General features: G+C 37.8%; 1 protein-coding gene across 1 annotated transcript; it reads right to left on the minus strand.

Moving 5' to 3' along the window:
- Positions 1 to 51,351: 51,351 nt before the first annotated feature.
- Positions 51,352 to 205,504, minus strand: KCNU1 (potassium calcium-activated channel subfamily U member 1). The gene is made up of 27 exons (XM_060182759.1): positions 205,305 to 205,504; positions 202,693 to 202,812; positions 191,910 to 191,971; positions 190,045 to 190,135; positions 188,938 to 189,049; positions 187,797 to 187,872; positions 186,555 to 186,630; positions 181,167 to 181,337; positions 179,953 to 180,044; positions 175,844 to 175,954; positions 171,295 to 171,400; positions 169,708 to 169,790; positions 167,164 to 167,233; positions 162,691 to 162,843; positions 158,835 to 158,947; positions 158,381 to 158,449; positions 153,259 to 153,348; positions 152,820 to 152,920; positions 142,336 to 142,444; positions 97,088 to 97,184; positions 90,842 to 91,066; positions 89,085 to 89,271; positions 82,680 to 82,754; positions 78,385 to 78,524; positions 57,068 to 57,262; positions 53,931 to 54,055; positions 51,352 to 52,022 (listed from the first exon to the last, which is right to left on the minus strand). The coding sequence occupies exons 1-27, from the start codon at positions 205,497 to 205,499 to the stop codon at positions 51,662 to 51,664; spliced, it is 3,405 nt and encodes a 1,134-aa protein (XP_060038742.1). The 5' UTR covers positions 205,500 to 205,504; the 3' UTR covers positions 51,352 to 51,661.
- Positions 205,505 to 288,358: the final 82,854 nt, after the last annotated feature.

A 288,358-nucleotide genomic window follows, 5' to 3' on the forward strand; every position in this document is an offset into this window, starting at 1 on the left:
ACACACACACAAAAAAAAAAAATCATGCTTTATTTTATACATATTCATTCATTTATTTTATAGGACTGTTCAGTCATAGGTGGTACAGGAAATTAAACTCTGGGGTTCTTTCACACAAGGAAAACTATCTGCCTGGTCACAACAGCTTTTGTGTGTTGTTGTTTTATCACAGGGGTTCACTGGGGCTCAGTGCCTGCAAGACAAATCCATGACTCCAGGTGGCCATGTTTTTCTTTCTTTATTTGATATGACAGAGAGAAATTAAGAGGGGGATGGAAGATAGGGAAAGAAGAGAGACAGAGAGACATCTACAGTACTTGTTTCATCACTCACTTTTTAAATTTTATTTTGTTTTACTTATTTATTTATTTATTATTGGATAGAGACAGAGATAAATTGAGAGGGAAGGGGGAGATAGAGAGGGAAAGAGATGGAAAGAGATATCTGCAGCCCTTCTTCACTGCTCTTGAAGCTTTCTCCCTGCAGTTAAGGACCAGGGGCTTGAACCTTGGTCCTGGCGCATTGTGATGTGAGCACTTAACCAAGTGCACCACCATCTGGTCCTGTTTTATCACTCCTGAAGCTTTCCTCCTGTAGGTGGGGAGCCAAAGGCTCAAACCAGGATCCTTCCTCATAGTAATGTGTGCCCTTAGCCAGATGCACCACCACCTGGTCACCCAGTTTGTTTTTGTAAAACTTTTAAAAAGCAAATAGATAATGACTAGTGGGAATGGGTGGTAGCACACAGCAGTAAGTGCACATAGTACAAAGAGTAAGGACCCATGCGAAGATACTGGATTGAGCCCCCAGATCACCACCTGCAGGGGAGTCACTGCACAAGTGGTGAAGAAGGTCTACTGGTGTCTATCTTTCTCTCCTCCTCTCTGGCTTATCTTCCTCTCTCAATTTCTATCTGTCCTATCCAGCAACAAAAACAATAACAGCAATGGAAAAAAAGATGGCTTTCAGGAGCAGTGGATTCTTAGTGTAGGCACCAAGCCCCAACAATAACACTGGAAGCAAAAAAGAAAAAAAAAAAAAAGCTGACTAGAGGTTGTTTGTCTACTCTTTGGTTTACTTGGAATGATGATTGAATTAGAAAATTAAGGGAAGGGAGCTGGGCGGTAGCCCATCGGGTTAAGCGCACATGGTGCAAAGCACATGGACCAGTGTAAGGATCCCGGTTTGAGCCCCCAGTCCCCCACCTGCAAGGGAGTTGCTTCACAGGCGGTGAAGCAGGTCTGCAGGTGTCTTTCTTTCTCTCCCCCTCTCTGTCTTCCCCTCCTCTCTCCTTTTCTATCTGTTCTATCCAACAACAGTGGCAGCAATAACAACAATAACAGTAATAAACAAGAAGGGCAACAAAAGAAAAAAATTAAGGGATTGGTCTTCTACCAGTCCATTCTTCTAAAATTATTAAATAACAAGTTTTAAAATATTCATTTCTAATAATGACTTGTTATTTGAAATGTTGACTCTCCTAAAAGCTTAGGCCAGGGAAAACGTAAGCAACCTGTGGTGTTAATTTACAAGACACAGCTATATATAAATAATGTCAAAGGACATAAATTATGGTGATGTTGCATATGACTTAGCAAATCCTAACAGTGGGATTTTCAAAGTTAAAACAATTACCAAATAATTTGATTAAAGAAGTAACTATCTATTGCCTTCTTTTTATTTTTAGCATATTTTAATATTTTTATATTTATTTATTTTCCCTTTTTTGCCCTTGTTGTTTTTCATTGCTGTAGTTATTATTATTGTTGTTATTGATATCATCATTATTAGGACAGAGAGAAATGTAGAGAGGAGGGAAAGACAGAAAGGGGGAGAGAAAGATAGACACCTGCAGACCTGCTTCACTGCCTGTGAAGTGACTCCCCTGCAGATGGGGAGCTGGGGAATCAAACCTGGATCTTTAAGCTGGTCCTTGCACTTCACGTCACTTGCGCTTAACCCACTGCACTACTGCCAAACTCCCTCTATTGCTTTCTTAAACCCTAAAACAGCAGGAACCTCCTGCTTTATAAAGTCCATATTTTTCCCAGTCTTGGAATCTCTAGAGTGGGGCTCACTTCCCTGCATGTCTCTCAATGCATACTAAATTATGCTGCAACTGGTGATTTCAATCTAATCAATGCAAGGAGTACCACCTCAGCATGGTTCACTTCAGACTGTGTCCAGAGACATCAGGTGTGGAATGTCAACCCTTCAGCTTTATTACTTGGATCTCCTATAAACAGACCACCATAAATATGCGAACTATCAGAAAACTCTAAAAATCTACAAGGATGACATTAAAATATCTTCTATCTTTGATACCAATAAATGTCAATGGCCAGAATTCACCTATTAAAAGGCACAGAGTAGGAAGATGGATCAGAAAACACAAATCAACAATATGCTGTCTACAGTAAGTCTACTTAACTCCATAAGACAAACACAGATTCAAAGTGAAAGGATGGAAAACTATCAAACAACCCAATTGCCCCCCCCAAAAAGGGCAAGGACAACTATTCTCATATCTGACATAATAGACTTCCAAATGAATTTTAAAAAGATAGAGATGGATACTACTTAATGCTCAGAGGATTAGTCAATCAAGAGGACTTAACACTTATTAACATCTATGCACCCAATGAGAATCTATTTAAATACATCAAGCATCTACTGAAAGAGCTACAGCAATATATTAACAACAACATAGTCATAGTAGGGGACTTCAACACCCCACTCTCTCAACTTGACAGATCACCCAGGCAGAAAATCAATATAAACATGAGGGAGCTAAATGAAGAGGTAGGTAAACTAGAACTATTGGACTTTTTCAGAGTCATTCATCCCAAGAAACTGGAATACACATTTTATTCAAGTCCACATGGGTCATTCTCAAGAATAGACTGTATGTTAGGCCAAAAAGACAGCATCAGCAAATTCAAAAGCATTGAAATCATCCCAAGCATCTCAGACCACAGTGGAATTAAACTAACACTTAACAATCAACAAAAGATTAGTATTAATACCAAAATGTGGAAGCTCAACAGTACACTACTTAACAACTACTTGGTCAAAGAGGAAATAAAGGAAGAAATCAAAGTGTTTTGAGAGTTCAATGAAAATGGAGACACACACTATTAAAATATTTGAGAGACAGCTAAGGCAGTATTGAGAGGGAAGTTCATAGTCATACAAGTACACATTGGGAAAAAATGAAAAGCACAAATAAACAGCCTGATTGCACATCTTGAAGAACTAGAAGAAGAAGAACAAAGGAACCTTAAAAGCAACAAGAAGGACAGAAATAACTAAAGTTAGGGCAGAAATCAATAACATTGAAAATAAGAAAACCATACAAAACATCAAAGAAAGTAAATGTTGGTTCTTCGAAAGAGTGAACAAAATCAACAAACCTTCAGGCAGACTGACAAAACAAAAAAGTGAGAAGACCCAAATAAATAGGATCATAAATAAAAGAGGAGATATCACAACAGACATTGCAGAAATTCAGCATATCATGAGAGACTTCTATGAATAGCTATATGCCACAAAGCTAGAGAATATGGAAGAAACGGACAATTTCCTAGATACCTTTGCCCTTCCAAAATTAAGTAAAGAGGAACTAGATAACATGAACAGGCCCATCACAGCTCATGAAATTGAAACATTTATAAAAAAAAAAAAAGGAAAATTCCTGAAGATAGTGCAGCCTATATATAGCAAATCTACAGCTAACATACTCAATGGTGAAAAACTGTAAGCATTTTCCCTCAGATCAGGTACTAGACTGGGCTACCCACTATCATCATTACTATTCAACATAGTGTTAGAAGTTCTTGCCATAGCAATCAGGCAGGAGCAAGGAATTAAAGGCATACAGATTGGAAGAGAACAAATCAAACTCTCCCTATTTGCAGATGTCATGATAGTATACATAGAAAAACCTAAGGAATCCAGCAAGAAGCTTATGGAAATTATCAGGCAATACAGTAAGGTGTCAGGCTAGAAAATTAACATTCAAAAGTCAGTGGCATTCCTCTATGCAAACACTAACTTAGGAGTTGAAATCCAAAAATAAATTCCTTTTACTATAGCAGCAAAAACAATAAATATCTAGGAATAAACATAACCAAAGAAGTGAAAGACTTGCATATTGAAAATTACGAGTTACTGCTCAAGGAAATTGAAAAAGACACAAAGAAGTGGAAAGATATTCCATATTCATGGGTTGGAAGAATTAACATCATCAAAATGAATATACTATCCAGAGCCATACACAAATTTAATGCTTTCCCTATCAAGATCCCAACCACATTTTTTTAGGAGAATAGGATAAATGCTACAAGCATTTATCTGGAACCAGGAAAGACCTAGAGTTGCCAAAACAGTCATGAGAAGAAAGAACAGAACTGGAGGCATCACACTCCCAGATCTCAAACTCTATTATAGAGCCATTGTCATCAAAACTGTTTGGTACTAGAACATGAGTAGACACACTGATCAGTGGAATAGAACTGAGAGCCCAGAAGTAAGTGCCCACACCTATGGACATTTAATCTTTGACAAAGGTTCCCATACTATTAATTGGGGAAAGCAGAGTCTCTTCAACAAATAGTGTTCGAAAAAATGGGTTAAAACATGCAGAATAATGAATCTGAACCACTATATTTTACCAAACACAAAAGTAAATTACAAGTGGATCGAGGACTTAGATGTTAGACCACAAACTATCAGATACTTAGAGGAAAATATTGGCAGAACTATTTTCCGCATAAATTTTAAAGACACCATCAATTCTTCTTCTTCTAGCGTTTGCCCACACCATCAATGAAACAAATCCAATCACAAAGAAGACTAAGGCAACCATAAACCTATGAGGCTACATCAAATTAAAAAGCTTCTGAACATCAAAAGAAACCACTACCCATACCAAGAGACTCCTCACAGAATGGGAGAAGATCTTTACATGCCATACATCAGACAAGAGGCTAGTAACTAGCATATATAAAGAGCTTGTCAAACTCAACAACAAGAAAACAAATAATCCCATGCAAGAATGGGGAAAGGATATGGACAGAATATTCACCACAGAAGAGAACCAAAAGACTGTGACACAAGTGAAAAAATGCTCCAAGTCTTTGTCAGAGAAATGCAAATCAGACACCAATGAGATACTACTTCACTCCTGTGAGAAGGTCATACATCAGAAAAGGTAGCAGCAACAAATGCTGGAGAGGTTGTGGGGTCAAAGGAATACTCCTGCACTTCTGATAGGAATGTCAATTGGTCCATTCTCTGTGGAGAACAGTCTGGAGAACTCTCAGATGTCTAGAAATGGACCTACCCTTTGATCTTGCAATTCCTCTTCTGGGGATATATCCTAAGTAACCCAACACACCCGTCCAAAAAGATCTGTGTACATATATGTTCTTTGCAGCACAATTTGTAATAGCCAAAACCTGAAAGCAACCCAGGTGTCCAACAACAGATGAGTGGCTGTGCAAGTTGTGGTATATATATATATATGCATGAAATAATACTCAGCTACAAAAATGGTGACTTCACCATTTTTTTTCACCTTGAAAAATTCATGTTAAGTGAAATAAGTTGGAAACAGAAAGATGAATATGGGATGATCTCACTATCAGGCAGAAGTTGAAAAACAAGATCAGAAGAGAAAACACAAGTAGAACTTGAACTGGAATTGGCATGTTGCACCAAAGTAAAAGACTCTGGGGTGGATTGGGGGGAGAATACATGTCCAAAAAGGATGACAGAGGACCTAGTAGGGGTTGTATTGTTATATGGAAAACTGGGATATGCTATGCATGTAGAAACTATTTTATTTACTGTTGAATACAAAACATTAATACCCCAATAAATAAATATAATAATACCCCAATAAAGAAATATAAAAATATATATTAGATTAGCATAAATGAGATGCATGTTGATTTAGAGACAAATATGAAAATAGGAATTCAGTAATGTATGAGTTCTAATTAATTTCTTCCTTTTTGATATGTGGAGAATTGTGGCCTCCCATGAAGTACTTCACCACTGTAGGCTACTTTTTCATTCAGACAGAGAGATTTATAGAGAGACATATAGAGATACAACATCACTAGAACTTCTTCTGTTGCTTTAACACTTTCTTTCTGCTGTTCACATAACACTTTCCATGTGTTACCTGTGTTTGAGCCTAAATCATGGTCATGGCCCTGTAAATGTATTCACTCTACCTGGTGAGCTATCTCTTTATTCCTCTCACTCAGTTCTTTTTCTTTCTTTCTTTTTTGCTTCCAGGGTTATCACTGAGACTCGATGCTGGCACTGCTCCTGGAGGCCATATATTTTTCCATTTTATTGGATAGGACATAGAGAAATTGAAAGAGGAGAGGGAGATAGAAAGGGAAAGAGAAAGATAGAAACTTGCAGACCTGCTTCACAGCCTGTGAAGTGACCCCCCCCCCCCTTGCAGGTGAGGAGCTAGGGGCTCAAAACAGGATCCTTACATGGGTCCTCATACTTTGTACTATGTGCGTGTAACCTGGTGTGCCATCCTTCCATTTCTTTAAAAGTATTTCTTGCTTTCTTTATTTTAATGAGAAAGAGCATCACTTTGGCATGTATGATACTAGGGATTGAACTTGAACTTGGAAACTCACGGCTTTATCTACAGTGCCCCCCATCCCAGTCAATTTTGGGGAGATTGATGATTTACAGTTCAGTTATAAGCATGTGGCTACAATTTCTCATCTCCCTGTGAAAATTTTCTGCAGAGCACTTTTAACCACAGCTTAAGCCTTTTTACATCATTATGGAATAGGTCCCCAATATTCTCTTCACCCCTCCCTCCCTGTCCTCCCCCAGAATCCTTCACTTTGGTGCAATACACCAGAGCCAGTCCTGGTTTTGCTTTGTCTTAGTGGTTTCTTAAGGATTGGTAAACTTTGGGGAACAATAGGAATTTCTCTTTTAAAATGATTTTTTATTAGTGATTTAATAATGGTTGACAAGGTTGTGGTATAAGATGGGTACAATTCCATACAGTTCCCACCACCAGAGTTCGGTGCCCCACCTCCTCCATTGGAAACTTCCCTATTCTTTATCCTTCTGGGAATATGAACCACAAATCTTTATGGGGTGCAGAAGGTGGGAGGTCTGTCTTCTGTAATTGCTTTTCCTCTGGACATGGGCATTGACAGGTTGATCCATACCCCCAGCTTGTTTCTGTCTTCATAGGGAATTATTGATCAAGGGTTTCTCTTTTTTTAATTTTTTATTTATAAAAAGGAAACATTGACAAAACCATAGGATAAGAGGGGTACAGCTTCACACAATTCTCACCACCAGATCTCCGAATACCAACCCCACCCCTGATAGCTTTCCTACTCTTTAACCTTCTGGGAGTATGGATCCAAGATCATTGTGGGATGCAGAAGGTTGAAAGTCTGGCTTCTGCAATTGCTTCCCCCACTAAACATGGGCGTTGACAGGTCGATCCATACTCCCATACTGTACTGTCTCTCTCTTTCCCTAGTAGGGAAGGCCTCTGGGGAAATGGAGCTCCAAGGCACATTGGTGGGGTTGTCTGTCCAGGGAAGTCTGGTCACATCCTGCTAGCATCTGGAACCTGGTGGCTGAAAAGAGAGTTAATACACAAAGCCAAACAAACTGCTGGACAATTATGAACCTAAAGGCTGGAATAGTGCCGGTGAGGCATTGGGGGATCCTCCACTTTGTAGATAGCTAGATCAAGGGTTTCTTATGTCTTCTGAAAGAACAAGATCTCTACTGCCTTTTGGACCTCCTACCCCTTATCTATGAGTATGTCCACAGGGGTCTGGTGAACCTCATTTCTCATTTCCAGTGACCTTTTGGAAACCTATAACTTGCTACTGCTGGAGTTGGGGCCTTTGTCTTTGGAAGCAATGGATACAGTGGTTTATAGCTGTGACTTCCAAATGAGGTCATATCCCCCTATAAAAATCCCTTGTAATAGAATTGCTAAGCTGTGACTCTTTTTTTTTTTTTTTTTTTTGCAATGGAAAGCACTTTGACTGGGAAGGACAGTGGTTGATAGACTACACTAAAGTGTAGATAGTAAATAATTCATGCTTATGGGCCAATACAGTCTGCTACAACTACTCAACTCTGTTGTTACAGAGAAGAAGCAACCACAGATGATACATAAGCAAATGTGTGGGACTCTATTCCAGTGAAACTTTATTTATGGATCCTGGCAGTTGAACCTCATAAAATTTCCATGTGTTGTGATATATTCTTCTTTTGGTCTATAGCCATTCCATCCTGAATGCAACCAATCTCATATTCTTTTGGTTTTTTAAACTGCTTTAAAATAGAAAAGCCATTCATTGCTTATTAGCTCCTCAAAATTAGGCAGCAGGCTTGATTTAACCCTTGAGCAACCATGTGTCAACCTCGGCTACAGACGGAAACTATGTAGTATGAAAATCTGCTCCTCCAAGCTCAAGGTACTTATCCTAAGCCTCACCCTGACAGCCAAATTAAGGTGTCTCTTCAAATCTGTGAAACTAAATAAATGAGGGCAGGCCCCTCTTACCATCTAGAATGCCGTGTATGTACACTGGTGCAATTTCATGTATCAGATTCCTGCACGGAAAACACTGTCATGCCATTAATAATCTTTGGAAGAACACCTTGAAACTTGACTCACTGAGGGCATGTTGCAAATGGGCTCTAATGGCCTTTATTTCTCATTCTTGTCACTTCAGATCTAATCAGCTGTTTTGTCATTTTTAATTCCTATTTGGTAGGAGCTCTAGCTTACCTGGCCTTCTAGATAAAGGCTCAGAAGGGAAACAGGCCTTGAGACTCTTAGGAATATTGTAGAAGCAGGCCCCTAAATTGGCAGGATGGTGAACTTTGACCTCGCCAGATTCAGCAAGGCTGGGGGGGGGGGATACCCAAATTCTGTATTACTCCTACTTAAACCCTCTGCCTTTCTTATGGGGTTCACTCATGTCTTGAAATGGTTTTCTTTGGGGAGTGGATCTGTGCAAGAGATAGCCAGACATTTATGAGGCTTATAATTCAGAGCATCTTCGATTAGGGATAAAGTTTAAAATCTAGTTCCTCTTAATAGAAAGAGCCAGGTCCATCCTACTCAGACGTCTACAGGCTCACTTTCTACTCTGATACCACCTACTTTGGAAGGCAGTCAGGATAGAAATAATGAAAAAGTTCATTTGATAAGAAAATTATAATAATATATTCAATATATTCAATAATTTAAGATGTTGAGTAGTATTTGTGTCTATCCACATCTTTCTTAGCTTCTTGTCTGTAGATGGACAACTGGGTTGCTTTCAAGTTTGGGCTTTTACCAATTGTGCTGTTGTAAATATACACATACATATACGATATATGTATACATATACATTTGGATGGGTATGTAAACTGTTACTTCCCCAATCAAGAGATAAAAGAGAAGGATGCATAAAACAAGAACAAATGCTACATGCTTTTAGAGTTATGTAATACTAAGCATCTTACCTATATTAATTGATTTAATCTTTACTACGACTCAAGAATATCATTGCCGTTATTTTTGGAATTCAAAAAATGACATTCGAAAGATAGTTTCTTATGGTATGCAGCTAATATGTAGCAGAACATTTTAAGAATACTGATATCTTTGCCAAATCAAGGTGCTCTTCTGAGTGTCAGACTCCTCTAGTTTGAAATGAAGCATAAGGCCATAAAATCTCTAAACACATTTCTAAATAAAATTTGCTTCTGTTATTTTCTTTAATGATTGATTGATTTTTTTTTTCTTGTCATCATTTGGTCTTAACCACTCCAGGCTAATGTTGTCAGAAAAAGAATGCAGACATTTGGAGAGAGAGAGAGAGGCTACACCACTGAAACTTCCTTCAGAGAGAGAGAGAGAGAGAGAGAGATGGGCTACACCACTGAAACTTCCTTCAGTGTGGTGGGGACTGAGCTCAAACCTGGTTCCCATCCATGACAAAGCAATGCACTGTTCAAGTGAGCCTATATTATTATCACCTCTTCTTTTTCAGGAGGGAAAACAAATATACATACCATAATCTAGAGATTAAAAAACTAAATATCCAAAGTCGATCTTGGAGTCATTACTTATTTAGCACAAGTTCTATACCTTCTTTACATGAGCTTACGATTTAACAATAATAAATGATTAGTGTCCATACTCTACTAGACTTGATAAAGAGACAGAATGGGACCTCATTCTGATCTTTGCTTTTTGAGAGACTTTTTTATTTATATATTTATTTATTTCCCCTTTTGTTGTCCTTGTTGTTTTTCATTGTTGTTATAGTTATTATTGTTGTTGTCATTGGATAGGACAGAGAGAAATGGAAAAGGAGGGGAATACAGAGAGGGAGAGAGAAAGAAAGACACCTGCAGACCTGCTTCACTGCCTGTGAAGCGACTCCCCTGCAGGTGAGGAGCCAGGGCCTCTAACCGGGATCCTTACACCATTCCTTGCGCTTTGCACCATGTGCACTTAACCCACTGCGCTACCTCCCGACTCCCGTGATCTTTGCTTTCAAGCAGCTTGTAAACTCTCTTGAAGGTAGATAAAAATTAGGAAAAAAAATCAGAATAGAAGGGCTTTTCAATCAAAAGTTCAGAATTCTGAATTATTAAAAAAGCATTACAGTTATTACACTGTATGTACTAAGACAAGGAAAAAAGTTGCTAACAAGATTTCTGAACAAAGGTGGAAGCTATAGGCACCTTTGAGTTTAGTAAAAACTTACTCGATTCCTTGTTTAAGTGAGGAGTATTTTTGTCTGATTCCAAAATCTGAAGTAGCCAAGTAGCTCTAGTTCTCATTTCTGGAGTGTTCTGATATTGAGTGTTAGAGACAGAACTAGGACTAAAATGATAACATTCATACCCTTTCCTGAAACACTTCCTAAGTAAAAGATCACAATCATTTCTTTCTTTCCAGACAATTAAATCCAGGAATCAGGAAGTTCTCCCAGCAGAGACATGGACCGATGTGTGAAGAAGAGGAAAGAGCTCTGAATCAAACTTAGTGAAGCTCCACAAACTTCCCCATGAGAGACAGGCTATGGCACTCTATATTTTAAAGAGAATTAAGCGTTAAGTATTAAGCAGAATTCTTTCACTGACTTACAGTCTCTAGCAGAATAACCTGCTCTCAGCTTCATTTATATGACTCATTTAGGATTTTCAAATATTAACTTAAAAATAAAATATTCTTCAAAAGAAAAGCCACTTGGGGATCTTTATATTGAGGCTCACAAATGATTTGTGCCCCAGATGCATGTATTGTAGGATAGAAAGGCAGTCTCTTCCCCTTTCCTCCTTCCCCTCCACCTAAGTATCTCTTTATTCATTACTTTAATTACCTAATCGTAAATTTCTTTAGGGGGTTACTTAGAAAGAAAATTAGCATCAGAGCTTGGCAGTAAATTCAGGGGCTTTTGGAGACAGTCCAAGCTGTTTCACCTGTGATTAATTAGATGATTTTTTTTCCCTTTTAAGTGCCAGAAGGCTGTTGAGGTCTTTAAGCAGTTACATGACTGCTGGCAGTGCTACAATTATGATTGATGCGTGTGTCTGGAGTCTGAGGCTGCAATCAGCAACTGACTTTTGTTGGGGATGGGGTGTGTGTGTGTGTGTGTGTGTGTGTGTGTGTGTGTGTGTGTGTGTCTGTGTGTGTGTACAAGAGAGAAAGAGATATTTGGGGATCAAAAGCTTGAAGAAACTCCAGGGCTTCAAAATTCACAACACAATATTTTAATATTTTTTGCAAGACCAAGTCCAGGAGCTCCAAACCAGGATTGCCTATCAAAATATGTTAGCAATTTCAGAAATGCTTCTTCTTCTTCTAGCGTTTGCCCTTCTTCCGTAGCCAGTCAACAGCGTCAGGTTGAGCCTGATGTCTGCTTGTTGCTGGCTTTGAAAGTGACTGGGATCCATGTGGATTCAGTCGGCTAGGAAGGATCGTCAGATTCCCCAATAAATGGGTACTCACGGGATGCACCACGAGAAGGTCGATCCAATGCATCCCTAATCAGAAATGTTGCTTTAGCAGGACTCTTTCTCACTATTAGTCACCAGAGTCTTTTGTGGAATCTTTGCCCAACCTTTTTTTTTTTTTTTTTTTTAATGAAAGACTCTGAGGAATGCCTATTTTCCACAATGTTTTTTTTTTTTTTTTTCCCCCTAGGTAAAGCAGAACAGTCACATATGTTTTAAGGAGTACTGTGTTGCTAACATTTGTTGAGTTATTCAGTTCTACTGGGTTTCTCCAGTGTATGTAGGACACACACATACTGCTATTAAATTTTTATCAGTTTAAAGAAAAAGAAACTAAGAGGACTGAAGGCACTATCTTTGGATAATTGGATGAGTATAAAATCATCCCAACCACAGCCAGAATGTTTACTTATTCTCCTGATATGTTTGAGAAAAAAAAAAAAAAACAGTACTTCCAGTCACAATGGATAATTGCTATCAAGGGTGCAGTAGAGAAATCTGGTGATAATGGCAGTTGGGATAGCAGCTCAACTGGTAGAGTATGGGACTTGTGTGCCTGAGGCTCTTGTTCAATACTTAGCATTGCATGTGTTAGCCTTGTTTTTCTAACTATTTCTTCTCTCTCTCTTTCTCTCATTCTCTTCATGTGGAATTAACAAAATATATCCTTAAGAAATAATTTTGAACATCATTTTGCATGTATTAGCATTGGTGTTCTAACTTCTCTTTCTATCTCTTAGTCTCTTCATGTAGAATTAATAAAATAAATCCTTAAGAAATAATTTTACCATCATTTTATTAGTGCCATTTTATCATTTCCTCTTCTATCCCTTTTGTCAAGGAGAGAAGTCCTTGCAATCACAAAGTTGCAGATGATATTATGATACCATCTTGACTTCCCTGGGCAGAAGACCTCACCAACTTGTCCTGAAAGGTAAGCTCTCCAGAGCCCTACCCACTAGGGGAAGATAGAAACAGGCTGGGGGTATGGACCAATCGTCCAAAACATATGCTCAGTGGAGAAGCAATCACAGAAACCAGAACTCCCACCTTCTTCACCCCATAAAGAATTTTGATCCATATTCCAAGTGGAGGAGTTGATAGGGGAAAGATGACCAGAGGACTCTGAACACCAATTCCATCAGGATGCAGGGTATGGGGGTGGCATTTGGAAGTAGTAATAGGAGTAGGTATGACTCAGAAAGAGAGAAAGTAGGACTATGAGAAAAATGGGCATAGATAGATAGATAGATATAGAAATAATAGTCAACCCATAACTGTGATCTTAGTAGAACTAATGCAGTTTCCAATGGAAGGAGGAACGTGTAGGGACACAAAGGTCTGGTGCTGGAAATGCTGTGGAATTATACCTCTGTTATAGTTTTGTAAATCAATATTAAATCTCAAATAAAAGTAAATAAAAGAATATATATATATATAACCTTCACATCATTGACTCAGTCTTGGTATCGGCAAGTTCAAAGCTGTTGACAACAGCTTAAGTGTCTGTATAAACCTGGGAGTCCCTAGGCCTCTGAGGTAGAGATCATTATCATCTAACCTATATCACTTTACCTGTTTCTAGCCCCCATGACAATATTTATTTATTTTATTTACTTTTATTTTTACAGCACCAGGGTGTAGTGTATGAATGACTTCACTTCCTTGGGGCTGATTTATTTCTGTATTTCAGCTAGAAAGATAGAAAGTAGAATTATAGAGAAACTCCTCATTAGCACCAAAGCATCTCTTTCTCTGCCTGCCCACCCCTTGCCCCAACGCTGGTGTCCTGCCACTCCCAGATGGTGTAGGGGCTTGAAGCTGGGCTGCAAGAATCAAGGCAGATGCCACACTATGCTAGTTATCTCCCAGCCCTGTTATAGTACTTTAACAACAAATTAAATACCTGGTGTGAACCTACCCTCCGAGGACTCACAGAAATATCAGTTGCATGGGCAAGTTACAGGGATTTATTTCTGCTTATTATTTGGGACCGGAAAATGATTCCTATAGATACAGAGGATAAATATTTTAGACTTGCAGACCACTCAGTCTTCAGCACAACTGCTCAACTCTGCTGCGGTGATGTGTAAGCATCCAAATCCAAGAACAATTGAATGAGCGTGGGCTTGTTCCAATAAAACCTGTTTGCTGACCCTTGGCCTTGATCATTGCGTCTCAAATTTTAATGGGCATTCAAAACACCTGGGACCTTGTTAAAATGCAGATTCTGATTTGGCTGATCAAGAGTGGGTCCCAGATCCTCATTCCTAACACCCTGCCAGATGGTGATGGCTTTGCTGATCCCTGGACCTTACTTTGAGCAACACTGCAACACTGTCTCCTTGAAACCTGTCCTTCCATTCTGATTCCCAGACATTTTCAATAATGCTGAGCTTCAGAGAACAGGGTTGAGTCCTAAAGTCACTGAAAATGTTGCTCATAGGTTCATGTTAAAGTCATATTCTTCAAATATATAATCTTCAAAGACTCCTCCGGCACTTGTCCTTTTAGAGAAAGTCCATATCCTCTCTTCTCCCTCTCCCTCTCCCTCTCCCTCTCCCTCTCCCTCTCCCTCTCCCTCTCCCTCTCCCTCTCCCTCTCCCTCTCCCTCTCCCTCTCCCTCTCCCTCTCCCTCTCCTTTCACCCTTGAGATGGTTTGCTTAAGGTTCTGTATTCTGAACTGGACAGATGGCACCGGTGGTGGTGCAGCTGCTCACACAGCTCATTGCATTCATTCATACCAGCTCCACAGCCTCACTGCCAGCACCTTCCCAGACTTCCCGACATGGAGGGCTCTAATGGCCAAGCAAAGGACCCTTTGGCCCCTGCCTAATTGGCTGCAATGCAAGAGCTAATGTAAGTTGAGAGACCAATTAACTGGGCTTGTTTCAAACAACGCTGCATCAGAACATCAATTATGCTAAACAACACGCTGGATTAAGACATTTCCCTGCCACTATCATTTGCTATGGGACATCTCAGTGCAGGCCAGAGGGGAGCTGCCACTCACTGCCTGCCTGCAGGGTTTCTCTCTCTCTGACAGTACAGAAGGTTGGCAACTGGGAGCCTGGGAGCGAGGTATTAAAATTGGGGAAAAAAAAAAAAACATGATGCAGGGAAACATCTGACATTAATTGGATAGCTTATCTTGGTCTCATTGTCTAAACACCTGGGCTCTAAGTCCATGAATCAGAAAGGACACTCTGGGTGAAGGTTTCTGGTCACCCTCTATATGATCTGACAGTTCCTTTTAGAATTGAAAAACACCATTGCTTTATATATTAACTCCTTTTCAGCCACCAGGTTCCAGATGCTAACATGATGCCAACCCAACTTCCTTGGGAAGAGAATCCACTATGTGTCTTGGAACCCTGCCTCCCCAGATCTCTGCCCCACTAGGGAAAGAGAGAGCCAGGCTGGGAGTATAGATTGACTTGCCAATGCCCATGCTCAGTGGAGAAGCAATTACAGAAGCCAGACCTTCCACCTTCTGCACCCCATAATGATCCTTGGTCCATACTCCCAGAAGGATAAGGAATAGGGAAGTTATCAAGGGAGGGGGTTGGATACAGAGTGGGAACTGTGTGGAAATGTATCCCTCTTATCCTATAGTTTTGTCAATATTTGCATTTTATAAAAATAAAAAAGAAAAGAAAGAAATGGAAAACATTAGGTACTGGAATTCTCAAAGATAAATTTCCCTAGTTTGGTGGTGGGGGCTCGATAACCAAAAGCTACTGGAAGGAAGGAGGAAAGTTATGAGTTATATTTTCTTTTTTAAATATTTTAGTTTAATGAGAGAAATAGAGAGAGAAAGACCAGAGCACAGCCTGTCCCTGGCTGAATATTGAACCTGGGACCTCAGAGTCTGTCATGGAGGTACTTTTGCACAAACATTATGCTGTCTCTCCAGCTTGGAATTATATTTTATTCTATGGTTTTGACCATTTTTGAACTTCAATTCTCTATCATCTCATTCTAAGCTTCTTCCTAGGAATGCACTTCTTGATGTTTATATCAGCACCATTAAATGGTCAAGTTGATTTTAACTCATCCACGTTATGCAACTCCTATGTACTGAGCATGCTGAGTAAATGTTGCAGAACCACTGTGTTATCTCCCCAGCCCATGCTGAGTAAATTTAAGACACAATGAACTGTATATAGCATTTGGAAAAATCTGGAGTCACCCAAACAGTTACTTTCTTACTTAATCATTCACCCAGTCAGCAAACATTTATGAGTTACCATTATAACTCAGGTACTCTGCTGGGTTAGAAGCACCATTCCTACCCTTTCTAGGTTTTTTACTAGAGAGAAAGGCAGGCAATAAAATGAGCAATAGAAATGTTGTCTGAAAGGTGTTAATATGTCTGTGGCAGTACAGATGCTTAGAGTGGGGTGTGCAAAATATACAAGAAATGACAGAATAATAAAATTTTGTATGTGTATAGATGCATTGCAGTGTGATGTAAGTTTCAAATGGAGTGTTGCACCCTGTATCATCACCTGTGGTGGTACTTATTCAAATTTCTATCAATCTCCTTAACCTTTTTTGGATGTCAAGCAAAAACTGAGAATATCAAACGTAAGTTTCTGCAATTTCCAGGAATCAAAAGCTATTTATGTTTCATCTATGCTTTTCTCCCAAACCCACCTCAGCCTTCTGGCATTACAAAAATAATTTTTCCCCATGGTTTGTTCCTCCCCTCACACACTTTATTGGGGTGAGGGGTTTAAGGGTTTATAGTACAGGTGTTGGAACACAGGTACAACATCTCATCTCCCCATGACACCTGTCTGCAAGGCATTGGCTCTCCCGCATACAACACCAACCTAGGTTATTTTCCACTGTCAAATAGAAGAATTACTATTTCTCTTATTAGGACCATTACCTCCACCTGTGATCTTGACCAGCTCTCTCATCCTATCTATAATCTTCTGTTTTCCTTACAATTTGGCAATTTCATCTCTACCAGTCTCTTCTCCATAGCATAAAATTATGAGCAAGTTAGATTTTCATCCAATAAAGAAGGTTTGGCCTTGATGATGGATCTCCTTGCCTTTTCTTACTTTCCATGTTTAGCACTTTTTCTTCTTTTTTTTCTGTTAGTTTTTTTTCTTAACTTCTGTTATTTCATTCTTCAGTCACCTATAGTTTAATTTGTTTTTTCACATTTCATAGAAATTATTCAGGCAAAATGATTTGATGATTGTCTTTAGCTAACTCCAATGTATTATTTGTTTGACTTCATCTTCATTGAACTTGACACAACATTTTACACTGATAATTCACTAGTTCCTTAACTCTTTTCATGAAATCTCTTATAGGCTTCTACTATTTTACTGACCAGTCCTTCTCCTGTCCTCCATTGACTTTATTTCTCTGCCTGAGCCTTAAATAGCATGTTTTTTTTTAAATTTATTTTTTATTTAAGAAAGGATAAATTAACAAAACCATAGGGTATGAGGGGCACAACTCCACATAATTCCCACCACCCAATCTCCATATCCCATCCAGTCCCCTGATAGCTTTCCCATTCTCTATCCCTCTGGGAGCATGGACCCAAGGTCTTTGTGGGTTGCAGAAGGTGGAAGTTCTGGCTTCTGTAATTGCTTCCCCTCTGAACATGGGCGTTGACTGGTCGGTCCATACTCCCAGTCTGCCTCTCTCTTTCCCCAGTAGGGTGGGTCTCTGGGGGAAGCAGAGCTCCAGGACATATTGATGGGGTCTTCAGTCCAGGGAAGCCTGGCCAGCATTCTGATGGCATCTGGAACCTAGCAGCTGAAAAGAGAGTTAACATACAAAGCCAAACAAATTGTTGAGCAATCATGGACCCAAAGCTTGGAATAGTGGAGAGGAAGTGTTGGGGGGGGTACTCACTGCAAACTCTAGTGTACTTCTGCTTTAAGGTTTATATTTTGCACTAGTTTATAGATACCTGTGAACATATGCTCTCTCTGTCACAGAACCTGGTGTATATCTAGGTTTTGGGACTTTGTTAGAAAGTGAACCACCTGGGATGGAGTTAGAGAATACTATGAAAGGAAAGGTCTCACCTGAGTAATGAAGCTGAAGGGTTGTCATTCCACACCTGTAGTCTCTGGACACAGTCTGAGCTGAAGCATGTTGAGGTGGCAAGTGTTGCGTTGATTAGGTTGCAATCGGCAGATGCAATATTATTTTATATGAATTGGGAGAGGCATGCAGGAAAGTGGGCCCTATCCTAAGGTTCCAGGACTGGGGGAAATATAGGCTCTATAGTGGAAATGTGAGGTTCCTGCTGTCTTAGGGTTCAAGAAGATAATCAATAGTTAATGTTATCATCACATTATTTGTTAATTGGGTTAACTTTGAAAAGTCCTTTTGTTAGGGTTTGCTGTATGGTACCCAGTATCTTGTATATAGTTGTGCCACCGGTTGCTTCTGATCTACTTGGTCTAGGCTTTTGAGAGAGTCTGCATATCAAATACACAGCCTATATATTAAAAAGACTCAGTCTGTGTTTTAAAAAGTTTGAGACAATCGTTTTTCCCCTCTCATATTAATTGACTAGTGATTTATATGACTACATTTTACTAGGAGTGTACATAAACACCATTCCCACCACCAAAAGACTGTGTCCCATCTCACCCACCCACCCCCACCTCCCACTGGCCCAGGAAGCCACATGTCTACCCCTCACCACTGGGTTTTTACTTTGGTGCCCTACATTCAATTTAGTCAGATCCAGTTTCCCTTTCAAATCTCCTTTCTCAACTTCTGTTGACGAGTGGGATCATCCCATACTCATCTTTATCTTTCTGACTTAGTTCACTTAACATAATTCCTTCTAGCTCTGTCCAAGATGGGTCAGAGAAGGTGGGTTCATTGTTCTTAATAGCTGTATAGTATAAACAGCATGTTTTCCATACATGTTTCCTTCCCACTTTATACTGTCCTTCAGAGATCCTTTTTACCTATCACTTATGGCTAACTTCCAAAACCCACTCAAGCTAACTCTTTTCTGAGTTTAAATCCCATCTATCTGCTTCTCAGGCATCTCAATTTGCATATATATCATAGCATATTAGCTATATTATTAAATATATTAGAATATAAGTCATCCTCAAATTTCCTCTATCTTGATAAAATTTGGATGTTCTCATCTGTTTCTTTTTCTTTTTTTACTCTGACATCTAAATAGAGAACAAGACCTATCAACTCTTTCTTTCATGTCTGTTATATCCTTTCCAGTGAAATATCCTTTCAATGCTCTTGTCTTATTTCAGGATTCAGCTTCTTTTATTTAGACAAAGACTTTACATTACTATTGAATAACTTTGCTTCTGTACTTATCTCAGATTTTATATTCTTTTAATTTACCCAATATATCTTAGGTAGGACTATCTCTCTAAAACATGCATTTTATGAAGAACAAATGCACACACAGAAGCTTCTGTGGCTGATCACAGACGTGGTTGTCAAACTCTAGATAGAATAGTCCAATGGACCACTTGAGAAGCTACTACAGAACAACTTTGAATTCCAGATTTCCTCTTTCTTTCTCACATGTCACCCAGTATTGCTCTGAAAAATGTCTAAACACCACTCTCAAAAATAAAAAAAAGACAATGACTTCTTACTTGGGGAGGGGATTTATATTGCCAAAATATTGCCTCCATGTTCAATTTGTCTCTTTCTTTCTTTTGATGCTAGGGAAACCATTGGGGCTCTGTGCCTGCATAATAAATCCACTGTTCATAGAGGCCATTTTTTTCTTTCTTCCTTTCCTTCTTTCTTTATTTTATTTTTTTCTTGACAGGACAGAGAAAAACTGAGAGGGGAGGAAGGATAGAGAGGGAAAGGGAGAGGCATCTGCAGCCCTGCTTCATAGCTTGTGGAACTTCCTCCCTTACAGGTTGGGACCTGGGGTTTGAACCTTGATCCTTGCACATGGTAATGTATGCACTCAACTGGATGTTCTGCCATCTGGCCCTGACCATGGTCAGTTTCAAACTATCAGCTTCACTGGAGGTGGGAAGAAAAATGCATGAATGGGGAGTTGGGTGGTAGTACAGCAAGTTAAGCACAGGTGGTGCAAAGTACAAGGACAGACATAAGGATCTTGGTTCAAGCCTCCAGCTCCCACCTGCAGGGGTGTCACTTTACGGATGGTGAAGCAGGTCTGCAAGTGTTTATCTTTCTCCCCCCTTCTCTGTATTCCCCTTGTCTCTCCATTTCTCTCTGTTCTATCCAACAATGACGACAATAATAGTAACAACAACAATAAAACAACAAGGGCAACAAAAGGGAATAAATAGATAAATAACTATTTTAAAATGCATGAATGATCTCAGAAGACCCTAGCTCTTAAGTCTCATCTCATATAAGAAATCTATGGTACAGACCAGGTGAAATAAAAAGTGCTTCCCTGGTTCCTTATGAGAAGGACTTCTGATAAGTTTCCCCCAGACAAATCAAAGTTTTGTATGTGTATGTGCCTGATACACCTATTTTTTAATTTGGGAGAGACAATGAGTGGCAGGAATCAAATGGAAATTGCTGAGATGCTCAAGCTATGTCAATAGACACGTTGGATCCAGTACTGTCAGCAACTCTATGTGACCATTGTGTGGATGCCCTTTTCCCACACAGAGGGCAGGGAAGTTTAAGAAATGACTGTCCTTACTCATAAATTGACCCACCTCCATGCTGAGGTCAGACAGCTGGTCTGCCTGGAGGCTCTTTTCTGGATGGCACTGCCTTGGCTCCCCAAAGCAACACACATATAGCTTTTTCATGTCTGTGACCAAATGGATTACGCCTTTCTACACAGGAAAGCCTGTCATTGTCAACATCAAAAACTTGCCTGCTTTGCTCTGACGGTACCTGCCTAATTGATCAGGTGCCTCTGAACAACTCACTCATGCAAAGCATTTAAACCTGTCTGACTTCAAAAGTAACGTAAGACAAGCCTTGTAGAGTGGTTCTGCACACACCTAACATGATTATTTCTCCTCTGCTTGGTGATAATAGAATTATGCAAAAGCAGCCTTGACCCAATAAGAATTTTCTCTACAGAATCAAATCTCTGCTCTCCCCTGATTCTTAGTTCTCTCTCCTCAACCCCAGCCTTCCTGAGCTTCTAGTCACTCACTGAGCATGACAGTGCTCTTGCAAATCTAAGAGTTTCTTAGCTGTAAAGTACAGCAAACAGGTGACAAATGTGACCAGAGTTATCTTAGTGGGTGACAAAGGAAAAGCATCCATCTTCATCTGTCGCCCATTCTGAAATGTTCATTGATTATCTCCTGTGAGAATGCAGTCAGCTCAGGTAGCTCCACTGAAGAGTGAAATGTGTGACAGCTTTCACAGTATCCCCCATTTCTCACTGTCCTTCAGTTGTCTGGATTCAAGGAAGAGGTAAGTCCTGCCACTGGACACTAGTAATAGTAATCAATAATAGTTGACTGACAGAGACTGAAATGGAGTCCTTGGAAGGAATATCTAGAACAAAGTACTTTCAAAATCGCACTAAGTCCAAGCATGGGGCCTGCACTTGACCTGTGTGAATCTTCCTAGAGAGCAGGTACTTAGATTTCACAAGTAACTTATTAGGGAAATATTATTAGCAAGATTTCTTGGCTCAGGAAAATTATATTTGGAAAAGTTAGGGTGCTCCATATTTTGGTCCCCTTTGCTCCTAAAGCCAGCTTATTGTTTTCATATTACATTGCACTCATGGCTGGTACTCAGAGTTTCCATCACCCTGATAGGAATTGAGTGTTTACCTAATGAAGATGTATTAGATTATTGGGCTTTGAGGATTTTAAACAGTAGAATAAAATGAGAATGCAATGAAGAAGACATCTGGGAAATGCTGGAACAACCTTAGGAAGCAGCAGTTTCTATTAACTACAGAACTTTTTAGTAGCTGAAATGCATGAATTAGGAAACAACAGAGTTTTTGAAGGGAATTTTCAAAATACTGATAGTAAATCTTTCCAGGACTCTTGGCATATTATTACTGAGTACAAAATTTAGTGCTTTCCACTTCAAAGTCATTATTCAAAAGACAAGGAAATGGGTTTATTTTTACATACTATCTACTTGAAAAGATGACAGACTCATGTCTAAAAAAAAAAATCTTGCTCTTAGCTTGTGTCTTTAGGGTTACATGGGAAAAGATGTTGCAAGGGGCATCGTGTTGGTGAGGGCAAAGGGATTCAGTTTTCAAGTTGTCTTTCTGGGATCAGTGGTCAGTGAGTTCAGTTCTGTCAGGCACATGCAAAAACTTGTAAAGTCATGGGTCCCTTGGAATATACCTAAAATAAACCTACTAACTTTTTCCAAAATGGAGACCCCAAATCTTTATCTGTAATATTCCAGCCTTTAGATTTATGATTAGTCAACAAAATGTTTTAGTTTACATCTTAGCTCTTTCAGTCACCAGTTTCCAGATTATATGATGATGCCAACCTGACTCCCCAGGGGAGATGACTCCAACAATGTGTCTGGAGCCACACTTCCCCAGAGCTCTGATCCATTAGGGAAAGAGAGAGACAAGCAGGGAATATGGATTGATCTGTCAACACCCATGTTCAGCGGAGAAGCAATTACAGAAGCCAGACCTTCCAACTTCTGTATCTTACAATGATCCTGGGTCTATGCTCCAAAAGGATAAAGAATAAGAAAGCTATGAGGGGAGAGAATGAGATATGGAGTTCTGGTGGTTGGAATTGTGTGGAACTATACCCCTCTTATCATGTGGTCTTGTTTGTGTTTCCAATTTCAAATAAAAATTAAAAATAAATTTAAAATAAATAAAAATGAAAAATGAGGGTACCAGGCAGGTGGTAGTGCACTGGAAGGGAAAAGGGAGGGGGGATGGAATGGGACACAGTCTTTTGGTGGTGAGAATGGTGTTTATGTACTCCTATTAGTTTTCAGTCATATAAACCACTAAGTAATATGAGAGGGGAAAACTGATTGAATGTCTCAAACTTTTTAAAGCTATTAATTTGTAGACTGAGTCTTTTTAATACATAGGCTGATTCTTTGATATGTTGACTCTCTTAAAAGCATAGTCCAGGGAGAATAGAAGCAACCAGTGGTATAGCTATATATAAATAATATCAAAGATATAAAATATGTGTAGCACAGTGGGTTATACGCACGTGGCAAGAAGCACAAGGATCCAGGTTTGAGTCCCAGGCTCCCCACCTGCAGGGGAGTCTCTTCACAAGCGGTGAAGCAGGTCTGTAAGTAACTATCTTTCTCTCCCCCTCTCTGTCTTCCCCTCCTCTCTCCTTTTCTCTCTACCCTATCTAACAACAACATCAATTACAATAACAATAAAAATAAGGACAAAAACAGGGAAAATAAAAACAAAGATATAAAATATGGTGATGGTGTGTATGATACAGCAAATCCTAACAAAGGGATTTTCAAAGTTAACCCAACTGCCAAACAATGTGGTCATAACAATAACTAGCTATTATCTTCTTAAACCCTAAGACAGCAGGAACCCCCCACTTCCACTATAGAGCTTAGATTTCCCCCAGTCTTTGAACCTCTGGGGTATGGCACACTTTTCTGCAAGCTACCCTCAGTTCATACCAGCTGACACTGCATCTGCTAATACAAACCTAATCAGTGCAGTGAGTACCACCTCAGCATGCTTTACTTCAGACTGTGTCCAGAGAAGTCAGGCATGGAATGCCAACACTTCACCCTCATCAATTGGGTGAGACCTTTCCTTTCATGGTATTCTCTAATTCCACTCCAGGAGGTTCACTTCCTAACAAAGTCCCAAAACCTAGATATAGACCAGGTCCTATAAGATAGAGAATATGTTCACATGTATCCATAAATTAGGGCAAAATATATAGCTGAAAGCAAATATACACAATAGTCTGTAGTGAGTGAGTATCAAGTTCATAATGAAATAGTGTCTACTTAGACTTAGATACACTCAAAACCTACTTCCTATTACAGTTCTCTTACTCCAAAGCTAACCTTATCAAAGCAAGGACTGCAAAAACTGAATAAGGGCAAGAGACTGGCATATTTTAAAGATGACTTTTTAGTCACTATCAGGCCATACCATCAGCTGGGGCCCTAATCGGGGAGTCTTGAGATTCCCAAAGAATCTTGATGGGCCTAGACCTCAAGTAAATCCCTCTCTCCATTGTTACCTGTCATTTATATCAGGAACAACAAAATCGACCCCTTTGTGGGCCCCCATAGGACCTTGCCCTCAACTTGGATCAATAATGGTAGCAAATGTTCCATTCTCTGAAGGAAGATGGACAACATACTCTATGATACACCTGAGGAAGATGAGTCGATACTGGGGCAGCATGGAATGTTCCTACTCATGACCACAGAATGTGAGGTCGGATGTACAGGGATGCAGAAGTCACATAGGCTCCTAAGCTACTTATGGGCCCCAGATGATATCAAATTGATGGGGTTTACAGTCAACAATATTTATACCCCTTTCCAATATTAGGGAGCTACTCTCTTCTCTGATCCAGCTTTCTGATGCTTTTCTCAGTCATGACATCGTCTCCCCAGACAATAACAAGATCTACTGGCATATCAGATTTCAGGCTCAGGGGCAAAAAGAAAAGGAAAAAAAAAGTTTGTATAGACACAGGCCCTTTGGAATATAACTAAAATATGCCTACTAGCTATCTAAAAAGCGGAGGACCCCCCAACTCTTCATCTGCACTATTCCAGCCCTTAGATCCATGATTGGTCAACATTATGTCTGGCTTTGTATGTTAACTCTCTTGTCAACCACCAGGTTCCAGATGCTAGCATGATGTGGACCAGATTTCCCTTTACAGATGACCCCACCAATGTGTCCTGGAGCTTTGCTTCCCCACAGCCCTTCCCCACTAGGGAAAGAGAGAGACAGGCTGGGAGTATGGATTGACCTGTCAATGCCCATGTTCATCAGGGAAGCAATTACAGAAGCTAGACCTTCCACCTTCTGCATCCCACAATGACCTTGGGTCCATACTCCCAGAGGGTTAAAGAATGGGAAAGCTATCAGGGGAAGGGATAGAATATGGAGTTCTGGTGGTAGGAACTGTCTGAAGCTGTATCCCTCTTATCCTGTGGTTTTGTCAGTGTTACCTTTTTATAAATAAAAAAAAAATTAAAGTATATTTGCCTTTTTTTGTCCTTGGCTGACCACTGGTTTGTCAAACATACATATTCAGTTAGCAAAAACATTTATTTCCTGATACCTGTAGTTAAGTAGAGATAAGATGAGGAAATCTAAAGCAAAGAATATGAAGAGGGTTATTATGCCAAAGTGGAGTCAACAAGGCCCAAAGAGAAACCATGAAGAGTTAATATTAAAAAATCAAATGAAAGGGAGACAATTAGTGGCACACAGCTGTTTAAGTGCATGCATTACCATGTGTGAGGAGCTGGGTTTGAACCCCTGCTCCCCAACTACAGAGGGAAGCTTCATAAGAGGTAAAGCAAGTCTGCAGCTATCTCTTTTTCTCTCTCTTTATATTTCCATCCCATCTCAATTTCTCGTTATCCTATCTATTTAAAAAAAAATAAAAACCAGCAAATAAAAATATGGCCTCCCAGAGAGGTGGATATGTAGTTTCAGCACTGAGTCCCAGTGATAATCCTGGTGGCAGTAAAAAAAATTCAATTAAATGTAGTATCTCCTCTTCAGAGACATGAATTCCTTTGCAGCAGAATAGAAAGAGCAAAGGACACTGGGGAAGGCAGGAAAGGATGGGGGCTGGGAGAGAATCTTGGGGTCCTGGTGTATGATGGTGAAAAAGGACCTAATTTGGGGGTGTGTATTTTGTATACACCTATCACAGGGAGATGAAAAAATGTACCCATGCATCAACTGTTAACTATTAACTGTCCAATAAGAGAAAAAAATTAATGTAGCCAGAAACATCAGAAAGCATGCCCTGACAAAGAATTATAAAATTATTAGTGAATTAAGTGTTTTTTATGTAAAAACATAAAAATATTCCTTTGGTATGAAATCTCATATTTGTTATTAGTGTATTCATCTAATACCTATTCAACACTTAGTATGTGTGAATCACCAAGCACTGAGAAAGCAGTAATGAATAAAACAATGAATCCTTAAAAATATTTCACTTTGGGGCTGAGTGGTGGTGCATCTGGTTGAATGCACATGCTACCATGCACAAGGACCCAGGTTCGAGCCCCTGGTCCCCACCTGCAGGGAGAAAGCTTTTCAAGTGGTGAAGCAGTGTTGCAGGTGTGTCTCTGTCTCTCTCCCTCTCTATAATCCCTCTTCCCTCTCAATTTCTGGCTGTGTCTATCTAACTAATAAAGATAATAAAAAAATTTAAAAGCAAGTTATTTCAAAAATATTTCACTTAGACCATATTTACTTAATATAAGGTCATTTAGGAGAGTAAGACAATACTTTAATTGTGAAATGAGCATAGGATGAAGCAGGTGGAAGCCGTAAAGAGAAGATGAATCAATGGAATCTAGATGTTCTAAAGGTAGAAAGAAGAGAATTTACAGATGGATTCAGAATAGACTTGAAGGAGAGAATATGGCCTTCCTTCTTTGGTCTGAGTGATTTGGTACTGGAGAGCAAATTCAGGACAGAAGAAGAAAGCAACTGTCAGCAATCTTGCTAAGGTTGTAGGTCAGCTTAGTACTATGTTGAATGACTTACCTAGTGATAAAAGAAAGAACATCTTTTAGTAGGATAATGGAAGTTATAGTATAGTTGGAGTGCCTTAAGTGAGAAGTTAGTGATGTGGATTCAAGGAATCAATGTAGACAATTTAGTGATTGGGACAGGAAGGTAAGAGAAAAGAGAGAAGAGAAAATAGGAGAGGTTGACTAATATATTCAAAAGAGGAGAAAAGTAGCCAATTTTATTATACTCTTCTTGGTGCATTAGCTGGTCTTTCCTGCAAGACAAAGTACTGAAAAGGATATGTTCTCAAAGGCAAAAACAAGTGAAAGATACTCACAATTTCCCTATCTCAGATGAGACTGGTAGGCGGGGAAGACTGTTGCACTCTCAGAAGGCTACTTTGGGTACTAGAGAAAAGACTACGTTAAGGTAGAGTTCACCTGGCCTGAAGAATGTCTGCCCCTTAAAATGAAAGCCACCCCCATCCCCTACATACACATACCTGTTGTGCTTACAAGAGGCAATAGGCAGAAGACAGAGACAAAATGGCACAATTCTGCCTTATTTTTTCTTGTTTTTGAAAAACAAGAGGAGGGCTGGGACATTTCTTCCCACTCTGCTGCCCCCAGCTTCAGGGACCTGTTAATTGGCTCCACAGTAAAATTACAGAAGCAGCCTGCCTGATAATGATTGTAAATGACAGAGACAATCAGGTTTACCTTGTGTAGTCCCCAGGGGACTTGCAGTTAGTTTAGACTGAACTTAGCATCAGCTGCCACACTCCTCTCTTCTCAGCAGCAGTGGCTGGACACCTCCTGTATCCCTTCAAACCTAATTAACAGTAAAGCCTTCTCTCCCTCTCATCTCCCCATCCCCTTCTTCACTGTTGCTCTCTCTGCCTCCTCTCCTCTCTTCCCATAATTCCCTCCACTTGCAAATTTAGAAACTGAAGATGAGTCTCAGGGCTTGGACTTTTGCTTCATTGGCCTGGAAGAATCATAGGTTATTTCTTCAGGAAATACATACAGGTTTCTGTGAACTCCAACCTCCTCCAACTTTTTTGTACTTTAAAATACTCAGCTTGAGAATTTTAAAGTTAATTAGAGACATTCAAATGCATTGTAGGTCTGAAAAGCTGAAGTTAGTAAGACAAACAGTCAAATGTTGGAGAAAAAATTTCCACTAGAACCATCCAGTAAGATCTTTTAATTTTTCAGAAGCCTCTATGTGAGGGTTTATGTATATAGGTATCTAGACATGTATGCATATTTATGTACATGTATATATGTGTTTATAATCACACAGATGTGGTTATGCAGACAATGTCCTAAATATTTAATATCAAAAGGGATGTGATTATTTTGAAGATGGATTATCAGCCCTCAAATTAGAAAACACAAAAAATAAAATAAAACATGAACTGCTTCACTTAAAACAACAAATCATGGCTGAAGTGATGCAGGTACAAACAGATACCAAATCTAACTTCAATTTAGGCAAAACCAGAGTGAAAGCACTGTATTCATTAACAGGAAGGAAACTACTGGGAAAGAGGACAGAAATGGTGTCACTGCATGCCCAGTAATCACCCAGATATTTTCCCTGTACCCAAGTGGACAAGAAAATATACACTACCTGAGTTGGTGTATTGCACCAAAGTAAAAGACTCTGGGGTACTGTGGGGGGCACAGGTCTTGGAAAAGGATGATAGTGGACTTAATGGGGGTTGTATTATTATGTGGAAAACTGAGAAATGTTATGCATGTACAAACTATTGTATTTAGTGGGAACTTTAAAACATTAATCCCTCAATAAAGGAAAAAAATGTTAAAAAAGAAAAAGAACATATACACTAAGGTTGCTGATCTTAAAACCTTTTTCTGGTCATACAACTTGAAAGTGTTAAGTATCTAGGTGTCTCTTTATATTTCTAATAATAACTTTGGTATTTTATTGTCTGTAGATAAAATAAAATGTTTATTTTAAAATATATGAAAGTTGGGAGGTAGCTTACCAGTAGAGCACCCACTTTATCATACTAGAAGCCCTGGGTTTAGTCTTTGACACCAAATGAAACTCTCTCAGTGAAGGAATCGTCAAGGATAGTGGACTAGTACTATGGCTTCTCTCAATCTCTTACCTCTCTCTCTGAAACGAAGTGAAAAAAAATTAAAAAATTACAGTAGAATTGCACATGCATGAAGCTCTTATTGGGTCAATAAGAAGAGTTTGTTTAAATGCCTTTTACAGTTGATCTGACACTTCTCACATGATGATTAGATTTGAGTCATTTTTCATTGATATCTGCTGCATTACACATGGTGTTGTGATTCCAGCCACTATCAAAGCAGTTCTACATATGAATCTTGTCTCTCATAGACACTCTTTCTGTTTATGACTTCACTATTGCTTCTGATAGGAAATTTCCCTTTAATAAGTGTAGTAAATATAACTTTTTTGTTCCATTATAATTTACCTAGAATTTCAGACTGTGGCAGGAATAAAGTCCATTTAAACTTGACTAGTCATACCACTAAAACTATAGATGTTATAAAGATCTTTGACAGTGTAAATGATAGCACATCCTTCCATTTTTTTAAAATAGTTAAATGGAGAGCCAGGTGGTAACTCACCTGGTTGAGAGCATATAATACACTACACAAGGACCCAGATTCAAGCCCCTGACCCCAACCTGTGGTGGGGAGAGGATGAGTTTCTCAAGTGGCGAAACAGTGCTAGAGGCCTCTCTCTCTCTCTCTGTCCCTTCACCCCTCTCAATTGCTCTATCTCTATACAAAATAAATAAATTCTAGAAATATTAAACAAATCAAATAAAATAGTCAAATAGCTTATTGTGCTTAGAATAAGCAATACTTTCCTTGTGGTCTATAGTATTTTTCCTGCCTATCTTTCTAAATATACTTCGTGTAACTCTTCCTTTACTTATGTACTAGATTCTATCAACACAGTCTGTCTTGCTTTTGTTAAAAATGCCTATTTCGTTTTTCTTAAACATTTTTTCCAATGATTCTTCTTACTGTCAGTGATCCCTGACCTCTACATTCTCCATCATGTTGACATTTACTTCTTGCATAGCATTTGACACAGTCTGGAATTATCTTCCTCATTTATGTATTCTATTTTTTTCTGTATCCACAAAATAAAGTGTGTGTTTCATGGGAAAAGTAGTTGTTTTCTGATCAACTTCTCTACCCTCAGCATCTCGCACAATTACTGACATACCGTAGGTAGTAGATAAGTGTGTCAAGTGAATAAAAATTGAAGTAGCATTAAAAATCTTTTAGTTCAACTTCTTTTACAAGAAGTAAGATGATTTTGAAAAGTTGAGAAATATTTAAGAACATGTTCAAGATCACAAAATTTTAATGAGAGAATCAAAACATATACTCGGGTTTCCTGTCTCCCTTGCCCTGTTTGTTTCTTTCTGATGACCAGCATACTCCTAATGGTTGTATATTAAGAATTTTGGAAGATGATAGATGTGCAGTGACTTCTGACCTCAATCTCAGATATACAATGATAGTTTTTGAATACATGAATACACTAATTCTTCTGGGGAGGGGTAACTATTATTAAATGTTCAAAAAGGTTAAAGGCTCAAGAAATCTTGAAAATCACTGACCTCACACATTGCTGAAGAATTGAGAAAGCTATGTGTTCTCTCGTTTTCCTTTTTAAAATGTTTTTATTTTCAGTTCTTCATTGCTCTGTACTGACTTTTTAAATTAGAGAGACAGAGAAAGAAAAGGAAAGTTACCAAAGTAACAAAGTTTTTTTTCAAGTTTTTTTCATTGGGATAGGGGTCATGCACATGGAAAAGCTATTTATAAAGGTGAGTTATTTTCCAACCCTCTTATTTCCTTACTGGTTCTTCTATTATTATAGATTGTGATCAGTAAGAACTGAACATCTAGAGTAACAGTGTATTAATGTAATAAAATTTTATCATTTGCAGATAAAGGGTTTGATATTAGAGTTATATAAATGCTTGGTATGTAAAACTAGGTACTCTGTCAATTTTAATAAGAGTTGCAATATATATGTTCACTCATTGCATATCCCTTAATTTTTAATATTCGTTTTTATAAGATGGGTGGCAAGAGAGAGAATATTGTCCAGAAACCTGGTATTCATTGTCAGCATATAGTAGTGTCAAGGAGATTAAGTCTGGAACTTCTGAGGCCTTAAGTGTACAAGTATGGTGTGCTACAAATAATCTTTCTCCTCAGTTCATGCCTCAATATTTAATTAGCCAGGTTTCTGGGACCCATTTTCCAAAATACTGGAAAACAATTTTTAATTAAAATTTTGTCTGGAGAATTGAGGTTGAGTAGTGTAACAATTTGGTCAATATGAGTAAAGCAGTGAATTAACAAGTTTTTAAATATCCATATGGCTAATTTATACACTTTTCTCAGAAGTTCCTTGTTTCTAATAAAACTACTATGAGTATAAAAAGTGCCTGAGAACAGGAAGAAGGCTGTTTATGCAGTGGAGGTCTTCCTAGGTCATAAACTATTTTATCTTCCATGAGGACATGTTGGGTTCCTGGGGGAATGGGCCAGCCCAACTCTCACTTCACCATCTGGCCCGTTGGCCACCGGAGACAAACGGAGAACAGGGAATCTCGGGCCAACAGTGGCAGGGGTGAGCTCTCTGAGCAGTCTTCTAGCGTACTGTGGCAGTGGACTGGACAACACACCACCTCAGGGCACTGTGATGGTGGACAGAACATTTTGTTGTTTCAGTTACAAGTTTATAAAAGGGTAGCTGTGCAGGGGAAGTAGCCAAACTGGCCAATGAGAGTAATATCTCCTTTTAGGAAAAAGAGAGCTAGGCAATGAGAAGGTATGGATGGTGATGCTGGAATGGGGAAATAGAAACCTAAAGAAGGCGAAGCCCACCAGAGGGAGGAGGGATAGGGTGATGTGGTGAGACTGATAGGCTGGTTGGAATTCCTGTGTACTCCAGCCCCTCTGGCTTGACCACAATGGCTGACATGCCAGTGGGAGACTGACAGACAGACTTCCTGTAGGTCAACCGCCCATGCTCAAACACACATTAGACCCACAAGGACAGTTTCTTTTAGGGCACCTATTCCCAAGTTGATGTTATCTGTGATGGAGTGCCCCACACTGGGTTCACTACATACTTAGTATTTTTCAATAGTTTTTATTTTACTTTTTCTCACCAGGGTTATCTTCCTGTTCTCAGGCACTTTTTATACTCATAGTAGTTTTATTAGAAACAAGGAACTTCTGAGAAAAGTGTATAAATTAGCCATATGGATATTTAAAAACTTGTTAATTCACTGCTTTACTCATATTGACCAAATTGTTACACTACTCAACCTCAATTCTCCAGACAAAATTTTAATTAAAAATTGTTTTCCAGTATTTTGGAAAATGGGTCCCAGAAACCTGGCTAATTAAATATTGAGGCATGAACTGAGGAGAAAGATTATTTGTAGCACACCATACTTGTACACTTAAGGCTCTGTGCTGAATCCACCACACCTAGTGACCATTTTTCTTCCTTTCTTTTAATTTTGATAGAATAAGATAAATAAAAAGGGAAGGAGGACATAGAGGGGAAGTGTGTGTGTGTGTTTGTATGTGTGTGTACGTGTGTGTGTGTGTGTGTGTGTGAGAGAGAGAGAGAGAGAGAGGAAGAGAGAGACCTGAAGAGCTGTTGACCACTTGTGAAGCTCCTCTCCTGCAGGTATTGACTGGAAGTGAACCTGAATAATTGCTCATGAAAATGTTTGCACTTAACTGGATGTGCCACAGCCTGACCCCATTACAAAATTACTTTTAGACATTAGAAATTTAGATTTAGAGAGAGCAAGTTAAATATTTGACATACCTAGAAATGTTTAATTTATGGAGAAATGTGGACAAAGAATATATGTAAGAAACTTCTGGAGGTTTGGCCAGGCAGTAGCAGCTCCCTCACTTCACTCTGTACATCAACTAGTTAAGGCAATGAAAAACACCTGAAATTTCACCAAATTACAACTGAAATTTCTAAGAGAATAACTGATCAACAAGTGGATGCAGATACGTGTGGTCAGTGGAGGGAAAAAGGTGTGAGGGAAAGATCCTCAGGAGTTAAGGTATGCTTATTGGCAGATGGCACTAATTTTGTGGTTATTCAACAGATCTCATTGTCAGTGGCAGGAAGAACAGAATTTATGGGTGCTTAACCTTTTAGCTCAAGGCCATAAAGATACTGACCTACCCACAAAGACTCACCAATATTTAAAAGAAAAACCTGACCAAGAACTTAAACCATGTGGGCTTCTCACTCAGTACCATGCTAGAGAAATTAATCCTGGTGGTTATTTGAGCTTTTATGAGAAAGAAATTCTCCCATGCTATTAATTACTAAATATTAGAAACATAGCAGAGATGTATTAAATTCCAGAAACTAAACCAACCAATGACATGTAATAGAATCTCCATTTTCTCCTCTACCATGATATATAAATAGAGAAATGCAACACATTAATCACACTGCCATTTACTGGTTCAGTGGTAGAAGCCACACCAATGTGAAATCATAGAAATTCAGCAATGGCTGAAACCACAACCAGAGAGAAAAAAAATCTAGAAAATAAACGATACAGATAGAGATAAGAAAACTCATTATGAAGGTTGGATGGTGGTGCAACTCATTCAATACACATTACAGTACACAAGGACCTGGGTTCATGAGTGGTAAAGTAGAGCTGCAAGTGTCTCTCTGTTTCTCCTTCTCTATCTCCCTACCTTCTCAACTTATAGCTGTCTCTATCTAATAAATAAATATAATAAAAAATTAAAAATATTTAACAGAATTTTAAAAAGAAAACTAATTATATAGTCAATTAGAGAGACTAAAATTAACATAGGCACAGATTCAAAAACTCAAAAATCATTTCACCCAAGGGTTACACAACACAGAAGAAAAATTCCAAACAGAGATACAGAATGTGATAAACAATTTGAATGCAGTTCAGACCCAGGTATCAGGCCTAGGAAGTAGAATAAGATAGATTGAAGAGAGTGGAATGACATATTCAAAGCACTGAAAGATAATAAGTGATAGCCACAAATATTCCATCCTGCTAAATTATCCTTCAAGTGTGAGGGAGAAGTAAAGACCATTTCAAACATTCAGAAACTGAAGGATTTTGTCACTACTAATTCATAAGTGCAAGATTTACTGAGAGGAGTCTCACATTAAAATAACAATGGTAATTACAACTTTGAGTGAGATGATCAGTAGTACAACAGAATTATGAACACAATAACAACAGGCAGAAACACACACAGGAAATGAAACAAAGTTGACAGGGTGATAATTAAAGTTTGGTGAAGCAAGGACAACTTAGAACGACAGTTGTAGATATTGTAAGATACAATACTCATGGTAGCTATAAAACAAAATAAAGAGACAAATAGGAAACATATATACAGTAGGTAATACCACTATAATAAACTATTTGTTTGTATCCCTTTTATCCTATAGTCTTGTCAATCATTATTAAATCAATAAAAAATGAAGGAAAATATCTATATAAAGTAACAAACAGAAGCACACAGAAAAACATCAACAAGAATATAAAACAACCCCAAAATAGATATCAGGAAGGGCATAATTAAAACACATTTATCAATAATTACCCTTAATATGAATGACTTAAATGCACCAATCAAAAGATTCAGAGTGACAGAATGAATTAAAAAGCAAGATTTATCTATTCTATATCTCTAAGGTATTCTAACCAAATAATACAGAAAAAAAAAGGTCAAGAACAGCTATTCTGCTACCAGATAAAATGAACTTTCACGTGAAGAAGGTGATAAGAGACAGAGATGGAAGTTACATATTGGTAAGAGGATCAGTCTAACAGGAAGACACAACCATCATCACTATTTATGTTCCACAAATGAGAAATAAATCAAAAGAAAACTTAAAATATACTTTTTGAACAGTGATAAAGAAGAGACCAATGATCAAACGCTGTGGGATATGGCAATAACTAATCTGAGAGAGAAGTTTATAATAAGACAACCCCATAGTAACAAAGAAGATTTAAGGTAAGTTATCTAGCATCACAACTGAACCAATTAGAAAAGGAACAGCAAAGAGACCCAAAATTTGACAAGAGGGAGAAAACAGTCAAAATAAGAGCAGAAATTAATGAAATAGAAACCAGAAAGACAAGTTAAAAATTAATTGAGCATAGAGTTGACCCTTCATAAAGATAAATAAAACAGATTTTCATAAAATGACAACGAATGCTATGATAAAAAACATGAAGAATGAGGGAGATAAAATTACAACTAAAAAAAGGAGAGGTAAACTGAATCATTCCTGAATATTATGAACTATATAAGTAAATTGGACAACCCTGATAAAGTGCAAATATTTTTAGGGTGATACCGCCTGCCATAGTTAACCCAAGAGGAAGTAGATAACCTAAAAAAGTCAACTACTAACATAGAAATTAAATCAGTAATCAAAAATGTTCCCAAGAAAAAAAATCCCAGCTCTAGACAGATTTAATATATTTACTTATTTTATTAGACTTTCAGAGAACATTTGGGGCCAAACATGATGCACCTGGTTGAGCACACATGTTACAATGTGCAAGGACCCGGTTTAAGCACCAGGTCCCCACCTGCAGGGGGAAAGCTTCACGAGTGGTGAATCAGTGCTACAGGTATCTCTCTGTCTCTTTCCCTCTTTATCTTTTACTTTCACTCTTAATTTCTTTTTAAATTTTTATTTACAAAAGGAAACACTGACAAAAACCATAGCATAAGAGCGGTACCAACCCAGACAATTCCAAACACCTGACTGTATTCCATTCCCTCCCCTGATAGCTTTCCTATTCTTTATAACTCTGGGAGTATGGACCCAGGGTCATTATGGGGTGCAGAACATGGTAGGTCTGGCTTCTGTAATTGCTTCCCTGCTGAACATAGGCATTGAAAGTTCCCAGTCTATCTCTTTCTTTCCCTAGTGGGGTGGGGTTCTAGGGAAGCAGGGCTCCAGGACACAGTGGTGGGGATGTCTGATCAGGAAAGTCTGGTTGGCATCATCTCAGAATCTGGAATCTGGTGACTAAAAAAAGAGTTAACATATAAAGCCAAACAAATTGTTGATTAATCATGAACCTAAAGGCTAAATAGTGCAGATGGAGATTTGGGGATCTTCCTTTTGTAGATACCTAGTAGTCCTATTTTAGTTATATTACAAAGGACCCATAACTATATATTTTTTTTTTCTGATAATGACATCTGATATGTAGGTGGATCCAAGGTATTGTCTGGGTCGCTGATGTCATGGATAGAAAATGAAACAGAAAAGTGGACCAGAGAAAAGAGTAGCTCCGAAACATGAGAAAGGTACATAAATATTGTTGACTGTAAACCCCATAAATTTGATCTGATTTGATCTGATCTGGGGCTCACATTCAGCTTAGGAGCATATGTAGCCTCTGCATCCCTGTAGATCTGAGCTCACATATTGTGGTTATGAGTAGGAGTGATCCAAGCTGCCCTAATTTCAGGTCCCATCTTCCTCAGGAGGAAGATAGATTATATTGGCCAGCCTCCCTTCAGAAGATGGAACATTCTCTACCATTGTTGATTCATGCTGAAGGCAAGGTCCTATGGGGGCCCACAGAGGAGTCTATTGTGTTGTTCCTGATAGAGATGGCCGGTAACAATGGAGAGAGGGATCTATTCGAGGTCTAGGCCCAACATGTCTGTTTGGGAATCTCAGGAATCCCTGACTAGGGCCACAGATGATGGGGTGGCCTGATAGTGACTAAAGAGTCATCGTTAAAGTATGCCAGTCTCTTGCCCTTATTCAGCTTTTGCAGTCCTTACTTTTATAAGGTTACCTTTGGAGTGACTGAGTAGAGTGTAATAGGAAGTAGGTTAGGAGGGTCTCTAAGTCTAAGTAGACACTATTTCATTATGATCTTTATGGTGTCTTTTTAGGAATTTCTACTTGCTTGATGCGTATACTGACTGCAGACTATTGTGCACTTTTGCTTTCAGGTATATATTTTGTCCCAATTTATGGATACAGGTGAACATATGTCCTATCTCATGGGACCTGGTCTGTATCTAGGTTTTGGGACTTTGTTAGGAACTGAAACACCCAAAACGGAATTATAGAATCTTATGAGAAGGAAAGGTCTCCTTTGAGTAATGAGGATGAAGGGTTGACATCTCTGGACACAGTCTGAAGTGAAGTATGCTGAGGTTGTACTTGTTGCCTTATTAGGTTAGTATCAGCAGATGCAGTGTCAGCTGGTATGACTTGAGAGAAGCATGCACCAAAGTGAGCCCTACCCTAGAGGTTCCAGGACTGGGGGAAATATGGGCTCTCTAGAGGAAGTAGGAGGTTCCTGCTGTCTTAGGGTTTAAGAAGGCAACAGATAGTTATTGCTATAAGCAAAGTATTTGGATATTGGGTTAACTTTGAAAATCCCATTATCAGGATTTGCTGTATCATAGACATCATCACCATAATTTATGTCCTTTGACATTATTTGTATAAAGCTGTGTCTTAGAGAGTAACACCACTGGTTGCTTCTGTTCTCCCTGGTCTAAGATTTTAGAAGAGTTATCACTTAAAAGACTCAGCGTATGGTCTGCGCATTATCAAAATAAGACATTCAATTAATTTTTCCCTCTCATATTAATTAGTGATTTATATAACAACAAGTTAATAGGAGTATACATAGACACCATTCACACCACCAGAAGACTGTGTCTCATCCCACCTACCTGCTTCCCCTAGACCCCCTCCAGTGACGCTGAGCATCCACCCTCACCTTCCATCCAAATATTTTTACTTTGATACCCTACCCCAAACTCAGTCAGATACTACTTTTTAAAAATATATTTTATTTATTAATTAATGAGAAAGATGGGAGGAGTTAAAGAACCAGATATCACTCTTGTACATGTGTTGGTGGGACTTGAACTCAGGACCTCATGCTTGAGAATCTAGTGCCTTAGCCACTGTGCCACCTCCCAGACCACCAGATCCTGCTTTGTGTTTCCCTTTCTGTTCTTCTTTCTAAACTTCTGTTTATGAATGGGATTATCCCATACTCATCTTTGTCTTTCTGACTTAGCTCACTTAATATAATTCCTTCTAGCTCCATCCAAGATGGGTCACAGTAGGTGGGTTCATTGTTGTTAATAGCTGCATGGTATTTGATTGTGTATATATACCACAGCTTTCTCAGCAATTCATCTGTTGTTGAGTACCTGGGCTACTTCTAGGTTTTAGCTATTATGAATTGTGCTGCTATGAACATAGGTGTACACATATCTCTTTTGTTGGGTGTTATGGAATCCTTGGGGTATATCCCTAGGAGAGGAATTACTGGGTCATATGGAAGGTACATGTCTAGCCTTGTGAGAGTTCTCCAGACTGCTCTCCACAGAGGCTGGACTAATTTACATTCCCACCAGCAGTGCAGAAAGGTTCTTTTGCCCCCACAACCTCTCCAGCATTTGTTGCTGCTGTCCATATTGATGTTTCCTATTTTCACAGGGGTGTGCTGGTATCTCAAAATTGTCTTTATCTGCATTTCTCTAACAATCAGTGACCTAGACCAATTTTTCATGTGTTTGTAGACCTTTTGGATCTCATCTATAGTGAATATTCTTTTCATCTCCTCTGCCCAATTTTGGATAGAGTCATTTGCTTTTTTCTTTCTAAGTTTTCTGAGCTCTTTGTATATTTTGATTATTAGTCTCTTTCCTGTTGTATGGCCTGTGAAGATCTCCCATTATGTGAAAAGTCTCTTTGTTAGAGTGATGGATTATTTGGTTGTGCAGAGGCTTTTGAATTTGATGTAGTCCCATTGATTTGTTTTTGTTTTTATCTTCCTTGCAATTGGGTTAGTATTATCAAAGATGTTCTTGAGGTTTAGGTGGGAAAGTGTTTCATCAATGTTTTCCTCTAAGTATTTGATCCAGGTCCTTGATCTATTTGGAGTTGACTTTTGTTTCTGGTGAGATAAAGTAGTTCAGTTTCATTCTTATGCATGTTTCAACCCAGTTTTTCCAGCACCATTTATTGGAGACAGACTACTTTCTCCACTTAACACTTTGGACCCCCTTGTCAAAGACTAGATGTCCATATGCCAGGATAGCCTGACGGTGCTTCTTCCAAAGCAAGTGCTCTCTGGATTAGAGAGAACTCGACTAGAGCCAACCCAGGCTGCTGCATGGGAGAGAGAAAAGGAACTCGTGCTGGGCTAGCATCACAGGAGAGAGACCTTGGGCAATTCCAAGTGTGTTTAATCAGAAGAGCTGCTGTATTTATACTCGCCAAGTAGGGTAGAAACAGGATGTGATGTAGAAAGGGTGGAGAGAAAAGAGAGTGGTGGAAATTAGGGCGTGACTAGGAGAGGGGGCGGAGCAAAATAAGAGTTCGAACCAGTGGGGATTAAACCAATGCCCTGCAGGCAGGGCAGTTCTTAGGTAACAATGGTTACGTAAATAGACCACAACGTTTAAGCAGGCGGAAGCTGGTGTACTGCCCAACATCCATAGGTGTGAGGATTTTGTTCTGGGCTTTCAGTTCTGTTTCACTGGTCTATGTCCTACTTTTTTTCCAGTACCAGGCTGTTTTGATTACGATGGCCTTATAGTATAGTTTGAGATCTGGGAGTGTGATGCCTCCATTTCTGTTTCTTTTCCCTGACATTTTTGGGTTTTTTTTTTGGAGATTTTAGGTGTTTTCTGGTTCCAGACAAATGATTGTAATTTTTGTTCTATTCTCTTAAAGATGCTTGGTGGAACTTTGATGGGTATCACATTAAATTTGTATGTCTCTGGGGAGAATAATCATTTTGATGATATTAACAACTAAAACAGGAGTACCACATGTCTACCAAATGGAGACCACAGCTCTTTATATGAACTTTTACAGACTTTAGGTTCATAATTAGTCAACAATTTTTTGGCTGTATATGTTATATATTTCTTCAGCCACCAGGTTCCAGATGCTAACATGATGCCAAGGGGACTTCCCTAGACAGACTACTTCACCAATGTGTCCTGGAGCTCTGCTTCTGTTGTATGCTTCACATTGGTTTGGTCTCGCTCTCCCCCCAAAGAACTGGTTTGGCCCTTGCTAGTTTCATGCCTCTCTTTCTCCCCGCCCCCGATGCTACGTTCCAGAGTTCTGGTGCGTCCTCCCGAAGAGAAGGATGCAGGACAGATCTATGTGGTGATTAGTTTGGTTTAGTTTATAAATCATTGTTCGTGAATAAAGAAATACAGCTTCCAGGCCCAGTTGTGTGTCCTCGAGTCTCTGTCTACGCGAAGCTAGCCTGGCCTGTTGGCGCCCCCGAACATTAACGACATGCTTCTTCAGAACTCTACCTCACTAAGGAAAGAGATAGGCAGGCTAGAAGTAAGGATTGTCCTGCCAATGCCAATGTTCAGAGCGGAAGCAATTACAGAAGCCAGACCATCCACCTTCTACATCTCATAACCACCCTGGGTCCATACTCCCAGGAGGTTAAAGAATAGGAAAGCTATCAGGGGAGAGAATGGAATACAGAGCTCTGGTGGTGGGAATTGTGTGGAGTTGTACCTCTCTTATCTTATGGATTTTGTCAATTTTTCCTTTTTTGTTGTTTGTTTAAAGATATTTATTTATTTTCTCTTTTGTTGTCCTTATTGTAGTTATTGATGTTGTTGTTGTTGCATAGGACAGAGAGAAATGGAGAGGGGAAGGGAAGACAGAGAGGGGAAAGAAAGATAGGCACCTGGAGACCTGCTTCACCACCTGTGAAGCAACCCCCCCTGCAGATGGGGAGCCAGGGGTTAGAAACAGGATCTTTACACCTGTCCTTCTGCTTTGCACCAGGAGTGCTTAATCCATTGTGCTACTGCACAACTCCCAGTGTTTCCTTTTCATAAATAATTTTTTTTAAAAAAACTTCCAATCCATAAGCATGGATGCCTTTCCATTTATTGTTATCATTTTCTATTTCTTTGAATAGTGACTCATAGTACACAAGTCTTTCAGTTCTTCGGTCAGATTTATTCCTAGGTATTGATTTTGCTGCAACTGTGAATGGGAGTGATTTCTGGATATACTCTTCTTCAGATTTAGTGTTTGCATAAAAAAAATTACTCTGAGTTTTGTACATTTATTTTGTAGCCTGACACCTTGATATATTGCCCAATAAATTCCAGTAGTTTTCTGCTGGATTCTTTAGGTTTTTCTATGTATACTATGATATCATCTGAAAATAGTGAGAGCTTGACTTCTTCCTTTCCAATTTGCTTTAGGGTTCATCTGTTCCTCTTCTTCTAAGTCCTTAAGGTGTGTGGTAAGGTTTTTTTTTTTTAACCTTTTCTTGTTCTCTAATGTGTGCTTTTATGGTTATGAGTTTCCCTCTCAGTAATGCTTTAGCTCAGCCCCAAATATTTTGATAGATTGTGTCTACATTTCATTTGTTTCTAGGAACATTTGAAATTCTTGCTTCACTCTCAATTTCTCTCTGTCTCCATCCAATAAATAAGTAATTGTAATTTATAAACAGAGAGAGAGAGAGAGAGAGAGAGAGAGAGAGAGAAGTACATCAATTCTCCTTAAATTTTCCCAGAAAAATGAAGAGGGTGGAAACAGTCCCTAACTAGGGGACTATCATCATTCTGATTCCAAAAGCAGGGAAAGACTCTACCAAAATAATAATAATAAAAGTACTATCCTCAAGAATCTTAACAAATGGGATCCAACAGCATATGAACAGAACAATTCACCAAAATCAAGTGGGATTCATTCCTGTAAAATAGGCATAATTCAATATTTGGAACTCAATCAATGGTGTCAACCACATCAACAAAAAGAAAGATAAAAATTGCATAGTTTTAGGGCCATGTGTAGGCACACATGGTTGAGCACATACATTGCAGTGCGGTCCCTGGTCCTCACCTGTAGGGGGACTGCTTTGCAAGTGGTGAAGTAAGTGTTTCAGTTGTCTCTCTGCCTCTCTTGCTCTTTATCACCCCCTCGTCACATAATTTCTGGCTATTTCTGTCAAAGATAATAAAATTAAAGTTAAAGATAATAAAATTTTTTTAAAGTTACAAAGTTTTATCTGTTGATGCTTAAAAGCATTTGACAAGATCCACCATCTATTTATGATACACACCCTCCAGATAAGTTGTGGGGGCAAAAGAATCCTCCTGTACTGCTGATAGAAATAACAGTTGGTTCAACCCCTGTGGAGAACAGTCCGGAGAACTCTCAGAAGGCTAGAACTGGACCTTCCTTATAACCACGCAATTTGTCTCCTCAATATATATCCCAAAGAACCAAACATACTCATAAAAGATACCTGTGTATACACAAAGCTGAACTTGAACTGAATTTGGTATATAGTACCAAAGTAAAGGGCTCTGGGGTTGAGGGTAGGGAGAGTGTTCAGGTCCTGGAACATAATAATGTTGGAGGAAGCCCTAGATGGTGGGATAGAGTGTTATGTGGAAAGCACCAAAGTAAAAGACTGCGGGGGTGGAGGTATTCAGGTTTAGAACATGATGGCAGAGGAAGACCTATTGGAGTTGTATTGTTATGTGGAAAAGTGAAAAAGGTTATTTATGTACAAACTATATACTGTCGACTGTGAAACATTAATCCCCCAATAAAGAAAATTAAAACAAAGAAAGCTAATTGCAAAAAAAAAAAAAACTACAGAAAATAGAAATAGAAAGACAATTTGTTAACAAAATAAAGACCATTCATGACAGATCTACTGTTAACATCATTTTCAGTGGGGAAAACCTGAAATCTTTCCTACTGAAATTGGGAACTAGAAAAAAGGATGTGCACAATCACCCCTGTTACTCAACATAGTCTCCCAGGTCCTTGACACTGCAATCAGAAAGAAAAAAATATCAAGTGTATATAGATAGGAAAGGAAGAAATCTAACTATCACTATTTGTTTGTGGCATGTTAATATACCTAGAGAATCCCACAGAGTCTACCAAAAATACTCCTGAAATTAATAAATTCAGTGAAGTGACAGGATATAAAATCAATATACATAAATCACTGGTATTTCTCTATGTAAATGAGAAGTCAAGAGTAAAGGAAATTTTGTCAACAATTTGTCTAAAGATGTTTATGGAATCACAATCATACACACACACACACACACACACACACAAACATGAATACTCAAAGCACTTGTGAGGAAAAGGGTAAAAAAATGGATGTTGGGGGTCGGGCAGTGGCGCAGTGAGTGGCACAAAGCGCAGGGAGCAGCGTAAGGATCCCGGTTGGAGCCCCTGGCTCCCCACCTGCAGGGGAGTTGCTTCACAGGCGGTGAAGCAGGTTTGCAGGTGTCTATCTTTCTCTCCCCCTCTCTGTCTTCCCCTCCTCTCAACATTTCTCTCTGTCTATCCAACAACGAACAACATCAACAATGACAATAATAATAACCACAACGAGGCTACAACAAGGGCAACAAAAAGAAGGAAAAAATGGCCTCCAGCAGCAGTGGATTCATGGTGCAGGCACTGAGCCCAGCAATAACCCTGGAGGAAAAAAATGGATGTGTATGCTCCCCAACTTTATTACTAAAAAATCAATAATAGTTAAAATTAGATAACCACTTAACACCATACACCAAAATTGAATAAATATGTATACAAAAACTGTATATTAAACCAGGAACTCTAATATTTAAAATATATTAGTAAAACAATGCATGACCTTTACATCAAATATGTATTTGGAGATGGTCCCATGAACATGGGAAATGAAGATAAGAGTAAATAAATTGGACTATATCTAACTAAAAAACTTGTATACAGCAAAAGCAATCTACCAAGGGTAACCAAGAAACCCAGTAAATGGGAGAAGATATTTGTACATAATATTCAAGCAATGATTGATGTCAAACATTGATAAAGAACTGGTACAACTCAACAAGAGAAAAAAATCTCAATTTAAAAGTGGGTCAAAGAGATAAGTAGACAGTTTTCTATGAAGAGATACACATTTCCCACAAACATGAAGCAATTCTCCACTTCAATTATCATTAGAGAAATGCAAATTAACACTAAGCTGAGATTCCACCTCACACCTGAGGGAATAGCCTACATCAACAAAAGAGGAAATGACAGGTTTTGGTGACGTTGAAAAAAGGGACTTTACTATGCTGGTAAGAATATAAATTGATTTAAGCCTCTGGAAGACTGTAAAAAGTCCTTAAATAAAAGTATAATTATTTTATGATCCAGCAATATCACTTTCATCACTATGTTTATTGCTGCATTATTCACAATAGCCAAAGAATAGAATCAGCATAAATGCCCATGAACACATGACTGGCTAAAGAAGTTATGGGATATGTACTCTGAGTAGTCCTCCTGAGAATACACTAGTTTTTATTCTCACCATCAGTGCAGCAAAGTCCCTTTTAGGAACATGGGAAATTTTTTTTCTTAATTTTTATTTATAAAAAGTAAACACCGACAAAAAACATAGGATAAGAGTGGTGCGACTCCACACAATTCCCACCACTAGAACTCCGTATCCCATTCCCTCACCTGATAGCTTTAACCTCTGGAAGTATGGACCCAAGGTCATTATGGGGTGCAGAAGGTGGAAGGTCTTGCTACTATAATTGCTTCCCTGATGAACATGGACATTGACTGGTCAATCCATACTCCCAGCCTGTCTGTCTCTTTCCCTAGTGGGCTGGGGTTCTGGGGAAGCATGGCTCTAGAACACATTGGTGGGTGTTGTTAAAATTCTCGGAGGGCTCTAGCCGGGCGGGTTAGCTTCGCGGTGGTGAACAGACGCGGAAACAATGGCTGGGCAGGGAAGTTGTATTTCTTTATTCAGGAACAATGATTCATAAACTAAGACAAACTAATCACCAAACAGAACTCTGCTGTCTCTTTGTGGCGGCGCAAGCACTCTTTCTTTTTCTCTGGAACTCAGGAACCCTCTCCCTTACTCTCGAACTCATGAACTCTCATACTGGGGAACCCTCTGAAACTCTCGCACTCTCGAACTCAGGAACTCAGGAACTCTCGGACTCAGGAACCCTCTCTCGGGGTTTCTTGGGGCGGGGCCAAGCAGGCCCGCGAAATTAATAGGACTGATCCAATTCTCTTGGCGGGGGAGGGCTAGAACAAACCAATGTAAAGCATACGACAGGTGGGGTCATCTTCCCAGGGAAGTTCAGTTGATATCATGTTAGCATCTGGAACCTGGTGGCTAAAAAAAGAGTTAAGATATAAAGCCAAACTAATTGTTGACTAACCATGAACCTAAAGGCTGAATAGTTCAGATGAAGCATTGGAGGTCTCTGTTTTGTAACTAGCAGGCCTATTTTAGTTTATTCCAAAGAGCCCATAACTATACTAGTTTGTTGGTTTTTTTCGGATCCTACAACTGATATGCAGGTGGATCCAAATTATTGTCTTTGGAGATGATGTCATGGTGGGAAAAAGGACCAGAAAGCTGGATCAGGGAGCAGAGTAGCCCCCAAATATGGGAAAGGTGTATACAAATATTGTTGACTAAATCCCATTGATTTGATCCAATATGATCTGGGGGCCTTATGGTGTTTATGTACACTCCTATTAACTTGTAGTTTTAAAAAAGTCACTATTTAGTATGAGAGGGGAAAAAACTGATTGTCTCAAAGTTTTTAATGCACAGACCATAGGCTGAGTTTTTTTTTAATGTTAACTCTCCTAAAATTTTAGACCAGGGAGAACAGAAGCAACCAGTGGCTTTACTCTTTAAAACAAAGCTGTATGCTGGGAAATTGTGCAGATGCAGTCACATCTGCCATGTTGTCCCCTCAGGTTATTGCTAGTTCCCGCAAGAGTTGGGACATTCTCAGAGGGCCTGTTCCGCCATGTTGTGTCCTCAGGGCATTGTCAATTCCCTGAGATATTTGGAGTGCTTTGGTTACTCTTCCCCCTTCCTGTTACCGCAAAAGTTATTATCCTACCCTGGAGTGTTATGGTTATTCCTCCCCCTTCTCATTCTCACATGAGCTATTCCCATAAAATCCCTTCTTCTTCTGCCCCTCGCTCTCTTGCCCAGTTTTCACCTCGGTCCCCACGCGAATAAAGGATTGTGTTCCCTTTCTGCTCCAAACCTCCTTTTTCTGCATCCCACTGCCACCACTGCAGCAAGCGACAACTAGCGCCTGAACCGGAACATGAACCCTGGACCCTCAGATCTGGCATCAATCTGACACTGTACATGTTAAAACCATTGTCACTAACATGTGTTAACTCTCTAAGTAACCTAAGTCTGTTTATAGTCCAAAGTAAAATGGTTAAAAAAAAATCAATATATATATTTTAACTAAAATTGGTCTAAATATCCTGCTATAGAGTCTGCTACAAGAGGTCACATTAGATGACCTTTAAACAAAATCATAGAGATACTTAAACCAATTATAATCATCGAGCTATCAATTATAGTAAACCTCTAACATGTTACAAGTTTTATTTTTTTCACTAATAAGTGATTACAGCTATCAAGCCTTCACATGAAGAATCATCTGTTCATATGGTAAGGTATTAAACTATAAAAAGTTCCTCCATATACAACTTATGTGAATTAATAACATTCACATATTCTTCTACACTTAACTTATATATCTTGTCTTGCCACTATAGGCCTGCCTTTGTCAGCCAACAATTTAAATATAATTCCCTTTATAACATCACTCATGCCACAGACATCTCTTACTACCCCCAAAGACAAATGGCTGTTGAAAAGTCCCGCCAAACGCCTAGGCTCAATTAAGTAAAAATATAATATAATATAATATAATATAATATAATATAATATTAATATAATAATAATAAATAGGGAAGATACATCCCCCAATACTCAGTTGGGTAAGGCACCAAACCTCTTCTTTTATAAAAATTCAAATCAGATGCCCTGCTAACCACGAGAAGCAGATTGTGTTTCTTTCACAGGAATCCCAGGGAAAACCATCCGGACCCCTGCACACTCTGACATCACCCACTAGATGGCACTACAGTGGCACACCCCCGAAACCCTAGATGTCATAATCTAAAGAACCTGATTCACAGACTCCAAGGACAGAACTTTCTTACTGTTGTCTGCCCTTCCTGCTTCTGCTTTGCCTGTCGCGTTTTAGTGGTTACAGCTCACTATCATATTTCCCCCAGTCCTAGAACCTTTAGGGTAGGGCTCACTTTCCTGCATGCTTCTCTCAATTCATACCAGCTGACACTGCATCTGCTGATACCAACCTAATCAAGGCGACAAGTACAACCTCAGCATACTTCACTTCAGACTGTGTCCAGAGATGTCAACAGTGGATGTCAACCCTTCATCCTCATTACTCAAAGGCGACCTTTCCTTCTCATAAGATTCTATAATTCCATTTTGGGTGTTTCAATTCCTAACAAAGTCCCAAAACCTAGATACAGACCAGGTCCCATGAGATAGGACATATGTTCACATGTATCCATATTATTCGGACAAAATATATACCTGAAATCAAAAGTGCACAACAGTCAGCAGTGATTCAGTATATGCATCAAGCAAGTAGAAATTCCTAAAAAGACACCATAAAGATCATAATGAAATAGTGTCTACTTAGACTTAGAGACCCTCCTCACCTACTTCCTATTACACTCCCCTCAGTCACTCCAAAGGTAACCTTGTCAAAGTAAGGACTGCAAAAGCTGAATAAGGGCAAGAGACTGGCATACTTTACCGATGACTCTTTAGTCACTATCAGGCCACCCCATCATCTGTGGCCCTAGTCAGGGATTCCTGAGATTCCCAAACAGACATGAAGGGCCTAGACCTTGAATAGGTCCCTCTCTCCATTGTTACCGGCCATCTCTATCAGGAACAACACAATAGACTCCTCTGTGGGCCCCATAGGACCTTGCCTTCAGTATGAATCAACAATGGTAGAGAATGTTCCATCCTCTGAAGGGAGACTGGACAACATACTCTACCTGAGGAAGATGGGACCTGAAATTGGCTCAGCTTGGAACGTTCCTACTCATGACCACAGAATGTGAGTTCAGATCTACAGGGATGCACAGTTCACATTGGCTCCTTAAGTGAATATTGGAGGAAACATTTTGTACCATTTATGTGATTATATATTTAAAATTGAAGAATATGGCAGATCCTGTTTTACTTGGAGAAAGCAACTACATCAAGTCAACCTTGTTCTCCTTATAATTATTCTTTATCCACACACCTATTTCAGTTCTCTATTTTGATTATATTGGTTTCCAATTCAAACCAGCACTGCCCTACCTGATAGTCTCACCTTCTATAGAGATGCAGAGAGAAAAGGCCTAATTTAAAAGAGGAAAAGATGCCTCACTGAATTAATTTGTCTATTTTCCACTAACCATGTAGCATTCCTAATTTTGGAATTGTTTCTTATCTCCCATATCCAAGTTCTCCTTTCTATCCTGATCATTTATATTCTCTATCTAAGGAAGCACACAAAATACTAAAGGATGTAATTTTAGATAGAGAGAGAAAGATATCACAACACCAAACTTCCTTCAATGTAGTAAGGGCCAAGGTCATACCTTGGTTATGCACATGAGAAAGTAGTGTACAATCTATGTGAGCTCTTTCACTGACCCCCTAAATGACTGCTTGTTTGTCTGTTTTTTAATAGAGATAGAGAATGAGGGAGACTGTTGGTATGCATGAGACCCCTTCGGTTTCATTTGGTTTAAATCCCCCCTGCTTAACACTATTCTATTTACATAACCACTTCATTCTATTTACATAACCGCTGTTAACAAGCACCTCCCTCCAGGGCATTGGTCCAATCCCCACTGTTTCATGATATGTTTTTGCTCCACCCCCCCTCCTTGTCACACCCTGATCCCCTCTTTGTCACACTCTGATTTTCACCAGTCACTTTTCTCTCCACCCTACTTGGGAAGTATATATAAAGACAGCATTGTGAGTTTTAGAGTACTGTACTGTACCTTGAGTTCAGCTTAGCTCGTCTTAGATCGTGCTGTGTCCTGCATGAATAAAGAGATACTGCCTACAGCTCAACCATGAATCCCTGGTCGTCTGTTACCTGCCCGTGAAGCCAGCCCTGCGAAAACAACCTAACCCGTCGAAAACAACATATGGCGCCTGAACAGGGACTGAAATAAGCCCTGAAACATGGACCGGCATCAACGTGGGACCCTACCCACCCATCGTCCAGATAAGTAAACTTGGCTACCCGTCCACCATGGGTTGCCTTTCTACTTATGAAGAGGTTTGCCAAAGCCTCTACTGTTTCATTATGAGACAGTTTCTCTGTCTCTGGAACATTTTACTCTGGGCCACACTTCGGTTCCCTCACCGGGAACTTTGGTTTCTTATGACCGGGATCATAGAGCTTGGGAGATGCACGGAGATTTCTCCTTGGACTTTCTGGATTCCCTCTCCCATGTTTCCTGAGGAAAAGGACTACATTTTGCTCCGGGCCACAGTTTGGTTCTTTATGATCGTGATCGTAGACCTTGGGATATGCATGGCGATTTCCCCTGGAACTTTCTGGACTTCTTCTCGAATGTTTCCCATGGAGAAGGACTACTCTAATTTGAAGAACATTCTCGAGTACCCTGGCAGTTCCCAAGTATGGAGACATGTGGTTAGTTCTACTCTCCTGATTGGATACTTTCTTCGATGGGAAGACACTTTTAAAAATGGGTGCCTGAAGCAATCCAGCAGGAACAGTCAGAAACACCCTAAATGGAATTTCGAGGACCTTTTTGGACTAGGTCGCCCTCCGGGGATTCTTAATCCTACATGGTGAGATCTTGATAATCTGGTTCAAGTTGCGTTTCATAAGAAAATGATTTGAATGACTGAATTTTTGTTTGACATTGACTTAAAAAAAAAAATGCTGGACGCAGCCATGATTTCTAGAGACATCCAGAAACAATGCAAAAAATTGTTTTTTCCCTCCTTTGATTTCTCTTTTACGTCTTGACATGAATCTGAAACATTTAATCCTGAAAACTGTATGAGTTATGGGTGGGGCAGATAGTGCAATGATTATGTTAATTATTCTCATGCCTGAGGCTTTTAACCGTGGTTCTTCTGTTTACCTTTCCACATTTTATTGAGTTTAAACTGTTTAAACAACCTTAAAATCATACTAGAAAGGACTTCCAATGATAATGGAGTTATCAATTATAGTAAACTTCTAATCTGCTACAAGTTTTGTTTGACAAGTAAGTGAATTTCAGCTGTCAAAGTCTTCACATGAAAAAGCATCTACTCAAATGGAATTCCCGGAAATCCATTTGGACCCCTGTTCTCTGACATCGTCCCCGGAAACCAATGATGAGACCTGGCACGACCTGAAGAAACAGATTCACAGACTCCAAAGATCACTCTACAGAAAAGCAGAATTCTGGTGGTCGACATTCCCCATCAAGACAGACGTGCAGCGTTTCATCCTCTGACATTTTCTTTTGTGGTCAGCTACTTTGGACTGACACCTCCATCGGACTTACTGGTACATGCTGCTGTGTTTCTCAAAGACTAACTTCAGCCAATTGCCTTGAGACTTTATAGACCATGTCCCCTCGCCTGCAGGCTCTGTCCCAGAGGCAGAAAACTCCCCCTCCTTATTAGGTTATGCCCACAGAGGCATGAAGCGCCCCAAGAGGCAAGAGATGCCCACAGAGGCAGGAAACGCCCTTTGAGGCAAGAGATGCCCCAGAGGCATGAAGCATTCCCAGAGGCAAGAAATGCCATTTCGCCTGCTAGGCCTTTCCCTTTGAGGCAAGAAACGTTCCCCTTGACATCACACTGATTATTGCTGCTCACCTATTTTGTTTTCCATGTCATATGCCAGTTCTTTTGAAAATGCCTGTACGATATACGTTTCTGTTCACCCCGCAATGGCCATTAGTTAAAAAGAAAGGGGGAATTGTTGGTATGCATGAGACCCCTTCTGTTTCATTTGGTTTAAATCCCCCCTGCTTAACACTATTCTATTTACATAACCACTTCATTCTATTTACATAACCGCTGTTAACAAGCACCTCCCTCCAGGGCATTGGTCCAATCCCCACTGTTTCATGATATGTTTTTGCTCCACCCCCCCTCCTTGTCACACCCTGATCCCCTCTTTGTCACACTCTGATTTTCACCAGTCACTTTTCTCTCCACCCTACTTGGGAAGTATATATAAAGACAGCATTGTGAGTTTTAGAGTACTGTACTGTACCTTGAGTTCAGCTTAGCTCGTCTTAGATCGTGCTGTGTCCTGCATGAATAAAGAGATACTGCCTACAGCTCAACCATGAATCCCTGGTCGTCTGTTACCTGCCCGTGAAGCCAGCCCTGCGAAAACAACCTAACCCGTCGAAAACAACAGGAGACCACAGCACTAAAGCACCCTTCATTGTGATGAAGGCAGGGCTTGGACCTGGGCTGCCTGAATGCCAAAGCAGTGCATTATAACAAGTAAGCTATTCCACTCATCCCCTAAAAAGATTTTTTTAAACATAAGTCAAACTAACATATTTTTTAGATCACAGGATAACAGATAAATCAACTCTCATTACAGAGGCATTTAACATATATGTGTATATATATATGCATATCTTTATTTGTCACAGCTGATCCAGTATTAGGCAAGCATTAGATCAAGTGTTTTTCTTCTCAAATAGTCTGGGCTTACTAATCAACCATTATGCAATGGGCACAAAAATGGCATGCTTCCATTTTTATTTTCCTGCTTCAAAGTCACCAGCTTTGGAAATTCTTTTTAGGTATCAAGCTTCCTTTGTGTAGCAAGGAACTTGTGACAACATCAACAAATATATTTTGGCTTAGAACTGGTGAAGTGTAGTTTCATTCTTGTTTTTCTCTCAGTTTTCTGTTTCAGTTTCACTTATGTATGTTTGGGATGATAGGCTGCTACTCTGAATCAACAATAATGGTCTATCTTCACTTGGGGACATAGATTTTAAACTTCGAGAATGGATTAATGGACCTATCGTTTCTGTTGAAGTCTCATGTATTTCTGTTTTAAAGTCCTCAGTTTCTGTTGTTGACTCAGCTGTGGGAGAACGTAAGTCTATAACTGTCTCTGTTGCCTTTGGTGGTATATGAATATTTTCATGTGGATGTTCATCTATATAACTGGTCTTTTTATAGTAAGCAATGTCAGCAGGGATGGCACAAAAGACAAGATCCGTGGCGATCAGGACAAAATCATTGGGTGGACGAGTAATCACAAACCTGTAAAAAAAAAAAAAAGAAAGAAAGAAAAACAAAACAAATAATGAATTTCAAGTTCTTATGGCTATGAGCAAGTGGCCAAAAATTTGAAAGTTATTGTGCTGGAGTTTTATTTTGCTTCACTTGATTTCTGATTAATACTAAATTGTGAAGGTCTAAGATTAGGAATTGTGGACTAACATTAATTCCTGAGTTTGAAATTAAACATTTCTGACTTTAGGCATAGAATTTGTCTTATCTGGCCTTACTTTGATCAGAATTTTGATCACAGAGGAATAGAATTGCTGTTTGGACAGAATTACAATACTGGCTCTTCCTTTGTTATTGTTCTTTTTTTATTTAACTCTTTCAGATAGAGAAACCAAATCAGCAGTCTCCTTCACTGGCATTAGCAATCTGGCTCAAACCTACTATAATTGCCTTTCTAATTCCAGCCATTTTGTTTTTGTTTTTCTCATTCCCAGTGGACATTTTCCCTCCATGAAACAGAAGGAAAAAGAAATACCTGCATTAGTTTTTCACTTATTGTGTACCTTACTTCTACCCTCCATCCCCATGCAGGTGCAAATCAAGGACTTGAATCTGGATCATCACACAGAGTACTATGTGAGATCTACTTGGTGAGCTGCCTATCAGCTCCAGGTTTTTCTCTCTTTATTCTCTATTGCACTAATTAATTGAGTTTGCATGATGTTGAGCACTTAGTCAAGCTTTTCAAAACCAAAGTTTAGATGAAGTTCCTAGGTATTTCATTCTAAGACTTATTACCCTACTCCTTATACCTCCAGCTTTCACACAGAATGGAAAGTGGCCAGTGAAGAAAAGAAAAACAAAATAAAACCAAAGTGCTATTGAAATTTTGGTAAGCAAGTAGTGACTATCCACAAGTTTATTATTATTGTTAATTCATTAATTCACTTTTAGATAGATACAGAGAATCCAAGAGATAATGGAAGAGACCATTTCACTGAAGCTTCCTTCAATGCAGTGGTGTCAAGCTGAACCCTCTGGGTCTGGCACATTAAAAAAATATGCCATTATCCAAATGAGCTATTTTTCCACCCCCTCCTTTTTTACTATTAATTTATTTTAAGGAATTAATGAATATGGAAAAACTCTGAGGGAAGTGCCTGGTACCTCAGCATAGTATCAGAAACATCAAAAATCCTCCACAAACATGAGTTGAAGTAATTAAGACATCAATGATCATGTGAGATTGTTGATATAGAATTACATTACTTGAATTTATCCTGCATTTATTCACTCTGCCCACAAACACCAATCCTGCTATATGAGTTTAACCCAGTATGCCACTGCCTAGCCCCTAACAAACAGCCTTATTGACCCTTCATTGTATCTTCCCTAAAGAGTTTCTTATACCCTTTATCACATTTTAAATAAGATTTACTAGAGTCAATCTTTTCTTTTTCTTTCTTTTCTTTTCTTTTTTGTTTTTTGCTACAGGGTTATTGCTGGGGTTAGGTGCCAATACTACGAATCCACCACTCCCAGTGGCCATTTTCACCTTTCTTTCTTTCTTTCTTTCTTTCTTTCTTTCTTTCTTTCTTTCTTTCCTTCTTTCTTTCTCTATTTCTCTCTTTCTTTCTTCCTTTCTTCTTTACTTCCTTCCTTCGTTTCTATTTTTATTTGACAGGACAGAAAGAAACTGAGAGGGGATGGGAGAGAGAGAGAAAGATAGACACCTGCAGACCTGTTTCACCACTCATGATATGGGATATGGAACTCTGTTGGTGGTAGGAATTGTGTGGAATTTTACCTCTCTTATCCCACAATCTTTCCAATCATTATTAAATTACTAATAAAAAATAAAAACAAAACAAAAACAACAGTAGCTTAGGCTCTTGGGCTGGGATGGCTGGCTAGCATTTGCCAAAGTAACATACTCCCCTTTTGTGCTCTGGGTTTTGCTTCTCTTCATCGATCATTCGGTATAGGCCAAGGCACAGGCATCCAAACATATCTAAGGAGCCACAGAACAACTGTCCAAAGGTATCTTTCACCTGCACAGAGAAAAGAAAAGCACAAAGTACTATTACTTAACTCACTGAATAACAGCACTTACTGGAATGCCATCTGTATTTCCTTGCAGTAGAAGTTTGGAAGGTCTAAACATTATTTCTTAATATGTTTGTGGTAGCATCATTTAGCTTGAAAACTAGGGTTATTGTTTAGTGCCTAATTCCAATAATTTTGCTTTTTTTAATTAAAATATTCAGTACATCCTTGAAAGAGTAGTTGATTGTCACTCTTGTCTTTAGAGAACATCTAGTCATAGTCTGGGAGGTGGCACAGTGGATAAAGTTTTGAACTTTCAAGTGTAAGGTCCCAAGTTTAATCTCCAGCAGCACCAGAGTAATGTTTGGTTCCCTCTTTTTCTTTCACTCTCTCTCTCTCTCTCTTCCTCTCTCTCTCTCTCTCTTTCTCTTCTTCTTCTTCCTTTAATATAAATAAATGATTTTTAAAAGAAAAAAAGAGAATATTTGCTAGGTATGATGTAGCATATAGTTATGCTCATATTTTGTTTCCATAACTATCTTGGCAACTATTAAGAATTAATAATGACCAATGACCAAAAGGTCAGTTTTCAAGTTATATAATGTATTCGATGATAAGTGACTCCAGGATGATTTTCTTTTTCTTTCTTTCCACCAGAGTTATCCCTAGGGTTTGGTGCTGATACTACAAATCCACCACTCCTATTGGCCATTTCTTCCCCTTTTTTATTTACATTTGATAGGACAGAGAAAAATTGAGAGAGGCTGGGGAGATAGAAAGTAAGAGAGACAGACAGACACTTGCATACCTGCTTTGTCTCTCAACAAGTGTCCCCACTGCAGGTGAGGAGCTAGAGCTAGAACCCAGATCCTTGGATATGGTAATGTGTACGCATCATCACTGCCCAGTCCCTGGAGTGATCTCATTATACCATTCTATGACAAATTACAACCCCAAGTGGGTCTCTCGACTTTGTTCTCAAGCTAGAATCAAGTTGGTATAACAAGTAGACAGTGGATTCAAAAACAATATGCATGGATTTGTTCAGTGACATTAACAGAGAATAATCTGTCCAGTTTTGTGGTTCCTTAGGGTGAAGAACAAAGGGAAAGGGAGATGCCAATGGTGGCACACTGGGTTAAACACACATAATACTAAGTGCAAGGACCTGGGTTTGAGCCCTCTACCTCCCACCTGCAGGGGGATGCTTCACAAGCAGTAAAGGTTTGCAAGTGTCTATTTTTCTTTTCCTCTCTATCTCCCCCTCCTACCTCATTTTCTCTGTGTCTTATCTAATAAAAATTAGAAAGAAAAGGGGGGATGGCTGCTTAAAGTGATAGATTGGTAGTGCCAGCAGTGAGCCCTAGAGATTTTATCTGGTGGCAGAGAACAAAAAGATAAAATAAAAATAACAATAAGAATAAAGGGAAGGAATGATATAACAGGAAAAAGGGAAAAGTGGAGTATAGGCCAATCTAGTGTGATCTCTGAAACCAATCTAAAAATGTCAGTGACAGTTATTCTGAGTTTAAATTCACTTAAAATCAGACTGATGTGAGAAACCTTTGAAATGACTCAATTAGAGATTAAACAATATATTGGTTCTTTGGGAATATCGCAACATCTTCTATGCCTTTTTATATGACAATATCTTTACGCTTTAATTTGAGAATCTATTTGAGGAAAATAACTTTGTCATATTTCACTCAGAAACCCCAGTCCAGGATGCTCTAGGGATCAGAATCATCCTGGGAATGTTCTAGAATGTTGTTTGCATCTGGAATTCAGTAATACAAAGCCTGAAGCTTGCTCTTTCTGGCAGCATCTGCCTGGAAACACAAGGCACAGAGGCTGGGAAGAGTGTCCTCTTTGTAAAGGAGATTACAAAAAAAGTTTCTTGTAAAGGCTCACCCCTGGCAGTAACCTTGGGAAGCCTATTACAATGTCAATGAAAACTTAGCCAAAGGACTTTATGCATGAATAAACTACTTGTTCCTAAACTGGACTCTTTCTACACTGATACCAAATGTTCAGATATGCCCTTAGAATTTGCCAGAATGGCTATTACAATCTACAATACACAGGCTCAAAGATCTAATCAAAAGCATTTCCCACTGATTAGCTCCAATCAAACACTGAGACTCAAACACAGTATCTTTCTGTCTCATTTATTCAGTAGTTTAGGTATACAGGCATTGATTAGACACCCAGTTTTGCCACTAGTAGACAGTGTGGTCTTAGGTAAGCGTTTGTTTCTCTATGCATTGGCTTATAGACTGACTGTTCAGTAAAATCAATAATAATGTCTCCGATGCAAATTCGCAGATGGATTAAGTGGGAAAAAAGCAGGTAAGACTAAGGGAAATGCTTACTAAATTTTAAAAATGTTTCTTATTAGTAGTAGTTATTATTTTGCCACCAAGTTTATTACTGAGGCTCCATACCTGCATGAATCCTCTGCTCCTGATCGACTCTTGATTTATTATTATTATTATTATTATTATTATTATTATTATTATTATTATTTTGTTTTAATATTGAAGGAAGGACACACAAAGGATGAGAGAAGCAAGAGGAGAAGGCGAGATGCCATAGCATTACTCCACCTCTTGTGAAGTTTCCCCTATGAAGGTGCTTTCATGTGGTGACTGGAAGCTCAATCTTGGCTCCTAGTGCATGGGAAAGTGTGCACCTTACTGGGTGAACTAACTCTTATTTAAGATAGTATGTATACAATTACTATACTCACTAATACACAGACTTGGACTTTTCTTCTTGGAAGATGAATTCACAACTAATTTTTTTTTACCTATTTCCTAGAATAGTTATAAAAATTAATATAATGTAAAACTGCATCCTAAGTTACTCTATGAATATAAGACTTGTTAGTTTATCTTTACTATTGTTATGGTTGTGCTAAATAAATTCCAGGAATTCAAATAACATGAATCATTTTCAGAAACTGAAAGAGGAAAGGAAATTGATTTTTTAAAAAAATATGATACACGGATACTCACTGGAACATCTGATAAAATGGTTCCTTTTAAGGACAGAAGTCCCAGTTTACACCGCATTCTTCCAGACAAAAGTGTATGTCCACTGTCAGTCAGTTCGTTGCCCTTCTCCTTATCTAAATGTTGTTGCATCTGAGAACTTATCCCGCCTGTCACCAGCATATGAAGTAATTCCAGGACATGATAGTTGTAGAAGGCCTGAAGGAAGGACAAGTGATGTGCAAAGTCACAAGAAGAGTCAATATGTATACTCTGAAAGTAAGCATCACTTTTTATTTATTTATTTATTTATTTATTTATTGGGGAATGAATATTTTACAATAGTTTTTACATACATAACATTTCCCAGTTGAGCATCACATTTTGAAGAGGGCTGATAGGACATATAAAAAACAGTGTCTCTCATTGCTATTGCCAGAAATTGACTAAATGTTGGCACTTTGAATAAGGCATTCAGCTGGGTAATGCACAGAGAAAAGAGCAGTTAACCAATTTCTACTCCCTTGGGTCTTACACTTGCAGCAGAAGAAAATGGGGAATTATATAGACAGCAAAGATGTATCTTTGTCCTCAAATGACCAGAGTATTTCAAGTCACAGATCCCTTAATAATCAGTAGCATATATTTAAATCTCATATATATATATATATAATGAGATTTCTATAGATTTTTCCTTAAGGGACTACTGATAATGTTATTGTAATCTATACTTAGATCTTCTGTGATTCGAGTTATTAAAATCATTTTGTTATAATATTATTTTTATTAAATATTTATTTATTTATTCCCTTTTGTTGCCCTAGTTGTTTTATTGTTGTAGTTATTATTGTTATCATTGTTGGATTGGACAGAGACAAATGGAGAGAGGAGGGGAAGACAGATGGAGGGAGAAAAAGATAGACACCTACAGACCTGCTTTACCGCTTGTGAAGCGATTCCCCTGTAGGTGGGGAGCCAGGGCCTCGAACCGGGATCCTTATGCTGGTCCTTGCGCTTGGCGCCACCTGTGTTTAACCCGCTGCGCTACTGCTCGACTCCCATTTATAATATTCTTGAGAAAGTCATGCTGCTTATGATTAAGGCTTATTACTATTATGATTAAGGCTTATTACTATTTAGAGCTGCCATAATTTTTCTCATGTACCTCACAAATTAAGGATGCTGAGTGAAGAGATGAAATTTTAGAATGATTTGAGATCAAATGAACCAGAGAACAACATATAGGATCTACACAGTACTCTGTAACTAACTTGACTCTGTATAAGCCTGGTCATTGTCTTGGACTCTTTACCAAAAAGATTTATATCATATTCAGTATAAACTAAGCCTTGATAGACATATGAACAACATTGTAATACATTACACATTGGGTTTACTCCAGTCCATTGGCTATGTGATATTTTAAAATTTCTATTTTCTGTTCATATCTTCTCCCCATTTTTAGATGGCATTGTTTGTTTTCTTGTTGCTAAATGTTGTGTGTTTTTTATATATTTTTGTTATTATCCATTTGCCTGATGTATGACATGAAAAGATCTTCCATTTTGTAAAGAGTCCCTGTTTGGGTGGTGGATTTTTAAAAAGTCCAACAGACATAAGACAAAAATGCTCCAGGTCACTGATTGTCAGAGAAATGCAAATAAAGACAATAATGAGATACCATTTCACTCCTGTGAGAATGTCATATATCTGAAAGGATAGTAACAACAAATGCTAGAGAAATTGTGGGGACAAAGGAACCCTCCTGAACTGCTGGTGGGAATTTGCATTGGTCTAACCCTATGAAGAGCAGTCTAAGAACTCTCAGAAGGCTAAATATGGAACTACCCTAGGACTCTGAAATTCCTCTCCTCAGATTATATCTTAAGAAATCAAACATACCCATCTAAAAATATCTGTGTATACCTATGTTCATAGCAGCACAATTTGTAATGACCAAAACCTGGAAGCAACTCAGCTGTCCAACAATAGATGAGTGACTGAGTAAGTTGTGGTCTATATACACAATGGAATATTACTCAGCTATTAAAAATGGTGAATTCACCTTCTTCACCTCATCCTGGATGGAGCTTGAAGGAATTATGTTATGTGAGATAAGTCAGAGAGAGAAGGATGAATATGGGATGGTCCTACACATAGAAGTTTAAAATTAAGAACATAAAGGAAAACACAAAGTAGATCCTCGACTAGAGTTGGTGTATTGCACCAAAGTAAAAGACTGAGGTTGGGGGTGGGGGTCGAGTTAGGTCCTGGAACATCATGGTAGAGGAGGACCAACAAGGGGTTAGATTGTTAAATGGAAAACTGGGAAATGTTACACATGTATAAAGTACTGTATTTTACTGTCTACTAGAAGCCATTAATCCCCATAATAAAGAAAAAAATAGTTAATTCACCTTCTTCACCTCATTTTGGGTGGAGCTTAACGGAGTCATGTTAAGTTAGATAAACCAGAAAGAGAAAGGTGAATATTGGATGATCGCACTCATAGGCAGATGTTGAGAAATAGAACAGAAGGGAAAATACAAAGCAGACCTTGGACCAGATTGGGTGTAGTACAACAAAGTAAAGGACCCTGAGAGGAGGGGTGTTCAAGTCCTGGAACATAATGTTGGAGAAGGACCTGGGTGGTAGGGTAGAGTGTTATGCAGAGAACTGAGAAACTTTACACATGTACCAACTGTACTTAAAAATTATTATTTGGGGGGGGGAGGTCATGAAGCGAAGGACCAGTATAAGTATCCTGGTCCGAGCCCCTGCTTCCCACCTGCAGGGAAGTCACTTCACAGGTGGTGAAGCAGGTCTGCAGGTGTCTACCTTTCTCTCCCTGCCCATGTCTTCCCCTCCTCTCTCCATTTCTCTCTGTCTTCTTTAACAAAGACAGCATGAATAACAACAATAATAATAACTACAGTAACAAAAACAAAGGCAACAAAAGGGAAAATAAATCTTAAATTTTTTTGTGTTTTCTATATTGTCTAAATTAGAACTCTTCTCTATAATTAAAATGAAATTTTACCTAGTTAAATGCACACATTACATATCCAGACCCAAATTCAAATCCCTGATCTCCACCTGCAAGGGGAAAGCTTCACAAGTGGTGAAGTAGAGCTACAAGTATCTCTATATGTTTCTTTTTCTCTCCCACTGTCCTCTCAAGTTCTCTGTCTCTAACCAATAATAAATAATTTTTTAATTTATTTTTTATTTAAGAAAGGATAAATTAACAAAACCATAAGGTAGGAGGGGTACAACTCCACACAATTCCCACCACCCAATCTCCATATCCCATCCCCTCCCCTGATAGCTTTCCCATTCTCTATTCCTCTGGGAGCATGGACCTAGGGTCATTGTCAGTTGCAGAAGGTAGAAGGTCTGGCTTCTGTAATTGCTTCCCCACTGAACATGGGCATTGACTGCTCTGTCCATACTCCCAGTCTGCCTCTCTCTTTCCCTAGTAGGGTGGGTCTCTGGGGAAGCGGAGCTCCAGGACATATTGGTGGGGTCTTCAGTCCAGGGAAGCCTGACCGGCATCCTGATGGCATCTCTCTCAAAAGCCTAGACCAAGTAGATCAGAAGCAACCAGTGGCACAGCTATATAAGATACTTGGTACTATACAGCAAACCCTAACAAAATGACTTTTCAAAGTTAACCCAATTAACAAATAATGTGATGATAACCATCCATTGTCTTTTTGAACCCTAAGACAGCAGGAACCTCACATCTCCACTATAGAGCCTATATTTCCCCCAGTCCTGGAACCTTAGGATAGGGCCCACTTTCCCGCATGTCTCTCCCAATCCATATCAAATAATATTGCATCTGCTGATCACAACGCAACGATTGCCACCTCAACATGCTTCAGCTCAGAATGTGTCCAGAGACTTCGGGTGTGAAATGACAACCCTTCAGCTTCATTACTCGGGTGAGACCTTTCCTTTCATAGTATTCTCTAATTCCATCCTGGGTGGATCACTTTCTAACAAAGTCCCAAAACCTAGATATACACCAGGTTCTGTAAGAGAGAGCATATGTTCACATGTATCCATAAACTAGTGCAAAATATATACCTGAAAGCAGAAGCACACTAGAGTTTGCAGTGAGTACCCCCCCAACACTTCCTCTCCACTATTCCAACCTTTGGGTCCATGATTGCTCAACAATTTGTTTGGCTTTGTATGTTAACTCTCTTTTCAGCCACCAGGTTCCAGATGCCATTGTCGTATGCTTTACATTGGTTTGTTCTAGCCCTCCCCCGCCAAGAGAATTGGATCAGTCCAGTTAATTTCGCGGCCCGCTTGGCCCCGCCCCAAGGGACCCGGGAGAGGGTTCCTGAGTTCGAGAGTGCCAGAGTTTTCCGAGGGTTCCCCAGTAAGAGAGTTCCAGAGTTCCAGAGTTGGAGAGTTCCTGAGTTCAAGAGTAAGAGAGAGTGTTTGTGCTGCCGCAAAGAGACAGCAGAGTTCTGTTTGGTGATTAGTTTGTCTTAGTTTATGAATCGTTGTTCCTGAATAAAGAAATACAGCTTCCCTGCCCAGCCGTTGTCTCTGCGTCTCTCTTACCCGCCCGTGAAGCAAGCCAGCCCGGCTAGAGCCTACAAATTTTAACAACATGCCATCAATAAATATTTTTTTTTTTAAAATGTATATGTTTATATCTTACCTATAAGAAGCAATACATTTTATTTTATTATTAGTAATAGGAATGTCTTTGGATGTTAATATTTGGAGATTTTACCATCCACATCACCTATTCAGAGACAACATCTGAAGCTTGGACTTTTTTATCTTTCTTCCATCTGTTCAGTCTCATCAACCTGTGTTCCTTCTTTTTTGCATTTCATTACTATACAAGTTTGCAGAGTGATTCTCTTGAAACACAGACCAGGTCATACTATTCACCTCTTGGACCCTCTTGTTTCACATTCCTTGGCAAGCAAAGTCTTCATGGCTTGATCTGAGTATCTATCCTAAGCACATTGCCTCTGTGAACAATTCTTCCAGTGAACAATAGTCTATTTGTATATGCTGAAATTCTATTTGTTTTTCTTCATGTTTTTGCTTTGCATGTCTGCTTCCTCTGTCCTCAACTTTTCAAACTTTTTCCCATCTTTGCAAAACTAAAAAAATCACTTTTGGTTCACCTATTTGGTGAACCCATTGACTTTTATTCGATTTCACTTTCTGTAATTTTCATTGTATGAAACACGTTTGAGCTTGTCTTTTGAACTGGCACATCCTAGATGAACAGCTTTTGGAGATGTGTTATTTCTCAGTAACAGATTTAAAATCTTGAATTCTGACATAACAATGTCTGCCTTTGAGTTTGCATGCTTATATGAAATATATATGTATAATATAGTAAATTCTGATCTCAGCATTAGGTTTATTGTATCTGGATCATCTGAGTTATACTCATTGGGACATATTTCTGAGGTTCCACATTGAGTGGATCAGAGTTTATGGACAGGAGAGAATTTAAAAGTCACTTCTAGTAGATCTGACACAGACAGGCTTCAAATAATGACCCTGGGTCCATACTCCCAGAGAGTTAAAGAACAGGAAAGCTATCAGGGGTATGGGATGAGATACGGAGTTCTGATGGTGGGAATTGTGTGGAGTTGTACCCCTCTTATCCTATGGTTTTTGTCAGTGTTTCATTTTTATAAGTAAAAATTTAAAAAAGTATACTTTGTGCAGACTTCCTTAAGTTCTGTACTTTTTCAAAGGAAGGCTTGGGTCTACTAATAGTTGGCTTGTCAGGTTTGCATTGAGTAGGCAGGTGCTCAAGAGCTGTCTTAGAATATTGAATGCAAGTGGCAGCTGATTTTTAACAAAGAAGTACTGCTAGTAAGATGTAGAGGAACAATGATGGAAGGTGATCATGAGAATTACACAGTCTAGCTAAATTAAGAGAAAATCAAAGAAAATAAGGTTTACAATCCTTTTCAGATTAAAGGGTGATTTCAAATGCCTTCTATGCCTTCATGTCCAGACCAAAAGTATCCTTGAATGAGGATATCTTTATTTATTCTTTGTTCCAGTATGCTGCCATTTAGGTCATTTATAGAACCGGTGCCCTGAAATCCAGGAGGTAATGAGGGGTGTAAATCCAAGTTGAGTTACAAATCGTTTAAGAACAAATGACTTTAGTGTAGTGATCAAACATAATGCTGTTAGAATAATGATCCACTTACTAATGAAAAAGTATAAATTCCAGGGTTATCCTGGTGCCAATAGCTCTAGCAAAATGTGTACTTTACATATTTAACTGAAAGAGGCTTAGGCTTGAGTATATCATTTACTCAGTTTTAACATCAAAAGGATTGCAATTCTATGTCAGGGGAAATAATGGGATTTACATGTCTCCCTTACACCTTGAGCCCATGTCATTATTCAAGGTTCTGTGGTTTGGACATTGTTAATAATTTTATTCTCTTTCTCTTTCTCTTTTCCTTCCATTTATTTACTTGTTTTTCTTTCTGTACCTGAAGAAAATATGAGAACTGAGATGTGCTACCATTATTGAATTATCTTTGAAGTTCTAAACTCGGTTATTTTTCATAATATCACATTGACTAGAATTTTATACAATTTTGTATTGTAGATACAATGAATCTTGGAGACTATCTTACAAGCTAGGATAGTACTTAATAATATAGGCACTAGTATCCTAGCCTCCTACTGCCTTTAGTGCTAAGTTTTTCAAAATGCCTTAAGATTCAACATTTTTTGAGAAATTTTAGTTGAAAATGAGGCTATATAGATAACCAAACTGCAACTAACCAGTGGAGTGACCTTAAGAAAGCTACAATGCGGCCAGGTGGTGTTGCACCTGGTTGAGAGCACATGTTACAATGCACAAGGACCCAGGTTTAAGCCCCCAGTCCTCATCTGCAGGGAGAAAACCTTGCAAGTGGTGAATCAGGGTGGCAAGTGTCTCTCTGTTTCTCTTCCTCTCTGCCTCCCCTTTTCTCTCGATTTCTGACTGTCTCTATCCAATAAATAAAAAAAGAATAAAAATTTAAAAGAGAAAGTAATATCCTGCAGCTTCTAGTTTTCCTATAAGTAGAGGAACATTGTGCTTAAGTTTATGCCCTATTGTAATGTCACATAGTAGAGTCCTGGAAGTCAGTTAGAATGTTTCTCCATTTTGTATTGCATTGAAATACTATTGATAAAAGGATTAACAAGTTTGTTGGAATTTTATCATGTAGGCATTAATTGTTCCACTGGATCAAGAGCTGGTAATAGTGTTATACCAGGAAATATTTGAAGCCATAGTGTCCACTGTGCCAGTAAATGTGGACGAAAAGCTAATATATATATATATATATATATATATATATATATATATATATATATATATATTGGTATATTTGGGGAAAATGAAAGAACTGTATGAAAATTGAAAACAAAACTTGAGTATTTCCAAGAAGAGTCAAGTTCACAATACATTGTTCAGATGTTCTTCTGTCACAGGGGCTATAAGCTTATTCTCCTTTTGTGTTTACTACAGGTGGTTTGGAGGCAACAGTGAGATAAAAAACATTTCTGTTTCTCAGTGAACATGAGAAGGAAGAGGACCTTTAGGAATATGGTTATAAATATAGGTGCTCATGACTGGAGTCAAAGCTAGTTAGCTCATTTTATTTCAGAAACTGCTGAGATGCCCTTCCCTTTCTTTCACGTGAGCTTATTCTAAATATGTCTGTTTTAGTTGGCCCTCCCTTCTGTGTAGTGTGGGTTTCAGGGAATGAAACACATTGATTAAAACTATAACTTCTAACTGTACAGTCCTAGGAAACTAGCCCTTGGTGTACTAGACTGGATGGTAGGCTGGAAGATTCCAACCTGAAAGATGTTCCTGGGAAGGGAAATTCTAGGACAGACAAAATGAGATAGAACGGCTAACTCTTATCTCTCATACAAGACTCCTGACTCTAAATTGCAAAGTGGACTTGGAGTAAAGGATGATTCTGGTTCATTTAGTTTATACTTCTCTGTTGCATCAGATATTCTAACTTCTAAAGAGTGGCTTTTCTACTTTCTTTCCCTCCCTCCCTTTATCCCTCCCTCCCTGTCTCCCTTCCTCCTTTTCTCTAACCCTCCCTTTTCCTTCTTCCTTCCTTCCTTCCTTCCTTCCTTCCTTCCTTCCTTCCTTCCTTTCTTCCTTCCTTCCTTCCTTCCTCCTTCCTTCCTTCCTTCCTTCCTTCCTTCTTTCATTCCTTCCTTCCTTCCTCCCTTCCTTCTTTCCTTCTTTTCCTTCGTTCTTTTTGTTTCTTTCTTTCTGATTGAGATAGTGAGGTAGAAAGTCTGACACAGACATAGAGAGAGATAAAGAGATAGAGATATAGAGGGAGAGGTAGAGAAAACATATCACTGAAATTTCCTTCAATGCCTTGGGGACTTTCCTCAAACCTGGTCTCACATATTGCAAAACAACACACTATTCAAAGTAAGATAATTCGTATTTTACTGGTTCAAACAGGAGAGTGCTTTTTTTTTTCACCAGTCAAAATGCTGCTCAGCTCTAGCTTATTGAGATATGTGGTGCTATGAAAGTCTTTCTGCATAGCCATTATACTAACTTTATAACCCAGTAGTGGTTTTCAAAGACCTCTTAGCAACAGAAATCTTCCTTCAAATCAGATATTATGCAGGAGCTTCATATATAAAACAGAAAGAAGTAGAGTGGGTCTGATGGGGTGCAGAGTTGTGAGTGGGCATGACAGTTGAATGCAACCTGGCCTCCCCTCCTTGACTTTCTCTTTAGCAACTTTTGAGTACTGGGAAGACACAGAGTTCTCTAAGAATAATCTTCAAAAGTCAGTGTATGGGGGGCGGAGTCAAAATGGCGACTGGAATGTAGCAGCACCCCTGGGCTCTGACATCAACTGCTAGAAAGCCTTGAAATCCTGGCCTTCAGCAGGACAAGCAAGGAGGCATCCTAAAGGTAGACCAGGGAGGTGATTATAATTCAGTTTGGGTTAAAAATTAGAGCAAAAAGAAAGGAAATTTCTTGATTATTTCTCTCAGCCCCCCCCCTCTCCCCATAACCAGACCCTGGGGGTAGGGAGCTGCTGCTAGCAATCTCCCCGTGGAGCTCCTTTCTTTACCAAGATTCCTGGCCAACCAGGGTGCCATTAAACCCTGCTTCCAAATCTCTAGGCTATTTCTGTTGTTCCTCTGAGTAAGGGACTTAGACCCATTCAAGTGACAATTAGCAATCAAGCAAGCCTCACCCAGTGTGCTTGAAAGTTTTTTTTTTCCTTTTTTTCATGTTTGTTTTGTATTGTGTTTTCTTTCTCAATCAGTTGTCTAGACTAAATGTACATAGGCTAACAGGGAGTTGTCCGAGCTGTAGACCCATTGTTTGGGCTTTTTACTCAGTTCTATTTTACAAATACTATTATATATACAGGCATATCCCTTCCCCCACTCAGGTGACCAAAATTAACTCTTAGTATACTTTCCATTGCTAGATGACAAGAATTATCACCCACTGTGAGAGAAACTTGTCTCACTTTTCATACCTCCTCTATACACTATCGCCCTTCTCCCACCTCCAAGCCAATAAAATATATATATATATATATATAAAACTTTCCTTTCACAGATTTTTTTTCTGTCTCCTTTTTTCTTTTCTCTATTTTTTCCCCTGTCTTCCTTTCTCCCTTCCTCCTCCCTCTGCCTTCTGAATTCTCTGATACTTATTTGTGAACTATTTAAGGGAAGAAGTCTGACTCAGAGTGGACTCTTTTTGTGTGTGTCTCTGCTCTACTTCCCCTTCCCCTCTTGCTACCCCTAGAATCTACAGTGGACAGCAGATTTGCATAATTGTCTATCCCTGCTATCCCTTTTTTCCTTTCTAATCTTTCTAATTTATATTTGGTTGCTATTTTTTCTTGAACTGGAGACATTGTGGGACTAACTGGTATTGGTTAAACTGCTTCAGTCATTGCTTTAGTTACTATTGTAGTTTCTGAGGGTGGTTATTGCATTTGTCATAAAGGTATTTAGTATAGTGTTGGCTTGTACATAAAACAAAGCAACTGAGGAACAACAGAACATAAAAATAAAAAACACATTAAAATGGGTAGATCAAGAGCAAATAAAACTGCTAATACAATGAATGAAGACAAGAGCCCAGAAGAAACTACAAATCAGCCATAAGTAACCATAGATAAGAAAAGCATGCAAGCAATAATAAATTTATTAATCACAGAAATGAAAACAACTTTGGAGAAAAGTAATAGTAGTATTAGGGAAACAACAGATGAGACCCTCAAGGAAAATACTAACTACCTTGAGGCAATTAGAGAACAGAAAGCTGAAATAGCTGTAAAGAAGAAAGTAGCCAAAGCAAGGGAAAGCAGACTAGAAGAAGCAGAAAATAGAATCAGCCAGAGAGAGGATGATCTAGAGAAAACTAAGAAAGAGGTGAAAGAGCTCAAAAAGAGATCGAGAGACACTGAAAACAACAACAGAGACATATGGGATGATTTCAAAAGAAGTAACATTCATATAATTGGCCTGCCAGAGGAAGAAAGAGAGGAAGGGGAAGCAAGCATTCTAGAGGAAATTATAGAAGAAAACTTCCCAGACCTGAACAACAGAAAGGACATTAAGATCCAAGAGGCTCAGAGAGACCCAAACAGAATCAACCCAGACCTGAAGACACCAAGACACATCATAGTCACAATGAAAAGAAGTAAGGATAAAGAAAGTATCATAGGGCTGCAAGAGAAAAACAAAAAATCACATACAGGGGAAAAACTATAAGACTATCAGCAGACTTCTCTACCCAAACTCTAAAAGCCAGAAGAGAATGGCAAGATATCTATCAAGCCCTGAATGAAAAAGGGTTTCAACCGAGGATAATATATCCTGCTAGACTTTCATTCAAACTAGATGGAGTCATCAAAACCTTCTCAGACAAACAACAGTTAAAGGAAGCAACCATCACCAAACCGGCCCTGAAAGAGGTTCTCAAAGGCCTCTTATAAACAAGAACATCACTATAATATTTGCAGCATATCAAATAAAAACTTGTTGAACAATGGCACTACAACACATTAAATCCATAATATCAGTAAATGTCAGTGGCTTAAACTCACCCATCAAAAGGCACAGAGTGGGAGGATGGATCAGAAAACATAACCCAACCATATTCTGCTTGCAAGAATCCCACTTGATACAACAAAATAAACATAGGCTTAAAGTGAAAGGATGGAAAACTATCCTACAGGCTAATGGACCACAAAAAAAGGCAGGAACAACCATTCTCATCTCTGACACAATAGATTTTAAATTAAATAAAGTCATAAAAGATAGGCAAGGACATTACATAATAATTAGAGGATCAATCAACCAAGAAGAAATAACAATTATTAACATCTATGCACCCAATGAGAGACCATCTAAATACATCAAACACCTTCTCAAAGAACGTCAAAAATACATCAATAGTAATACAATAATAGTGGGAGACTTTAACACCCCACTCTCACACTTACACAGATCAACAAAAGACAGAATCAACAAAGAAACAAGAGAATTAAATGAAGAGATGGACATACTAGACCTCTTGGACATTTTCAGAGCTCTTCACCACAAAAAATTGGAATACACATTCTTTTCAAATCCACACAAAACATACTCAAGGATAGACCACATTTTAGGCCACAAAGACAACATCAATAAATTCAAGAGCATTGAAATCATCCCAAGTATCTTCTCAGACCACAGTGGAGTAAAACTAATATTTAACAACAAACAGAAAATTATTAAAAGTCACAGAATCTGGAAACTAAACAGCATACTGCTTAAGAACCATTGGTTCAGACAGACACTCAAGCAGGAAATACAAATGTTCCTGGAAACAAATGAAAATGAAGACACAACCTATCAAAATATTTGGGACACGGCTAAAGCAGTACTGAGAAGGAAACTCATAGCCATACAATCACATATTAAACAACAAGAAAAAACCCAAATAAACAACCTTACTGCACAACTTAAGTACTTAGAGGAAGAGAAACAAAGGAACCCTAAAGCATCCAGAAGGACAGAAATCACTAAAATTAGAGCAGAAATAAACAACATAAAAAAAGAGAACCGTACAGAAGATCAATGAAGCCAAATGTTGGTTCTTTGAAAAATTAAAAAAGATTGACAAACCCCTAGCCAGACTCACTAAACAAAAAAGGGAGAAGACTCAAATTCATAGAATTGTAAACGATAGAGGAGATATCATAATTGACACCACAGAAATCCAGAAAATCAGGCGAGACTTCTATGAAGAACCATATGCCACCGAACTAGAAAATCTAGAAGAAATGGAAGACTTCCTAGAAGCATATGCCCTTCCAAAACTGAACCAAGAAGAACTAAAAAACCTAAATGCACCAATCACAGACAAAGAAATCAAAACTGTTATTAAGAATCTCCTCAACAACAAATATCCTGGACCAGATGGCTTCACAAATGAATTCTACAAAACCTTTAGGAAACAGTTAATACCCATAAAACAGTTAATACTCCTAAAGCTTTTCCATAAGATTGAAGAAACAGGGACACTCCCTTCCACTTATTATGAAACCAACATCACTCTGATACCCAAAGCAGATACAGACACAACAAAAAGGGAAAACTACAGGCCAATATCTCTGATGAACATAGATGCTAAAATATTAAACAAGATCTTGGCCAACTGGATACAGCAGCACATCAAAAAGATTGTTCATCACGACCAAGTAGGATTCATCCCAGGAATGCAAGGCTGGTTCAACATCCGCAAGTCAATCAATGTCATTCACCACATCAATAAAAGCAAAGCAAAAAACCACATGATTATCTCAATAGATGCAGAAAAATCCTTTGACAAAATCCAACACCAATTAATGCTCAAAACTCTATAAAAATGGGAAAAGATGGGAAATTCCTAAAGATAGTGGAATCCATATACAGCAGACCAACAGCCAACATCATACTCAATTGACAGAAGTTGAAAGCATTTCCCCTCAGATCAGGGACTAGAGAGGGCTGCCTACCATCACCATTACTCTTCAACATAGTTATGGAAGTTCTTGCCATAGCAATTAGGCAAGAGACAGAAATCAAAGGAATACAGACAGGAAGGGAAGAAGTCAAACTCTCACTATTTGCAGATGACATGATAGTATACATAGAAAAACCTAAAAAATCCAGTAGAAAACTACTGGAAGTTATTAGGCAATATAGCAAGGTATCAGGCTACAAAATCAATGTACAAAAATCAGTGGCATTTCTCTATGCAAACACTAAAACTGAAGAAGAAGACATCCAGAAATCACTCCCATTCACTGTTGCAACAAAATCAATAAAATACCTAGGAGTAAAGCTGACCAAAGAAGTGAAAGACTTGTATACTAAAAACTGAGTCACTCTTCAAGGAAATAGAAACTGATACCAAGAAATAGAAATACATCCCATGCTCATGGATCAGAAGAATAAATATCATCAAAATGAATATTCTCCCCAGAGCCATATACAAATTTAATGTGATACCTATCAAAGTTCCACCAAGCTTCTTTAAAAAAATAGGACAAAAACTACATTCATTTATCTGGAACCAGAAAACACCTAGAATTGTCAAAACTATCCTGAGGAAAAGAAACAGAAACAGAGTCATCACACTCCCAGATCTCAAACTATATTATAATGCCATCATCATCAAAACAGCCTGGTACTGGAACAAAAATAGGCACACAGACCAGTGGAACAGAATTGAAAGGCCAGATCTAAACCCCCACACCTATGGACATCTAATCTTTGATAAGGGGGCCCAAAGTATTAAATGGAAGAAGGAGGCTCTCTTCAATAAATGGTGCTGGGAAAACTGGGTTATAACATGCAGAATAATGAAATTGAACCACCTTATCTCACCAGAAACAAAAATCAACTCCAAATGGATCAAAGACCTTGATGTCAGACCGGAAACTATCAAATACTTAGAGGAAAACTTTGGTGAAACAATTCCCAACTAAACCTCAAGGACATCTTTGATGAAACAAACCCAATTGCAAGGAAGACTAAAGCAGAAACAAACCAATGGGACTACATCAAATTGAAAAGCTTCTACACAGCCAAAGAAACTATCACACAAACAAAGAGACCCTTCACAGAATGGGAGAAGATCTTCACATGCCAAACATCAGACAAAAGACTAATCACCAAAATATACATAGCTAAAACCTGGATGGAACCCAGGTGCCCAACAGCAGATGAGTGGCTGATAAAGTTGTGGTACATATACACAATGGAATACTATGCAGCTATTAAGAACAATGAGCCCACCTTATCTGACCCATCTTGGACAGAGCTAGAAGGAATTATGTTAAGTCAGCTAAGTCAGAAAGATAAAGATGAGTATGGGATGTCCGCACTCATCAACAGAAGTTGAGAAAGAATAACAGAAAGGGAAACTAAAGCAGGATCTGATTAAATCGAGAGCAGGGCATCAATGTAAAAACACTGTGGTGAAGGGGAGGGTGGCCATTGGGCTTCCTGGCACGGTAGAGGGTGGTGGGGGCAGGGGTGGGTGGTGGGGATGGGACATAGTCTTTTGGTGATAGGAGTGGTGTTTATGTACAATCCTATTAAAGTGTAAACATTATATAAACCACTATTTAATTAATATGAGAGGCGAAAAACTGATGATATGTCTAGAACTTCTTAAAACACAGACTGAGTCTTTTTAATACATAGGCTATCTTTGATACGTTCTCTCCCCAAAGCCTAGACCAGGGAGAACAGAAGCAACCAACAGACAGCACAGCTATATACAAGATGCTGGGTACTATACCCCAAACCCTATCAAAGGGACTTTCCAAAGCTAACCCTATCACCAAATAATGTGATGATAACAATAACTATCCATTGTCTTCTTGAACCCTAAGACAACAGGAACCTCACATTTCCACTATAGAGCCTATATTTCCCCCAGTCCTGGAACCTTAGGGTGGGGCCCACTTTTCTGCAAGCTGCTCTCAATTGTATCCGTGGACCGCAACCTAATCAACACAACAAGTGCCACCCCAGCATGCTGCACTTCAGACTGTGACCAGAGACTTCAGGTGTGGAATGACAACCCTTCAGCTTCATCACTCGGGTGAGACCTTTCCTTTCACAGTATTCTCTAATTGCATTCCAGCAGTTACACTCCCCAATAAAGTCCCCAAACCTAGATATAGTCCAGGTCCCCTGATATAGAGCATAGGTTCACCCGTGCCCATAAACTAGGGGAAAAATATATACCTGAAAGCAGAAGTACACAAAAGCATGCAGGGAATACCCCCAACACTTCATCTGCACTATTCCAGTCTTTAGGTCCATGATTGTTCAATAATTTGTTTGGCTTTGTATGTTAACTGTCTTTTCAGCCACCAGGTTCCGGATGCTGACCAGACTTCCCTGGACAGATGACCCCATCAATGTGTACTGGAGCGCCACTTCCTCAGAACACCACCCTACTAGGGAAAGAGAGAGGCAGACTGGGAGTATGGTCCGATCAGTCAACGCCCATGTTCAGCGGAGAAGCAATTACAGAAGCCAGACCTTCCACCCTCTGCAACCCATGACGACCCTGGATCCATACTCCCAGAGAGACAGAGAATGGGAAGGCTATCAGGGGAGGGCGTAGGATGTGGAAATCGGGTTATGGGAATTATGCAGAATTGTACCCCTCTCATTCTATGGTTTTGTTAATTTTTCCTTTCTTAAATAAAAAAAAATTCAGTGTATTTTAAAAGTACTTGTCATCACAGGACCAAATTTCTGGGAAAGAAATGAATGGGTTGTGGTAGTAAGGTCTGATGGTCTCATTCTGAAATGGTAAGCTTGGGTCTGAAAATCAACTTATCATCTGTAAGTGATGTGGCTGTTAACACTTACAAAAACAAAAACAAGGGGGCCGGGTGGTGGCACACCTAGTTGAGCACACATGTTATAGTGCATGAGACCCCAGTCCCCACCTGTAGGAGGAATGCTTTGCAAGAGGTGAAGCAGTGTTGCAGGTCTCTCTCAGTCTCTCATTCTTTATCACCCTCTTCCGTCTCGATTTCTGGCTATCTCTATCCAGTAAATAAAAAATAAAGATAACAAAAAAAAAGAAAAAACTCCTCTAAGCCTCTGATTTGAAATATATAAATATGAGGTTTATAATAGTTTTCTTATAGGATACATGATAATAAGCTTATAAAAGACCTTGGAACAAAGTCAATGACAAGAATTGCTATGATTAACATTATCTTTTAAAATATATGTTTTTCTGAATAATATATATATATATATATATATATATTCCTTAAGGGTTATTGCTGGGGCTTAGTGCCTGCACTACGAATCCACTGTTCCTGGAGGCCATTTTTCTCATTTTGTTGCCCTATTGTTACTATTATAATTATTGTTGTAATTGCTGTTGTAGTTGTAGGATAGGACAGAGTGAAATCAAGAGGGGGGAAAAAAAACAGACACCTACAGACCTGCTTCATTGCATATGAAGGGACCTCCCTGCAAGTGGGGAGCCGGGGGCTCTAACTGGGGTTATGCTGGTCCTTGTCTTAGTGCCATGTGTGCTTAACCCACTGCAGGCTTCCCTGATATTATATTTTTAAAGATTTGCTTACTTATTGAGAATGACATGTGTTGGTGAAGAGACAGAAACTGGACCAGAGCACACTACTTAGCTTGGCCTAACGTAGTGCTGAAGTAGTTGAACCTGTCTTCAGACAAACAACTTGATGCTCTAGTAGGTTGAGATATCTTCCTAGAACTGTTAAATATAATTTTTATAGATTATGTTCTTTTAAAAATATATTTTATCTGTTTAATAAGAGAGATACAGAGTGAAAGATACACACACACACACACACACACACACAGAAAGAGAGAGAGAAAGAGAGAGAGAGAGACAGAGGCACCAGAGTACTACTGAGCTATGGCTTCTGGCAGTGCTGGAGATTGAACCTAGGATTTTGAAGCCTCAGCCATGCATCTTTTTACATAGCTATTATGTGTGTCCCACATAATGTCCCTAAATATTATTTTGATAACCAAACGTATTGGAAGAAGTTGTTTCAAGGCTTTTATTGAAAATTGCTTTCAGTATCGTGTGGAGGGAGACAATTATTACTACCAGTGGTGTCCATCATGATTAATACACTGACAGGATGCTGGCCATGGCCTGTCACTGCCAGCCTTTCCTTAAGGGGAGATAGAGATCTTTGTTTTCCTCTAACTCTGCTCAAGAAACTAATGTCCAGATCTGTGTGGAGAACATAGTCGAAGACCATCATGTGATTCTAAAATTTTCCTTGCAAGATGTTACTCTCATTTCTATGTAATCTGTGTCAGTTCAAAAGACCAGTAGAGATCAAAAGCTTCTCAGAAATGCAGAGAGAGTGAAAGTGGAGACTCAGTTTTGATTCTTGACACTTTCTTTTTAAAATATATGGCAGGAATTCACCTTAAAACAAAGGATGACTTTTACCCTGAGGTACTACTACTATGCTTTCCTCATATTTGGATGAACAGATGACCAGCCCTAAATTAACTACTACTTTCTAGGAGCCCTGAAGGGCTAGTTAAATTTCCATTGTGGTTAGGGATATTCTACGATTACCCTTTGTGCTCAGCCATGATGTGGTGTGTGGCTTTCCCACAGAATTTATAGTAAGACCTCAGCAAAAACTGAGCTTTCATTTAGCTTATTGCTTTCTCCAGCAAGTTTAGACCATTCCTTTCTACTGAGAAGTCCATTGATATAATATCTGAAAGCATCCAAGGAGGAAGCAGCAATCCTCTAGGAGGCTTCAAAGTCACAAGTTGAGGGATGAGAGAAGTGTCCAAAGTAATGCATATCACCAAGGCTATCTTCCATATGCTGCCTAAGTTATGCATTCTTTAACTGTTGTTGTTTTGATAATTTTGATTTTCATTTATAAAATCATATTACAGGGAACAGCACGTTGGAACACTTTGTTAAGCACACAGAGTACAAAGTGCAAGGATCTGGGTTTGAGCCTCCAGGCTGCTCCCCACTTTCAGAGGGCTCACTTCAGTAGCTGCAAAGCAAGTCTTCAGGTGTCTCTCTCTCACTCCCTGTCTATTTCCTCCTCACTTCTCAATTTCTCCCTGTCCTATTCAATAAAATGGAAAAAAATGGCGTCCAGGAGCAGTGTATTTGTAATGTTGGCACTAAACCTCAGTGATAACCTGGAGGCAAAAAAAATTAAATTAAAATCATATTACAAATATTATTAGAAAAATGGAAGAAGAAAGCTCCTCTCCACCACTCCACAAAAGAGTTGTCAGTAAGAAGGGAACAATTTATAGAAGGAACTAGTGTTCCTTTGTTTTTATGTCTGAATTCTTAATGGCTCCTCTGTATGCTTTGCTCTCCCCACCAATTTTAAATGGGATATGTGACTTTGTTCTTATGTGTGAAGAACACTGGAGTTTAATTAAGGTTTGACTTTAACTTAAGGCACAAAGCTACCTGCCACTTAGGGATCTCTGAAGATAACTCAGACTTAAACCCCATAAAGTATGTACCCTCTAGACAGGTCCAGCTCATCAAAAGTCATTACCTGCCAAACACTTCAGTCATTAATTATAGGCAAGTTAATTGACAGTGTTTAAAATCCTTTTTCTGACAGAGACACCTCCCCAAGAAAGTAACCCAACTTAACAGCTTTTCAGCTTATGTCTCTTCCTGACAGTTTTACTTAACCCTGACAGAATTTCATTGTTTAATTGGTCTATGTTAAAATAGCACTATCTGGAGTTTAAGATCCCCCAAATACACCCAAAACCATGATTTAAGGAGGCAGTACCCAGGGTAACCAAGTGGTCTTTGGGCCATGTACCCTAACCATGCTCCAATGTACAAACCTCATTTATACAACTTGGGGATGACTCATCTTCCATGTGAAATTCCAAAATGCAGCACATTCATCAAAATGTGCTGAGGGCCTTGTACATTAACATGTCTGCATGTTGGCATTCAGTCATTTTGCAGCCATTATCTTGAGAAATCAAGGTGGGAGGAACCTGTGAGGCAGTGAACTAGAATTTCCTCTAGATGAGTTTCCATGTACAGTTCACAAATGGCTACACGGACATTTTATGAGTTTGAATCAAATTCAAATTCCTTGAACATTTGAGCATGTACTTCCACCTCACTGCCTTTGTCCCTCTTCTTTTAGCCTAGGATGGTTCTTCCTCAAAGATTTAAATGGCATGGTGTATACTCCCCTTTGCTACATAACTTGTCTCTTGGGCTACCTTATTAGCATCCCCTTTCCTGAACAGGTTATTCAGAACTGAAACACATCAAACATGACATCTCCCATCTCATGTTGTGCTGTGCTGATGTTCCCTCAGGCTAGTGCAGTTCCCGTGAGAGTTGGGACATTCTCGGAGCGCCTGTTCCGCCATGTTGTCCCCTCAGGCTAATGCCAGTTCCTGCGAGAGTTAATATGATATTCTCAAAGTGCCCTTCCCAACCAATCCTGTCCTGGCTCATCACTCCTGGTTTTTGCCCTATAAAGCCCTTCTTATTCTGCCCCTCTCTCTCTTGTCCTCTTTTCACTTCTGTGATTAGACACAGGGAAGGTTGCTGCATGAGGCGGCCATTTTGGCTATCTCCACGTGGCCCAAACCACTGCGTTCTCACCCAACTCTGAGGTGCCCTCGCAAATAAAGAATTGTGTTCCCTCTCCGCTCCGGATCTCCTCTCTCTCTCCTCTGTGTTGCAGCACGACACTGTTGCGTTAACCCATGTGTCTTATACAACTACTTGGCTTGCTCCTTAGATGTCATGTCTATGTCTATTTTTAACCACATGAGCTCCATAGGGGCAGATACTTTTGTTTCATCACTGCTATTCCTTAGAGCAGGTTCAATGTTCAATGAATAGATTCCATTTATAGAAATTCTATAGTAGATGCAAAGGATCTGTGTAGTAGCTAAAGAGATGTTGACAGTAACAATATAGCAAATAATATACCCTGACAGGGGCAACATGGATGACTACAGAACTTCACTCTGAACAGAACTCACACCATGAAATGCCAAAGTTCTGTCTTTAAACTCCAAGTCCTTTAATAGCTGACCCTCCCCCCCCAAAAAAAGAACTGTCTGGAGAATATTGTGGAACGAAAAGAGAGTCATATCTCCTAAGCTCTGACCCTACAGGTTCTGGTCTACCCAAATGTGCTTAAAGCAGGAAGGCTGCACTTTGCCACTTATCTGCTTATTGATCCTTGTGTCAAGTGTTCCAACTCTAAGGATCTTAGAATTTCTAATTTGAAAGTGTGCAAATCTCCCCTTGCCAAGTAGTTGAAAGAAAATGTGAAATTTTGTATAAAACAAAGATTTGGGTAGAAAATCCAAGAGAATTTGAATTGGGAGATGTTGAATTGGGAGATGCTTCTAAATCCTACTTATAAGACCTTCTGTTTTGATCATCACATTAGGTTCGCTTGTATTACTTATGATGTATTCTGTTTACATAGACACTGTTGACTGAAAACCCCCCTGCCTCTGGGACATTGATTTAATCCTCACTGGTTCGCAATTTTTCCTTCTCCCTGCCCCCTATCCTACGTACTTCCTTGTCCCTGACTCTTCTGCCTCAGGAGAGATGCAGGATAGAATTGTGTTGTGATTAGAAGAGATTATATTGTTGAACCACATCCCCGCTCATCATTAAAGAGATACTGCTTCCCAGCTCAGCCATGAGTCCCTGGTCGTTTCTCTCTCCCGCCCGCGAAACCAGCCCGGCAGGGAGACATGTTCCCCATTTGCCTAAATGCTAATCTTTTTTTTTTAGACTTTTAAAAAATTCTATTTGTAAAAAGGAAGCACTGACAAAAACCATAGGATAAGAGGGGTACAACTCCACGCAATTCCCACCACCAGAGCTCCATATCCCATCCCCTCCCCTGATAGCTTTCCTAGTCTTTATTATTTATTTATTTAAGAAAGGAGACATTAACAAAACCATAGGATAGGAGGGGTACAACTCCACACAATTCCCACCACCCGATCTCCATAACCCATCCCCCTCCCCTGATAGCTTTCCCATTCTCTAACCCTCTGGGAGTATGAACCCAAGGTTGTTGTGGGTTACAGAAGGTGGAAGGTCTGGCTTCTATAACCCTAGGACAGCAGGAACCTCACATTTCTACTATAGAGCCTAAATGCTAATCTACATACTCTTCCCCTCTGCAAGGGACTTGCTTATCTTGGCACCTCCTCCACTTCACTATACTTACTGTGGCCAGGAGGGAATCCAAGAAGGTGTCAGAGAAGACAGTGCCTGTGGCAAAGGAAGTGCTCAGATGCAGATTCATCCCGGCTAGGTGTCCTTCCATGCCACTAAGTTGCTCAATAAAGTGAATGTTGGACGGGTTTTCTACAAGGAAAGGGAGACAGAAAGCAAAGGCAGGCAGACAAGTTTAAGTATATACTGTCCATCATATAAGACAGGCCAAGTGGTAACCACTTGGTCAAAGGAATTCTTGCCTATTATTCATGATCATTGTTAGGTTTGCCCCTATGCCACTATTTTCAGTTTTCTTTTCAAGTATTTTCATCCCTTAAAGACATGTCTCCATTTTGAGCACCCACTTCATCTAGAAGACATCTTGGAATCTCAGGCTTGAATCTCTAGGAAAGTATCTTTATTATCACACTTACACATCTTTCAAACTATAAGCATTTTGGAAATAAAAGGAAATAATTTCAATTACTGCACTAGGATATTAGTAATAAAGATAAATGTATAGCCAATCACCTTATTGTCTTTTTTATTACTTATTATTAAATAGAAGCAGAGGGAAATTGAGAGGGGAGGAGGAGATAGAGAAAGACAGAGAGACACCTGCAGCCCTGCTTCACCACTTGTGAAGCTTTCCTCCTGCAGGTGGGAACCGGGGACTTGAACCTAGGTCCTTGCACACTGTAATGTGTGCACTTAACCAGGTGTGCCACCACCTGGCCCATGAGGGTCTTTTTTATAATACTAAGTCATAAATCATTTAGTATTCACTTGGGTTCCTCACATTAGCTGGGATAAAAATGATAAAAGCAGTGCCCTTTTTAATACTTAATGACATATATGTTGGTTTGTCAGAAAAGACACATTTTTTAGTAGAAAAATGTGTCATAACTTTTCTGACAGCCCAATGCATCACCTGGAAAACTTGTTACACTACAGATTTTGATTTATTGGGTCTAGGTTGGTGTCTGAGATTGTATATGCCCAATAAACTTTAGGTGCTGCTGAAGCTCCTGATGCAAGAATTAAATAGACTTAGAGATTCACTCTGATTGAGATCAGTGTAATGGTGACCAAATCATCCACAATTGTATCTATACTGGTTTGATACTGCAATTCAGTTTCTGAGCTAATTAAATTAGTTGAGAAAAGGAGCAAAGGCATTTGAATGCCTTTGTTTCAAGACTAGTGTTTCAGAAATGATTGTGTAGAGAATAGTATGTTGATGACAATGATCCTCCAATAGAATACAGAAAAGGCATTCTACCCATTCATTATGAAATATCCTAGTGTGCTCCAGGGGGTGGCGCAGTGGCTAAGGCACTAAACTTTTAAGCTTGAGGTCCTGAGTTCAATCCCTGGCAGCACATGTACCAGAGTGATATCTGGTTCTTTCTCTCTCTCTCCTCCTATCTTTCTCATTAATAAATAAACAAAATCTTAAAATATTCTTTAAAATAAAATAAAATACCTTAGCTCCCTGAGTTCAGGATTCCTTTCCTATAAAGTTATTCATGGTGGCTGCAAATCTAATTTGTCCCTGTTTATGTAACCCCTTTGGGAACAAGAGCTTGGGAAACTGGACAAAAATGACAGCATCATGGCTTATTCTATTGTTGTGAGTAATAGGCTAAAACAGTGGTCATACGTATTCTCTTAACATCAAGGAAACTTACACTGAAACTTGTTAGCTTGCAAAGTGTACAAAGTATAAAACTATTCATAGCTGTGTAGCCATCTTACAGATCTACACACATCTACGAGACATATGACTCAGAATACATTCCAAATTAAGATTAATTCAATACCTAATTGTTTTAACTGTTACTTATTAAATTTGAAGGAAGTGATATACTAGTAGTATTAGTGAGTCATTTTCTTATAAGAATTACATTTTTTTTTAAATCAAAGATGAGCAAGACAGGGCTATCATCAGTTCTCTTTTCTAATGCACACATTCTTTCATTCCATGACTCACCCTGAAGACACACTCATATCCCAGGGGCTCTTGTTCAAAACCTACTGTGTCATCCTAAGCTGGCTTTCTTGCCTTTCCTATTTATTCTTCCCAGGTTGCTGTACATTCTACACCAAAGTGCTAACAGTTAGACCTATAGCATCCATGTCATTGTGGCCATTTCCAACTGACCAAAGGAAAAAATAAATCTGAATGAGATGGTAGATTATTTGTCAGGTTTACTTGACATCGGCAGCTTGCTGCTGGAATTCTTTAATTGAACCCAGATACAAGCTCTGGAGGGTTAACCAGGTATACTTCCATGCCAGTAAGAAGCAGCTTATTATCCTTCCAACCACTCCAGTTCACATTATAATCGTCTAAAAATATAATATTATATATATACATTTCTGACTTATAAATAGTTCAAAATTAATATATATATATATATCATAATAAGTTATATAGTTAAATAATATTCTATGTAAAGGGTCCAGGCGGTTGCATACCTGGTTGAGCACACATGTTACAATCGAATCCCCACCTGCAGGAGGAAAGCTGTGCAAGTGGTGAAGCAATGCTGCAGACATTTCTCTGTCTCTCTCCCTCCCTGTTTTCCCCTTCCTCTCAATTTCTGGCTATCTCTGTCAGATAAAGATAATAAGAAATCTAAACTACATACATATACATATATAGGCTATGTAAAATAACATTAGCAATATACATATTAAATTGTTATAATATACTATATAAATATACATAATATAAAATCTCTATAAGATAGACTAATTGAAGTGATATGTATACTACTATAATTTCAAGGTGATTACACATAGGTTGCTAGGAACAGGTCAGGATCAAGAGTTCTGTGCTCTTGAAAGCTGAATTTGAAAAGTCTCATATTTAGGGTCCCGTATGATCAGGCTGATTACTGCCTGATATACTGTCATTGCCAGATAACATAGTAGTGTTACCCGCTGATTTCTCTGTAAGACCCTTGACTTCATTTGTAAGGCTAAGAGATTTTTTTTTTATTAAGTTTCACGCAAATCTCACTCAGTTTCAATCTTCTTTTTTAAAATTTATTTATAAAAAGGAAACATTGACAAAACCATAGGATAAGAGGGGTACAGTTCCACACAATTCCCACCACCAGAACTCTGTATCCCATCCCCTCCCCTGATAGCTTTCCTATACTTTAACCCTCTGGGAGTATGGACCCAAGGTCATTGTGGGATGCAGAAGGTTGAAGGTCTGGCTTCTGTAATTGCTTCCCTGCTGAACATGGCCATTGACAGGTCAAACCATACCCCCAGCCTATCTCTCTCTTTCCCTAGTGGGGATTTTTTTTTTTTTTATCAGAGTACTGTTCATCTCTGGCTTATGGTAGTGTAGGGTAGGGGATTAATCCTGGGACTTCAGAGCCTCAGACATGAAAATTCTCATGTATAATCATTATGTTATTTCTCTCATCATAAGTCACAAATTTTTATAAAGAATTGTTTCTATCCTATGAAAGTACATCATACCATTTTCTGGAGGCCAGCTCAAAAATCCTGTTTGATCCATTTTCATCTGTGTTAAAGACACTGGTGCCCTGTCAGGTTTCTTTCCCTTCAGTTTCTCATTCACTGTTGTCAGTAGTAAATGCTAGGGTTCCTTAGTCCTTACCATACACACTGTCAGATGTACACAGGCACTCTCTATAACATCCTTTCTCTCTTATAGCTCATGTCCAGAACACTTTCATACATGTGCACTTTCCATAAGCTGTTGATGGACAAGAACGGCTCTCTGTTTTTTCTGCTTTGGGAATTTCCATTTTAGAAAAGCAGCCGTCAAAGCCAGGATTAAGGGAAGACACCTGGAACACAAGATTGAAGGGCTCCAATAGTGAGCACCTCCTTCACTTACACCATAGGCTCCTCACTTGCCTGACTTTGGCATGGCAACAGGAAAAACAGTGCCTGGCCAAAAGTTCTGGGACCAGGCAGATAAACCTGTTTAAGGAGAGTCTTTCTAGAACTCCACAGTCACAGCTTCTCTCCAGAGATATTCCCTCTAGATCAGAGTTAGTCAGGTGCAGATCTCCCTCCCCTGGTGACATGAAGAATAAAGAAGGCAAATGTTATCCCTGCACTCTAACATCTGACATAAGAGACTCTGTTTGATAATGCCTCCAGCTAAGAGAAACCCAGATGGATGTAAAGATCTACAAAGATTCTTCCATTCTGATTCCTCAGCCCTTTGACAGTAAATTCTAATGAATAATGTAGCATCAATTGTGTTCTATAGATTCCTTCTTTAAATTTTGTTCTTGAATTGCAACTTACTCAGTTCAGTGAGGATGGGGATTCTTCGGTCTCTTTGCTTATCTGCGCGTGTACTTGAGGAAACTGAAAGTCCATCTGTAGGCACATACAACAGAAAAGGGGAGATCAATGAACACAAATAAAACTGCTTGTGAAACTTGACAAAGATATACAAGCACAGCATGTAGCTTGAAATTTTGTATTGTTAGTAAAGTGACTTTTATAACCATTCCCCAAATTCTGTGATTGGAAAGAGTATATATTTGAATCACAACTTATTATTATAGGGTCAAACTGAATTTTTCTTTCAGGACCACCAAGATTCATTCATGCTACAGAGCAGTGGTGAAAAATAGCTGGGTTTGGATTAACAATTTATGTTTCAGGACTGAAGACATAGATCACTGGGTCAGGTACCTATCTTCCTACAGCATGACTCATGTTTGAGTCCTGGCATCACGTGAGAATGTGACACCAGTGGGGGCAGTTCCAGGTTGATGGTGTCTCTCTTTTTGTTTCTCTCTGTCTCTATCTGAATGGATAGATGTTAGAGTGCTAACATAAAGCATGTACAAGGCCCACAGCTACACACACACACACACACACACACACACACACAAGAGAGGCAGGGGCAGGGAAGAAAGAAAATCTCTAAACCCAGGGGGTTAATCTTGTTCACATGATTACTTAAAGGAAGATTTATATTCACGATCCATGGCTATAAAGCTACTATCCTAATATCTTTAATTTATTGGTAAACCTTATTTGTAATGCAATCAAGTAACTAACAGTTTTTTTCCCCACCAGGGTTATCACTGGAGCTTGGTGCCAACACTACAAGTACACTACTCCCAGGGGCCACTACTACTGCTGCTACTACTACTACCACCACTACCATACTACTTCTTTTTTTTCCTCCTCCTCCTCTTCCTTTTTTCTTCTTCTTCTTCCTCTTCTCCTTCTTCTCCTCCTCCTTCTTCTTCTTCTCCTTCTCCTTCTCCTCCTGCTCCTTCTTCTTCTCCTTCTTCTCCTCCTCCTCCTTCTCCTTCTCCTTCTCCTCCTGCTCCTTCTTCTTCTCCTTCTTCTCCTCCTCCTTCTCCTCCTGTTCCATCATCATCATCATCATCTTCTTCTTCTTCTTCTTCTTTTTCTTCTTCTTCTTCTTCTTCTTCTTCTTCTTCTTCTTCTTCTTCTTCTTCTTCTTCTTCTTCTTCTTCTTCTTCTTCTTCTTCTTCGTCTCCTTCTCCTTCTCCTTCACCTTCTTCTCCTTCTTCTTCTTCCAGTCCTTCTCCTTCTCCTTCTCCTTCTCCTTCTCCTTCTCCTTCTTCTTCTTTTTCCTCTTCTCCTAATCCTTCTTCTCTTCCTCCTGCTCTTCCTCTTCCTCCTCCTCCTCCTCTCCTTCTCCTTCTCCTTCTCCTTCTCCTTCTCCTTCTTCTTCTTCTTCTTCTTCTTCTTCTTCTTCTTCTTCTTCCTCCTCCTCCTCTTCTTTTTCTTCTTATTTCTCTTCCCCTTCTCCTCCTTCTCTTTCTTCTTCTTACTTCTTCTCTTTCTCCTTCTTTATTCCCCCTTTCTATATATTTTTTAGCTAGGTCAGGAAGGGAGAGGGAGAGAAAGATAGATACCTGCAAATATGCTTCATTGCTTGGGAAGTACCCAATCTGCAGGTAGGGAGCAGGGACTCAAACTTAGAACCTCACATATGGTGATATGTGCTCTTAACTGGGTATGTCACTGCCCAGCCCAACAACTTTTTTTTTAAGTTTCTGGGGCTTTAACAATAATAAAAGACTTGAGAAAGAAGTTCAGATCCCACTTTCTTAGAATTGAGTGAGGCACATTATCTGTTTTCTTTAAATTTTCTTCTTTATCTAATTCTTCTTTCTTTTTTCTCTTTTCTTCTACAATCATTTAAACAGTATTTGTTCCATGCAAAGACTGTGAGTTGTCTCTGCCCCAGATGCAAGCCATATATGTATACAAATACAAAATATTTTCAGACAAGAATGAGTACTCTGGAGAAAACCAAACCTCTAGTGGCTAGTGATTTATGTGGGAAAATGGCTAAAGGCAGGGGTAGATAGCACACTCTCATGTCTGAGGCTCCAAAGTCCCAGATTCAGTCCCCCACAGCACCATAAACCAGAGCTGAGCAGTGCTCTGGCAAAAAAAAAAAAAAAAAAAAAAAAGGAATACGTTTATAATATAAAGCTTGAGGAAAGGTATCTTTATTACTTAAATGGAGTCTGAAGAACGAGAAAAATATTGTCCAGGCAGCTAGAATAGGGTAAGGAACCAGATATATATAAGACACAGTATAAACAATATTAGAGTAGGAGAAAATTCAGACTCCCAACAAGACTTAGAGATCCCTATGATGTTTCTAAAATCATGATAGGTTGCCATTGTAAGGCTTAAGCATAGAATTGATATTATCTGTTAGTATTTATAAAAGATCTAAAGTTGGGTGGTGGGTTACCCAGTAGAGTGCACATGTTGCAAATGTCCAAAACCAGGTATCAAGCCCCTGGTGCCCACCTTTCAGGGGAGGGAAAAGAGCTTCATGAATGGTAGAACAGTCTTATAGGTGTCTCTCTTTCCCTCTCTCCCTCGTGTCTCATTTTTCTCTCTGTCTCTGTCAAAAAGAAAGAAAAAAAAAAACAAATAAAATATCCACAAGAAACAGAGGATGAGAGATTCATATCGGAACTGGTCCCCAAAAATAACATTAGTAGCAAAAAATAAAAGAAAAATTATTGGGGATAGGTGGTAGTGAACCAAGTAGAGCACATATGTTATAGTGCACAAGGACCTAGGCTCAAGTCCTGGCCCCTACCTGTGAGGGGGGAAGCTTTGAGTGGTAAAGTAGTTTTGCAAGTGTTTGTCTGTTTGTTTGTTTAACATATAATTTTATTTCTTATTTTACCTTGGGCAGTGTCTTTTTATCTTTCTCTATCTCCCCTTCCCTCTCAATTTCTCTTTATCTCTATCTTAAATAAAATAAAATAAATAATAAAAATTAAAAGTCTCCTTCAGCTTCTGTGATTGATAGAAATTGTAGGACATACGGATTATACAAGGATCACAGTGTATCTGCTCATCAAATGGATCGTCTTTGAAGATGAGGAAACTACCTAAGGGTTCACATACCTCATCCAATATTATATAACTTGTAAATGATAAATGGGATTTAATATCCAGTCATCACTAGGCTCACAGCCCATGCCTTTTCTAGTGCAGTTGCTCTGTGGCCCTTTTAAAGTACACATGATTTGGCTGACATAATAAAATATTAATATTATTTTCCCTTGAAGGGGAACTAGTCCTTTGGATACCATTGCTTGACTACAAACCCCTTTACTAAGCACTTGTAAAAGCCTAACTTTCAAAGTCAAATGTTCCTATTGGCCACAGAATAATACATATTGACTGACATGATTATTTAATATCTGCTTCTGACACCACTTGAAAAACACTGAGTTTCTGCTGTAGCTCTCTTTACTTCTGGAGCAATGGCTAATTTGAATATCTGTCAGATCATAGCCTGGATACATTTAACTAATGTCAATATTTTTGCTACCTAATAGTACACAGTATTATACCTGAAATCTTCCAGGCTGGCAGGGTGCCATTACAAAAGATTGCTTAATTGTAGATTACTACTGTACATTTAAATTTTAGTAGCATATTAAGTTGTCAGACTTAATTACCGTTGTATGTTTAGATTATGCCATAGATTATTTAGTTCAGTACCTAGGTTTGCCAACCTGTTCTCATGATGTGACAAGGTAGTAATTAGAGTATCATTGAAAAACCTAATTTTTCTATGAAGGTGTCCAGGGGGCCCTGCACTCAGACTGATCTTTGGAGACTCTTCATTCAGCTGACTCCATCTCAGTGCTCTTTGGTGACTCTCTGTATGGACTAGCTTTGATACTCTTAGGCAGACTCTTATCACTATAAAGATATAGATAAGATGAGATAAGATAAGATAAGATAAAGATATAGATATAGATAAGCCCATCAATCCCACAAAAAGCTCACCAGAAATGTTAAGACAAAATTTCTCTATCTGGATACAATTGACAGTGCCAATTTTTCTATTTTGTTTTGTTGCCACCAAGATTATTGTTAGGGCTCAGTGTTTGCACAGCTCCACCACTCTCAGAATTCTTTAAAAATTTTTCTGGACAGAGCATGAAGAGTAGGTAAGAAAGAAGTTGAGAAAGAACAGAAAGGGAAACACAAAGCAGAATATTTTTATTATCTTTATTTATTGGATAGAGATAGCCAGAGACTGAGAGGTAAGGGGGTGATAGAGAAGGAGAGAGACAGAGAAACACCTGAAGCCCAGCTTCATCACTTCTGAAGCTTCCCCCTTGCAGTTGGGGACCAGGGCTTGAACCTGTGTCCTTGTATATGGTGATACATGTGCTCAACCAGTTGTGCCACCACCTGTCCAACAAAGCAGAATTTGACTGAGTTTGGATTATTGCACTATAGTTAAAAACTGTGGAAGGGGGAATAGATTTTCAGCTCCACTATAGGGGGTTGGGGACAGGGACATTGACCTTTTGTGGTGGGAACGGTGTTAATATATACTCGTATTAATGAAAAACAGTAATTAGCAAAAAGGGGGGATATATAATGGAGAGAGAAGGAGAGATGCCACTTCAGTGCTGATGAAGCTTTTCCCCTGCAGCCTATACTATAATCTGTGAATTCTACTGGTTGAGCCACCTTCAGGCCCACTTGAGTTTATCCTTTTAACATTTGGGGAAGCGGGGGGGGGGGGGTTCTTGTGTATTTTAGGGCCTGTAAAAGCTAATATCTCTTTCCATCCACTCTATAATAGTTGAAAGCATAATGCATATACACACTCATCCCTCACATATTCGTATATACACTCACCCATGACCACACTAACACGCCATACTCATTCACAAACACCCCACATGCAAACCTTGTGTCAATAAATACAAGTGAACATAACTACTAAGCTTATATTAATGGGCAGAACATAGCAGGATTCTTTATTTTATTTTATTTATTTATTATTTATTTATTTATTTTCTTTTACCAGAGCACTCACTGCTCAGCTCTGGCTTATGGTGGTGCGGGGGATTGAACCTGGGACTTGAGAGACTCAGGCATGAAAGTCTCTTTGCATAACCAATATGCTATAGCCACACCTGTTTTTTCTTCGTCTTTGTTTTTGTTTTTTTTAGCAGGATTTTTAACTTGTTTCAGATTTACTCAGCAGAGGTGTGGCTCAAATCCCCTTAGTCTGTATTTTCATGGGGTTTGACTACTTAGTGAGGGTGTGTCAGATAACTTACTCAGTGGAAGATTAGACTAGATTACTCATTTATTCCTTAGTCTCAAGAATTTTGTTTTCCTACTAACAACATCACCTAGGAGTCTAAGAGTATTATTGAGGCTTCCCAATTTGACTCATGAACATTTTTAGTCACAGTCATAATCACATAGTTTTGCAACGCCTTTGACATCTAAGTTCTCAAGCTTGTATACAAAGAGGAATAGCTGAGGTCAGTAGCTACATGGCTAGAGAACTGAGAACCCAAGGGACATAGTGGGCCTGGAGAAACTGATCATGGTTTAACTTATTTTGAATTAAAATGTTTTAGACACTGAATTTTCTTCAGTAGTGGTATTCTCATATAAAGTTGAATGACTAGTAGTCAATGATTTGCTGTAACCTAACTTAAAAACTTTTCTCAAGTACAAGAGAAGGAAAACTGCAGTTTTATAATGGGAAATTACTTTGAGCATGCTTTGGTATAGTGGAAACTCCCCATGAGTCCAGCTCGCTGGCTTATTTGCATCAAAATCATTGTTATGTGTTCAACAGCTAAATGGACATTATCTCCCCCTCCTCTTTCAATTTCTCTCTGTCCTATCAAAAAAAAAAAAAAAAAAAAACACCAAGATCTGTGGGTTCATAATGAGCCCCAGCTAAAGCCCTGGACGCAAAAAAAAGAAGTTAGACATAATATTCTACAATCCCATTTCATTTTAGAAGTCATAAAACTAGTAGTAACTTGAACATATACAAGATGTAATAATTTAAGAACAAATATGACTAGTTATAACAATATACTAATTACTATAGGCACTAATTAATAACATCAATCATTACTTCCTATTTTGTCATTTTCTTTAACTATGGGAACATAATGTTGTGGTGGGCATTTCATTTAGAAAAAACACATACTGTTTTTTATTTGATTCAGTACTCCAAAGGACTAAGCATCCAGTTACAGAATTATCCAATTTGGAGGGTCTTATACATAAGGGATATACACAAAATTCCCTATATCCCCATAACTATAGTACTTTATAAAGGAGTTGATTAACTTTCCCTATTTCATTCTCCCTAGACTTTTCATTCCAGGGTGTTTTTCTTACGTGTCTCTGAGAGTGTTGGTGCATGAGGACTAATCCTCAATGATCCCACATTGAGGGTGGCCATGATGTTTTCTGTGTCTGCCAAAGCTGGACCACTTGACACATTACTTGGGGAGGATAAGACAACACACATGGCACATTCCTCTACATTGACTACATGTAGATCTCCAGAATAGAGTGCAGAACCCTAATGAGAAAAAAAAAGTTGAGAAGGGACTTTTCAGATATGAGAATTTTGTCATGGTTCATGATGGTGGCTCTCTGTGAGTGAGGCAATAGTCTGATAGTTTTCTTCTCCTCTGTTTCATGAACTAATATAATAGGGAGGTACAATGATATTTATGACATATATATATTTACAGAAAATATAATATATTTCTTGTGATCTGGGAGGTGGCACAGTGGATAAAGTATTAGGTTCTGAGTTCAGTCACTGGCAGAACATGTACCAGAGTGATGTCTGGTTATTTATCTATCTCCTCCTATTTTTCTGATTAATAAATAAATAAATAAATAAAATCTTAAAAAATAGAATGCATTTTGGTAACCTTTATAAAGCCTTTATTCCTTACATACTTTTAGCAGGCCTTTATAAAAATATAATTATTTTGTGCATTTTACTCTATTGTGTATTCTTATAAAAGAGAGCAGTGTCGTAGAATGGGAGACACATCTAAGAGACATCAGAGTAAATGTATAAATGTAACTACAGCTATGATGTCACAAATGTATACTGGATCCACTTCTCAGACAAGTAATCCAAATTCCTCCTGTTTATATAGCTTTCACTGACCATGTGACCTTGTGCTCCATAAAAGGTATTTCTCCAGAAAAGAGGAGAAAAAGCACAAGGTCTAGCCTGAATCAGATTTGGGTTGTCAGATCATTCATTATAAAATTCAAAAATGCATAGAAACTCCTGTGTATATATATGAAGACCATGAAATATGGTCACAAACATAAAACACAGTACATACTGACACCTGAATTAAACTCAGAGGTTACATATTTGGGGTTAAATCCTCGTTCTGCTACTGATCGGCTGTGCAAACTTGAAAAGGTTACACATTCTTTAATATGTATACAAGAGCTATTCTGAGGGTTAAGTGAGTTAATATATGCAAAATTATTATAAGTATCAAGTACCTAGCAGACATTATATAGTTACAAAGTTAACACTAACATATGGTGAGTTAGTATTATTGTCATTACAACTAGCAATTAAATAAGTAGTGTCTGGTTGCTATTTATTTGTATTAGGAGCTTTTAGCTTTTAGCTTTTTTTTTTTTTGCCTCCAGGGCTATAGCTGGTGCTCTGTGCCTACACTATGAATCCACTGCTCCTGGAGGCTATTTGCTCCCTTTTTGTTTATTCTTGCTGTTGTTATTATTATTGTTATTGCTGTTAGTATTACTGTTGTCAGGACAGAAAGAAATAGAGAAAGGAGAGGAATACAGAGAGGAAGAGAGACAGACACCTGCAGACCTGCTTCAGCACTTATGAAGCTACCCCCCTCTAATTGGGATCCTTACCCAGTCCTTGAGCTTTGCGCCATGTACGCTTAACCAGCTGTGCCACCACCCAGCCCCCTTTTAGCATTTTTTTAAATTGATACAGAAAGGCAGATAGAGAAATAATGAGAGACACTGAAGCACCCTTCAATGTAGTGGGGGCTTGAATCTGCGTCATGAATTAATTTAGTACTGTTAGTGTCATTATCATTATAAACATTCATTTTCACTTACATGATACTTACAGAAAGAATGTATATCTGGGGAAAATTCCTGAGGAATCTCCATTCTCTCTGCAGGTAATCAAGAGACCCAAGGAATACAATGTCCTTTAATTCCGCTCGGGTATAGTTGCTGGCTCTCAAGGGCATTACAAAATTCTGGAGACCCAGCAAAGGTGAGTGAGCATCTTCAAAGACACAGGCTACAATGTGGTCTCGAAACTCATGTTTGGCCATTTCGGTTCGTTTCTAAGAATAAGCATGCCAAAGTTCAGTCAATTTTAGAAACAAGATGAGAATCCCTTGGAGAAGGGTCTTTCCCTTAATCCCAACTCTTCAAGATGCAGCCAAAGCAGTACTTTTAGAAGGTGGATAAAACTGTGTCAACTGTTCATAAAAGACATAAATTATGCACAGGGGCACAGTCATACTTTTTAATCATTTTTGGCATAATTCCTTCTTAACCTATATATTTAAGTTTTCCACTAGACTTAGTGCATCGATTAAGACTCACATCATTGTGCATAGGATGCTAAAATGTCTCATGCTCATAATGTTTTAGCCCTGTATGTGCCATAATAAAACTCAGTGGAAAACAGGTATTCCAAACCCTATTGCAAAACTTATGTCTTCCGAAAATTAAACAAGTTATACAACCTGTTGCAGTTTTCAGTGGATTTTCACACACATGAAAATTCATGTAAGTCTGAAAATATGAGATTGCTTTGATGGGTCAAAAATTGTTAATATTGGTAATTTCACATGGCTTGACCTAATGCACTGAACAGATTTAATAGACGCTCTCCAAAATCAAGGGCATTCATCACATAAAGTGAACAAAAGAAATTGGAATTTTGGGAGTCTGGTGGTATCGCAGCTGGTTAAGCACATGTGGCGCGCACAAGGACAGGAGGAAGGATCACAGTTGGAGCCCCCGGCTCCCCACCTGCAGGAGAGTCGCTTCACAAGTGGTGAGGCAGGTCTGTAGGTGTCTATCTTCCCCCCCCCCCATCTCCCCTCCTCTCTTGGTTTCTCTCTGTCCTATCCAACGACAGCAATAACAACAATAATGATAATAACCACAATGATAAAACGACAAGGGCAACAAAAGGGGAAGCAGTGGTCTCCAGGAGCAGTAGATTTGTGGTACAGGCACCGAGCCTGGCAATAATAAGCCTGGATTCAAAAGAGAGAGAGAGAGAGAGAGAGAGAAAGAAAGAAAGAAAGAAAGAAAGAAAGAAAGAAAGAAAGGAAGAAAGAAATTGAAATGTTATAAAAACTCCCCATTTGCTTCCAAACATTTGGGGAGGTCTCATTATCAGCATGGTCAACTGTTAACATCTCTATTCCTATGATGAAAATAAAACAATTTATGTTACAAATGCTTAGATTACCCTCCCACACACCTGTTCATAGAGATTCAGTCAGTCAGTAAATAGAAGTTTAGTTAAAAAGGAGTGATTTGGGCCAGCATGATAGCTTCCCTGGGGAAGACCAGCTTTTGTTAAACCTCACTGCACTGGAAGAAGGTTTGGTGCAAAGGATTTTTTTTTTCTGTCTCTCTCCCTCTTTCTTGCTCTCGCTCTTATTTTTTTTTTTTATCTTTGTATCTCCCTTCTCTTCCCCCCCAAAAAAAAAAATCAACCTGGAGGGCATAATGGTTATGAAATAAGACTTCCATGCCTGAGATTCTGAGATACCAGGTTCAACCTCCAGAACCACCAAAAGCCAGAGCTGAGCAGTGAGTGCTCTAATTGGTTGGTGTATTTGTCTATCTTTCTAGCTTGCTGTATTTCTCTCACTAAAAATTAATAAATACAATATTTTAAAATCAACCTGGTGTAATGAAGCCTCAGCAGTCACAAAAAAAAAAGTAAATAAATAGGGGTCGGGTGGTGGTGCACCTGGTTGAGCGCACATGTTACAATGTGCAAGGACCGAGGTTCCAGTCCCTGATCCCCACCTGCAGGGAGAAAGCGTCATGAGTAGTGAAGTAGTGTTGCAGACATCCTTCTGTCTCTCTTGCTCTCTATCCCCCACTTCCTTCTTGATTTCTGGCTGTCTCTATCCAATAAATTAATAAATATAATAAAAAATTAAAAATAAATAAAAATCAATCATTTTCTTGTAAGTCTATTTTAAAGCATGAATCACTCATCTTGTGCTACTGTAGGACTGAGGAAAAAAAACATGTTGGGCCTGGACTCAGAAGGTCTGATTTTGTGTTTTGGTTTTATTAGTTGTTTGACTATGAACAAACAACTTTATTTCTTTTACTTTTAATTTCTTTTTTAAAAATTTTTATATTTATTTATTTTCCCTTTTGTTGCCCTTGTTTTTTTTTATTTAGTAGTTATTATTGTTGTTGTTATTGATGTCATTGTTGTTAGGACAGACAGAAATGGAGAGAGGAGGGGAAGACAGAGAGGGGGAGAGAAAGACAGACACCTGTAGACCTGCTTCACTGCCTGTGAAGCGACTCTCCTGCAGGTGGGGAGCCGGGGGCTCGAACCAGGATCCTTACACTGGTCCTTGTGCTTTGCGCCATGTGCGCTTAACCCACTGCACTACCGCCCAATTCCCTACTCTTAATTTCTTTAAGTTTCATCTGTTTAAGAACAAAAGCTAACTGGGGACAGGTGGTAGTGCATCAAGTCGAGTGCACATATTACCATGTACAAGGACTCAGGTTTAAGCACCCAGTCCCCACCTGCAGGGAGGGATGCTTTAGGAGAAGTGAAGCAGGATGCTGGTGCCTCTCTTTGTCTAGCCCTCTCTATTTCCACTTTCGTCTCTCAATTTTCTCTGCCCTATAAAAATAGAAGAGAGAGAGAAAGGCATGTCCATCACCAGGAGTGATGGACTCACCATGCAGACACTGAGCCTCAGCAATAACCCTCTTGGCAAAAGATTAAAAAATAAAATAAAGAAGAAAAATCAATTCTCTTGTAGCAGTAAAATATACATATAAAGTATAGTCTTAGACTCATGAACTGTTGTTCACTACTTATTAGCCAAACTGAAATCTTAAATGAATTTTCAGACACTTTGAAGCTGATAGTATATTTAAAAGCACTTCATATCTGAGTGTGTTTACATTCTTGAGCACTTGAAGATTCAAACTATTTCCAAAGGCTCTTTCATTCTCCTTTATGCCAAGTCTTAGTTGGGTTAAATGACAAGTTTCTATGAAGCAGTAGTTCATGAAATCTAACAAGATAAATAAGCAACATCTGACATCTCAACATTTAGTTTGTCAGATTACAGCATACTGGGAAATGTTCTCTTTCCATGTGGAATCTCCCTGTGAAGGGAGAAATAGAGTTACTTGTTTGAAGAGCCTCTCTAGAGAATGATACAAAACTTAACCGGATCTATTAAATAATTGTCTCTAGCTAATCTGATTAATTCTAACTTAAATAATGAAGCCTCTAATGATATTTAATATAATATGCCTGAAGTCCAACAACTGGTCTTTTGAGTAGAACTAAGCAATTAGAAACAATGACATATAGCAGAGGCCAATAATGTGCATAGCTTGAGAGATAAATTCTCTAACAAACTGTGTCACAAAACTGTCTTCCAATTGAGACATATAGTGGCTTTTGGAGGGTAAAGTTGTTCTAGTTCTTCTAAGCAACTTAAATTGACTACTTCCATTTGGCCCTGCTGTAAACAAAACCAAATTTAAATTTTCCCTGAATTTTGCAATCTGGATATTTCTCTTCCAGGGTTAGAAGTTTGCAAAAACCTTAGGATTTCTTAAACTAGAAGCCATAGTAAACTTACCACCAGTTGGTTTTGTCATTACTTGATGTTCTGAATATATTCCATATCAAGTATTATAAAGGAAGTACCTATCATAAGAATTTGGGTGATTGATATATAGGGTATAAAAAGGTATAAAAAAAAGGTATTTGCCATTTTTAAAAATCTTTTGGATGCCTCTATCTGCAACCATCATCGCAACATTTCTAAAGATTTCCCTCCTACTGAAAACATGTTTGGCTTCCTGCTCAACGGATGTTAATTTTGTTTACCTCACAATAGGACATAATTGCTAAAATGGTGAATTTCAACAATTGCAGTAGTCCTCTAGTTGATATGACAGCTCTGACAAGTTTGTGATTCTGATCAAATGATTGACCATGCTTTTACATAAATTGGAACATATTTTGTCAGGACACTGGCATTGAGCCATAAGGATTGTGTATCTGCTTGTGCATGTGCTTAGTAGAAAATATGAACTAACCTTTGGAAAACAACAAAAATAGATAACTCTCAAATAGTCCCAGTTGGAAAATTGAATAGCATTCAAATAATATGTTTTGTTGTTTGTTTTTTTTTTTTGCCTCTAGGGTTATCACTGGGGCTGGATGCCAGCACTATGAACCCACTGCTCATGAAAGCCATTTTTTCCATTTTTTTTTTATTGGATAGGACAGAGAGAAATTAAGAGGAGAGGGGAAGATGGAGGCAGAGAGAAAGACACCTGCAGACCTGCTTCACTGCTTGTAAAGAGGACCCCCCCACCCCCAGCAAATGGGGAGCCAAGGGCTTGAATTGGGATCCTTGTATGGGTCCTTGCGCTTAGTACTATGTGTACTTCATATAATATGTTAATAACTTTTGTTAGTAAAGTTTACCAGTTGTTGCTGCTACTTAGATTACTACTTGAGTTTACAACTCTGGACAATAAGAGTAGAAGGGAATCTTAAAAATCAGGTTTCAGGACCTAGGTTAGGCGAAAAGACTTTTTATATCTTAGTTTCAGGCAGTGCAACGAGCTGAATTAGTTTCCTAAAGATGATTGATATAGTATTCCCAGAAAGAGAGGGCTAATTTAGAAAATGCTTTCTTGATTACTGTGGTAAATAAAACTCTGCATAGCTTGAAGAAAACAACTAGCAGGGGCCAGGTGATAACATACCTGGTTAAGTGCAAGTTACAGTATACAAGGACCCAAGTTCAAGCTCCTGGTCCCCACCTGCAGGGGGAAAGCTTTGCAAGTGGTGAAGCAAAGCTGTAGGTCTTTGTTTCTCTCCTTCTCTATGGCCCCTTCTCCCTTGATTTCTGGCTGTCTCTATCCAATAAATAAATAAAGACAATAAAAATGAAAGCAACTAGGAAGAAAATCCAAAGGTTTAAACCCATAAATTAGGAATACCTTAAATTACTTTAAAAAAGAAATACTAAAGAACCTGACTGAAATTATTAGGTTCACTAGCAAAACTGCAAGATTCCTCAATCATGAAATACAGTATAATAGTTATGCAAAAGATTATTGTGCCTGATGGTATGAGGCTCCAGGTTCAATTCCCTGTACCACCATGAATCAGACTTGATCAGTCCTACTCTGATCGCTCTCTCTCTCTCTCTGTTTCTCTCTCATGCATTGGTATCTCACTTACATCAAAAAATAAATAAAATATATTTTTAAAAACAATAAAATTTCAGGTAAACCTCTTATGAATATGTGACTACAAACTTTTTGAAAGGAGAAAAGTTAAAGAACCTGCTCAGATTATTATGCTTCTTTATTTGCCTGTTTTGAATCCAGTGTTCCCATGTGACTACTCCACTGCTTTACCACTCCGGATGGTCTCTTTATTATCTTTTATTCTAAGAGAGAGACATAGAAAGAGACACACAGAAGAAGAGAGAGAGACCACAATACTGTTTCACTGTTCATGAAGCTTACCTTGGTGCTATGTTTGGGTTCCCATGTGGTGTCAGGATCTCTAACCTGGGTTCTCATGCATAGCAGAGTATCAACTACTGGGAGAGCTATCCCTCAGCACTTTGTCTTTATCAAAATTTTATTGCTCTGAGAGGATTTTTTCAGAAAGGAAGAAAGAGCAAGTGAGAGGGAGAGAGAAAGGAAGGAAAGGAAGAGAGAGAGAGAGAAAGGAAGGAAGAAAGAAAGAGAAGCAGAGACAGTGAAAGAGATAGAGACAACACATCATAGTTTCCCCCAGTGTAGTGGGGGCCAGGCTGGAACCTGAGTGGCATGCATGAAGAAGCAGGAACTTTCCCGGATGAGTTATCTTGCTGACCCCAACTGTTTTTAACCAACAGCATGTTACCCACATGGCCTTTGTCAATTGCCATATTGATTACTTTGCATAGCACTCCCGTGACTGGCGAAGTAGATGTTTTGCATTCAAAGCTTGCAGTTTACAAAGAGAAATGACTAGAAGAAAAGCATCATTTACTCTAGAGATTTTGTTGTTGTTGTTGTTGTTTAAGATGTTGGACAGGATCACCTACCAGAATCACTTTGTCCAAAGGAGTTGTTTTGCACCAGTGAAACATGCCACTGCTATCAAACATGTCAGAATCATGGTCTGTTTCGCCTATATTACTCCTAAATAGGAAGAACAGAGCATTAGTCTGAGAACATATTGGACTTTGATAAGACAAAATCAAGATGACATTGTCAACTCTCAAGTTATTGTGGAGGGGAAAAAAGAATAAAAGGAAAACAATGACTTCAAGTCTATACAACTTCAGAATGATGGTCTATGCCTAGAGGGCAGCAAGCGCTGAATGCTCAGCTTGTAACACAAATGAAAATGAAGATGTTCACTACATTGAGCAAAAGCTACAAAGTCCCCCCTACCCAACCATGGCTTTGTTGCACTGAACATTTTTTTTTTTTACCAGTTACTACAATGGTTTTATTTATTTGTTTATTGCCAGAGGAGTGCTCAATTCTGGTTTATGGTGGTGCTAGGGTTTGAACTTGGGAGAGCAGAACCTCGGGCATGAGTGTTGCTTCACTCAAGCCCATCACAGACATTAAGGATGCAATCCCTGGAGCAGTGACACAGAGGAAATCCCCACACACACCCAAACAAACACACACACACAAAAAACAAACCCTTTTGGAAAGGCAGATTAGCTCTACCCAGGCCTAAATCTCAGTTGCTTGGTGTGGGACTCTAAACTATTTCTCAGTCAGTAGATCTAATGCTCAAGGGCAAGGGTGAAAAGATAATTATTTATTACTCATCATAGTGCTTACAGGTTTTTTGTTTGTTTTAGTTTTTCCAAGTAAATAAAAACAGTAGTACTGGCTGGGCAGACAGCGCAAAGGTCATGCTTGAGGTTCATACTTGAGACTCTGAGGTCCTAGGTTCAATTCCCAGCACCATCATAACTGGAGCTGAACAGTGTTCTGGTCTCTCTCCCTTTCTCTGTATGTTCCTCATAAAAAAAAACAAAAAACTATTTTTAAAAGCACATAAACATTATACAGAATGATTTATAGTCTTGCTTATGTGTTTGATAATGAGCACACATGTGTATGAAATATAGACCCATGCACTGATTTCTATAGAGATTTTACTGTCCCAATTTTTTAATACAGAAAGCCACAAAGACAGAGGGATAAAAGGAAAACAAAAACGCTGAGGCTTCCTTTTGTGTAGTAGGGGCCAGGTTCTGCTATGATTAATGCTCAAAACAAAGTACACACATTAATAAGTTAATGGTTATTTAAAAATTAAATTTGCATTGAAGGTTGCTATTTCTGACCTTGATTTTGCTAGTGTTCTCATGATATTATGGTTTGGTAGAAACCATAAGCTGCATTCTGGGTAGTTGAATACAGAATGTAAAAGACTGTGAGAGTGAGACTGAGTCAATTTTGGTCTCCTTTTAGCCTATTTTCTTCTGATGTTCTTTTATCAAAACATTTCACCTATGAAGTGTAATTCACATTCTTTCTTTCTTTTTTTAAGCTTTGGGGTTTTTTTTTCAATTTTTATTGTCTTTATTTATTTATTGGATAGAGACAGCCAGAATAGAAAGGGGAGGGGTGACAGAAACGGAGAGAAACAGAGAGACACGTGAAATACTACTTCACCATTTACAAAGCTTTCCCACTGTAAATGGGGACCAGGAGCTGCAACCTGGGTCCTTGTGCATGGTAAGGTATATGCTTAGCCAGATGCACCACCACTTGGCCCCAAGTTCACATTCTTTATAGCTTCCACATATGACCTACATCTATCTATGTTTCCTAGTAATGGCTCAAGTCTTGGTAAAAAACCTTTTCATGATCATTCCCGCTGAATTTAGCAACAATGTTTGCCATGCAATATATCAGTCACCAAACAAGAATATTTTTATTCCCATATTTCTTAAGAAATTTTATTTTGTTTTATTTTTTACCAGAGCACTGATCAGCTCTGACTTATGATGGTGTGGGCAATTGAACCTGTGGTTTTGGAGTCTCAGGCATGAGAGTCTCTTTGCATAACCATTATGCTAGCTACCCTCACCCTTCATAAGGAAATTTATATTCACTTGTTAGAGAAGGGAACATGCTTTTTTCCAGGAAGTCTAGGCTTAAAAAGTATTTATTGAGAATCAAGAGACTCTAGGTATAGGTGTTGAGTAGAGATGCACCCACAAAGCGAACACATCACCCACATGAGGATCCAAGCCCAAGGTCCTGGTTCCCACTGACAGTAAGGGAAACTTCACTAGTGGTGACGTTTCAACCACTGTTTAAAAAATGACCACCAGGAACAGTGAAATTGTGTAGACAGTGAATCTAAGTAATAATCTGTTGTTTTCGACGGGCTGGCTTCACGGGCGGGTAACAGACGACCCGGGACTCATGGCTGGGTTGTAAGCAGTATCTCTTTATTCATGCAGGATGCAGCGCAATCTATACCAGGCTAAGCTAAACTCTACTAAAACGAACAATGTTGTCTTTATATATACTTCCCAAGTAGGGCGTGAACAGGATGTGACATAGAGAGGGTGGAGAGAAAAGTGACTGGTGAAAATCAGAGTGTGACAAGGACAGGGGGCAGAGCAAAAACATATCATGAAACAGTGGGGATTGAACCAATGCCCTGGAGGGAGGGCTTGTTAACAGCTTGTTAACAGCGGTTATGTAAATAGAATGAAGTGGTTATGTAAATAGAATAGTGTTAAGCAGGGGGGATTTAAACCAAATGAAACAGAAGGGGTTTTTAAAAGCAGACCAACAATAATCCTGGTAGCAAAGAGAGATAGAGATGATAGAGATAGAGATGACTATGATGGTGGTGGTGATGAAGAAGGAGGGGGAGGAGAAGGAGAAAATGAGTGGGGGGGGTGGGATAGAGGGATCTGTGGAAGAAACAGTCTCTACATTCTAGAAAGTTAACACAACACTGGATATTTTCACCCACACTATTCCACCACTCCTAAACATTTTCACTGGAAGGTGGGGACTGGGGCCTTGAACCCAAGTCTTCCTGCATAGTACAGTTTTCTCTCATCCTAAGTAGGCCACCCTCAGAGACTAATGGTTAATGAGATAAGCCAAGATTTAGGTGCAATTCTTCTATTTTCCTCTTAAGACTAACCTAAAAACTTAATGGATGCTGTATTTTGCTTTGCCAGAAGCTATGGTAGTATAATAATAATATAAACCTTAAAGTCAGTCTGATCTCAAATGACAATTATCAGGCTTTTTAGTGGCCTAAATAAAACTCATGTTCCCAGCCCAGAATTCTAAGAGTCAAACATACTCTCTGGATACTATTAAATGAGATCATTGTGATGGTTTTATAGCAAAGTTGCTAGCAGATTTACTAGGAAAAATACCTAAGGCTTGAGACTGGTTTTGATTTTTATCAAGATTTGGGAAATTAACTATGTTATGTATTCTTTTCTTTCCATTCATAGTTTCCCAGATGTGGTCCCTCAAATTTTGCTGTCATGTACCCAAGATGAATGTATTCAAGCAGATGACTTTTTGCTTTTTGCACTCAGCTCCTAGGCCTCCTACTAACTTTACTGCTTTTCTTCTGGTCACTTTTTTCTATTTTCTCTACTTTCTCTTTTCCCTTTTTCCTTCTAGGTCCCTCCTCCTCCTACTTTAATATCTAAATGAATTAACAGTACTTGGTGTAGTAATTAAATGTCCTTTGTGTAAATAAATGGAAGATTATCTTCTCCCAAGCACATTTTAACTCAACTTGGAGTAGCAAATCAATCACTTTACACTTTTCTGTCATAATAAAAGCATGATCTATGTACATAAGCTGTCACAGACAACATCTTTCTTTATCTTGATCTTATGGAAAACAGATATGCCTTAGAGGAAACATCTGCTGGAGAATGGCATAGAAGAAAAGGCTGGAGGAGACACACTTCATCAAAAAGGTATCATCTGGTATCCTTGGTAAAATATAACTGATGCAGTTTCTCTCACCACACCCTAACAAAAAGTTCTCTTTTGCCATATGCCTTGAAGTTGACATGAATCTTGCAGAATTACCTTTCTAAAAAGGCAAATGCTGCTGGAGACAAAGGAGGACACAGACCTTTACACAAGTTATTTAGAACAAAAACAAAAATCCACATCCTGACCACAGTAGAAGTCCCTTTGATTTTTGTTGTTGTTGTTGTTGTTGTTAGGAGAGACTGATTAGGGACATGGTGGACATAATCTGAGATGGTCCTTAGCAGGTCATATTTGCAATCAAGGTGAGATTGGTTTATTGGTCACAAGGTAGTTTCACATTGGCCAAGCAAAGTGTATTACTTCTCTCTCAGAACAGTCATTGAAGCCTGGTAAGTTTTCAGGATAGGGCTTTAACTTTTGTCTTTGGAAATTAGTAAGAGGATTGTAGTAGCTGATTTTTTTTTTCCTTCAGGAGAATATCTCTGCTGAATGAGTGCAGGAATTGCTTGCCCAAGATTAGCAATCCCAGATGCCCTGGCTTCTCTTTCATGTGAATCTCTGTCTCATATGAAATTGATAAAAATAAATTAAAAAAAATTAAAAATAGGAACTCGGATCGTAGCTCAGTGTGTTAAGTGCTGGTGGTACAAAGAGCAAGGAGCAGCGTAAGGATCCCAGTTCGAGCCCCCGGCTTTCCACTTGAAGAGGAGTCGCTTCACAGGCTGTGAAGCAGATCTGCAGGTGTCTGTCTTCCTCTCCCCCTCTCTGTCTTCCCCTCCTCTCTCCATTTCTCTCTGTCCTACCCAACAACGGTGACATCATTAACAACAACTATAATAAAGTAAAACTAAAGGAAATACATAAATTTTAAATAATAAATAAATTTATAAATTTATTAAATAAATAAGTAAAGCCATTATTTTGCCAAAGAGGGAAACAAGGTGAAAAGCAAGGGGGTAGAAGATGCCTCACCCTGGTGGAGTGCACACTTTCATATGCACAAGGACCCAGGTTTGAGTCCCCAGTGACCTTAAGGAAGCACCACACAAAGATGAAACTCCCCTAATGGTGATCCAGTGCTGTGGTGTCTATTTGCTTTTTCTGTTTCCTACCCCCATCTTTCACTTGTTATCTAAAAGTAAATATAGAAAGGAATTAATATGTTTAAAGTAAATAATAAAACATTAAAATTTTGCATCATTTTACAATCCACTGCCTTATATTTATTTTATATAAAGAGAGAAAGTGAGATGGGTGGGGGAGATAGAGATGGAGAGAGGCAGAGACACTTGTAGCCCTGTTCATGACTTAGGAAGTGTCCTCCCATAGGTGGGGACTGGGAACTTAAACTTGGATCCTGAGCATGGTAACGTAATGTGTACACTTAACCAGGTAAGTTACCGTCCAGACCTGATGACATTTCTTTACTTGGTAAAAAAGAAAAAGAGAGAGAGAGAGAGAGAGAGAGAGAGAGAGAGAGAGAGAGAAAATATTCCCTGACCTCTCCTCAAATGTGACAGTCTAATATGACAAACAATGGTAGAGGACTAGTTATCTCCAAATTGTTCCTGGTGGCCATATGAGGAAAACCCTAGGAAGGGGACATAGAGGATGGAGAGATCTACTGTTTATCAGCCGAGCTGATTACCTAATCTAGTTTGTTCAGTACTGCGATTTCCCAGGACTGAAAAAATTTAATACTAACACTGGTTACTCCATTGCTAGGATGGGAAAAACACCTAAAAAAAGAAAGAAGTGAAGTAAAGGGAGAAAAAGTTTCTAGAAATGCTATACCCAGAGAACTTCTCACATCTCTGTATCTGAAAATGAGTTTTGTTTGTGTTTAATGAAATGGTAGGTGAGTGACCTCAAGTCTGGATATTTTAAGACAATCAGGTTCAGTGAACTTTATCTTCTAACTTTCCTCTAACTCCTGTTTCCTTATTTGCCTATATAAAATCTCCCTAAAGTCAGTGAGAGATTGTATATACTTTAGCAGTAATGATTGTGGATGTGTTTCTTTAAAGCTTGTAGATGGTATTTTAAACTGGAGATATATTTAAATTTAGGATACCATTGTGTTCCGTATAATTTTATTTCAGTTAACATAGGAATATATAAACACTGATCTAAGGTAAATCAGATCAGTTATAATTAGAGTGCTCTGTTTACCTTTAAATGCTGCTTTACAGATGGATTCTATCAAATCTATGGGCTCTGTTTTCAATGATTACAATTTAAAGTCTTTACACAGACAGTGTTATCACCTTTTTGCTTAGAAATTGGACCTGAGGTGAGGAAGGTCCCAACTCTTACAAAGGGAAGGATAGGATAGTGGTTCTAATAGAAAAACTCACATGTGAATATACATTTGAGCATGTCTCTGTTAAGTTTTGCTTTATGATTATTATAATCTGGTCAAATTTCTATAAAGAATTTTCTGTGTAAGTATACAGGTAGGCATCTTAGAACTTAAATTGTTACCAGACAGAAGACAGAAGAGGCAGTTTTCCTCTTTTTCTCTTTTTCCCCACATGGGCTGTCATTTAAATCTCTTTATATATTATGTATATTGCATTTGGAGTTTCCTAAAATGTGAAGACATACAAGGCAGAACCCAGAACAACTAGTATAGTTCAAGAAGGCCAGTGAATATGCCATGGGCAGAAGAAATTAGGACTTAGAGCAAGTCTTCTATGCCATGGAACAATTTCCTTAGCCATGAGGTTGTATTTTAGGTGTTGTTTCCCACACCACTCAATATTTCTTAAATATCAAATGGGTAGTACACATACATAGTGATCTACATGAAAAATATTTTTTCCATAGTTTGGAACACAATCTTCTTAGCTCAATTAACTAAGAACTAAACAGTCCTGTTAGTCACTCAGATACTTTTCATCCTAATAAGTATAACTTTAAACATTTCAAGTTTCAGACAAGAAGCTTAACTTTTACATTTTTGGTGGTATATGGAAGTGGGAAGCACCTTGTAAACAAGCTCATTTTTCAATGTATTGATATACTTTTCTAGGCTCTATAGGATAGAGTTTGGGTCAGAGACTAGCATGACAAAAAATGCTTTCCTTATATAGTGAGGTGAGGTTAGCATCAGCAATTATGAACAATACTAACCTTCCAAAGGGAAAAAATGACATCTGTCAAAATGTTACTGAGAAGAGTGTGTATATATTCTTGTGTGCATGTATTAATAAGAAAATAGTATCAAATTAAAATGTATACACTGTGCAAAAAAACAAAAAAAAGTAATCCCAAGGCACATGGATACTATTGGGTTTTTGTCTAAAAATCAGAATTTACATGTATGTAAAGTCTTCTTATCCACATTCCTTACTTTCTCTGAAGTCTCTTTGGCTGAATACCAAGGTGGAAGGAGACAAATTATTCACGTGTTGGTGATTACAGATTTTTGGAGACATTTGAAGAACCTAATGATGTGCTGAGGACCTAAGATTTCTAAATTCTCTTCACATCTGGAAATCATCACTGGGGAGAATGTTGAATAAAGGCATCCTGAATGTTATAACATTTTGCTTAGCACTAGTGACCTGTCAAGAAGCAATAGAGATAATGGAGATGGAGGCCACTTGGGATCACTCATGATCTGGAGCTCTCCTTCTGCTCTATGTGGTGCAAGATGAGTATTTTTCAAAAGTGGTGTGCCTTGATTTAAGATGAAAGGTAAGATTAGAGGTCCTTAATAGAAGGGAAAATGCTGTGACTAGTGCTCTTGAGTTAGAGGCAGTTGGTTATTGAAATTGGTAAGATATGAAAGGTAAGAGGCAGGGATTTTTAGAGCTAGAATATAGGATTTGCAGGGAGAGATATTCTTCATGAAACAGAAGGTTATGAACACCCTTACCTTGAGGTCTTACCCATGATTTAGCTCTTGAAATTTATAAAAATTCAATGGGGGGAGTGGAATAATTAGAATGTTCACCCATTATTGTTGACATTATGTTTCTGCAGCATAAACTACTTCACTCTTTTGCGATATATATATATCATCCGTATTTTTCTTGAAGTTGAGGTCTTATGTACCAAGAAAGCATCTGGTTGCCCCCACCTCTTACTTCTACTGCCTAATTTACTTCCTCTCCAATATTATTAACTTGGTTTCAGTCACTCAGAGGAATGGAAGAGGGAAAGGATAAAAAAGAAAAGAGAGACCACATTTCAATAAACTTCTGGATAACTTACTGAGAATTTAAAAATCAAGAGACGGGGGGGTATACACACACAGTATTTGGCAATAAATTCTAACTCTATATATCACATCTAAATGTCTCCTTTCCAATGAAGTCATTGTGTATGCTGATAAATTAAATATTTTTACTTGAAGTTTTCTTGCTATGTCTCAAAGCAGAGATAACATCATTCCGCAGTTTAACATTAGTAATTTACAGACTAGAATACATTTCCCTCTTGTATTTTGTAGATAAATGGAAGACTTAATGCAGTGCATCAAAATTTACATGGATATAGATTCCAAATTATGTCTGAGTTTTCAAAACTAAGTCAGAGTAAAGAAAAATGTACTGTGACATTTCCCAACTTCTTCAAGAGGGTTACCAGAAAGAAACTGATCAACTTTCACTAGGGTGGATTTTTGAGGCAAAACTAAGCATAATCACACCAAATTTCAAGTGATTTCTTGGTATTTTTATTTTTGTGTTCTATAATATTTGAGGGGCGTTCTATGGAAAATTGAGACCTTACCATTGAAATGTCAATTATTTTTATATGTTCACTGTCTATTCATATCTACTTTTCCAAGTTTCTCAATATCCTTCCAATCTAACCTAAAATCTGTTAGTAATAGTTTGGAAGAGGAATCAGTTTCTTTTCCACACCATCTTAAAATTAACCTTTAACTACTATTTCCACACATTATATTCACAGTTAACAATGTGTGTGTGTGTGTGTGTGTGTGTATGCGCATGTGTCTATGTAAAGGACCAGACATACTAAGTTTTGTAGAACAAAATGTAAAACTGATTTCAAGTGAGTAGGCACATAATAAGAAGGAAAGGAAATTTTCACACTATTTCACTAATGGTATTCAAAATATAATTAGTATTAATGATAACACATTTTGTATTACAGTTCTACTAATATTAAGAAAAGAGGCTAAAGGGTTTTTTGTTAATTGTCATTCAAAGTTAGTATTCTCTACCATCAAAATCAATTGCAAATGTTCATATGTTAATGCCGACCAGAATGAGATTTAGCATATATCATCTTTGAAAATGTCTTTTCACACAGATAGGTACTGCCAAATACTGAGAGTGCTCTATGAGCATATCATTCTAATTGAGCATATCCATCACTTAGAAAGCATTTATATAATTCCATTAGAATCTTTCTCTTGATATTTGCCATTTAGAATGCCTATACATTACAAATCAATCACTTATAATGGAAGGTTCGTTGGAAACTACTTAATTGCACAGTTAAATTTAAAATATTGGAAAAATCTTGGACTGGGGAGATAGCAGTCCAAGCGAGGCTCCAAGGTCCCAGGCTCAATTCCCAGCACCACCATAATAAACCAGATCTGAGCAATGCTCTGGCCTCTCTCTCTCTCTCTCTCTCTCTCTCTCTCTCTCTCTATATATATATATATATATATATGTGTGTGTGTGTGTGTGTGTGTGTGTGTGTGTGTATTTATATGTGTTTATCACTCATTAAAATAAAATAAATAATTTTTAAAATGAAAGATCTTGTGTGCTTGCATGAGGATAACAAAATCGCTGCTGGAATTAAGATCAGAAAATACATTTGCTAAAGCTTTGGACTCTCAAGCATGAGGTCCTGAGTTCAGTCCCAGGCAGCACATGTGCAAGGTGAATATCTGGTTCTTTCTCTCTTCTCCTGTCTTTCTCATAAATAAACAAAAAATAAAAAAAAGAAAATACATTCACTGAAAATTCATGTGGAAATAGGATAATAATCTCCCTTTTTGATTTATAGGAAGTATATAAAGAAACATAAAGAAATATGACATTATTAATTTTCATTATAATTACTTTAGATAAAGTACATTTTACATATATGCTCTACTTTATCTTATAATTTAATGTTGATTTTAATAAGAAAATTATCAGACCTGTAGTGAATGCTAAATTTTGAAGTTACTTAGTATAATGTTTAATGATAATGAGTGAAGTCAATTGTGTTAAGTAAAATAATCATCATCATCATCATCATCATGACTTAGAACTTAAAACAGCACAATAAGTCTTTATGAGAACTACATTGTTGTAGGGTAAGTGGGGGTATAGAGAAGGAAAAGAACTGAATAAAAGCAGATGAATTCACCAACACTGTTGACTGCATAACTCAAGTAAAATTCAAATGTTTACCACAAAATATCTGCTGATAAATCACACAATAAATGATCACATTATTTTTACACTTTGCATTTTACAAGTTTTGCAAATTGTCCTAAGAATTTTTTCTGTTCCCCTTATAGATTTACCACTGTCACTTATAGTACATTTTAGGGGATTCTATTCTAGTGTATCAAATTTATGATTTTTCAACATTTAAATATGTATTTTCACTGTAAATATTACCAAGTAGGTTGTTCACAGTGACTGATATTTCAGCTACTGCTTCCTTCAATAAACAACTGAACAGTATTAATACATTTGTGAACTCATGAAAAAAAAAAAAGAAACACCATTCAAAAGCCTTTCTCTTATTGTTTTAATTGACTATTGTTAATCTTCCTGATACCAATGATTCAGGCAACTGACTCTTCAGGGGACTTCTCTATAAATAATATCCAGTGATACTTTAAATTTTCAGATGCTTGAGGCTTGTATAACAATGCTACAAATGAGGATTTAACCAAAATTTTTAAACAGAAAAGGTGAAAATAGGCAGCTCATAGGGGTCATTCAAAAATTTTCATTTAGTCATTCCTGGAATCTAAATAAAAAACATATGTATATTTAGGTGTGGGTAAATGATATCCAGGGTATACCTGAGACATCCTTAATCTCTTACATCTGACTGACCATGAAACTCCTCACAAGCAGGAAGTGAAGGCTAAGGTTGATACATAAACTTTTAGGATGCTGAAGTCATTCTCTAAACTCACAAAATAGTCCTTAGGAAAAACATAGAGATTTATTGGTTCAAGTCACTTTAAAAATTTCTGTGTAATCATGAGTTAAACATAATGAGAATGAATAGTGACTTCAGTATCTACAAGCTATGAAGAATGCTGGCCTAAATAAAGATTAGTTCTGGAAAGTTACTAAACAAAAAATGAGAAAAAAGAAAAATCAAAATGTGGGGATGGAAAAGTTTTCAAAGGTACCACATTATATTATTTAAAACATGTGGTATTCAACAAGAAATACTGAGATGCAAAGAAAAAAGTATAACCTACATACAGGAGAAAGAAAAGAAAAGAAAGGGAGAGAGAGAGAGACATAGAGAGAGAGAGAGAGAGAAAGAGAATGGAAACTGTCTCTGAGAAACTCCAAGCCTAGGGTTTACTAAGATTCTAAAAATGACTATTATAAATATTTCCAGATAGTGTGTGTGTGTGTGTGTGTGTGTGTGTGTGTGTGTGTGTGTGTGTGTGTGTGTGTGTGTGTGAATTCTGAGTTTGATCTCTTCTACGGATATTCCAGAATGATCTGATTCTCTATGCTCCCTTTCTTTCTCATAGATAAATAAACTTTAAAAGAAATAAGAAACTCTAGTTACTACCCAAGAAAGATGGGCCCTGAAATTAGTGTAGCCTGGAATGTTCCTAGCCATGGCCACAGAATGTGAGCTCAGACCTACAGGGATACGGAGGTTACATAGGCTCTTGTGCTAACTATGGGCCCCAGGTCAAATCAGTATTTATATATTTTCCCATATATGGGAGCTATTCACTTCCCTGAGCCAGCTTTCTAGTCCTTTTTTCAACTATGACACCATATTCTAAGATAGTAACTTGTGTCCAAATGCATATTAGATGTCAGGCTCAGGCAAAAACTAGTAAAGTTATGGACCTCTTGGAATATACCTAAAATAGACCTATTATCTTTTTCCAAAACAAAGACCACAAATCTTCATCTGCATCAATCTTGCCTTTAGGTTCATGATTAGTCAACAAATTGTTCTGCTTTTTATATCTTAATTCTTTTTTAACCACCAGGTTCCAGGTGCTACCATGATGCCAACCTGATTTCCATGAGCAGACGACTGCACCAATGTGTCCTGGAGTCCTGGCTCCCTAGACCCCTGCCCCACTAGGGAAAGAGAGAGACAAGCTGCACTATTCCAACCTTTGGGTCCATGATTATTCAACAATTTGTTTGGCTTTGTATGTTAAATCTCTTTTCAGCCACCAGGTTCCAGATGCCATCAGGATGCTGGCCAGGCTTCCCTGGACTGAAGATCCCACCAATGTGTCCTGGATCTCTGCTTCCTCAGAGACCCACCCTACTAGGGAAAGAGAGAGGCAGGCTGGGAGTATGGACCAACCAGTCAACACCCATGTTCAGCGGGGAAGCAATTACAGAAGCCAGACCTTCCACCTTCTGCAACCTACAATGACCCTGGGTCCATGATCCCAGAGGGATAGAGAATGGGAAAGCTATTGGGGAGGGGATGGGATATGGAGATTGGGTGGCGGGAATTATGTGGAGTTGTACCCCGCCCCCATCACATGATTTTGTTAATGCCTCTTTTCTTAAATAAAAAAAGAAGTAAAAAAATATATATATATATATATATATATATTTTTTTTTTTTTTTTTTTTTTCCTGGAGGCAGGGCTACTGAGCAGCAGCACCTCTCCCAGGTCAACTACAAACATTAAAGGAGACCACATGGGACCACAACAAGGCAGGACTAGAACAACTTCAGGAACCCAACAAACCACCAGTGAGTGCAAAGACCTGTGGCTCACAGACAGGGATGAGCCTAAGGTGAGATTGAGCAGCTGGTAACAATCCAGCAACTTACCAGTTGAGGCACCACCTCCAGTCTGTTTTACCAACAAAAAGACTGCTGCAGAGAGAGGACTCCCCTAAGACTCAACAAATGCAACTGTGAATCTTCATTGCTACTGCCCTCAGAGGCTGGAGCATCAAGTAGGAGACCCTGTGCTGACCTCTGGGAACATAAAGCTGACCAGGAAACTCAGGAGAAGAGCTACACCTCAGTGGCCTAGCAGTGGGGTTGTATAGGGGAAGACTTTTCACAGTATTCTCCTGATGAGAACATGGTGAATAATTGCCTCAGAACCTACAGACTATAAATGGGACTTGTTTAGAAACTCACAGGGTCCAGCATTATAGCCCGGATTGGCAGAAAACCTGAACTGAGCCAGGAGCTTTGGATCCTTAGGGTGTGAGAGACCTTTTGCATAAACACTGTGCTATCTCTCCCACACCCTGATTTATCTCTTGGTCAGGAGTGAGTGATTAAGTTAATAAGCCTACTTATAGTTTGAAAGCCCTCGGGCTCCCATAAAGTACAGGGGACAAAAAGAAAAAATGAGGTTTTAACAGTCTCTGTGCTTCAATTCAGGGATTAAAATAATATTGAAACAACTGTCAATTTCCATAATGGTGAACTCTTTATGTACCTTACTTGACACAAGTCAATCCACACAAGAGTAATCAGTAATTTTTTTTTTAATATTTATTTTATTTATTCCCTTTTGTTGCCCTTGTTGTTTTATTGTTGTAGCTATTATTGTTATTGTCGTTGTTGGATAGGACAGAGAGAAATGGAGAGAGGAGGGGAAGACAGAGAGGAGGAGAGAAAGATAGACACCTGCAGACCTGCTTCACCGCCTGTGAAGCGACTCCCCTGCAGGTGGGGAGCCGGGGTTCGAACCAGGATCCTTATGCCGGTCCTTGTGCTTTGCGCCACCTGCGCTTAACCCGCTGCGCTACAGCCCGACTCCCGAGTAATCAGTAATTTAAAAAGTACGAAGAGAGGGACCTAATAACATGGTATATACAATGGTTAAACCAACAAGAAAGAATATTGGAGAAAAGAAGCAGGACAAGAGTCCAGTTAAAAGTCCCCTAAAGGGTGAAGCACAAAATAATGATGTCAACAGCCAAACACTAGGTAAAGAAATAATAACAGGAGTGAGTAAAGAGTTTGAAAGAATTGTCATCAGAAATGCATTAACAACAAATGAGACTCTGGAGGAAAGCACTGATTATCTCAATGTTATTAGAGAGCTGAAAGCTGAAAGAGTTGAGCTGAGAACACAACTAGCTGAACAAGCTGTAACAGTGTCAGAACAGGATAACAAAATAGATGAACTCCAGAAAACAGTAGAGGGGAGACAGAATAGAATAAATGAGTCTGAAGACAAAATTAGCAAGATCGAAGATGAATGAGACAACTAAAAAAGAAGTAAAAGATCTCAAAAAGAGATTAAGAGATACTCAGAAAAACAATTAATACCTAGGAGATTACTTCAAAAGAAATAATATACACATTATTGTCTTATTAGAGGAAAAAAGAGAGGGAGGGGAAAAAAGCCTTCTTCAGGACGTAATACCTGAGAAATTCTCTAATCTAGACAGCATCAAAGACATAAAAGTTCAAGAAGCCCAGAGGGTCCCAAACAGAATTACCCCAGACTTAAAGACACATCATATTTAGAATGGAAAGGAATAAGGATAAAGAAAGGATCCTGAAGGATGCAAGTGAAAAACAAAGAGTCACCTACTGAGGAAAACGCATAAGATTAGCAGCAGACCTCTCCACACAAACACTACAGGCTAGAAAAGAATAGCAAGGTATCTATTGAGTGCTCAATGAGAAAGGCTTTGAACCAAGACTACTGTATCCTACTAGACTATCATTCAGACTACATGGAGGCATAAAAACCTTCTCAGACAAGCAACAGTTGAAAGGATCAACTATCACCAAGCCTACCCTGAAAGAAGTTCTGAAAAGTCTCCTATAAACAGTCAGATCACCATAAATAGGCCATATATCAGTACACTCTAAAATCTACAATAATGGCATTAAAATATCTTAAATCTATGATATTGATAAATTTAAATGGCCTGAATTCACTTATTAAAAGCCACATAGTAGGAAGATGGATTAGAAAACACAAACCAACAATATCCTGTCTACAAGAAACCCACCTAACTCAACAAGACAAATACAAACTCAAAGTAAAAGGATGGAAAACTATAATATAGGTCAATGGACCACAAAAAAGGATAGGAATAGCTATTGTCATATCTGACGCAATAGACTTTAAAATAATAATATTAAAAAAGATAGGGATGGACACTACTTAATGCTCAGATGACCAGTCAAACAAGATGACTTAACAATTATTAACATCTATGCACCCAATGAGAAAACATCTAAATGCTTCAAACATCTACTGTAAGAGCTACAGCAATATATTAACAGCAACACAGCCATAGTAGGGGACTTCAACACCCCACTCTCTCAACTTAACATATCATCCAGGCAGACAATCAATAAATGAGGGAGCTAAATAAGGAAATACATATACTAGAACTATTGGACATTTTCAGAATCATTCACCCCAAGAAACTGGAATACACATTCTACTCAAGTCCACATAGGTCATTCTCAAGGATAGACCATATGTTAAGCTACAAAGACAGCATCAGCAAATTCAAGAGCATTGAAATCATCTCAGGCATCTTCTCAGACCATAGTGTAATTAAACTAACACTTAACAATCAAAAAAAGATTAGTAATAGTCTCTAAATGTAGAAGCTCAACATTACACTACTTAACGTCTACTGGGTTAAAGAGGAAATAAAGGAAGAAATCAAAATGTTTTGATAGTTCAATGTAAATGAAGACACAAGCTATCAAAATATTTTGGACAAAGCTAAGCCAATACAAAGAGGGAAGTTTATATCAGACATTGGGAAGAAGAAACACAAATAAACAACTTGACTGCACACCTTAATGACCTAGAAGAAGAACAAAGGAACCATAAATCAACCAGAATGACAGACATAACTAAAGTTAGGGCAGAAAGAAATTACATTGAAAATAAAAAAAAAATACAAAAGATGAATGAAAGTAAATGTTGGTTCTTTGAAAGAGTGAACAAAATCAACAAACCTTTAGCCAGACTCACAAAACAAAAAAGGGAGAAGACCCAAATAAGTCAGATTGTAAATGAATGAAGAGATACCACAATAGACATAACAGAAATTCAATGTATCATGCCAGATTTCTATGAACAACTATATGCCACCATGCTAGTGAACCTGGAAGAAATGGACAATTTCCTAGATACCTATGAACTTCCAAAATTAAATAAAGAGAACTAGATAATATTAACAGGCCCATCACAAAAATGAAATTGAAACAGTTATCAAAAACCATCATAAGAATAAAAATCCTGGACCAGATGGTTTCACAAATGAATTCTACCTTCAAAAAAGTTAATACTTCTACTTTTAAAAGTCCTACAGAAGACTAAAGACACAGGAATACTCCTTTCCAGCTTCTATGAAGTCAACATCACTTTAATAGCAAAAGCAGACAGGAACACAGCAAAACAAGAAAACTAAAGACCAATATCTCTGATGAATATAGATGCTAAAATATTGAAAATGATTCTAGTCAACTGGATACATTATATTAAAATACAGTATATTAAAAATATTGTTCCTCATGACAAAGTAGGGTTTATCCCAGTGATTCAAGGTTGGTTTAATATAAGTAAATCAATTAACATGCTCCACCACATCAATAAAAGTAAGGCCAAAAACCACATAGTCATATCAATAGATATAGAGAAAGATTTTGACAAAATGCAACATCCCTTTATGATCAAAACACACACAAAATGGAAATAGATTGGAAATTCTCCAAGATACTGAAGTCTATATATAGCAAAACTATAGCCAACATCATATTCAATGGACAGAAGCTGAAAGCATTCCCCCTCAGATTGGGGACTAGACAGGGCTGCCCACTATCACCATTACTATTCAATATAGTGCTGCAAGTTCTCGCCATAGCAATCATGCATGAGCAAGGAATTAAAGGGGTACAGATCGAAAGAGAAAAAGTCAAACTCTCCCTATTTGCAGACAATGTGAAAGTATACGTAGAAAAATATAAAGAATACAGCAAGAAGATTTTTGGAAATCATCAGGCTACAAAATTAACATTCAAAGGTTAGTGGCATTCCTCTCTGCCAACACTAAGTTAGAAGAAGATGAAATGCAGAAATCAATTCCTTTGACTATAACAAAAAAACAATAAAATATCTAGGAATAAACCTAACCAAAGACGTGAAAGACTTGTATACTGAAAAATAATGAGTCACTACTCAAGGAAATTGAAAAAGACACAAGAAAATGGAAAGATATTCCATGTTGATGGGTTAGAAGAATTAACATCATTAAAAATGAATATACTACTCAGAACCATATACAAATTTAATTCTATCCCCATCAAGATACCAACAACATTTTTAGGAAACTAGAACTAATGCTACAAATGTTTATCTGGAACCAGAAAAGACCTAGAATTGCCAAAACAATCTTGAGAAGAAAGAACAGAACTGGAGGCATGACACTCCCAGATCTCAAATTGTATTATAGGGCCATTGTGATAAAAACTGCTTGGTACTGGAACATAAGTGGACACATTGAGCAGTGGAATAGAAATAAGATCCCAGAAGTAAGCCCCACACCTATGGACATCTTGGCAAAGGTGCCCAGACTATTAAATGGGGAAAGATGAGCCTTTTCAACAAATTGTAATGAAAAAGAAAATGGTTGAAACATGCAGAAGAATGAAACTGAACCACTATATTTCACCAAACACAAAAATAAATTCTAAGTGGATCAAGGACTTGAATGCTAGACCAGAAACTATCAGATACTCAGAGGAAAATATTGGCAGAACTCTTTTCTGCATAAATTTTAAAGATATCTTCAATGAAATGAATCCAATTACTGTTAGATATTGTGCAGATACCCTCAGGGCATCACCCATTCCCACTAGAGCTGAAACCCAAGCTTCCCAAAGTGCCTTGTTTCCTCCTCCCCCTTCCCACTCCTGCAAGAGCTGTTACCCTATCCCGAGTGAGTGCCTTGTTTCCTAGCCAATCCTGTCCGGACTTGCCACTTCCAGCTTTTATCCTATAAAGCCTGATGCTGTTCAGGGTTAGCCCTCTTTGCCCCTTTTCACCTCGGCCACCTGACACAAAGAAGGGTTGCTGTGCATAGCGGGAGGTGGCCATTTTGCTAGCTCCACGTGGCCTGAACCACCGTACCCTCATCTAACTCTGAAGTGCCCATGTGAATAAAGATTTGTGTTCCCTCTCCGCACTGGTCTCTTCTCTCTCCCCCACGGCACAGCCCAACATCTGGCACCCGAAGAGGGACAGAAGTCTAAGGAAAGTATAAACCTATGGACTACACCAAATTAAAAAACGTCTGCACAGCAAAACAGGCCGCTACCCAAACCATGAGACCCCACACAGAATGGGAGAAGATCTTTACATGCCATACATCAGACAAAAGATTAAGAGCCAAAATATAACTAGAGGGGGTATAGCTCAGTGGTAGAGCATTTGACTGCAGATCAAGAGCCAAAATATATAAAGACCTTGCCAAACTCAACCACAAGAAAACAAATGACCCCATTCAAAAATGGGGAGAGGACATGGATAGGATTTTCACCACAGAAGAGATCCAAAAGGCAGAGAAACACATGAAAAAACGCTCCAAGTCTTTGTCAGAGAAATGCAAATAAAGACAACTATGAGATATCACTTCACTTCTGTAAGAATATCATACATCAGAAAAGGTAGCAACAAATGTTGGAGAGGTTGAGGGGTCAAAGGAACCCTCCTGTACTGCTGGTGAGAATGTAAATTGGTCCAACCCCTGTGGAGAGCAGTCTGGATACCTTCTAAAGGCCAGAAATGGACCTACCCTATGACCCTGCAATTCCTCTCTTGGGGATATATCCTAAGGAACCCAACACACCCATCCAAAAAGATTTGTGTATACCTATGTTCTTATCAGCAAAAAATGTAATATCCAAAACCTGGAAGCAACCCAGGTGTCCAATAACAGATGATTAGCTGAGCAAGTGTGGTATATATACACAATGGACTACTACTCAGCTATTAAAAATGGTGACTTCACCATTTTCAGGCCATCTTGGATGGAGCTTGTATTTTATTATATTCTTAAGAATATATAAATAATTTATACAAGTCTACAAAAATATATTTATTTATTTGCCTCCAGCTGGGGCTCAGTGTCTGCTCTGTGAATCCACTGCTGCTATGGAGGGGAGGGAAGATAGAAAGATATATATACCTGCAGACGTGCTTCACCACTTGAGAAGCTACTTTCCTGAAGGTGGGGAGCCTGGGGCTCGAATCCAGATCCTTGTGCTTAGTACTATGTAAGCTTAACATGGTGTGCTACCACCCACCCCCTCAACAAAAACTATCTAATTAAAAACAGAGAAAAAGATTCAGTAAACATTTCTTCAAAGAAAACACAGAGTAACCATTAAATACATGAAGATTCTCAAATCAAATGTCAACAAGTAATTTTGAATTAAAATTACAGCAAAGTGCCACTTTTCATATCCTTTTAGTGTACCTATAATAAAAAAATTAATAGTGTTAGAATATAGAGGAATTAGGGGGCTAGACATTGGGACACCCACTTGAGCACACACATTACCATGTGCAAAGACCCAGTTAGAGATCTTCCAGTTCACCCCCACCTCTGCAGGAAGTGTGGTGGGTTCTTCACAAGTGGTAATGCAGGTCCATAGGTGTCTGTCTTTCTCTCTCTCTCTGCCACTCTCTTCTCAATTTTTCTCTGACCCATCATCAAGTATCATAGTAAGGTAGGAAGGCAGCGGGAGGGGGGATGGTGGCCAGAAGCGTGGATTCCTACTGTGGGCACCAAGCCCTAGCAATAACGCTAAAAAGGGAGAAGGAACCAGACAGTAGCACAGCAGATTAAGTGCACATGGTGTGAAGGACAAGGACAGGCACAAGGATCCCAGTTTGAGCCATGGCTCCCCACCAGCAGAAGGGTCACTTCACAAGTGGTGAAGTAGGTCTGCAGGTGTCTATTTTCTCTCCCCACTCTCTGTCTTCCTCTCCTCTCTCACTTTCTCTCTGTCCTAACATAAAAACAGCAATGGTAACAACAATAATAATAATAACAAGGGTAACAAAATGGGGAAAAAATGGCCTCCAGGAGCAGTGGATTCATAGTGCAGGTACTGAGCCGGAGCAAAAAGAAGAAGGAGGAAGAGGAGGAAGAGGAGGAGGAGGAGGAGGAGGAGGAGGAGGAGGAGGAGGAGGAGGAGGAGAAGAAGAAGAAGATGATGGAGGAAGACATGGGGGTGGGGTCAGATGAGGAGGGGGAGAAACTAATGTCCTTCATAAAATGCTGGTGAAATTTTTAGGCAGTACATTTACTTTACAAAATTATTGGGCATTTCCTCAAGTCACCATTCACAAGATTTTTTGTATAACCTAACATTCCTACTCATAGGTATACATTCTAGAGGACTGAAAGCATGTGTTCATATAAAAACTTGTACATGGATGCTCATTATAATATTAATAATAATAGCCAAGAAAAGAAACTACATAGATGTTTATCAACAGATGAAGAAATGAAATGTAAGATGTCAATACAATGGAACTTTATCCAGTTCTAAGAAGGAATAAAGGACATTATACAACTTTAATAAATGCAAAACCATAACACTAAGTAAAAGAAGCCATATAGAAAAGGCCATATCTGATACAGTTCAATTCTTATAAAGTATTCAAATTAGAAAATCCACAGAGACAGAAAGTAATTTGATTGCTAGAAATAGTGAGGAGTGGTTATGAATAAGTTTCTGCACTCAACCAGGTGTACCACTACCCTGTCCCACAACTGTACTATTTTCATATCTTCTGTAGTTATTATTTCAGAGGCTTCCGTATCCTAAAATACCCTTGTTTTTGCCTTCTCTACAATCTTTTAGATTCCTCTTAGATAGATGTAATTTGTAACTCTTTCAAGTGAACTCTACTAATGTTATGCTGAAGTTCTACTCATTTGATGGTAATGAGCAGGATAGGGAACAGTTACGTACTTTTGTGATTATATCTCATTTTTTTCAGGGATCACACTTGACAGGTTTGTATCTTCACAACTATAATTATATACACTCTTCTCTACTTTGCTCTCCTTGGGTGAGGCAGAAAAGCTACAAGGGCCTAGAGTCAGAGAAACACCATTCTCTGATCAGGCATTAGGAAAAAAAAAAACCAAAAACCCTTCTCTCCTGGAGAGTAAGCACTGTTATGGATAACCCTCTGGTTATATTTTATTATAGTCACTCTTTGCCTCTCTGTGCTGGTTATTGAAGGCATTTTTCTTTGCTCTTCACTATGAGAATTTAGTAGAGTTCCTGAAGTAAAATTTCCCAAAGTATACAAGTCTAAGTCTGTAGTTTTCTGGAGTTTTTTCACCCTTCAATTAGTCAATATTCAATCTGCAATAATTTAAAAAATTGTGTTTTAGTTCCTATAAGTTGATATCTCCAGTCATTCACCCCCAGGTCAGTAAGTCTCAGCTGTGACTCTCTATTTAGGATGAGGGTTTATCCTGCAACCTCAGTTTTCTAGTGGGTGAAAAAAATCTTTCATTTCCTTTTTGTTCTGTTTTTTTTTTTTTTGTATTGTGTTTTTCTGTTTTCTTCTTGCTGTCAGGACAGAAGCGATGTCTTCAAAACTCTTTACATGTTAGAACTGAAACTGAAAAATGAGGCAGTGGTAATGCTTGGAAGGTTTCAAAGGTTGATTTCTTCTTTGTCACAGAACCTAGTTTTCATATCTCAGCACATCTCAACTACCTGTTTAATCTGAGAAAATCCCCCTTATAGTAATTAAATATGCTTTCTTTATGGGTCATTATGATGTGATTCATGATATGTATGTAATAGTCAGAATTACTGTGGGTAATTAAAATATGAAGTGAATGCTGCCAGAGGCTTCAGTCACTCTCAGTGCCCTCATTAAAAATCAGGAGATGACCAAATTATAAATAGACTGGTTTGCACAAGTACCTTGCAAAACCTAATTATGAAATTTATCCTTATTCTATCAGACCTCACTCCATTAGTCATGCAAATTCTGCAAATGATTAAGTCACTTTATTGCTTGAATTGTAGAATTAATAATAAAGAGATGGGTAACAGTAATTAGATGATACTATGAGACTTTATCATGTCAGGTTGCCCTAAGTCATGCCACACCTCTTTGTGACCCCACCTCACATCAAACACACACACACACACACACACACACACACACACACACACACACACACACACTTTAATGAATAACATAATGATCTTACTGGAGTTATGATATCATTTAAAATGAGTGCTAGAACTAGAATTTTCAAACTCCTCATGAGGTATTTGCTCTTCCAACAAGGCAAAGCACCACAAGGATAAAACATCTGATAGGAGGCATTTTTAGAGATGGTAGCTGGAACAACAACAAGACTATACATGATCATACTTCATTTCCTATCCAGTTTGACAGAGAGGAGAGTTATCTTAGGGACATTATGTAACTTTCTCAATAACCATTTATGATAGAGGCCCTCATGAAATTGGGAGTGGAAAAAAAATTTCCTCAACATAATAAATGCTATATGTGACAAACTAATAGATGACATCATACTCCATGGATAAAGATTAAAAGCTCTCCCACCTCCAAATCAGAACTAGACAAGGATGGCTACTTTCACGACTTCTATTCAACATAGTCCTAGAAGTCATTGCCATCACAATCAAGCAGAAAAAGATAACAAAGGCATCAAAATTGCAATGGATGAAGTTAAATTATCTTGGGAAGCTTCCCTCCTCTAGGTGAGCACTGGGGCCTTGAACCTGGGTCCTTGCACATTGTAACACCTATGCTCAACCAGGTATGCTACCACCCAGCCCTGAAGTTAAATTATCAATGTTTACAGGTGATAGATTTCTAGTTCCCAACTAACAACCAAGATTCTTCACTGAAGATTTGTTTCAAATCTGGAATTGCTCATGCTTCTTTTCACCTAACTTCATTACTCTAAAGACTAGAACATTATTCTGCTTCATTTATGACTCTCTCAGGTGTCTCCTTGTGGAGAAGGCAGAAACAAAAGTCACCAAGGCCCTAAACACACTATTTGTGCCTGAGAATCCTTACTTACCCTCCTCTCATGGGACCACAGAGGTGCCTAATTTCCATTAGAGTCCCTCTGCAGAGTCCTAAGTCTTTATTATCATAAGAGATAAAAAGAAAAATAAACCAATAATAAAAGATTTTTAATAGAAAAGAGGAAGCACATGGAACTTTCTTTTTCCTTTTAACTAGCTTTCCTTATCTGCCACTATATGCTATCTGAGCAGCACAATGCAGAGAATAGCCTTTCATTTCTGCTAAATTGATTCTAAGATTTCTGCTCAGCAAGGCAGATAGCACCAAAATTTTTGCATGGGATGGTCACACATCTATATTTATTTATTTATTTTATTATATTTTGTAAGTTTTTCACCAGAGCACTGTTCAGCTCTGGCTTGTGGTAGTATTGGGGATTGAACCTGGGGCACCAGAGCTTCATGCAATAAAGTCTTTTTGCAGAACCATTATGCTATTGCCACAGACTCAGATCCATTATTCAAATAATATCAAACATTTTTATCTTTTTAGATCTCTCCCAAACACATACCTCAGTTTCTTAGAAAGTGAATATGACACACAGTCACCTCCAAGTGTCATAGAGTGTGGTGTCTCTGAAAGAGGCACTCTGCCTTCGAAAACTATACTTGCTGGTTTATTTGGAGTCAAGTACAACCATGTCACCTCCTGCTTGAAATCTGAACAGGGTTACTGCCATTCAGGGATTCCAACCAGCTGGCAGAACTGGCCTAAACAATCTGACAAAAGGGATCCCTTTCCTCAACAGTAGCTTCTCGAGCTTTTTCTCTGTTTTTTTTTTTTTTTCCCCTTCAAAAACAGTTTACGCTGTCCTTCATACAAATAACTGTAGGGTGGGAATTATTCAGAAAGCTCATGTTCAACACCCCATCTGTTCTTTTCTGACATATATATATATAATGTAAGGCTATAAAAACTTGAAAAATAATGTAACATAAAAAGGGATTGACTCAGCTCCAAGAGGCCATAAATGGTAACAAATCCCACTGGATGATTTATTTCTTGCTGTAATCTTTACAGTAAGTCATCTTTCAGGCATTTCCTTGTGACAGGTTTTAATAATATTAATGCCCAGAGCAATCCAAATCATCGCCAATAGACGTATTTATCAAGCTGCCAATCCGAGTAAATGAAATTCTATAAGCAATAATGTAACATGTTTAAGGGAAGCTAATAAAACAAGTCAGCAGAGAAATATTACTTCAAAGTATTCTCTCCCTCTAATCCAGTCTTGTATGTTAGACAACCCAAATGCAAATTTTTCCATACTTGATTTATTGCTCAAAAAATACCAATGACCTTTTCTCAAGCTTCTGTATATTCACTCTCACACATTTATAAAGCCAGCAGTGCATCCTGCCAGAGTCACTGAATATATATGAGTGCTTAGCATTTATTGTCCTGTTTGCTTTGCTTTTACACAGGTATTTGATTGGCAGCTGTAGTGAATAACATCTAAGTTTCCAAACCTTATTAAAATGCAATAAATATTTGAACCATAAACCCTTCTGTACAGGCCTTACTATAGATAGGCCTCAGAGAAGGCCTGAGTAAGTGATTTGAGCAAAGCCCTGATGGTTTAGTAGTTGCCATGCAAATAATATCCAAAGAAGAACCTCTCTGCCTCATTTTTCAATAGAGATTGCTTTGTTTTGTACTGTTATTCATACAGATTATAGTGTGTCAGCTACTAAAGCATTTGGCATTCCAAACACAACTCAAGATTTACCTCCTTCAGGAAGCCTTCCTTATTCGTTTCACAAATTTTCTAATCCCTAGAACAATGTCTAACCAATCCTGCAATAGTTTTCTAGTTAATAAGTCCCTGAAGTACAAGGCACATCAAAAGCACTCACCGAATATTAGATAGAAAGACACAGTTCACTGATTTATTTGATCCTTTCACAATAACTGATGCCGTGTTTTTGTGTAGCAAATAAATGCTCCTTGAGAATAGATTTACTGTTTATTTAATGTGGACAAGTTGTTTGCTGTACTAATATGTACCCTGTAGGGTCATGAAATATATATATATATCCAAGTGGCATGGTATTTTTAAATGGATATTACATGTTTATTTGCAGTGATTATGGTCCCTGTGTTTATTTGGAGGAGGTTCTTCTTCAGAGAATCTATACTATCTCCACTATTACCTGCATCTGTTGAATTCTTTAAGAAGTACTCTATCTCCTAACTCAATTAAAAGTTATATTCTTGACACATCTACTTCTTAGATATGATTGAACAGGTCAGGGAAACTGATTTGAAATGATTCAATCAGAAACACTTCCTAGAATGGAAAACTTGAGTACTGGAGACCTGGCCACCATGTTGTAGCACCAGAGCTGAGATCTGGGTTCAGACAGGAACAGAAATTACAGAAAGCCTTTGCGCAAAGAGTGAAATCTATGCCACAGCTCTCAAGACTAATGGGTCAGTACAGTCCTGCACAGCCAGTGCCGTGGGGCACACAGATTTCTAATCCCTGGAGCTTATGTCTGGCTCTAGTCTCACCAGAAGATGAACATCACTTCATCACTTTCTCCTTTACAGTTTTTTTTTTTTTTCTGTTCTGTGATTCCTAATTAGATAATTTCTTGCCTTCCTTTACTTCAAAAGGGTTTCTGCCACCTAAGCTTAATTGGATATTAATTAAAATACTTATTTTTATTAATAAATCATCTATATAAGAGATCAAATGCAATGTCTTTTTTTGTTTGAAAGCAATTCATTTCTTATAACGAAAAGATGGATCTGAGTGGGATATGGAGGGGAGGTACAAAGTCTTTTGTATTCCCTTGGAATATAGTAAGAAAGGAAAAAAAAGAAAAGAAAAAAAGAAGGAAGCACGTTTTAAGTAAATGTATAGGCCTGAGGTAAGAAAAGAAGTACGGCATATGTTTGAAGAAGCAAAAAAAGCAGAGGTAGATAGCATAATGGTTATGAAAAGAGACTCTCATGTCTGAGGCTTAAAGTCCCAGGTTCAGTTCCCCACAACACTATAAGCCAGGGTTGATTAGTGATCTGGTTAAAAAAAAAAGATTTTAAAAAAGGAGGTGGTGTGGTGGTGTCTCACTGAGTTAAGCACACACAGTATAGAGCACAAGGACCTGCCACAAGGATTCCTGTTCCAGCAGCCAGCTCCCCACCTCCAGGTGGGTTGCTTTACAAGCAGTGAAACAAGTTTGCAGGTGTCTGTATCTCTCCCTCTTTGTCTTCCCCTTCTCCCCTCTCAGTTTCTCTCCATATTCCCCTCCTCTCTCAGTTTCTCTCTGCCATGTCCAAAAAAGAAAGAAAAAGAAAAAAATATTGAGTTCTGAAAAGTCTTGTGAGAGACAAACAACATTGGTAATTATTTTGACCTCATCTGTGAGGACACTAAGAAGCCACTGAAAGGAGTGATACAGTTGAATTTTCATTTGAAGAGTCAAAGAGGTAGTTCACAGGATAGCATGTTGGTCTTGCTGTACACATGGTCCAGATCTGAGACCTGACACCATATGGAGGTGCTATGACACTGAGGATGCTCTAGGGCTGAGACACATATATTTTACTAAAACTGTGATTCAAAGTGGTGACATGACATCTACATAAGGTTCCAGTTTCACAAAAAATATATATATATATACATATATATATTTCATTAAAAATAAATCATCCTCATTGTTATATAAGAACAGTTAAGAAGAAACAAAATTCCATGTGGGTAGATAAGGTCATTTCAATAGTGTTCTTGAAAGTGAGAGTAGTGGCTTGGATTTGGATTAGAGAGACTCAAGATATATATAACGGTAAATCAAAGAAACCATGAGAATTGATTAAATTTAAGAGAGAAACACTTATTGCAACTTGCTCACTTTAAACTTTTAACCCAGAACACTAAACCAGGTGTTAGCTGTTGAGAATCCCACCTAGGTTTACTGTACGACTTCTTCTGTATTTCATTTTGACCGACACTGGATATGATTCTGAGTGTAAGGTAATAGAGGCACGATAGAAAACAGATAAATGGGAACAGTTTTAAGTTCTTAGTTTTACTCCTAATTACAATTTAATTTTTAAGTTGGTATGTTGAAATTGTTCCAAAATCCAGATAGCTTCTCTATTTCTTCCTGTCTTCTCATTCCACTCTAACTCCAGTGTTCTTAGTCTTGTCCACTTGAATCTCAGTGTGAAAATGAGCCAAGGAGTGCTCTTAAATCTTGGATTGGAATAAACATTGAAGAAGTCTAATGTCTCTGGGGCAGGCGGTGGTATAAATGGTTTAGTACACATGGTACTAAACACATTTAATACACTAAGCACAAAATCCAAGCAAGGACGTGGGTTCAAGACCCCTCTCTCCACCTGCATAAGCAGTGAAGCAGGTCTGTAGGTTTCTATCCTTATCTCATCCTCTCTATCTCATCCTTCTCTTTCAATTTCTCTCTTTCTTATTGAATAAAATGGGGTAGGGGGATGAGAAAAAATGGCCACCAGGGACAGAGGTTTTGGAGTGCCAGAACCAAGCTCAAGGGATAACCCTGCTGACAATAAAAGTTGAAATAAAAATAAAGAGTTAATGAAGTTGAAGGGTTGTCATTCCACACGTTCAACTTCATTACTCGGGTGAGACCTTTCCTTTCATAGTATACTCTAATTTCATCTCAGGTGGTTCACTTTCTAACAAAGTCCCAAAACCTCTCTCACACCAGTTTCTGTGAGAGAGAGCATATGTTCACACGTATCTGTAAACTACTGCAAAATATATACCTGAAAGCAGAAGTACACTAGAGTTTGCAGTGAGTACCCCCCTAACATTTCCTCCACTATTCCATGCTTTGGGTTCATGATTGCTCAACAATTTGTTTGGCTTCGTATGTTAACTCTCTTATCAGTCACCAGGTTCCAGATGTCATCAGGATGCTGGCCAGGCTTCCCTAGACTGAAGACCCCACCAATGTGTCCTGGAGCTCAGCTTCCCCAGAGACACACCCTACTAGGGAAAGAGAGAGGCAGACTGGGAGTATGGACCGGCCAGTCAACGCCCATGTTCAGTGGGGAAGCAATTACAGAAGCCAGACCTTCTACCTTCTGCAACCCTCAATGACCCTGGGTCCATGCTCCCAGAGGGATAGAGAATGGGAAAGCTATCAGGAGAGGGGGTGGGAAATGGAGATTGGGTGGTGGGAATTGTATGGAATTGTACCCCTCCTACCCTATGGTTTTGTTAATTAATCCTTTCTTAAATAAAAATTAAAAAAAAAAAAAGAGTTAAGCTGTGGTTCCCCAACTGCAAAGAGGAAGCTTCATGAGCAGTGAAGCAGGCCTACAGGTGTCTCTATTTCTGTCTCTCCCTCCCTTCTTTGTTTCTATCTGTTTTATCAAACAAACACAAAACAAAAAGAATGATTTCCTTTTATTCTCCCATAAACTAAGAACAGAAAAGGTTCTAGGTGTGAAAGTAAGCCTAGCAAGAGCCTCTGGGAGGAGAATTATATCCAAGGTTTATAGTGTTATTTGTATATTCAGATTCTGAAACTGTTTCTCTCTCTCTCTCTCTCTCTCTCTCTCTCTCATAGAACATTATGTTAGTAACTAGAAACATGAAGGTATTCTTCACTTATAAGAAAATGTAAATACAAGGTATCTAATCCTGGTGATTAGATAATTAGGAACATTTTTAAGTGGGAAGACCATTTGCATGGTTCTTAATCCCTAGGTCATGCCAATGGATTAAGAATCTACTTTAAATAAAAGTCGCTTAAGTATTTTCAATCCTTATTTCAGGGTCCTTTAGATTACCCTGTACTGTTTTATATTGTGTGTATGTGCATAAATAAGAAAATGTATAAATTAAGTGATATATGCTTATAAATTATATACTATATGAATGTATATAAGAGAGAAAGAAGTGAGTTGCTTTATTGAATCTGATCTAGTAATACCAGAATTTTCCCTCAAAGAGTAATTTATCAGCAATATATGCACTAGAAACTCTAAAAATGCATAAAAATTCCTTCCACTATCTAAATATCTAGCTATTTTTAGGAGAGATTAGACTCTGAAAATAGCAAGCAGCTCATCTCATACTTATAAAATGCTTTATGATTTTTTTTGACTAACTGTTCCCCACTGGCAACTTTAACTAGACGATGACATATAATAATACCTACTCTCAGTTATAAGAAAACCCTAAAGAAGAGTGAGGCAGCAGTCTGTCAAGGTGAAAATTGAACTTTAGGATTAGAAATGGCAGTTTCTGGAAGAACAGCAGAGTCTCTTACCATGTTAAACTCCAACATCAGAGAGAACCCAGCCTAGTACACGAGAACCACTGTCTCATGGTTTAGATTATGATACCACTGCCATTTTATCTGAGGTCCCTACTTATAACACTAGGAGTAGAAGAAAGTCCTGGTTTTAAAACAAAAACAAGGGGTGATTTCTTCTATTTCCATAAATGATTCAGGAGATGGGACAGTGGTTGAAGCATCAGATTCTAGGGTATGTGATTCTTGAATTTTGATTCCCAGCATCACATGTGCCAGAGTAATGCTCTGGTTCTTTCTCTTTCTCTCCCTCTCCTCTCCTCTTTCATACTAGTAAATTAACTTTTTATTTTTTAAAAATTCTCTATAGATTGCCTATAATATTTACTCATTTAGAGTGTGAAATAAAATAAAATTTAGAAAAATCTTTAAAACAAATATTTACAGCAAAATATTGGCATAACCTTCTTCCATCTAAACTGTACAAGCATCTTCAATAACTCAAACCCAGTCACAAGGAAAAGAAAAACAAATGTAAAAAAATAAGCCAAAATTAAAAAAAAAATAAGTCAATGGGATTATATCAAATTGAAATGCTTTTGCACAGTAAAAGACTCCTTATGGAATGGGAGAAGATCTTTACACATCATGCATCAGACAAAAGTCTAAAACCAAAATATATAAAGAGGTTACTAAACTCATCAAAAAAAAAAAAAAAGAGATTTGATCCAAAAGTGGGGAAAGGATATGGACAAAATATTCATAAAAGAAAAGATCCAAAAGGCCAACAAACATATTAAAAATGCTCCAAGTCATTGGTTATCAATGAAATGCAAATAAAGACAACAATGAGTACAACTTCACCCCTGTGAGAATGTCATACATCAGAAAAGAGTAACAATGAATGCCAGAGAGGTTGCAGAGGCAAAGGAACCCTCCTGCTCTTCTGGTGGGAATGAAGATTGGTTCAAACCTGTGGAGAGTAGTCTAGAGAATTCTCAGAAAGATAGAAATAAACCTACCCTAATACCTGGCAATTCCTCTCTTGGAAGTATATCCTAAGGTACCAAACACATCCATCCAAAAAGATCTGTGTATACCTATATTCATAGCAGCACAACTTTCAATTGCTCAAACTGGGAAGCAACCTAAAGTGTCCAAAAACAAATAAATGGTTAAGAAAGTAGTGGTCTACTGCCAATATCTATGTCCAGCGGAGAAGCAATTACAGAAGTCAGAACTCCTAACTTATGTACCCCCCCAAACAATTTTGATCCATACTCCCAGTGGGGGAGAAGTGATAGGAGGAAGAGGATAAGAGGGCTCTGAACTCCAGCTCCATCAGGACCCACAGAAAGAGGAGGAAAAAAGGAGGGACATTTGGATGTAGTAATAGGATTATGTGTGGCTTGGAGAGGGAGAGAGGACTGGACTGGTGGAAAAAAAGGGGAAGTATGTACAAATGTAGATGGATAGTTGTAGAGATGGTAGTTAACCCTTGTCAGCAACCTTAGGAGAACTGCTATGGTTTGCAATGGAGGGACAGGGGATTCAGAACTCTGGTGGTGGGAACAGTATGGCGTTATACCCCTGTTGACATGTAATTTTATAAATCTATATTAAATCACTAATACAATTATTAATATATATAAATATATATGTGTGATAGCTACTTGCCAAGTGCTTTATAAAAATAGAGAGAGAGGGAGTCGGGTGGTAACACAGTGGGTTAAGCACAAGTGGCGTAAAGCACAAGGACCAGAGTAAGGATACGGGTTCGAGCCCCCGGTTCCCCAACTGCAGGGGAGTTTCTTCACAGGTGGTGAAGCAGGTCTGCAGGTGTCTGTCTTTCTCTCTCCCTATCTGTCTTCTCTCCATTTCTCTCTGTCCTATCCAACAACAATGGCATCAGTAAGAACAATAATAATAACTACAACAATAAAAACAAGGGCAACAAAAGGAAATAAATAAATAAATAAATAAATAAATAAAAGAGAGAGCAAGCAGTCTGTATACACAATAGAATACTATTCAGTTATTTACAATAATGAAGCAACCTTATTCACCTCATGTTGAATGAAATTTAAAGGAATTACTTTGAGTAAGCCAGAAAGAAAAGGATGAGTATGGGATGATCTTACTCATATACAGAAGTTGAGAAATAAGAACAGAAAGACAAAACACAAAATAGAACTTGAACTGGGTCTGGTGTAGTGTATCAGAGGAAAGTACTCTGGACTGGTGGGTCTGGGATGGCTACTGGTGTCTTTCAAGTCCTGTTACATGATGGTGAAGAAGGACCTAGGGTAAGGGTGAGTGTTTTGCAGAAAATTGAGATATTTTAGACAAGTATCAACAATTGTATTTATTATAAATCATTAATGCTCTGAGAGTGAGGTCATCCCATATTCATCCTTCTGTTTCTGACTTACTTCATTTAACATGAATTTTTCAAGGTCCATCCAAGATCGGTTGAAAACAGTGAAGTCACCATTTTTTATAGCTGAGTAGTATTCCATTGTGTATATATACCACAACTTGCTCAGCCACTCATCTCACTCTCAGGCAGAAGTTGAAAAACAAGATCAGAAAAGAAAACACAAGTAGAACCTGAAATAGAATTGGCATATCGCACCAAAGTAAAAGACTTTGGGGTGAGTGGGTGGGGAGAATACAGGTCCATGAAGGATGATAGAGGACCTAGTGGGGGTTGTATGTTATATGGGAAACTGGGGAATGTTATGCATGTACAAACTATTGTATTTATTGTTGAATGTAAAACATTAATTCCCCAATAAAGAAATAAAAAAATTAAAAATATATATATAACTATGTATAATAGTAAAGTGAAAAAAATAATAATTAATTTAAAAAACCATTAATGCCCTAATAAAAAATAAATGAAAAAAATGACTACCTCTTAAAAGGAAATGGGTTTTTAAATTAAAAAAAAAATGGAGATGACTCGCCTTTCCCTGAGTCTTTGAGAACACAGTAGGTTCCCAGGGAATCGGGTTATTTAGTTCACTTGTAACACTATCTGCAGCAATATTTCAGAGTGAATAAGTAAAATATCTCTTCCTTTTAATTTGGCAGTAGCAAAGATCGCAGGGAAAAATAAGAAATATGTAACCTCCACCATGTAATCCCAGGGTATGGAAACTCACTTCTCTTAAATGCCTCCCTCTGGCATAATTGACTTTTCATGTGCATTTTAATAATGATATTTCAGCAGGTTGCAAGAGATTTTTTTGCCTCTGTTGTTGTTGTAAATTATGGTTTGGAAAAAAATGTGTTATAAATCTAATTACATTTTCACTTATATTAACAAGTCAGCACAATCTTCCAGCATGTTTACCAAGCAATTCCAATATTTACAGCTGACCTAATTGGTTGTGGGGTAGAAGGAATGAACAATATTTTATTGTCTTGATTGCTGCACATGTGCTGAATACAGCTGCTACCCAGCTACCCAGAAATCCTGGAGTTTTGCCTCCCTTGCTTTTTTCCTACATTAAGCAGTCTTAAAGCAGGACAGGTCACAGGGAGAGATATGCCAGTGAGTCATAGAGGGGAGAAATTTATTAAAGGTGTCCTTTTTAAGTTAAAAAAAAATTATTTATTCATTTATTGAATAGAGACAAAAGGAAAATGAGGTGGATGGGGGAAGTAAGGAGAGAGAAAGAGACACACCTGTAGCACTATTTCACTACCTGTGAAGCTGCAGGGTCCTGGATGACAAGGTGGCCTGAACCCGGATCGTTGTGCATGGTAATATGCACACTCAACCAAGTAAAAATGCCTCTTTTTATTCCTGTGTTAGCAAGAAAGTTTTTCCTGATTATCTTCCTTCCCCAATTAGAATGTCACTACAGAACCCAAAGCTAAGTTTTCTATGGCAAATCTGGATGAAAAGACAAATAAAGGTTGGATAGATAGAACAAGGGTTGGATAGATAGCTCACTTGGGAGGGTGCCTGCTTTCTCACCCACATAAGCCAGGCTCAAGCCTGCCCCTCCACTATAAAAAGAGAAAACTTGGGTGCTACGGTGCTTTTTCCTCTATCACTTATTCCCTTGTCCCTAACTCTCTCTGAAAAAGTCCAGTGCAGAAAAGCCCTAGTGATGAAAAAAATAAGTGTGCAAAAGACAATGATATATTTAGTATGCTAAGTGTTGTATTTTGTCTTTGAATAATATATGTGGTAAACATTCTTGAAAGTTGATACTTAGTTGAGAACAGATTTGGCTTTATCCTTGACTTTAACTAATCAAAGTTTGTGTGCTCATTACAAATCAAGTCTGAGTCTAACACAAAGTATGCATTATTATATTCTCGTAACTTTAGAGACAGAACTAAATCAAAGCAAGTGTCCATAGAGAAAAAGATTATGCTCCATCATGGGTAGGAGATGGGAACAGGTTCTACCTCACTGTTTCCTTTCTGCTCAACTTTGACATCCCTCAGATTTTTTAAAATTTTTATTTATAAAATGGAAACACTGATATGACCATAGGATAAGAGGGGTACAGTTCCACACAGTTCCCACCTGAGATTAAACTAACCTCTCTGTGTTCTCTCTTTCTACCTCGATTTCATATTCATATAAGGAATGACTACAAAATTTTAGCAGATGTTGCTTGAAGGTGAGTCTTCATACCAGGAGCTTAATTAATATGTGGGGCAGTCTTTTTATGTCTTCTATGTCATGGTTATGGTTAGGATTTATTGAGTACTGAAGCTTTGTGGGGTGTTGTTTTCGCCAGAGCTGGCTTCACCGGCGGGTAATAGACGACCCGGGACTCATGGCTGGGTTGTAGGCAGTATTTCTTTATTTATGCAAGACGCAGCACAATCTAAGCTGAGCTAAGCTAAAACTAAACTAAAAACTACAATCTTGTCCTTATAAATATACTAGCCCAGTAGGGTGGTAACAGGATGCGACGCAGAGAGGGTGGAGAGAAAAGTGACTGGTGAAAATCAGAGTGTGACAAGGAGAGGATCAGGGTGTGACAAGGAGAGGGGGCGAAGCAGGTGAGAATTCTACCACTAAACCACCAATGCCCTGGAGGGAGGGTGGTGCTTGTTAACAGCAGCTATGTAAATAGAATGAAGTGGTTATGTAAATAGAATAGTGTTAAGCAGGGGGGATTAAACTAATGAAACAGAAGGGGTTTTTAGAAGCATACCAACAATGGGGGACCTTGCCAACAATCTATCTCATCTGTCCTATGAGAGCACCATCACTTAATTCAAATATAAGGTACCTGAGCCACAGAACAGTTAGTGACTTATTTGTGAACACACTAAATGGAAGTCATAGAGCTGAACTTTTTACTACCAACAGTTCATTCTAGAATCTCCTCTGTAGCCTATTTCTTTATCATTCTCATGATAACCTAAAAAAACTGACATACTCTAATACATAATAGCTTTTAAGGTGTGGTTTTAGTTGTATCCGTAAGGTTTTTGCTTAATGTTACCTAAAAGCATGTCACTAATCTGTCTGATGCCTGGAATCCTTCAGCTAGAGTATCGTCAATAACTGAAATAATCCCTGGTGAAATAAATAATACCTCTGGAAGTGTTACTACTTTACACTTCTGTTTTGTTTTTTTTGTAAATTATGATTCAAAAATATTGTATTTCTTTTTCTTATATGTGTAGGATAGATAATTAAAGCATAAAATCTTGCAAAATGAAAGTAGCCATCTTTCGGACTTTGTGGAAGCTATGATAGTTCTAGAGGGATATGGACTGAACTTCAGTGCTAAATGTAATATCAAACTATACCTCTGAAATCTTACAATTTTGTAAATCATTATTAAATCACTACTCAATTTAACAAAATAAATAAAGAGTTGTTGATGGGGACAATAAGTAGCTGGAGGTCTCTGAAAAAGGTGATGCTATGAAATGAAAGGTATCAACCGAGTAATGAGGGTGAAGGGTTAACATTCCATGCCTGATGTCTCTGGACACAGTCTGAGGTGAAGCATGCTGAGGTGGTACTCCTTGCATTGATTATATTGGGATAAGTGGATGGAATATCATTTGGTATGAATTGAGAGAAGCATGCAGGAAAGTGAGGCCGACCCTTGAGGTGCCAGGACTGGGGGAAATATAGGCTCTATAGAGGAAGGGGGAGATTCCTGCTGTCTTAGGGTTTGAGAAGACAATAAATATTTATTGCTATAATCACATTACTGGGCAATTGGGTTAACTTTGAACTATCCCTTTTTTAGGATTTGCTGTATCATACACAACATCACCAGTATTTATTCAGATGAGACCTTTCCTTTCATAGTACTCGTTAACTCCATTCCTGGTGGTTCACTTCCTAACAAATTTCCGAACCCTAGATATAGGTCCCACAGGATAGAGAATACATTCACATGTATCCATAAATTGGCGCAAAATATATATCTGAAAGCAAAAGTGCTGGGAAATTATGCAGGTGAGGTCACATCCACCATGTTGTCCACTGAGGGCACTGTCAGTTCCCTGAGATAGTTGATAATATAATCCCAGAGTGCCTTGTTTACTCCTCCCCATTCCCATTCCCATGAGAGCTGTGATCCCATGCCTTATTTTCTAGCCAATCACGTCCCGACTTTCTCCCATAAAAGCCCTACTTCTTCCTCCCCTCGCTCTCTTAGCCCCTTCAGCTGCAGACGCAGAGGAGGGTTGCTGCGCATAGCAGGAGGCGGCCATTTTGTTAGTCCACGTGGCCTGAACCACTGTGCTCTCACCCAACTCTGAGGTGCCCACACGAATAAAGATTTGTGTTCCCTCTTTGCCCTGGATCTTCTCTATCTTTCCTCTACTGTACAGCCCGACACAAAAGTACACAAGTCTGTAGTGAGTCAGTATAAAGTTCATAATAAAATAGTGTCTACTTAGATGCCCTCCTCACCTACTTCCTATAACAGTTCTCTCTCACTCACTCCAAAGCTAACCTTAAAAAGCAAGGACTCCAAAAGCTAAATAAGGGCAAGAGTCTGGCACACCTTAATTATGACTCTTTAGTCATTATCAGGCCACCCCATTAGCTGGGGCCCTATTTGGGGAGTCCTGAGATTCCCAAACAGACACGATGGGCCTTGACATCAAATAAATCCTTCTCTCCATTGTTACCAGCCGTCTCTATCAGGAACAACACAGTAGAACCCTTAGTGGGGCCCCCATAGGGCCTTGCCCTGAACATGGATCAACCATGGTAGAGAATGCTCCATCCACCTAAGGCAGAATGGACAACATACTCTATGTTCCAGTTGAGGAAGATGGCTCAATATTGGGGCAGCTTGGAATGTTTCTACTCATGACCACATAATGTGAACTCAACTCTACAGGGATGCTGAGATAACATAGGCTCTTAAGCTGAATATGAGCCCCAGATCACATCACATCAATGGGCTTAACAATCAACAATATTTATACCCTTTTCCCATATTTGGGAGCTACTCTCTTCCCTGATCCAGCTTTCTGGTCCTTTTTCCAGCCATGACATCATCTCCCCAGACAATAACTTGGATCCACCTGCATATCAGATTTCAGGCTCAGGGGAAAAAAAAGAAGAAAAAAAAAAAAAAAACAGAGTATAGCCACAGGACCTTTGGAATATAAGTAAAATAGGACTACTAGCTATCTACAAAATGTAGACCCCCCCCCCCCCAATCTTCATCTGCACTATTCCAGGCTTTAGGTTCATGATTAGTCAACAATTTGTTTGGCTTTGTATGCTAACTCTCTTTTCAACCACTAGGTTCCAGATACTAGCATGATGCCGACCAAACTTCCCTGGACAGACAACCCCACCAATATGTCCTGGAGCTCTTCTTCCCCAGAGCCCTTCCCCACTACAGAAAGAAAGAGAGAGGCTGGGAGTATGGGTCAATCATTTTCAGTGGGGAAACAATTACAGAATCCAGACCTTCCACCTTCTGCATCCCACAATAATCTTGGGTCCATACTCCCAGAGGGTTAAAGAATAGGAAAGCTATCAGGAGATTGGATGGGATACAGAGTTCTGGTGGTGGGAATTGTGTGGAGTTGTACCCCTCTTATCCTATAGTTTAGTCAATGTTTCCTTTTTATTGATAAAAAAGTGAATAAAAAAAGAAAGAAAAAAAAAGAAAAGCTGGTCAGTGACAGGCCTAACAAAGCATAGAGTTTATGATGCACAAGGACATAGCTTCAAATCCCCTGATCCCTATCTGCAGCACTGAAAGTTCACCAGTGATGGAATACTATGCACATGTCTCTCCTCCTTTCTCCTTGTCTCTCCCACCTTTCTCCCTTTATTCCTCTCCATCTCTATCAAGAAATAATTTAATAATAAAGACATTAGGAAAGCTTAAAAAGAAGAAAAGAAAAAAGTTATGCTGAGTACCAAAGAGTAAAATAAATAGAAAATATAAAGACTTAGGCAATTTTGTATCTTATATTTATTTCTGAGAAACTGTAGAAGTCAAGTCCTTACCCCCTGGAGTAGAGTTTTGCTTAAAAACAGTAATAAATTTACCATAATCTTTACTTGTTTTATCTGCTGGATCTCTCGTATATGCTCTTAAACAGTGCCTCATCCTCCTTTTTTAGAAGATTGTAAATAAGAAGAATGAAAACATACATAGATACATTTACATGATCAGGTGTTACCTTGGAAATTTTTATTCCTAACTTAGGGCTGTCTCCTTATCTTACCACCAAGTTAAATCAATGGAAATTTTCATATCTACAAATCCTGACTTCATTTTTCTTAAGACCTGTCTATGGTTTATAAATGACCTTTGTACCTCCTTTATTATGGTCTTCTGAGGTTTTCAAACAGGCAGCATAAGTCAGAATAATGGAATGGGCATGTTGAATTTTATACGGTATTTCTTCAGGTTTTATTAAACCTGATGATATTTTATTTTAATACTTTTATTTTAATACTAGTAAGAATTGTTTGCTAATGTAAGTAATTCATTTATGGGGCCAGACACACCTGATTAAGCACATACACTATAGTGTTCAAGATCCCACGTTCAAGCCCCTAGTCTCCACCTGTAGTGGGAAAGCTTCAAGCGTGATGCAGTAGGGCTGGAGGTGTCTCTATGTCTCCTTCCTTCTCTACCTCCCACACCCTCTCAATTTCGCTTTGTCTCTAGCCACTAATAAATTAATTAAATTAAATTGTCATATGTCTTCTTCTTTGAAAAAATTAAGTAATCATTTATTCAGTATATTCTTGATAAACTATTGCTACATAAAAGTTGCTTTGTTAAAAAGCACATTGCTTTTCAGAAATCTAATATTTTTTTTATAGTAACAAGACACAAATTAGAAAAAGGGTATTTGTATTTGCAGAGTTCTTTCCAAGTTTTTAGTATTCTATTCCCTGCCACCCTCTTTCATCTATCTTTTAAATTCAGTCCAATGTGCTTTAAAAACACCATTGCTAGGCCTGGGGAGATAATACAATAGATGGGTGGAAAACTTGCACAAAGCAGTCCCAAATTCAGTTTCTGAAACCACCAATAGCTAGAGCTTAGCAATGCTTTCATAAAAAGAAATATATGGGAGTTGGGAGGTAGGGCAATGGGACCAGCGGCATAAGGATCCTGATTCAAGCCACTGGCTCCCCACCTGCAGGGGAGTCGCTTCACAAGCAGTGAAGCAGGTGTGCTTCACAAGCAGGTGTCGCTTCACAAGCAGTGAAGCAGGTGTGCTTCTCTCTCCCTGTCTTCCCCTCCTCTCTCTGTTTCTCTTTGTCCTATCCAACAATGACAACATCAATAACAACAACAACTACAACAATAAAACAAAAGGAAATAAATTAAAAAAGGAAAATATGTATTTATATGTGTGCATATACATATATATATATATATGTATATATGTAAACATCACTTCTCTTTTTTAATTTTTTTTAAGAAAGGAGACATTACAAAATGACACAAGGTGTCATTTCTCCCTGTCGTATCCAACAACGAAGACATTAATAACAACAATAATAACTAAGACAATAATAAAAACAACAACAAGAGCAACAAAAGGGAAAATAAATAAATTTTAAAAAAGAAAAAAATATTCACAGCATTTTAGTTATTTAGGTTCTAATATAATATCCATTTTACAAATAATAAACTAAAGCTCAAAATCTAAAAAATAATGGTGATCTGGAACTAATGTCATAATTAAATGTCCATGGTTAATATGTGTGGGTCCCTTGATTTTTTTTTTGTTTGTTTTTTTACCAACTCAGGCTGTGTTGAACACTGAGACTTACAGAGTAAACAACTTTCACTGTTTCTGGTGTCACTAGAAGAATATGGAGAACAAACTGTTTATAGGATACAGTGAGAAGGCAAGCTATATGGGGAAGTATTTAGGTGTCAGCATAACCTGTAAGATTTTGGCATAGTCTGAATTAAGCAGATACAGAAATAAGATTTTTTTTTTTGGGGGGGAAACTCACATGCCAAAGATGACTAACATTTCTGTTAAAAATGGCTTTACAGATGAGTGGATAAGGAAGTTGTGTTGTGTATTTATGCGTAATGTAATACTAAATTGTCAGAAAAGGTGAGTCATTCTTTTCTGCAGCAACATGGATATAGCTGGAATTATACTAAGTGAAATAAATCAGAAGAAGAATGGATCTTAGATGGTCTCACTCATAGATGGGACTTAAGAAACAAAGTAAACTATACAAAGAAATGTTAATGAACTCTGGCCTGTCTCTGCAGATCCTAGAATTCAAAAGGTGGGAAGATGTTGAAAGGAGGTTGGTGACTCAGTGTCCAATGGTAGAAGGAAATAAGAATTTGGTGGTGAGAGAAATATGCTGACAACCTTGGAGAGATGTAAAAATGTCCTCCTGTGACAACTGTCATATAAACTAACATTTTTTTCAATAAAGTGATAAAAATACAAGAAAAAAACGGAATCTTTTCCTGATTCCGCTATGTCACATCTGTCTCTCTTTGCTTCATTGGTTTGCTATCTTTCTAGTTATATCTAGTTGAATTTATGAACAACTACATTTTAAAATACTGAATATCTAATTTGGCTTCCATTGTTGACCTGGCAAAACATAATGTGAATTAGTTCTATCTAAAAGTAAAGTCAGTTTTACTAGAGAACTGAATTTTGAAAGAGAAAAGACAGAAAATGGTAGGTAATTACAGAAGATATAAAATAGGAAGAGCTCTACATAAATCACCCAAAATAGGTGGCTATAATAAATGAATCAAAAGATGTGACAAAGGAGTAGCTAAGATGCATTTTTATTTATTTATTTTTTGCAATGTTCTAATTTTACCATCCTGAAAAGGAAATGTATATATATATCTTTGATTTAAGGTCACAGAACTCAGGTGAATAGAACTAATGTTTATCCAACAAATCTATAACTACTGTCTATTAAATGTATTTTTATGTGATATTCTGAAAACACAACTGCTATTTATAACATGCCCTATTCTATGGGAGAAGAGACATCAGTGATGAAGTGAAACATTGAAACCACAGGGCTGTTTATATTGCTTCAACTACTAAGAATAGAAAGTAGTAGTTTCTAAACGTAGTGAGAAATCTCACTAGTGGTCTAAACATTACATCTGTCAATGTAAATATAAATAATTTTATGCTATTTGGGGTACTTGAATAAAATCCTGCTATTACATGAAAAGGGATCACAAATAGCATACAGCAGACATTCTGTATTCTTTTTCCTCATAATTCCTTCTTTTCTCAATCAAGACATTGAGTCTATTTTATCATTTATTATTCAAGACATATGTTTTATCAGTTTGCTTGCTGGAGTTGTATATGCATTCAACACACACACACACACACACACACACACACACACTACAAGGTGGGAGCAGGATCTGATCCTATTAGCACTGTGCAGAAATCAGCTGAGTTAACCAGCACCATTGCTCAATTACTATTAAGGCCAAGCACGATGCAATGAAGACCCTGGGAGAAGGGGTTCCTTTATAGGTTTCCTACACTCTTTTCTGGACAACAGTAACTATTAAGAGATAGGCTGCTGTAGGCCTTTATACAAATGAGGCATCTTGGAACCATCAATTGCTGATGGTTGACTGCAAGGACCAATAGCAGCCCCACTTAGGCACACCAACAGCTCACATACGAACTTGGCCCTGAGAAGCCAAACTATTGTCTGTTGTGTCCTGTATGTCTCTGTACTTTTCCTGCTTTCTTCCTTGAGAAAAAAGTTTGTCTTACCTCACTTGCCAGATTCCACTAACTTCATAGCAACTGCCATGATAAACTTGACATTGGTAAGCCTATGAGGGTTTCCTTGAGAGCTGTAATACTCCACTGAACCTGGAAATCAGCCCCCTTATCCTTATCTGCACTGCATCCAGTAGTCCATGGAGCTTCTCTAATTGAGTGAGAACATGCCCTCTGACAACACACACACACACACACACACACACACACACACACACACACACACACACACACATTTGAAGAAATTCACCTACAAATGACAGTTACCAAAATCTGTATCACTGACTTTAATCAGTAGTATGGGCCTCTAATGAGTTTTTTTAAACTCTGTAGTTCATGTAAACACATGATATTTTGGAATTAAGGGGAATAAATGGGTCAAATACAATCTGCAGAGACTGTACATGGATGGGCAGCTGCTGCCTTGCTGGAAATATTTAATGCACGGTCAGGGATTCCCCCAGTCATATATGAAGCAAATGCAGTTAGTCTGGAACTCAATTTGCTTTAACTTGTTTTCTTATTTATCATGGATAGTGGGAGAACTAAAAGTATGGGAAAATATCAGTACATAGAATTATGTTGTGCTTACATTTGAGATGAAGGATAATGGGAAGATTCAATAAAATTGAATGATCTAAAAAGACACCATAAAGTTCACAATGAAATAGTGCTTACTTAGACTTAGAAACCTTCCTCACCTACTTCCTATTATACTTCCCTCACTCACTCCAAAGCTTACCTTACCAAAGTAAGGACTGCAAAAGTTGAATAAGGGCAAGAGAATGGCATACTTTAACAATGACTCTTTAGTCAGTATCAGGCCACCCTATCAGCTGGGGACCTATTCAGGGAGTCCTGAGATTCCCAAACAGCCATGATGGGCCTAGACCTCGAATAGATCCCTCTCTCCATTGTTACCAGTCATCTCTATCAGGAACAACACAATAGACCCCTTTGTGGGTGCCCATAGGACCTTACCCTCAACGTGGATCAACAATAGCAGAGAATGTTCCATCCTCCGAAGGGAGGTTGGACAACATACTCTACCTTCCACCTGAAAAAGATGGGTTCTGAAATTGGGGCATCCTGGAACATACCTACTCATGTCCACAGAATGTGAGCTCAGATCTACAAGGATGCAGAGGCCACGTAGGCTTTTAAGCTGAATATGGCCTCAGGTCAGATCAGATCAAATTGATGGAGTTTACAGTCAATAATATTTATATATCATTCCCAGCTTTCTGGTCCATGACATTATCTCCCCAGAAAATCCACCTGCATATCAAATATCAGGTTTAGGGAAAAGAAAAACAAACAAACAAAAAATCTAGTATAGTCATAGGCCCTTTGCAATATAACTAAAATAGGCCTACTAACTATCTACAAAACAGAGACCCCCTCAACTCATCATCTGCACTACTCCAGCCTTTAGGTTCATGATTAGTCAACAATTTGTTTGGATTTATATGTTAACTCTTTTTTCAGCCACCAGGTTCCAGATGCTAACATGATGCCAACTGGACTTCCCTGGGAAGATAACCCTACCAATGTGTCCTGGAGCCCTATTTCCCCAGAGTCCTGCCCCACTAGGAAAAGAGAGAGGCAGGCTGGGAGTATGTGTTGACCTGTCAACTTCCATGTTCAGTGGGGAAGCAATTACAGAACCAGACCTTCCACCTTCATACTGACCCTGTGTCCATATTCCCAGAGGGATAAAGAATAGGGAAGCTATCAGGAGAGGGGATGAAATACAGAGTTCTAATGGTGGGAACTGTGTGGATTTGTACCCTTCTTATCCTATGGTTTTTGTCAGTGTTTCCTTTCTATAAATAAAAATTTTAAAAAAAAATTAACAAGCAAAATAGCCTCCCTCAACCATGCATTCTCACCTCTAGTCAGACTGATCAGTACAAGGAGGACTTCATATTTTCCATGGGTTCTACCCATGTCACATGATCCTCAAGGAGCAGAGATTTCAAAATCTATTCTACCCTTGTAAATCCCCACCCCATTCCCTAGACAGCCTAAACAAGCTGCTGAGCTCTCATTGACCTTTTCTGCTGACCATATGCCAGGATCATCAAGGGAACATTTGAAACAAAAGAATGCCTTAGGACATAGAGTTAGCTTAATGGTTATGCAAAAGACATTTCTGTCTGAGGCTCTGAATTCTAAGGTTCAATCTCCTGCACCATCAGGAACCAGAATTAATCAGTGCCCTGGGGGTGGCGGGGGGGTGGGGGTGGGGGTGGGGGTGGGGGGTGGGGGTGGGAGAGAAAGAAAAAAAATGTTGCCTTATTTGATTTTTGATTTATTTTAATGGTAGGAAACATTATTTCTACATCTACAAACACATCAAGTACAAAGCCTACTTAACACAAAAGCACTCAAGAAATACCTATTTACAAATCATTACAAAAGGAAAAAATTCTACAAACCCCAATGCTAATGTGTAACTGTATTGTTTCTGCTATGAATAAAGGAGAAATATGAATTCCTGAAATTCCATATCAGCTTTCTTGCAAATAGCAAATAGTTCTTAATCCTTTCCCCAGATTATTGTACTTAGTTTCATAAAATCCTGAATTTGGAAAACAAAGAACAAAAGAAATTATAAGTCTCAGGGTGTTCACATTCCTCTTAGAAAATTTACTTTTGATGACTCAGACCTTAAACTCTTGCCTCACTTGAAAGAGAGGTACAGCAAAACCTCAGTTCACCTAATCTATTTATCTGGAATATTTAATTAATTATCAATATGCTTCATCACATATTTTAAAAGGGGGGTATTAAAAAAACAGGTTAAGATTTATTTAAAAAATATATTCTTTTTTAAAGGTTTTTATTTATTTATTATTGGATACAGATAGAGAGACATTGAGAAGGACGAGGGAGATAGTGAGGGAGACAGACAGACACCTGCAGCTCTACTTCACCACTCCTGAAGGTTTCATCCTGTAGGTGGGGACCAGGGGCTTGAACCTGAGTTCTCCTGCACTGTACAATGTGTGCACTTAGCCAGACGCACCATCTCCTGGCCCCTAAAAATTTATATTCTTAGAAAATTCTGCATGTATTCGATATTCAGTCCAATTTTATATAAACTTCTAAATATAATGATTGTTAACTGAGAAAATAAGGAACATTTAATGAGCACTTACTTTCATCAGGAGTCAAAGGCTTTTGGTACATAGTCTTATCTAATCATTAGAAAAAATATCAAAGTATTCACTAAGATTATACTCATTTAAGGTATCAAAATGAAGACACCTAGAAGTAAATTATTATAAATACATCCAGAGTGTTCAAAAGGAAATCTGAAAGAAACCTGGCTATAGAACATATCATTATCATAGATATTAAGCATTTGAGCAGGGCTGAAGAGAAGGCACATTAGTTAATGACAATAGTGGCAGGAGTGGGAATGAACTCATGCTACTAAGAAGCAACTCCCTCTCAGGATCGGCGCTATAAAAGGAAGTATTTTGTTTATTTTGCCCAGTGATTCTTAGAAAATCATAGGGGACCATTGTTCTTACCTGTTGACAACGTTCACACTGCTAAGCAAACTTGACTGATCCTTTTTGAAATCTAGTGAAGTAGAGGATGCTTTCTTCACATTGCTTCTCAATAGTTTTGCTTCTAACACTGAAATACCAAAACAATATTAATGAATTGGCATGATTTTGCCTTAAGTATTTTTAGACCATTCTTTTAATGGAGACATTTCTAGGCTCTTGACTATGAAGAAGATCCTTAGTAGTAGACTAGCTCTAAGAAGTTGAATTGTTGAAAACTTTTCTACGTCTTTCTACAAAATTAAAGAGTGGATGCAAAGCAATCATGAGAAGTTTGATTCCCAAAAGGCAGTCCTATGAGAAGTATCCATTGAGTTGTTATTCAACCATTCCAATCCACTACTCCTCTCATCTGACTCAAAAGGTAGCATCTGAGAAGTCATCTTGCTACAGACAGGGCCTAGAGCCACTGTAGGACTTTATGAAAATATCACTATGCAAGTCCTCTTTTGTGGAGATTATGTTTAGTCTAAAATTAATTCTTCTTGGATACTACTTCTCTGAATTTTTATATCTTTATCAAAACTTCCTTTATTGTGAACTTTAACTCTGGAAGAATCTTAAGCTTACAGAGGTCCTGTCACAAAATATTTGTGAGTTTCCAAATTTTAAAATAATATAAAAATCGTTGTCATCTGAGAATGAGTAATACTGGAAGTTCAAAGGGCAGTTGCAAGGTTAGATGTAAGCATGTGCAAAAATTATGGATTAAATCAGCAATATTAATCTGATTCAAGATGGGAAATATGGATATACTAACTACTCATTTTTCCTGCATCCTTATACTTGGCATTATGGCAAAATATCTTGGCATTACTTTCGATCGCACTCTGTCATTTCACAAACATCTCATAAAAACTGCAGCAAAGGTGGGCGCGAGGAATAACATCATTGCAAGACTGGCCAGCTCCTCATGGGGCGCGAGTGCTTCCACACTACGATCATCATCTCTAGCATTATGCTATTCCACTGCAGAATACTGTGCCCCAGTATGGTTCTGTAGCCCCCATGTCCACTTGGTCGATTCCAAATTATATTCCTCCATGAGGATAATTTCTGGAACCATCCGTTCCACCCGGGTTCCATGGCTGCCAGTTCTTAGCAACATCGCCCCGCCAGATATTCGTCGGGATGCGGCATCATCTAAGTTCATTTCCCACGTCTACGCTCGACCGGACCTGCCAATATATGCGGATATCTTCTCCCACCCTGTCCAACGCTTGACGTCTCGTCACCCAATCTGGTCCCCTACGCCTACACTGAACTTCTCTGTTCCAGACTCTTGGAAACAGAGTTGGCAGTCAGCTGAGGTAAAGAACAAACACCTCATCACAGACGCCGCTATGTTCCATCGCTGGGGAGCCAGAGACGACCCGAACTGCCCCTGCGGCTACAGACAGACTATGACCCACATAGTCAACGACTGCCACCTCTCCAGATTCAAAGGAGGTCTCGAAACTTTACATCAGGCTCAACTTGACGCTGTTGACTGGCTACGGAAGAAGGGCAAACGCTAGAAGAAGAATGGCAAAATAGAAGGATATTAAAGGATGCTTTGAAAGTTCACTCTTTCCAGACTCTATATTATGTGTGAATATGATTGCTGAATGATCAGAGATGGAGAGATTATCTAAGAAAAGATGGGAGATGGGAGGCAGACAGAGAGTAATGACCACCACTACTATTGCTTTTACCTAGTTCAGTCAACTAGAGAGAAGAAACATGGCCCAATCCTTCTGTGCTATTTTTTTTAATTTTATGTATTTATTATTGGATAAAGACATAGATAAACACAGATCAAAGGGGGTAGGTAGAGAGGAAGAGAAACAGAAAGACATTTGCAGCTCTACACCACTTGTGAAAGTTTCCCCTATAGATGGAGACCAGGGGCTTGACCCCAGGTCCTTGTGCACGGTACTATGTGTGCTTAGCCAAGTACATCACCACCTGGCCCCTTCTGTGCTAATTTAAGAATCATTTTAAACATATTTTATTTATTTATAAATGAGATGGATACGAAGAGAAAGAAGCAGACCTCACTCTGGTACATGTGATGCCAGAGATCGAACTCAAGACCTCATGCTGGAGAGCCCAGTGCTTTATCCACTGCACCACCTCCCAGACCATAAGGATCATTTCTTTTTTACAGAGTACTCAGAATGAGTTCAACTACAACATGCATTTAAACCCATATTTCATCAGATTTTGGACAAAAGAAGACAAAAGGAGCCACAAAAAAATCCTCTCTTTGGATGTAATTCTTAACTGAATTATTTCAATCCATAAAAACATTAAGTTAAGTAAAAAAAAAAGTTCTGGATGAATTATTGTGTGTTCTTAACCAGAAGCAATTGTATCACATGGATGTGCTATGGGCCAGGTTCAGAAAAAGTTGACATACTAACTGTAATACTCAAAAACCTTAATTTAAGCATGGTTTACTTATGTTTCCTTATTTCATGGTTACCTTCTTCCCTGGGGAAATGATTCTGGAAAGAAATACCTGAAGAAAAATCCCAGTGAGGACTGATGTGTTGCCAGTTTTGTACTTTAAAGGCTAGCCAGGTTAGCACAATGAAATAGCACCTGAGCAATGAAATGCAAAAGACATCATGCCCTAACACGCCAAGACACAGTGATGATTGCTGGAAGTCGTTGCTCTCTGAAGGTCTAATTCTTCAGCCATCATTCACAAGATTTACAGGAAGAGGAGTCAGAGGATGAGCTGAGTGCTATGCATGAACTTCTTAAAACTTTTGCTACTGTGTTTTACCTGTTTTTGTGTTATTCTAATATTATTTTTGTTATTATTATTATTATTCGGAGGTTAATGGTTTATAATACAGTTGATGGCACGTAGGTACAATTTCCTATCTCACTAAAATTTGCATCTTCAAAATAATGTCACCTCTAGCTTCAGTCCTTTTCTATTATCTTATCAGACCTGGAATCAGAAAATACCTAGAATTGCTAAAGGAATCTTGAGAAAAAGAACAAGATTGAAGGCATCATGTTCCCAGATCTCAAACTAAATTGTCAGGCTATTGTAATCAAAATTGCCTGGTATGGGAACAAAAATAGTTACAGTGACCAATAGGATAGAACTGAGAACCCAGAAATAAGCTCCCACACCTATAGATATCTAATTTTTGAAAAGGGGCCCTAAAATAGCAAATGGAGAAAGAAGAGTATCCTCAATAAGTGGAGCTGAGGGAATTAGGTTGAAATATGCAGAACAAAAAAAAATTTTAAAAAAAAACTGAACCACTTCATCTTACCACTTACAAAATTAAATTCTAATGGATCAAGAATTTGGATGATAAACCAGAAACCATCAACTGTTTAGAGGACAATATTGGCAGAACCCCTTTGTCGTAAGTTTTAAAGGTATTTTCATTTGCAAGGAAAGTAAAAACAGTAAGAAGTATATCAGATTGAAAAGCTTCTGCACGGCAAAAGAAACTACCACCTAAATAGAGAGATTCCTTATGAAATAGAAGAAGTTTGTTTTTATGTCTTCATGTTACTCTTAATAAATTGGCTCCTGTTGAAATGCAGACCAGCTGTTGGTATAATTTTGGAAGCTTTCACCATCATGGCATAATATACTTGTTTGCAGTGGTAGTCGAAAGAGTGGCCTGTAAAAGGTTGATGAAGTCTCTGGTTGAGTGCTGGCTACTTGTACATAAAAGAGTTCTCTTTTGGCCATGTGTTCTCTTTTGGTCTCTTTCAAGCATAAATCTATAATCTTTATTATTTATTTTTACTGGATAGGACAGAGAGAAGTTGAGAGGAAGGGAAGGTAGAGAGGGAGAAAAAAAGAGACACTCATGGCTCTGCTCCACTGTTCATGAAGCTTCCCCCATGGTGGTGGGGTTTGGGGGTTTAAACCTGGGTCCTTGCTTGTGGGAATGTGTACACTTCTACTGGGTGCACCACTGCCTAGTCCCTCTAGATCTATAATCTGAATGGCTTTACCTTAAAAGTCTACAAGTGACCACACTTTAAACCATCATCACTGCTTGCTATAGTCCCTACCATATTCAACCTGTTTCTTTCCTATTCAGAAATCCCCTCCTCTTTAAATTAATGATTTAAAATAATTTAATATTTTGTTTAGGACTCCAAAATCAATCGTAGGGGGTGAACATTAAGGAAATCTGGACACAATTTTCTTATATCATTTCTTATTGCCCATTCTCTTTATGTTTTCCTCCTTTCATTTTCTTTTATGTATTTTATTTGGTATAGGCAAAAGAAATTGAGAGAAAAGGGGAGATAGACACCTGTAGAACTGCTGTACCACTTGTGAAGCTTCCCTTCTAAGAGCTTGAACCCAGGTCCTTGCTCTACCAGGTGAGTCATCACCAGCCTTTTTCTTTTTAAATAGAGATACAGAGAAAGTGAAGAGGGAGAAAGTGAAATAGATGGCAGCAAGGAAGCTTCTTACAATACAGTGAAGGGCAGGTTCAAACCTACACAGAGCATATGACAAAGCAGCACACTATACCAGTAAGCTATTCCTCTGGTCTTAACCATTCCCTCTACCTCATCAGAAGCAAAGTTTCCCACTGACTGATTAAGGCAGCTATTCAAAAACATCAGGTGACAGATTAGCATTGGTGAAATAGAAGAGAGTGAGCTCTAAATGAAAACATTTTAACCTGTGCTCCTTCTAGGTTCTTTGGCTAGTGTAATAATTAAATTCAATAAGAGACAACAGGGAAAAAAAGAAAAACAAATTAAATACTCAGAGATAGAAGACCCTGGAAAGTAACAAAAACATGCAGTTTTTAAGTTGTTTTACAAAGAAATAACACATTTGTGAAAAACTGGCAAGACAAAGAAACTTCATCTTGGGTCCTAATTAGTAAAGATGTAAAAAAAAATAAGGTATGTCTACAAAGCTCTCTCAGTCCTGAATTCCCTGTCTGTAGTAATTACTTCCTGGTACAAGAAAGGCTTTCATTAGGGGGATTTATCTCGTATTTTTGTTTTGTTTTGTTTTGTTCTTCTTAGGCAGATAGAAGGACCCAACTAACTTCCTTGCATTTTCTATTTCTCACATAATTTTAATTCAAAATAATACATAGGCCAAAGTGGCAGACTTTTATCCCATCACACAACTGTGGATATGAAAGTTGCTGCCTGGTAATTTATATAGTTACACTAAGGAGAAAATCAGTATGACACTCACCATCCCTAGTCTGAAAGAGAGAACTACTGTTCTTTATGCTCTTATTAAAAAAAAAAAAATTATAAGGAAATAGGTCAAAGTCAGTATAACCTATTAGAACTTGTCAGCCAATTCTAATTCCATATGCATTTTATTTATGGGTAAAAACAATGACTTTTTTTTTTTTATTGCCCACAGGGTTGTTACTGGAGCACTACAAATCTACCACTCTCGGCAGCCTTTTTTTTCCCTTTCTTTCTTTCTTTCTTTCTTTCTTACTTTCTTTCTCTCTTTCTTTTTGTCTTTCTTTCTTCCTTTTTTCTTTGCTTCTTTCTTCCTTTCTTCTTTTCTTTCTCTCTTTCTATTTTGTTTGACAGGAAAGAAACTAAGAGGAGAGAGAAAGATACACACCTGCAGACCTGTTTCACTGCTCATTAAGCGGGGGGTGCTTTACCCTTTACCTTCTCTGCAAGTGGGAGCAGGGCCTCCGACCTGGGTCCTTGCACAAATAATGTGTGTGCTTGACCAGGTGTGCCACCACCTGCCCCCATGAGATTTTTTTTTTTTACTTTATGTTCCTGTAAGTAATACAATAGTTAACAAATACCTGGTAATTACTATTTGCCAGGATTTGTCTTAAGACAATTTTCAATATACTATTTGTTATGTGCTAGCTAATATTTTCATTTAATCTTCTGAAATATGTAGCATCCTTAACAAAAACCTGAAACATTTGAGAAGTTATGCAGACTATATTTTCCTAACACACCAGGCTGTCTTTTCCAAATATTAGGCTGTGGAAGTAATGATTTCTGGTGTGATTCTAGTTAATAAAAATAAACAAACAAACAAATATATGTATGCTCTTCACTTAGCTTTAGAAATGTCAAATATCCAATCGGAAGTTAGTGTTAATCAAAAGTAAGTTCTCTATTTTTCCATTTATTGGTTTTTGAAACCTAACCTCTGAGGTAAATTCCAGCATGAATTTAAACCTCTTAGGCAAGGAAGAAGTCACTTTCTGGGATGATATCTTCTTTGACACATTTTGGGCTAAAATTCAAAAAGCAGGTGCATGCCTTAGTCTCCAAATTTGTGTGTATTTCACAGTACTCTACTGCCACCTACTGGAAAATTAAAGTCAAGAATATCTGACTGCCTATTTAAAAATCTTGGTGCCAAGGATATTAATACGGTTTTCCTGTCTGCAGAACAGGCTTGGTAGGAGTGATGGTTGAGGATCCATAAGGCATATAGAAAAAAAGAATCTATTAGGATAAGAATGGAAGTTTGAAGAGGAATGTGACAATTATATTGAAATTAAAACATTAGACTGTAAAATGAAGACTTATTAATTGGTTCCCTAAATATTAATAAAATATATGGCATGGGAGTGAGAAAAATCTAGCGTATCAAACAACATGAAGGCAGGTGTTTCATCAATATGTGAAAAGTTATGTACCTAAAACAACTTCCTGCTTTAAAATATTTATAGTAAAGGCACATTTAGAATGTGCAAAGAGGAAAAATACTCAGTTTTGTAAAAACATTTTTGTTTTTAAACCATCTAACAGCAGTACACTGTGTGAATATATGCTACATATTTTTAAATCTTGTGTTATGAAGATATATTTTAAGTCTATTACTTTTACTTCCATATTCAGACTTATTAAAAATGGGATACTTCTCAAGAAAGACTCATATTGTGCTAGAATGAAAAAAAAAGTCAATGTGAAATATTGAATCTACAGAGGGCCTTTTTAAAAATTTTGTCAACAGAAGATCTTAGAAGCCAATTTTATTTAAAAAAAAAAGTTCTCTAAACTCAAGTATTCAGATGCAAGACCTATAGAAAGTGGTAATTTCAGAAAATCATACAGGAATAGTTTTTATTTCCTGTGTCCAAAATTGTTTTAGACTTATAGGTGGAAATTGGTAGCTATTGAGAAAATAAATTTTGGCCCCAGGTCAGATTGATGGAGTTCACAGTTAACAATATTTATATACCTTCCCCATATTTGGGAGCTATTTTCTTTCCTGATCCAGCTTTCTAATCCTTTTTCCTATGACACCATAATGCCAGCCTAACTTCCCTGGGCAGACAACCTTACCAATGTGTCCTGGAACCCCACCTCCCCAGAGCCCTACCCAGACTAGGGAAAAACAGAAACAGGATGTGTTATGGATTGACCTGCCAATGCCCATGTCCAGCAGAGAAGTAATTGTAGAAGCCAGACCTTCCACCTTTTGCTCTACATAAAGATCCTTGGTCCATACTCCCAGAGGGATAAAGAACAGGAAACCTCCAATGGAGGGGAGGGGATATGGAGATCTTGTGGTAGGAATTGTACCCCTCTTATATCACAATCTTGCCATCATTATTAAATCAGTAATAATAAAAATTTTTAAATAATAATAATTAACTTGGATAGTGTGCCTGTTTTGCCTTTTGTGTGACCCAGTTTCAAGGCTGGTCCTCACAAAGCAAAAAAAAAAAAAAAAAAGAAAAAAAAACCTTGATGCTATGGAATTAATTTATTGTCTGTCTGTCTTTGAAAGATGACCCAGAACAGTGAAGTCCTAGCCACTACAACAACAAAAGTAAAATCAGGCTCAGCTGGTATCACAGGCAAAATCATGTCCAATGTTTAGAGAAGAGTAAGCAGCAATACTTCATAAACTTTCAAAATATCAAAAATTAATTGATTTCTAGTTAATTCCATGGGGCAAATCTGAATACAGTGACAAGAACAAACAGATTTTACACTATTGTGAAATGTGATTTATCTTACTAAAATCGGTCAGTTTTAATATCTGAAAACTAATATCAACAAACTAATGAACAAAAACATGTTTATCTCTATAAAAAGAAAACAACATTCGGCAAATATAATAATTTTTAAATCAATAATTCAGTAAAGAAGAGAAATTTCACAGATAAAAGACATCTAGAGAAATCTGCACTTAAAACCATGCCTTTCTATGTAAAGTCAGGAGTGAAACAAAGATAAATTCTAACCACTTCTACTCTACATTGAACCAGAAATTATTCTAGAGCTATTAGATAATGTTAAAGTGAAATAAAATACAGTCAGAAAAAAAAACTGTTTGAGCTAATAAAATGAGCTTAGTAAAGTTGCAAGATAAGTGGTAAATATATAAAGAAATGAAGAGTATTTATAAATCCTTTTTAAAAATCATCTCTTTTATTGGATAAAGACAGAGAGAAACTGAGAGAGTAGGGGGAGATAGACAGGGAAAGAGAGGGAAAGAGGCAGAGAGAGACAGCTGCTGACCTGCTTCAATTGTGAAGCTATTCCCCTGCAGGTGGGGACCAGGGGTTTGAACCCTGGTTCATGTGCAATGTGGTTTGTGCTCTTAACCAGGTATGTCACTGCCTGGCCCCCTGAATAGTATTTCTATTAGCTAACTATGAATTATCCAAAAGCAATTTCATTTATAATATCTTTAAGGGGAATAAAATATTTTGGAATCAATTTAACAAAAGTAATCTAGGACTTATACCAAAAAAATGATACAATATTTTTGAAAGACATTAAAGGAGATCTAAGTAGATCTATAGATCATACGTTTGTGGTTTAAGAACACCTAAGATTTTATTAATTAAGCCGTATTTTATTTCCAAAAACTGGCCTGCAGATTCAACACAATGCACATCCCTCCAGAAACATAAAGATAAGAATAACTCTGATGGCAAATTTAAATTAAATACCTAAAACACTGGAGTCTTTATACAAAGAATCTTTCTGTATCTGGAAGCAATTAAGTTTAACTGGAAGGGACTCTATTATAATGAATACTTGAGATTAAGTTTTATTTGTTTGGATGTTGTTGGAAAAGGATAGTTATTGGTAGGATATTGAGTTCAATCATAGAAAGAAGAGAAGTACTTCCTTATTACAGAGTCAAAAGAAATACAACCTATGAAGGGAAGGGTATGGTCCTCACAGAAAAGTGTTATTTCAGTACTTGAAGAAATAATAATTATAATAATTAACACTTAAATGATAATTGGCTTGCAATATAATATGAATATTCATGCACTCAAACTTACACAATGTTCAATGTCAAATACTTCCCAAAGGATTGATGAGAGAGAAAAGGAATGGTGTTGAAGTGGCATCCTTATGGCCAGCCAAGCAGTCAGGTAAAAACTGAAGTTAGGGATACCATAATGATATAGCAAAAAGAGCAATGGACTGAAAGTCACCACGCCTGGTAATGAGTTGGACAATACCTCTAGCAGCCCTGTGACTTTAGAAAAGCATTTTGTTGCTAGGCAGTGGCGCACTAGGTTAAGCCTACATAGTAAGAAAAACATTTTGCATTTTTTTAAAGAAATCATTTGCTTGAATTGGTAATACAATTTCTAACAGTTCTAATACATTGATTCTTTTTTTTTTAGTATTTATTTATTTCATTTTGTTGCCCTTCTTTTCTATTGTAGTAGTAGTAGTTGTTGTTGTTGTTGGATAGGATAGAGAGAAATGGAGAGAGGAAGGGAAGACAGAGGGAGAGAGAAAGATAGACACCTGCAAACCTGCTTCACCGCCTGTGAAGCAACTCCCCTGCAGGTGGGGAGCTGGGGGCTAGAACCCGAATCTTTGAGCTGGTCCTTGCGCTTTGCACCACGTGCGCTTAGCCCACTGTGCTACCACCTGACTCCCTAATACACCGATTCTCATGTTTTGTATACTTAGTGAAGAATTTTCTGAACATTTATTTATTTTTTTTAGAAACCAAAATTGAGACAGAAGAAGAAAGACACCTCCAGCACTGCTCTACCACATGGAGATTATCTCCTGTATGGACCAAGGTCTTGAACTAGAGTCCTTGCACAAAGTAAGCTGTGTGCTCTGAAGGATGTGCCATCTCTCAGCCCTGCCTAGCACATTTTAGTCGAGTTCAAACAAGCCTTGTCCTTTAGAAGAAGAAAACTTCAAGATCAGGCCGTGGTGCACCTGGTTGAACATACAAATTACACTGCTAACACACCTAGTTTCAAGTGCACTCTCCCCACCTGCAGGGAGGAAGCTTCACACATGTGCAAAACACTTGCAGCAAAACAGTGCTGCAAGTGTTTCTTTCTCTATCTTCCACTTCCCTCTCAATTTCTCTGTCTTTCTATGCAAAATAAAATAGTTTTATATAATAATAGTTTTAAAATAATGAGAAGATGGAAACTCTCCCATGTAAGTCAAATTCAAGAAACTGTGTTGGGGTGGGGGGAGATATAAAATGCAGTTACCTGGAAAGTGGTGTAAATGACTTTTGGTTCTGCAGCTGCATTTTTCAATCATTTCAGGAGAATGCACATCCCTGTGACAGTGGTTGCAGTAAAAGAAGGCTCTGGATAATGAAAGCAAATCAAGAATGACTTATGTGAGACTTGATACTAGGAAAGGCATAATACTGACTTAGTTTTCCTGCCATTGTGTTTCATTTGCTGAGCTGGGAAGATAGCAGGATGGCTACACACACACACACACACACACACACACACACACACACACACACACAAAGATTTTCATATCTAAACCACCAAAGGCCCTAAGTTCAGCCCCCCCCCCCCCAGCATCATCATAAAACCAGAACTAAGATGTGGTGGCTAGGAGAAAAAAAAAAGTTTAATTTGCTTTATGGCTTTACCACCCTGAAAATGACAGACAAAAAATATATATGTATACCTTCTGACTACATTTGCAGATTCAGCAATAAAGAACCCCAATGTGTTCTTCCGAAGCTTAACTTGTGCAGGTGGATTTAATATCAGACCACTAAAAAGAAAAAATATATATATATAGTAACATTTCCCATTGACTTCCAGGGCTATATTTGGTATTTTATTCTTTCATTATATATAAATATACTGAGTTTCATAATTAATAGGACTCAATTCATTTTCAATATCAGACATAGTAGAAAATGTGTATTTCACTACATTAAATTACTTGATACATATATATATATATAGATAGATAGATAAATAGATAGATAGATATAGATATATATACTACATATACTGAGGGGAATGATGTACTGATATGCAGAAACGGGTGAGCTCAGAGTTTCTACCTGTATATTATATCCTAACTTGGAGATGGTCAAACAAACACAAATTCAGGACACTTTGTTAGTTTCCACCACCCAAAGTCAAGTATGCCAGGACCACACAATTGCTACTCTTATGATCAAACTAGTGGTATTTAGCATTATACCATTTGTCTTTTAAAGTTAGTTATATCTAATTAATTTAAAATTGAATTCAAAAGTTCCATTAATTTACATAAGCATTTTTGAGGGTTTTTTTTTTCCCCTCCAGGATTATTGCTGGGGCTAGGTACCTGCACTACTAATCCACTACTACTGATGGGCATTTTTTTCCTTTCCTTTCCTTTCTTTCTTTCTTTCTTTCTTTCTTTCTTTTTTTTTTTTTCAATTGTATAGGACAGAGAGAATTTGAGAGAGGACAGGGGAGGTAGAGAGGGAGAGAGAAAGACAGACACCTGCAGGTCTGCTTCACCACTTGTGAAGCAAACCCCCTGCAGGTGGGGAGTCACAGGCTCAAACTGGGATCCTTGTTTTTCATACTATATGAGCTGAACCCAGTGGGCAACCACCCAGCCCCCTAAGCATTTTTGAACCTGCATTACCTTCATTGATAGCTATATTCACTTTAAAAAAAAGATTTGTGAGCTGAACTAGATGGAATAAATAGCATAAGGGTTATGCCAAGAGGCTCTCATGCCTGAGGCTCTAAGGTCTCAAGTCAACCCGTCCATCCACCACAACACCACAAACCAGAGCTAAGCACTGATATGTAAAAAAAATACATTAATAATAATAACAATAAAATTTTTGAGAGCTAGAACTACATGAATTTTTTTTTTCTATTTATGTGTTACTTGAAACTTTTCATTTTCTATTTTTTTTCTGGGTTATGTGCTTGAAGGCATGTTCATTCGCATTCAACCCATGGTACTCTTGGACACCTTATTTTATTATTACTATCTGAATTCCTCATACTTCTCCCTGTGTTTTTCAGTATTTCTCATTTTTAATTCTCTAGTTCAGACCTACATGATGAAGTCTTATAATTCCCTTCACTCTGTACATGATGAATCCACTCTCACCCCCTTTAAAACATACAGCTTTTATATTTACATTGGAAAAAGATCAAATCTTAATATTGACAGAATGTATTATGTTACTAAGATATCCCAAAGTAACTTGCAAATGTTAGAGCTTTATGCAATAAAACTTGTCAGTCCTCCACATAGTAGAAAGATGACAACTACAGTGAAACAGATTATTACTTAGTCATAGGATAGAATTTTATGAGTATTTGCTGACTGAAAACTAATGAGTGAAGTAGTTGCCTTTGACTCAAGGGGAAGAAGATGTCACATATTGGTTGATATTCACTAGTTATCAAGCATACACTTAGATGCATCTTCATATCTCCTTTTTATTAAAGGGAGCAAGATTTTGAACTTATATTTAATATTTACTTATGAATATACCATCGTGATAATATCTCTCATTGCATACAAAATAAAGACAAAAAGAATCTTGAAGATTTTTCCTGACTTATTTCTGTCATGTCATGACCAGATTACTGTTAAGAGAATGATCACCAATGAACCAAACTCACAATATTATTTGTTTAGGGACATATCCAGTTTTACTTTTTAGCATGTGATAATTTGTTCTGTAAGACCGCTTTTTTTTTTTTTTCCAGCCACCAGTGTGGTTGTTGGGACTTGGTGCTGCCAGCATTACAAATCCACAGCTCCCACCCATTTTATTTCTTTCTATTTTTAAATGGGTACGACAGAAAGAAATTAATAAGGAAAGAGAAATAGAGGCACCTGCAGACCTGCTTCACCACTTGTGAAGCTTCCGCCTTGCAAGCGGGGAGTGAGGGCTCTAAATCAGGTCTTTGTTCATGGTAAGGTGTATGCTTAACTAACTGGCTGTGTCCTTTGTAAGACCAATTCTCACAGTTTTCTAGAACTTTTCAAAATTTTAGGGTCAATTCAAGTATACCAACTAGAATAGAAGGTAAAAGATGTGTGAAGATGTGGGTCTAATGTGTGTTTGAGCATGGATGTTTGACCCCTTGGAAGCTCCTCTATCAGACTCCCCTTGGCATGCCAGTCTGGTGGTCGAGCAAGATGTGGTTAGAGTATGCAGGGGAATTCCAACCTTCCTATCAGCCTAGCCATATCACCCCACCCCTCCTCCCTCTGGTGGGCTTTGCCTTCCTTATATTGCTGTTCCTCCGTTCCTGCGTCACCATCTATACCTTCTCATTGCCTTGCTCTCTATTCCCTTATAAAGAGATACTGGTCTCATTGGCCAGCTTGGCAATGTCCCCTGCACAGTTACCCCTTTATAAACTTGTAACTGCGTCAATAAAATGTCCCGTTTTCTGCCACAGTACCCTAAGGAGGTTTGTGTATCGTTCACTACCATGGTATAGTTAAAGACCCCTTAGCGAACTCACTCACTCCTGTCTCTGCTAGCCAGAGTCATTCCCCCCTCTCCCCGCCCCTGTCTCCTGGTGCCCAACAGGCCAGACATAGAAGTGGGAGCCGGACTGGCTCGTTCCCCCAGAAGAACCTGACAAAAAAGACAGATTTTTAACCCAGGTTTTCAAAATACTAAACAAGAATTCACCCACTGAAAAAGCCCATCTTTCCCACTAGCAATAGCAACTGAGGTAGATTTAATCCAGCTTGATGATCAGAGCACAGATCCAAGAGACAATGTTAAGTTCATATACTGGGTCTGTCACTTAGTAGTGGTGTTAGCTTGGGGGAAATTACTTAGCTTTCTGAACCTTCAGTCTCCTCTATGAAATGAAATTAGTATGTATTTTTCTACCATAGCTTTGTGAGGATTCAGGAGTTAGCAAAGTCTCTCTAGCTGTGTTTGTTAGTCATGAGCGAGCAAACATAGAAGAGATTGCTATTATCAATATCTTTAGTCCTTTGATTCATATATCTATTCTGTGAAGAACTAAAGCTAAATCTATTGGATTGTCGGCAAAAGTCATGACACATTTTTTTCTATGCAAAAACATGTCATGACTTTTCCCGACAACCCAATATGTCAAAATAACTCCTCTTTCATTGGCTGGATGAGGCTAACAGTGTTGTGTGCTTGAATATCTTGAGTAAATGGGAAAAGTGTCACCGGTTAAATATTTATGTTTCTGGTTATGATTTCCTAATTGTCACATCAATAAAATTTGCAGTAATTTAGAATAGTAGAGCTTTAGAGGATCTGAGAGCATTTGTTCGAGTAATTTCAAAATCCAGTGAATAAATTGGTCCCAACATAGGAACTGTAAAGTTAGTCATTATGTCCCATCCTTGGAGATTTTGCTTTTGTAAAGTCAGAAGTCGAGTTTTAGAATTATTTTACCTTTAAAGCTTTGTAAATAATTATGGGCACAGCCCAAGACACTTGCAGACCTGCTTCACAGCATGTGAAGCGACACCTCCCCTTTCCCCTCTCCCCTCCCGGTGGTGGGAGGCCAGAGGTGTGTGTGGGCTTGAACCGGGATCCTTATGCTGTCCTTACACTTTGCACCATGTGAGCTTAACCCACTGTGCTACCGCCCAGCCCCTGACACTACTATTTATTATGTCTTCCTTAAAGGACTTGTTTTATGTAGGACCTACTTATTTATTTTATGCTAATGTCTTGTGCGTTGGGTTGACTTCGGCAGAAGTTATATAGTGTCTCCAAATTTCATATTAAATAATACCTATGTAGCTCATCTAGTATCATTAAATACTACTGAAATTTGAATATCTCTTTAGGTTACTGATAATGTTAATAGAAGAGATCCAAAGAGATTAATTAAGTCATAGAGATTAATTAGGGGGCCTCCTCACTTAATAGACTCACCTACGAGTTCACAAGACTAGCAAATGATAATCAAGATTGTAATCTAGTTTGTTTATTGCAAGTATATTAGAGCTATTTTTCCACTAAAACATGCACAAGTCAATATAATACTTATTCTTATTCTCAATCCCAGTTAAGACATTATTTTCTTATTTTTATTTTTCTTAGCATCTTTTATCTCTATGGCACTGTAACTAATCCCTTATGCTTGCCTTGGAATTTTTTTTCTTTCTTTTTTAACTTATATTTAATATTTTGAACTTATATTTAATATGCTTGCCTTGGAATTTTTTTTCTTTCTTTTTGAACTTATATTTAATATTTACTTATGAATATACCATTTGATAATTTTTTTTCCTTGTCACATGATCTAATATAAATTCTCAAGAAATACTGATGATCTAGTATGTTACTGATTTCTGTTATTTATCCCATTAACAACTGTTAACTTTCCCTAACAACCTATAGATTTGTTCTGAAGACTATTCTGTGAGAAAAATGATGCTATCACAAATCATTCTTTTTCACAGTATTGCTTCATGACCATGACTTACAAAATGTTGTAATATATTTTTAGAGGAACAGATCTGACAAAATGACTACTTCTCTCTCTTGCTTACAGGGCAGAATTATGGTAGGACTATAGCAACAAAATCCAAGGTGTGTTTATCAATTGGGATAAGCATTGTAAACTCACTCAGTCATAAGCAACAATACTAAATGTACCATAGGCATGCAGGTTCTTAGTAGTTAACTTTTTAACAAATAGAAAAAAATATTAGTTTTTACTTTGTTTTAGAAGTCTTAATCATAAAGATTTTCCTCCACCCAACCCCCCCCCACCACCAAAAAAAAAAAAAGTTAAGAGATTGGGAGTCTCATTGATACCGGTAACCGTGAAACGCTGATTTGTGCTCAATGGCTATCAGCATGATGTGCATCTTCACAAAGCAGAGCCTGGAAAGGAAGACAAATAATTGTGAGGACAAAGAACACATCAGGAGACAAGTACACAGTAACATGGTCAGAACCCGGTGCTTGGCACATATTTACCAAACTTGGAGAACACTCAGCAGAAGAATGGCCTCCCAATCAAGGAGTTCTCACTTGTAAGTGAATCCATCCTGACTGAATAAACTGGTGTGAATGACTGGTGTGTCAAGGGGGATAGCGAAGACACTGTCACAATCTGTTTGTAACTTTCTACATGTTAGAGATGTATCTATTCATCCTTAGGTCTTCAGTATTTGTGATGGAGTCTGGTTGGCATTGAACCCTCAATGTGCTGTTGAGAATACAGTCACTGCATGGAATATGAGGAAGGTAATTTCATTGAACTTACCGGGAAACTTCAGGAAAACTCATTCCAGCAAAATCATCAGAGAGACGTTGAGTTAGTATTTTGTTCTGCAAGCCACTAGAGAAATCTTTTTGCCAGGTGTACTTATGGGGAACCTGGAATATAGAACATGTTTCATAAAGCACATTCATATGGAATGTAATAAATCAAGTTACATTCTGCTAAACAATAAACCCAAAACTATGATATTTAGACTGTAGAAAGATTTGTCTTAGCATTTAATCAGATTTTAATATCTTTATTATTTTATTGGATAAGACAGAGAGAAATTGAGAGGAAGAGAGAAGATAGGGAGAGAGACAGAGAGACACCTGCAGCCCTGATTCACCACTCACAAAGTTTTCCCCCTACAGGTGGGTACCTGGGGCTTGAACCTCCCCTCCATTCTTGAGTATTGTAACATGTGTGCTCAACCAGCTGTGCCACCACCTGCACCTCCCCCCAGATAAATGCTAATTGGAGGACTGAGCCTCTAAAATACACCTCAGCTACTCTACTGGATAGTTGAAAAGAAAGTAGAAGCATCAGACCTTAATCTATTTCCAACTGGAATCTCAAACATCTTGCTAAAACACGAGACTTATCCAAATAATGTTAGCAAAGTAGACTGATATTTTCAGCAACAATAAGATGGAAAAGATAATATGGAATGTGTTTCTCTGTAAGTAAGATTGTTTTTTGATAAATACGTTAGTTTTCTACTAACTACTTAACTAAGCATAGTCCATAAATAAAAATTATATTCCTGAAAAACCCAGTATCAGAAACTTTTGAGGGTTGAAAATACAAAGAGCTATTTTGATCCTTGATGATAGGAATGTAAAAATTACCAAAAAAAAGTGGGGAAAGGATACAAACAGAATATTCACTAAAGAAAAGAGCAGACATATGAAAAAAGTGATACAAGTCATTAATTGTCAAGTAAATGTTAATAAAAACAACAATGAGATACCACTTTACTCCTGTGAGAATGTCATACACCTGAAAGAATAGTAACAACAAATGCTGGAATGGTTGTAGGGTTAAGGAAACCTTCAGGCACTGCTGGTGGGGATGTAAGTTGGCCCAGCCCCCATGGAGAGAAGTCTGGAGAACTCTCAAAAGGCTAGAAGTGGACTAACCCCACAACCCTGCAATTTCTCTCCTGGAGATATAAGGAATCAAACATACACATCCAGAAAGATCTGTGTATACCTATGTTCATAGCAGCACAATTTGTAATAGCCAAAACCTAGAAACAACCTAAATGTCTAACAACAGATGAGTGGCTTAAGAAAATCCTGGTAGAAAGCTGGGGGAAAAGCTCCCATGGCTCAAAACACAAAGACCAGCATAAGAATCCCAGTTCCAGGCCACAGCTCCCTCCCCACCTGCAGAAGGGAAGCAGGTCTGCAGGTGTCTGTCTTTCTCTCCTCCTCTCTGTCTTCCCCTCCTCTCTCCATTTCTCTCTGTCCTATCCAACATTATCAGCAACAGCTACAACAACAATAATAATAACTACAACCAGGACAATAAAATGGGGGAAATGGCCTCCAGGAGCAGTAGATTCATAGCACAGGCACCCAACCCCAGTGATAACCTTGGAGGCAAAGAAAAAGAAAAAAAAAAGAAAATTCTGGTATACATAGTGAAATCCATTGTGTAGGCACCAAGCCCCAGTAATAACTCTAGTGACAATTAAAAAATATATATATATATATATTCAGAAATAAACTAGATCCTAATTGGGGGAAGAAAAAGAACCTAAGATACTGGAGTCCTAACCATCAAACTTAAGTACTGCATGACAGCACAGAATTAAAAACATCTTATTCTGACTCTATTTAGTTTAAGAGATTCAAAATTTAACTTCAGGCTTTATTTTCTTCCCTCAAAGTTTTAAATTATACTACAACTCTTTTCTCAATCCTTATACTCTAAATCCCATTTCATAATAAATGTTGACAGGTGTTACTTAATTAGTTACAGCTTGAGATTAAAAAATAAAAGAGGAAAGAGAGTTGGAGTATAGCATTAGTCATGTACTTCTAATTTCTAAATCTTTATAAAAAAAACTGAAGTATTAATATAGAATTCTCACTACATTTATTTTCTCAAACTATTAATATTAAATTTGCAGTCATCATATTAGATATTGCAGTGGCTTTCTGATTGCTAGCATATAGAACAAATAAAAATACCCTACAATGTCATTTCCTGGACCTTAAACAGTGAGTACTAGGTGACAGAAAATAAAGTGTCCTTATAGATTTTTTCTTTGGGAGGCAGAGCTACAGAGTAGTAGCAGCTGAGTCTCCTACCCTCCCCTCTCCCCTCCCTCCCATCCCCTTTCCCCTCCCCTCCCCTCCCCTCCCCTCCCCTCCCCTCCCCTCCCCTCCCCTCCCCTCCCCTCCCCTCCCCTCCTCTCCCCTCCTCTCCTCTCCTCTCCTCTCCTCTCCTCTCCTCTCCTCTCCTCTCCTCTCCTCTCCTCTCCTCTCCTCTCCTCTCCTCTCCTCTCATCTCCTCTCCTTTCCCCCTAGGCTTTGGATCATTGGGGTTTGGCAGTATCTTTGCATAACCACTGTGCTATCTCTCCCCCACCCTGATTTATCTCTAAGTGAGGAATGAGTGATTAAGCTAAAAATCTTACTTATTGTTAAAAGAAATAAAGTGTCCCTATAACAAAATCAAGGATCATCCCCTGTTGCCTGGTGATCATTTCTTTATTGGTACATCATATTTCCTTATATTCATAGAAGAAATTTCAAAAGAATTTTGTGCACCCCACTTAGTACTGTGTTGGTTTGAGTATTTTTCACCTCTTTTGCTTTTCCTTAGCAGTTCCAACGAATCCACACAAAAAAAAGTAAAGTTTTTAAATTACTGAACAAAGGAAATAAAATGCAAAAAGAGATAGAAGAGGAAACAGTAGAAGAAAAGCTTAAATTGGATTTAATCAAATGGGAAAAAATGTCATCATCTATAAAAGCTGTGAACAATTTGATAATAGGCCCAGCTGAGAAAAAAAAAACATCTTTCCTGGAGAATTTTATGAAAAGGAAATGGTATTCAATAGGCTGTTATTTGCGTAAAGATATCTCAGATCAAAAGTCCCTGAGTCACTTATTTTGCCTCAGCTAGGTATTAAAATTTTTGATGTGGGAGACCATGAGCAGATGTTAAACAACTTGAAGTATAGGGTATAGTGACCATCAGCCAGGCAGTTCTAGCTCTGCTACTTACTAACTTACTACATAACCAAAACAACTTCATTAAGCCAATATTATTAAAGTACATAATCCATGTAAAATGCACTATATACAGTACGCATTCAGTATGTGTTCACTGTTATTGCTGTATTGGGATATACCTCAAAATAACGTAGAAAACTACATTTTAACTAGCACTAGTACTGGTAGTAGCATTTCTTTATGTTTGATAAATATAATTATTTATTATTGAGCTGCATATTTTTATTGAATTTATGTTTAAATATATGACTTTTCCAACAGCATCATCTTTATTTATATTTATACTTTCAATCTCACTTTCAGTGCTTCTATATTTCTGAATACATTTACATTCATAACACTGTGGATTGCAGGTCGGAAGCAGAATTATGATTTCTATTTTGTAGGTAAATATTCTTAGGCTAGAATAAGATAAATAACTTTCTAGGTCAACATAGCACATGGAACTTTCATCTAGATCTTTCAATTCCTTTGCAGTTCAAGTAGAAGCCAAAGCTTAGTTTTGGGGGTCACATCACTTTATTTATTTATTTATTTGTTTGTTTCTGACTCTAAAATGTGCAGGCATGAAGATATAGCTAAGATTCAATATCAATTTACAAGGTTACCTTTTTATATTGTTCAACAAAGAGTGATGTTAGTAAGGTGCACAAGCCTGGCACCAAACAACCTTGGGCAATAAATCCAAGTTTTAATTCATTAAAGCAGATGATGTTGTCTCCAGTAGCCCAGCTCCAACTGGGAATCTTTGGCAGAAAACCCTGTATCATGGTAGAAATTAGGTCAAGCATTAATAACAAGTGTACCTCAATGATGTCATTTTTGACTGCATAGGTTTCTTTAATTTAGTTGAAAACATTTATTATTGTAATAATCATAGAGGTGACTGAATAAATCCAACATGTAAAAGTAGATAGCAATCAACTATTCCCACCTTTTATAACAAAAATAGTTCATTGCAAACCTAAGTCTTAAACCTCTAATCCTGCCTCAAAATTACACTTCCTTTTTTTTTTTTTTAATTTAAATGTTGTTGGGCATTACACCAGCTCCCCTCTACTCCATGTGGCATTGCTTGATGCTGTGGTCTATTTACATAATCATTATTTTGTCTGAGACCAGCCCTGCCTGGAGGGAATTGGTTTAATCCTCACTGGTTAGATGGAAGCTTGCTACCTTCAAGCTCTTTTTTCCACTCCGCCCCCTCTCCTAGCCATTTCCTTTTCTGACCTGCCACTTCCACTTCAGAAGATATAAAGGCATTTTTCTCCGATCAATAAAAGCATTGCATTGAGTTCCTGCTCAGTCACAAGAGTTCCTGGTTCCTCTCCTGTGTTGCTGAGTAAGCAGCAGCCTAGGTTGGCTCCGGTCGAGTTCTCACCAACCCAGAGTGCACGTGCCCGGGGAAGAAACACCTTCAGGCTAGCCCAGCAAAATGTAACTAAGAAAGTTACATAAGATTCAGTTGCACAACATAGTGACTCAATATTTTCAGATACTGTAAAACGCCAGGATAAGTCTAGTAATACCCACTACCTCTGTAACTACATATTTTCCCTCTGATGAAAGGTACTCATAATACTTTTTTTTTTGCCACAAGAGCTATCATTGGGGTTTGATCTGACACTATGAATCCACCACTCCAGAAGGTCATATTTTGCTTTTTTTTTTTCTCTCCATTTTTTATTATTTTTATTAGATAGGAGGGAAAGAAATTGAGAGTGAGAGAGGATGGAGAAATAGAGAAGGACAGAGAAAGATAAACACCTGCAGACCTGCTTCACTACTCCTGAAGCATACCCCTGCAGGTATGAAACCCTGGTGCTTCTGAGTAGTAGTAATATGTGCACTTAACCAGGTAAGTCACCGTTGGGCTTCAAAATTCACACTTTTTAAATTTATTTCAAAAAAATTGAGAGAAGGTTATGTAGAAAGACAGAGAGACTTAGAGAGAGAAAATCTACTCTCTAACAATACAGAGGGCTTGGGATGTAGCATATTGTTATGCAAACAAACTGTCATGCCTGAGGCTCCTTCTTCTTCTTCTAGCATTTGCCCTTTTTCCTTAGCCAGTCAACAGCGTCAGGTTGAGCCTGATGTAAAGTTTCGAGACCTCCTTTGAATCTAGAGAGGTGGCAGTCGTTGACTGTGTGGGTCATAGTCTGTCTGTAGCCGCAGAGGCAGTCCGGGTCCTAAATCCCAGGTTCAATTCCCCGCACCACCATAAGTCAGAGCTGAGCAGTGCTTTGGTGTTTCTTTGTGTGTGTCTCTCACTCTGAATATCTCTCAAAATAAAATAAAATATTAATATTTATATATAGACAACACAGAACAGAGTATTATTAAACATGTCACTGTGTTGTTCATTGTATCCTCAAGATTTATTCATTAATTCTGTCATTACCAGAGTTTCACCACTTCAGGAAGATGATACTTTCAGATAGAGAGAGACAGAGAGAGACGTGCAAAGATACCACAACACCAACACTTCCCTTGTGTAATGCAGGCAGAGTTTGAATGTGGGTTAGATTTTTAGTAAATCAGTCAAGGTCCTAGTTGAGCTACTTCAGTGATCCAAGTTAGTATTTTTTGACCAGCTTTCCACACTGTATGTATATCTATAGCCTGTGGCAACCACCAATCTTAACTATATATTTATGAGTTTGATTTCCTTTGTGTTTTGGTTTTGCCTTTGATGCTACACATATAGGTAAGATCACATGTTAAATCTTCATCTCAGACTTCACTTACCATAAATGTTCTCAAAGTCCATCTATGTTGTCATAAGTAGCAAAGTTTTTTTTTTTTTTAATTTTCATGGCTGAAAGCAAAATACCCTAAAGCTATCTCACTGGCCCAAGATTTATTTGTATAACAAAGTCTGTACATTCTAAATATATATATATATATATATGTATATATATATATTTGTTGATGTATTTATATATACGTATACATAATACACACATATCACATTTTCTGCATCCATCCAACCACTGATGGATATTTAGATCATTCCCATGTCTTGATGTTTAGAAATACTGCAATAAACACAAAAGTGCAGATATCTTTTTGAGTTAGTGGTTTCATTTATTCAAATATATGCCCCAAAATGGGATTGTTTAGTCTTTTTGTTTTGTTGTGTACATACAGACAGAAAAGCAGTGAGGGAGCATGAAAGAGACCCTAGCATTAAAGTTTCTTTCAATGCTTTGGGGAGCAGGGCTCAAATCTGTGTTTCACACATGACAAAGCACCACTTGCTGAAATATATGGTAGGCTTTTGTTTGTTTGTTTTTATATTAAGGAAACTTCATATTGCTATCTATAATAGCTGTACTAATTTACATTCCCACTAACAGTTTGTAAGGGTGACCTTTTCTCCACATTCTTGTTAAAATTTGTTATATCTTATCCTTTACATGGTAGTCTTTTAAATAAAATATTAAGTTCTTGTTGTGGTTTTATTTATATTTGACTTAATGGCCACCTGTACTTTTATATTTTCCCATTTGTAACAATGTCTATTCAGATCATCTACCTATTTTAAAATTAGACATTTTTGCTATTATATGACTTCTTGTTATGTCTTGCATTTTAAAGCCTTACCAGATGTATGATTTATATATATATATATTTTTTTTTTTCTCATTCAGTATGTGAACTTTTCACTTTGATAATTTTCTTCATCGTGCAGGTTATTTTAGTTGGATATAGATCCAATTGTTTATCTTTTTGTTGTTGTTGTTTGCACAAAACAAAACAAAACCTGTGTCAAAGACTTTACTATTTATGTCTATTAGGATTTTTTTAATCTTTTTATCTTTATTTATTTATTGGACAGAGAAAGTCAGAAATCAAGAGGGAAGGGGGTGATAGACACCTGCAGCCTGCTTCACCACTCATGAAGCTTGCAGGTGGGGAATAGGGGCTGGAACCTGGGTTTTCGCATACTGTAACATGTGTGCTAAACCAGATGTGCTACCACCTGGCGCCATATCTATTAGTTTGATAGCATCAGGACTTGCATTCAAGGATTTAATCCATTTTTATTTAATTTTGTCTATCGTGTAAGACTTGACTCTAACTTCATTCTTTCATCTCTGGCTGTCCAGTTTTCACAAAAAGTGAAAACTGATTTTCTTTAAATGTATATTCTTATATTTTCCCATTATATTAAAATATAATTAGTATATTCACAAATTAATTGGCAATGCTCATTCGATATATTTCAGGATTCTTGTTTTTTTTGTTTTATGTATCTATGATTTTTTAATGCACAATCCATATTATCTCAATTACAATATTTTTGCTATACAGTTTAAAATAAGGAAGAGTGATGCCTACAGACTTGTTCACAGAATTGTTTTGGCTATGTGGGGTATTTATGAGTTTGTATAAAACCATAGAAACTTAGGGAGTCGGGCAGTAGTCCAGCAGGTTAAGTGCAGGTGGGTTTGTTACTAGCTAAGGTTGTGCCAAGACCTGTCATTATACAAAAGGGAAAATTCTGAGTCATAACCTACAAGCCAGACCTTTAGATAGTAACTTTTAAACTATGCAAATGCATCCCTTTGATTTATATTTTCAAATGTTTGACAATCCTAATGAACCTCGGCAAAAACATTTAATTGCAGACTCAGAAGGTATTAAGGGGTCTGGTAGAGCAGCGGGTTAATTGCACATAGCACAAAGTACAAGGACCTGCTTAAGGATTCCTGTTCTAGCCCTTGGCTCCCCACCTGCAGGGAAGTTGTTTTATGATCGGTGAAGAAGGTCTGCAGGTGTCTTTCTCTCCCCACCCTCTGTCTTCCTGTCCTGTCCTCTCTCAATTTGTCTCTCTCCTGTTCAACAGTAACAGCAACAGCAACAACGATAAACAGCAAGGGCAATAAAAAGGAAAAAAATAGCCTCCAGGAGCAGTAGATTTGTAGTGCAGCCACAGAGCTCCAGCAATAACTCTGGAGGGAAAAAAAAAAAAGGAAAAGGGAAAAATAAACTATTAATTTCAGATGAACTAAGTATATCTAGCTCCGTGGAATAACAGAAGTGGTGTTTCAATAGCATAGATTTTACAATACCTTGTTATGGGACTGAAGTATCTGTATGATGATTCTGGTTTCAGGATAATAGTTCTTGATAGAAAGGACCCTAAATCAAAGCAAATACACTCATCAGTGGTGTGCCGTATTCAGTGTAAAATAATCCAATTCAAAGTTAAATTATGTGTGATTAAGAACAGTGTAAAAATAATAAACAAACAAACAAACAAATAAATAAATAACCCTGCAGTGGAAGAAGCTTCAGGAATGTTCTAGTAAGGATGCAGGTTTCTCTCTGCTCTGCTCGCTATCCCCCCACCCACCCAGTTTCTTTCTGTCTCTATTGAATAATAAATAATTTAAATAAATCTTAAAAGAAAGCATATTGTGAAGTGCACTGTTATGTTGTTCTCTCATAATACTCTGTTTATTAGCCTATACAAAGAATGTTATCGCTTCAGTGATTTAATTAACTACATCTACAAAGAAGTTAGCTCTTTAGTTATTAGGAGGCTCATAATATTTGTAGAGACAATAGTCCACATATAATTTAGCTTTCACAGTCAAACACATTATTACAATGAAAAATGATATTAAATATCTGTTCATATCTGGAAGTAGCTTATAAACTGTAGAATCCATTTTACAAATTAAGAAATTAAGATTAGGTCACTTGTATTGTATTGTAAATAGTAGCCTCTCAGCTGTTTCTTGATTATTTACAGAGCTATTTTCAGCATATATGCTTGCATATTTTATTCCAGAAAGTTAATACAAAAGTTTATCTGTTAAACAGGATGCTACTTTCATCAAGATAATTTGAATCTGTTGCCACAAGTTAAGTACCTATTCACATATTGTTTTCAGATGAAAGTAGTATTAAAGTCTAGCTATATTGAAAGTACTCCTGGTGCCAGATGGTGGCACACCTGGTTGAGGGCACATATTACAATGCTCAAGGACCGTTTGAGACCCTGGTCCCCACTTACAGGAGGAAAGCTTTGCAAGTGGTGAAGTAGGGCTGCAGGTGTTTCTCTGTCTCTCTTCCTCTCTATCATCCCATTCTCTCTCAATTTCTGGCCATCACTATCCAACAAATAAACAAACATTAAAAAAAATGGCTGGGTTGAGGCAGATAGCATAATTGCTTATTTTAAAGGATGTTTATGTCTGAGGCTCTGAGGACCCAGGTTCAGTCTCATGCACTAGTATAAGCCAGAGCTGAGCAGTGCTCCAGCGGGAAAAAAACAGAACAAAAAGGAAAACATCGTATATTTCATTTTCTTCTCTTAAAAGTACTTTTGAGGGAGTCGGGCTGTAGCGCAGCGGGTTAAGCGCAGGTGGCGCAAAGAACAAGGACTGGCATAAGGATCCCGATTTGAACCCTGGCTCCCCACCTGCAGGGGAGTCGCTTCACAGGCGGTGAAGCAGGTCTGCAGGTGTCTATCTTTCTCTCCTCCTCTCTGTCTTCCCCTCCTCTCTCCATTTCTCTCTGTCCTATCCAACAACGACAACAACAATAATAACTACAACAATAAAAAACAACAAGGGCAACAAAAGGGAATAAATAAATAAAATAAATTTAAAAAAAAGAAAAAAAAGTACTTTTGAATAGGTACAATGCAAAGTCATACACACTCTTGAATTATAATTACCTGAGAAAATATCAATAAAAAAGATGTGGTAAGGGGGTTCACAAATAATAAATGGCATTTTTATTTTTAGGGTGTCTTCTTAAAAGATTAGGAATGTTAGTTGCAACTATAAGATCTAAACAGTTGTTATTTTATTTTATTTTTTTAGCTTTATTTATTTCATTTGACAGAACAGAGAGAGAGAGAGAGAGAGAGAGAGACACCTGCAGCAGTTATGAAGCTTTCCCACTGCCTGTGGGGAGCGAGGTTTTGATCCCAGATCCTTGTGCATGGTAGTATGAGCACTTAACCAGGTGTAACAACACCTGGCCCCCAACAGTTTTTAGTTGTTTGCAAATGGTGGTGCACCCTGTGGAGCGCACACATTACCATCTCAAGGACCCAGGTTGAAGCCCAGCTTCTCACTTGTATGGGGGAGGGGAGTTGTGGGTAGTGCTTTTGAAGTCTCTCTTCTCTCTCTCTCTCTCTCTCTCTCTGTGTGTGTGTGTGTGTGTGTGTGTGTGTGTGTCCCTCTCCCTCTCCCCTATCAATGTTTCTCTGTTCTAATAATAAAGGGAAAAAAAAAGAAGAAAAAGAAAAGACTGCTGGGAGCCCTGGATTTGTCCTGTAGATATCAAGTCCTGGAAATAATGCTGGTTGTGTTAAAAAGCAAATAAAACTTTAAAATAAACTTAGATAGCTATTATCAAGTGAAACTTCAGGAAAGTGTGGGAGAATCACATAAATTCTCAGAAATACTCTATTTTCACGCTGTCCTATACATTTTCTGGAGGCAAACACCGGCAGAAATCTGGAAAATGAGCAACATGTGACATAAAATCTCTTGTTAACATGAATGCTGTTCAACCGCAGGAACTGAGCTTCATCTTTTAAAAAGCAGACAGGAAATCAATACCGGTGGATATAAAACAAAGTATCATTTTCTTACCTCATAATGTTTGATGTGTCTTCGGCATGGGAGTCACTGCACAGAGGGTTGGCTAAAATCAGGCATGCTTCTGCATATTCCATCTATTCTTCAAGATTAAATAGTAGTCATTTTGTTATATATAGGACAAAAGTTCTAATGCTTCCCTTTTGAGTTTTCTTATGGTTTTGTCATAAAACTTTCAATAAAAAAGTGAACAACCATCGGAAAGAGTTGGGACAAGTGTGTCTTTACACCAGGATCACAGTCTTGCAAATGCTTCAAGAGCTTTAAGGGCTGCAAACAATGGACCAAAGCACAGGGTCTCCAACAGAGATGTAAGATTGCTTCAAAATAGGTCAAAGGCATAGCTGTATTTTTCCTATCATCTATAACCATCAATTTATGTCCAGTGATAGGCTTTGTAATCTCTTTAAGCAGCCACATATAACATTTATCTTCAAGACAACAGAAAATAGAAGAACTGGAAGTCTGTTTGACCCTGTAAAACCATTCAATATGTGTGAGTTCTGGTTCTAGAAAATTATTGAAATGGCTCTGGTAAATACAAATTGTAGGACAGGGAATGATTCTTCTGGGCCTGGCATTTTCTGCTTTATTCTTTTATTTCAATTGTACAAATTTCTACTTTAAAAAATAAATAGCCAGGGCTAGGTAGTGGAGCACCTGGTTGAGCGGACATGTTGAATGTGCAAGGACTCACGTTCAATCCCTCAGTCCCCACTTGCAGGGGGAAAGCTACACAAGTGGTGAAGCAATGCTGAAGGTGTCTTCCTGTCTCTCTCCCCTCTTCTTAATTTCACTTTGTCACTATCCAATAAATAAATATAAATATTTTAAAGCCTTTTTGTTTATATAAGGTGAAACCTAAAATACAAGAGAAAGCTGTCTTTGATTTTAAATGAAAATTTCTTAGAGGACTAACTGTTGCTCATTAGTTATTCCATTAATTCAATGGGATTTCTGCTATTTTCCTTCACATTTCTCCTAAATATATAAATACATATACATATACATATACATATAGCCGAGCGATGGTGCAGTGGGTTAAGTACACATGGAGCAAAGTGCAAGGACTGACATAAGGAATCCAATTTGAGCCCCTGGCTCCCCACCTGCAGGGGGTTATCTTCACAAGTGGTGAAGCAGGTTTGCAGGTGTCTATCTTTCTCTCCCCCTCTGTCTTCCTCTCCTCTTTCAATTCCTCTCTGTCCTATCCAACAATAACAACAACAACAACAATGATAAACAACAAGGACAACAAAAGGGAAATATATATATATATATTTAGGATAAATTGGTAAAACCTGATAGACTTCTAGGAATGTTATCTGGGAAGACTATTGCTTAGATGGCAGGATCAAAAAAGTATACTTTGATGTCTTCAAGTTTTAAACATCCGTAATACTGATAAAAGAACAACTGTTTTCAAGAATTTGGCAAAGTAAACAACTTAAATAAATATAACTGTTTATGAAAAATGATGTCAGTTAGATATTTGTCAGTGAGGATTTGGAGGTTAAACAATACATCTTAGAATCTTAATTGAAGCAGCTTACGAAAACTACAAGAATAACTAGGTCTTACCGCAACCCTTTTTAGATCCTCCCACTTCAGTGCAGATCCAAAAACAAAAGTTGTATAGGCCAAGTAGCACTTAAATAAGGTTTCCAATTCCAAGGAAGGAAGAGACCTAAAGAATGTAATGCCAAAAAATGGAGAGAAAAAAAAAGGCAGATTTGGGGGTAAGAGATGGTCATATTTATTTAGTATATCTAATTCACTTATTTGTTAAGTATATTATTATGCCTAATCTCCTTTGGCGAATACTCATCTTAAATTATAAATAAAGATAGTTAGATGATGCAGACACCCCCAGTAAGTCCATTTTCAGGAATATGCCTGAATCTTAGGTCTGCTCAGTCATAGTGATAGGAAAATAACACATACCAGGCTAATACAAAAAGAAGAATTAGTAAGTGTGAAAAACTTTAGCATAAAATAATTTAATAATTCAAAATGACACAACTGGGTGGGGGTAGATTCATAATGGTTATGCAAAGAAACTCTCATGCCCGAGGCCCCAAAGTCCCAGGTTCAATTCCCTGTACCACTGTAAATCAGAGCTGAGTAGTGCTCTGGCAAAAAAAAAAAAAAAAAAAAAAAAAAAACCCACAACATTTAAATAATTTATTTTTATTGATTTAGCATTGGTTCACAACATTATAAGATTTAGTGCAGTCCCACACCTACATATATATATATATATATATATATATATATATATATATATATATGTATGTATATATGTGTGTGTGTGTGTATATAATTCACTGCACCCACCACAAAATCCCTTGTGATATCCCACAAAATGAAGTGGTGGCTTTCTTAACAAAGCCACCACTTCAATAATAATAGAATAAATTACTCTCTAAATGCATTTGAAGTAAACCCTGATAATCTCATGAGAGGAGTTTATTTACTTCTTGGAGAGAGAGAGAGAGAGAGAAAGAGAAGAGACTGAGGTGGGAGGGAAAGATAGAGAGAGAGAGAGAGACTTGCAGCACTGCTTCAACAATCATGTAGCTTTCCCCCTTCCTATGTGAACTGGGGCCTTAAACCTGGGTCCCATACAGTGTAAGATGTGTACTCTAAAAAGTCCAGCAACATTTAACCCCCCATGAGGGATTTTAACATATCTCTCAATTATGGATAGATCAAACAAAAACTAATGAGATTTATAAATTTTGCACAAAGCATTTAGGATATCTAACTGTTTTATCTCTCACTCTCCTTAAATTTATTGGAATATAATTAACAAATCAAAAGTAAGACACTTATAATAAATACAACCTGATGACTAGATGTGTATAGGCATTGTGAGAGGATTCCTCCCAATAAGTAAATCAACACTTCTCACTAGTGGGGGGATGAGCAAATATAAGATTTATTCTCTTCACAAACTTCAAACGTACAATGCACTGTTACTAATTCTAGTTGTTGTTGCTATACATTAAATTCTCAGACCTGATACATCATCAAAAAATGGGGACAATTACCTACTTTGGTCTATTTACATCATCATCTCATTTCTACCTATTGGTAATCAGCTTTTTTTTTTTTAATATTTATTCCCTTTTGTTGCCCTTGTTTTATTGTTGTAGTTATTATTATCGTTGTTGTTATTGATGTTGTTGTTGTTGGATAGGACAGAGAGAAATGGAGAGAGGAGGGGAAGAGAGGGGAGAGAAAGTCGCTAGTGAAGCTACACTCCTGCAGGTGGGGAGCGAGGGGCTCAACCAGAGATCCTTATGCTGCTCCTTGTGCTTTGTGCCACCTGAGCTTAACCAGCTGCTCTACCGCCTGACTTCCGGTAATCAGCTTTTTATTTACTTTGCTTTTATGAGTCTAGCATTTTTTTTTTAAATTGCATGTACAACTTATACAGAATCTTCAAATAAGGTCCGTTTGGTATTTGTTTTTGTCCGACTTATTTCACTTAATAAAATGTCCTTCAAGTTCATTCATATTGTGAAGAAAAAAAAACAGAATATCTTTCCTTCAGATAAAAAATTTAACCCATTTATCCATTACTAATTTTAATCCATTCATCCATTATTGAAATGGTCCAGAGAACAATCCTGCCTAAGACCAAAATATGATTTAATATTTAGCAAAGTGTAGAGACTCAAATAACTATTTGGAAAGAAAATTTAAAAGTTTAGAATCTTAGGGATTGGGAGAGAGCATAATGGTTATGCAAAAGACTTTCATCCCTGAAGCTATGAAGCCCCAGATTCAAAATCCAGTACCAATAAAAACCAGAACTTTGGTCTATTTTTGTACCTTTATTTCTGTATCTCTCTCATTAAAATAAAATACAATATTTTAAAAGAATATAAAATTCTACATATTTATGAGGATAATAAGTATTAATAATTAGTAATTACAATATGAAGATAAAAATGTTCATAAGTATTGAGTTAATTTATAGAAAAGATGACTAAAATATTCTGAAAAATAAGCTGAAACAAAAGTTGATGAACTGAAGTACATGCAAATTAAACAGTTCTGTGTTAAAATAAAAGGATTCCAAATATTTAAAAATAAAGATAGAGTCAAAATATTTACAAATGTAATACAAAAGCTTTAATATTGAGTATATTGAGAGTGCTTAAAGGTTAAAGATGTAGCTAGTGACTACCCCAATCAACATAAGAATAGGGAGTTGGGTTAAGTGAAGGTGGCACAAAGTGCAAGGACCAGTGTAAGGATCCTGGTTCAAGCCTCAGACTCCCTACCTGCAGGGAAATAGCTTCACAGGCAGTGAAGCAGGTCTGCAGGTGTCTTTCTTTCTCTCCCCCTCTCTGTCTTCCTCTCCTCTCTCCATTTCTCTGTCCTATCTAACAATGACAATATCAATAACAACAACAATAATAACTACAACAAAAATAAAAGCAAGGGCAAGAAAAGGGAAAATAAATACATATTAAACATAATAAAATAAATGAATTTCATAAATAAAATTTTTTTATTTTGGCTAAAAAGAGAGGAATTGTAAAGAAAAGGAAATATACAGTGGGGAGTGGGTGAGAGAGAAATCTGCAGTACTTTTTCACCACTCAGGAAAACCTGTTGGTGAGGGTTGAGGGCTTGAACCCAGGTAACCTGTGCACTCAATTGGGTGCACTACCACCTGTCCCTGAACTGTGAAAATATACATATTTTTAAATAGAAATCAAAAATGTATGACAGAACAAGAAGAAACCATTCCTCATTTTTAAAATATGTATATTTTTTGTATTAAACATGCATTTTCCAGTGTTTCACAAAATATTTAATTTGGGCTCTGCTAGAGGAAAAGTAAACTTCAAAGAAGAAAAACACATCACCTAAATCATTTCTGGTGGTGGAACTACACTTTTACAATTTTTTATCATATTAGTGATTTTTTATCATATTAGTGATTTAGTAATGATTGACAAGATTGTGGTGATAAGAGGGGCACAGTTCCACACAATTTCCATCACCAGAGCTCTATATCCTGTCCCCTCCATTGAAAGCTTCCTTTTCAATATGCAGTGACACAGGTATGAGCCCCCAGCTATCACATGGCAGCATTTGCACAGTGAAGGCTTCAGAAATCAGAAAGCTATACTAATGCTTTTCTTCTCTCTCCTTCTTCATTTCTACCTCTCTGTCTCTCACCCTCTACTTAAATCATTATCATTATCATCATCATCCAGTGGAGAGATAACCCTGTTAATAAGAAAGTTAAAAAGAAAAAATATTTTTACTTCTATTTGAATTTCACATTTCCAATTCTAATAATCATCACTGTAACATAAAGCAAACAAGACCTGTGCACAAAATTATATCACATATATAATAAAAACACAGAATGATCTAAGTTATAGTCATTAAATAACATAAATATATACACATAATGGATCGACCTGCCAACTCCTATGTTCAGCAGAGAAGCAATTACAGAAGCCAGGCCTTCTACCTTCTGTACCCCATAATGGTCCTTGGTCCATGTTCCCAGAGAGATAAAAAATAGGAAAGATTTCAGTGGAGGGGATGAGATATGAAACTCTGGTGGTGGGAAATGTGTGGAATTTTACTCCTCTTATCTTATGGTTTTGTCAATATTTTCTATTTTTTATTTTATAAATAATTTAAAATTAAAAAAGAAAATAAAAAAATAACTGATGAAGTATGTTGTAGAATATTTTCAGCAATTAATTGTGAGGTTGTCTTTTTTTTTTAAAGAAAGATTTATTTATTTTTAAATTTATTGTTGAATAGAGACAGAGAAGGAATGGGAGATAGGGAGGGAGGCAGTCAGACACCTGGAGCCCTACTTCACCACTAGCGAAGCTTTCCGCCCACAGGTGGAGACCAGGGACTTGAACCTTGCTCCTTGCACACTGTAATGTACACGCTTAACCAAGTGCTCTACCACCTAGCCCTTTGTAGTTGCCTTTTCATTTTGCTTTTTTTTTCCCCCTAATGATCTATAAATACTACACAGATGAATTTCTGTTAAAGATATACATATTTCAAGAATTAAATTAGATAATGTGAGCAAATGCAGGAAAAAGAAAACATCTATATATGTACATATACTTACTCTCCCAGAAAAACAATTTCAGTGTTTATCTCCCCTTTCTTACGGCGGAGAAAATTCCTAAGGAAAGCAGTCACACTTTCAACAGTGATGTTTCCACAAACCACAATGAACCTAGGTAGCAAGAACATATGAGGTGGATCACCTGAGGAACAGAACTAGCAGTACCATGATTTATATATGGATAATTTGCTTAAACATAATTTTGAATGAATGTGGTATTTGAATTGGCTATGTTTTAAAAACAGCAATACGTCATCTGGTGGAACATCAGACTTGTGTAACTGAAAATCCCAGTTCAAGTTCAGCACTGCCAATAATACCAAGAGCTGAGAAGTGCTCTGGTCAGAAAAAACAAACCAAAAAAAAAAAGAAAAAAAGAAAGAAAGAAAAGAAAAATAGAAACACTAAGGACTTCAATATATGATACACTTTCTACTTCATCTGATATGGGGTATTAATACACATTTTAATTATACATGTCATGACTGTTATTGTATAATTACATGCATGCAATTTTGGACATGTATATATCACTTCATTTGATTTCTCACTATTTGCTAGTTTTTTTTTTAATTTGGGAATAACAGAGGCTCAGATATTTCTTTGAATTAACTAAATTCTAAGGTATTTGATTTACCTGCTCTAAGGCTATATAGTAGTAAAACCAAAACAGAGATTCCAATGTAAAGAGATCTAGGACAGATGCAAAAAACATATGCATATAACTTTAATGGTAAAAAAATAACTGTCCCCCACACCTATGGAAATCTAATATTTGATAAGGGGGCCCAAAGGATTAAATGGAAAAAGGACGCTCTCTTCAATAAATGGTGCTGGGAAAACTGGGTTGTAACTTGCAGAAGAATGAAATTGAACCACTCTATCTCACCAGAAACAAAAATCAACTCCAAATGGATCAAAGACCTAGATGTCAGACCAGAAACAATCAAATACTTAGAGGAAAACATTGGTAAAACACTTTCCCACCTACACCTCAAGAACATCTTTGATGAATCAAACCCAATTGCAAGGAAGACTAAAGCAGAAACAAACCAATGGGACTACATCAAATTGAAAAGCTTCTGCACATCCAAAGAAACTATTAAACAAACAAAGAGACCCCTCACAGAATGGGAGAAGATCTTCACATGCCAGACATCAGACAAGAAACTAATCACCAAAATATATAAAGAGCTCAGCAAACTTAGCACCAAAAAAGCAAATGACCCCATCCAAAAATGGGCAGAGGATATGAACAAAACATTTACTATAGAGGAGATCCAAAAGGCTAACACACATATGAAAAACTGCTCTAGGTCACTGATTGTCAGAGAAATGCAAATTAAGACAACACTAAGATACCACCTCACTCCTGTAAGAATGGCATACATCAAAAAGGGCAGCAGCAACAAATGCTGGAGAGGTCGTGGGGACAGAGAAACCCTTTTACATTGCTGGTGGGAATGTAAATTGGTTCAGCCTCTGTGGAGAGCAGTCTGGAAAACTCTCAGAAGGCTAGACATGGACCTTCCATATGATCCAGTAATTCCTCTGCTGGGGTTATACCCCAAGGACTCCATAACACCCAACCAAAAAGAGGTGTGTACTCCTATGTTCATATCAGCACAATTCATAATAGCTAAAACCTGGAAGCAACCCAGGTGCCCAACAACAGATGAGTGGCTGAGAAAGCTGTGGTATATATACACAATGGAATACTATGTAGCTATCAAGAACAATGAACCCACCTTCTCTGACCCATCTTGGACAGAGCTAGAAGGAATTATGTTAAGTGAACTAAGTCAAAAAGATAAAGATGAGTATGGGATGATCCCACTCATCAACAGAAGTTGACTAAGAAGATCTGAAAGGGAAACTAAAAGCAGGACCTGACCAAATTGTACTTAGGGCAACAAAGTAAAAGCCCTGTGGTGAGGGGTAGACATGCAGTTTCCTGGGCCAGTGGGGGGTGGGAGTGGGTGGGAGGGATGGGTCACAGTCTTTTGGTGGTGGGAATGGTGTTTATGTACACTCCTAGCAAAATGTAGACATATCAATCACTAGTTAATTAATATGAGAGGGAGAAAATCAATTGTATGTCTCAAAGTTTTTCAAAACACAAACTGAATCTTTTTAATATATAGGCTGTGTATTTGATATGCGGACTCTCTCAAAAGCCTAGACCAAGTAGATCAGAAGCATCCAATAGCACAGCTATATACAAGATACTGGGTACTTTACAGTAAACCATAACAAAAGGACTTTTCAAAGTTAACCCAATTACCAAATAATGTGATGATAACATTAACTATCGATTGTCTTTTTGAACCCTAAGACAGCAGGAACCTCACATCTCCACTATAGAGCCCCTACTTCCCCCAGTCCTGGAACCCTTGGATAGGGCCCACTTTCCCATATGCCTCTCCCAATCCATATCAAATAGTATTGCATGCACCGATCACAACCTAACCAACGCAACGATTGCCACCTCAACATGCTTCACCTCAGACTGTGTCCAGAGACTTCACGTGTGGAATGACAACCGTTCAGCTTCATTACTCAGGTGAGACCTTTCCTTTCATAGTATACTCTAATTCCATCTCAGGTGGTTCACTTTCTAACAAAGTCCCATAACCTGGATATACACCAGTTTCTTTGAGAGAGAGCTTACGTTCACACGTATCCATAAACTACTGCAAAATATATACCTGAAAGCAGAAGTACACTAGAGTTTGCAGTGAGTACCTCCCTAACACTTCCTCTCCACTATTCCAAGCTTTGGGTCCATGATTACTCAACAATTTGTTTGGCTTCGTATGTTCACTCTCTTTTCAGTCACCAGGTTCCGGATGCCATCAGGATGCTGGCCAGGCTTCCCTGGTTTGAAGACCCCACCAATGTGTCCTGGAGCTCAGCTTCCCCAGAGACACACCCTACTAGGGAAAGAGAGAGGCAGACTGGGAGTATGGACTGACCAGTCAACGCCCATGTTCAGTGGGTAAGCAATTACAGAAGCCAGACCTTCTACCTTCTGCAACCCACAATGACCCTGGGTCCATGCTCCCAGAGGGATAGAGAATGGTAAAGCTATCAGGGGAGGGGGTGGGATATGGAGATTGGGTGGTGGGAATTGTGTGGAGTTGTACCCCTCCTACCCTATGGTTTTGTTAATTAATCCTTTCTTAAATAACAAAATAAATAAATAACTTTAAGTATACTGATATATAACATATTTTAAATATATATTTCCCTTATGTTAATTTTAGCCCATGTTAAAATTTCTATAAAATATTAACTCAGCATGTCTCATATTGCCTTTACTTGGGGTAAATTGGGCTAGACTTGATTTTTAACTGTTTTTTTATTACTGTTTTCATTCCTGTCATTATTTATTCTAATATTCTAAAAATAAAGTTAAGATTATTTTAAGAGACTTTATCCCCATTTAGTGTCTTTTGTCTACAGTAAGTAAAGAGTAAATAAAAAAGAATCACTTTGAATATTAGATCTCCAATTCATTTTTTTCTTCTTAGATAGGAAAAAGCATAGTGGAAACTGAGGTAATATAGCCACAGAAAAAGAGGTTTAAAGTAACTAAAACTCCATTTCTTTTCTAGGAGAAAATAGTTGCTACATGGACAAAGTAATGATCAGTGAAGCTTTGTGTAGAAGGCTGAAATTTCTTCCTACTGTAGTAATCTTGTTAATGCATAAACTACATTTGGTTTAGGGAAGTTAGGCCTGAAGCCACCTAGCTGAATAATTTTGTTTTAATTTAAAACATGATTTTAATCTGATATATTATTTAAAGCTTGTCTTGAGTTAACTACATGATTAAAATAAATATGAAAATTAGTAATGGGTAGAAGAGAATAAAGTGTATAGAAATATTGTCGAATCAGTATTTGGCTTATCTATTTAGCTGACTTACTGCTGCTATAATTATCTACACAGTAGTTTTATCAAGTGCCTAATATTTTATTCTTATGGTATATAAAAAACCAGTACCCTGAGTTTGCCAATTTATTCTCTTAGATCAAGGTAACAAGTGTTTAGATAAAGGTGAACAGAATATTCCAAACTAAACTTTATACTTCAAAGCTACTTACTTCTTCCCTTTAACAATTTCATAGTCCTGGGTGTATCTTCTCTTGTTGGCAAAAAGTTCTATCATTTCAGGGATGAAGTTAGCAAATAGCACCTAAAAATAATTTTAAATATACTTAGCCTTAATATCTTGAAGATATTTTAAAAATCTGAGATTATCAAAGAGGACAAAACTACACAAAATCATCCCTTATATAGGAATGCCGTGACTGTGAAACTTATTTCAAAGAAGAAAAACATCACCAAAATAATTTCTGGTGGTGCTCACACTTTTCCCTCCTTTAGCCTTTGCATTTGACAAAAATTTAGTAAAATACTTTCATCATCATGATGAAAGTAAAGATAAGCAGGGAGTTACTCCATTCTCCCTTCTTCCAACAGTCCTTTTAACTCTGATTTGATCGTTTAACTCTATGTGAGGGCTTAAGGAAAATAAAGAACTCAAGACAGACTGAGGTTTAGGGGAAAATATTGAAATGAAGAAATGTAACCATGTGGACAAGGGACTATTAGAAAGGAAAAGTAGAAATCTGTATAATGGCTTTTAAAGATTTGAAGTTAAAGACACTACATGAAAAGGAATGTTCTTTTGTCTTTTTGTACTAATGAACCAAGAACAGTTATTCAGTTATCTAAAGAAAAGTGCTTGCTTGTTCATCTTTGGAAGAAAAACTTTAGGGAGTTGAGGTTAAATAGCATAATGGCTATGCAAAGAGATTCTCATGTCTGAGACTGTAAAGTACCAGGTTCAATCCCTGGCACCACCATCAACCAGAGCTGAGTAGTACTCTGGTAAAAAAAAAAAAAAAAGAAAAAAAAAAGAAATACTTTATCAGATGGACCCCCCCCCAAAAAAAATGAAGAAAGATAGGATTTCCTACATCTATGTAGAAGATAATAAACAAAAAAACAAAACAAAAGAAATACTTTATCAGAGGCCCCCCCACACACACACATGAAGAAAGATAGGATTACCTACATCTATGTAGAAGATAATAAGAAAAAACTGCTCTATATTGTCTACCATTTTTCATCTCTAGCTACCAAGTAATTACATCAAGTGTTCAAAAGGGTGCAACTGACAATCTGGAATCTAAGTATCTTTTAACACTACAATCTTCAATTTCAGACATATATTGTTTTATTCATTATCATTAGTTAAACATTTCTTTGGTTTATATGACTGTATTAAATATATATTAAAAATATTCCTCACCAAACTCCCTAGAGTGAACAGCATGATGAAAGTCCGTCCTAGGGATGTCTTGGCTACCACATCTCCAAAGCCAACTGTTGATGTTGTTGCCATAACCAGATAAATGGAGTCAAAATAGGATATATTCTGTGAATTTCTACCTCTGAGCCAGGGATCACCAGAATTTTCAACCTGTCCAAAGAGAAAAGACTCAGGGAAGGTCTCAGAGAAGAATTTAATGGGAAGTTCATGAAAAAAAACAAGTAAACAACAAAAATAGACACGACACTGAATTAGTTTCACTTACATTGATACAAATGAAATATGAAATGATACCGAAATTATTGTGAATTGATGTTCAAACTGTGGATTATCTTGTTTTCTGCTATTTCGATTACTATTGAAATCTGCAAGGCATGCACTTTGAAACAGATATTTAGAATACTTCACAGAGGCAATATGTCAGAATGCCTATATCTCTTTCTTTTTATGTGGGCACATCATAATACACTAGTACCACGGGTCTCTAGAGTCTCTAAGATTCAGCACTTACTTTTATTCTTATTTTGTCATTAGATCAGGATTATAGTTAAAGAAAAAGTACTTAAGTACTTCATTATCTTGAGCTAAAGCACTTGAATACTAGTTCTAAGCAAAAACAAGCAAATAAAATTTCCAAGTTATTATCCACCTCCCCACAAAAACTAGGTTTTTAATTTTTTATATTTATTTTCCCTTTTGTTGCCCTTGTTGTTTTTTAATGTTGTTGTTGTTGATGATGATGTTGTTGTTAGATAGGACAGAGAGATATGGAGAGAGGAGGGAAAGACAGAGGCAGGGAAAGAAAGACACCTGCAGACCTACTTCAGCACCTGGGAAGTGGCTCCCCTGCAAGTGGGGAGCCAGGGGCTCCAACTAGAATTCTTAAACCGGTTCTTGTGCTCCTTGCCAGTTCCACTGTGCTACCGCTCGACTCCCACAAAAATATTTTGATTTAATTTTTGTTTTACTTTTTAATTTTTATTGGGGGAGTAATGTTTTACAGTCATTGTCACATGAGTATGATTTCCTTAGGCACCAAGACTCTACAGTTCTTTTCCACCCTTCCTTACCCAGAATTCCTTGTTTTTTGAGGCTATATATAATGCTCATGTTTCACTTTGTTTTCTTTTTTCCTTAATCCCTCCAAATCTATAAAAGTGAAATGGTGGAGATCTTGTTATTCATAACAAATGCCTTTCCAGCACAGTGAATTTATGTCAATGTGATGAATTTTAAGAGGTTATCTAAACAGAGAGCTGTTCACTACAACCTTGAGTAGAACACAACCCTCAGTGGAATTTTGTAACCTACAACCTGATACAGATTTCCAGGGTAGTGAAAAGGACTAGAGGTTGAATCATTGCCAAAGTCCAATTATTTCATGAGTATTGCCTTTGTGATTAAAATTTCTTTCTTTTTTAAAAAAAATGTTTATTTATTTAAGAAAGGAGACATTAACAAAACTATAGGATAGGAGGGGTACAACTCCACACAGTTCCCACCACCAGATATCCATATCCCATCCCCTCCCCTGATAGCTTTCCTATTCTTTATCCCTCTGGGAGTATGGACCCAAGGTCATTGTGGGTTGCAGAAGGTGGAAGGTCTGGCTTCTGTAATTGCTTCCCCTCTAAACATGGGCATTGACAGGTAATTAAAGTTTCGATAGAAACCAGAAAAGGAGGCTGCATGTTATCTCATCATATTAAACATACATTCAAGATCTGAGTCTTGAGACTTCAGTACCAGAGAGGAACACTATGCATGGAAGCTTCATGAATGGTGGAACAACATTATGGTGTCTATTTCTATTTTTTTCTCCCTCTTCCTCTCTGTCTTTACCAGACTGAAGGGAGGATGTCTGCTTAATGTGGTTGAATCAAGCAAGCATGAATCATACTTTGGAATTGGAGATGCTGGAAGAGTGGTACACATGAAGAGTATATGAAAACTCCTTATCCTTCCTTCAAACCCTGGAGGAAGTGATTGGAATGGTCAGTGAAAATCATGACACTTGGAATTATTATTGGAATCTATAATAACGGAACAATTTTGTAGGACTGAATGCTTAAGACTGTGGAGTCTGACACCATCCTCAAGACAATGAGTATCTGAATAATGTCTCTGGTTTGTCATGTATGTTAAGAGGCCAGTTCCTATTACATTGGAGGAAGATTTGATGATGTAGTGCTGTTTGTTTTGCACTTTTTAAAAAAATTTTTATTTCTCTCTGGCTTCCTTTTTCTACCTGAAAAAGTTAGCCCAGACTGGTGAAGCCCTAGGAATGACAAATTAAGAAAAATAACTGGTTTACTGGTGGTGATGGGGGAATACTTTCATGCTGAAATTGGAAATAAAACTCTAAGTATATATCAAACATTACTATGTGATTGTATATAATATAATTTTTATGTAATTATATGTAAAATGTACTTTTTTCATTTTCTCCAAAAATACTTCCAAGATATTTTGTATTACTAATTTATACAAAAAACAATAAAATGCCTGAAATTTCTGGGGAAACTAAAATTTTTGTTTTGTTAAGAAACAGGATGGATTATGCAAAGAGAAGGTCATGCCTGAGACTTTAAAATCCTAGGTTCAATCCCTCACACCAAACCAGAGCTGTGCTGCTCTTGTAAAAAAAAAAAAAAAAGCAGAAGAAGCAGAAGCAGAAGAAAGAAAAAGAAATAAGATGAAAATTAGAATTCATGTAGTTTGCTCAGATATTTGATTGTTTTTAAAAGTGATATGTCTGCTAAAGACCCTTTCTTCAATATGGTAAGTTTATGAGTATATCGAGTACAAATGCCTATGATAACTATTCCAGTGTAACTACGGTAGGTCTACTAGTCTGCTAATTTACTCCACTGACTCCTAAAGTCTTCACTTTTTTTTCTAAGATAAAGGTATAGTTAGAAAACCACAATTAAGGATCAGGAAATAATTCACCCAGTAAAGTACATCCTTGCTGTTCTTGAAGTGCTGGATTTAAGCCCTAGCACCACATGGGAACAATCATGACTAACACTTGGAGACTTCTATGGCTGGGGAAATGGTGCATTGGTGGCATACACCTCTCTTTGTCTCTCTCTTAAAAAGAACAGAAAATTGAGCCAGGGAAGCTACTAAATGATATTTTACAATTACAAAACTTTGAGTTCATTCCATATCATCTATCTGGACACACACACACACACACACGCACACACACACACACACACACACACCACAGATTTAAAAATGACTTGTCACCCATATGTGACATATGCTCATATACTCACATATTTATATTAAATTATTCAGATTTTTACATTTCTTTTTTCCTCTCTCTTTCTCTCATGGTAGGGCTTGCTTTGTGCCTGCTTGGCTTAGCAGACTTTTATTCTCACTCTCTCTTTTAATTTCTGAAAAGAAGGAGAGGAACTACAGCACTGTTCCACCACCTATAAAACTGCTATGCATGGTGCTCCTGTGTGTTATAAGGAGCTTAAACCTAGGTCTTCATGTATTGAAGCTTTCTTCAGTGTGGTGATATTTAGACTCAAATATACATTGCACACATAGCAAGGTAGCATACTATCTAACTGAGCTGTTGTGCTAGCACAATTTAAATAACTTAAAGTTTAACAAATTATCTTGGGAATTTCAAAGTATTCTCTATTCAGACTAGAACCTATTTTATTTTTCTTTACTTATTGGAAAGAGACAGAGGTAAATTGAGATGAGTAAAGAGGGAGATAGAGAAGGAAAGAGACATCTGATGCAATGCTTTATTGTTTGTGATGCTTTCCTCCCTGCAGGTGGGAACCAGGGGCTTGAACATGGGTCTTTACGTATACTGTCACTCTTTAACTCATGCATCTGGGAGACTATATTCTTAGCAAGCACAGATGGTCACATGTTCACACTGACAGAATGCAGGACTTTAATGTTCAGGTGATCCTAGTGGGGACTGTGTCCAATTCAAGGGTATACATAAGCATGTTTCAGGAGGTGACAAAGCATTGACCTCTCAAGCATGAAGTCCCTGGTATATAGTGGGGCATAGAGTGCACTAAAGTAACCTTCTAGTATCTGATCTCTTTTTCTCTTCCCCCTCCCCTTCCCCCTCTCTCTCCTACTCCTTCTTCCTCTCCCTCTCCTTCTCCCTTTCCCACTCCCTCTCCCTCGAGAAGTCAGTCTTTGACCATGACCTCAGATCAGATGGCAATGGCAGAGAGAGGTGCCAGAACTTTATGTGAACTCTCAATAACTGTTAGCAAATAAAGAAAAAGATTAAAAAATGAAAATAAAAAACATAAGTCAAGTAAAATGCACATACAGATGACATGTGCATTCTTCATTTAAACTATTATTGAAGGCAAAAATGAAAAGTTAAATTCGTATTATACCTTTCCTGTCACATTCTCTTGCCTATAATTCTGTGATGACCAACAGATCTCTATATAAGATATTGATGGTTGCATGTACAGGGTAGGCCTGAGTTCTTGCCTTCCAGATCCAGGGATCTGCCTTTGCTTCTGAGACTCTTGCTTGCAGGGAAATCTCTCTCCTATTTGAATGCCGAGGAAGTATGTAATGTGCTTCGGATTTCTTCAAGGTTTCTGTCAGTTTGTATTCAATGTTTTGATACTTTCTTTGTAAAATGAAGAAGGAAAGTCTTTGCCTTTGTTTTCTTTTTATTGTAATTGTTTTAATTAATCTTGAGAGAACTCTAGTGTTAAAGACTTCTGCTATATTCATAGTTTTATTTTTCTCAAAGTCTCTTGAATAACTTTAACATCCCACTTCACATTCTACATTTTATAATGATGGTGCTGTGCCAATAAAGTCCATGAATTTCATTCCTACTGTTAAAGTCCATTTACTGTATTGCTTATGATAAGCTTTTTTTAGAGTTAGAGGAGGCAGTTGCCTATACAGATTGACTTCAGAAGAACCAGGAAAGCCTCCATGTTCCCTTTTGTTACTTAGAAATTTTTCCTCCACAGCTCTCCAACTTTCTCAATAAAAGTCTCTAATTGAATTTATTTCTTGGACTCTTTATACAATGCTAGGATACTCTTATAGGAATGAATGTTAAATCCCCTCTATCACTCATACCTTTGAAGGGTAAGTTCATCAGATCCATTCCTGAAAGTAGCTTTTGAAGGCTAAAAGAGGGAACATGGTTATTTTGAATGCAGGAAACCCATATATTTGAAAAATATGGGGGTGGAAAGAACCCAGAACTAGGAATTAAGAGGACAAATCTTCTACTTGTTATGTTGATGGAAACAGGAGTATAGAAAGCTTATATTCATTTTTCAAAGAACTGGCATTTATGCTGACAGATAGTATTAGAGACTTTGATGAAAAGCTTACCAAATGGATGAATCCTGCTGCAGTGAGCCAGGTACTGATAATTATCGACAGTAGTTTTGAAAACTTCACTGTATTGCTAGAGAAAAATAGACAAATATAGCTGTGGACTTCTGACAGTTTCCAAAGAAATATAAATACCTTTAAGATATTATCAAAGTGTAGTTCATGAATCAGATATGTTAATATCACCATGAAGTATATTAGAAATACAAGACCGTACTCCCAGCCCCAACATATTGAGCTGCCTTGTCACTAGATCTTCTTGAGTTGTATGCACATTTGATTGAGAAACACAGTGCTAAAACACTCACAATCATATGTAAACTTGTTCAGAAAAGATCTCCACTAACTTCATATTGCACTGTTTTTCAAATTATAATGTATGTGGAACAGGTAAAATAAATAGATTGCTATGTCATCTGTTCCTGGATTCATAGGAATCCAGATGGCACACTTGCAGATTGAAAATTTGAGATCACAGCAATGTCATCATATTACGATATTCATATATTGTAACTACAATATACATATGTATAAGGCCTTTCAGTGACATGGACCAGAGAAGTCCTACTGTCTAACTGAAACATGTATGGCTTTTTGGTTGGCCTACTAGTTACACAAGACAAACCATTCTGTACCTGGCTTTTCCTGAACGTAACATTTTTCAACAGTGAAATTCACCTGGTCTAAATATGTGATGATCCTAGTGAGACCAAAGAGTAATGGAGATCTAAGACTTAAATGCTTAATGTTAGAAACATTGCTGATATAAGAGAGTTTACTATTTTTTTTCCAGTGAGCCATTTACATGGCTCTTTTCCTGTAAACAACAGGTCACTATTGAAAGTGGACAACTTTTCATGTTCACTGAAATTCCCTTTCATGCTTACATTCCATAATAGCAAATGTGGAAAAAAAAATAAAGCCTCTGAATTACTTTGATTATTTTGGGGAAGACCAAGGTAACATGTGTGGCAGGAGCTAGAACTGAAGCCAAATAGCTTTATATATCATGATTTTATAAAATTAGGAAGAGAAAAAAAACTCGACATTAATTTTGAATTCATGACCAATTTATGGCATTATAATGGTATAGAATAAGTTACTGTGACACTAAGAGCTAAGGAATTTCATGATTCAGTCCTGCGGTGGTGGTGGAAAACAAGAAAAGTTGAAAATTCAATGAATATTGAGTCTCACAACCCAAAAGTCAGTAGCACTTCAGCAAGAGCTTGCACTTACCTGGACTTAATGGCTCGCAGAAGTTGCAAGATTCGAGGAAGTTCTAGCAGGCGCAATGCTCTTAAAAACCTTAAACCTATAAAGCAATTGAAAGGAGAAAGCTGCCAAAAGAAGATGGGCATTGCAGGCAGTGATCTGAATTAGAGCACGATTGAGACTGCTTACATTCACTTCCCTCATGTGGATATAACATATAATATTAAATATATTATATATATTAAGGTCACAATTATTAGAAGTTAAACTCTTAATTCAAATCTTAACCCTGATACTTAATATTTGTTATAACTAAAACAGTTACATTATTTTCTCTAGCTATTCAGTTGTAAAATGGGGAGTAAAAGAGTTTTTACGGTATAGAACTGTTTAATTAACGTAAAACAAGTATAACCATGCCTTGATTGCAATCCACACTACAGATAGTTTATTCCACTTAATTATTTCATAGAATGAAGAACAAACTTTTCATAACCTAGTTAAGCTCCTGAGTACAGAATATGGCATAGTCATGTTTGAATGATATCTTGCTCTATATAGTTTAATAATAACAATGTCATGGAATAGTTTACAGATAGTAATTATAATATAAAATTACATAAAACCAAAGTCTTCATAGCATGAGATTACTGTCAATTTGCACCCATGTAAAGGGAAGTGATTATTTAAATAAGTCTTTATCTTGCTATGTCATATCTGGAAATTATTCTTTCTGATTTTTAAAGACTTGGACCCCATTGCAGCTTCAGTGTTGTGGTATCTTTCCCTCTCTTTGTGTATGTTCCTTTCTTTCTGAAAGTCATCCTAGAGAATTAAACGTTAGAGATGACGATGATGATACTTTAAAAAACAAGAGAGCTTCCTTTTAATTTCCTGTATAACATGTGGGGTTCTAGAACAAAGTTGCTTCAGAGGAGATGGTTGCTGGGTGATGATCTTGCCTTTCAGGTTGTGAAAGACATAGTTCAGAAATGCTAAATGTCTACATGGGTTTTCACTGGTAGACAGAAAGGTTAAACAGAAGCCAGAAGTGTATTGCAGAAGCATACAATTGCACTGAGGAATATTTTAAAGATAGCATGTAGGAACTAAAGGAAAATGAAGGCTACTTTTGAATGTATGTTAACTTCCACAACACACTTACCTAACCAATTACTTTTCAGATAAAAAGAAATAAAAGTTGGTGGGATGGTAAAGATGTCCACAATTGAGTTCATCTCCAACCAGAATTTGATCTTGTCATCAGCTGCCACAAACTATGGAAACAAAAAACTCCAAATATTGTTATCCTCACAAATCATAAGTGAGCATAGCAGCTCACTTGTACCTGTTTTAGGTATTCAGTAAATGAACATAATATTGTTTTGCTCTTCAGATCTTAACTCTAAAACTTCAAAACAACCACACTGACTTGCTTGTGGCTGCTACAACTTTCTGATATCTGTAATTTTGTAAATAACAGTCAAAGCACAAAATATATAATGATTTTCAATAAAAAGGATGCCTCTGCATCAGTCAAAACTTCTGCTTATAAGCATCCCTATTTATACTAAGGGAACAAGTCTTCCAGAAAGGAGAGCAGCCTACTATAAAATGATTTTGATACTCAGTGTGATCAAAATATGATTTGAAGGATGTCTGATGTGTGTGTTTGACTCCTGAACACCACTGAGGTTAGTCCAATGTTTATTGTCAAATAGTTGAAAATCCTCAGATCTAACTTATGATCAGTTCTCCTTATCTGAGATTTCTGCATCTAGAATTCAACCATGATTGATTGAATATGCAAATGTGAATCTGCAGAATTGTTTTACAAACATAAAATGGATAATACATTGGAATCTAGTTATTGATGGGACAGTAATACACATCTATCTAATAAATTAATATACAGTAAAAATAGTGCATAGTCACTCAAATATTTTATATAGCTGCATGACAGTGCCATTGGTGGAATCACTGACATTCAGGTTCTGCCAGTTTGTAATTATTAGTAAAGTTTTCTTGGTGGTGGATGGGAAGACAATTAGAAGGTGTAGGAGACATAACATTCTAAAAAAAAAAATGAATAATTTGCATCTGCATTGAAAAAATTGGCTTGATGTCAAAGTTTCAAGTGCAGGATTGAGTTTTTTTAATAGGGTACAGCCCCTCTAAGTTTAGATGTTGAAAACAAACTAAAATATTCACAGATTTCTTTATTTTGTCTGCTGCTTTCATTTATGTACTGGCAATTTCAGCAGGTACTTACTCTCAATCCAAAATAGAAACTGAAGAAACTATTGAAAATCAAATCGATTACAATGGTTATGTCTTCAAATGAAGAGCAGGTTCTAACAGGGCTAGAAAAAAAAGAAACAAGGCAAGTTCATAAAGCATTCATTTCAAAATCTTTGTTTATACAAATAAAGGAAAGAGTAAACAATTTTATACTTTTTCCATCAAAAATGAATAATTCAGATACCTAGATTTAGATCTCAAGGAAGTTAGTTTTCTCTTTAGAATAAAGAGATATATGAACAGATCCACTCTACTGTGAATTGAGCTAAAAATAACAGGAAATTTACTTGTTCCTTTATTTTTTTCTTTTTTTATTTTATTTTTTTACCTCCAGGGTTATCCCTGGGGCTTGGTGCCAGAACAAGGAATCCACTGTTCCTGGTGGGCATTGTTTCCAATTCATTGGATAGGACAGAGGGAAGTTGAAAGGAGAGGGGAAGATAGGGGTAGAGAAAGACACCTACTTCACCACTTGTGAAGCGGACACCCCCACACACACAAGTGGGAGCCAGAGGTCCAACTGGGATAATTATGGGGATCTTTGCACTTTGTACTATGTGTGCTTAACCTGGTGTGCCACCGTCCAGCCCCCTGACTGTTCACAGTTTGGTGGCCTTATTTATACATTATTAATGGAGATTTAGAAATATAGAGATTATGGGGAAACTTATCCTGATTTATAAGGCCATTTACCCAATTAGATTTCTGTATCTTTCTGCTACACAACTACCATTGGTTAAATGAACTGATCTGAGTCATAGTCAAAGAAAATTTCTTAAACTATCTATAAGGAGCTCATGATGCCACATCCCCTGGTTTTCCTAATGTCTCTAAGGCTGACTTTTGTGACACTTGAGTCCCAATTCTACTGTGAAATTCAATATAATTCACAGTTTGTGTGCTGTCACAGTGGATAAAGCACTGGACTTTGAAGTGTGAGGTCCTGAGTCAGATCCTCAGTAGTGCATACACCAGAGTGATTCTCTGGTTCTGTTTCTCTCTCTCCTCTTGTCTCTCATTAACAATAATAAAAAAAAATCCAATATGGGGAGATGGGTGGTGGTGCACCTGGTTGAGCACACACTGTAATGTGCAAGGTTCAAGCTCCAGTTCCCCACCCGCAGGAGGAAAGCTTTAACTAGTGGTGAAGCAGTGTTACAGATGTCTCTCTGTTTCTCCCTCTCTTTCACAAACTTCCCTTTTGCTTTCTGGCTGTCTCTATTCAATACATAAACAAAAATAAGATAAAATAAATCCAATATGATTCTCAGAGTATTTGGCATGATGTTTGGATTATATTGAATTATATCCATGAAACTAATCAAACTTTGATTTAGAACTTGGAGATTTCTTCATAGAAGAACAGGTGATAGTTTGTTCCTTCATTTTAGGTAAAATGAGACCTAACATTTTATTTTATCAAGACCGTCCAAAATTCCTTTTTCTCTGTAAAAAATCTTGAAATAAATGCAGAACTTATGCTTCAACACCTAAGACATTATGGGCATAAAAAAGATCTTCATAAATGACCCAGTGAAGAAAATAATAGCTAGGAATTTGGAGTCCTAGAAATTTTTATAGAGTAGTAGTTTATATAACATCTAAACTAGCAATACAGCATAGTGGAATTCAGAGAAACTCATCCATTATTTCGTGGAGTTGTGTTTAGTGCTTTCTGGAAGGTATTAAACACATACTTTTTCATGAGTTTGTGTGTGTTGTGTGTATACTCATTTGTAAGTATATTAAGTATTATTCTTGAGATGAAATTCCAAGTTAGTTGTCAGCCTAGTGATGCACCAGATAAAGATAAAGATAGTGAGGGATTTTACTCACTGAATAGAGTTGACGAAATAAATTATGAGAGACCCGATGCTTAATACAAAGACAAGGATCACCTAAAAAACAAATAAGCAAATAAAAAAATAGAGACAAATGAACAAATCCATTGAAATGGCATGAATAATACCCAACATTTTTTTTTAACCAGAACACTGCTCAGCTCTGGCTTATGATGGTACAGGGGATTCCAACAATTTTCTTTAATTGTACCTATATATATTAACTATTTTAATACATTCCATCACTTACTTATTGATTCAAAAAATTATTTCAGTGTTACTGAAATTCAATGTACTCACCTATTTATTGCCTAGCTTTAACAATTTCAGAATAAACAGTTGCTCATACTGATGTCTCTAAAGTTTTTTTTTAATTTTAAGAAATCCTATCATTTATTCATCCATTCACTCATAAAACTTATTATTTCTCAGTATGTTATATACCTTACTAAATAATGATAGAAAACTGAGGTCAATAATTATTGACTATGGACTTGAATAATAAATATTATTAAACAGTTGCAAATGTGTCCATCTAAGTTAAGGCTAAGGAATGCCTGGCTCATAGGCCATACATTGCCAAAGAAATCATTTGATATGCCCTGCCAAGGAATCCAGAACTTTTTCATAGCAACACTAAGTGCTAATTTTTAAGTTGGTAATTGTTTATGGCCTTAAAATGATGTTATAGATATTCAAAACCCCTTGGCAGATGACAGATTCTTCACACATGATGGAAGAGGTGGTCAGAATGTGACAGGGAAAGGGCTATAAAATGAAGAAAAGAAAAATGAATATTTTTAGCATGCCAGTGTATTTGGTTGATAAATAAATTGTGGAATGTAATCAGAAAACATTCCACTCAAAACTCTGTGCATTTGAATGATATCTTTTCACAACTTTTGTGATTTTTTAAGGTAATATCTCGTCATTTCTAGTTACCAAAATAACTAATTTGTAAATATTTTCCGTTCATTGTGATACTAACAATACAACTCTGAATTTTGTTTAAAATTAAAACTTTAGTCCATTTCAGCCTAATTGTTGTTGGGACAGGCTGCATATATTGGGAAAGGGGATAGTTACTTCTAGATGAACCATGCTTTGGGTTTGTTTATTTTCAGTTAGCCACTGAGTAAGCCAACTTTCATGACCCAAGTATCATTTTGGTTATTGGGATACAAGCAGGAATAGCACACACAAATAGCCCCACCTTTACGAAGTCTATCATCTACACAATGATGTGTGATTCATACAGTATGTTAAAAGATATATGCCAAGAAGATAAAATAGAACAACAGGCCTTGAGAATACCAAGAGAAAGGCAGAAGGGGCATAATCTTTGTAATATTTAATTGCTAAGTGACCCACTTATAGTTCCATTGACTTGGGAGAAAACATATTCTTTCACTGGTTGCCCGAGTCCTTTGCTCAGTACACTTCATATTTATTTTCCTTTTTTTTTCTCTTTACCATTTTATTGCAGGCTTAATGGCTTATAGTACATGTTGACATATAGATATAATTTCTCATCTCCCCATGATAGGTGTCTGCAAAACACCTTCACCCTTAACTTATGTCCTATTCCATCAAAATGCACCATGCCCCATTACTCTCTCTACCCTCTCCCTCCCTCTTCTATCCCAGAGTCCTATGGTTTGGTGCAACATACCACAAATAGAGTTTCATTTTGTGTTTCCACTTTCTGTCCTCAAGATCTATCTGTAAGTGAGACCAACCAGTATTTGTCTTCCCATCTACATTCAGTCAGAACTCTCCCTTCTCCAGATATTTCAGACTTCCACACATTTAGCCCACAAAATTAAAAATTCTTTACACCAACAAATACTGGAAGGACAAATATCGTCAGTACTGCAACTTCTCTGGTATAGAGTAGCTAACCTGATAATCTTATCACCAATGAGTTAGATGCCAACTCCCATGTTCCCAATGTTCCAAGAGACAGAAATTGAAAATTTTCACTTGTTTCTCAAAAAATTTCTTATTTTTAAAATTTTATTAGTGATTTAATATTGACTTATACAATTATAAGATAACAGGGGTATAACTTTTCACCATTCCCACCACCAGAGTTCTGTATCCCCATTCCCTCCATTGGAAGCTACAATAGTTCTCCTAAGGTTGCAGATGTGTTAACTATTATTTATGCAACTATCTGTCTACATATGTATATATATTCCCATTTAAAAATCTTCTTCTTGGGTGGGGCTAGATAGCATAATGGTTATGCCCAAAGACTTTCATGCCCAGGTTCAATCCCTTGCATCACTATAACCCAGAGCTGTGTAATGCTCTGGTTAATTAATAATAGTAATAAATAATAACAGAGCAACCTTTTTTCTTTAGGCTGGGTGGGGAGAAATCACCCTTACAACTCTGCCACAACAATTGGTTTCAAAATCCTTCTTTATTCTAATTTATGCTAATTTAACATGTGATTGGACAAGTCTCTTAAAAACTTCCTATCATTTTCTTCCAATTTCTTTGTCAGTGACATTATGACTGGTTATTTGCTAATGAGAGTCACTACTGTCATTTTTTTAGGGACTAAGCACTTACCATAAGTTCTACTTTAACATAAAAATTGAGTATTGACAGAAACAGTTTTAAGTTACAGGGGTCTAATAAATGTGTTCCACTAGAAAAGCTTAGAACATATGTTGAAAGTGAATATATATTTATCAGCATATTAATCCTAATTAGCAAATCGTTTTCATGAAATACTTTATTCTCTTTATATATGACTATGTATTTTCCTCACTTATCTTTAAATGATTCTTCAAGTTACATATCAACATACTTCTAGAGAATTAGTGATATTTTGCTACCCTGAAAGACATAAAAATAACAAACACATACACACAAAAAAAAAACAAGAAGAAAAGTTTAGAAAGTACTAACCTCATGCCATAAACATAAAGAATCCTACCTAGGGGGAATCGGGCTGTAGCGCAGCGGGTTAATCGCAGGTGGCGCTAAGCTCAAGGACCGGCGTCAGGATCCCAGTTTGAGCCCCCGGCTCCCCACCTGCAGGCAGGTCCCTTCACAGGCAGTGAAGCAGGTCTGCAGGTGTCTGTCTTTCTCTCCCCCTCTCTGTCTTCCCCTCATCTCTCCATTTCTCTCTGTCCTATCCAACAACAACGACATCAATAATAACTACAACAATAAAACAACAAGGGCAACAAAAGGGAATAAAAAAAAATTAAAAAAAAAATAAAGAATCCTACCTAGGGACTGGGTGGTGGAGTGCATATAGTCCAAAGCGTAAGGACCCACACAAGGATTCCAGTTTGAGCATCCACCTCCCCATCTGCAGGGGAGTCTCTTCATGAATGGTGAATCAGGTCTGCAGGTGTCTATCTTTTCTCTCTGTCTCTCTCTCTTCCCCCCCCCCTCAATTTATCCCCATCCTATCCAAAAAATTGGAAAAAAAAAAAGGTCACAAGAGCAGTTGATCTGGAGTGTAGGCACCAAGTACAAACAATAACCCTGAAGACAAGAAAAAAAAAAAAAAACCTTTCCAGAAATAATATATAGCAAAAGGAAAATTTATGTGATATATATAGTGCTAGCAGTACATACTGTTTTGTGAGTCGGAAGGAAATACTTTTGAAAGGAATTTCACATTTTATTTCAGCTGGAGAAGCAAAATCTCAGAAGTGCTGACTCTCTGGGAGGGACAGAAAGCTCTTCACATGTGTTGGAGAGACTTTAGACTGAAAATGGAGCTAGGAAGACAAAAAGATGCCTCAAGGAGGCACTCAAATGCCAAGCATTACTTTCTTGTTTCTCTTAGGAACACTTATTTTAGAATGAAAAGCTTAAGATCTTTTTTCGAGAGAGCCTTGCTTATAGATCCACTTGTCACACTTACCTTTGTGGAACAAAAACAGAAACAGGAAAGAACAATAAAATAGGAAAGGGGAGGGGATTAATTCACAGAGAGGTACAATCAAATATAAGTAAATCTAGACTAATTTAAAGAAGAAAAAATTTGATACAGTATATTAGTTATTACACTTATGGTAACCACAATGAAGAAATAAGAACCAGAGATCTACAGAAAGTACAAAAGAAATCAGAGAGGAAATCATCATCAAAACTCACCCCCTCAAAATGACAAATAGAAGCAACTGAGAAAAATAATAATTTAAAACCATCTCAAAACAAAAATTAGGCTGGATGTGAATAAACCACATATATCAATAACCACCCTAAATGTGAATGGCCTAAATTCACTGGTCAAAAGACTCAGCATAGCTAAATGGATTAAGTATAAAATCCATCGTTATTAGTAGATATCGTTAAATCACATAAAACATAATGAGGTCTAGTATAGTAAGGTGAATCCTAATCATGGGATTTTTGAAGAAAAGCAAGCTCACAACTAGCTTGGTTACAATAGTAATTATTGCCTTTTATAAAATACCAATACTACAAGGAACCTACCCATTGATGTTTAAAATTAGTATTTCTCCTAGTCATGGAACCTCTAGGACTTTGCTTCTTTCTCTTGATGCCTCTCCTCTCAAATCCTTACTCTATTATATTGCTTCTGATGATCTCAGCTAAATCAATGCAACCAGTGCCACCATGCCATGCTATGCTGCCACCAACTTTTTACTTCTGATTGTATCCAGAGATACCAAGCCTCAGTTATCAACTTTCCAACCCCAATAATCTGTTGAGACTTTCCCTAACATATGGGGCTACCTAGTTCCACTTCAGATGGTGCTTTCTCTAGAAAAGTTATAGATCCTAGATACAAATTAGGGCCTAGGGACTGTGTACATATATACACAGATCCATAAGTCAGGGGCAACTATATACCTCTAAGTAAAAGTGCTTAATAGTCCTCTGTGATCTCTGTCTAGCTCAGAAATACAGTATAAAGGTCTAAAAAGGGCACCATAAATTTTCTAATCAAACATTTATTACTTAGGCTTAAACACTCTTCTACCGTCTACTTCACATCCCTCAATCACTTTATCTATTCAATTAATTACACAAAAATAGTAAGTAAGATGCATCTCTTAATCTCTTTTGACAGCATCAGCATTATTATCACCCCCTGATAATATTTAGAATAAACACTATATACAATTGGCCAAGAGATATACTGGCAAAAATATTTACCTACTAAAGTATAATTATTGTCTTGATGACAACTTTATTAGAATCATGAAACAAGTAAATGTGATAAAACTCTATTATAGCTTAGACCCCACTAAAAATCCTAGGTGTATTTCCTCCCTAACTTGAGGCCAGACCTCATAAGCTTAAGAATGGTTTAGACACAACAAATGATGCTCAACAAATGATGTTCAACAGCAACTGTGAGAAAGTCTAAGCTTTTCAGGGACTACAAAGTCTGGATAAGGGCAAGAGACTGGCTCACTTAATGGTGGCCTTCTTGGTCACTGCCAGGCAATCCCATAACCTGGGGCTCTAGTGAGAGAATCCTTGGATTTCCCCATAGATTGAATGAGCCTCAACTTCTAATAGATTCCTCTCTACACTATCAGTGGTCACTTCCATCAGGAACATTATTATTAGCCTTCTTGTAGGTTTCTTCAGAACCATACCCTTACTATGAACTAGTAGTGGTAAGGAATGCCACACTCTCTGAAGAGAGGCTGGGTCCTCCTACTCTGAAGGAAAACTGAAATGAGTGCAGCTAGTATGTTCCCACCTGTGACCATGGTCTACGGACACAAACTGACAGGGACTTGGAGGTTTCACAGGCTAAATATGAATAGATATGGGTGCCAAGTCAGATTGGCAGGGTAAACTGTTGATTATATTTTATTTTTATTGGAGGATTAATATTTTACAATTGATAGTAAATATAATAGTTTCTGCATGCATAACATTTCTCATTTTTCAACACAATGGTACAACCCCCACTAGGTCCTCTGCCATCCTGTTCCTGGAACCAGCTTTCTAGTCCTATTCTCAACTGACACCATCTTCCCAGACAATCTTTTTAGTACACCTACAGGTTAGCTATCAAGTGGCAGCAAAAATTACCACAGGCATGGGCCTCTAGAAATACACCTATAATAGACTTCCTAGCTTCTATTCACCCTAAAATCCCTACTCCCATCTGTTCTATTCCTACCATTTGGTGCTTTTTATAATTTTTAAATTATATTTATTTATTTTCCCTTTTTTTGCCCTTGTTTTTATTGTTATTGTTGATGTTGGATAGGACAGAGAGAAATAGAGATAGGAAGGGAAGACAGAGAAGGGGAGAGAATGATAGACACCTGCAGACCAGCTTCACCACCTGTGAAGCGACTCCACTGCAGGTGGGAAGTCGGGGGCTTGAACTGGGATCCTTACTCCAGTCCTTACACTTTGCACCATGTGTGCTTGACTGCTGCGCTGCCACCAGACACCCTCTTTTGGTGCTTTTTATTAAACATTTTGTCCTGTTTTACATCTTATAACCTTTCAGCCACGAATTTGCAGATGTTATTATGATTTCATTCTGAACTCCCTGGGCAGATGAACTCACCAATTTTTCCTGGAACCTCACCTTTCCAGAGCCCTACACAACTAGGGAAAGACAGAAAGTGGCTGGGGATGTAGTTTGTCCTGCCAATGCCCATGTCCAGCAAAGATCTCCCACTTTTTGTACCCCATAAAGAATTTTGTTCCATAATCCCAGAGGGGTAAATGTTAGGGGAAGATGACCAGAGTTCCAATTTCATCAGGACCCAGAAAGAGAAAAGGAAAAAAAAAAGTAGAATACTCAGAAGTATTAGCTGAGACTTGGAAAAGAAGACAAGACCATAGGAAAAATGGGCAGATATAGATAAAGATAAAGATAAAGATAAAGATATAGATATAGATATAGATATAGATATAGATATAGATATAGATATAGATATAGATATAGATATAGATATAGATATAGATATAGATATAGATATAGATATAGATATAGATATAGATATATAGATAGATACATAGATATAGATATATAGATATGTAGATATAGAATAATAGTGATCATAGAATAGAATAGAATAGAATAGAATAGAATAGAATAGAATAGAATAGAATAGAATAGAGTAGAATAGCTGTGATCTTGGAAGAACTACTGCAGTTTCCAGTGAAGTGAATGGCGACACAGAACTTTGGTAGTTGGAAAGGTATGGGATTATATCCCTGTTGTTTTATAAGTTTGTAAATCACTATTGATTTTTTTAAAGAACAAGATCTATCTATTCTGTCTCCAGGAAACATATGTCTAAAGAAAAGATAAACAAGGGCTGGGTGGTGGCACACATGGTTGAGCACACATATTACAGTGCACAAAGACCCAGGTTCGAGCCCCCTGTCCCCACCTGCAGGGGATAAGCTTTGCAAGTGGTGAAGAAGGTTTGAAGATGTCTCTGTCTCTCTCCCTCTGTACTTCCCCTCCTCCTCTCAATTTCTGGCTGTCTCTCTCTAGTAAATAAATAAAGATAATGAAAAAATAAAAAAACAAGAAAAGATAAACTTGAGAGGTTGCAACAAGATGTTCCAAGTCAATAATGCAGGGGGAAAAAAAAGATAAAATAGACTTCCAAGCAAAGAAAGTAATGAGACCAAGAGGAACACTACATAATGGTCAAAGTACCAACCCAAAGTACCAATACCAAACACAGGTACAGCCAAATATATAGAAGTACTTATTGAATTCAAGGGAGACATTTTAGCAATATGATAATAGTATATTTTAACATGTCACTTACATCAAGACACAAAGTATCCAATCAAAAACTCAACAGGGAAATAGTGGTTTTAAATGAATCAATAGATGAAATGTGTGTGTGTGTGTGTGTATGTGTGTGTATGTATGTGTGTGTATGAAATGCTTTTTCTGCATCAATTGACAAGATATATATCTATATAGATATATAAAGATAAATGAACATACATACCATAGTTAGACTGCTTCTCAGGTAAATATTTTTCTTTATTCTGATTTTCAGAGGAGAGATAGGAACAAATAGCATAGGAACAATAGCATTTTCTGCATCAATTGACAAGATCTATATCTATATCTATAGATATATAAAGATAAATGAACATACATACCAGTCTTGCTTCTCAGGTAAATATTTTTTCTTTATTCTGATTTTCAGAGGAGAGATAGGAACAAATAGCATAGAGGGAGAGGCAGCTCAGTTCTACTCCACTATCTGGTGTGTGGTACAGATTTGAACCTAGTCCCATGGGTTTGATTAATTAACCAAAAAGGGTGCCTATTGCCATCACTACCTCAATGTATAATCAGAAGAATTTAGTGGACACAGGATCAACCATTTCCCCAAGGTCTAAGAGGCAAAAGAGAATTGGGCAAAAACAAAGCAAACAAACAAACAAAAAACTGGAATCAAGATGACAGCTGAAATGTCTGCTATGCCAATGATCAGCCTTCTCACACCATCGTTATAATAAAATATTCATAGCAGTTGTTGAAGGGTTCCATAATGTACCTGACAACAGTGACATTTCAAAAATGGATAGCTATTATTAGGAAAGAGGAGGTTCTTGATTATAGGAATATTTAACTGTGCTAGGAAATCCCTTCTTATTCTAGCACCTAATAGAGATAGCCTTTTCCAGGAAAATCCAGCCTATCTAAGACAGAATTCATATAATCTGTTCCCCTGAAATGAATTCTTGGTAATTCTTGGTGGATCCTAGAGTCTTCTTATACTTTCCTCTGAGTGTGTATTTTAATCCCTTCCCCACCCAATACATTTTATTTTTTGATTACTGGTGTCATTTCCCTTGCGTTCTTACTGGAATCTGATAAGAACATGTAGGTTTGGGGTGTACTTTCTTACCTCCCAGACTCTGTTCTCTATCATCCCTTAAGGTGAGATAGCCAAATCCCAGTTGAACAACATTACCATGCAATTAATAATCATTCCTTCCACACTCATTCCCAACATGCAATGCTTATGTGATGGATGCTATAAGTTCTTTTCTGCTTTATACCACTGACTTTTCATACATTACTCTTTCTATTATCTTCAAATAATCAAACATTTGAAGAGATCTTAATCAAGAAATCCATGATATATACCCATGTCAATAACTGTACTGTAAACCACTAACTTTAAATAGGTTTTAAAAAGAAATCTCTGATACAAAAGACCAAAAATCAATTTCTATCAGCTTATATCAATGGCAATTTCAGAAATAAGGACAAAACTTTAGAAGACAGGGAAATGTGAGGCATATCCTCAGATGAATCAACACTCCTGTTAGATCTCATCAAATTATTTGATTTAAATATGTTCAAATTAGCTTTTAAATGTAATAATATTTAAATTACACCAAAGAATTGAAGAAGGACAATTATAGAATGACTTCACTCATGTGGAATACAGAAAATTGAAACATATGAACTTGAAAAAAGAAAAAAAAAGTAATTAACCATATCTCTGACCTTGGTATAGCTGTGGTGGTTACTATTGAAAGGGGCTGGAGACACAGAATTTTGATGGTGTTTCCAGCCCCCTCCAATAGTAACCATCACAGTTATCCCAAGGTCACTTTGGAATTATATTCCTATTATTCTATAAATACCTTTTAAATCACTAATAAAGACAATGAAAAAATAATAAATAAAAGTACACATTACAAAGATTTGTTTTACCAATCACAAAGCGGGTAAATCTTGTTCACAAATATTAAATTCCACTATATCACCATTTGATGGCAGCATACCCTTACAGTATAGATCCTTATCAGATCTTATCAAACTATGCTACTACTAAAATGTTTATCTGCAGTAATCACAAGGCATCTGCTCCTTATAGACAATAGAATATAAACATTATTGTGAAATGGTTTATCTCTCAAGGAGTTCACAGTGTACTAGATGAGACAGGCACATGCACAGATGATTTTAAAAACTGTCCAGTGGATACTTAAAAAGTTTGAGAGGATTATTAACCTGATTTGAATATAAAGAGATATTTTCCCAAGGAAATGATGTCTGAATTGAGTTTTAACATGTCCAAGTTGCTTAGATTAAAACAGGAAGAAGAAATTAAAAAGTATGACACACACATGAAGGAGTTTGAATAATGAATACAAGAGGATACTAGAATTGAAGGAGTGGAAAACTGCTATGCTTCTTGGGTCAGATGACTCAATGAACATGTTTTTGTTTTTTAACTATCTACTCTGTGTCAAATAAGTAGAACAAACAATATTAACCTTTACCCTAGTAAATCTTCCCTACTGGACAGAATGACAAAGCAAATAAAATATAAAGTCAAGCCAACTACCAGTTGATTTCACTCATACATGGAATCTAGAAATCTGAGTTATATCAGCTTGCCCAAAACAAAACAACAGCAACAATAAATCCAAACAGATGCAAGCAAATCACAAGACTTAGGAGAACTATGGTGGTTATTTTGGGGAGGTGGGAGGATAGGGAAACAGAACTTTGGTAGTGGGTTTGGTGTGGAACTATACACTGTAATCTTACAATTTATTACAAACTATTGATGACGAAATTAAAGTAAATAAATAAAAATAATGTCAATCAATTATTGTCATTCCTTCAAAGAAAAAGCCGAATAATGAGTAGAAAAGTGGTGGACACAGAGATAAAGATAGAGAGATAAAGGTCTCTAATAGAGAACATAGGATATTTGCTGATAAATGATGGATAATGACTATAAACATGCTCATAATTAAAGTTCATAAGTAAACGTTCAAAATGAAGATGTACTAACCAACACTCGCCCCACAAAGGTCTGTGCAGAAAGCAACATTTCTATCTGATCTCGAAATATTCCACGGAAGTGGAGATGATCCAAATGATTGTCCCTGGTGCCATCTGGAAAGATTTTTCCCTAGAAGTAAGAGGAAATAGTTAAGAGTAATCTGTTTTATATGGTCTGTGTAGCTTCCTGCTGTGTGATGAGTCAGAAACCACTCTACCTTCTCCAATCCACATATTTCTAATGTCGCTTTATTCAGTATTTCTTAAAGGATTTTTACTGGGTTGGAATTTTACTAGGTTTTTTTTTTTTTTTTGGATACTGAATGCTGAAGTCTCCATGTTTCCTCAAATGTTTCAGTCTCAGACACTTCAAACTGACATGATTGCAATAATCAGGATTGGGAACAGTATGTTCCTTACTGCTCTGGCCATAAATCTGTTAGCTTTTCTGTCAAATTACATAGACAAAGAAAAATACTGCAAACTGATCTTCAGGTGATTGCTTAAGTATCTGCTTTATCTTAAGAGAGAGAAGGAAAGTTTCACAGATTTTATATTGCTTTTAGTTCCATATTCAGTATCATATTCTGGTGAAATGATAACTATCTAATTAATCTATTTGAAATTTATAATAATGTCATGAGGTAGATAAAGTATGACTGAATCCTGTTTTATTAATAAAAGTCAGTTCCTATCAAAATAAAGTGGTGTCCTATGATTAAGTTATTAGGAAATACTAGCATTTGAGCAAGTCTTCCTGTCTGTTGATGATGTTTTATAAATATCTATCATGGTGAAATAAATTTTAGCCATGTGTCAACAACTGTACTAGAAACCATTAACCTTCGAATAAAATGATAAGAAAGAGAAAGACACAAGGGAGTAAGTAATCACCACACTGTGCTGAGACACTCTGACTTTTACAAAAGGTCATTTTATATGGACCTGGGGCTTTAAAATCACTTGAAATGAAAAGTAAAGCAAATGCTTACAGAGAAGTGGGTTGTAAAATAGAAGTCAGGGATTTTAAAAATCCTATTAATTTATGTACTGATTAAAAAGGGTAGAAACTATGAGACAGATTGAATATACCTTTATGCAGTGTACACTATATTAGTCTTGCTGACAAGTCTGTACCTCAAGAGTTCTTTTGTCAATTTATATGCCACTGCTTAAAATCAATAGTCAAGAATTAATTATTAATAGAGTAAACTCATTTAGCAAGCAAATTTAGTACTGGGTACTCCTAAAATCTAGAAACCTGAATTTTGTATTACTATATTGCCACTGATTAAAAGAGTTGACAAATTTTAAGATTTGATTCCTCTGTTCTCTCAAAAATTCTTTAAAAACACTTACTCACTTTAACTTGTTCTTTTACAACAATGTTTGTTTACTATTTAAGACCCCCCAAAAAATGCTCAGCTCCGGCTTGTGGAAGACTAAAGGATTGAACCTGGGACCCCACAGCCTCAGACATCAGTGTCTTTTGCATAGCCATTATATCCCCAGTCCTATACAAGACACATTTTAAACACTTATTTTTCAACACTGATTATAATACACAAGTAAAATGTGTTCTATTATGGAAATTACTAAAATCTACAGAAGTTTGAGAAATAAAAATGGTAACACACACACACATGCACGCACATAAGGCAACATCAGGCTCTTTACCTCTGCACATTGGTAATAGCATAAACACTATTTGGGTTTTGAGAGTTTTACTATGAATACATTTGAAAAGTTTTATCATTATTTTCCAGCTAGTAGCAGAACTCTCTGTTGCAATGGTTGAGTGTGAAAGATATCTGAGTTTGTGAGTGTATGGTATGGAGTATATGTATTCTTTGTGTAGATATATGCAACAACTGGGCAGAGGGTAGATAGCATAATGGTTATGCAAAAGGACTCTCATGCCTGAGGTTCCAAAGTCCCAGATTCAAGCCTCTGCACTACCATAAGCCAGAGCTGAACAGTGCTCTGGTAACAAAAACAAACAAACAAACAAAACACCAAAAATTAAACAAGCAAAAAATAACTAGGCATGTGTATTACAAAAAGTGTTCAGTTTATAAATGGTTAAAAAAAGATATATACAACAACTCATTGTGCTAGGGAAACAGAGTCTAGCAAAGGCAGCTTACATATGTGAGAACCTATGAATCATGCACAAACATTTTATAAAAATTAAGCTGATGGTCCTCTTTAGATAAATTCATAACATCTAGCATATAGGTAATATTCAAATACAAAATGGAGCCACTGACATAATATTCATGGATATTTTGAAACAGTGACGTCTAGTTCCAAGAATTAACATTAATCACCACCCATACAAGACTGCCTTCACAGGTAGTGGGAGAGGTGGCTTAGCTCTGTTCCTGTGGGCTAAGATCCCGTTTCCTACCTTTCAGCAGGATCAGCCCTTTTCTAGGATACCAGATCCGAGTCGGTTCTGTTTGTCTTTGAAAACTGAGTGAGTCTACGGCCACACCACCCTGAACATTACCCGATTTTGTCTTATCTTGGAAAACTAAGTGAAACCAATATTCATTTTCTAAACACAAATATTGCTAAACCAGATATTCATGTGACAGGATCCCAAATAAAGAAACTAACCAAGAATACTCCAGTTCCCTTGAGCCTTCGCCATTTTCTTATGGCCCTACAAGTTACCCTGAAAAATAATAAGATGAGGAGTCCAGCAACAAAGGTCACAACGGAGGAGAGAATGAACGCTGCTTGGACCTCAAATGTGCAGTATATTTTCTCCAATTCCTCCTCACTACCATTTTTTGTCTTGACTCGATACATCAGGAGACGGAATTGTTGGACTTCTATGTTGTCATGACAACATAATAATCATTCTAGGAATTAGAGTTCAATGTATTACAGAACCCTAGCACCTCTGGGAGTGCTGACCATTAATTGTCTAGGAATAATTGTTGGTTAACCACTGTGGTGCTGATTCATAGAATACAAATGAATAAACAGAGGGAGAAGGCCAGGATTGACAATGCACATCTTAAAAAGATGAGAATTGTAGATTTGATTCTGTTGGCGACTGTTTCTGTGATCTTGAGGAAATTGAATCCTTCTTTGTATGATCAACAGGTTATCTATGTGGTTTATTCAGTCAAACAATTCCAGAACTGTTTTGTTGTTGTTGTATTGTTTTAAGTGAAATGGCATCCAACCACCTATAAATGAGTCTGTGGATTGCCTAAGCCAGATACTACAATCTCAGCTGACTTAGGACAGTTGAAAGAAGTACTTCTAAGTTTTTTTTTGTTTGTTTTTGCTTATCCTTTGAATAAGAGCATAGGGAAGATATTATGTGCTATAGAAAGCAGTTTCACCACTTTGAATACCAAATAGTAATGTTTGAGATTGAGAATCTATTTCACTCTCTCATCTTTATGACACACTCCCCTTGTTTGTTTTCATCTCAGCTCTATCAACAAGCCCTTTGGTCAAGTTCAGAATAAAAGTGATTTACTTCTATGCAGGGAGAAGTATTTCTTTATTTCTAAGTAAATGTGATAATACAAACAAATTTAGAGCTAAAGTGATCATGGAATCAAGCATGTGGCCAAGCCAGTCTCTACTCAGTTATAATTGACGGCACACATAGGATTATGTCTTGCCAGAAATTTTGCTGAGAAAACCACTATTTTACTGTTCTTTAACCATGTCAGTTTAGTGACTCTAGTTCTATTCCCACTGCTACAGAGATGATGAGGATACAAAAAGCAGAGATGCAACCAGAAATGGATTCTAGAGAAAAGTGTCAGCAAAGGCTTGGAATTGTTGGGTAGATAAATTCCACTACCACAATAAAAAAAAAAGTCATTTACTTCATTATTATTTTTTTTGCATTGTCAGCGGGGTATCAGAAATGCCAAGCCTTTCAGTGTCCACAAACAGCAGAAGAAATGCCAGAGTCTGATGGGAGAGGTCTATTTGCCCCTCAGTTATTATGAAGTAACCTGACATGAGGGGATGAGACCCAGGAGAAATTTTGTTGTCCTTTGATGTCTGTCACACTCTGCTCTGTGTGATTAAGATAATTTTAACTTTTTCAAGAACTTTTGTGGATAAAATGTATGGGTGATTTCAAAGTTAGTTTCTCCACATTTACTTTGAATATAAGATGTCTAGGCATCTCCCATTTTTAGGTTTAATACCGAGAGTCCTACAGAAGACTCTTCACTCTTATGTCCCAGGCAATAGGGATGCCTGGTCATATTGAAACTAACACTTCCTTCACATGGACACTGGGCTCCAGCCACACTAACCACCCCCCATACACACACCAACTACATACAATAATGAGCAAAGCCCTGGAGTCCAGAGAGAGAATTTACCAGATAGGGAGACTACCCTGTGACAGCATTGTCCAACTTCAAGCCCCTAGTATCACATGAAAATAACATGACTAATAATCTTATATACTGTGACAGGTCTCCCTCCCCATCTGAAGGGTTTGATGCAGAGATATTGCGCACGTTCAAGACTCTGTCTATACACTACACACACACACACACACACACACACACACACACACAGAGAGAGAGAGAGAGAGAGAGAGAGAGAGAGACTAGATAGTCACATACCACCAGGGGGGAAGCATTCATCTTGTACTTGAAAGTTTTTTTGTTTTTTGAGGGGTGAAGTAAATCTTGCCCTCTTTCTCTCTCTCTCTCTTGCCCCACAATAACCCTGGTGGAAATGAGTGAAGAGATAGAGTGGAGAGAGGAGAGAGGGAGGAGAGAGGAGAGAGGAAGAGGAGAGGAGAGGGAGAGAGAGAGGGAGGGAGGGGGAGAGGGAGAGAGAAGAGAGCAAGAGCAAGAGAGAGAGAGAGAGAGAGAGAGAGAGAGAGAGAGAGAGAGAGAGAATATCTTGATTTATAACACATGAAATCTTCTAGGAATTTCTAGTCTGGTCCAACCTATTATATTGAGAAAAATGGCATAGGGGGACCACAAGAAGTTTGTTCAAAGGCTTAAACTTTATTTATTATTTTATTTGATAGAATAGGTCGAAACTGAAAGAGAGGCAGATGATAGGGAAAGACACTTTCCCTCTGCAAGGGGGGACATGTGTCTTTAACCAGGGTCTGCTCTCTCTGGCCATGTTTCTTTTTTCTTTTTCCTTCCTTCATTCATCTTTCCCTTTCTTTCTTTCTTTCTTTCTTTCTTAAATTCTTTATTTTTTTCTTAAATTCTCTCTTTCTTTCTTAAATTCTCTTTCTTTCTTTCTTTCTTTTTCTCATTTCCATAGGACAGAGGGAAATTAAGAGTGGAGAGATAGATAGAGAGAGTGAAAAACACCTGTAGACCTGCTTCATGGCTTGTGAAGTCTGCTCTGAGGTAGGGAGTGGGGTCTTCTACCCCATTCCTTGCACATAGTAATTTGTGTGTTTACCCAGATGTGCTACTTCCCAGTTGTCTAGATTATTTCTCTAATAGACTGTAAACACTTTTCTATATTCTGATATTTGACCTCATTCTCCAAATGGACTATTTTAATAATGGAAATGGAAGGAATAATGAGAGTGGTTATATTTTTAATCAGAGACCCCTTTTGATAAATTAACTTGAGAGAAAAATATCTTAATGCCTCATGAAATTACTTTTTCTTAGAGAGAGAGACTGGTTACAACCTCCTATCACCTCTTCATTGAAGACTCTTAGAAATTTTATTAGAAATAAGAGAACTTCGTCCCTCTCTCTACCCATCATTTATTTCATTATTTTCATCAATTTGATTTCTGTTGTATTCAGTCATTATAGTAAGTGTGTGAACTCAATCATTATAGTGTGTGTTTGTGTGTGTGTGAAATTTGCTCTGTGTGTCCATGTCCCTACCAAATACATTGAGACATTATCTGGGTGAGTTGTTAAATGGAAAGTCCTTAACCTCCTTAATTTTATTATATGTTGTTTTTTTTAAAATTTGTGATTTCTAATTATCATGCTAAACAGTGTGGTCTTTATAAGTTGTGGTACAAGTATACCAAAAATTTAAGTAACAGGTCTTCTCTATTTGACCAGTAGGTGGAAGTATTTCACAGGGAATTAGCAAATACTAGGGGTTTTGTTGCTTTTTTTTCGCCTTTCTTTTCTTTTAAGATGGAAGACCTGTCTAGGAGAAAAAGAGAAGGAGTAAGGAAAAATGAAAAATAGAGATAAATCGCCAATTCTGTAAAGTACAGGACTTCCAAACTCAGTTTCACCTCAAATCCATGTTCTATTCAGGTTTTCTCTGTTTATCCTTTGCAATTCTGTTCCTTTTGAAATAATAGAAGGATAAATTAACTGTTGGTAATGCTGGAGCTTTTTTTTTTTTTAATATAATCTTTATGGATCCTTGAGAGCCGTAAAATCTTTTCATGAGAATGAATAATGCAATCAGTTTCTTCAGCAATCAGGCCAGCTGAACATCAAGCTGGTGATTTCATCGGAATGCTTAATGCCCATCAGTAAAAGTGGCATAATAGAAGTACAGCAGAGGCTTACTATTGGCAGCTCTAATCACTAATTTTGGCCATGGTTCCATTGCAGAGATCATTATGCCAGCTCTTTGTCCATCTTCTCTTCTGCCCTTATTTGGAATTTCTGATATACCATTGTAAAGCTAAGATGAATCACCAAAAATTGTCCCCAGCAACTGGTTGCATTATTCCTGAGGTTGTTAGACAATTGTGTTCCCAAAATTCTGATTTCAATGAGCTATTAGTTTGTTTGTTTGATTTGTTGGGTAGTGATATCCAATTTGAAGATTAGGTTGAAAAAAATTGAGTTGTCACCCCCAATGAGACAGCAGACAACAGTCATCTTTTCTGTTGTATTGGCACAGTCACCAAAGTTGCCTCTTCAACATCCCCTGTCTGTGTGCTAGCTTTGGAAGGAAATGAAAGGACTGAGCCTTAGCTGAATCTTTCATTTCTGGGAGTCTAGCAGTTTCCTAATTATTATTGGAAATAAACTAAACATCTCTAGATCAAGATATCTTTTTTTTTAATTTAAGAAAGGATTAATGAACAAAACCATAAGGTAGGAGGGGTACAACTCCACACAATTCCCACCACCGAAATTCCATAAACCACCCCCTCCTCTGATAGCTTTCTCATTCTCTATCACTCTGGGAGCGTGGACCCAGGGTCATTGTGGGTTGCAGAAGGTAGAAGGTCTGGCTTCTGTAATTGCTTCCCCGCTGAACATGGGCGTTGACTGGTTGGTCCATACTCCCAGTCTGCCTCTCTCTTTCCCTAGTAGGGTGTGTCTCTGGGGAAGCTGAGCTCCAGGACACATTGGTGGGGTCTTCAATCCAGGGAAGCCTGGCCAGCAACCTGGTGGCATCTGGAACCTGGTGATTGAAAAGAGAGTTAACATACGAAGCCAAACAAATTGTTGAGCAATCATGGATCCAAAGCTTGGAATAGTGGAGAGGAAGTGTTAGGGAGGTACTCACTGCAAACTCTAGTGTACTTATGATTTCAGGTATATATTTTGCAGTAGTTTATAGATACGTGTGCACATAAGCTCTCTCTCACAGAAACTGGTGTATATCTAGGTTATGGGACTTTGTTAGAAAGTGAACCACCTGAGATGAAATTAGAGTGTACTATAAAACGAAAGGTCTCACCCGAGTAATGAAGCTGAAGGGTTGTCATTCCACATGTGAAGTCTCTGGACACAGTCTGAGGTGAAGCATGTTGAGGTGGCAATCGTTGCTTTGGTTAGGTTGTGATCGGCGGATGCAATATTATTTGGTATGGATTGGGAGAGGCATACGGGAAAGTGGGCCCTATCCAAGGGTTCCAGGACTGGGGGAAGTAGGGGCTCTATAGTGGAGATGTGAGATTCCTGCTGTCTTAGGGTTCAAAAAGACAATCGATAGTTAATGTTATCATCACATTATTGGTAATTGGGTTAACTTTGAAAAGTCCTTTTGTTAGGGTTTGCTGTACAGTATCCACTATCTTGTATATAGCTGTGCTATTGGGTGCTTCTAATCTACTTGGTCTAGGCTTTTGAGAGAGTCTGCATATCAAATACACAGCCTATATATTAAAAAGATTCAGTTTGTGTTTTGAGAAACTTTGAGACTTACAACTGATTTTCCCCCTGTCATATTACTGATTTATATGTCTACATTTTGCTAGGAGTGTACATAAACACCATTCCCACCACCAAAAGACTGTGACCCATCCCTCCCACCCACTCCCACCCCCCACTGGCCCAGGAAGCTGCATGTCTACCCCTCACCACAGGGTTTTTACTTTGGTGCCCTACTTACAATTTGGTCAGGTCCTGCTTTTAGTTTCCCTTTCAGATCTTTTTAGTCAGCTTCTGTTGATGAGTGGGATCATCCCATACTCATCTTTATCTTTCTGACTTAGTTCACTTAACATAATTCCTTCTAGCTCTGTCCAAGATGGGTCAGAGAAGGTGGGTTCATTGTTCTTGATAGCTGCATAGTATTCCATTGTATATATATTCCACAGCTTTCTCAGCCACTTGTCTGTTGTTGGGCACCTGGGTTGCTTCCAGGTTTTAGTTATTATGAATTGTGCTGCTATGAACATAGGAGTACACACCTCTTTTTGGTTGGGTGTTATGGAGTCCTTGGGGTATATGCCCAGGAGAGGAATTACTGGATCATATGGAAGGTCCATGTCTAGTCTTCTGAGAGTTTTCCAGACTGCTCCCCACAGAGGCTGTACCAATTTACATTCCCACCAGCAATGTAAAAGGGTTCCTCTGTCCCCACATCCTCTCCAGCATTTGTTGCTGCTGTCCTTTTTGATGTATGGCATTCTTATAGGAATGAGGTGGTACTTTAGTGTTGTCTTAATTTGCATTTCTCTGATAATCAGTGGCCTAGAGCAGTTTTTCATATGTCTGTTAGCCTTTGGATCTCCTCTATAGTGAATGTTTTGTTCATATCCTCTGCCCATTTTTGGATGGGGTCATTTGCTTTTTTGGTGCTAAGTTTGCTGAGCTCTTTATATATTTTGGTGATTAGTTTCTTGTCTGATGTCTGGCATGTGAAGATCTTCTCCCATTCTGTGAGGGGTCTCTTTGTTTGTTTAATAGTTTCTTTGGATGTGCAGAAGCTTTTCAATTTGATGTAATCCCATTGGTTTGTTTCTGCTTTATCTTCCTTGCAATTGGGTTTGATTCATCAAAGATGTCCTTGAGGTGTAGGTGGGAAAGTGTTTTACCAATGTTTTCCTCTAAGTATTTGATTGTTTCTGGTCTGACATCTAGGTCTTTGATCCATTTGGAGTTGATTTTTGTTTCTGGTGAGATAAAGTGGTTCAATTTCATTCTTCTGCATGTTACAACCCAGTTTTCCCAATACCATTTATTGAAGTGAGCCTCCTTTTTCCACTTAATCCTTTGGGCCCCCTTATCAAAGATTACATTCCCATAGGTGTGGGGATTTATTTCTGGGCTTTCAATTCTGTTCCACTGGTCTGTCTGCCTATTTTTGTTCCAGTACCATGCTGTTTTGATGATGATGGCTTTATAATATTGTTTAAGGTCTGGGAGTGTGATGCCTCCATTTCTGTTTCTTTTCCTTAAGATGGTTTTGGCAATTCTAGGTGTTTTCAGGTTCCAGATAAATGATTGTAGTGTTTGTTCTATTCTCTTAAAGAAGCTTGGTGGAACTTTGATGGGTATTGCATTAAATTTGTATATGGCTCTGGGAAAAATATTCATTTTGATGATATTTATTCTTCCAATCCATGAGCATGGGATATCTTTCCATTTCTTGGTATCAGTTTCTATTTCCTTGAGTAGCGACTCATAGTTTTCAGCATACAATTCTTTCACTTCCTTGGTCAACTTTATTCCTAGGTATTTGATTGATTTTGCTGAAGCAGTAAATGCAAGTGATTTCTGGATGTTTTCTTCTTCAGATTTAGTGTTTGCATAAAGAAATGCCACTGATTTTTGTACATTGATTTTGTAGCCTGATACCTTGCTATATTGCCTAATAACTTCCAGCAATTTTCTGCTGGATTCTTTAGGTCTTTCTATGTATACTATCATATCATCTGCAAATAGTGAGAGCTTGACTTCTTCCCTTCCAATCTGTATCCCTTTGATTTCTTTCTCTTGCCTGATTGCTATGTCAAGAACTTCCAATACTATGTTGAAGAGTAACGGTGACAGTGGACAGCGCTGTCTAGTCCCCGATCTGAGGGGGAATGCTTTTAGCTTCTGTCCATTGAGTATGATGTTGGCTGTAGGTTTGCTATATATATAGACTCCACTGTCTTGAGGAATTTCCCACATATTCCCATTTTTTGTAGTTTTGAGCATGAACGGATGTTGGATTTTGTCAAAGGCTTTCTCTGCATCTATTGAGATAATCATGTGGTTTTTGGCTTTGCTTTTATTGATGTGGTGAATGACATTGATTGACATACGGATGTTAAACCAGCCTTGCATTCCTGGGATGAATCCCTCTTGGTCATGATGAATAATCTTTTTGATATGTTGCTGTATCTGGTTGGCCAAGATCTTGTTTAATATTTTGGCATCTATGTTCATCAGAGATATTGGTCTGTAGTTTTCCTTTTTTGTTCTGTCCCTATCAGCTTTTGGTATCAGGGTGATGTTGGCTTCATAGAAGGTGGAAGGGAGTATTCCTGTTTCTTCAATCTTATGGAATAGCTTAAGAAGTATGGGTATTAACTGTTTCCTGAAATTTTTATAGAATTTGTTTGTGAAGCCATCTGGTCTAGGACTTTTGTTGTCAAGATATCTTTTAAAAAATAAATTAAGTGAGTCGGGCAGTAGCACAGCAGGTTAAGCGAATGAGGCCCAAAGCGCAAGGACCAGCATGAGGATCCAGGTTCAAACCCCTGGCTCCCCACCTGCAGGGGAGTCACTTCACAGGTGGTGAAGCAAGACTGCAGGTGTCTTTCTCTCTCCCTCTGTCTTCCCCTCCTCTCTCCATTTCTCTCTGTCCTATCGAACAATGACGACATCAACAACAATAATAACTACAACAACAATATAAACAAGGGCAACAAAAAGGAAATAAATATTTTAAAAAATCTTTAAAAATTAAAATAATTTTAACCTACATATTTAAACAACTAAAGTGAGGTTCATGCTTAAAGCAGCTAAAATATTGTGAAACTTATTAATATGTCCTACGATGGTACTTTGGTTATTCGTCTAGCTTGGTTCTTTCTCTCATCACAGAGAAAGGCTGTCTTCTTGATGTTTGTATCTTTCTTCATAAGTATAGCGATTTCCACTCATTTATGTAACAAATGCTTCTAACAGCAATGCCCTTCATCTTGAGTTTGAATGTAAAATCCTTTTTTTTCAGTGCGTCCTTGAAATAAGGACCTTTTGCAATATAATATGCAAGAGCTATGCAGATAAGCATCAAGTGACAAAAATAATTGAACATAAAGTCTGTTTAATCTTAAGTCCTACTCATTTCTTTTATAAATGAGAAAAATAAGATCAAGGTACAGGGATTTGATCTTTAATTTATAAAAGCAGTTACTTCAAACCATTCCCAATGCATACTATTTTAAGGAGAAAAAAAAAAAGATAACCATATGATGCTGAGTAACTATGTAAGACAAATGGTGAGCTCACTTTGCAAAGCCTTTGGGTCTCTTGAGCATTTTGAAATGTCTTTCAATCTTCTTTTTTATATGTTTTTTATATTTATTTTCCTGTTTTTTTCCCTTGTTTTTTTATTGTTGTTGTAGTTATTATTGTTGTTATTATTGATGTTGTCATTGTTAGGACAGAGAGAAAGGGAGAGAGGAAGGGAAGATGGGGGGGGGAGAAAGACACCTGCAGACCTGCTTCACCGCCTGTGAAGTGACTCCCCTGCAGGTGGGGAGCCAGGGGCTTGAACTGGGATCCTTGCGCCAGTCATTGTGTGCTTAACACACTGTACTACCATCAGACTCCCTTTCAATCTTCTAGAAGGAACTGGACTGATGAAGTGTGTGTAGGGGGTGCAGGGGGCGCTGGATGCTACTAGAGAAATAAGAATCAAATCCTTTATGGCCAGTAGGAGATTAACGAATGATAAAAACATAACAATTTGGTCACTAGATTTTTTTTTTAAGAAAGCCAAACCCTATTGAGTACTATCACCTAGCAAATAACCCTGCTTCCTCTTCTGCTTTTTATGCCTTTAACCTTTAGTGCAGAGGACTTCCAGTCTAGCAAGTGCCATTGCAGTGATTAACTAAAGCAAAGGCTACACTTTGAAAATACTGCCACAAGGGAGCAACATTGATTAGCTTTTGCTTTGAAGTATATCCCTACTTCTGCCACTATTCTATTTTATTTAAGGGAAAACTACATTTCCAAATAAAACATTAAAAAAATTTACACTTTTGCAGTTCCTTCCCAGGAGTGAGATGAGGTGGAACAGTGGGGTTAGGGTGTCTTGAGCAATGCTGACATAAATGAAATCTATTGACTATCCATTTGCAAATACCTTGGCTCTCTTCAATAAAGTTGGAAGGACAGATATTAGGAGAAAGAAACCCTTTTTTCTTCTTTCTTTCTTTCTTTCTTTCTTTCTTTCTCTCCCTTTCTTTCTTTCTTTCTTTCTTTCTTTCTTTCTTTCTTTCTTTCTTTCTTTCTTTCTTTCTATTCTTTACCAGAGCACAGTTCAGATCTGGCTTATGGTGGTGTGGGGGATTGAACCTGGGACTTTGGAGGCTTAGGCACAAGAGTCTGTTTGCATAACCATTATGCTATCTACCCCCAGAAAGAAAGATATCAGGGACTGTGTATATGAATCTGTAGTTTGCAAAAGGTTGCTTAGGATATCTTTCTTCTCCTGCTTTTTATGGAGAAGGGAACTGTAACGTATTTATGGAATTAACTCTTGTTCCCAAAGAAGCATCATCTTTAAATTAGCAAAGTTATCAAAACATTCATAATAATAAATTATTTTGGAGGTCAGTGAAGTGGCACACTTGAATAATTTGCCAATGTGTGACCCAGATTTGTGCTCACCTTCCATCACATTGAAGGAGGCTTTTGTGTTGTGTTCTTTCAGTCTCTCTCTCTCTCTCTCTCTCTCTCTCTCTGTGTCTCTGTCTTTGTCTCTCTCTGCCTCTGACAAAAATAATGATGATGATAAAAAATAAGTGTTTGCATAGAGACTTAAAATGTTTTCTTTTATGAGATTTTTATACTACAGATAAAATCTTATAAGAGTGGTCTTAATTATAGGCAACCAAGGTCCACCAGAAAAATCTGAAAATAGGCTGGAGGATCTAAAAACAGTCAAATACTAAAACCTGCAAGTAATATGATAATGTAAACTAAAGCACAAGAAAGAAGACATTATTTTTAACTACTTTCTATCAGAAAGGCGTGGTTTTGTAGGAATATGGATTAGAATTTCCTTTAGGTCCTCCATAAGCACTTCATCAGCTGGAAATTGGAATTAAGAATCCTTTGGATTTCTTAACTCTTTTTTTTTTTTCTCTAAATTGTCACACACAAGTTTGTTATTCTCCCTCATCCTACCTGTCCCATATGCTTCTCACTGCTGGAGTGAGGCAGCAGCATTTGGTAGCAGAGATATTCAGAATCTAGTAGCCCAACCTGACCAAACCACATGCAGATAATCACATCATTAACCTTTCTATTAGTTTTGGAATTGCGACAGAGCCAGCTCTGCATTCCTGTTTGCTGAAAGTTCCCAGTTTGAAAACACTCATTTCCATCTAACCGGCAATCTGTTACTTGCTCTCTAATAGAAATTGCCTGCTTCTAGAATAATCATTAAATAAATTGACAGCATAAAATAGCTGGACATCGTAGCGTTAGCACTGCCTGACTGAAACAAGTAGGTAAAAATCAAAAGCACCAAACACACCACAGCAATTGTCTAGAAGCTCATTATTCAGAAGGGAATCATGACTGTTGCTAATGATGACTCAGCCTCTGGAAAGTGAAGAGGTCCTTCTGAGCCAAAGAAAAAAATGTTTTGGGTCCTCACCCAAGTACTTAATACTAAGGCTTTGACTCTTGGCTTTGCTACTTAGCAGACCTGAAATACCACCCCAGTGCACACACACACACACACACACACACACACACACACACACACGCACGCACTCTGCTGAGAGATAAAATGCTGGTCCTTTGTTTCATAGATTACATGGAGGTCAAGGCTAGTACAATGAGGAAAGCACTTGGTGAACTTAAAGTAGTAAGGCCTCAATGGGATTACACTTTAGACACTCAGTTTTAATAGCTGTCATCCAGTGCTTCATACTAAACAGTTTACAGAGCTCATCACAATACCTTAACACAACTATGTATTATACCAATGTCCTCACTTTACAGACTACACATGTGGGATCCAGAGAAATTTAGCAGCTAGTCCAACAAGTGGTGATTTAACTAAAAGCCCAGTCTGTAGCTAACTCCACAATCACAGTTCTCACTGATGGAAATTAGAATATCCTGTTAAGGCATATGAAACCTTGACATATTAAAATATATTAAATTTAAAGAACTAAGATGACTGGAGCAAAGTGTCACTCTAACCATTCCTTTTCTTTTCTTCCATAATACATGACATAAACTTCACATGTGAAAACATCCTCTCTGTATCAAGAGGGAAGAATATTCTTATAATGTGAATTGGTTCAAGAAGGCCATAGTAAAACTCTTATTCATTAGCCTATATCTCACAAGTTACTTCATCATCTTCCACCCTTAACCTAAACTCATTTATGTTGTCAATTCTTCATAAATTTAGTGTATGTGAACACATGTCTGTGTGTGCTGAAACACTAAGAAAGTTTCCAGCTCTGGTCACTTCTTTTGGGTCTTCATTCTTCTGTGAATGTGGCTACATTTATTTACACACAGAGAGAAATAAAGTTGGCATGGTTCTCTACTTTTTATTTTATTTTATTTTATTTTATTGTCTCCAGGGTTATTGCTGGGGCTCAGTGCCTGCACCAGAAATCCACTGCTCCTGGAGGCTGTTTTTCCCCTTTTTTGTTGCCCTTGTTCTTTTATCATTGTTGTAGTTATTATTATTGTTGTTATTGATACCATTGTTGTAGGATAGGACAGAGAGAAGTGGAGAGAGGAGGGGAAGATAGAGAGGGGGAGAGAAAGACACCTGTAGAATTGTTTCACTGCTTGTAAAGCAACCCCCCTGCAGATGGGGAGCTGGGGGCTCGAACTGGTATCCTTACTGCTTCTCTACTTTTAATTTATATTATTCAGGTTTCTGTCTAGTCAGAGATCCTCCACTATACTTAACCATTAAGCAATACCATTTCACAGGCTAGTGTATTGAAAGCAGCTGAACGCATTCTGGGCTGTAAAAGCTTCTACATCTGAGGCTATTTCTCTACAGAGAGATTAAACTTTCCACCTTGCAAGTCTTGTGGTTCTTTACAAAGGAGATGCTACACAGTATTGAAAGATTTTCAATGGCCTTATATAACTACCCTGATTGCCTCCATCACTGCTCTGATTTGGAAATCACGTTGTCTCTAAGGGAAGCTTTTTAGTCTATCAGGGAAAAAGTGGATAGGAGTTGTAGAATAAGGAAAATCAGAGTTCACTGAAAGGATAAATACATGTTCTAGACAAAGAACACTCCTCAAAAGAAGTCAGACAAGGAAATTATAGTGCTTTGGTGGGCTGTTATTCCCTGGGAAATAAGAAGGGCTGAATTCTGGGAGGTGACCCAGGCTATCTAGAAGCTTGAGGTCTCAACACTTGTAACTGTTCAGACTAAACAAATGGCCCTTTAGTTCTGAGATGCATCAGAAAGTGTATAAGAGAACTGGGGAGTAGCTTATTGAGTATCTTATTGCACATGGTGTGAAGCGCAAAGACCAGCACAATGATCCAGGTTGGAGTCTACGAATCCCCACCTGGAGTAGGGGTCACTTCACAAGCGGTGAATCAGGTCTGCAGATGTCATATCTTTCTCTCCCCCTTTCTATCTTCCCTTCCTCTCTCAGTTTCTCTCTGTCCTATCCAACATCAATAGCAATGACAACAATAACAACAACAAGGGCATATAGAGCAACAAAAATGAGAAAAAATGGCCTTCAGGAGCAATGAATTCATAGTGCAGGTACCAAGCCCAAGTGATCACCCTAGAGACAAAAAGAAGGGTGGTGGTGGAATATAACCTTTAATAGGCAGATTACCATTGAATGCTTGATGTCACTGGAATTCACTCAACTCTCCATACATATTTTGTGAAGGTTCAAAACTTCTCAGAATAGTTTGGGAAATAAAGAATTATCATTTGTCCATTTGCTTTATTTGTAATAATTTTATGTAAAAAAGTGTCAGCTGAGATTTCTAAGGTGTGTGTGTGTGTGTTTGCCTCCAGGGTTATTTGTTGGTATGCTTCACATTGGTTTTTGTTTGGTCTCACTCCCACCACCTCCAGGAGATTGTGGTTTAGTCTTTGCCTTTTCACGCTTCTCTCTTCTCTCCACCCCCTATCCCAGATACTTCTGGGGTTCCTGACACTGCCGCTGCTTTTCTGCTTGTGAAGAGGTTTCCAAAGGCCTCTGCCCTTTCTTCGTGAGACTGTTTCTCTGTTTCTGGAACATTTTGTTCTGGGCCACACTCTGGTTTCTGTCTGTCGCCCACCTGCAGGAGCCGGCTTGCCGATGCATGGCGCGGGGCATTCGGAGTGGGCTCCCTCCACGCTGCTCGGCTGCTGGGAGCAGGGCAGCAGACACGGTGGGCAGGGCTGCACTTTCTGCATGGCGGGCCCGCCTGCCCTCCTGCTGTGAAGTCTGGGCAGATCCCGGACCACCTGGAGATCGCGGGCTCCCTGCCGGGACTGAGCCACCTGGCCGAGATCCCCAGCTCAGCTATGAAGGAAGAGGAGCTAGAATATGCAGACATCCTGCACTTCCTGAAGGTGAAGCTACACAAAGGCCACCGCTGGACAACACCCCCCCCCCGAACAACTAAGACAGTACAGATCTAAATTTGTATTTAAAATGACATGTCTTTGTAACAAAAGTTTTTCTCCTTGCGTATGTAAGACCATGTTTATGTGTGTATTTGAAGTTTGGTAAACATTAACTTTAAGGTTAGAAATGTAACTTTAAGGCTACATTATTACCAGGCAAAGTTACATGAAAAAAGTTATCAACATAATTCTCATAAAGGTAAAATTAACTGACATTTAAAGTCTGAGGCAAAAATTAGTTAAAAAATCAATATATTTTAACTAAGTTGGTCTAAAAATCCTGAGCACACCTAGGGTGTGTCTCCATCTTGAATGGGTGTAACAAAAGGTTAAATAAGATGTTATTGATATGTAAAGCTCTCAAATACCTTCTCAATCAGGAACGTTAGATTGCACAATGGTTATAATAATGATTCTCATGCCTGAGGCTTTTTTTCCATGGTTCTTCTGTTTACCTTTCCACATTTTATTGTTTAAACTTTAAACAACCTTATAATTATGCTAAAAAAGACTTCCAATTGTAATAGAGTTATCAATTGTGGTAAACTTCTAACCTGCTACAAGTTTTGTTTCATAAGTAAGTGAATTGCAGCTGTCAAGTTCTCTACAGAAAAGCAGAATTCTAGCAGCTGACCTTCCTCATACAGTGTTCCACCCCCTGGCATTCTTCCATGGACATCTGCTTTGGACTGGCACTTCTATCAGACTTACTGGTACACCTCTTGGACACTTTGTACAAAACTAGAAGCTTCCCTTTATGCTGCTGGGTTTCTCAAAGACTGACTGCAGCCAGCTGCCATGGGACTCAATTGCCATATCCTCCCATGCTAGGTAATGCCCACAGAGTCAGGAAACGCCCGCCGAGGCAAGAAAAGCCCAGAGAGGCAAGAAAGGTCCTTCAGCTTGACAAAGCCTTTCCCACAGAGGCAAGAAACGCCCCCCTTCAGGTCTTCCCTTGGCATCACACTGGTTCTAGTTGCTCGCTTACTTGTTCCTCCATGTTTGTGCCAGTTTCTTTTTAAAAAAAAAATGCCTGTACGGTATAGGTTTCTGTTCACCCCACACTCCTGATACTATGGTCAATTAGTTAAAAAGAAAAGGGGGAATTGTTGGTATGCTTCACATTGGTTTGGTCTCACTCCCCCTGCCTCCAGGAGATTGTGGTTTAGTCTTTGTCTTTTCGCACTTCTCCCTTCTCCCTGCCCCCATCCCAGATACTTCCAGAGTTCCTGCCGCTGCTGCCAGAGGAGAAGGATGCAGGACAGATTAGTTTAGATTAGTTTTTTGAACCATTTGCTCATGAATAAAGAAATACTGCTTCTCTGCTCAGCTGTGTGCCCCGTGGTCATCTGTCTACCGCCGTGAAGCTAGCCCGGCATACTGGAGGGCCAAACTCTGATGACAATTATTACTAGGGCTCTGTGCTGGCACTATAAATCCATTACTCTGGCTGTTATATCTTTCATTTTATTGGATAGGACAGAGAGAAACTGAGAGAGGAGGGGCCAAATAGAGAGGGAGAGACAAGGAGAGACACCTACAGACCTGCTTAACTGCTCATGAGGAAGACTCCCTATAGGTGGGGAACAGGTGCTTGAACCTGGGCCCTTGTGCTTAGTACTATGTTGGCTTAATCAGGTTCACCAACACCTAGCCCCCTCTTTTGTGGTTTCCGTACATTATTTCTTACCAAGTCACTGCTTTGACTTATGGTGGTGCCAGAAACATGCACTATTACCAGATTACAAGCTTCGGTTTATGGTGGTATCAGTAATATATTTTACTATTATATTTTATTTGCATTTTTTGACAGAGATAGGAACTGACAGGGGAACAGCAGATAAAGATGAAGAGAGAAAAACAGAATCTGAAGTACTGTTTTACCACTTGTGAAGCTTCCCCTATACTGATGGGGACTGGGAGGGTCGAACCCAGGTCCTTCCACATGGTGATATATGTGCTTAGCCAGATATGGCACTGCTCAGTCCTCATGTTTTTAAAGATATGTTTATTGTCAACACCCATGTACAGCAGAGAAGCAACAGAAGCCAGACCTCCTATACTCTGCTCCCCATAAATATCTTTGGCCCATACTCCCAGAGAGATAAAGAAACTTCCAGTGGAGGAGAGGGGATATGGAACTCTAGTGGTGGGAATTGTATCCCCATGTACCACAATCTTGTCAATCATTAATACAAATATTTCTAAAAGTTATATTTATAGGATGAGAGCTATGCAGAGAAGGCAAACAAAACAAGAATTTAAAAAGAAGTATTTAGGAGTTCATTATGAACTCAGATATGACCATGAGGAGAAACAGGGGATCAGATAATACTTTATAGTAGGAAACAGCAAAATTTACAAGATGAAGAAAACAAAAAAGAAAAAGTAAAAGTAAAATTAAAAGTAAAATTTACAAGATGAAGAAAACAAAGAAAATCATTCCTGTTGAAAAAAATATATGAGATGAAAGAAAATGCAAACCAAAAACTGAGCAGATATGCAAAGAAAAGAGGGAGCAAAAATAACATCTCTGTGAAAAGTAACCCTTCCAACATTATTTGTGGGTGTGCAAATTAGCATAACCACTGCAGAAAACAGTATGGAACTCTGGTGGTGGGAATTGTGTGGAATTGTATCCTTCTTATCCTCTGGTCTTGTCAATATTTCTATTTTGTAAAAAAATTTAAAAAATCAACCTATATAACTCAGTGATTCCTCTCTCATTTATCTATCCAAAAAAGATCAATATACATGCATGTTGATGACAGTCCTATTTTTAATAGCAAATATTTGGAAACAATTCAAATGTCTAAACACAGATGAATGGTTAAAGAAGTTGTGGCATATAAACACAATGGATTGCTACACAACTGTAAGAAACAATGATATATTCTCCTTCTCTGCAGCATGAAATGAACTACAGGCAATCATGTTGATTCAGTTAAGCTAGCTGGAGAAGAATAAATACCGGGTGATCTCACTCATAGATGTACTCTAAGGAAATGAAGCAAAGGACAATGCAGGTTGAATCTTCAATGGGGTACAACTTAACAAAGACTATTCAGAAACTCAGAAGAGAGAAGAACATACTACTACAGAATGTTGGGGAATTATGTCTCAATGATGAAATCTGATAATTTTTTTTTCCTTTAGAATATATCACCACTTAACTTTGCAGCTTGATTCTACAAAGATAAATGTCATTTACAGATAAATATCTACAAATGTATCACAGAGCTGATGTGGCAGGGAAGAAAAGGGATACAAGAAATAATGAAAAATTAGCACAAGAAGCAGAGGGTAGATAGCATAATGGTTATGCAAAACAGACTCTCATGCCTGAGACTCTAACATCCCAGGTTCAGTCCCCTGCACCACAATAAGCCAGAACTGAACAGTGTTCTGGTTAAAAATAAATAAATTAATTAAAATTAAAATTAACACAAGGAAATGCAATTGCTAGTCATTTTGACTTGTTAAGGGAGTTTTTAAAACACACACACAATTATAAAATGAAAATAATCTTTTTAGGGACATTAGCATTTATAGTACATAAATATCATGGTATAAAACCAAGTAATATCTTTTACTCTAAGTAATTGTCTGAGGGTTGAGTGAAAGGGCATCATTAGCAGCAAAACAGACTTTAATTCCTGAAGAATGAGAGGACCCAGATTCAATCCCTGGCAGCTGAACAGAGTGCTCTGGTAAAACAAATAATAACAATTGGCTCAAATGTTAATTTATCTTATAAATAACTCACAACATTTATAAGAAACAGTATAAATTTCAAGAAAATAGAAATTGCAACAATGATGACAATAGAATAAATATTTGAAGACAATCTGAAAGTTATAATTAAAACACTTTTCACAAGTATAAACAAGTTGCCACAAATACTGTTATTGAACACATAAATACAAAATGCAAAAAAGTCAAAAAATTATTCCCCCTTAAGTTAATTATTCACTCACAAAGTATTTATCTCATACAGAACTTAAAACACTTCCAGGTAGATAATTCATTTTTGATGTGAAAAAATGAAGAATCTGTGCGATAACTCACCTGATAGGTCATCTGCTATGCCATTTGTGCAACCCAAGTTCAAGGCCCTGGTACATTACATGGGAGAACTACTGTACTAAAGAAAGCCTCATTGTTGTGTTCCATCTCCCCCCCCTTCTCTCTCACAGAAACACATGTACTTTCTCTCTTTTATCTAAAGAAGTTAGCCCAGAGCATTGAAGACTCAACAGTGAGATTATATAGATGATAGATAGATAGATAGATTGATAGATGACAGGTAATATAGAAAGGAAGGGAAGACAAGAAAACAAATATAATTTGGGAGCTGGGAGATAGCTCACCTCATAAAACACACAATTTACCATATATGAAAACCCAGGATCAAGTCTTTACCCACCACTTGGGAGAAACATGCAAAGACGTAATTTCACAAGTAGTGAAGTGGTGCTGTGGTCTCTTTTCTATCTCTCTCCCTTTCTGCATTTCACCCTCTATCTGTAAAATGAAAATTGAAAGAATAAAAAACACATAATTTAGATGTAAAATGAATAGAGATATTGTGGATTATTTTAAAAATACTTTATATACTATTTATTGTATAAAGACCAAGAGAAACGAGTGAAGATAGAAAACAATGAGAACACTTTTTGGTTCCTGTTATTAAACATTTGGCCCTGTTTTATATCTAACTTCCTTTCAGTAATCCAGTTGCAGGTGCTACTGATTCCATCTTAACCTCCCTTGGTAGTGACCTCAACAATGTATCCTGAAACATCACCTCTCCCGAACCCTACCACACTAGGGAAAAATATAAACAGGCAGGGAGTATGGATTGACCTTCCAATGCCCATGTACAGCAGAGAAACAGTTATAGAAGCTAGAACTCCTACCTTCTGCTCCCCAAAAATAACTTTGCTCCACACTCCTAGAGGGGTAAAAGAGAGGGAAACAAACAAACAAAAACATAGGTTTTGAATCCCAATTCCACAAGGACCCAAAAGCATTTGTCACTGAGAACCTTATTTTTATACCATCATTGAAAGGGGAGCAAATCTGGAAAACGCCAGAGGAAGTCAGACAGTGTTTCTCTTATTTGAAAGAGAAAAAGAAAAAAAAGGGGGGGAGAAGAAGGACATTCAGAAATAATAATAGGTGTAGGTTTGACGTAGAAAGCAAATGAGGGGCCAGGTGGTGGTGACTTGGTTAAGCACACGTGTTACAATGCTCAAGGACCTGGGTTCAAGCCGTTGGTTCCCACCTGCACGGGAAAAGCTTTATGAATGGTGAAACAGTACTGTAGTTGTCCTTCTATCTTCCTGTCTGTCTCCTTCTTCTCTCTAAATTTCTAACTGTTTCTATCCAATAAATAATGATAATAATAATGAAAAAATCAGACACTCTTAACAAAAAGAAATGAAGGCAGGACCCTATAAAAATATATACTTGGCAATTTTATATAGATATATGCCAATATATATATTAATATATAGTTATGTAGATTGTTATAAATTTAATCCATGGCAGAACTACTGCAGTTTCTGATGGAGGAAATGGGGACACAGAACTGGTGGTGGGAATGTTATGAAGTTATTCCCCTATTGTCTTATAATTTTGTAAATCAGTATTAAGTCACTAGTAAAAAATTGCCACTACCTATGAGAGGTCATAGTAAATGACCGTAGCAGCCGAGAGAGCGATATCTGCAGCACTGTTTCACCTCTTATGAAGTGTCCCCCTGCAGATGGGAATCGTGAGTTTGAATGTGGGTCCCTGAACATTTCAAGATGTACCTTAAAAAATACAAAAAGAGGGGGCCTGGCAGTTGCGCATTGGGTGAAGGGCACATGGCGCAAAGCACACGTAACAGCGTAGGGATCCTGGTTTGAGCCTCCGGCTTCCCACCTGCAGGAGGGTCACTTCAAAAGTAATGAAGCAGGTCAGCAGATGTCTGTCTATCTTTCTCGCCCCCTCTCTGTCTTCCCCTCCTCTCTCCAATTTTCTCTGTCCTATCCAACAACAACAACAACAACAAAAAGATGCACCACCATTCAACCCTAATATTGTGGATTATTATGACATTTGTGTTTAGTCTGTAAGGAATATTTGTTTCATTTTCCATTGAGGTTGCATCAGCTTACACTTTCATCTATAGTGTACAAAAGTTCCTTTTTCCTCCACATCCTTGTCAAAACATGTTATTGCCAGCCTTTGTGATATGCCATCCTCAAAGGTGTGAGGTGATATCTCACTGTGGCTTATATTTGTATTTCGATAATAGGTGAAGTTGAGCACTTTTCATTTCTTCCCATGAACAATTTTTTTCCATATTGACCATTTTTGCATCCTATTTGAAAGTCTGTGCATTTGCTTTACTATTCTTATGGTGTTAAGTTGTATGAATTCCTTATATATTTTGAATATTAAGCTCGTGTCTTATGTGTAATGTACAAATACCTACTTCCAGTTATTAAGTTGCTAACATGAATTTTTGTTTTGGTTTCTTTCTTTCTGTTTTTTAAAAATATTTTTATTATATTTATTACTTATGGATAGAGACAGCCAGAAATCGATAGGGGAGGGGGTAGATAGGGAGAGGGACAGAGAGACACCAGCAGCACTGCTTCGCCACTTGCAAAGCATTTCCTCTGCAGGTGGGGACGGGGGGCTTGAACCTGAGTCGTTGCACACTATAATATGTGTTCTCAACCAGGTGTACCACCATCTGGACCTGTTTTGATTACTTTCACTGTACAAAAACATTTCTTATTTGACATTCTCACACTATTAAGTTTAGATTTTGTTTTCTTTGATGTTGTATTCCAGTTCTCCCTCAAAAAAATGTGTTTATAATGCTGGAGTATATTGTCTGTTTTATTCAAAGCACTTCTTAGTTTCATTTCTTATATTGGATACTTTAATCTATCTTGAGTTAATTTTTATTTTTGGCCTTAAATAATTATCTAGGCCCTTCCTCATGCTTTGCATGTAGATCTACAGGTTGCCAAACACCATTTGTTGAAGAAAAACTTTATTTGTTGTATGAGCTTTAGTAAATTAGCTATTCTAATGACATATATGTGTGGATTTATTGATAGATTATTTTTTCAGAATTGCTTTATTTTAGATATTTTGTGGTTCCATACACATTTTAAAATTGCTTTTTCTATTTCCTTGAAGATGCCACTGGGATTTTTACAGAGATTGTGTTGGACTTGGGTAGCTTTAGAAATAAGATTGCTACTATTAACAATATATTAATTTATTTTGTCTTGCTTATTTCTTTGAGCAATGTTTAAGTTCTCAATGTATAGATCTCTTACTTCCATTGATATTTGTTTAATATGAGGTATTTTATTAGTTCCTGAGGAGCTTATAAATATGATTGTGTTATCTACTTCTCTACTGAAATTCATTGTTTGCATAAGCTTTGAGGATTTCTGCATATGTGATATATCAATCTATAACTTTCTTATTTTTGTATTGTTCTTCTATGGTTTGAAAATCAGACAATGCTAGCCTTGTAAAATATGTCTGGGGAATTACTCATTTTTTTCCTCATAAATAAAGTTGTTTGCCTATATATTTAAAAGATTCAGTTTGTGTTTTGAAAAACTTTGAGACATACAATTGATTTTCCCCCTCTCATATTAATTAACTAGTGATTTATATGTCTACATTTTGCTAGGAGTGTACATAAACACCATTCCCACCACCAAAAGACTGTGACCCATCCCTCCCACCCACTCCCACCCCCCACTAGCCCAGGAAGCTGCATGTCTACCCCTCACCACAGGGTTTTTACTTTGGTGCCCTACTTATAATTTGGTCAGGTCCTGCTTTTAGTTTCCCTTTCAGATCTTCTTAGTCAGCTTCTGTTGATGAGTGAGATCATCCCATACTCATCTTTATCTTTCTGACTAAGTAGATCAGAAGCATCCAATAGCACAGCTATATACAAGATATTGGGTATTGTACAGCAAACCATAACAAAAGGACTTTTCAAAGTTAACCCAATTACCAAATAATGTGATGATAACATTAACTATCGATTCTTTTTGAACCCTAAGACAGCAGGAACCTCACATCTCCACTATAGAGCCCCTACTTCCCCCAGTCCTGGAACCCTTGGATAGGACCCACTTTCCCGTATGCCTCTCCCAATCCATATCAAATAATATTGTCCTCTCTTTCCACAAATTTGTTGCAACATTTTTCTAGAGACTACCACTCATTTTGGTCACTTACTAGACTAGACTCTATACTAAATGATCTCTATATCCACAAAGCTAGAACATTTTTTTTCTAGTATTCCTTATATAACTTTATTTTTGGAGCAGCTAAAGGAACCAAAAATACAGAGAAAGAAATTCCTTCAAAATTCTCCTTACACTTTCTTCCCTGTATATTAGCTATGTAATCTCCCCTTATTATACCAAGTGACATGTTTCCCATTCTCCTTTCAATGGTGAGTAGATTAGGTGAGTGAAGAAACATCTATTATAATTATTATTATTGATTTACAAAATTATGAGACAACAGGGATATAATTCTACAACATTCCCACCACCAGAGCTCTAGTCCCTATTCTCTCCATTGGAAATGCAGTAGTTCTCCCAAGGTCACAAATATGTGTTGACTATTATTTCTTTAACTATCTATATGTATTTGCTCAATTTTTTTCTATGCTCCTGCCTTCCCTTCCTTTCCAATCTCCACCCCCCCCCCCTCTAGTGGACCTAAGAATCCACCCCCCAGCAAGGATCTTTTACTTTGATATAGCACTCCAAGTCTAGTTCAAGTTCTGCTTTGCCTTTCCCTTTCTGTTCTTATTTATCAACTTCTATGAATGGCAGCATCCCATATTCATCCTTCTCTTTCTGACTTATCTCATTTAACAGGATTCCTTCAAACTCCATACAAAATGAGGTAAAGAAGGTGAGGCTACATCTTAATCTCACTTGGGAGTAATATAGGGGAGGAAAAGTTTGAATGCTTAGGACTACAATGCTATCCCACTAACACAGGTTTTAGTCTTTTTGCTCTTGTCCCACAAATAATCTGAGTTTGCTGAGTATAAAGGTTTTTTCAGACTAACAAATAAGTATGTAATAAACAACTGTTTTATTTTTAAAATCCTGCTAGGATGGGGTCAAAAACATAAAATTTATTTCTAAATTAATTTGGAGTCTCAAGATTGATATATACTAAAATAGAGAGTAGTATATTTAGTAATAAAATAGTAGATAATAAATATCTTAGCAGAGATAAAAAACAGAAAAAATAGACCAATTTCTTTACATTTATGGATAACATTTATATTTTCAATTATTTGAGAAGTTATAGTCTAAGTGTGGATTTTATAGGCAGACCTCATGAATTTGAACTTAATGATCTAGAATGGGTGAAGATTGCATGTTCTTAATGGTTAAACTTAGTTGTTATCCTAGTAACTAAATGTTGACTCAACTCTTTCCTACTTTACTTTATCTGTTTGCTACTGCTCATGGCTGAATTTAAACTGAAACAAAACTATACATATCTTTTACAAAATTACCTTGAAAGAATGTCAATAACTAAGTTTGAGAGGATTATTGCTCCAGGGTTATTGTTGGGCTCGGTGCCTGCACCATTAATTCCCCTGCTCCTGGAGGCCATTTTTTCCCCCTTTTGTTGCCCCTGTTGTTGTAGCCTTGTTGTGGTTATTATTATTACCATTGTTGATGTTGTTCGTTGTTGGATAGGACAGAGAGAAATGGAGAGAGGAGAGGAAGACAGCGACAGGGATAGAAAGACACCTGCAGACCTGCTTCACAGCCTGTGAAGCGACTCCCCTGCAGGTGGGGAGCTGGGGGCTCCAACGGGGATCCTTAAGCCGGTCCTTGCGCTTTGCGCCATGTGCGCTTAACCCAGTGCGCCACCGCCTGACCCCCAGTTTGAGAGGAATTTTAAGTAGTTCCCAAGATTATGTTTCTTGGTAACCAGGTAATATTAATAATACAGTTGAGCTAAACTCAGAACTCTGATGTACTCACAAGAGAAGTTAAAGCAGCCAACCTATGCAGTGATCTACAATTGTTTCCAGCACAATTTATGTTAATAGTATTACAAAAGACTTAGCTTATTCCTAGATATTTTATTAGTTTTGCTGCTATGGTAAATGGGATCAATTTATTACTTTTCCTTCTTCTAATAGTGGAATTCCACTGGTTTTTGTATATTAATTTTGTAAAATGCCTATATATATAAATTTTTGGCCTACAGGGTTTTTCCTGGGATTTTGTGCCTGCACTACGAATCCACCACTCCTGGCAACCATTTTTTTCTCTTTTGTTGCCCTTGTTGTTTTATCATCATTGTTGTTATTATTATTATTGCTGTCATTGTTATTGCATAGGATAGAGAGAAATCAAGAGAGGAGGGTAAGACAGAGAGGTGAAGAGACATCTGCAGACCTGCTTCACCACTTGTGAAGTGACCCCCCTGCAGGTGGGGAACCAGGGGCTCCTACTGGGATCCTAATGCTGGTCCTTGCACTTAGTGCCATGTGTGCTTAACTCACTGTGTTACTGCCTGGACCCCATTATCAATATATTTTTAATGTCCCAAAGTTTCCTGCTGGAGTCCATCTGCAAGTAATGACAATCTTACATCTCTTCCAATTTGTATTTCTTTAATTCCTTTCTCTTCACTTACTGCAATGGCTAGGACTTCCAACACTATGTTGAATAGTAACAGTGACAGTTGGCAGTCCTGTATTGCACCTGACTAAAAGGGGAAAGTTCCAGTTTCTCAAATTATAAATAATGAATTCTTATTTCTCAACTTCTATTTATGATGTGTTCATCCCATACTCATCTCTCTCTGACTTATCTCAGAACAGAAAGGGAAATGCACAGTAGAATTTGACATAGTTTGGAATATTGCATCAAAGTAAAACAAACAAACAAACTTTGGTTGGAGGGTGAGGGTATATTTTGAGCTTCCCTATAGGGAGGTGGGGTAGGGACACAGATCTTTGGTGGCAGAATGTTGTTAATATACACTTATATAAAAAATGATGAATTCATCTTCTTCATCTTATCTTGGATGAAGCTTGAAGGAATCATGTAAAGTGAGATAAGCCAAATATAGAAGGATGAATACAAATCTCATTCCTAGGAAGAACATAAGAACAGGAAACCACAAAGCAAAACTTGGACTGGTAGTGCAAAATGCAAAGATAAGCATAAGGATCCAAGTTCTAGCCCCAGCTCCCCACCTGCAGAGGGTCGCTTCACAGGTGGTGAAGCAGGTCTGCAGGTGTCTGTCTTTCTCTCCCCCTCTCTGTCTTCCCCTCCTCTCTCTATTTCTCTCTGTTCTATCTAACAATGACATAACAATAACAATAAAACAACAAGGGCAACAAAAAAGGAATAAACAAATATTTAAAAATACTTTTAAAAAAAGAAAAATTTGGACTGGGTTGCATGTATATCACAAAAGCACAGGACTCTGGGGAGAACAAAAAGGGATTTTATGCAAGCGGGGGGCTTTGGAGCCCCAGTGCATGATGGTGGAGGGATAGCTAAATGGGGGGGGGTTGAGAGTATTGTGCAGACACAAGCAGGTGAGAAACTGTACATGTGTCAACAACCCATGTGTACTATAAACATTATCCCCTGTAAATTGTAAAACATACCTTAGGACTGAATTTATAAAATGATTATTTATCTATGAACATCAGTTGGAATTTTAAATTATAATTCTGATACTTTATGGAGAAAATACTACCTAATAATAATATTTTTCAATTAGTTGCGTTTGAAAAGGTACAAGTATATCTCTTTCAGAAATGAATATTTCTAAAAGTATTAATGGTATTATATAGATGGGAACAAAAGACCACAGAAGGAAATCACATTGTTATAAAAGGGATTTCCTTTACCAACTAGTTATGGATTGGAAGGGATTTCCTTTACCAACTAGTTGTGGATTGTGGATTCCTTTACCAACTAGTTGTGGATTGAAAGGGATTTCCTTTACCAACTAGTTATGGATTGTGGTAAAGGGATTTCCTTTACCAACTAGTTGTGGATTGGAAGGTAGTTAAACAGAACCACAAAATACTAAAAGTTAATGAAAAGAATTATTTGGTGATATAGGGACAGATGGAAAATTCCTAAGAACACATGGTGACAGGAGATTCATGTGAACAATTCCTATAAATGATACTACAAATGGGGAGCTAAGGGACTAGAATTCCAGTCTTGCTTCTGCTGCTGTTTGACTTGGGGGAGTAATTTTTCCTATCATTTTCTTAATTTCCTTTCTGAATCTTAATTTATTTTCTTTAAAATTTTTTTAAATATTTTATTTATTTTCCCTTTTGTTGCCCTTGTTTTATTGTAGTTATTATTGTTTTTATTGATGTCATCATTGTTAGATAGGACAGAGAGAAATGGAGAGAGATGGGGAATACAGAGAGGAGGAGAGAAAGATAAACACCTGCAGATCTGCTTCTCCGCCTGTGAAGCGACTCAGCTGCAGGTGGGGAGCCGGGGGCTCTAACTGGGATCCTGATGCCTGACCTTGTGCTTCGCGCCACGTGCGCTTAACCCACTGCGCTACTACCCGACTCCCATGAATTTTAATTTATTTTAACATGATTGCAGAACCTGAATGATGTCAAAGGTATAGTTCCATGATCTTATGTCTTATAAGTAATCACGTTGTCATTCTAGACAGTGTTGCTCTTATTCCTTTTTTCTCATTTTATTTGTAACTTTGAAACACTAATTTAATGATTCTGCAATACTTATGTTATCTTAATTATTTGACCATTTCATAGATATTTAAATTTTCAATACTTTCATTATGAAAATATTTCAATAATTATCTTTGGAAATATTCACCCCTTCCACATGAAAATTTTGGATTAAAAGAATACTAGTTGATCCATAAGATTCTAAATTTGACATGCGATATTACATATGCCAGAGTCAGGCTCTGCTTCTCTATTGAATAGATGCATATTTTTCTAGTAAAATATAAATAGAAATTCATTAAAAACATCAGAATTTTAAAAATATTTCAGTATTTCTCACCTAATCTCCTCTTAGAAAACTTGCATCGGGAGTCGGGCTGTAGCGCAGCAGGTTAAGCGCAGGTGGCGCAAAGCGTAGGACCGGCGTAAGGATCCCGGTTCAAGCCCCCGACTCCCCTGGTGAGTCGCATCACAAGCGGTGAAGCAGGTTTGCAGGTGTCTATCTTTCTCTCCCCCTCTCTGTCTTCCCCTCCTCTCTCCATTTCTCTCTGTCCTATCCAACAACAGTGACGTCAATGGTGACTACAACAATAAAACAGCAAGGGCAACAAAAGGGAATAAATAAATAATAAAAAATAAAAAAAGGAAAAAAAAAGTTTAAAAAAAAACTTGCATCAGTTTTATTCCTAACAGAGCTCTTAGGTACTCTTTTTTTTTAATCTATCCTGTTATATATATTTATCATGTATTTCATACCATTTTCCATATATTAGTTCAATTATTAATGATATATATTTTTTAATGGCTAAGCTGTGGTGTACTTAGCTAAACACACACATTACAATGAGAAAAAAAAACTCAGGTTTAAGTTTCTGGTCTCCACATGAAGGGGAAAGCTTCATGAGTGGTGAAGCAGAGCTGCAGGTATCTCTCTGTCTCTTTCCCTCTCTATTTTTCTCTCCCTTCTCAATTACTCTCTGTCTCTATCCAATAATAAATAAATAAAATAAAATATGCTTTATTATTTTATTTCTTGGCTCCTGTTTAAGTTAAATATATATGTTTTTAAAGTCATATGTTTTTATTTCTTTGTATAGGGAAGTAAACATTTTCTTTGACCATCTTGGGGTTCCTGGCTTGGTCTGCAAATTAAACTGACAGAAATAAACAGGGAAATACAAATTTTATTGAATTATTGCATATATCAAGTATATGCATATACAGAGACTTCAGATCAAGAAGGAGTTGGAGAGACAGTGTAATGGTTATGCAAAAGATTTAGCCTGAGGCTTTGAAGTCCCTGGTTAAAAATTCAGCACCATTATAATCCACAGATGAACAGTGCTCTGGTCTTTCTCTTTATCTCTGTATTACTCTAATGAAAATAAAACAAAAAGAAGTAACACCAGACTTTTCTATCTCTAGAACAAAGAAACAATAAAGTTCCATGTAGACAAAACAAAGGAATCTGGGCAAGGGATGATAAATTCTGAAGAAATAGCTAGTAAGATAAGTGTTAATGATGTTGTTAGATTTTACAGGTCCCATATTTGAGAAATCAGAGACTGTCTCAGTAAGGTAAATATTCCCTGACATTAGGCAAAAAAGAGGTGCTTTTTTTTTTTTTCTGTTTTGTTGCTTTTTAATAGGCCTCAGTTAAAAAAAAAAAATATTTCAGGAAATGTTTGGTGTCATTCTGATTTGCTTCCTTTGACAGTAAACTATCTCTTGATGTCTTTTAACTTTTTTCCTATAAGAAAATAAGTCCTTTCTTAGTTTTAATGGTAAGAACAATTTGTAGGGAGTGGGGCGGCAGTGCTGCGGGTTAAACGCACGTGGCACAAAGCACAAGGACCGGCATAAGTATCCTGGTTCAAGCCCCTTGCTCCCCACCTGCAGGGGAGTCGCTTCACAGGATCAGAAGCAGGTCTGGAGGTGTCTTTCTCTCCCCCTCTCTGTCTTCCCCATCTCTCTCCATTTCTCTCTGTCCAATCCAACAACGACAACAATAATAACTATAACAATAAAGCAACAAGGGCAACAAAAGGGAATAAATAAATAAATATTTTTAAAAAGAACAATATGTATTTTAAGCTCATTAACTGACTTTTTTTGGTCATGAGTACATTTTCTGTTTTTCTCTCAAAATCATTTTACATGGATACAATTATTTACAAGACAGTTCTCACATGATTACATTTTCTTATCTCCCTATAGTGTCCTAATTTTTGTGATTACATTTATTTTTGCAGTTCCCCAAATCTTGTTGTTCAGAAACTTGCTTATCTTGATAAAGAATATCTACGGCCACTCTTGTCATATTATTTTCTCTTATTCTTCCTTTAATACTTTTAAAAAAATTATTTGTTTATTTGCTAGAGAGAAACTGAGAAGAGATAGGGAGATAAGGAAATAGAGAGAGATCTTATAGCAATAAAAAAGAAAAAAGAGACAAAGAGACACCTGCAGTACTGCTTCCCCACTCATGAAACTTTCCCCCTGTAGATGGGGACCAGTGGCATGAATCCAGTTCTCTGTGCATTGTAGTATGTGCACTTAAACAAATGTGTCACCACCTGACCCTGCAATATTACTTTATAGAAATTTTATCAAAAAAGGATAGGAGCCCCCATAAAGATCAGAATCCATACCTTTCCATCACAAGCACTCCTTTGACTCAAGACCTCTTGACAGCCTGCCTCTGATCCTGTTCTCTGTCAAGATGGGGGCTGTTCTAACTGGCTTACAAATAGATTGCTTTAGTGTCTCTTCATCACCTCCTCAGGAAAGACTTTCCATTTTAAAATATGGTGCGTAAGTAGGCCACAATTCTTTCCTCAGACAACATATGTGCTTCAAAGAAGAAGGTGGTGCTATAGCAAAATATGGTCTAGTCAGCTTCACACTTTCTTTAGATCTAGTCTCCATCATCTCTACATTTAGGTTATTTCTTCTAGACATAGTCCTCATTCTTCTCCCTTCTGAACAGCTAGATGGTCAGATGGTAGACACATTCAAATTCTGGTTGTGTTCAAGATTCATGTTCTCTCTTTTAGTTGGCTCATAGACAATAACAAAAAAAGGCGGACTTGAGCAGCCCTTTCTTCCCATGAGCATTCAATGGCAGTTCAGCATCTTAAGCTGGGAGGGGCTGATTCTGCCAGAGCATGTAGGGAGTAGTATGGCCTGATATCATGAGAACTTAGCATTTTACTTTTATGCAAATGCTGCTAAGTGTTGGTCAAACATTTCCCCCAGTTTATCTCTGATGGTTTTCAATGTATAGATGTTCATGTTTTTATGCAATTAAATTTATATATTTGCCTTCATGACTTGTTGGACTGTTGACCTACACTGTACCCCAATAGCTTGAACTCGATGTTCACATGAAAAATACTTCCTTTGAAAAGCTTAAAGGAAAATGTAGTGATTTACCCTATCAGGTATTATAAAGTTAATGAAACCACAGTACATTACTTTGCAAAACAATTAGATAAATGCATGCAAGTAACTAAATAGAGTTATAAAATGGACCTTGTATGTGTATATGACATATTATTTGAGGCCTGGCAGGCTAGTGAGGAGGAAGTATATTATTCTATGATTGGACCTGAAAGTAATTGGTTATTGGGGTAGAATATCAAGTTAAAATTCTGGGGATACATAGACAGCTCACCAGATTGGGCACTTGTAATGTACATGACCCAGATTTGAACACTAACACTACACGGTATGAACAATAGAACTGGAGGAATCTGTGTAGCTGTGCTTTTTAAACGGGTTTTTAAAATTTATTTATTTACTACTGACAGAAAGAAATTGAGATTGAAGGGGAGAAGGGGGGGAGATCTTCAGCACTGCTTCACTGCTCATGAAGCTTTCCCCGTCCTAGTGGGGACTAGAGGTTTGAACCTGGGGTCCTTGCACTTTATAACACAGACATTCTACCAGTTGTATAACCAGTGAACCCCTCTGATACTATCTCTCTCTCTAAAAGTGGTCAAGAACAATAAAGCTATGTATATGTCAGTCCCTGGCTCTGCAAAAAGAAAACAAACTTGAATTTCATATAACTGTAAAGTAGATATATAAATATTTAACCTAATTTCAGGTTGACAGAATTTTTACTTAAGAGAGTCATTTATTTAAGAGCCAGTAAGGCTACATCTGTGAAACAGACAAGAACTCTTAACTTATTCTAGTGAGAGAAATATACATTAAGTAAATGAAAAATGAATGAAACATTTCACAGTATCAGTGTGATGAAGGAAATGATCAAGGTGATGAATCAGAGAAGAAATGTGAAGGTTGAATAACTTTTATTTATTTATTTTTTTACGTTCCTCTAAGAAGTCATGGGAAACACTTCATTAGTACAGGAATAGGAAGAGTAAAATGCCTGCAGATAGTTACAGTGAAGTGGGGTAGCATTTATTTTATAAGCTGATGTACCAGAGGAACTGAAAGAAGCGCTAGAGAACTAGGAGAATTATCTCATGACCTTGAAGCATGGGTACAGCTTTGAAAATGCCAGAAAAAATGGAGTCCAGCCATATTTTAGTAAAGCCAAATTCATGAGACATTAGAGAAAGACTGACCATTTCTAGGTGAATGTTCTCTGTCGTATGTTTTACATTGGTTTGTTCTAGCCCTCCCCTGCCAAGAGAATTGGATCAGTCCTATTAATTTCGCGGGCCTGCTTGGCCCCGCCCCAAGAAACCCCGAGAGAGGGTTCCTGAGTCCGAGAGTTCCTGAGTTCCTGAGTTCGAGAGTTTCAGGGTTACAGAGTAAAAGAGAGTTCCAGTGTGCCAGAGTTTCAGAGGGCTCTCAAGTACGAGAGTTCCAGAGTGCCAGAGTTGGACAGTTCCTGAGTTCAAGAGTAAGAGAGAGTGTTTGTGCCGCCGCAAAGAGACAGCAGAGTTCTGTTTGGTGATTAGTTTGTCTTAGTTTATGAATCGTTGTTCCTGAATAAAGAAATACAGCTTCCCTGCCCAGCCGTTGTCTCCGCGTCTCTGTTACCCACCTTGAAGCAAGCCAGCCCGGCAAGAGCCTACGAATTTTAACAACAAATGGCGCCCATGTGGACCTGACCTGCGCATCTCTCAGATAAGTAAAGACAATTTGGCTACCTATGCACTATGGCCTTCTCTTCTGCTTGTGAAGAGATCTCCAAAGGCCTCTGCTCTTTCTTCACGAGACTGTTTTGCTGTTTCTGGAACATTTATCTCTGGACCACTCTGTGGTTTCCACTCACTCAGGCGAACTCAGAACAGCCAGCGGGAAGAGCCAGCGGGCGGGAGGCGAGGCACGGAGCTGCCGTTTCCACCTGGTTAAACAGCCAGCCAGCCAGCTGCGCCCAGACAACCCCGGCGCACCGCGCCCGCAGCCCCGCAGCCCCGCAGCCCCGCAGCCTGCAGGAGGCCGACACCAGCACACAAGAGCCCCTGGAGCCCGAGGCCAACACGCAAGAGCCCGAGGCTAACACGCAAGAGCCCGAGGCCAGCCCACAGGAGCCGGCTCTCCACCGCGTGGCGCAGGGCACTGGACGTGTGATCCCTCCACGCTGCTCGGCCACTGCGAACTGGGCAGCAGACAAGGCAGGGCCATGGGGCAGAGCCGCGGCGGCCCATCATGGCCGCCACCCCTGGGAACCTAGGCCCACGCCTTCTGCGAAGCTGGCCTGCCTGCCCTCTTTCTATGAATTCTGGAACCATCCTGGGCCTCCTGGACCCCCGGGCTCCCTGCCGAAACTGGGCACATGAGATCTCCAGCCGCCGGTCTGGTCTGAAGGCAGAAAAGCTGGAGTACGCAGAGATTTGTGCAGAGATCGCAACCTGCAATTCCTAGAAGTAAAGCTGCGCGGGAAGCCACCTCCGGATGGTGAACCTCCCCCCAACAACTAAGACAGTACAGATTTAAATTCGTGTTTAAAATGACATGTCTTCGTAACAAAGGTTTCTCTCCTTGTGTATTAATGACCATGTTTATGTGTATGTTTAAAGTTTGGTAAACAGTAACTTTAAGGCTAAATTCTTACTAGACAAAGTTAAATGAAAAGGGTTTTCAACGTAATTCTCATAAAGATAAAATTAACTTACATTTAAAGTCTGAGGTAAAAATTAGTTAACAATCAATATATTTTAACTAAGTTAGTCTAAACAAAAGGTTAAATAGACTTGTTGATATGTAAAACACTACCTTCTCTATTAGAAATGGTAGATTGCACAATGGCTATGCTAATTATTCTCATGCCTGAGGTTTCCTCTCCGGTCCACACCTAGGGTGTGTCTCCATCTTGAATGGGTGTAACAAAAGGTTAAAAGACGTTGTTGATATGTAAAAGTCTCAAATTCCTTCTCTATTAGAAACGTTGGATCGTGCAGTAGATATGCTAATAACAAGTTTTGTTTCATAGTAAGTAAGTTGCAGCCAGCTGCCTGTGGGACTCTAGGCCGTTCCCCGCCCCCATGCAATTGCCGGTCAAGGCAAGTAGCCCCCCAGAGGCAAGAAATGTTTTTTTTCAGATATGGCCCCCTCAGGCCTTCCCTTGGCAACATGCTGGTTTTTGTTATATATGTTTCTGTTCACCCCACACCCTTGATACTATAGTCATTTAGTTAAAAAGAAAAGGGGGAATTGTCGTATGCTTTACATTGGTTTGTTCTAGCCCTCCCCCGCCAAGAGAATTGGATCAGTCCTATTAATTTCGTGGGCCTGCTTGGCCCCGCCCCAAGGAACCCCGGGAGAGGGTTCCTGAGTTCGAGAGTGCCAGAGTTGGAGAGTTCCTGAGTTCCTGAGTTCGAGAGGAAGAGAGAGAGGGCCAGAGAGTGCCAGAGTTGGAGAGTTCCTGAGTTCCTGAGTTCGAGAGGAAGAGAGAGAGGGCCAGAGAGTTCTAGAGTTGGAGAGTTCCTGAGTTCGAGAGTAAGAGGGAGTGCTTGTGCCGCCGCAAAGAGACAGCCAAGTTCTGTTTGGTGATTAGTTTGTCTTAGTTTGTGAATCGTTGTTCCTGAATAAAGAAATACAGCTTCCCTGCCCAGCCGTTGTCTCCGCGTCTCTGTTACCCGCCGTGAAGCTAGACCAGCCGGCAAGAGCCTACGAATTTTAACAACAGTTCTCCAAAGTACACAGTGGAGGCTTTGCTGGGGCAAAGTTGCAATAAGGGATGTACTGGACTGTGAGGTGTTTCAAGCAAATGAATGAGAGGAGAGGTAGTACTAAGGGTATAAGTCATATTTAAGGGAATAAACTTTGAGGATTACCTCTTGTGATGTTCCAGAACAGAGGTGGGGAATCCACTTTTTTCCCCTCAGGGTTATGTGAATATTCATAACATAATTCATGGGGCATACATAATTATCAATTTAAAAAATAGCAATTAATGTAGCTATGAAAAAAATCTCCTTGATTTATTGAATTTTTGCCTGTGCTTGCCTTGGCTGGGACAGATCAAATGACTTCATGGGATATTTACTACCTGCAGGTCAGACATCCTCTCACCCCAACCCTGTCCTAGAGAAAGGGGAACAATTAGTTCCAGTTGTGATGCTGAGAAATTAAATAATATAGTGAGTGTTCTCTGTAGATCTGGATGATAGTTATAACAATCCTTATGATATGATAATGGAGGCCAAGGAGGTTGGAAGATTCTCATTGTAAGTGATAATTTCTTACCTATAAAGCTGTGAAAGAATGAATGTAAGTTGTTCTAAAGTGCTAAAATTGTAGTAATTTGTTAGTGAACAGTAGGAAACTGCTATGGACTCTGGTCACCATAGTCAGCATGATCTTAAACTGAATGCCGTTGCTGATATTTCAGAGGCTGGTGACTACGGAAACTAGATGCACCCTTCATCTATTTTCAAAGAAGCTCACTTCTGCATTGCTTCTTTGGTTTACTAGGCCTTTATTCAAGTCTTAGAACAAGTACTATTAATTTTACAATCATGTGACCATGTGTTAACTGCAAAGATGGTTTAGAGAACTGAGTGCCTGCCATTTTGTTGCTGTAGTGGAAGGTGGGCCTTGAATCTCACTAATTTCCAATACGAGAAATTCCCTGTGTTTAGAAAGATCCACAAAATTGTCAGGGGAAGAACTTTTATGGCTGCTATATATATCTCACTCTTTTCATTGCTGAATATCAAGTTAGATCCTAGACTCTTATGACTTAAGATTCTGATATTTCGGGAGAGTAGAAATTCCTTTAAGAAGTTCAACAAAGGTCCTATTAAAGTGGAAGCCTTAATATACTTTTGGTTATTTTGAGCTTCTCCACAAACTGTTTAAACAAAAAGAAGTAAAAGAGGTTTAGGATATCAGCCAATAAAACTGATATTAAATGTGTAAAAAGTAGAACTCCTGCCATTGCAACCTCTTGAATCTTGCACTCATGCTTTTGGGGAGGAACACCTAAGTTTCCAGTTACTGGTATAGAGTGAGTGCCAAATCTGTGCATAATATGCTTGACTAGTTTGGTTTTTATAGACAGAGTCTATGTGTTCATTTAGTTTTTACTGGTTCAATACAGAAGCTGTTTTATATACAGCTTTCAAAGCTATAAAAATGCATTTTTTCATATATATATACATATATTCATACAAACACACATACATATATGTATATAAAAGAAGCATTTTCATGCTATCACATAGCTGCAGTCTAAAAGAGGTAGTTAAGTGTTCATACTCTGCTCGAAAGAAACAGAATACTTCATGGCAAGGCCCTTTCTTCTCTGGATAAGCAAAATGCTAAAAAAAGAAGGATGGAAAATCTTGACATGACCACCCAGCCTGCTGACAGCAGTACAGGCCTGTCTTAAGTAGCGTACCAGTTAACATAGTGTTTTAGCAAGACATTCTACTATTTTACAAAGCTATCTGTTTCCAGAGATGTAATGGCATGATAAAAATCAGTGAATCCCATGCGCTGAGATCCTTTCACTGTAAAATGAATTCCTAAGCCAAAAACAATATTGTGTGGGATGTTACTCTAGTCTCTGATATCAGTCTGAAAATACTTCAGATTGAAACTCTAAGGCATGTGTGGATATATAAATTAATAGTCATTTATGCTGCAGGGATAGTTATATAACATGTGAAAGATCTCACAAGTAATCCACACTTTAAAATATTTCAGAAATGATTGGTTATAATATGAACAACTAAGAATTAAATTCTGTAGTTCATATTTATCTGGGGGTGGCTGGCTACAGGAATTGTTTCACATAGCACAGTCTGAGTCAGTTCCAAAGAGTTTATTGATCAACATAAAATGGTAAATCATGTTATTGGATAGTAAAATCTATCAATATTTGTTAGTAACAAAGATCTATGCAGAAAAATCAATCTTACATGATAAGCATCCTGACATTTCGAGTTGGGTAATAATTTTTGAGCTGCTTTGCACTTCAGGTGTGGAACTCCATTGTGGAGAGTGGTCCCTAGGTGATTCCAGGCCTTGAGGGGGTTGAACCCAGGTTCCCTCTGCAAAGAGGTCCACAGGTGCCTCCCCCCTCAGCTTACAGGAAGCCATAGGAAGGGATCTCTGCCACAGGATAAAAGGGCCACCCCCCCCCACCCCGGGGCCAGAGATAAGATTAGCCCCACTCACCAGGACCAGCCTGACCATAAATTCCTTTACTAACACACCTTGTTCAGCATACTAGCAAAGGACCTCTCTCCAATATTCCTTATTTGGACTGATCTTCCTCTATTGGTCCTCGCCCCCCCCCTTTTGCCCTTTTTCTTCTTTTTCTAAACCATATATAAATCTGTTCTCACCCCAGTAAAATTGAGTTTTGCAGAATCATCCCACACTCCATCTGAGCTCTCTACTAAACAGAGATTTTTTTGTTATAATCCTATTAGAAGTCTAGTTGTTTCCTTTACACACTGATTGTGGCAATATGAATTTCCCCCTATTTTTGTTATCCCTAAAGTTTTATCATTTTGGTTCAACATTTTTTTTTCTTTCTTTTTTTTTTTTTTGCATCCAGAGTTTTCTTTGGAGCATGATGCCTGTACCATGAATCCACTGCTCCTGGGGGCCATTTTTCCCATTTTGTTGCCCTTGTTGTTATTGCTGCTTGTTATTGTTGTTGAATAGGACAGAGAGAAATGGACAGAGGAGAGGAAGATAGAGAGGGGGAGAGAACAATAGACACCTGCAGACCTGCTTCACTGCTTGTGAAGTGACTCCCCTCTCCTTGTGCCAGTCCTTACTCTTCGTGCCAGGTTCCAGGTGTGCTTAACCCTCTGCCCTACCGCTTGGACACCTCAACATTTCTTTTTACATAGGAAAAGATAGTCAGAAACAATGGGGAGGGAAAAATACTACAGTACTGAAGCTTCCTCCACTATAATAGGAGCTGGGCTCAAGCCTTAGTCATACTTATGACAACACTGGCTCACTGCCCAGGTAAGATATTTTTCTAGTTCAAGATGAGTCTTCAGTACAAAGAGTTTTTGGAGTATCAGGAGAAGACAGATTAGAAAGGGCAGAGAGCGGGGCTTCACCAAACCCACAAGACTGCTCATACTTTGATCCTGTGTGTTAATAATTACTGATACTTGTGGCATAACCGCATAGGATTTAATTTCTTTAACTCATAACATCTAACAATGGTATTACAGAGGAAAAAAAAATAAACTGATTCTAAGCATCACTCATCAGAGGAGGCAACCAGCATTCAACAAAAAGGACATAATGAGTCTGAATGCCCAAACTGGCATAAGCCAATCTGATAAAATAGCATTAGGATGCACAAGAAATGCAATAGGGCCATACGTGGTCATGGTAGCAGGCATATGGTAGGAAGGATAAATTTTTTCTTTGTGTCTTGAGAGGTTTCACCTATATACAGGAATGAGTCAGATTATGTCAACTCTGATTTGTCTGAGGATGATAGTTGTGGCTGAGTGATTTAAAGTAGGTCATTTGTCAGTACTTCTCCCCTCCATAAGATGCTGAATCTGACCCCAAACCACTAAGAGTTACAACATCTTACAGGTGTCAAATGGGGCTGTATTGTTCTCAAGTACTGGAGTTTTGTATTAATCTGAAGTAGACTAGAGAGAATGCTCATCTCCTTGACTCTATGTTGACTTTCTCACCTGGGCACCTTAGCAGCTCTCTTTGGACTTAGAGTCTCACAAGATTAGTCAGTGAAGTGCCATTACATCCTTTGGTTTTAACACTATTCTCCACAAGCAATGAAAAATGCATCTCAGGGAACACTCAAGAGTAGTAGTTGCTTTTCTTCTAATATATTTCACCTAGTGTTCCTCTATGATGTATATTCCTCCAGCCCACATGATATACTCTGTGCATATAAATGCACATGAGCCAGAGAAAAATAATGTTTACCTGTTATGTGTGGGCAGTGTTGCCATCCTAAATTGGTATGCCTTAATCTGGGATATTTAGTTGTGCTAAGGTCTTTTTGTACTTAAAGTACTTTAGAATATTTTTAAAATTTTCTTTATTAGGGGATTAATGTTTCACAGTCAACAGTAAATACAATAGTTTGTACATGCATAACATTTCCCAGTTTTCCACATAACAATGCAATGTCCTCTAGGTCCTCTGTCATCATGGTCCAGGACCAGAACCATTCCCTAGACCCACCCCAGAGTCTTTTTTATTTTGGTGCAATTACATTAGAGTATTTGTTGAAGGACTGGAGAGACAACATAATGTTATATAAAAGACTCATGCCTGAGACTTTGAAGTCACAGATTAAACCCCTGGTGACATCATAAGTCAAAATTGAGCAGTGCCCAGATCTCTCCCTCTTTCTCTGTATCTTCCTCTTTATCTCGCTCTCATGAAAATAATTAAAAGAATATTTATTAAGAGTGGAATTACACAAAAATAACACCCCTTTTACAGATGCCTAAAAATGCCTCTCCTACAAGCCTAGAGTGACACCAATTGAGCTAAAAAATAGTATTGCTGTTTGTTTTATTTTTTTTAATTACTTGTGGAGGACCTGGAAGTGGCACACCTGATTGAGCACACACATCATGCACAAGAACCCAGATACAAGACCCCACTCTTACCTGCAGGAGGGAACTTTATCATCTGTGAAGCAGGTCTACAGGTATCTCTCTTTCTCCCTCTCTTCCTCCCCATCTCCTCTCAATTTCTTTGTCCTAATAAAATATAAAGGAAAAAATGGCTGCCCAGAGTGGTGGATTTGTTTTGCTGGCACTGAGTACTAGCAATAAATATGGTGGCAATTAAAAAAAATGAGTTAACATGTAAAGCAGAACAAATTGTTGACTAATCAAGAACCCAAAGATAAGAATACTATAGATGAAGATTTGGGGTCTCCGTTTTGGAAAAAGATAGTAGGTTTATTTTAGATATATTCCAAGGTGTCCCATGATCCTACTATTTTTGACTTGAGCCTGATATTTAATATGCAGGTGACCTAAGTTATTGTCTCAGGAGATGGTGTCATAGTTACAGATGATCCCACCAATGTGTTTTGGACCCACACCTCCCCAGAGACCTGCCACACTAGGGAAGAGAGAGACAGTTTGGAATATGGATCCACCTGTCAATGTCCATGTTCGGTAGGGAAGCAATACAGAAGCCACACCTCCCACCTTCTGTACACCATGATGATTCTGGGTCCATACTCCCAGAAGGATGAAGAATAGGATAGCTATCTATCAAGAGAGGGGATTGAAAACAGAGTTCTGATGGTAGGAATTGTGTAGAATTGTACCACTCTTATTCTATAGTCTTGCAGTTATTCCATTTTATAAATAAAAAAACAGGTTATCAGGTGCTAGGTGGTGGCACACCTTGTTAGATGTACTCATTTTTTTAATCTGTTTTTATTTTTATTTTATTTTTTAAATTTCTTTATTGGGAATTAGTGTTTTATATTCAACAGTAAATACAATAGTTTGTACATACATAATATTTCTCAGTTTTCCATATAGCAATATGACCTCCAGTAGGTCCTCTGTCATTATTTGTGGACCTGTATTGTCCCCCCAATAAAACCCCAGAGTTTTTTTTTACTTTGGTGCAACATGCCAATTCCAGTTCAGGTTCACTTGTGTTTTCTCTTCTAATCTTGTATTTCAACTTCAGCATGAGGGTGAGATCATCACATATTCATCATTCTGTTTCTGACTTACTTCACTTAACATGAATTTTTCAAGATCCATCCAAGCTGAGTAGTATTCCATTGTGTATATATACCACAATTTGCTCAGCCACTCATCTTTTGTTGGTCACCTGGGTTGCTTCCAGGTTTTGGCTATTACAAATTGTGCTACATGTTACATGTGTAAGGACCTGGGTTCAAGCTTCTGCTCCCCACCTGCAGAAGGAAAGCTTTATGAGCAGTGAAGTAGGGCTGCAGATGGCTATCTCTCTTCCTCTCTATCACCCCTTTCCCTCTCAATTTCTGGTTATCTATATGAATTAAATAAAGATAATTTTAAAAAATGCTAAGTTACCTACAACCTTAGATCAGATTAGTTAATAATACAGCATTAAGAGAGTACAGAACTAAGTGACATAAATTATGGTGAGGTCAAATCGTATGGTAAATCCTAACCATGAAATTTTCAAAGAAAACCAAGCACCCAAGTTATAATAATAATAATAATAATAATAATAATAATAATAATAATAGTTACCTACTGCCTTATTAAACTCTAAAGTTTCAAATAACCCTCCTTATTCACTTTGAAATTCTCCTTTCTCCCAGTCCTGGAACTTTGCTTGTATTTTTTAATGCCTCTCCTCTCAATCCTTTACCCTATTATACTGCCTCTGCTGACCACTGCTGAATCAGTGCAACCAGTGCCATCATGCCACCTTATGCTGCCACTGCCTTTTCACTTTGGATTGTGTCCAGAGATGTCAAACCAGCGTTGTCAACCTTCCAACTCCAATAATCCAGTGAGAGCTTTCCTAACTCATGGAGCTACCTAGCTCCATTTCAGATGGGAAACTCTCAAAGTTACAGACCCTAGATATAAGCTAAGGCCTAGGGGACTGTGTACATGTATACACATATCCTTAAATTAGGGGCAACTATATATCTCAAAGTAAAAGTGCTTAATAGTTCTCTGTGGTCAGATTTACACCTAATAAACTTGATAATCTATCTAGTAGAAAGGCCTAAAGAGAGCAACATAAATTTTCTAATCAACTACTTTTTAAAATATTTATTTATTTATTTTCCCTTTGTTGCCCTTGTTTTTTATTGTTGTCCTAGTTATTATTGCTGTTATTGTTGCTATCGTTGTTGGATAGGACAAAGAGAAATGGAGAGAGGAGGGGAAGAAAGAGAGGAGAGAGAAAGACAGACACCTGCAGATCTGCTTCACTGCCTGTGAAGGGACTCCCCTACAGGTGGGGAGCTGGGGGTTCAAACTGGGACCGTTAAGCCCGGGACCGTTAAGCTGGTCCTTGCGCTTCGTGCCACAGGTGCTTAACCCGCTGGTCTACCTCCCGACTCCCTATTCAACTACTTTTTACTTAGGCTTAGGCACCCTCTTCTCCTACCCCCCTTCACTTCCCTCAATCACTTTATCAACTCAAATAATTACACAAAAGAAGGCACCATAAACTGACTCTTACTAATTTTTAAACTGTCTAAGTTTAGTCATGGAGTGACATAGTCATGTTGTGTTAGCTTGACGTGCCTAGAGCCGAAAACATACTGATGAGCTGCAGTACTCCATCCTTCTCTCTCTCAGAGATAGCCCTTATCTTCAACAGCCTACTCTGGTGGGTAACCCAGAGGAAAAAAAGGGCCCATTCATCCTTCCTCAACTATATCCATTCTTAGGAATCTAGAACTAAAATCTTCATATCTTTCCATTTTTAATTCTAAAGATATGCCTGAGCCTTAGTTTATCAAACTGCCATTGTTCTCCTATTACCAATTATCAGTACTAATCACATAAATCCTGACAGCCCAAACAGTCTAGGTCTGGGAATATAATATATTGTCTAAACGCATGGATAATACTGACACAAAAGTACTTAAATATGAATCTCCACCAAACATTAAATTAAGCATAAACTTAATTTGCTCAAATAATTAGTGTTGCTAATTTGAGGAAATGATGACTTTAAGTTTATTACAATAACATATGACTCAATGCAGTAGAGTGTATGGGAGATTTATATAATCTCTTTTAAACATTATGGAATATGAATTTAACTTTTTAAAAAAATATATGATGCTTTAACTTTAAATGAAGGCCATCTTAAAGTGAACTGGCAAAATAGGTTACTTGGACAATTCAGTGTTTTGCCATATTTGAACCTGGTTCTCACTCATTAAAAAAATTTTTAAAAAAAGACCCAGTGATTTGGTTTCTTATACTCTCTCCCTGCCTCTCTGTCTACCTCCCTGGAGAAGGAAAATATATTCTGGCAATAGAGATGCTGTGATTGCTATAAACCTGCCAGGAGATGCTTTTCCCTGAGAATTTAATGTTTGTTGTTGTTGTTGTTGTTTTTGTTGCTATCGTTTTTCTGCTGTTAGGTCCTAGTTTTTTTGCCCTTTGATTAAATTAGAATCTGTATTTAAAAAGAAATGACTATCCTTAGTGCAAGTGTGCTCTTTATCTCACATATATGGGCACTTAAAAAAAATAGGACTGACTATGAACAACTCTTGTTTACATATAATAACACTCAAAAATATACAGATAAAGACTTGAGATTAATTCTGCAAATTGGTTTCCTAGGGGAAATACATGGCAGAAAATGCTATTCTTAAGCTGTGTGATCTAAAATTAGTCTGCTCTTTGATTATTGTAATTCTTCTTTTGCTTCAACAATTTAAAACAGTCTTATAATCTACCAGAAATTCATACATTTTAAATAACAGTTAGTTGTTTAGGCTGTGAATGTGGATTCCTAACTTTTCCCTGTCAACTCTATGATCCCACTGTCTACCACATATTTCAAAGTTTTAAATTCATTCATTTTTAAAATTTTAAAACATTGATATAGAGACCGTTGAATGGTTTCCAGTGATTGGGGGTAAGGATGACTGGGAAAAAAATGCTAAAGGGGATAAACTTTTAGTTATAAATATATTTAGAAGAGTGCTAGGTGGTGGCACAGCTGGCTAAGCATTCACATTACAGTCTGAAAGCACCTGGGTTAAAGACTCTGGTCCCTACCTGCAGGGGGAAATCTTTAGGAGTGGAGAAGCAGGACTGCAGATGTCTCTCAGTCTCTTTCCCTCTCTAACTCCCCCTTCTCAACTTTCTCTATCTATAGCCAGTAATAAATAAATTAAATAAAACATGATATAAAATAAATAGAATAAAATAAGCAAACATTAAAAAATATTTAGTTCATTGAGCAGAGGACCCCACCTTGAGTTTTAGAGCCCTGCTTCCCCAGATACCTACCCCACTAGGGAAAGAGAGAGACAGGCTGGGAGTATGGATCAACCTGCCAATACCCATGTTCAGTGGAGAAGCAGTTACAGAAGCCAGGCCTTCTGTACCCCACGATGATCCTGGGTCCATATTCCCAGAGGGAACAAGAATAGGGCAGCTATCAAGGGAGAGGATTGGATATGAGCTCTGGGGGGTGGGCACTGTGTGGAAATGTATCTCTTTTATCCTCTAGTCTCGTCAATATTTCCATTTTATAAATACAATTTAAAAAAATTGGTAACAATACTGCACTGTGTAGCTAAATTTGCTATGAGAGTAGAGCTTTAATAGTCTCACTATACTAACTACAACAAAATGGGAAGTATATAAGGTGAATGATGCATTCTCTAATTTTGTTGCAGTAGACATTTAGCAATATATATATATATAACAAATTATTACAGTCTAGATCTTAAGCTTACATAATATTGTATGTCAATTACATCTTGGTGAAGCTAGAGAAAAAAATAATATAGGAGACTTAGTTAAGACATACATTTGTCAATGCTATCAATACTAAGGGAGAGTGCACAATAAAAGTTTATGTTTCAAATAGTATCATCTCTTCATTTAAAAAGCAATTTTTCACCTCAGTCCTCCCTCAATAATATAAGAATCATACATATAGTAGAGACATATCATCTTCTGTGGAACAGAAAACCTATCTGTACTGGGTTTGTTGATCTTGCCTGCTAAAGGGCTATGAAATTGATTAAAATCTGTATGAGTTCTGAGTCTGAAACAACAAAAAAGCAGGCTCAAAGAACTTTACATGACGGGGGGGGGGGAGAAAAACTGGATGACTCTTAATTTAACAATTTTTCAGATATTATGAATTCTTCTACTTTGAGAAATTTTTCATAACCCCCATAATCTATATTATATAAGAACCAAGGTCCCATCTGAGTATTTATTGCTCTTTATCTTTGAACTAACAGAGGAAAAAACTGTTTTCCCCAGTATCTTTTTTATTTTTGTTATTATTATTTTTTTATTGCCTTCAGGGTTATCACTGGGTCTTGGTGGAAACCGGGATCTTTCCTCTGGCTCTTGGGCTTCGCACTATGTGCACTTAACCCAGTGTGCTACCACCTGGCCCCTATTCTTCGACTTATTATTATTAGGGGGTTAATGGTTTACAGTAAAGTTGTTGGCACGTGGGTATAATTTCCCACCTCAACATGACAGTTTAGAAATCACTCTTGGGAGTTGGGCAGTAGTGCATCAGGTTAAGCGCAGGTGGCACATAGCCAATCACCAGTGTAAGGATCCTCATTTGAGCTGCTGGCTCCCAACATGCAGGTGGTGAAACAGATCTGCAGGTCTCTATCTTTCTCTCCCCCTCTCTGTCTTCCCCTCCTCTTTCCATTTCTCTCTGTCCTATCCAACAACGGCAAAATCAATAACAACAACAATAATAACTACAACAACAATAAGAAAACAAGGGCAACAAAAGGGAATAAATAAATATATATATATTTATTTAAAGACTCCTTACACACTGTAACATGTGCATTTAACCAGGTGTGCACCACCTAGACCCTCCCCCAGAAGAGACTGTATTCTGTCAGATTTATTTGAGTAGATAATATTCAACATTCCTATACATTTCCTATTAACATTTCTGAAGAGAAGGACTTTACCCCTTTACATAGAGAACATTTGCTTTAAAATCTTTTGCCAATGCCTGATAGCTAATAGAATCATAGGATACATTAAGCAAACAAAAGATGAAACCATTTTTTTACACTGGATTACATACACTTTGTGACGAGATGCATTGTTTTATTATTTTAATCTAAACTCCATGCTTTTACCGTATCATGAAATTTTTTTTCCTGCTTCTCCAGTCTTGAATTTCTGTGTGGGATACAGAGGCAATCTATTGGAACCCCAGCAGATAAAAATGCTGCTTCAGACACTTCTCTTAATGATAAAATCAACTCCTTTCCCATTCTGTCTCCCTGAGCCCTGAGGTGCCTAGAGAATTCAGTAAAGTTTCAGAGGAAAGAGTATGACCTTGTTCCATACATTACTGTTAAGTTGTAGGGACAATTGGGATGCTGTTGGCATTCAGTGCCTGATTTTACCTTTGGGAGCAGGTTCATGCCAGAAGAAATCTCTAGAGAATGAGCTGAACTCTCAATAACCCCACTATCTTCCCCACAATGTTTTATTTGCTAGTAAGTGCAACTTTTCAAGAGTTCCCTTCCACCTTAGGTTTTCTTGTCAAATTCAGTGTCTCATAAAATCTATATAATCCAATATTATCAAATTACTAATGAATTACAAAACTTTCTCCTTAGGAATTACAGGACAGAGTTAAAGGGAAAACGCAAGCAATGCATTCTTAGTGGAAGAACAGGCACCAATATCTCAAGAGTGTCCCAGTACAACCTGGGATTATGAGCCTTTCAATGCTCATGTTCAGTGGAGAAACAATTATAGCAGCCAGACCTTCCACCTTCTACACCCCATAATGATCCTAGGTCCATACTCCCATAGGGGTAAAGAACAGGAAAATTTTTAAGGAAGAGGATGGGATATGGAGTTCTGGTGGTGGGAATTGTGTGGAATTGTATCCCTCTTATCCTATGGTTTTGTCAATATTTCCATTTTGTAAATAAAAAAATTTAAAAAAAAAAGTGCCCCAGTATAAGTGACCTAGTCACAGAGGCCAATTAGCAAATATCAATAGAAATGAAGAGGTGAGAGAAGATACAAAGTCTTCAAAGACAAACTGGACAGTTTTTGCCCCTTTTGTATAGTTGCATACAGTCATTATAAGAGAAGCAGAACTGGGTGTGGAACAGCATCTTCCTACCACCCCAAGTTTGAGAGTGAATAACCACCAATCTAAGCAAAAGGTTAATTTACTGAATTTCCTTCCAAACTTAATCTGATTGAATCATTTTTGTTTAATCATATAGTTAGTGTTCTCTTCATTCACCCATGTGGGCACTTTAGATGGCTCAAGAGCAGGTTAAAAAAAAAATGAAGAACTAAGAATAACAAGTGTACACAGGGGTTGGGGAGACAGCATAATGGCTATGCAAAGAGACTCTCATGCCTGAGGCTCCTAAGTCCTAGGTTCAATCCCCCACACCACCATAAGCCAGAGCCAAGCATTCCTTTGGCGTTTCTCTGTATGTGTCTTTCTCTGACTCTCTCAAAAATAAAATTAATTAAAAAATTATAATATATATTTAAAAAACAAGTGTACATAAATTTCACATTTCAAAAAAACCTATAGTAAAAGCTGTGAGAAACTCTGAGGTCTTAGTTCAAGTAATGACAGAGGGTGATGGAAGTTATGTATTAATAATAATTAAGGGCCTTTGAGCTGCACTCATGCTAGCCTCTCTTGGTTGCTTCTCTTTACGCTTAGACTTGCCCACTTAGCTGGTCAGCATCATATTTTTCTGTGCTTTCAAATACTGTATTTGTTTTGGGTCTTCACTCAGTTGTAGAAATACAACACAAGGAAATATTTTCTACTCTTTGAGACATAGTGCCACTTGTTTAGCTCTAATTTTATAAAGATACCAGGATCTTATTCCTACCACTTTGATATGTTTCTTTCTTTCCTGCTCTTTCTTCCTCCCTTTCTTTCTTTCTTTCTGTCTGTCTGTCTTTCTTTCTTTCTTTCTTTCTTCCTTCCTTTCTTTTTCTTTCTTTCTTTCTTTCTTCCTTTCGCTCCTTCTTTCTTTTTTTTTTTTTAATAATGTGGCACCAGGAGATGAATCTGAGGGCCTCCCACATGTGATCTAACCATTGAGAAGTTGACTCAGCTCATTTCTTAGAATTCTGTGCTGGCATTGTGGATGGATAGGAGGAAGTGAGCGACAGTGAAGCTCTGTGGAGTTCATTTACTTTGTGCTGTCTGTGGTGCGCCATATGGCACCAGGGATCAAATCCAGGACCTCCTGCAGAAGTGTGTTTTTCTTCTTCTCCTCCTCCTCCTCCTCCTCCTCCTCCTCCTCCTCCTCCTCCTCCTCCTCCTCCTCCTCCTCCTCCTCCTCCTCCTCCTCCTCCTTCTCCTTCTTCCTCTTCTTCTTCTTCTTCTTCTTTACTTGCCCGGGATCTCATGCACTTGATCTCATCATTCCAGCCTGACTTTATAAATCAGAATGAGGAGGGGAGAAATACAACACCACTAGTGCTTCCCCAGTACCACCAGAGCACTTCGCTGTAACTGTGTGTATAGGCAGGTATCTTACCCAGTTAGATTTCTATGGTTCCCTTAATAGTTCTTTCTTTATTATTAATTATTCCATATTGGGTAAAGTAGAGGGAAATTGAAAGGGAAAGAAGAGATAGGGACAGAGAAAGAGAGACACCTGTAGCATTACTTCACCATTCATGAAAGTGGAAGCAGTTAGGAACCTGTGGTTTGAACTCAGGTCCTTGCACATGGAACTGTGTTCACTCAACTAGGCACACCATCATCACCTAGTCCCACAGTGCTTTCTCATACATTTTTTTCTTTGCCTTCAGGTTTATTGCTGGGGTTCAGTGTCTGCACCATGAATCCACTGATCCTAGAGGCCACCCCCCCCATTTTGTTTCCCTTGTTGTGGTTATTATTGTTGTTGTTGAGGTCTTTCATTGTTGGATAGGACAAAGAGAAAAGGAGAGAGATGGGGAAAACAGAGAGGGGGAGAGAAAGATAGACATCTGCAGACCTGCTTCACCACCTGTGAAGTGACTCCCCTGCAGGTGGGAGGAGGGGGGCCCAAACCCAGACCCTACAGCTGGTCCTTGCACTTCATGCCATGTGCCCTTAACCCACTGCGCTCCCGCTCGACCCCCCCCCCTTTTTTTTAGTTACAATTTTGTTCTTTTCTGCTTTGAGCAACCTGAAATGCCTTCTGAATTTATTCTTAACAAAACACTACTGCATCAAAATCTAGAAATTTGTTAAGTAAAAACAAGGAAATCTAAAATAGAATGCTTTAGTCCATGTGTTACTTATGGCTGTTCTGTGATCTTATTTATTTATATTCTGTATTTAGCCTTGAATAATAAAAAAGCCCCTATTGCAGATTCAAGGATCTATTGAGTTTTCCAGTAAAAACATAATAAGATTCTGCTCTTCAATCCTTGGTTTAAAATTGCTACCTAGGTACTGCTCATGTGAGACAACACACACACACACACACACACACACACACACACACAAAATATCAATTTCGTTTAAAATTGTTACAATGAAAATCCTTCTTGAATAGATGTTTTGTTTCATAACTGATGAGCTACTCTGGAAAACTTACCAGCTACTTATCTACCAGTGAGAATGAAAGGAACTTAATCACAGAATTGTCAACATGTTCTGATTCTATACCATATATACCACAGTATCCTGAATGCTGATGAAGACTTACCTCTTAAAATATCCAGGGCAATGGATTGGAGGTAAGAAAAAAAAATTAGTATACATCTGTGTATCAGTGAATAGGTCCAATTACTGTTTGGATATAAAATAGCACTCATTCATATATTTTAGTATCACAAACAAGAACTGACATGACAGCCTTAGGAAGAAGGTGGACATAAACTGTTAATGGCAATATTTTCCAACAGTTCTCAACATGGAAGTATTTTAGCATGAATTATTATCAGTTTCTGCACCAGAAATCACAAAATCCTTTTAATTTTCTGTAATAAGAAAATAGGGGTGGAGGTAAATAGCATAAAGCTATGCAAATGGATTCTCATGCTTGATTTTCCAAAGTCCCAAATTCAGTCCCCCACACCTCCATAGGCCAGAGCTACACAGTGCTCTGATAAATAAAATAAAATAAAATAAAATAAAATAAAATAAAATAATCACTAAAACAAAGAAAATAACATGGAAGCTATGTGGTGGTATACCTGGTTCAGTACACATGTTACAATGTATAAGGACCTGGGTTCATGCTCTGATTTCCACGATTCCTGCGGGGGGTGGGGAGGAAGCTTCATGAGTGATGAAGCAGGATTGCAGTGTCTTTCTGTCTCTCTGAATCCCCTTTCCTCTTGATTTCTAGCTGTCTCTGTCATATAAATAAATATAATGAAGAAAAATAACAATAAAAAAGGAAATAGGAACATCTAATATTTTAGTATTTGTCTCTAAGTCAGTCCTGGACACAAGCACCAAATAAAGCTCTTCCTCTTTCCTAAGAGATAAAAGCACATAAGATAAGAACATCTTTTGTTTTACTGAAGTGACTTTGGATGAGTTTCTGAATGGCTCCTGGATGTAGACTGGTCACTAGAGAGTGGAACTAATCAATGACCAGAGTCTTGGAATTTTTGTTCCTGCTCCTCATTCTCTAGGGACATGAGGGTAATAATTGATTATGACTATGTGGGGATGATTCTATAAAATTCCAGTAGTAGAGGGTTTGGGGAGCTTCTGGGCAAGTAAGCATACTCACAATGGGAGATGGCATAGCTTAGGAATAGAAGTTCGTGAACTTGGAACCCTCTCAAACTCTCTGTGCATCACTTCACATAGATCTTCCATCTGTATTCTTTATCATATCCATAATTATATGGTAAATGAGCTTGATTTCTGTGAGCCATTATTGCAAATTAATAAAACTCAACGTGAGGAGATTGAGACCTCTAATGTGGAGTAGGTTTATTGGGGGGGGATGCCGGGATAGCTTAGTGGGCGGGAGAGAGAGACGACCAGGGACTCATGGCTGAGTGGTACACAGTTCAGTCTTTATTCATGTGGAACACAGCACAATCTAAGCTATCTCTTTTTTTAAAATATTTATTTTATTTTTCCCTTTTGTTGCCCTTGTTTTTTTTTATAATTTATTTCTTTATTGGGGAATTAATGTTTTACATTCAACAGTAAATACAATAGTTTGTACATGCATAACATTCCCAAGATTCCCATTTAACAATACAACCCCCACTATGTCATTCATCATCTTTCATGGACCTGTATTCTCCCCACCCACCCATCCACCCCAGAGTCTTTTACTTTGGTGCAATACGCCAATTCCATTTCAGGTTCTACTTGTGTTTTCTTTTCTAATCTTGTTTTTCAACTTCGGCCTGAGAGTGAGATCATCCTATATTCATCCTTCTGTTTCTGACTTATTTCACTCAACATTTTTTTTCAAGGTCCATCCAAGATCGACTGAAAATGCTGAAGTCACCATTTTTTACAGCTGAGTAGTATTCCATTGTGTATATAGACCACAACTTGCTCAGCCACTCATCTGTTGTTGAACACCTGGGTGGCTTCCAGGTTTTGGCGATTACAAATTGTGCTGCCAAGAACATATGTGTACACAGATCTTTTTGGATGGATGTGTTGGGTTCCTTAGGATATATCCCCAGGAGAGGAATTGCAGGGTCATAGGTTAGGTCCATTTCTAGCCTTCTGAGAGTTCTCCAGACTGTTCTCCACAGAGGTTGGACCAACTGACATTCCCACCAGCAGTGCAGGAGGGTTCCTTTGACCCCACACCCTCTCCAGCATTTGCTGCTGTTACTTTTCTGATGTATGACATTCTCACAGGAGTGGAGTGATATCTCATTGTTGTCTTGATTTGCATTTCTCTGATAATCAAAGACTTGGAGCATTTTTTCATGTGTTTCTCGGCCTTTTGGATCTCTTCTGTGGTGAATATTCTGTCCAAGTCCTCCCCCCACTTTTGGATGGGGTTATTTGTTGTCTTGTTGGTGAGTCTGGCAAGCTCTTTATATATGTTGGTTATTAAACTATTATCTGATGTATGGCATGTAAAGATCTTCTCCCATTCTGTGAGGGGTCTCTTGGTTTGGGTAATGGTTTCTTTTGCTGTGAAGAAGTTTTTTAATTTGATGTAGTCCCATAGGTTTGTACTTGCCTTAGTCTTCCTTGTTTTTTTTTTTTTTTCTTTTCTTTTTTTAACATTTTTTATATTTATTTATTTATTTTCTTTTATTTTTTTAAATTTATTTATTAGGGAATTAATGTTTTACATTCAACAGTAAATACAATAGTTTGTACATGCATAACATTCTCCAGATTCCCATTTAACAATGCAACCCCCACTATGTCATTTATCATCCTTCATGGACCTGTATTCTCCCCACCCACCCACCCCAGAGTCTTTTACTTGGGTGCAATATGCCAATTCCATTTCAGGATCTACTTGTGTTTTCTTTCCTGATCTTGTTTTTCAACTTCTGCCTGAGAGTGAGATCATCCCATATTCGTCCTTCCGTTTCTGACTTATTTCACTTAACATGAATTTTTCAAGGTCCATCCAAGATCTGCTGAAAACTGTGAAGTTTTAGCTATCTCTGATCACAATCTTGTCCTTATATATCCGGAGGCGGAAGTGTCAGGTCCGAAGAGGATGTATGTAGGATAGAGGGTGGGAAGAAGGAAAAAGCATGCAAAACAGTGAGGATTAAACCAATGCCCTGGAGGCAGGGCAAGACCCAGGTAAAATAGTGATTATGTAAATAGACCACATTGTAAGTAATACAAGCAAAACCTAATGTGATGATCAAAACAGAAGATCTTATAAGCAGAATTTAGAAGCATACCAATGGGGGGGGGGGGTTAGAGAGCATAATGATTATGCAAAGAGACTCTCACGTCTGAGGCCACACAACAATTCCATGCCCAATCCCCTGCACCACCATAAACCAGAGCAAAGCCGTGCTCTGATAAAAAAAAAAAAGTAAAAAGAATAAGTTGGTCAAACTAATTGTTAAAGTATGTGTTTTTGTGGGGAGAGATCATATGACTGCACTTATGGTATATGATGCTGGGTAAATAGTGTAAGAATTCAATTAACTTGTACAATGGAGAGTTGGCAAATATTGCACCTGAATAGTGAGCTGAATTCCCCATTGAACTGGGTGGGGGGCTTCCATATAAAGAAGATACCCCCTTTCTGTCTCCCCGTCTTTCTGCTTCTCTCTTTCTATCTGAAAAAGTCAATCTAAAGTGAAGAAGCCTTAACAAAAACAAAACAAATAGCACAGCAGAAATACACAGTAGAAAAGAACTGAATTTTCCTCCAGAAAGTTGGGAAAATGGTATGTTTTCCTCTTACACTTAGAACTCTTGCACATAGTGCAAGACTTCACATTTTCTTATAAAGGCATTATTATTACTTATCAATAATTATGGATACATGACATAGGTAAGGACTGAGTCAAAGTGTTCAGTACTATTTGACAAAGATTGTGATCAAATTAAACTAAAAATGTTGCATTTAGGGACAATATTGCATTGGTGAGCCAGGAGAGAGTTCAAGTGGTAGAGCACATACCTCACTATGTGTGAGGACAAAGGACTGAACCCCTGGAGAAATGCAAATAAAGACAACAATGAGGGGGCTAGGGAGACAGCATAATGGTTGCACAAAAGATTTTCATGCCTGAGGCTCTGAGGCTTCAGGCTTCAGATCCCCATCACCATCAAAGCTGAATGGTGTTCTGGTTATTCTATGTAGCTTTCTCTCTTATCTCTTTTTCATTAAAAAATAATAAGAACTAAAATATTCTTTAGAAAGACACTTCACACCTATGAGAATGTCATACATTAAAAAGGACAGAAACAACAAATTCTGAGAAGGATGTGGAGGATAGGGAGCACTTCTTACTGCTGGCAAGAACGTAAATTGGTCCAACCTTGGTACAAATTAGTCTGGAGATTCATCAGAACACTAGAAATGAGTCTATCCTATGACCCTATAATTTCTCTCCTAGGGATCTACACAAAGATTACAGACACCCATTCAAAGAGCCCTCTGTATTTCTCTATTAATAGTAGCACAATTTGTGATAATTCAAACTTGGAAACAGCCCAAATATATAACAGGTGAATGGCTAAGTAAGTTTTGATGTGATATATATATCAGACATAGATAGATACATAATGAAATACTCTTTGGCCATAAAAATTTATGAAATTACCTCCTGTACCTTATTGTGGATGAAACATGAAGGAATTAAGTTGAGATAACCAAGAGAAAGGATGAATTACAGATCATCTCAATTATAGATAAAACCTTAAAAATAGGGGAAAAAAGAGGGAAACACAGTGAAATTCAGACTGGATGTGAGAGATAACAAAAATGTCAAGGATTCTGTAGGAAAAGGTTGACTGGAGAAAAAGCACACTGGTACTAAAAGACTTAAGTTTGTAATGGGAGTGGTGTTTAAATACCTAGCACAGGGAAATATAAAATTGTGTCAACAACTGTCTGGTAAACCATTATTTCATTAATAAAATGACATATATAAGTATTATTATATCATTTGCAATAAAATGAAATACATATATATCAGCCATGATATAGATCACTCTGGCCCTAGTCAAAAAAATATATATGTAAAATGTCTATACCACCTACTTACTTTTGCTGTTAAAGTGGTTTAAGACATAATGTAAACACTCGATAGTCATGAAAGCAATAGTTGTTTAAATTACAATTATATTCGGACAAGCACCATCTCTTTCTCAATAATCAGTAGAACAATTAGAAAAACTACATATATGTAGATGAAATTAAGAATTCCATTAACGGGAGTCTGGCAGTAGCAAAGTGGGTAAAGCGCGCATGGCGTGAAGCCGAGTCAAGCCTGGCTCCCCACCTGCAGGGGGGTCACTTCATAGGCGGTTCTGAAGCAGGTCTACAGGTGTGTATCTTTCTCTCCCCCTCTCTGTCTTCCCCTCCTCTCTCCATGTCTCTCTGTCTAACAACAACATCAATAACAACAACAACAATAACTATAACAACAACAACAAAAGGGCAACAAAAGGGAAAATAAATAAATATTTAAAAATTCAAAAAAGAATTCCATTAATAAACATAATTTAGTCTTTTAATATTTTTTTAAAAAGAGTAAAAAATTATTAACAAGAGAGATGGACAGAGCAAAAGAACCAGAACACTAGTCTGACATGTTCAGGACCAAATTTGGCCCTTATGATTGCAGGTCTAACAGCTCTAGCCACTGTGGCTCAAAATGGCACGTTCTAGCTTGCAGAATCACATTAAAATCAAAGACATAAATTCAACCTTAAAAATTTTAAAGAAGGGTGGGGGTAGATAGCCAAATTGTTATGCAAAGAGATTCTCATGCTTGAAGCTCCGAAGTCCTAGGTTCAATCACCCACACCACCATAAACTAGAGCTGAACAATGCTCTGCTGATAAATAAATAAATAAATAAATAAATAAATAAATAAATAAATTTATTTCAAGGAAAAATCATATTGAAAGTGTTCAAACACAGTGAAATATAGGTAGAAATTTTTCTAAAGATCATAGGAAAATCTCTAAACTTTTAGAAACAAAACAACACACTTTCAAGTAATTTATGAATCCAAGACAAGTCTAAGGATTAATCAAATCACACTGTGTACCATACTAATAGTTTGTGAGAGACAGAAAAGGCAGTGAAGAAAAGGTAAAATTATATTATTAAATGCAATATCCTGGCATAATATTTATTGTATTATAATTTTGGAAGATGTTATTAGGAGAAACTGGGAAGAAAGTATATGAAGTCTATGATTATGTTTTTCAACCTATAATTATGTCAAGTAAACATGGGGTTTAAAATATATTACTCTCATGCGTCAACAACTGTAATGTAAGCATTACAACAACTGTATTTCCCCAAAAAATGATTTGAAAAAATATGTATATATATATATATTTTTTATTCTCAACCATTCATCTTTATTGGTGAATATTTTGCACCCCTTAATACTGAGTCTGTATCTGTGTTTAAATAAAAAACTTCACAATGATCAAGGCTCTGATCCTAAAGTGATAATGAGATTGTAAGTATTATAGAAATAGCAGTTTACTTATTTTTTCAAATTCTATTTTCCTAATCTATAAAATGGGTACATTATAGATTATGTAGGTTGATGTGATAATTAAGACAAATACAATATAAGAGACATTCCTGAGTTAATTTTCTAGGATCAACATAACACAGTAACATACTGATTAATTTAAACAATGTTAATTTAAACAACTAATTTAAACAATTTATATAACAACATGTATCATAATTCCCTGTGCACTGTAACATGTGCATTCAACCAGGAGCACTGCCACCTGGTCCCTTCAAACTCTTTTTCTCTTTGCCTTAATTTTTTATTTTATTGCTACCAGGATTATCACTAGGGCTCAGTGCCAGCACTATAAATCCAAGGTTCCTTGTGTTCATTTTTTTTCACTTCTTTATAAAAATTTTATTTTAACTTGACAGGACAGAAAGAAATTGAGAATCAAGGGGGGACAGAGAGAGAGAGAGAAATATAGACACCTGCAGACTTGCTTCACTGCTTGTGTTTGTACTGTTTCCCTGAAAGTGGAGAACAGGATCTCAAAACTGGATCCTTGTGCACATGATGATATTTTCACTTAACTGGTGTGCTGCTGCCCAGATCCCTCTCTTTCCCCCTTTTAAAAATTTTTAAATATTTTTATTTAGTTAGTTATTATTGCATAGTCAGAGAGAAATTGAGAGGGAGGAGATAGAGAGAGGGTATGAGACAGAGAGACACCTGCAGCCCTGCTTCACCACTTATGAAGCTTTGCCCCTGCTGGTGGAGACCAGGAACTTGAACCCTGTCCCTTTGTGCAGTTAACCAGATGCTGGACTGCCTGCCCCCCTTTCTCTTTCCCTCTGAAAGCCACTACAGCTCTTTTTTTTCTCCTTCATTCTCCCTCTCCCTCTCCCTCTCTCTCTCTGTCTCTCTTTCTCTCTGTCTTTCTTTTACTGCGCCTAAGAATGATTAATGATTTTCTTTTTTTTTTTTTTGCTGTTTGGTTTTTATTTATCTACACTTCACTTGAGTGAAACCAACTAGTAAGTTCTGCACTGTTTTTTCATATAGCACTTGAACTGCTTGTCACATGGTAAACAATTAATAAATGTTTAAAATTTATTTGGTGGGAGTCAGGTTGTAGCGCAGTGGTTTAAACACAGTTGGAGCAAAGCTCAAGGACCTGTGTAAAGATCCCGATTAGAGCCCCAGGATCCCCACCTGCAGGTGAGTCGCTTCACAGGAGGTGAAGCAGGTCTGCAGGTGCCTTTCTCTCTCCCCTTCTCTGTCTTCCCCTCCTCTCTCCACTTCTCTCTGTCATATCCAACAACTGCATCAATAACAACAATAGCCACCACAACAACAAAACAGCAAGGGCAACAAAAAGGAATAAATACAAAAAATTTGATAGGACATATGAGCACCCCAAACCTAGATAATCTCCAAGTCACACTCAACTCTCACCTAAAGCTTGAAACATACACACACTCTTTATGTATTTTATGTATCAGGACATAGAACTGAAAGCCAAGAATCGTATTTTATGATATGACCAGACCATTGATTTTACTGAGTTTTGATGGGGGAAGTTTCAGCAGGTAGAACACATCAATTTGTAAGAAGACCTCAGGTTCAATCCCTAGCACTTTATAGAGAACACTGCCTGGATTATCTCTCTCTCTCTCTCTCTCTGTCCCTCCCTCCTACATCTTTCTTTCTCTCAATAAAGCTAAAAGGATTGCCCAGGGCTGTTTCAGTTTCCTTACCTTGGAAGTAAGATCTGTTCTTGTTGATTTTGAAAGCAATCTATAATTTAAAGTGTAGAGTGTCAAGTAATGCCTGGGGAAACAGCATCATGGTTAGGCAAAAACACGTTCATGCCTGAGGCTTCAAGGTCCCAGTTTCTTTCTTATTTTTTAATTATGGAATTTTATTAGTGATTTAATAATGATTGACAAGGTTGTGTAATAAGAGGGGTACAATTCCATACAGTTCCCACTACCAGAGTTCCATATCCGCTCCCCTCCATTAGAAGTTTCCCAAGGTTCCAGTTTCAATCCCCCACACCACCACAAACCAGAGCTGAGCAGTGCTCCATTATTTCTCTCAGTGTTTCTATATCTCTCTTTCTCATTAAAAAAAAAAAAAAAATTCAAGTAATATAGTAATACAGTGGGTGGAAAAAAGGCATATATAACTTGTGTTTGCCAAACAGAATACTTGCTAAACTCCTGATTGCATATCTTCCACAAAATTTGCTGACCTACAATGCCTCAATAAATGTCAATCACTTAATGGAAGTTGACCAAATGTAGGAAAGTCCAAATCAGGATATTCATAGCTGGGGGGCGGGGTGTCATAGGTGTCTATCTCACTTACTGATCATTTATCACTAAGCTGCAGTCAAATTAACATATGCTGCATGCTCACTAATAGTGTTTGTTTGACAAGCAACATTGATTTACCCTTCATCACTCTAAAAAGATGAATGCTAGGTGAACTGAAACTAATTTTAGAAGACCACATTATTTATTTTAGGCAAACACACAATCTTCAGTGTAGAAAATCCCTAGTCGGGTGATGATATTTTATAGTACTTAATGAACAGAACACTTCCTATGTGATTTGTTGTCACATACACATGGTTTTATAATCATTAAAATGCCAAAGTATATTTTAATTTATTTTTCAAGTTCATTGATTTTAATATGTTGTAAATTTACTTTAAATTTTTATAGCAGAGAATTTGATACATCTAGAAAATACACAACATAGTTCAGTTCATTTTCTTGTAACGTTGTAATAGAACTTCTAGTTTTTTATGTTATCATAAAAAGTTCTCAATCACAACAAGAAAAAAAAAAACACCTGAATTATTAATGATTTTTTGGACTTATTAGTTACTGGAGTCCCCAGAACAATACCTCTTCACCAAAATTGAAAAACTGAAAACTTCAGAGTTACAGCCAGTGTCTTCTTACCTGCAACAGCCACCACTTAAGCACTAAAATAGTAGTAGGGATATTTAAATAGTAATTTTGATGAATAGGTGAAGGGTGAATATGCACTTGCCTGAGAGTCAGAAACTCTTGAGGCTAAGCTTTGAGGGAAACCACCATACTTCTGTAAGGTATTGACTTCAAAACCTCCATATTCTCACACTGCAGAACCAAGAAAGACACACTTAACATTTTATCAAAAGGAGCAGAAAAGTAATCATCTTAAAGCACACCCATGCCATTTCTTCAAAAGTCTAATTTCCTGGAGAAAAACTACACAACTCATATCTTTCCTGAAGAAAGAGCATTTACTCTCCAGAGGTTGGTAGGTAGTACAGTGAGCAGAAAGAAATATTGTGAAAGAAACACTGCACAGGGTCATAAACCCATTAACACATTGAACTTTAACTACAGCTTAGAGAGCACTTTCCCTCATTCACTCACACTTTACACCACATTAACAGAGCTCAGTATAATATTAGATTACAGCTGAGTCAACTATGAAATAAGGATTCTATATAAAGGATGCTTAGACAACAGGTGAATAATACAAACAAGAATAGCAGTAATAACAACAACACAAGATTCCTGTAAAAATCTGGCATGTCCAGGATCTACAACTAAAGCATTCATTAAACATTGCCTAACTCTCATGGAGAATAATATAAACATCATAAAATGGCCTATTTCACTGCAGCTCCTATTACTTGACACAAAATATCTGCTCTCAGCTATAGCAGCAAAACACAAAACATATTATAAAATCAAAAAGCAATGTGAAGAGACAGAAAAACATGAAAATGAAACATGAAAAGATGAATGGGGTCACTAGTATTTTAAACACAGTCATATAAAGAAATAATGTGTTTGATTACACCAATTGAAACCAAACTTAAATACAAAGAAAAACAATAACATTAAAAAAAAGTGGGTGAAGGAGATGGCATAATACTTTTTAGGTTTCTCCAAGTTCTGAAGCAGACTCTCATGCCTGTAGCACCACCATAAACCAGAGCTGAGCGGTGCTCTGGTAAAAATTTAAAAAATAATAATAAAAAAATAAACTAATATGGAATAAACTCACCAAAGGTAGACCCTACACATTATTGGAATATTAAGAGTTAAAAATTGAAAAGAAATATTTTAAATGTTAAGTGACTTTCAAATTAATCACAAACACCAAACTAAACATACAAAAAATTCAGAGAATAACACACAAGATCCTTTTTTAAAATCTGTATCTAGGCATACAATTAAAAAAAAGAAAAATGATAATGAAAGTCAGCAAGAATAACAACACTTATAAATAGATCAAAAACAGATTATCATGAGGCAGAGGAAACAACTCAATAATTAATATCTTGCTCAGTTTCCAGACATGAACCAGTTCTAGAAACCAGAATTTACTTAAAGGAGGCAAGTTGGGATTCAGCAAAGAAGGATTTTGCAGCATTCTGGCAAAAACATGCTGTAGAAATGCCTCCAATCCTTCCTAGAGAGCCCTAGGAAGGATTCTATGCAGGCAATTTACACTGGAGATAAATAAATACTGAGATTTGAGGACTGTGGTATATTGGATCTGTTGAGGGACAGGAGGTACCTGGAAGGTAGCACCCAGGAAATGGAAGTGGTGACAGGTGTGGCTTGGAAAGATGGAGGCAGGGCTTGGGTGTTATAAACTAGACCTATGGGCGTAGCCATGCTTTCTCTGCCTAGGTCACCATCTGAATAATCTGCTTTTCAGGTTTTCTCTCTCTTGGCCCTAGGTGAGCCCCATCAACATGTGATAAGAGAGCTCTGAGAGGCTTCTTTCTCTTTTTGTCTTTCTCTCATTCTCTGGTCTCTGATGAGATGTAAGGGGGCTCCTCTCTTTTTCTTTCTCTCTCATTCTCTCTCTATTGACCTAATATGTGAATGTGAGAACATTCACTGAGAACAACACTGAGACGTTTTCCTGAATAAAGTTTAAATTTCCTGAAAATCATGCACTCTCCTCAATTCTTTGTTGAGATAAAGCATGACAGACTGTTAAATGCTGGGGAAAAAAGTGCCAGTCCACCTTCCCCCCAATATAGATCTAAGATGATATTAACATTCTAGGATACAAATGTATTAATTATAAAGTCTACCCGTGCATATTGGGTATGTGAGGTTCAGATAATACTTAGATTCTCGACCTAGACTTGGCTCATAAGTGGAAAGACTGCAATCAACTCATTATTAAGGGCAACATTGCAAAGTGGAAACATTCAGTCTTCAGAACTTGGAGAAACCTAATAGGTAGCATATTTTCTTCATGGTGGCAGAGAAAACCAAATGTAACATAGTGTTTTATATTCCACAGATGATCTTCTAGCACATGCAGACACTAAACAACATTAAAATATAATAATATGATAGGCTTTAGTAAGAAAGAAGTGGGAATTCATCATGTCCTCCCTCTTAATTGCATACATATCCTATGAATTAAAAAAAAAAAAAAAAGCTTTCTGGATTTAAGATTTCCCTTTAAGCCAAACTCAAGTATGCCCCATAGGGAATCTGTGCATAAGTAACTCTACCTTCTTAAGCAGGGCCTGTGTAAAAGTATATATAATCACCTGTAATCAACACGTCTAGTTGGTAGACTCAATTGGCTCACTGGTGCTTAATGTTCTTAATTACTGAACTTAGTTTGACCACCTATCCTTGAATGAATGACCAGCTGTATTCAGCCTGATTGTTCTCCATCTGGTCATGAGCTGCCTACACATTTTATACCATATTGCATATTCGTCTTAGGGAACAGCACATAAATCTGTTACCCAAGCTCTATTTCCTTTATATCTAAACACAAATGCCAGTAAAAATTTGTCTGACAATTATTTAGTCTCTTCTCAATTTTTCATTTAACTGTTTTTATTTATTTATTATTGAATAGAGACAACGAAGTTGGGAGGAGGAAGAGGGGGGTAGAGAGGAGGAGAGTCAGAGAGACCTGAAGATCTACTGCACCACTCCTGAAGCTTCCTCCCACCCCCACAGGTGGGGACCAGGGGCTTGAAACCTGGGTCTTTGTGCATTGTAATGTGAGCATTTAACCAGGTGCACCACTGCCTGGCCCCTTTTGCCAATGTTTTTAATATATATATCTTTTTATTTATTTATTTATTTTATTGGATAGGAGCTGAGATGGAATGGAGAGATAGGGAGTGAGAAAGAGAGAGATACCCTCAGCACCAACTGACCACTCATCAAGCTACCTCATCCCCCACAGGTGGGAACCTGGGGCTTGACCATGTGTGCTCCACTGTGTGTGACACTATTTGTCCCTATCGTCCTAATTCTATTGTATAAAAATCTAAGAATCAGGTTTTGGAATTAGGGTGTGTTTGTATGGCTTGTCTTACAGCCACTAAAGCATATATTTATAAAGACCTGCAATGGCATTAGAATTTTTTGTTTACTTTGATTATCATCATATAAATAAAACAGAAACTACTATTCAGTGAAAAAAAAACAGGTAATTTAGGATCAATTAGAGGGTAGAAGAAATAATAGGTGAGGGTTGGGAAGACATCATAATGGTTCTGTAAACAACTTTCAAGTCTGGGGCTCTGAGCTCCCAGGTTCAAGCCCCAGCACCACCATAAACCAGGGCTGAGTAGTGCTCTAGTAAAAACAAATAAATGATGATAATAATAATAATATAAATACAACAAAACAGAATTAAGAGGTGAGATAACAAACATTCTGTTTTTTACCCATTTATGGCGAGTGAGAACTGCTTCTGAACCACTTTCTGTCAGAGGGTATAAAACATGCATTTGGAATGCTCTTTGGGGAGGCTATAAGACACACCCTGCAATTGAGGTGGCAAATGCTTAGGTATGGTCATTCCCTGGGGCTTAATGGAGATGCCTTAAGAGGAAGGCATATGAGTCATTCTGAGTTTATATATTCAGTAGATTTTGGGTGCAGTGTGTGTCCTGAGAAGACTAGCCCTTGGAGACAATATTAACTGTTATTCTATTCCTCATAGTCTATTAAGAATTGTTATGTGAAATATGTGAATTCTAGAGAATACAATTAAGACCTTAATGTTGCATTTAGTCAGCAGAGTGGCAAGGGGAGGATGGATATATAAATTTATGAAGTCATATGTATTTTTTTTAAAGTTCTAATATTCCTATGATAGACTTTTCCCTTGTTGAGATAAATTAGAAATCTAGAGGTTTTAGTTATATCTCTTGCATATTTTCCCCCTTAACCATATTCTTTCTATTAATATAATTTAGTTAAATTGGCTTTGTCACTTTAAGAAAGTTTATAATTGGCTCCTGGAATGGACTTAAAAATGTGAATTACCTTGTCCTCAAACCTTGTGCTGACATTTTCCAGCAGGGAGGAAGATCATTACCAATAAGATTTCAGCGGGAGGGACATTTGAAACTACAGAGAGACAGAAAACAGAATGTAGATTGTGTTCCATCAAGGACTAAATACAATAACCCACATACTAATTGATCTCATCCCTTTAGCTTTTAAATTTATGTGGCAAAGATTAAAACATATTTTTTCTTTGTTTCTGTCTTATATAATGTAGATACACAGCCTTTGCCCTTGGGAAGTTTTGAGGGAGAGAACAGTTCATCTTAAAAACTTAGTTCAGACATTGCCTATGTAAAATAATTAAATCTAACTTTCACTATCTTTCCCACATGCTTGTAATGTAAATATTGGAGTGGCAACTCACAACCTTTCTGGGTTTTATTGTCATTAATTTCAAAATAAGAGATTAGAAGTAACGTAAATTATGAATATATACTTCCAGCTTTGAGATTGTTCTCTAGGTCCTGAGATCTCTTTCAATTAAATTACCCACAAATTGACTTTTACTTTGATCAGTGCATCCCACATTTAATGACATTGAAAAAAATATTATTAATGTAAAAGTAATACATGTTTTTCATAAATAAGATTAACTCTTTTTAAATTTTATTTATTTATTAATGAGAAAGATAAAAGGAGAGAAAGAATCAGATATCCCTCTGGTACATGTGCTGCCAGGGATTGAACTGAGGACCTCATGCTTGAGAGTCCAATTTTTTTTTTTTAGCTTTTCAAAAAATTCTTTATTGACGGATTAAAATTTTTTTATTAATGAAGTAATGGTTTACAATCAACAGTAAAATACAGCAGCTTTTATATGTGTTATATTTCTTAGCTTTCCACATAATAATTCAACTTCCCAGTAGGTCCTCCTCTGACATCATGTTTCAAAACCTTAACCCCTACCCCCCCTCGCCCAACCTCAGAGTCTTAACTTTGGTGCAACACACCAACTCCAGTCCAAGTTCTGCTTAGTGTTTGTCCTTCTTTTCTTATTTTTCAACTTCTGTCTATGAGTGAGAGCATTCCATACCCATCCTTCTCTTTCTGATTTATCTCACTTAACATGAAGCAAGGAATTAAAGAGATCCCGATTGGAAAGCTATCAGGGGAGGGGGTGGGATATGGAGATTGGGTGGTGGGAATTGTGTGGAGTTGTACCCCTCCTACCCTATGGTTTTGTTAATTTATCCTTTCTTAAATAAAAAAAAAAAAGGAAATTAGCTAGGGGGTCGGGCGGTGGCGCAGTGTGTTAAGCATGTGGCGCAAAGCGCAATGACCTGAGTAAGGAGCCCGGTTCCAGCCCCCAGCCCCCAGCCCCCAGCCCCCACCTGTAGGGAAGTCGCTTCACAGGCTGTGAGGGTGAGGCAGGTCTTCAGGTGTCTATCTTTCTCTCCCCCTCTCTGTCGTCCCCTCCTCTCTCTATTTCTCTGTCCTATCCAACAATGAACAACATCAACAATGGTAATAATAATAACCACAACGAGGCTACAACAAGGGCAACAAAAGGGGAAAAAATGGCTTCCAGGAGCGGTGGATTCATGGAGAGTCTAATGTTTTATCCACCAGGCCACCTCCTGTACTACATAAATAAATACAAATCCTGGACTAAATACACAAATCCCTATGAATCCAAACCATTATAAGTGGTAGGTAAAACATAAACTTAGAAATTAAAACTAGGAAGTAAGGTTGTGTATGTCCCAAGATGTTTTGAGAAAGAAAGCTGAAAACACATACTACTGGCAATTACCTAAATCTCCAGGAAGCCACATCTCCAGGATAGGAATGGGAGGATGTGAACACAGTTATGATGAAATCTGAGACAAATTTATCCATAAGTACCAGATGAAAGCATGGTACCATGGGGATTGATCGGGGGCTACCTGACATGGCACTGGAGGAATGAGGTGACCTGAACTTAATAATGACTTAGGCAAAATACAGTTGATAGCACTGTTTATAGAAACTTCTGCAAGAAACAGGTAATATGTTAGATACAAATTTGCAAAAGAAAGGACATCTAGCAGAAACTCCTACCTCCTACCAGGCTCCTACATGCTGCCCTTTGTCTTCAGGGCAAACAGGAAAACTTCAGATTGTTACAAGGAGGAAAAAGCACAGAAAAACAAGCAAGATCCTGTTGGCCAGGTGAGATGACACCCTAACCTCAAGGCCACACCTGCTTTGTTTAAAATCCACCTTCTGTGATTCGCGAAATAAGAGAAATTTTCTGTCTCCCTGTACCCAACCGGTATAAATAGCTCCTGAAACAAAAGTACAAGGTATAGAATTGAGTATTGTTCTTGATTCCACTGAATTTAATTTGCAATAAAACACTCTTTAGGTGGCTGAGAGGAGATACAGTAGAACTTGTGTGCAGACTTGATTTTCAGCACTGTATATGCCAGAGTGATACTCTGGTTCATGTTCTGTCTCTCTCCCTCTCCCTTTTTCTTCCCCCTCCCTCTCCCTCTCTGTCTAATAAATCATTTTTATTTTATTTATTTTTTTAAAAAGTTAATGTTTTTATTTATTAGATAGAGACAGAGAGAAATCTAGAGAAGAGAGGGACATAGAGAGGGAAAGAGACAGAGAGATACCTACAGCCCTGTTTTACCACTCTTGAGCTTTCCCCTGCAGGTGGAGGCCAGGGGCTTGAACTTGGGTCCTTGCCTTGTGCACTGAAGTGTGTGCACTTTAGGTGTGCTACCACTTGGCCCCTCCAATAATTATTATTATTTAAGAGCACGTCCCTTCTCCCAATAGCTGGTGTGGAGGTGTTCAGCTTTCTGTGGCAATAAGACATTGGGCCTATATTTGGCTTCAAGGAAACTGAATGATAGGAGAAATTAGCTACCCCCTTAATGGAGATGGAAGGGGCAGGTGTCTTAATTTGTTTAGGGGACTTTTTTTTTTAATATATATAAACTAGTAAAATTATACTGTATTGTGAAAGTGATACATAAAAGGTGTAACGTCTTTCCTTAAAAAAAAAACTATCTTTTATCTGTTTATTATTGAATAGAGACAGAGAAATTGAGAGGGTGAAGGGAGATAGGGAGGGAGGGAGGGAAAGAGAGAAAGAGAGAGAGAGAGAGAAACCAAACCAAGAGAGCTGTAGCCCTGTCTTGCCACTGAAGCACTGCCCCAGGCTGTCAAGCACTCCTAAGACCAATATATAGCTGGACCCATGGTCCTTTTTTCCTAGAGGACAATGACTAGTTTATCTATTCCTTTCTAGGAACATTCTCTCTGACAGTTGGGTGGCAGTGGTGGTGGGGGGTGGGGAAAGACAACATTACTTTATACCTCTTAGTGCTCTTTCTCCAGAGATAACTTTTTTCCTCCAGTTTTTTTATTGCCATGCAATCAATCTGGTTATGTGGTTATGTCTGACTAATTCTACATATTTTGGGTTTTTGGCTTGTTGTTGGGGAAGGCCAAGGTTCACTGGGCTTTGTGTAGCTTGGGTCTTACTTCCCTTGACATAGTAATTAATGTGCATGCAGAGGGCTACTAGTTACTGTTTCTTTCATTCTTCCCATATTTTTTGCCTTTTCAGGCAAGTCTGCGAGGCTTTCCTGTCCACTACAAACTCTAAGATTTTCTCCATGTTGATCTTGCTTTTCTTTACTCCTTCCTTCCTTTCTTTTTTTCTTCCTCTCTCTCCCTCTTTCTTTTTCTTCAGATAAAATTTAATTGATCAATTTATAGTGGAGTAGGGAATTGAACCTGGGACTCTAGAGCCTTAGGCATTAGAGTCTCTTTGCATAACCATTATGCTATCTACCCCTGATCTTGACTTTCTTTACATTAATTGAAATGTTGTACTTCAAAAAATATTTAAAGAATTGGAAATGATAAAGACAAAAATTTTTAACATTCATGTTCTCTTATCTAGCAACCTTGATTCTAAAGCTTGTATCATGTAGTAATATTTTTCCTTATCAAATAAGAATTCATATATATATAATTATTTGAAATAACTTTTATTTTATTTTATTTATTTACTTATTTTTAAATCAGTTCTTTTCCCCCCTTTTTGTTACCCTTGTTTTTTTCTTATTTTTGTTGTAGTTATTATTGTTATTGTTATTGATGTCTTTGTTGTTGGATAGGGCAGAGAGAGATGGAGAGAGGAGAAGACAGAGAGGGGGAGAGGAAAACACCTGAAGACCTGCTTCACAACTTGTGAAGCAAATCCCCTGCAGGTGGGGAGCCTGGAGCTTAAACAGGGGTCCTTGTGATAGTCCTTGTGCTTCGCGCCATGTTCGCTTAACCCACTGCGCTACCGCCAGATTCCCAATTGTTTTTTAATTTTATTTTATAAGAACATTGCTTAGCTCAGGTTCATAGTAATGTAGAGATTGACTTTGGAGTCTCAGGCAGGAGAGATTCTTTGCATAGTCATTTTGCTAGTTTCTTCACTCAGATAAGAACTTTTAACATCTAATTTAGTAGTAAGTAAACATATGCCTTCTTTTCTTAAAAGCACTCTAAGAATATATAGCTAGGGGGCAGGTAGGTGGCTCACCTGATAGGACAGACACATTACCATCTATGAGGATTTGGGTTAAAGTCCCCAGCAACCATAAACATCTGCAGAGAGGAGCATCATGAGCAGTGGAATGGTGGTATGGTGTGTCTTCTCTCTGTTTCTCTTCGACTATCTAGCTGAAAGCAAAGAGAAAAGCCTTTTAGGAGTGGTAGAATCATGCAGACACTGAGCACCAGAAATAAGATAATCCTGAAGAAAAAAAAAAAGCAGAAATATAAATAAAAATAAAGCTCTCCAGTAAACAATATACCTGAAGAAAGTATGCTTGTTAAGGATTAAAAATAATAATAAAATATCCATGTCTACTTGAAATACTAGTTTATTTCAAGAGTTCTATGATCATCTTAAAAAGTCTTAAAAGTTCCCAGTTCACTGTGTTAGTATGCACTTTCAAATTCACCTAAACTTATGTGCTATACTGTGCTTACAAGAAATGTGAGTCCCCTCTGAGCAGTTTGATATAAAGGATACATCTGAAGTAGATTTATCTAGAACTTCACAGTTCATATGTTTAATTCCAGGGAGTTGGGAAAAAGGGGGCACAGGTAGTTTTTATGAACCTTGTAGCTCAAATTTCATTTGATGTTTCATCCAAAAGGTATGATAAACAATCTTGCCAACAAATTACTACAGCCTGTTACAGGAACTTTATATAAACACCAATTATACAACATTGACAAAACTCAAAACATTGCTCACTCCAAGTGGCATCTGGCTTATTATTAATAAACAGATTGGTTTTCCAATATAGGATATAAATACTAAAGGTGATTAACTGCTGTCTTTGTTCACTCCTAAACTTTTCGCCCCACAGGCAGATTATCATGGTAGATGTAATAAAATTTGTATCTGGTGCTTTATTCACATTTCAATATTATTTTGTTACTATTCAAGCCAGTGAATGGAAAACAAATTTACATTATGATAAGAGCCCAGACAGATGCTATCCATAATGTTAACTACTTGTCATATGTGGAGATGTATTTTCTCTCACTTGGGAATAGGATTTCTCATTTCTCCTTACTGTAGAGCAGTAACATTTATTGTCTCTCAGCAAAAGCTACAAGGCATTCATTGGATGATGTGTTTTTCAGAATAGAGTTTTACAGTTTATAGTTTCTCTCACTAGTCTTGCCTCTCCTTCTAACCTATATGACAGAGATTCTCTCTGGCAAGCAGCAAGATGAGTGGAAAGAGGTTAATTCATACAGCTACAACCTTCTCTCTCCTGCCATAGCCCCCAGAGACCCCTGTAGGAAAGCTTAGGTTACCCTTAATAGAATTCTTCAGGGGCAGTGGGCAAGCTGCTGAAGTGCCAGAGGCCAAAAGAAAGAAAAACACGGCTGGTAAAGCATTATCCTTCAACCACAGTAGAATCCACATACTTGAACTCTGTTTCTTTAAGTCAGACTTAAAACTCAATAACAGTTTTTGGCACTTCCAGGAAATGCTCTTGCTAACAATTGGGAGTTGTAATCATCTATCACTCATACTAACTTTCCTCTTTGTCTACAAATGGGAGAAAAGAAAACTTTGGAAGAGTTATTAAATATATATTTATGGAGCTAAAGGATATATCCATATGCACATAAATACATATATGTGTGTACACATATTTAATTAATTAAACTGTATTCATTTAATTGCCAGCAGGGTTATGGCTGAGGTTCAGTGGCACTGCATGACACATCTACTACTCCCTGTGGCCATTTTTTTCTTTATATATTTTTTTCTATATATTTTTACTAGGGCAGATAGACATTGAGAGGGGAGGGGGAAGATACAGAGGGAGGAAAAAAAAAAGGAGAAATCTGCAAACTTGCTTCACCTCTTGGGAAGCATCCTCCCTGCAGGTGGGGAGCCAATACATGATAATGTATGTGCTTAACCAGGTCTGCCACCTCCAGGCCCTCAGTACACTCATTCATGTACACCAAATAACTTCTTCAGTATTATTACTTTTATTTATGATTTAATATAGATTTATAAAATTATGAGATAACAGGGCTATAATTCTTCATCTTTCCCACCACTCCATTCTCTCCATTGAAAATTACTATTCACAGATGTGGGCTTACTATTATTTCTATAACTATATATTTATTAATTTATTTATTTTTCCTCCAGGATTATCATTGGGGCTTGGTGCCTGCACTATGAATCCACTGCTCCTAGAGGTTATTTTATCCCTTTTGTTGCCCTTATTGTCTGTTGTCGTTGTTGGTATTATTGTTGTTATTGCTGTCTTTTTTGTTGGATAGGACAGACAGAAATCTAGAGAGGAGGGTTAGACAGGGGGAGAGAAAGATAGACACCTGCAGAACTGCTTCACTTCCTGTGAAGCGACCCCCTGAGGGTGAGGAGCCTGGGGCTCTAACTGGGATTCTTCTGCTCATCTTTTCACTTTGCACCATGTGAGCTTAACCTGCTGTGTCACCGCCTGGCTCCTTATTTATTTATTTATTTAGTGAATTTTCTAGCTCTTTTCTTTCCTTCTCTCTTTTCTCCTTCCTCTCTTCCCCCGCCCCCTCCTCCTTCTCCTCTTCCTCCTCCTCCTTCCTTTTCCTTTCTCTTTACCAGAGCATGGCTTAGCTCTGGTTTATGGTGGGTTGGTAGGGGGTATTGAACCTGGGACTTTGGAGCCTCAGGCAGGACAGTCATTTTGAATAACCATTTCTTTAAAAAAAAACTTTTTAAAAATTAATTAATTGATTTATTCCCTTTTGTTGCCCTTTTTTATTGTTGTAGTTATTATTGTTGTCGTCATCATTGTTGGATAGGACAGAGAGAAATGGAGAGAGAAGGGGGAAGACGGAGAGGGGGAGAGAAAGATAGGCACCTGCAGACCTGCTTCTGAAGCGATTCCCCTGCAGGTGGGGAGCCGGGGGCTCAAACCTGGATCCTTACGCGGGTCCTTGCACTTTGCACCACCTGCGCTTAACCCACGCTGCGCTACAGCCCGACTCCCTTGAATTACCATTTCAGACCAGAAACTATCAACTATTTAGAGAAAGACATTGACAGAACATTTCATGATCTCTGCATTAGAAATGCCACTGAAGACTCACATTCAACAGTAAGGAAAAATGCACACAATAGAATACTATTCAACTACTTAAAATAAGACAGAATCACCTCTTCTGTGTCATTTTGGATGGATCATGAATGAATACTATTAAATTCGAAGCAAGAATTTTGACATTATTTACTGGCATAGTGCTTAATTCATTACAAAATATTTATGATGGACCATGAGAGAAGCTTTTGGAATATAGATGATTTTTATTTTTTCTGAGATGGACCATAGATAGATGTGCTTAAATAATGCTTACAGTGTTTAATCTTTATATCTGCAATATTTCTTTTTTATTTAAAAATTTTCTTTTTTTAAATATTTTATTTATTTATTCCCTTTTGTTGCCCTTGTTTTATTGTTGTAGTTATTGTTGTTATTGACATTGTTGTTGTTGGAGAGAGGAGGGGAAGACAGAGAGGAGCAGAGAAAGATAAATACCTGCAGATGTGCTTCAATGCCTGTGAAGGGACTCCCCTGCAGGTGGGGAGCCTGGGGGCTTGAACCAACTGGGATCCTAGTCCAGTCCTTGTGCTTTGTGCCACGTGTGCTTAACCCTTTGCTGTGCTAGTGCCCGACTCCCTTTTTTTTTTTTTTTTTTTTTCCAGAGCACTGTTCAGCTTTGGTTTATGGTGTTGTGGGGGGTTGAACCTGTTGCCTGGTAACCTAAGGCATGATAATGTTTTGCATAATTTTTATGCTATCTTCCCCACCCCATTTTGCAGTGTTTCTATACAAAATTTATTTATACAAGTATTGGCTTGTGGGCTAGCAAAATAGATCAACGTGTAGTGTGCTGCTTTGCTATGCTTGAGCCTTGCCTCTATCACATTGAAAGAAGTGTTTGTGACATGGTTTCTGTTTCCTCCTTCTGCTTATTTTTTTTTTTTCTGTTGGAAAAAATCAGCCTAGGGTTTTGAAGCCCTGGAGATGATACAGGACTGTATTTACTAAATTCTTATTCTTAGCAAATCTCTTATTTCTCCTCTCTTTAACATTTAGATAAATGAATATTCCACAGTGTATGAACTAGGATCATTTTTTCCAGTCTGACATCTTTTATGTACAGTGTCTATTGGTCAACATATTGTAGGTGCCAGTAAAAACAATAGTGAGATAGTCCCTCTGCCTTCAGTGAGTTACAGTTGAAATTATTATTAACAGATATGAAAATAAAAACTGCATTTGAGCAGTGTAAGTTCAACTTTCGCTTAATTTCTATTTCCAGCATTTCTTAAAAAAAAAAAAACTAGTAAAAAGTGGTAATAATTATAGTTGATGAGGTAAAGATGACTTGGGTTTCACCTTCTTCTTTACTCCCTGCAGACATTAGTGAAACAGAGAGCATATACAAAGTAGAAAGAACAAAAGTGAGGGGAAAAGATGTTGTCATTAAGTAAATAAGATGAAAGTTTTCAAGATAGTGTATTCAAAACAAACATCAAACAAAACAAAACACTTAGTAATATTGCTAGCTAGCCCTGATGTTTTTTAAGACTGTTCTTTGTTGTGCTTTACTTTCTCCCTTGTTTTTCATCATTACGCCAGTAGGATCTAACCTTCAAATGCAGGCACTTGAACATTTCCAATTAAGATCCAGCATAACAGTCACTTGGCTGATGACTTTTCTTGCTCTAGGCTTTTTTATACCCAGTCTTTTTTTTTTTTTTTGTCAAAGTCTCCAAAATAAGGTGAAACTCCAAAATTACTACATTTCAAAAGCTGCTAAAGAAGGTATTTGCAGCTGAACAGAAATTTGCACATCACGGACATAAAATGGTCAGGAAGCACATTACCCCACCATGGAATCTGAGCAAGGGATAGTAGAGAAAATTTTTTTTTCCTTTGTCTTGGGTCATTAGCACACCTGTGAACACATGTGGAATTTGATTATACTGAGAGCTGTGGTAGCTACTTTTATGCTTCCCTAAGAAACAATGAAATATTCAGAAACTTTTAAAAATCCCATCCATCATTTAGAGGAAATAAGAAGAGAAAATGTGTGTGTGTGTGTGTGTGTGTGTGTGTAGGGAATACTTAAAGTCTTGAACTAAGTAATATTGCTAAATTCTAGTTGGCTAGTAAGGATTAGATTCCTTCCTTAGAAACAATGTGACTTCATGCAGACCAGATTGTCTTTTTCTAATAACTCTCTCACACTGTAAACTATAGACAAGAGAAAATGTACTTTAGTTAGAGTCAGTCATAAAACTTTGACCTAGATTTTGTCGACTCTGTCATGGTTGAGGAAGGCAATTGTAGGAAATAGTAAATCTTTGCAGATTATACTTAATGTAGCATTGACTCTGTAGCATCTCTCTTGATAAAAGTAAGAATAATAGGAGACTATGTTGCACTTTTACTTTCAGGTATATATTTTGCCCTAATTTATGGATACTTGTGAACATATTCCCTATCTCATGGGACCTGGCCTATATCTAGGTTTTGGGACTTTGTTAGGAAGTGAACCACCTGAAATGGAAGTGAGTCAATATATACAGCAAGAAAATAGACTTTAAAAGACACCATAAAGTTCATAATGAAATAGTGTTTACTTAGATTTAGATACCCTCCTCACCTACTTCCTATTACACTTCCCTCACTCACTCCAAAGGTAACCTTATCAAAGTAAGGACTGTAATAGCTAAATAAAGGCAAGAGACTGGCATACTTTAAAGATGACTCTTTAGGGAGTCGGGCTGTAGCGCAGCGGGTTAAGCGCAGGTGGCGCAAAGCACAAGGACCGGCATAAGGATCCCGGTTCGAACCCCAGCTCCCCACCTGCAGGGGAGTCGCTTCACAGGCGGTGAAGCAGGTCTACAGGTGTCTATCTTTCTCTCCCCCTCTCTGTCTTCCCCTCCTCTCTCCATTTCTCTCTGTCCTATCCAACAACCACAACAACAATAATAACTACAATAATAAAACAACAAGGGCAACAAAAGGGAATAAATAAAATAAATATTTATAAAAAAAATAAAGATGACTCTTTAGTCACTATCAGGCCACCCCATCAGTTGGAGCCCTAGTGGAGGCTTTCTGAGATTCCCAAACAGACATGATGGGCCTAGACCTTGAATAGATCCCTCCCTCCATTGTTACTAGTCATCTGTATCAGGAACAACACAATAGACCCCTTTGTGGACCCCATAGGACCTTGCCCTCAAAGTGGATCAACAAGGTAAAGAATGTTCCATCCTCCAAAGAGAGGCTGATCAACATACTCTATGTTCCACTTGAGGAAGATGGGTCCTGAAATTGGGGCAGCTTGGAATGTTCCTACTCATGACCACAGAATATGAGCTCAGATCTACAGGAATACGGTGGTCATATAGGCTCCTAAGCTGAATATGGACCTGAGATCAGATCAAATCAATGGGGTTTATAGACAACACTATTTATACACCTTTCCCTTATTTGGGAGCTACTCTCTTCCCTAATCCAGCTTTCTAGTCCTTCTACCAGCTATGACATCATCTCCCCAGACAGTAACTTAGCTGTATCTGCATATCAGATATCAGGCTCAGGAAAAAAGAAAAGAAAACTAGTATAGTCATGTGTTCTTTGAAATATAACTAAAATAGGGCTACTAGCTATCTACAAAATGCAGGACCCCCACCCCCACCAACAACAACAACAACTCTTCATCTGAACTATTCCAGACATTAGGTTCATGACTAGACAACAATTTGTTTGGCTCTATATGTTCACTCCTTTTTCAGCCAACAAGTTCCAGATGCTAACATGATGACAACCTATCTTTCCTGTACAGATGACCCCACCAATATGTCCTGGAGCCCCGCTTCCCCAGAACCCCATCCCAATAGGGAAAGAGAGATACAGGTTGGGAGGTTGGATCGACCTGCCAATTCCCATGTTCAGCGGGGAAGCAATTACAGAAGCCAGACCTTTACCTTCTTCAACCCATAATGACCCTGGGTCCATACACCCAGAGGGATAAAGAAAAAGAAAGCTATTGGGAGCAGATGGGATATAGAGTTCTAGTGGTGGGAATGGTATACAGTTATATCCCTTTATCCTATGTTTTTTGTCAGTGTTTCCTTTTATTTTTGCCATGGGTTTTCTTCTTTCATTTATTGTTGTAGCTCCTATTGTTATTAACGTTGTCATTGTTACATAGGACAGAGAGAGATGGAGAGAGGAGGGGAAGACAGAGAGAGGGAGAGAAAGACAGACACCAGCAAACCTGCCTCACCACTTGTGAAGCGACTCCCCTGCAGGTGGGGAGCCTGGGGCTCCAACCAGATCCATACACTGGTCCTTGCGCTTTGGCCATGTGCGCTTAACAGGTTGCACTACCGCCTGACTCCCCAGTGTTTCTTTTTTATAAATAATTTTTAAAAAATTAAGAAAACAATAGTAGTAGGAAGATTTTACCATATATTGAGTGGTTACTATGATCGATACTCTTCAGACTATCATGTCAGAAATGATTTCTTTACAATATACCTCACTGGTGTACTGTTTTTGTTTTAAAGAAAAAGTGTTATTGTAGTATAATTAACATACTATAAACACTTGAAGAATATATTGTAGTAGGGTTTGACATATGTGCACATCCATGAAATCATCTTCATAATAAAAATTAAATGTATCACCTGCCAAAGCTTCTTCATGGTTGTTAGAATGTCTTCTCGTGTGTCTGCCATCTCCTCTGCTTTCACTCTCTAGAGATTGATTTGCAATTTTTCAGTTTCTTTTTTTTTTTTTAAATATTTATCTGTTGAATGATAAATCAAAGAACCACTTCACACCAGCATATGCCATGCCAGAAATACAATCTAGGGCTTCAGCCAGGCAGACTTAGCAGGGGAGATAGCATAATGTTTACACAAAGAGACTCTCAAGCCTGAGGCTCCAAAGCCCTAGATTCAATCCACACTACCACCATAAACCAGAGTTTAGTAGTGTTATGGTAAACAACCAGATGTGCCACCACCCAGCCCCTAATACAGCATTTCTTTACAACTTCCTTTTCTAAACACAGACAATATTTAATATGGCAATCTTTTTAGTTGATCTTTTTTTGAAATGAGGTCTAGCCTAGGATCCTTGTCTTTGAAAAAAAAAAAAAGGAAAGAAAAGAATACTGTCTAGAGATAAAGAAAAGCTTTTCATTGCATAGGTTTAGATCCAAACATTAGTTCTAGTGCATGCTAGCTGTGTCACTGTGAATTAATTAGTTATACTTCAGCGTCTTAGTCTTTTCACCTGGGTAACTGGAGGTTCATGTAGGATGATAGTATTATTCCTTTACAAAGTTGTCAAGGGTCAAAATGTCACTGGATGTACCAGTCTCCTAGAGTAATTACAGGTACATGTCTATTTTAGTAAAGGGATTAGCTGAAACAACTTTGAATAATGAGCTTTTATTTTATTGTTTCTAGGAAAGATGTCTAAAGGGAGAGCAGCTGGGTGGAGAAAGTACCAATTGAGCAGATATTCTGTCCTCCAGATACTTAGTCTTCTCCTTTAAGGGCAAGGGCTCAGGAATAATCTCTCCAACAACTTCTCTGGACCAATAAACCGTCTGGCTTCAGATTTGAGAGGCTACAAGAAGCTTGAGATTCTTTGTTGAAGATAGTGTGCCCTTCCCTCCACCCTATCCACTCAGATCAGGGGTTTCTGGTACATTTCTGGTACTGTAGCCTCTCCTTTGCAGCTTCACTAGAGGTAGTTGTAGGTATTGATTCTGTTAGTCATAAAATCTAGGCAGGAGGTTAGTTCATCTGATGCACTGAGTTGAGGAAGTGCCGTGGACATGATTCTTTAGCAAAAAGATCAAAGGAAAATTAAGCGCTCATAACTGTATTGAACTTGCGTTGCTTTATTTTTCCTTGTCTCTCCCACCTACCTCGCCCCTGTTCCCTGTCTCCCTTGTAACTTGTGTGGGAGACAAACCAAAGATGCGTTTATATCTTGATAAAACAAATGTATGGTATTTTTTTTTAAAATCACTCTTTTAAAAATATTTTTATTTATTATTGGGTAGAATTAGAGAGAAATTGAGAGGGGAGGGCTGATAGAGGAGAGAGACAGAAGCTTGAGATCTAGTTAGGTATCCAGAGTATATGCCTATGATTTTTCTTTTTAATATACTTTTCTAACTTTATTTATTTGATTTGATAGGACAAAGAAATTTGAGAGGGAGGGTGGATAGAGAAGGAGAGAGAGACAGAGAAACACCTTCATCCCTACTTCAGCACTTGTGACGCTTCTGCCCTGGAAGTGTGGGCTGGGGACTTGGATCTGTGTCCTTGTGCACTGTACAGTGCGTGCTTAACCAGGTGCACCAGCAGCTTCCCACTCTCCCCATGATTTTTCCATTATTTCAACATATATAAAGTTTTTAATAGGAAACAACTAAGTATGTCTGGATGGGTATGAATGATTCAAAAGTTTTAATTTTAAAATGGAGTTAATACAGATGGGCTGGGAGGAGGAGTATATTGGGGAACTGGAATGTCAGGGATCCTCAAGAGCGCTAAGTTGGTAGAGGGGGCAAAAAAAAAAAAAGAATGCTAAATATTAGTAATGCATTAAAATCTGGTCAGGTGGTTTTGCCATTTGGTAGAGTGTATAAATTACCATGCATATGGATCTGGGTTCAACCCCCTGCTCCCCATTCACAGGGAGGAAGATTCATAGGCAGTGAAGCAGGTCTTCAGGTGACTTTCTTTCTCTCTCCTCTCTTTCTTCTTCCTCTCTCAGTTTCTCTTTGTCCTATCAGGTGAGAGAAAGAAGTAAAAAAAAATAAAAACAATGGCCATCTGGAAAAGTGGATTTATTATGCAGGAACTGAACCACAGCGATAACCCTAGTGGCAATTAAAAAAATCAATTCTGTAAGCTTCATTTTCCCATGATTAGAATGTCCTTCTGTGTGATCTTGCCTAATACCTAAGATGTAATTCCAGTCTCTAATTCTTCAACACCACCTATGTGTCCAATAATTCAATTCTGACATTAACTACCCATATAGCTTGAACAAATCACACAGGTTAATGGTTCAGTTTCTTAAAATTTTTGTCATTTCAAGTGTCAACTGCAAATTGGATTCCCATGCTATCCACATTTCTGCCCACTAGTAACTGATTTATGGACAAACTGACATGCCCTTCCCTCAAGTTTTGTAAGCTACTAGTGTTAGTGGGACAGGGAGACAGAAGGAGGCAGCACATGAGATGGTGAAAACCATATAAGACAACAATAAAAAAAAGATGTGTTAAGATGATGTTCACATGAGTAGGGCGGTAGCACAGCAGGTTAAGTGCACATGGCACAAAGCACAAGGACTGGCATGAGGATCCCGGTTCAAACCCCCCGCTCCCCACCTACAGGGGAATCACTTCACAGGTAGTCTTCTTCTTCTTCTTCTAGCGTTTGCCCTTCTTCCGTAGCCAGTCAACAGCGTCAGGTTGAGCCTGATGTAAAGTTTCGAGACCTCCTTTGAATCTGGAGAGGTGGCAGTCGTTGACTATGTGGGTCATAGTCTGTCTGTAGCCACAGTGAAGCAGGTCTACAGCAGGTATCTATCTTTCTCTTCCCCTCCTCTCTCTATTTCTCTCTGTTTTATCTAAGAATGCCAACATCAATAACAACAATAATAACTACAACAATAAAACCAGGACAACAAAAGGGAATATATAAAAGATGGTGTTCACTTATGACTATCACCAGAGAGCCCACGACTTGTCACAGGAGATCCCATGACCTGTGCCAGGTAGCAAGATAAGACTACTTAACAAAGATATATGGACCACCACACATTAAGTAGCACTCAGCTTTGATTGAACAGGAATAGTGAATCTTAGGACTAAACCCACACAGATATGAACTGGCAAATTATTGACAATAGGAGAAAGGAGTCTAAAAAAATTAAAAAATCTGGGTCCACTGGTGTTAAGTTTATGTAACTCTTTTCTAGAGACTTCTCACATTTTTTTTAAATTGTTCTACCCACTTTCACTATTTTAAATATCTTTTATGCCTCATAGAACTTAGACATCACTTGGCTAGAAATAGCTAGTTATGAATGACAACTCTATAAAGGAAAAAGGGGTTAGAGAAGGTGAAATGTTTGCTGTAGAAATGTATATGAGAAGAGGCAAAAGGTAAGGAAAAGGAAAAGAACTATAAGAAGAGACATACTGACAAAAAAAAAAAAAAAAACATTAAAGTTTACCCTGAAAAAAAACTCAACGTGGCATATATGTGTACAGGAACTTACTTCAAAGCCCAGAGAATCAAAGCAAACAAGGTGTTGCCCTACAGAAAGAGATGAGGAGCCATAGTTTTACCACTGCCTGGGTTCTGGGGCAGCTCACTATAAAGAATAGGACAGAAGAAACCAGAAGTGCTTCTGAAAGCAGAGTTAGCTGTCTGCTTTTTTTTTTTTTCTTTCTTTATTTTGTGCTTGATGTTTTTCTGTCTAGCATACTGCTGCAAATTCATAACTTGAAAGCAAACCTGACTGACAAAATCTGCCAGAAAAATGAATACAACAAAACTTGGGTCTTTGATTTATTTGCCATCAATTCTCACACACATGTATACAATCCTGACAATTAATGGCTAATGAATAGTCCATAATACCAAGAACATGAAATAAAATTTCCTCTTAAATAATATACAATTATGGCTACTTTTAATTTATTTTTGGATACCTGGATTAAGAAATGCAGACTGGGTGATGTGCTATTTGATTGCAGAGGCAAAACAAAACTTTTAACAAATTCAGGACATTTCTGTCTATAAGTAGCCTGAATTCCGCAAGTAGAGTTTTGTTGTCTTATATCTTATATCTTATTCTTTCAAATTCATAATGTTCTTCAATTCAACTCAGTATTTTAGTTTATTTCTTATAGAGTCATCTGGTGGGTGTTAGACAAATTTAATTTTCCATACGTTCAACATTATTCATCAATATTACTTTTTTTTTTCAATTTTGGATTGTTAGTCACTAAAATAATTGCTAGATATTAGCATATTTGCATAAATAGAATTCCATGACCTATAACGTATATATTGGGCTGTTGAAAAAGCTATGACATAATTTCCTGAGATTTTCTATACAAGAATGTGTCAGGACTTTTCTGATAACCCAATGCTACGAAGTAGCCAACTATGATCAGAGTGATGAGAACACAAATTTTACCTTTGCTTAAGCTTCCAAAAAAAAATTGGGGAAAAAAATGCCTTAAAAGTAAAGCATACTTATCAATGGTATTACACCCAGAGAGATATATCTATTGGAGATAGGTTAAAGAAGTTTTCCTAAAGCCTGAGATACTCCATGCAGATCACCAATTACACCAGTTACCCGATAACCTCAAACTCCTTTAGAAAATGGGATTTAGTGGAAGCAACATTCAGAAGAGTTTAGGCTCTGTTTAAAACACGTTGCTCTTAAAACTTTGTGCAGACAACCTGGGAGAACCTATATATCCCGTAAAATAAGCTTTGTGTACATACATACTAGTTACTCTGCTCAGAGAAGGTTGATTCCCTTGATGTGCTTAAAATGAACTCAAGCATAGGTGTAAACAGTGGGTATATGTAGACATGTCAGTTGAGGAATAGACTATACAAGAGATTTTCACATGATCTGACATTTCCCAAACATTAGGGGAGGACTATGGGAAAAAATAACAGCAGCACTTGTCATGTTATAGTGCAGTTAGAAGACAAGAAATGAAAAGAGAATGAAAGCTTTCCCTGGGCACTACCAAACTCTGCTTCCAGCTTCTTCCTCCAGTGGCAAGCACAGATCATTAACATTGGTAATGTCCTCACTAAATCTGCTTGGAGAAAGTGACAAGTCTAATTTGTTACTGACAGACCTACTGCGGGGAGTATGTTTAAAATGCATCGCTCTTTCTCCTGAACCCTTTGAATTGCTGTGTGGTTTCTGTCAGGTAGGCTTGGTATTTGGTTAAAGACTATCTGTGATTTCATCAATCTCCCCAGCAGCCTCCCAGAGGAAAGGACTGCTGCTCCAACTCCCTCCCCTTTTTCCTTTACTCCCTGTAATAGTCTCTGCCAGCAAGCCTGGAGTTTCTGTAATTTGAAATTCAAGACCTTGGGAGGGATTCCTTAAGCTAGTAATTACCATTAATAATCAATAGCATTCAGGCCAACAAATAACTGTGACAGATCTGGATAAGATTAAAGTTGTTCTCCAAGACATATGGATATGGCAATGATGCTGGTTTTCATTAACTAGAAAACATATTTGGGGCACCATTTTGAGCATGCTATAGAGTGATTGTTACATTAAACTAGGTGGAGTCGAAAAACATGATGCCAATGAGGCCTGCGAAGAATCAGAGGAGCTCCTTTCATGAATGAAATGCTTAAATCCTTAAACTGTGTCCTATTATCATGATGAATTGAATTTTATCTGGAAGAGGGCAATAGTCTTGCTAATGCCAACTAAATTCAGAACAATAAATATGGAATTTTAATACTCTGAAATATTTAGACAATACATACATTATACAGATTTTTTCACTACACACAGATGTTTAACTTATGTAAAAAAGTCACAGAGGGGACTGAGTGGTGGTGCACCAGGATAAGCATGCATAGTACAAAGTGCACGGACCTGCGCAAGGATCCTGGTTCTAGCCCCTGGCTCCCCACATGAGGGTGGTTCACTTCATAAGCAGTGAAGCAGGTCTGCAAGTGTCTTTCTCTCTCCCTATTTTCCCTCACCTCTCAATTTCTTTCTGACCTATCAAATAAAAAATAAAAATGGAAAAAAGATTGTAAGGAGCAATGGGTTTATAGTGCCTGCATTGAGCCCCCAAGATAATTAATCCTGGAGGCAAAACAAACAAACAAACAAATATTTTTCAAAAGTCACAAACAGTGGCCAGGTGGTGGTGCACCTGGTTAAGTGCATACATTACAGTGTGCAGAGACCTGGGTTCCCCACCTGCAGGAAAATAGCTTCACTAGTGGTGGAGCAGGGCTGTAGGTGTCTCTCTTTCTCTTTCCTTCTCTATCTTTCACTCCACTCTCAATTTCTCTCAGACTTTATTCAGCAATAAAAAAATAATAAAAATTTAAATAAAAAAGAGAACCACTGTTAAAAAAAATAAGTCACAGAGGAAAGAGGTCAACAGTAAACCAGGACTGGAGAGAGAGCATAATGATTATGCTGTAATGCATAATGGTTATACTGTCATGCCTGAGGCTCTGAGCACCCAAGTTCTCTCCCCATTACAACCTTAAGCCAAAGCTAAGCAGTGCTATTTCTTTTCTTTTCCTTTTTTTCTTTTCTTTTCTTTTCTTTTCTTTTCTTTTCTTTTCTTTTCTTTCTTTCTCTCTCTTCTCCCTTTATCCCTTCCTTTCTTTGTTTTCTGTCTCTCTCATTAATATAAAATTATTTAAATAACACTAAAAAACAAAACAAAATAAAACCCAAAACCAAACATACACCTCCCCATACACAGAAAGGTTTCTGATGTTCCCCAGGAAGAATAATTTATCTGTTAAAACAAGAAAGAGTAAATCAACTAATTATTGTTGTACCATTATTCATGATCTTTAAGTCACTGAATGACATTCAAAGAATTCTGGAAATGAATTCTATATATTAAATAGAAATATTAAGTATTTTAACATTAAAGAAACCACTATCTTCTGGGATAATGTGAATCTTAATTTAAGAGATACAATCATGTTCTTCTTTGATTTTACATTAATATTTTATTCAGTATAATAGCAATGGTTTCCTAATTTAGTTCTACAAGTTTATTTTTTATTATCTTATAAATTCCCCTATTATCTTAGTGATCTGGATTATAGGAATGTGATAGAAAGCAATCAAGATCCTGTTAAGTAAGTATACCACTTCAAGCATTATGTATATACATTTCATTTAACAAATCTAAGCTTGTGAAATATCTATATCACTACCTCAATTTTACAGTAAGAAAATATTCTTTTTTTTTTTTTTTTTTTTGTAGTTATTGGCGTTGTTGATGTCGTTGTTGGATAGGACAGAGAGAAATGGAGAGAGGAGGGGAAGACAGAGAGGGGGAGAGAAAGACAGACACCTGCAGACCTGCTTGCTTCACCGTCTGTGAAGCGACTTCCCTGCAGGTGGGGAGCCGGGGGCTTGAACCGGGATCCTTATGCCAGTCCTTGCGCTTTGCGCCATGTGCGCTTAACCCGCTGCGCTACCGCCCGACTCCCAGAAAATAATATTCTAAATGTCACATAGATTTGGAATTTGGGACAAAACAGAGGAAAGTAATTGTAGAGAAATTATAGCCATTTAAAGAACACTACTGGTGAATTTGGAGATAAATGTGATAAAACATTTATCTACTGTGGGCCTGGCAGTGGCATACCTGCTAAGTGCACTCATCACCATGTGCAGGGACCCAGACTTAAGTCTTTACTTGCCACATGCAGTTGAGGGGAGTTTCACAAGTTTGAAACAGGTCTCCAGGTCTCTCTCTCTCTTCCTCTCTCGCTTTCTCTCTGTCTCTGATTCCCCTCTCATTTTCTGTCCTATCAAATCAAATAGAAAGAAAAGTTTTTTAAAAAAAGAAAAATGGCCACTGGGAGAAGTGGCACTAGACCCCAATGATAACCCTGGTGGCAATAAAAAATAATTTATTAGTTTGAAATATCAA

Source organism: Erinaceus europaeus, chromosome 2 (genome assembly GCF_950295315.1).
Source record: "Erinaceus europaeus chromosome 2, mEriEur2.1, whole genome shotgun sequence".
Lineage (NCBI taxonomy): Eukaryota > Metazoa > Chordata > Mammalia > Eulipotyphla > Erinaceidae > Erinaceus > Erinaceus europaeus.

What these genes read in the sequence shown, in the direction of transcription:
- KCNU1 (XM_060182759.1), bottom strand. Translation starts at nt 205,499, where the DNA reads ATGTATCGAGTCAAGACAAAAAATGGTAGTGAGGAGGAATTGGAGAAA. An exon ending in GAAATTGTTTTTCTGGGAGA is followed by an intron (nt 171,401 to 175,843) that starts GTAAGTATATGT and finishes TACATTCTTTAG; the next exon opens with GTCTCTTCCTTCCTTGGAAT. An exon ending in CCCCATCCTCACTGAACTGA is followed by an intron (nt 78,525 to 82,679) that starts GTAAGTTGCAAT and finishes CTTTCCTTGTAG; the next exon opens with AAAACCCGTCCAACATTCAC.